This window comes from Metarhizium acridum (genome assembly GCF_019434415.1).
Source record: "Metarhizium acridum strain ARSEF 324 chromosome Unknown scaffold_29, whole genome shotgun sequence".
In the NCBI taxonomy this organism is placed as follows: domain Eukaryota; kingdom Fungi; phylum Ascomycota; class Sordariomycetes; order Hypocreales; family Clavicipitaceae; genus Metarhizium; species Metarhizium acridum.
This window is the reverse complement of record NW_027094017.1, coordinates 1,943,041-2,211,880: the sequence shown is the minus strand read 5'-3', so window position 1 is coordinate 2,211,880 and position 268,840 is coordinate 1,943,041. Positions and strand designations below refer to the sequence as shown.

The window sequence follows — 268,840 nt, the reverse complement described above, 5'->3', positions numbered from 1 at the left end:
TGCAACTAGTAACTAACACTTGTAGTAGCTTTCGGAGTAGCATCTGCATACGGAGCCTGCATACTTGCAAGGAACCGACGACATATTCTTCTTGCTAAGCACCGGCCACACCACGGCTGAACTAACCAGACCCCTTCCGCACTTGCCTTTGACGACATGTTCGTGTTTCGGGATTATGGCAATAAAGATCGAGGAAACCACTGCCAGCGGAAAATGACGTAGGAGCCTGGTCTTGTCTGGCCCTGCTAGCCACCCTTGCGTGCCCTCAAAGTCCACCGCGTCCAGATGCCCACTTGTCACCTCGATCACGCGGCCTGCCAACTGGCCAAGACACAAAACGTCCTCGTGACCAGGATGATACCTGACCGCAAGTCCGGCGGTGTCTTTCCTCCAATTCTCGTGACCTAGTTCGCACAATGCCGTTTTCCAATAGGGGAGTGCAGGATTTTTCGACTTTGCCCTTTGAGCATTGCGTGTGGGATCCCATCCCAACCAACAACATGCAGCCAAACTTTTCGTCTAGGGTAGCCCTGGCTGGTTCACACAGGGGTTGAAGGGGCACGATTAAGCGCCAAGTGAAACATGCAGAATGTAATGTATAAGGTGTTAAGTTACCATGGCACCGAAAAGCCTGGTTTTTGGATCGAAGCGAGACGGATAATGTGCTGGTGCAAACCGCGTCGCCGGTCCGGAAAGCGACTCTCTCGCGGGCAGGCTTCGTTCCCTGCACAGGCGCAGCGTATGCCCTTGTTTCTCGATTGCCGCCTCACTGAGTTGTTGACGGCTTGACTGGCCACGAAAGGTTTTCTTCAAGCCACCGATGTGAATGTACATGATCCTTTTGCAATTTTCAGCTTTGATCCGTGAGAGGAACGCGTACCGTGACAAATATGTGTGCAGTCTTTACGTGAACTGTCCTGGGACCTGATATATCGCCTTACAGCGGAAGAAACGGCTAATCAAGAGAATATATTGTTTTTGCTACAAAATGCACGCTATCACACGTTAAACGGCGGTCCAACCACCCAACCCCAAGTTCGTCAACATCACCGCAGCTCATCGCCCGTCAAAACCGGCTCCCTATCTCGCTACCATCATGATTCCCTGACGTGCGCCCGGCCGCTTGCCTCATAACAACAGGTCAAGGCCTGAGCCTCTTCCAGATCCCCATTCACAACACTTTACCAGAGTCCAAGTCCCCCCCCCCATCTTTCTACCCTCCAGCCAATTCACTAGCGACGCCCCGCGAGATCCAGTCGGCCAAGGACATGACCGTAACCATGGGGTTGACACCACTGGCACTAGGGAAGACACTCGCGTCCGCGACGTACAAGTTATTCGCACCCCATACCTTGCCCTTCATGTCGACAACGCCAGTATCCTCGTCGGCGCTCATGCGACACGAGCCCATCTGGTGAGCCGACATCCACATCACAGTCGGGCCTTGGTTGTCGACCACGCGCAGCTTCTTGATCCAGGCGGCAAATTCGGGGTCGGTGAACTCGGGGTCCTTGCCGGCTTGGTGCTCAGCCTGTCGCTTGCCCCCGTCGCTGGCCACAAACGGCTTCAGGTGATTAAGGTGAGGCCTGATCTCGGTCGCGCCGGTGACGTAGCATATCTTGGCCAGGGCAATGATGCCCTCGATGGTGTGCTCGCGGTCAAAGTCAGATGTGTCGTACTGGACGCGTGGCGTGCCCTTTCGAGGGTCAGAGTATACGCGGCCGGTGTCGCGGTCCCGGGTTAGTACGATGAAGGTACCGATGTGCCGATACTTCAGTGCTAGTAATTTGGCGTCGATGCCGTCCCTCCATGTCTGTAAGGAGTATGTAGCGTATGGCTATAGGGTTAAACTGTCAGTATGGCTCTCTTGAATCTCCCCCCCCTTTTTCTCTCTCTCTTTCTTTCTCTTTTTCTGTTGCAGCTAAAAAGAGGGAAGTTGATTGTTTGCGAGAGCTTTTGACAGTTTCTCTCAAAACCAGTGGGAACCATTGACTTACAACGTTAACAACGGGTTCCAGCTTCACACCATGGCCCTTTCCGTCTAAATTCTCGAACTCGTCGACGTAAGATGTAATGATACCGCCTTCCCATGATGCCAGATCCTTGTTGCCAAAGATAGCGGAGACCAAGTTGACGGGATGTAGATGAAGGTGTTTTCCGACATTGGGGTTCTGGTGTTAATGATAAGAGCGTTAGCAGTTATTCAACGCCGCAAGAATTGGCCTCGGTTAAGAGATGTCCTGACGCATCCTACTATTCTCACTCACCTTGATACCGCTCTTGGTCAAAATAACCGGACTCCACATGGAACCACCAGAGATAATGACCTTCTTAGCCTTGATGACCACACGCCGCTGCGTTCGAGTGTTCTGTGGCGCATGTACGCCTCCATTCTCATCTCTAGCAGTCCATGTGCCTTCCACTCCAACAGCGGTGACGCCATCCTCTGCAAAAACAACTCTGTCCACAGCAAAACCTTCCATAAACTCAGCACCCGCGTCGCCGGCAGCCGGCAGCCAGGCCACCGAAGGACCTCTCTTCTCTGCTGAGCCACAACCAAGGTGACACTGGCCACAGTAGTGTTCCTTGCCGCCTGTATTTTGCTCAACAACTCCACCCTTCCAGCCAAGTTTCTGAGCTCCTTCTAGCAGAGCTTGGTTTCGCGGATTCTGGCGGATGGTATCCTTGCTGGCCCCAATGAAGTCCCAGACGCGGTCCATGCTGTCGTCAAAGTCGCTAGATGTGAATAGAGGCAGTCCGGCAGCAGCCCACTCCTCACGCACGTAGTCTTGTAGTCGGAAGCAGACGCTCCAGTTCACCGTGCCGCCGCCGCCCCAGCAGCCACCGCACGCGATTCCCATGCTTGACGAGTCCGAAAAGAAAACACCACCGGCGTCGTACAGATGATGAGAGCCGGACGCTTGTGTCATGGGAAGCTGGGACGGTGGGAAGTGGTAGCCCTTGTCAACAACAAGGACTTTATGGCCAGCCTCGGCGATGTTCTTTGCAGAGACAGCTCCTCCACACCCAGATCCGACAATGACGACGTCGGTGGTGATTTCGTGCACGCCGGTACCTGCAGGCGCCTGAACGAAGTTGTAGTCATATCCCTCAACAGGTTTCCAGTCCTTGGGAACGTCCGAGTAGCCAGAAATCTCCCTGAAGTAAGGGCTGTGGATGGCGTTTGCTTTCTGAGCCATTTGCGCAAGAGCCTTTGCCAGCACGCGCAAGGGAGTGAGGCGGGACGTGGCCCATGACTTGAGAATGGCTTCTCGAACCTTTGTTGGCTGCTGAGTGATTGGAGTCCAGTAACCGGTCAGAAGCATGCTCCCTGCATGACCACTATTGCGAGAGCAGATGGTCAGCAAGACTGCAGTTTGTTCACGGTTTGTATGTGATACAAGGGGGGTTTGTTTATCCGTATTCACCAGTCGACCTCGTTCGCCACATACAGGAAAGGCAAGATTGAAGAGGCTACTACGCTGCTTGTGAAAGTTGCTTCCACTTCCACTCCCACTTACCCGAGGAGATTCAAGATCTTGATCAGCTGGTTCCTCTGGGGAACGATGGCGAGAGATCGCAGGCAATCGTCACGGAAGTTTTCATCTTGAGAGGGGCGAAATTCGAGATACTCCTTGATCTTGAGTCTCGAAGGAGGATTCGAGAGGGCGGCAGTGCAGTCGTCGATGAGAGCTTCGAATTCAGTATCGGACAGTAGAATGCCAGAGTTTTTGTCTTTGACATCAGAAGAGGTAGTTGAGGTGATGCAAGGTAATACACCGTCTAGAAGAGCGTAGAGGGTTTCCCATTGAGCGTCCGTCATGAAGTCCTTGGCCGGGGCATCGGGCAAGGGGGTGGGTGTGGGAGCCCCAATGTCAATTGCGTCCATGGCGTGGGTTTGAAGGCCAAAGAACAAGAGGAAGCTGGAGGGAGTTGGATCGGAAACAGGGTCAGCGGCATGACGGGAACTTTAAAAAGGATGGAGGTGGCTGACACAAATTAACTACCTAGCTCAAGGTACGGGAGGATGGAGTACGGAGACGGGAGCAGGTGGACTTTGACCTCAGGAAGCCTGTCGCCAGTAGTGGGGCCAGCCATCAAGCCTGAAGATTAATGTTTCGAAAGTACTGACAGCATGAGGCCACAACCACAAAAGACGGAGACGTGCAACGAGGAAAAAGAATAATGATAACTACGCGCCAGACAGTCGAGATCAAGCGACAATGGCATGTGAAAACACGCACAAGATGTGGAGGAACGTCACCCTCTCGGTCTCCATGGCCTCTCTTGCCTCTTTTTGCCTCTTTGGCCCCTTTTGGCTCGTCAACCAGCACCACTAGTCGACATGAACCTTGCCCCGCGAAAGCCTCGACAGACTAGATGGATATCCCCGACGTTCCAATTCCTGATCTGACGGGGCATCGATCCACCAGTCCCTCCGTGTGGCCACCCCACCATCTCCCCATCTCCATCTCCCATCTACCATCCTTCGGAGCACGGTTACGGAGCAACTCTGCAATCCGCCTGGCCCGATTTGTTGCATATCAGTGGTTCAACCAAGCTTCGACAACAAATTGGCGAGCAAGAATCCTACGCATCCAGCAGCCTGTCACCGGCGCGTTGCACGACAGCAGCCCACTTAGCCAAGCATACACATGTCCTGCTCGTCCGCCTCTGCCTGTACTACGTCAATATGCTAGAAATACCGAAGTCTCAGTGTGTCGGCATTTCATAGATATTCCCCATTGCCACGTGCCATTAATAGTTAATATACCCACCAACCCAACCACCCATGGATGGAGAGGGGGCCAAGGGGGCAGCCAGAGTGTTGGTAGGAAGACAGCTTCGAGTTCGAACCTACCAAAGAAAGGCTCGACACCCTCGTGAATTCACACGGAGCCACTCTGAGATGGAAATACGTACTACTACTGTAATAGGTGCCTGGGTACTCCGTACCTACCGAGTAACTACCTAGGTAGGTGTTTGTGCAGAAGCAGGTTCCGGTCTTCCCGCCGTAAAAGTACCAGATCTTATAAATCACTACCCCAGCACCGTTAGCCCGTCCTCCGCAGGAACTCCCAGCCAATGCGAAGCAATTGCAGAAACCCCAGACTGTCCCCTCTGGCCCCCTCGTCTCTCCCATCCCCCCTCATGTCGAATTATGTCGTTACTCGGTCCCATACTCATTCAAGGCAAGCGCCTGAGCCCTGTCCGATGCAGCCCGGCGGCCGTCCCCTGACCCCGGTACTACTATCCCCAAGCCCACGACGAAAAAAGACAGCACAGCACTGAGACCTTGACCCCACATTTGCCTCGGCAGCTTCCCTGAAAGAATCCACCGACATGCTAAGATCGCCGCAGATTTCTCCATCGCCAGGCATCACAAACACATTCCAATTTTTCATCTTACTTTCAAGCTCTGCCGTCTCAGAGCCATTGTTGCTCCGGCCGGCCGCTCGCCACCAGCCCATTCATGCAACTGATCCTGGCTAATCTTGTTGCCCCATGTCATCAGCCGCCACTGGCCAAACGACACATTCACTTTGCTTGGTTTGCCACGTTACAAAGAGACCAAACTTGCTCCATGGCATAAACATCCAAGATTTGTATGTGGTATTCTTCCGTCGCCTCTATGTAACCTAGCTCCAAGGCAATCAATATCGCCAACCAATAGACCATGCAGACGTACCCTCCCTGTGCATCATATGCCTCATGAGGTAGAAATCCAGTCAAGAGGAGACGGTCCATGTCCCCTCTGCCATCCCCGGGTACCACGCCTATTCCCAAGACTAACCAACGTATAACAAGAGATGAGGAATTAACGCCATGTTTAAATGTCTCTGTCCCCCAGGCTCCCATTGTGAAAAAAAAACCAGAAAAATGTACACCTTCCATCTCCTCCTTCACTCGCAACGGTCTATGTCAAGACAGACCGTCAGTAATTATACAAACATGCAAACAAGACGAGGTCGAGAAAAGAAAAGGTGACAGCCTCCGAAGAGTCCATGGTAGTAAAGAACCAAAAGACAAAAAAGCGAGATGGAGAAAATCTTATGTACGCAGAAATCGAAGCAAACGTAGGATACCCCCGGATGCATGACCCTGCCATGGTCGTGGTATCCCGGCATATTAAGTCGCGCCTGGCCGTCAAATCCCGGCACCCATTTTTATCCCCAACCAAACAGATTAGAAGATGCCCGATCGGTAAAAAAAAAATACAATCCGTGCAAGGCTGAGAGAAATGTCATGACATGCCAAGTGATCTGGTAGACTCTCTGAATGCACCGCTGGGCCAACAATTACAAAATATCCTCGCACCTTTTCCGTGCAATCATTGTTTCGCTAGCTTAGTCGTGGTAAGCTGTGCGTAGTCTCGTCATTGTATCGCCTACGCTGTTGTCCTCTGTTCGGCCACACGGGCCCGTTGTCAAAAATCTTCCGTCTCGACCCATACATTGATCAACTGGTTGTGTCCGAGGCGGGAAGGGGGGGGCTTGATGCCTTATTCCTCCTGAAAAAAGGAAAGTCCTTCATCCTAAACCGACTCGATTTCTTCCTCAGAGACTTCCCTTCAGCCTTGACGATGCTGCCACCATGGCTCAGTTCGTCATCACCTGCTCCTGTATCACGGAGGACCGTGCCTGGAGACCCATGACTCGAGGTACTTGGAGGCGATATATTCAAGCCGGTAGCACTCAGTGTCCGCTCTATAGACTCGTTGCTTACGATGCTAGTGCCCTGGGTGCTTGGAGAGAGTGCCATCTTCCCGGTCGTGGCAGTTGTGGCTTGCGAGTGCCAGTCTCCGGCAATGGCACCGGAAGCACTGCCTTCGGTGGTTTCACTGCATCGCTGTCTTCCGAACTGTGCTGAAGCTTTGCTCTCTGTAGTGCCACTATCGCCCTGTGACCGGCAGTTAAAAGGGTCACTCTCAGCTAGCTCTCGCACGGCGTCGAAGGCAGATGTAGTTCCGTTGAGATCCTGGCGCGGCGCCGCAGTACCACGCGGAGGAACTTGAGCAGCAACATCAGCCGGCTCCTCGGGTGCAATTGGCGCCTGCTGCTCGACTCTGGCGACGACGTCGGCTACAACCTGCGGAGCTTCTCCTTTCTCCTCTGCTGCCCCATCAGTCAAGTTTTTGACCTGCTCAATCTTGACATCAGGTTGGCCTTCTGGGATGTCACGCTCGCCTGTAACACTCCTAGTCCTAGGCGAAAAGGTACCCTCTCCAACGCCCCGTCTTAACCTCTGTTCATCAGGAGACTGCCTTGCCTTTTCCTGTTGCACCTTTTGCTCGAAAAGTCTCTTATTAACTTCGAGTTCATCCACTGTGTAACGCATGGCTGGCATAATGTCTGCAACCCCTTGAAACAATGGGATAGCAAACATATTCATAAACCCAAGCTGGGCGTTGGACAATGATAGTATGTCCTTCTTAGGCTGTGCCATGAGCGACGATTTGATATCCAGCTCATCCTCCATAGATGCTTGCCTTGAAAACTCTTCGGAGAGAATGTGCATCCACCTTAGGGCTGTGTCGTGATGTCGAGCCTGTGATGGAATGAGTCAGCCTTGTTGACATGAAAAAGTCGGCGCACAGTGGACTGACAGAAAGCTGAGAAACACTTAAAGGACAAGAATCACTTACCACATTGCTGATGTCGGCGCATTTGATAAGCAGGGAGCACGCGAGAGCCTTATGATCCTCAAGCTGACGGCCGTTCCAGCCGTCGGTGCTATTATTATCCTGCAATCTTTCCTGTACATCACCGAGCTTCTTCATATAGTCGAAGTGAAGTCCCATGTCCGTCGCAAGAATCGAGCTAATCATGAGACTACGCATCTTCCTGTCTTCAAAGGCTGATGGCCAATACCGGCGAAGAATTTGGGAGTATGCGGCACAATGGAATGACTCCAAAACCGACCTGTCATTATACAGTTGTGCAAGTGGTGCATTTAATGTCGCCAGAAAGCCATTGTTGACGCCAGGATGGCCTACATCGTGACCAATGGCAGTGATGAGCAGCGTGAGGGCTTCGAAGGGACTCAAGAGTGCCGCAATCGGTGACTTCTCTGCAGCAGTGCCTTGCTGGCGGCCCGCTGGATATGGTGCGAGGGCTCCGATATGCACAAGAAAATTGAAGGTGGCTTGCAGGACATCCACAACGTGTCGGAAGTTGTGGTATGGGACAAAGCTGTTGTAGGCGGCACGGCAGGCGACAAGATAGCTAATCAGTTGATCTGTCGTGCAAAGCAAATTAGCACATCAATTTCTCACCCAAATGCAGGTGAGTGCCAGAGAAGACTGCAACGTACCTGCCGGTATCCGCCATGGCTCTAATTCAGGGTCAGCCAAAGCATGCTTGAACATAACCAGTGCGGCAACTAATAATTCATCATCGGAGAAGGAATGAGCGCAGAAGTGCCACCGACCCACGGCGTCTGCGATTTCGACTTGACGGGTCGAAGATACCGCAATGTGGGCGCTGGCAAGCTGTCCATCGTTGCTGTCCAGGCGGCATATACCATTCATGAGTCCGGATACCATAGCCTCGCGCAGGTATGCAAATGGCTTTTGTTCATTAACCCCGACCCAGGACCGCTTTCGACCTTTGGCGACCTCCATCAACGCTTGCTGCTCCCTGGTGGCGTCCCTGTGTGCTTTGTAGGCACAGATTTCAAGAGTAGTGATGCACTTGGAGCTGAGAGGGCTCATCAGGACATCAACGGCACCAAGATCCAGGCACGTTCTCATCAACTGGCGATTAGCGGCCAGAGTTGCTGGCGGAATTTGCACTGCTTCCGAAGCACCGTCAGTCATTTGGTGGCCGCCGTTGGGCACGCTTGTTTCAGGGTGGCTGATAATGGCCACGGGAACGACAAGTTTCGACATGTTGCGGAGGTGAACTTCGGTAATAATCTTTTGCAGCAAACCCAACCCGTATAACTCTTCATTAGGCGTGTGAATTTCGGAAGCATGAGCCATCGGAGGAGGCGTGGGGGAGGATGACCTGGATCGAGCATGCTGGTCTTGTATTTGGTCATCGAATGGTGTATCCAAAAGCACCAACGTTGGAATTATGTTGGTCATTGAGCCGTCTTGGAGCTGAAACAGGGTCGACAAACAGGCCGCGCCTGTACCACAGACATGAACTAAAAGAAATGAATTAGCACACGTTCAGAGCCATATTGGATGGGAAAGGGTGTGAAGGGTGAGGAATTGAAGGGTATCCGGTTCATCCCCGGGAACTAGAGCAAGACTCACCGTCGCCAAAGGTGTCAAGCAGTGGCTGCACAAGCTCTTTGGCACCATCGCAATTCCACCTGGTTTGAGCGTTGTCGTTGGCTGCATTGTTGGTATCAGGCGCCGCGCGTAGCAATCTATCCTCGCCAACGACGCGATTAACATAGATGACATTGCATGAAAGGCGGTCCATTGCGGCAACGGGAGGCTACCAGTCTCGCGACTGGAGCACGTTGCCCACAAAAGCAGGATTGTGTCAAGCGACAAATGGCAGGCTATGAAGATGCGGAAATGCGGCTGGACGCGAATCACGACTTCGAACCGTCTCGAGAGGAGGCACGACGACTATTGGTGTAATTCGAACCAGCGGCTCCGAGTTGATGGCTAGCTGTCCACAGGGTGAGAGCGGGAACTAGGGACAAAGTGAATTGCGTCGTCGTCGGGCAACGGTGTCGACCATACAAGGCAGTGTTGATGGGTGTCGGGTGGTGCAGACGGACGGAGGCTGCACAAAAGTGAACTCGACGCTGGGCCGTGACGCAATGAAACTATCGCGGACGGTTGTGAGCTGGTTGGCTGCTGGAAAGCCGAGTCGAATTGGGTCGACTGGGAGAGTTGCTGCCAAGACCAGGCTCAGATTCGGATCCAATGCCTCTAAGAGAAGTCTCTGCAAGCAAAATTGCGCTCGGTGGCGAGGAAGTCGCGCGACAAGGTGGGTGGCTTGTGGCTACACGGCGGCGCAGGAAATCGACGGTCGGGTGTGATTGAAGAGAGAGAGAGAGCGAGGTGAAAAAAAAAAGAGCCGACGAAAGGAGCGAGGCGGCGGATCAACAGAATGGAAGTTGGGAGGGAGAATGGAGAATGACGAATTGGACCGGGACGGGTGCGAGTGTGAAGAGAGAGGGAGAGAGTCGCAACTCTGCGTCGAGTGCCGACTTGTCGCACGTGGAGGGCGAGGGTGGTGTTGCGAGGCCACTGTGAGGGCCACACTGGAGGCATGGACAGCGAGGCGTGAAGAGGGCCAGAAGTCCAGAAGTCCAGACATGGAAGCCCAGAAGCCCGCAACTCGAAGTCTAGAAGGGCCAGCGAAGGACGACGGCGGTCTTTGAGTGGACGCGGAGGAGAGAGTGGGTTCTGGTGGACGGCGATGTGGGCAAAGCGACCAGTCGACCGTTTCGGGGGGAGGGGGCAGGGTCGAAGGCCAAGAAGGAATTCCAGAAACATGGAGCAGGCCCAACAATGGCGAATCGTAACAATATTCAAGGGCGCAGCGGAAGGGGGAGCGGGCCTGGACAAATCAATGGGATGGAGGAACGTGGAGGGTCTTGGGGTCTTGGGCCCCCCTCAGGCCCCGTCAAAGCCGCCCCATGCAAGCCATGGCGAGCACCCAAGCACCCAAGCACCTCAGCTGGCACCTTGGCTCCTGGCACTCAGCAGCCCTTGGAGCCGTTGATCCCGGCTGAAATGTTCAATGCTCGGTTAGATGTCATGTCAGGCTCGGGGCAGCACTCCTGCTGGCTGTCAGTTGTGAGTGCTCAACACTGGCAGGTGCAGCCGTCATCTTCAGCCGGGCCTCTCTTGCCCTAGGTAATACTACTTACCTACCTAAAGTAGGTAGGTGAGTTATTTAACCAAGGTGCTGGCAGTCGAGCCCAACAGAAACCTCCAGGGGTCCGACAAACCTTTTGATACTGGTGATGACCTTCTTTGGGCTTTCTCCTCCTCCTCCTCCTCCTCCTCCTCCTCCTTCTTTTGTGTACTCACCATGTGCTCTATACCGAGTTCCAGGTCCTGTTTGCCCTGCTCTCTACCCTTTGTCGGACACACTCCCCGACGCATTGACATTTCATAAAGGCACCATGTCCTTCTACAATACGAAGTACATACAGAGTAGCTGTGCCATCGACGAGTAATCTGGCGCTCTGGCCAAAACCATCCAAGCCCGGCACAATGCAGCTTATACAATATTTGCTGGAGTGCAGACGGACGACAAGCGTCTGAAGAGAAACCGGTCAGCTGCCGCCCGCAGTGCGCCTCTAATTCCTAATTCATTCTTGGGCAAGAGGAAGGCACATCTCGGGTGCATGGCTCGAATGGAATGTTGCGGCGAGGCGTTGCTAGTTCGCTGCAGTGGCGACTGGTTTGGCAGAGACTGGCAGAGATTGGCATATGTCGAGTGGTTGCACCACAGGTTGCCGTGTCACCATCGGGAAGTGAGGGACACAGAGCTCGGCAGAGTAACTTCAATGTTGCTAAAAGGCAACATATCCCGGCGATTACAGTTGCTAATTGATAGCGTGCCCCCTGCAGGCCCTGAACCAAGCATTTCCACAAAGTACTAACTTTGCTTACATACCTAGGTACTTACCTAGGCAGGCAGTAATCGCAACTGAGCTTCGAGCAAAGGAACAGTTACTGTTGCTGTTGAAAGTCGTCGTCTATTTTCCAAGGTTGATACCATCCTAGCAGGTGCTGATGAGATGAATGTCAGATCAATACGGAGTAATATGCACCAGATCAACAACCCTTTATCCTCGGTCCTCTGTCTTTCGTGTCTGGGAATGCGCATCCTTGCAACAGCGCCCGAGCGTTTGACCTCCACCTTGATTGGATTCAGTGTTCCAAGTCCGATGGGCGACCAACGATACACTTCGGCCTTCGCAAATTCTATCTAATACAATACAACAAAAGGAACGGTTTTGGGCCAGCATGACCGGATGGTCTCCCCTCCTCCCACAAAAAAAAAAAAAACAAATGAATTTGAAAACAGCCGAGGTCCCGGAAGGCCATCATGGGATCCAAAAAAAACCTGGGTCGAATATGGGACTCGGAGGGGCCGTGATGGATACATGACGAGGTTGAGGCACCGCAATGCCAAACTATGTTCTGCTTCCTCTCATTAATATTAGAAACTTGGTCTCTCCCTGGCCCATAAAACCAAAGAATACGGAGCACATAAAACATCAACGGCCCCATCTACCAAACTACAGCCTCTGTCAGAATTGGCATCATGACCGGGTGTCGGCCGGTCGGAACGGAGCCCTAGGTAAGGGATCGGAAAGGCCAAGTTATTATGTACAGAGTAAGTACAATGGGTATGTTGCTGCTTCTCTCTCACCCTACGCCAGTTGATGATACGAGCACAACTTGCTCAGTTGTCACTAATCGTACTCGATAGCGCCATTTTCTCGAGTACCGAAAGTGCTTGATTCCTACCTAGGTACCTACCTAGGCATGTGGGTATCCATAGGCACTCGAAGTAGCAACAACGAACTACCACTTCGCCCAGGTCGCCGACGTAGTATGTACAATACTTGGTATACGTACTCCGTACAGACCTACATACTGTCGACAAGGATTGCAGTAGGCAGCATGTGGACAGCAAGTGGGCAAGACGAACACACCATCGTCTCGGGGCAGTGAATCGGCTCAGCCGTTCCTACACGGCAGACCGGTGGCCGCGTGCGCACTACGGTTAATCTGGGAAGGCCAAAGGCAAAATTCGAACAAGGTAAAGGTGAGAGGAGAGGATGGACTTGAGTGACGAGCAAGTGGCATTTGCAGCAGTCAACAGGCGAAGATGTTAGTGTCCAGGACTACCGCACTCCATGTGCATTTGCCAGTCATTCATCCTATTTTTTTTCAATTCTACTCATACGCACTCCGTACTGCAGTCGGTATCTGGCATCCGCTGTCATGACAAAAGAGTCTGACTGAGCAGGAGCATTGGATGAATGAACCTCCATCACAGCCAGTGGCGTTGATGCGGCGGGCGCTATCGAGTCCAGGTGTGATGGCGTGCGGGAAGCGGATGGCAAAGGCATCCCCCAAGAGAACATCTGTGCAGTGGACGAATCCCTGAAGTTTGTGACCATGACGAGTCCAGGAAAGGACTGGCCGACCCTTGCCCATTATCCCAGCCTCGGGCTGCTTGTGGCTGCAACATTGAACATGTCGTCGTACAGCGAAACAAGGCGGGAGCACAATCTGATACAAACATACGGAGTACCAGCTTGAAGCTCAGTGAGGACGAAAACCGAAAGGCCCTTTGGACCGGAACCAAGGTTGAAGGCGGCACAACAGTTAGTTACATGGAATTTTCAAGCCGGTTCGGCGCAGGATGCGCCACACCTTGCGGTGAACTTTTAGCTGTCATACTAGTGGCAAGACTGGCGACTCTCACCGTCCTCCCATGAAGCTGGATTCTACCCGTTCAGTCCACAATGTCTGCGCCATGCCATTCCGTAACGACACATGAGTGCATAACTTTGGGTGGTGCAAGTTGGCTGTCGCGCGAATCTGTCCGTCTGTGGCGGGCACTTTATGCCGTGGTTGATCTGCGTGCCAGATTATTAAAGTGGTTTCCTCGGGGCATTTCGTCAAGCCGCCTTCAAATTTACATGTATGTGCCTGCCGCCGATGTTGGGACCCCCCCACTCCTCAACTCAAAGCCCCTTGCTCTTTAAACGTTGGCATGCGGCTTCTTGGCAACCACAAGTTGAGTTGAGAAGAATTCTGGGTCGCTCGCGGGAATGGAATGCCTGGCCCACCATTCCGCTTCCGGACACCTTCTAGAATACCATCTCGAACGCTCCTGCAAAGAAAAACACGGCGGGCTGCCCCCATCACCCATGATATCGGCCTCGCTCAATCACTACCTCGGATGCTGCTGAGCCAACCAAAACATGATGATCAAGCGCGGCTTTGTTTCCATGAGCTCACAGGGTGAGCCCAGCAAATGCGCCGGCAATGCACCAGCACACACACAACGACTGTCTCCCTCGGTATTCATTCCGTCCACATCTGTCGTCAACTGGTAAAAGTCCAAGTACTATTCTGCAGGAAGCCGCACACACTGATAAGACCAGTTGACTACATCCCATTCCGTGGTCTGCCTGGCAAAGTGGGAAAAAAAAAGCCACGCGCCATCGGCACGCACTAATCGCCGAGTTTTGCTGGCCGCTTAGTCATCCTAGTAATACGGCAGTATTCTATTATGTTTTCCTTTTTTTTTTTCCCCTTTTCCCCCTTTTTTTGCGAGCCATATGCCACGTCAGGCTTCCTCCGTTGCTTCCCTTTTCTGCCTCCTGAGCTATGTGCAAAGCGGGTTGCTTTTTAATGACCGAAAAGCCACTCCCACGGAAGCAGCGCTTATAAACGTGGCAGGTGGCTGAAAACAGGTATACGTGCTAATTCCTAGTAATCACCTAAAAAAATAAGCTTTCGCATTTGCCAACAGGCCTAGTGATGACGTTGGCGCATCTAACTGCCGACCTCGCACCGCCCTGGACGCTAATTGGGCGGCAGGCATCCTGAAGCCGGCCGACCAAAACCCAGTATATGGGCAGCGGTACGTTGAGAGTTGGACTTTCTACTTATGGTTGGATGGGCGACTATGACCCGTCATGAATGACGAAATAAATAACCATCACGGTGATGATGATAAAAAAAAAAAAAAAAAAAAAGAAGAAGAAATCAAATACTTGTTTGTATATGGAGAACTCGTTCCCCCGCATCGCTTGCCAGATATCCCATAATATCGAGGCATCAAAGAAACATGCGTCTCACGTCGAACAATATTAACAATATTCATCCCGCTCGCAAAATTCATCTTTGTTCACGGAGTACTCCTTTAACTATGCCAGAAATATCGTTACTATCCCACGCCCCGTTTTCACAACGTAACTCATGAGGCCACGAGCCGATACCGGCGTCCCCTTGTCTTGCCGTGCCATTGCCACACCATGCCACGCTAAGGGGAGCCGTCTCTATATATCTATTTACAATCCTTTACTAATGCAGTGTGGCCCGCAAGCCCGTGCTTCCCTATAGACGCCCCAAGGCACTCTGCCCGACTCTTCTTGTGAATACCCCCTTTTTATAAAGGCTGCTTTGTATTGTGTCTTGTTGGTACCTCCGCTCATTGGGTCTAGGCGCTGCGTGTTATCTTGTCACCCTTGTCTCCCTCGAGATGGATCTCGGTTACTTCCTCCGGCGCTCCTTCTCCAGCTCCATCTGCTGGCACAGAAATGACCCCCCGCTCATCCCATGAGGCGCCCTCTTCGAATGGGGCCGCCGATGCCATATCCGTGTCTTGCTCTGAAAGTGCTTTGCCCCTGTCATCGCCTGATGAGTCAAACTGCGCATCGTCACTGGCACAGTCTGTGTCCCCGTTGTCATTTACGCCGTTGCCGTTCAGGCTTGTGAAGCTCCAGCTTTGAGTCATGTCCAGCCCCCTTGGATCCGGCTTGGTAGTTTGCCTCGTCCTCAATGCTACGACGGATAGTGTTGCCGTCGTACAGGGGCAGCAGCTCGTCATCATCATCCATCCCTGTCAATGGAGTTACTGTCGTCTTGGTTGATCGTTGCGTCATAACCTCTTCGCCAGACTCTGTCGCTTCATTGTCAGAATGCGCCGCCTCCTTGTCGTACTTGTCAAAGATTTCCTTGAATCTTGGTCCTCCTAGTGGCCCGCTGCTACGACGACGGTAGAACAGCAGATATGCTGCAGAAGTGATGACAGACGTGGGATCTGATACCACATGGACGGATGAATCTATTTGCCAAGATTAGCCTTTGTGTCACAAATGCCCATTGAGCCGTTACTCGTTCGTGTGTCACACGCACCATTGTAGTTGTACCACTGCCCGTCTACAAAATTCTTGGCATATGCCGTGTAGTGGCCACCGCCGAGACCACCATAGTGGTCATCAACTCCAATCAGGTCGTAAATTTCGGCCTTGCCATCTTCCTTTTGAATCACTCTGGATGTAAGGTCCAGGCCTTCGATAGGAAAGTCAACAAGAACGTCAAGTTTATCGCGACGCCAGCCGGAACTACTAAACCGCTTCAGATGAGCCACTAGAATATCGGGAGTCTTCCACAAATCGAATTTCTTGCTGGCGCGACGGTGCTCCTTGCAGCGAGGACAGTACCACATGTCTTGCTCAGACAAGATTTCTGCTCGCTCAAACTCATCTAGACACTCTTCGAGGGTGATGCCGCGGGTTTTGCGCGTGACACGTCGTCGCTGAGTAATCTTCAAAGCCGGATCGTGGAGAGTCTGGACATCTACAAACGTCCTGGATCCCCGAGCCGGATCTGGCTTGTTCGTGTTATTGCCAAAGACGGCGTCCCAGGCATCCTCAGTCCAGTCAACAACGATGCCCTCGAAGAGGCGTACTAAGGGCCCGCCGTCAGAAACGGCAGGGGGCATGGGCTGAGGGGCAACGATATTCGCCCTTTGCGATAGTTTGCTTGCTCGGGTTTGCTTGTCACGCCTTTTATTGCCCTTCTTGCCGTATCCTTTGTGCCCCTTAAACTTCTTACGGCTACCCTGGTTATACTTGAGGTTGTGTCTACCAGACCGTCCATTAACCTGATGGATGTATTGTGAGCATTTTCGCGAACCAAAAAAATAAAAAAAATAAAAAAAAATAAAATCATTCGCAGGAATGCAATCTCACCTTGGCAGCTTGATGGGCGTCCTCCTCGCTGGATTCCTCAATCATCCGCGTCTGAGAGGACTCTGGTGTGGCTTCATCCTCGTCACCACTCTCCTCGTTGCCAGAGCCTGTACTGTTAGAGCTTCCAGGACTGGATGCATCGCCATCCTTCACCTTGGGTTCGGGAATTCGATCGGCAAGTCTGGGCAGCGTCCTGGTGTTGTCAACACTGGACCATCCAGTTGGGACGGGTCCATCAGTGTCAGTTTTGAAGTAGCAAAGCTCAAAGAGGTTCTGAAGCTCTGGATTCAGAAAGTTTGCAGGGTCAGCAAATTTTGGCGCCTTTGTGTTGAAGTGCTTGAGAATTGTCGGTTGCGTGATTGAAGAGTTGGTGGCCCGATTGCTAACATTATCGGCTGCGTCTTTCATCGTGATATCGACCATGTCGTCTTCACCCTCAACGGAGTTGCTGACGATCTTGCTATCGCCTGAAGAGTCAGCGTCTGAGGCTGTGGTAATGACCAAGTCTGTGTCGACTCCGTCGGACGCATCAGATTCCTGTGTGTCCTTGAACTTGGACCACGTAGAGAATGTGGCAACCTTCTGCAAGATCTTGCGCTTGATGGCGTCGTAGTCGAATGCTTGTTCTCTTGTCAAGGTAATAAAATGAGGGGGTGAGATACCCTCTGGACCACGACCGGGCATTTGCGGTCTCCGGTGAAGGACTGGGACGACCATTGTGTGGCATTCCTCGTCGCTCCACTCTGCTGACTCTGGGGGGGTATCGATATCCAACATGGACCGATACTTCTTATGTGGTCTCTTGCCCGGCCAGTTTGTAGGAACGGCTTCCAATTCGTGAATCGTTGGCGTGTCCGAGGACTGGATCTCCTCAGATACGTCCTGAGTATTGTCATAGATTTTAAAGAATCGATCCTTAAATTCCTCAGCACCCATCAGGCGCTCCACTGGAACACCAGTTCTGACCGAAATGAATTGCTTCAATGACTCTATGGAACTGTGCCTTGACAACTCGACCTCAATCTTCACGGGGACGTCGTTCAGTGGGAAGAATTTTACCGACTTGGACCACATGTTCTCCAGTGGCAGCGGCAAGGTCAGGTTATTGAAAGGATCAAAGGTGATACTAATCTTGCCACACTCGGGGCATTTCAGTGTTGACTTGTATAAGCCAGTGAAGAGGTCTGCGATGACGGAATCATCCCGGCGGCACGTGATGTCCCATACTTTATCAGCCATCTCTTTGATGGCTTCAGGGTTGTTAATCATGTCGTCAGTGGAGTCGGGCTTTTCGATGTAGGGCTTCTTTTTGATCCTGCTCAGATCTTCTTGAAGGGCGTCGAGCAAAAATCCCAAGAACTCCTGGGAATCCTGCTGGCTCCATCCGGAAAAGGTGGGACGGCAACGACCGACGGTTGATTTGAAGTCTCGTGGACTTACAGAACCGCGACCTTCCTCGTAGACTTCCCTGAGGAGATTACCGTAGGCAATGGCTACTCTGCCCTCAAAGCCTAGCACGTTGGTTTTGTTTATTTCGGTGAAATAGGACTCAGTCAAGAAGTACTTGGTGAGCTCCTCAACGCTTCGAACACACTGCAAAGCAGAGTTCATGTAACAAGTGTTGCCCAGGTTGTGTAGACCAACGGCGCCGATGCTTCTCCTATGTCGCTTCTTTTGCACACGGCCTCGAGTCATGGGGCCGTCGAATACGGGGCTGCTTCGATTGCTGCTAGTCTTTGAGGAGATTGTGCTTGCCAGAAGGCGCGACGATGTGGACTTGTCAGCCGCCTTCATCCGGCCGGTGTAGTTGCTCACATAATCGCTACCAATAGCCTCATCCAGAATCAAGGTCTGATCCGTCGTCAGCTCGTAATGTTGCAAGGTTGACTGCCCGTTGAATTTGTCGTTGGCAGTGTGATCGATGAGGGGCACAGAGACCCTTACATCTCTAACCTGCGAGAAGGAGACAACATCGACGAGCAATGTAGGCCAAACAGACCGGTTCTCATTCCCACCACGAGCTTTCCCGGGTGAGTCTGGAGGGGTGAGTGCTGACGCAGCATCGGTCTCTTGTCTAGTCACTTGCACAGAGGCCGGAATAGTGAACAACCGTACCTTGCGCTCCAGACCTACTCCGGCAAGGGTCTTGATCTCCCTGAGGAAGCTCTGAGCATGAGTCGTGGAGCTCCTCGCGACGACCAAAGGAGGTGGATTCTTGGCCTTGAGAGACTGTTCAATAGGAATGGTGCTGACATCGGACCACAGTCGATGTACGTGAAAGACGGGTGGGTGAAACTCGTATAGGATGTTGGGCGGTGCTTGTTTGCTATCCGCAGTGTTTACAGCAATGCGAGCAATAGGCTGCTGTCCTTCCTTTATGCCATACCAATCCATGACTAGTTTCCAAGCATCTTCCGGAAATAGTTCGAAGGATTCATTGCCCAAACCAGGTATGAGACGCACAAAATCCCTGCCGCTCGAGTCTTTGATTATCTCCTGGATAATGTCTGAATTGTCAACCGGCCCCAAGAAGATACTTTCGGCGTCAGCTACGGCAGACTTCGAGCCGGACCGCAAAGAAAGGGCTTTATCGACCCAAGTTCTCGAAATCAGATAGGCTACACTGCCTTCCTGCGTAGGAGCTTCGGCAAATGCTTTTAACAGCATTTCGATGATTTTGCCTTGTTCTAGCAGTGGCGGGGGTGCTGTTTTTTTTGAAGAAAATTTTTTTGCCAGCGTCAGCATTTGCTCATTTAAATATTTTTATACATACATATTAAAGTCTTGGGTCGTTTTTGTGGGTGTAGGTGTCTGTTCTTGGCATATACTTATATGCCATACAAAGGAAGGCATCATATCTTGTCGGGGTGGCATAGTTTCTTACGTTGATTCGGTGGGGCTTCGTGGCAGTTTACATCGGGGGCATCGACGCTCATTGCGCGGGGAAATTCAGTGGTGGATGGATCTATTTGCTGGCTGGACTGAGAGCCATCCGTGTCCATGGTGCTGCCGTTCTTGGATGGAGCAGCGTCGGGATCCATGCTGGAGGCTCTTCGTTTTAGTGGCGAGGAAGATCGTTGCGGCAGCTCGGCGTCGCCATTCATCATGGCCCTCCTTGAGACAACAAAGGGAGACTGGCTTCTGCCTGGGTTCCGTGCAGAGCCAGTCTCGTCTCCTCCTCTGTCGCTCTCGAGAGAAAGCTCAGCGTAGGCCGAGGCGCAGGGCGAGGATGCGGTCGAGGAGGCGTAGTCGGCCGAGACGAGGGAGGCGGCGTGGGTGTGTTGCAACCGCGGGGGGAGGCTCGAGGCGGTTGCAACAGGCAGCGGCTCTGAACGGAGAAGATAACGAGGGGCGTTGGACGCGCGGGAAGGAATTATAGAGTTGAATTCGGCAGAGAAGGACAGGACAGGATCGTCGTCGGCTTCAACTTCACACGAGGGCAGGGCGGAATCGGGGGATGGCGAAGCTGGAGCGTCCAATACTTGCTTGGTCGAGGGCGGCGGACGGGCAAGCTTTCTCTTCTTTGAGGAAGACGTCTTGACAGTGAGCTGCCCGAGCAGCTCGTGGACAAACGCTGATGATGGCGCCGGAAGTGACAGATATTCTGATCCAGTGGAAAGCGAGGGACTGATGAAGCAGCCTCACGCATCGAAAGGTACGAAAATGCGGTGGTCTTTGTGGCGACTAGACGGAAACAAAATGGGATTCCAGATAGTCCAGACCGACGACTCGACTGCCTGCCTGGCTTGTAAAAGTCAACTGGTCTGGTCTAGCATTGAGTGCTAGTTGACGGCGCCGGGCTGGGGCCACTTGGGCAGCTGAGAGCCTTGAGCACACAGCCAGCGGCAGGCGGCGTCAGTGCTGGACGGGGCACTGGGCACCGGGGGGGGGGTGGGGGGGGGGGGGGGGGGCACACAAACGGGGGATCAATGGCCGTAGGTAGGCTCAACTAGTGGGGCAGAACGTGTGAAGAAAGAAAGAAAAGACGAGACCAGTTGACATTGAAAGAAGCACAGAGAGAAGAAAGAAAACAGACACTGGATGCCAGTGGAGAGAGACGGCTGGGCAGACGACATCGAACAGTGCATACGGCCACTTGAGCGCCACCAGACCCCAGGTCAACTAACTGGTGCCTGTTCCAAGGAGTCTGTCCGGTCCAAGTGTCGTGTCGAATGGTTCACTCACACCTACCAGCCCGCGCACATCTTTTCAAAATCTCTATGAATGACATGGTGGCGCTGGCTCTTTTACTCGCAAAGCCTACCGCCTTCCCGGGGGCGGCCCGATCCCAGACAGTCTCACAAATGTAGCCGAGGGGTTACAAGCATGAAGCCGACAGAAGTGTTATTGTCTCGTGGTTGTCAAGATTTTGCTGGTAGCAGCTTGACCAAGCGCGTGACTTTAAGAGTTGTCGAATATAATAGCCCCCCTATGACGTGTGGTCTCTTAATATATTCTAAACTATATCGAGTAACTCTGCGAATTGGGGTTAGAAATACTCGGTGTGTAAGGCAAACCGCTGTCACTATGTCACGGCTGAGGCAGTTGTACGGAAGCACATCAAGACAGATTCTGCAGAGACATTTCGACTCGGGTGCTCAGCCCATTTCAGGTCAGTCCTCTGCTTCGTTACAGAGTTGGTCCCAACCAGGTCGGGTGCCTTGGGTCGAATGGACATCTGACAGCTCCTTTCCAGTCGTTGGAATGCTCTCTGTTTGTATGTGGCTAGCCGGCCGTGTCTTTGGATTTCGTGCCATGTCAATGGACCAGAGAGCAAAAACTGTGAGTAGGCGCGGATCGGTCTTCCATTTTAGGCAGCGAGTCGCAATCAAGAGAATTGGTCGTTTCTTTTTGAGTCTGGACGTATATCACCCCGTGCGATGCGGTGTTGCAGGTACACCGACAGCGTGAACTGTTGTTGGATTCTCCTCCCGCCTTCAGGTCATGGAGACCATCATTTATACTCGTTCAGATGTCGTCATAACAGTAAACGATGCAAAGTCTGCCAAACCTTAAAATGCTAGCTGAAACGGGCCGGCCACACATACGATCGGCCTACGCGTGCGTGTAGGGCCGCAAATGAAGTAAACGCTCAGTTACGGCAAAGTCCACGGAATCTTGAGCGCGTAAATCGCCCTTCCCTGAGACTCGACGGAAAAGGACCATCTTTACGTTGGGAGGTACGCTCGAGATGTCTCCAACACGTTTGTCCACTGTAAACACGATAAATCAGCTACTAACAGCGGTTAGGGATACGGCTTTGTGATATGTAGAGGAGAAGTGCAGTGTCGGTCGATTTGATTGATGCGTATGATGACCCGGCACTGGCGCTAACGTGAGACACGATTAAAAATGCGGACCTGGCGCCTTAATCGAATGCGTGGGGTGGCCGCTGAAGAGATTAAAGTTTGGTTCAGAAATCGCAGTATCGTCTCCTAGTGTTCCATTCGGAGCTCATGACGCTTCGGCTCTAGAGAATTTGGTCAACCATCGCACTAGGAGAAGGCATTCACTGCAACGCTCCTAGCACCAAGTGTACTCCCAATAAGAAGGAAAACACCCCGCTGTTTTCCTAGTCAATGATGCCGACGATTTGGTTTCCCTTGACCAATACATTGGACTTGCGGAGTTCCCCGTGCGTAAAGGCTACCGTGTCAAAAGGTTTGGGAGCTTTGATGGAGCATTTGTCGCAGCTGGTAGAGTATGCGATCCTCAAACTCTTCGGGCCGGCTGTCCCATCCACGAGAGGCCATATGCCCCGTACTTTTGCTCATTAGGATGTGCAATGTCACCACCTTTGTTGGTGAATGCGCAATATAATTTGGGCACCGGCGTCGATGTCTCCTTAGCCACAAGTCCCATCGCATCAGCTTCGGCCAGGTGGTCCAACGGCTTTGACCTTGACGCATGCATTGGAAATAGAAAGAAGGGAAGGCCGGGACGGGATTTCCAGGACTTGCGCACAAAGTTTTGATTTCTGGCCTTCAAAAAAGACCGTCAACAGACGGGTAAGCGGGCCAGCGTGATGCATTGCTGTCAGAGGGCACAGTAGGTTTGGCATGCACTGCACCACGGCTACATCAGCATAGTGTCATGGAAATCATGATAAGTATTCGTGTTACGGTGATTCGACAGCATGCAGAACGTAAAGAATATTGGGCCTGATATCATGATTGAAACAGATTCAGGGAGTTTGGCCGAACTCGTCGTGCCTTGCCTGAAAAGGGACTGGTTCGGCACCCGCTACATCATATTTCCGGGTACAATCCCAGGCTGATGGCAACGTTCCATGCTTCTCAATCTCGACTTCCAGCTCCCCTATAACCCCGGAAGAAATTAAAACTAATGATGGTATTTCCAAGACCTCTTCATTCAGCGTCCAGTTTAGACGGCGCCTTGAGAAAGAAAGTATCTTGATCACAGCGGTCTGGATCAACATGGCCGCGTATTATCGCCGTGTACTCCCTCTTATTCTACGTGATCACAAGCCAATCTTCACACGTGGCGGCTTGCAAAGAAAGAACATCATGGCAAGAGAAAACGGGGCGGTCGTTTTGATTGAGTGGGAGACAGCTGGTCGGTAGTATCCGAAATATGGGGAGAATTGCAATACTACATTCTAGCAGTCTCGTGTTCACATGCGGGGCTTGGCAAGATGATTGGCCACATATTGGTCAAATATCCCGTTGAATATGACGGTTTGGCATGCTAAGAGGAGAATGACGGAGCCTGAAGGAACAAACGAGCTTGTGAGCCTTCAAACATCGAGCAAGCGGTTTCTAAAATTATTATCAATTGATCCCGGGGCGCGGACGAGGACCCAAGCGTTCAGCCGGCCAACGGGGGTTAGACTCGCCTCATCAATCTGTTTCAAGACATCTGTAGCTGCTGGCGCACACTATTTTTCCTTCAATTGAACAGGGAACACGGGCTTGTGATGCTTCGACCATTCGCCCTGTACTTTCAGCTACATAGATTCCACCATGATGACATCCAACATATCGACCCGACCTTTTAACTAAACTCATCTCAGCAAGCCTGAGCGCCAACGTACTGATTAGCGTGGGCTGCTTCTATAAAACAGTGTCTACAATGTTGCTGTCCGTCGCCGGTGTTGCTCGTCTAACCTCTTCTATGACTTTTCTTCGCCTGCAACCCTCTGCTACCAATATGAGCCTCCTGGTTGCTCTGATACCTCACGTTGAAAGCCACATGGCGTGTAGTCTTCGCCCTAAAAGAAACAAATAAAACCAAATTAAGCAGTTCATAAAGCAATAAAAGAAAAACGAAAAAAAGAGGGGGTCCAATAGCAAGAAAGAAGAGCCATCAATGCCTTCATATCCATTATTCTTGTTTTTATTTTTGGTGCTTCAGTCTGTTTATAACTTGGCATCGGTCTCTTCAAACTCACTAATCTGCTTGACAGGTCGTACGCCTGAGCTAGCCTGCAGACTCGCTTTGAACTGGCGCACGTCGGTAATCTTCTGAGCTGTTTCGACTGCACCGGTATCTTTCGTGGACCCATTTGTCGCGTTAGTTTCGGTAGACGGAGGAAGTCCGCATTTCTGAATCTTTAAAATAACAGCACCTAAGTTTTCACTTTGGAGAATTTCGCCGCTTTCAAGATACTCGCGTAAGACGTCCACACTCTTCCGCTTCTTTTTTGGGACATCCTCAACACCGGCTTCTTTCAATATTTCCATGACCTTTGTATCCAGGCCGCGTGCCTTGAGATGCACTGAGAGGCGAGAACGAGTGCTTGAGCAGGGGTGGAAATAGGTCTTGTAGAATTGCACCATTTCTGCCTTGGTAAGTGGCTTAACATGGGCCGCATCTTGCTGGTCTGTTCAGTCATCTCAACGTCAGCATACTTCATTCATATACTCCAGGTCGAATGCGACGTGGTACATGGTAGACTTCACTCACCTAGCTCGAAGTCGTAATACTCGCCATCAATTGGACCCCAGTGTCTCGACGATTCCTGATCGAGATTACGCAGTTTCTCAAGGAGCCTAACCATCAGACTTCGCTTGTGACTCTCGAACTCGGAGTCGCTCATCTGCTCAAGCTTCTGTCCAAATTGAACCAAGAAGGCTTCAATTCGTCTGTCAATGTACTTGGGTTTCTGCGTGCTTTGTATCAAGAATCGAAGTCCAGAAGTAGTGGAAAAGGTTCTCATGCCTGAGAAGACGACGTATCCAAGTTGCTCCTTGGTGCGAAGTTGGTCAAACGCGGGCTCTTGAATCATCTGTGCAGTAAGAAGAGTCTTTACTCTGAGTTGGCGGTCGCCTTGGTCGCCAACGTAAAACCATGTCTCAATACAATGGTTAATAGTTTGAGGGTCTTTTAGCTCCTTCTTAAAAACAAAATTGGAACCACGAGGAAGTATGAGAGAGCGAATAATCGGCAATTGAGATCGAGGTAGAGGACGAGACCTGAGCGTGGTCTCGACCATGTCAGTCAACTTGACAGCGTCGCCTCGAGACAGGTTGCCGTGTGCATATACTTCAATGTACAACTGAGACAGCATGTGCTTTTGGAAAAGTCGCACAGCATCAACAGTGGCGTGCTTAAGCTCGGCAGCCATTTCCTCTACATTGTAGAGAGTCTCGGCGTTGAGCCAAGGCAAATAGCCTCCTATTTGTTGAAAGGACGACTGAAGTTGTGAGTTTTCATAGGCACGTACAAGCCGCTCATGGACGATACGAAAGCGATCCTCCTGGATATCGAGGCCTCTCATGGTGTTGACCACCTGCTCCAGCATGACAGGGAGCTTCTCGTTGTATCCAGAGAGTTTTATGCAGAGTCCTCGCGTATCAAGCGAGTCGCTATACTGTAGCCCGGCGAGTGCGGCATCGTATGAATATTCTTCGAGGGCATCTTCAACAAGCTGAGTGAAGAGTGTCGCCTTGACGCAATTCCCCACAGACGCGTGGAAAATTGGGCTTTGTAAGCTAACAAAGACATTTGCTTTGGGGACCCAAAATGTATCGTCCTTCTTCCACCAAGTCCGCGCTCCTTGGTCATTCCGTAAGACCCGTGGAGCCAGTGCAGGTTTTGAGACCTCCTTCTTCTCCACTTCGAGTTTATTAGGGATGAAGTTGTTCTTGTGCGGCAAATGTAATTCGGGCAGACGCTTATTTTTGGACATTTTAAGCGCTGCCTGGAGTTCGGCCATGAGGCTCGGGGGTATTTTCTCGTGACGGTACTCTGTTCCGTACCAATATTCCCTCTTGTCCCAGTCTCCTGGATACTCTTGAGAAACAATCACAAGTCTCATGTTCTCTGGGCACAGCTTTTCCAAAGCCTTTGTAATAAGTGAGGCGTCAAAAGTTCGCAATCGCTTTTGGCCGCTAAGCAACCACTCACGGGGCAAAGGCTTCTGCATGACCGAGCTGATAGAACTCGTGAATTTGCTAGCCAGTGTCTTTTGTGTGAACTTGAAGTTCTCCTCGGCCATGACCTTCTGCTCTTCGAATATCCATTGCTGCGGAGGACTTTCCCGTAGCATAGCAACGTACTGGAAAAAGACCATGGCGATTTCGGGGTAGTGATCCAATCCCTAAATCAACACGTCTGTTAGCGTATACGGTTCCGGTCCAAGCATGGCCGGGGATGTTTGTACGTGCCTCCTTGGTAAGCTTCACTTCCACTTCAAATATACTGGGCGATCCAGGGCACACAGGATACGCACCGGCAGATATGCTATTGGCCCAGCCCTTGTTTTTAAGGTATGAAAAAAGGCTGCCGCGGCCTTCATGCCCAACTAGGTGGCTAATGTATCTGCTCGGTTGCGTCTCAAACATATTCTCCTCATCGATGAAGGGAAACAACAGACCCAGCGTCCTTGAGTCCAACACTGGTTTGGCAAAGCACTGTGTGCCCAGGTCGGCATCACGATACAGTGGTTGCTGTGTCCACCTGTTCTGAGGCAGATTCTTGTTTTCAATGCCCGAGAACAGTTCCACCACCCATTTCTGTAGTACGTCAAGGGGTTCGCGGCCAAGAACAACAAGCTTCATTCGGTTGGCAGAGTAGTGCTTGTCATGGAATTCGACGAACTTGTCACGAACATTGATCCCTTGGGACTCGGGTTTCGTCTTGAGCACTTCCAAGTTACCCGTAGAGAAATGACAATAGGGGTGCTCGGGATTTGCTAGCGACTTGTTCAACTGGTTTAAGCGCCAGATATCATTTTGCAGGTTCTTGCGGTTCTCGTCGTTCACAGCGTTCAACTCTCTGTCCAGCGTGTTTTCCAAAAACAAGGGCTCAATGAAAAACTGCGCAAAGCGGTCAAGAGCCCCAAAAAGCGGTGACGGATTGGTGTCTGAAGGTTCTTCATCGTTGGCTGGCTTGGCCGCCACCTCAAAGAAGAAGTTAGTGGAAGTGGCTGCCGTGTAGGCATTGCAGCTGCCCGAGTTGGCAGCCAAGTACTGGTTGTATTCATTTTCCCCGGGATATTTCTTTGTGCCCATGAATAAAAGCTGCGGTGCTACAAGCATTAGCCAATGGGCCAACAAAAAGAGAAAAAAAGAGTGCAAGTACCCGGATGGGCTGTTTATACTGACATGTTCTACACCATGTGCCAAACCAGGCATTTCTTTCGAATCGCTGAAATTGCCAACATTGACGTCCAAGGCAGCACTGGCCTTGTCGGCCTGCGGGTCGTGGACGAGAAGTACCTCCAGCTTGTTCTCGAGGAGGACAACGCGATAGTCACGGTCGTCAAGCGAAGGCTTTTCGAGGCAGTCCGTCAAGAGAACCGCAGGAGCATGGCGGCTGGTTGCCAAGCCCGAGGAATGTACCGACGGCATTGTGCAGTTGCGACGCGAGCCAGGTTCACGGAGGACGGATTGCAAGACGCTGCGCGAAGAGGTCGTCCTGGCTGGCAACGGGACAGGTCTGGTCCAGGTGCCGTCAGATGATGATGACAGTGGGGTCAATAGGTACAGTTCGAGCCAGCCGACGTCGTCAAATAGCCTATGGGTCTGTGCGATCACTGTCAAGGTATGTATTCCGCTAGTGGATGAGAGGGATGTAGCAGCCCCTCGGGTGGGAAGAAGGTCAAAGAAGATATGGTGGTGGTGGCGGCGGCGTGCGCTCGTTTGTTTGCTTGTTTCCCAGCCGTGGTGGCCAAGATCAAATCGATGGGCGTTCTGGCTGGTGGTTATGTGCTCGGTTCGTACTTGAGGTCTTGGATGCAGAGTGCCTGTGGAGGTTGGTAGGTTTTTCTGGCAACACGGCAGCTCAGAATTGTCTGGTGCAATTGAGGCAAGGAATGTCCTTGGGACGAGGTAAGGGACAATGTCTGGGACCAAAGAGGCGCCACGATGCCAACGCGGATAGTGCAGAATCGGTATCTGGCTTGCAAGGCCTCTCACTCACCGACTTGATGCTCGAGTCTCGAGTCTCGACTGCAAAGATGGACCGGCCGCGGGTCTGCGGATGGTCCGCCTTTTATATCACCGCCGTGGGGTGTGAACATGGGTATCCAGATGTTCCCAAAGGCACAGTTCATCGAGCAACATCAAGCAACATCAAGCGAACAGGCATCCGACACAACAAAGATGGAGTCACTATGCCCAGTCTGGCTTGGCCGGGTTTGCAAGGCGTGATTGCTGTGCCACAAAGTCAAGGACTCAGCTTTCAAATGTCCACAGGTTCACCAGCGTTCACGCAACTCAGGTTGAAAGCAAAGACTGAAGATGCTCCTGAAGCGAAGCGTCGTGGATCAGCGCGGAGACGAACAAGCACCATCACTACAAGAAGCATCAATATGACAATCTCCCCAGGGTACTCTGCAGCAGGTACCAAGCAACTGTGCATGGATGGGCAAACTTTGGAACAACGGGATAGTTGGTGTGGTACCACCCACCCGCCCCATCCTCGATCCATGTTCAACCACCATGTTGGTTGGATTTGTAGTTGCAATATTACCGAGGATGTAGGCAACGTTGGTAGGTTAATATGTGTGTGTGTTGTGTGTGCGTACGGAGTATCGAGCACACAGTCAGTATTACTCCGCACCTCAACACCTCAATCGCAACCACGAGTTCTGTTCACCAGCAGCATTTGGACAGGTCAAGGCCCATTAGTTCAATGTTGGGCTTTCTTGACGCATCACCAGGGCTGCCAAGAGAACCTGTCTGGTTAGCCGTTGAGACAGCATGCATCTAATCCGGCATACGCACTCTGCACACATGGCTCTCGATAGCTGGATCAAGCAGTGAACGCCTGTCTGCTCCGGCACGGTTACCAAATGCGGCCGGTGTGCAATGTTCCTGTGAGACCTCGTCACACGGGCGTGAGACACGACCATGCTAACTGCCTACTAATATCGGGTCAACAAATTGTCAACCATTGACGCCCTGATTCTACGAGCACAACGAAGGTCTTCAGGGAGCCTCAACTTATACTCCAAGTCTTCTTCCGGGCACGCCAGAATCGCCAGGAACACTTCTGTTACGTACTCGCAAAGTTCCTGATTGGCCTTTGGTCTTTCTTGGTTAATACCACCAACTAACTACCTCGCAAAGCCTTCTCAAGCACCAAGCATCCATCACGATTCATGTTCGCCATCAGCCAACCCTTTCCAAGAATGAATCGATGGATACTGAGTCGTTGGTTCAGACCTGCCCACTTTGAACATCACCCTCCAAAACACACACCTCTGGAGGGCGAGGATTCCGACTGCATGGCTGCGGCACATGCATCCCCTAAATGCAGCGAAGGCGGCAGTGAGGTCACGGGCTCCATAACGCCCCTGCTACCGGCCGTAAACCTTAAGTGACATTACCAATAACTGTATTAGGCCTAATAATAATAAGGCTATAATATATGTAATGTAGTCTCTTATATTATAAAAGTTTATAGGGACTTTTCTTATTATATAAATTAAGTATAAAATAAAGTACCTTTTAAATACTAGCTTTTAATTGGTTTAAAATCCCTGTCGTGACCTCGCTGCCGCCTTCGCTGCATTTAGGGGATACCATCTGCAGCTCCAACTTCAAGCCTCACTGTTGCAGGTACAGTCGGTCCCAGTAATTCCGAAAAAAAAATCCACTTAAAAAATAAACTTATACTTTTTAAAAATTTATATTAAATAATATATAAAAGTAAAATAAATACTAAAATTATTATTTTTTAATTTAATACTTAAATATTATTCATATATATTTTTAATATTTTATATTATTTTATTTAAAGTAAAATCTAAAAATAAAAATAAGTTAAATTTTTAAGAATATTTAATTATTTTAAACTTAAATAAAATAAGAAATAAAATTTTAAAAATATTATAAAAATAATATTTATAATTATTAAGTATTTATTTATATATTTATAAAAGAATTTACATTTTTAATATATTATTTAATAGAATTATAAGCTTTTAAAAAGTGTAAGTTTTGGTGTAAAAGTGGGCGTTTTTCGGAATTACTGCGAACCCACTGTACATAGGGTGACAGGGGCCTCAAACCCAGAATGTCACCTGCACATCGTGTGGTACTGTGGTATCGGCGCATCAATGTTTCCTACAATAGACGACCAGTCCCCTGTCCTCTGGCTTGCCCTGCCCTCTGGGGTACCTTTCCATCCCTCAGCGTTTCCACTCATTTGCTGGCTACGGCACATCGTATTCGATGAGAGTCGAGGGCTTACAGGTCCCTGAGCTATCCATGGGGACACACGCGGAATATCGAAGTCGGTAATGCCGCTCTGAAAACTGCCATCCGAATGCTCAGTACAGTATTTAGGTATCCTGGTAATGGAATTGATTCCACGTATGTGCGGGTGCACGTCCAGGGCATTGAATACTGACAAAACTTGTGGATATGTACACCTGGAGGTGCGTGAAAGGAAAGAAGACTGTAGCTGGCAAATGCACGGTATGCAAACGTGCATGAGAGAAGAAAATATGTGCCTTAGTGCAAGTATGCATATTGCGCACACCGCAACCTCGCGAGCGTGCGTAGAGTTGTTCCGGAACCTTCCCCGGGCAAGGGCGACAGACGCTCTATCCCCAACAACAAACTCCAAATACTACCGGACCCATTGTGTATATATATATATAGTATACATTTTTTTTTTTTTTTTTAAATACGCAACATATCAGACTTAGTTTTCTCTTTGCTTCTGCATTCACGCACCCACCTGTCGAATAGTATTCACCCATCTATCACACTGTGGCGGGCGTCGCTCTGGGCGGTGACCCCATCCGTTCACATCACTCGGGCTTTGCAAGTAGCTACTATCTGTGATAATCGGCACGCGGCATACGAAAATGGTTTCACGAATAATGTTCGGTCTCTATGAGGAGGCTTTTGTCATATCCCGTCGTGTAAAATATGCAATGCGATCAGTCGGTCAAGACTATGGCCAGGATTAGGTGGCTTGTCAACAGCTTGCTGCATGTTACGTACCCCATACTCGTGGTATACTATTAAGCCGTACGTCCAAGTGCTCTGTAACCATGCATGGTTCTCGTTCCTGAAGCGACTCAAGGAATTGACTCGTCAGTTCCGGATTGTTGCGAGAACAAAATTGCACTCGCAATCATGATTATCCGGCTGGGTGATCATCCCCCCGCCAAATCCGAGTCCCGGCCTCGGTAAGCAATTGGCACCTCTCGGGCTGAGATATCTGCGAACATTGTACTCCGTAGTGACCATGCCATGCAGCCTTGGCTATCAAGACTTGATTTCGCAACACTCAACTTTGAAAAGAGTACTCTGCAATGCCCTCCATGGACCCTTTTCAAGCCCCATTCTAAACTTCGTAGGCCGATTAAGTGCCATAGGAGCATTGTAAGAGAACCAAATTGATCTGCGATGATGGCGTGCAACCCTCGGGATATAATGGGCAGCCAGAGCAGCTCTCTGAGATGCGAGATATTGATCCAACATCAGTCGTACAAATGCCCAGCCCGCAATGCACGATATGGAATAGGAAACGTTTCTATAGAAAGAACAAGGCTTTTCTATCCAGCCTTGATGTGCTACTCATTGCGTCCGGGAGTGGCGCCAGGCAATGGCTTTAGTAACCTTGCGCACCTAGACATAGGTGACGAGTGGGCGAGAAATCGCCTTAGTATAAATGTCCTTTATCTGTAAAGAGTACGTTACTTCGAGAGTGGGCTCAGAATTGAAGTTGTTATCAATGCCACCAACTCTCCTCATCGCCTGTGGTGAGTAGCCAAATGTACCCATTGTTTCATGTCGTTGACGTTATCCAAGTACGAAACGTATGGCGCCGTCGTATATACACGTCGGTCATATTTGCACGCCAAGTGAGTCGTGTTTCGGCATTTGGAATACTCGAGGGCATGAACGACTACTACTCTAATTCAAGGGTGGCCACTCCGCTGAAGCTTAGCTAGTAAAGGACAAGGATTGTTTTTTATGCATGTGCATGATTCGGCATGGTAACTGCACTGGTCTTTGGTGTGGGCACTACTCTGGACCTTTGGATAGGCTCTGGATTCGAGGCTTCGTAATCCATGTCTAGCAGGGCGTACCAGGCATAATGGTGTTATTAGGCTACGCTAGCTCTCGGCCCGGCCCTGTTCGGAACCGTATTCTATTCATGACTTCAATGCAGCTATCGTTAAGGCGTGGCTGTGCTCCGCCTGCTATTGGAAAGATCATCATGCCCTTCTACTTGGGTGTCGGTCGTGGAACACGAGGCTGCCCTGGTAGTTTAATAGTCTCTGATGTGAAGCAGACGTTGACCTAATCGAGGTGGTTTCGAAAGGGAAAAGGATCTCTATATTGAAGACTTGTTATCGAATCCTGAGTGGGCGAATATTTGACAATAAATTATGTATCATGTTTCGCCTAGCAGTTCTAAGATAACGGACGTGCGTGTGCGAGACGTTGGCTCATGCAGTCTTCTCTCCAAGCTGGATTCACTCCGGGTGTCCACGTTAGTGGTACGATTTATTTGCGTACAAATTGATCGGTTGACCATGTGCACCGGCCCACTGCTAGTCCTGGATATCTCAGTGGCCACATCTGGTACACAGCAGTTGACAGGCTTCGCTGGTCACCAAAGACAGGTTCACTGGGTAATGGTCACGAGTGGAAACTGCCATCGGACAGTATCGAATCAGGCCCCTACTTAGTTCCGGCTCCTTTCGCTTGCCACGATAGATAGGATCATGACACAACACTGCCGTATTGCACGCTCAATTGTAAAGTTCGCCAGCAGCTCTTGATCCAGGGTTTCATCCCCGGTCACGGTTCAGCATTATCCAAATGCCAGTGTAGGAGCATGTATGAGACGGAAGTTGCGCTGGAACGCCCAGATGCAATTCCGCCACGGCACGATTATGGCGATTGTATGAGGCGCACGCTCCGCTGACAGGGAAGCATCGTGGTACGGCCGTTCCAATCCTGTCGTATGTAAGAAACAACGGCTTGATGCAGTGGCTAGCAAGATGATGCCATAGCGCCATATTATTAAATGCGGGTGTCAGAGAGGAGACGAGTTGATAAAGTAGCATTGCCGCTCTTTACTGAGTTTTGCTGTTAGCCCCTTGTACTTCGCTTGGAGCACTCTGAAGCTTTGTGACCAAGTTGTTGGCAATTGTAGCACTTTGTTGCCTTTGTGCTTGCGGATCCTTGAGAATTAAAATGTCCATCGCCTGCAGAAGAGATAGAAGTCAGCTTATTTAAGCGAACTTCCTTCTTTTTTCTCTTATCGCGAAATTCCTTCGCCTTGGAAGCTCGATGGCTTTGTCGTGACTGCGACTGTGACCGAGATCGGGAGGGTGTCATTCTCTTGTTTTCGTCCGACGATCCAGTCCTGTGATTTCGGCCAATGGAGTCGCTTTCGTCATCCGAAGTTCGACTTGACTCGTCGCCAGACTTGTCGGAGTTACCGCGCCCTGTTGACTGATTGCGCCTTGTTAGTAGACCCATTTGCAATGTGAAATCTAGTTCGTTCTCTTCGGCGATTTTGAAACTATAAACACACCTGTTCTGTCTTCAAAGGTTTATGATAAGTTCTTCCCTCGGCAGGATTGTCCTCATTTTCATCGGAATCTTTGGACGCGTCGATGTCGCCATATCCCACGTAAACAATATTCAGAGGATGTGACTGCCTCTTGCCATGGGACTTGTCAATATTAGTTTTCAAGACCCAGTGAGTGTCAGCAGCAGAATGCTTTGCTAGCGCTGCTTGACGTGTGGCTTCTTGATCATCGAGAGCTGCTTGTATCAAAGCGTGGTCAATGTTAGGATTGATGCGGCCAGGTGCTGGAGAATGATCTAATTTTCGCTTTTTGGACGAAGAAACGTCTGAGCCAGAAGATCCGTTAGACGGAGCAGATGCAGCTGCACGCTGCATAAACTTCATCGTCAAGAGTCTTGACGAGACGCCTTTAGGTGTTTCTGGAGCCATTTTGTGAGTGTCGCATGAAAAGGTACAAAATAGCAATTCGACGTCAGCGAATGGGGTCTTGAATTCTTCCTAAGGTCGCTTAAACCAAAAAAAGGAGCAGAACAATGAAATGTCGATGCAGACCGGCAAATTATTTATTTCTTTAGGTTGGGTAGAAGAGAGAGTCTGCCTAAACATGGCACTTGGGCAATGAGCTTTTCAGGGCGCAAGCTTCACCCAGGAACTTTTTTGAAAGCTCCCGGAAGAATGATTATTCCGGCACATCGTCTTGAAGGTGGATCGAGTTACTCCCGACATCACGCCCGAAATATGCTTCTAATGCAGACCTGTAACCGACAACACTGCTGATTTCGACCTCGGAACTATGGCATACTCTCAATTGAGATCAATTGGCGCGTTCGCACGCCAATTGCGTTTTGCCCGACGTGCATTTACCACCACCACTCGCCAACTCGAGGCTTCCGTGCCTGCAACTTCCAGAACCAAGACTGCTCTAGCTGAAGAGACTCAAACCACGCCTATCGGACAGGCCCCAAACCGTGTCGATATTTGGTCTCGCAGCCAGAAGCCCCGGTCGAATGCTATGACTGGTCCCCGTTTTGAACAGACCGACTTTGATCTCCAGGTGAGCGGCCATGCTTGTTTTATCTCACCATTGTAATGCTAAATGACGGGCAGCCTCAACCTCTGTCGGCTATGGAAATGATACACAAGGAGCCCGTGCGGTGGACACATGATCGCATCGTAGCCTGTGATGGCGGCGGCGGCCCTGCCGGCCACCCTAGAATTTTCATCAACACCGACAAACCTGAAATCGCGACCTGCAACTACTGCGGTGTTCCCTATGTATGCCACCCAGAACCGTTTCGTATATGCCAAAGGAATCTAACTGAGGAAAACTTAGGCAAATGAGCACCATCGAAAGCACCTAGAGTCCCTCCCCAAGACGTCGTATCCTTTGTCATGATTGCGTCCATTCAGCGCGCCGTGGAGAGGTGAACAGGGCGCCTGGGTTCTTTGACAATGTGCAGTATAAGATATGAGCAAAAGGACTGGTTGGAGAGCCGCCGTATTACTTTGCATGCAACCATGCCGGTGACGGAGGCTCAATGTATATATATCTCCACGAATAGATGTGTGGTTAGCTGGTACCTGACCAGCGTCCCTTCAGCTGTGACACAAAGCCACGACCACTGCTATCCACAACTTGTATAATGTCATCTGTACAGTCGCCATGGTATGTGCTACTTCGACTACGATTCTCGCGCAACGGGGTTATACACTGGGACATCTTTTCCCCTCGTGCTCCCCTGGACTAGCACAGGCGATTGTAATGATGCATTATATAGAAGGAGAAATTGAATTTCAGTATGCAAGCACTTCAAACGTTACTGTATGGAAGCTGCCCTGCTACTCGCTTCGGGTTTTAATGTGGTCCTCAAAGAGACGATTATGAAGATTAAACATATTATTCGCAGTCCACTGACTCTTCCTCTCATTGCGCCCCACCTACCGTCAAACATTCAGTCAACGAGCAACCCAAATGACCATATGGAAGGGTCTCCCAAACTTCACCCAGAGGATTTTACCATTCCGTTTCAGAGTTATCTTGCTCGTTTATCATCAACTGTGCTCGGCCTAGTAGTGAAGACGTTGCCCTGTATTAAGCGCTGCGACAAACGACTAACACATAAGAGTCAACCAGATTCGAAAGTCAATGGAGGCTCTAGCTCGGTTAGCGTAACCGGCGCGGCGCATATAGGGGCCACGTAAAGATCCAGAGACGGCTTCCCATTGACGTATGGAATTGCCCACCGGAGTTTAAGCTGGCCAACTGGAAGCTGGTCCCCGTCTTTGTCGCGAGAGCTGGGGGAAGCGGTTTAGCAAGGCGACTACTCCGTACTTGAAGAGATAGTTGACGGCGCTGCTTTTAGTTCAGCACGTTGGCGATGGTAACGCTTACACTTGTTAGGTAGTCAACGACGTCGACCCACGGGAGCCAGCCAGTTACGACCGGATCACGTGCAGGGCCTCTCTAGGCGTGCCCAAAGAACCCCAAGCGTAAAATTTTTGAAAATTATCAAGATAATTTCAAATTATATTTAATAAAAAATTAAAACAAAACTTTTACTTCTAAAAACTCTAATAAAATAAAACCGCTACCAATTCATTTTTACCTGGTTCCAGTCTAGTTCACGGAATACTCAAAAAGATAGTAGAATATTTTATTGACCCAAAGGGTGACCTTGACACACCAGCTATATACACTAACTGGCCCCTAACAAGCCCTTATCGCGTGTGACGGCTGCAACGTCGAGATGACGCAGCACACATCTCAACACATATCTCTCACCACAACCATTGTGCTCATCCTAGTCCTCTTACTCGCATTCTTCCCGAACTTGTTCCACAGCATCTGGACCCTTCCATTTACCTTGATCCCGTTCTTCCACCCCTCATCGAAGGGATATACCGGAACCGGAACAATGACCTGGTTCCAGAAGCAGTTCACTCTCCCCGCAAAGTCTCGCGGCTCCTATCTCATCACCGACCAGGTCGTGTCTAATCTTCCCGAGATTCGGAACTACAGGGTTGGCTTGCTTAATTTGTTTGTCCAGCATACCAGCTGCGCGTTGAGCTTGAACGAGAACTGTACGTGAGGTTGTACCGGACCCTTCTGGGGGCGACTTTTCGCTTCAAAGCATCGTTCTGTCGCTTTGTGCAAGGTTTGAAGCTGATTTCGATACAAGGGGACGAGGACGTGAGGGCAGATATGAGCGATGCGCTTGATCGCATTGCGCCGGCTGAGGGGCCTAAAGGCGAGGCATTGTATCGCCATGAGTAAGTCCAGGCTTTGCGGCTCTTGGCACAAGATTACGTCTGATGCGTTTGGATTGTAGCGCCGAGGGTCCTGACGACATGCCTGTAAGGAATTGGATTTGCAGAGACCACATTTAGCAGTCCTGGAGACTAACGTGCCTTCAACAGGCTCACATCAAGTCGGCACTGATCGGAGCCAGCGTGACCATCCCGATCAAAGATGGAAAGCTTGTATGTTAAATCGCGATGAAAATGCGCCCAAGCATTCTTTATTATTATGCTGACATGTCCAAAGGCTACCGGCACCTGGCAAGGTATCTGGTATCTCGAGTTCCGGGCCAGCAAGCATCAGCGTCGGGTTATGGCTACCATTCAGGGGGAAAAGTCATAGGGAAATGAATTAAATCAATGGCTGGATTAAATGCAAGAAGGAGTCACGGTGTTTTAACACACAGTCTCCATTGTCTATGATACAACAGTTGTAGTAGCCATTACGCCGAACGCCGTCGCCTTTTGCTTATTCCAACGCACCGTAACCATCACCTAAATTGTACCATTCTCTTCCTTCATTTCCATGTCTTCGCCAGCCAAGACTTTTGTCTTGGGTACGTAGCCCTCTGGAGGACCAGCACCAGGTGTCATAGCCACAACATTGCCATCTTCGTCAACAAATTCAAAATTGTAGCGGCTAAGAAGATGCGGAATTGCTGAGAGTTGTGGTCCATATCGAGCAGTGTTATCGTAGAGCTCAAAAAGCGGTACTGCAAGGAGCTTCATATTCTTTGGTACGCTCAACACTTCTATCAGATTAGGCGGATTAGTAGTGGACGTTTTGGATTCAGCAGGACGTTTCTTGGGACATACTTGTTTTGGGCAAGTGAATGAAGTAGAGTTTCTTGCATTCCTTTGGCCGTGTGACATGGGCGGGAACAAAGGGATACATGAAGGTCTCGAAGTTTGGTCGCCACCACTGCGCGAGGCAGTCACCAACTTCCCAGTCCCCAGCCTCTTCGCCTTCACCTATCCGACCAACAGGGGCCAATCTTTCGTCTAATCTAGCCTTGAAGCCTGCTTCCTCATCATCTTCGGGCCGAAGATAGTCTCCAGGGAGCTTGAAAAAGGCGTTTGCGATCTGAAGCATCAAAATATGCGGGTGGTTGTGCTCGTGACACACGAGGATGCCCTCACATGTACGACGCATGCCATGCTCAGCAAAATGCTCCTCGAGGCGCTTGAGTCTTGCAACTACAGAGGGGTCTTCTTCAGGTTGCGTCTCCTTGACACCGAACGTATAGTTTGATAAAGGGTAGAGTGTGACCTTGTCTGGTTGCTTCGAGTTGAAATCAAGCGGTATGATGGGTGGATAGGCAGACTGCTGCGCAGAGGGCGGTATTGTTGACATTTTCGAGACAATTCGATCGAGTCGGTGGCGTGTTCCAGTTTTCTCTGAAATTGAGGTATTGATGTGTGCGCAACGTTATGTGGTTATGGGCTTTCACAGTTTTGTGGGCAAGAGTGTAATTTGGCGGTTTGCTTGCTGAGCTTCATGAATGTAAGCTTCAGGGCCGCCTCGTACCTGGCAGAAGGCGTTGCTTGCGACGGCAACGACGAGGTGGTTGTAAAAGGAAGGCGGTGTGAGGAGGGACTCAGTCCATGCTACGGGTGGACCGAGTCGCTGGCGATCCAGTTCAGAACACCCCAAGTACCTAGGTAGTATGTACAGTGGGTCTCCAGTAATTCCGAAAAAAACCCACCAAAATCGCGTATCAACCCACAACGCGTCCATTACAATAATATACCTTCTATCTTTAAGACATAATTACTACCGCTATAATGCCTCAGGTAACTTAAAATAAGAATTAAAGTCCTTATAAGAGGGGTAAGGTTTATAAAATGTACTCTTTAAGTATTTCTATTAACCGCATTACTAAAGAGAAGAAGATTCCTGCTAGTAGCGTACACGTGTAACGGTGGCTTAGGTTCTAAGGCACAGTAGGTCTGTTTCTTAGGAAGTAAGTCAGGTTAAATGCTATAGAGTAGCTTTTTAAGTAGTATTACAATAAGGCCGTTAAGAGTATAACTCTTAATAGTAAGACTATTGCTTAGATTAATTAATAGAGAACTAAACTATCTACTATAGCGGAATACCCCCTTCTTAAGTACTTATTTACCTCTCTATTATAGTCCTAAATTAATTAGCTTAACTATTAATCCCTTTAAACCTTAATTAACTAGCTTAAGGTTCGGTCGGTTTAATTCTTTCTAGTTAATGTGTTTAAATATTAACCTCTTTAATCGCCTCTTAGATCACGTGGCTAGTCACGTGCCTTTACCTTCTTCTTATGCCTATAAGTCGTGCTTATTCTAGCTAGTATAGTCCCGTCCCGTGTCTTATATAGTATTATTTGTAATATTATACCCCTTCTTTATTAGTCTTATCCTTAAGGCCATTAAAATAGGCCGGCTTAAGTGTCATGCGTTTTCTTTCTTCTATTATTATATGCTATTATATTAATTAATCGTGTCTTAAAATAGCGGTTTAAAGCTTTATTTACTTCTTCTCTTCGCTAGGATAACCTTCTTTCTATAATAATTAATAATTCGTCTTTATCCTTTATAAAGGCTTGCGCTTATTACGCTTGTATAGGACTTCCCTAATATAAAGCTTTCGTTTCTAATTTAAGTTATTATGTAAAGTGTGTAGTAAATAAGTAAGGGAATTATAATATTATAGGGGTAACCCCTTAACAGCTTCGCAGTATTACGAATTAATATTATAAGCTTAAGAGAGAGCTTAAAAAAGCTAAGAAGTATACCTTAGCTAAGAATTAAAAGGTCTTACGTTTACGAAAATAAAAGAAATTATAATTTAAGAAAATAATACGTGCGATTACGCGTAATATTAATAACGTTAAAGAGTTAAAACGTGTGAAACGTAAGGAAGCGAAATAGCTTTAAAAGACTATAGGGGTCCTTTTTACTTCTTTTAAGAATTTAGATCCTGCTTTAGTTTATTTCTTAAATACCGAATTTAGTATTAAGTTATTAAATGGTGCTTAGGAGATTAATTAGGATACGTTTCTTAGGAATAAAACTATTTAAGTAACGTTAAGTAGTTCATAAGATTTTTAACTAGTTCCCAGGTGTTTTTAAAGTTTAAATATCCCTTTTATTTAACGAGATAATAACAATTCTTTATATCTCTTTATGCTTTAAGTATTCGTTTAACTTTGTATTCGTTAGTATCTTTTATTATAATATTTATAGCAATTATAAATTTATCTAGTGCTTTCTCTAATAGCAATATATAAAATATAGAATAGATTCTTATTCTATTTAATAATAATAGTTTATAGTTAGTATTTAAGATTTTTCGTTTAATAAGGAATAGTCTAATCTTCTTCTAGTTAAGTTTATTGCTAGGTCGCTTAGTTTTAAAGTTTTTATGAATAAGGTATACTTTATATCCCTCCTTTAGGATTAGCGCTAGTAATCTCTTTTTATTCGCGTAGTATTTTATTCGGTTCTATAAAAATATCTATTCCTATTATAAGTGTTTTTATATTTCTATTATAGTTATTACATGCATTATAGCTACTAGCGCGTTTATATTCTATGTTATATGTGTTTTAATAATAAGGTTAAATCTGTAATTTACCCTAAATAGTAATATCTTTATATTATTAATCTTAGAGCTATTATAAGCCTATTATACTAGTGGTAGCTATTCTACCTAATTATTCTATTAGTAGTTAATATAGCTTCGCAGATATTATTCAAGTATTTAGTTTAAGATTTCTATTTATCCATTTAATTATAGGTGGAATGCTATTAATAAGCTTTATTTAATCTTTATGGTTTCTATAAGATATTTCTAAAAGTTTAAGGTGAACAATTTATTGTAATCTAATATAAGCTTTATTAGTAATCTATGTTATATAATAACTATTTTAAAGAATATATACGCTAAGTTCTTAGTATTACTTAATTCCTTATATAAAATGTAGTAGGCGTATTTTATGAGTTTATCTACAATAATTAGAATGCTATTGTAAGCTACTCCTATTATAGGTTCTTTTAACTTTAGTAGTTTAACGATAAAGTCTATTATAATAGTTTACTATACTCTTTTAGGTAGTAATATTAGTTATAATTCTTCGTATAGTGCGTGTTACGTTAATTTTACTTTATTACACGTGTTATATTTCTTAATAACTTCTTATACCATTTTTCTGCTTTCTAGGAAGTCGTATAATCTTCTTAGCCTACTAATCGTTTTCCCTACACCTTAATATCCGTGTAGTAGGTACTCGTATATTTCCTTAATAAGCTATTCTTAAAGTGTACTAGGAATATATTACCGTTTATTATATAAGAAGGTCTTACTTTCCTTAGATAAATGCGTTTTCGTTTCCTAATTATTTAGGTAACTATTATTCTTAATATATAATACGATTCGTTATATTTATATTTTATTTAGCTTAACTTACTATATTATATTAATTTCTTAGGTGCCTAATATAAGGTTCCTATTCTTAATAGCGTGTAATAGAGGTGTATTACTTACTTACTCATTTAATTTTAAGTTCTCTCTTTAGCTAAGCGCGTTTACTCTTTCGTTTTTAGATCCTTTATAGTATATAATCTTAAAGTTATAATTCGTAAGGGTTTTATACTATTTAATCTATCGTTTATTTAGATTCTTTATGGTTAAGAATAATGTAAGATTCTTATAGTTAATATAAACCTTAATTTAATGCTTTACTTCTATAAGATAATGTCTTTATTCTTTAAAGCACTTAATAATAGCTATAAGTTCTTTATCGTAGATTTTATAATTAAGTTTAGGTTCGTAAAGTTTCTTTAAGAAGAATGTAACTAAGTGTAATTTTCCTTAATTATCTTATTATTTAAGCTATTCGCCTAGTGTAAAGTCTAAGGCGTTCGTTTTAAGCTTATAAGGTTTATCCTAATTAAATGCTTTTAATATAGGTTTTAACGTAACTAAATCTTTTATCTTTTAGAATACTATAGCTTCTAGTTTATTCTATTAAAAGCTAACTTCTTTTTTTATTAGATTTATAAGAGATTATAGAATGTCTTTATATTCGCTTAAGAACTTACGGTAAAAGTTTACGAATACTATAAATCCTTTAACTTCTTTTAGATTCTTTAATATAGGCTATTCCTTAATAGTTTTAATCTTATTTAAGCTTATTCGTATTTCTTTGTATATAAGTATATACCCTAGAAAGTGTATAGTATTCTAGTAGAACTAGTATTTTAAGGCTTTAATTAAGAGTTTATTATTCTATAGAGTTTATAGTACCTTATATATATATCGTTTATATTTCTTAAGAGTATTTAAGTAAATAAGAATATCGTTAAGGTATACAACTATAAACACTTTTAGTTGTTTTTGTAAGATTATATTGATTATTCTTTAAAAGGTTATTAGTGCGTTAGTAAGCCTAAAAGGTATTACTAAATATTCGTAGTATTCTCTGCTAGTTTAGAATACTATTATTTACTTGTAGCCTTCTTTTATTTATATAAGGTTATAGGCTCCTTTTAAGTTAAGTGTAGTAAACCATTTAGCTTTTCTAACTTTATCTCTAATTTCCGTTATAAGCGGTAACGGGTATTAATTCTTAATTATAATCTTATTTAAGTGTTAGTAATTAATATATAATTATAGTTTCCTATTCTTCTTTAATACCTATAGGATTAGGTATTCTGCTAGGGACTCTAATAGTTATATATATCCCTTTTATAGCATATCCTTTAAATACTCCTTAAGCGCCTTATTTTACTTAAGGTTCTAAGAATAAATTTTATTAAACGTTAATTTAGTACTAGGCTAGAGTTTAATCTCGTAATTCTAGTATAAATACTCTAGTAGTCCTATTTTTAGCTCTTTATTAAATAGCTTACTATACTTTAAGTATTCCTTAGGAATCTCTATTATCTTAGCTTTAGGCTCTCTAGTAATTACGTATATTCCTAGAGGCCTATTATAGTCTAAATAAGGTGCTCTTTATAGGCCGCTCTCTGCTTTATAATCGCATTCTAGTAAATCCTATTAAAGTTAGCCGGTTCTCCAATTAACTCGTGGATTACTCGCTTATAACTAGGGTATTTTTAATATAATATCGTGTTTTAAGATTATTATAATATTTAGTATAACTTAGTATTTCGTGCCTTATATATTAACTAAAAGCTACGTAACTTTTATATTAACTACTTCTTAGCTATACTTTACTATAGTTCCTTCTATAATTATAAGTTAGTAAAGCTTGTCTTTAGGTGTTTAAGGTAATTATAATCTATTAACGAGATTTAGCGAGATAAAATTTCCTTATACTCCGCTATTAATTATTACTTAAATCTTTCGTCCTATTATAGTTATATTAATTATAAGGTGTATTATACTACTAATATTTACAGTATATAAAGACCTATTAGATCTTCGTTAAGGAATTGGTTTTAATTGCAATAATAGCTATCGTTTCTTAATTTATTAATTCTATTCTTATATTATTCTTTAGCGCGTTATTCTAGGCGCTATTATTAGCAATTATCCTTTAACGTATTATTAGAGCTTCCTTAGTAATCGCTTAATCTACTATTTATATTAATTAAACTTAGGCTAAGCGAGTTACTTATAGTTATATAGTTCCCTTTCTCCTTATATTATAAGGTTATAGCTTAGGTAGTGTATGCGTTATTCTTAGTATAGTATAACTTCCCGTTTAATATCTTTGAATTAGTTTATTATAATTTTAATTATATTATAAGGGTTATTCTCCTTCCCTTTCGTTCTTGTAGAAACTATCCGCTACCTTACTTACTACTAAGGTACGTGTAGTAATTATTATTATAATAGAAGGTTTAATTAAGGAGTTTATATTCGATTTTAGGTTTATCTTTCTTAGTTAAATAATTCTCTTCTTCTTAGATCTATTCTAGTAAAGGTTTACTTTTTAGTAAAGGTATCTAGTATTCCTAAAAGTTATTAGGTATTAGTTAGGTTTTAAATTTCTAATCTTTATCCAAACTAATATTATTTACTAATATAAGGCTTCCTTTATTACTTGCTATACTAAGATTTCGCGTAGGTAAGTCTTCTTAGTTTATAGTATAAAGCTTCTTACCTTTAGAAATTAGCTTTTATAGCTTTTTTAAGGCTTTACATTTATTTATAAAGTATTTAGTCTTACTATAATTATAATAAGTCTTTCCCCTTTCCTTATTTATAGCGTTAAGTTCCATAGGTTTAGCGTAATACCCGTATACTATTAATATTTAGCGTAGCTTACTACTATTAGGTTTATTAAACCTAGTATATAATCCGAATTTCCTGTGACTTTTTTCGTAATATTACTTATATAAACGGTTACTTACCTTAATAACCATTTTAATAAAGTCGTTAAATAACTTAAGATAATCTTCTTAATAAATGTTATTCTTTACTTCTTCTTTAAGTTCTTAATAGAAAACTTCTATTTTAAGTTTAGTATTTTAGTTAAGTTTTACTACGATACGTTTAAACTTCTTAGTATAGTAAGCTATAAATTTAGTCTACTTAAGTTAAGTAAGCTATTATATAGCTTCTTTATACTTATTAGGGTTTCTAAATATAACGAGAAGTTATTCTTTAAAGGTTTTGTAATTAAAGAAGATATAAATAACTTTTACTTTAACTTTAACGCTATACTTAAGATATACGCGAAGGGTTAGCTCCTACTATTCTATTACTTTCCTAGTTAAGAAGTTACTAATATAAAGAATCTATAACTTAAGTATTATATAGATTTTTTCGTTAACTTATAGGTAAGCTTAGGCTTATATAAGAAAGTTCCTTATATTACCCTTATAATTATCGTATAATTTAAGCTTAGGGAATTTTAGTATATTATTATTATTAATAGAGAATATAGGTGTGAGATTTTAAACTATTATAAGTTTCTCTTCTTATACCTTAAGTTTTTCGTAGAGATTATTCTATTAGTTAAGAAGCTATTAATTCTACTTCTTAAGCTTAGTAATCTTATTATAAAGGTACTTTATTATCTCCCTAGGGTTAATAGTCTTTCCGCTTAAAGTAAATATCTTAGAAGTTATTATTACTTAAAGTTTTAAGGTAACTTACTAAATAGAATTAATTAAAATATAACGGTAGCTTAAGTTCTAAGGCATAGTAGGTCTATTTCTTAGAAAGTAAGTTAGGTTAAATACTATAAAGTAGCTTTTTAAGTAGTATTATAATAAGGCTATTAAGAGTATAACTCTTAATAGTAAGACTATTACTTAGATTAATTAATAGAGAACTAAATTATCTACTATAGCGGAATACCCCCTTCTTAAGTACTTATTTACCTCTCTATTATAGTCTTAAATTAATTAGCTTAACTATTAATCCCTTTAAACCTTAATTAATTAGCTTAAGGTTTAGTCGGTTTAATCCTCCCTGGTTAATGTGTTCGAACATTGACCTCTTCGATCGCCTCTTAGGTCACGTGGCTGGTCACGTGCCCCTGCCTTCTTCTTGTGCCTACGGGTCGTGCCTGTCCTAGCCGGTGCGGTCCCGTCCCGTGTCTTGTGCAGTGTCGTTCGTAACAACACGGTATCGCGAAACGGTATAAGTAGTAAATTAAGGGTTAAGATTTACCACGCTTTAAATAGCTCTTAAAGCTTATAGATCGCAAAAAAAGATATATTATATGAATTATTAGTTAAAACCCTTTTATTTAAAACTAAGATCTTCTTTATTAGGCTAACCTATTATATAATATTATAACTTTAACGCGTTACCTTAAATTAATAGGTATTTAAGATAAGCGCGCACTTTAACGGCTAAAATTAACATTAAAAAATGTAAAAAGACGCCTAAGATTTGCTTTATAATATTATTAAAAGTTAATTATATAATAGCGTTAAAGTTTTTTTCTAATAAAGTCTTAATCGCGACTTTTAATAGTTAAAAGGTATAATAGTATTTTTTAAGGCGTGTAAGCTATAATAGCCCTTTAAAGAATCTATAATAACTCTAAAATTAATTTATTTTAAGGTGAGAGACTTAATTAAAATAAAGTATAATTAAAGCCACGTGGAACACGTTAATTACTAATATTTTAGGGTGTATTTAACGCATTTAATCGCTTATTATTATATGCTCTTTTTAAAGATAATAACTTACCTTAGCGTAATGTAACTTCTTGAATAATACTTAATACCTTATAATTAAAGCTACCTATAATTTTAAAGCCTAAGAATACCTTTATATAAGATAATACTCTTATATATTTAAGTTAATTAGTGTAAGATTAGCTGCGTAATTAGACTATAAAAAATAGGGTTAAATTAATAAAGTAGCCGCTATATTTACCTAACCTTAACTCTATTAAAAACCTTTAAAAATTATTAAAATAAAAAATAATTAAGTACCACCTTAAGCTAGCAGACATAAGGAATAATATCACCTTATTTTTAAGGCTTAAAATAGCTGCTATAAAGGTCTAAAAAGGTTTTAGTTAAGAGCTACTATAAAAGCTAATTAATATAATACCCTATTAAATTAAAGCTATTATACACGTAAACGGCTGGTATATTAAGTACTAGTTATATTAATTAATATAGAATTAATTAGATTTTTTACTGTCTACATAAAAATACAATTACTATTTAATTAGCCGAGAAATCGCGGTTTAAATATTTGCTATGTAACGCGGGTACATAGGGTCTGTTTTAGGTTTTTCGGAATTACCGTTACCCACTGTACGTTGACTTATCTACCCACCTACGCGCGCGGCCCCTAGTTCTGGTAACAGCATAACTAATACAAGACAGGTCCTAAATTATCGCTAGCTATTAGAAGTCTCATATATGAAGTAAAAAATTCTGATTAGCTGTCTTGTGATAGATGATAGCCAGAGAATAGTTACCAGAAAACCCCTTAGCGCGCCAAGGTAGAGGTACTTTAAGTGCTAGCACGTAGTAGGTACTGTAGGCCTATACCAGTTGTTAGTTGTTGGAGAATCACGATCACCAAGTAAAGACTCCATAGGCCGTAACGTATTACGGATTTTAGTGCCGATTCTGCAATGTCCAGGCGCTTCATAGATGTATTGCTTGTCATTCCAGCTGCATTTGTGATACAAATAATTAACAACACTCACCATCGATACAAAGGGGTGGGCACGCATACTGCTGCAAACAAGTCAGCAGATGTCCGGATTAAAAAAGCTCGATGCAGCGCGACCGTGCTTGGATATTTTCAAGCAATGCCGTGTCTCCGTTGATCAGTACTAACTTGAAGGCTCCCTCTGAGATGGTGGAGCACGTGAATCATCTTTGTTCATCCCATTACTCGCATTGTTCAGTTTGGGCTGTGCAGACGTCACATGCATCTCAACGGCACCAGACCCGAACAACCATTCGTACTCGACGACAATGGCCCAGTCTCGGCTGAAATTGCGGATATTGTGTAGCTGGCTTCTCGGGGGCTGTGGAATGGTGGAATAGCCAGTGCTGCTGTGGCGCGAGAGCATGCATCACCCGTCGTCGCGCTGCATGTACATGTAGGGAGCAACCGACTTGGCATGGGACAGGGTTCAATGTTGCGACCATTTCACCCGAATGGCTCCGGCAGGAGTACTGGAATAAAGAGAAAAACTTGCCGTTGTCGTGATGAGTAAGGCTGAGCCGTGTCGAGCAAACCAGCTGCAGGAAAATCGTCATGATAATAGTCCTAGGTACCTACTTAGGTAGATTAGAGGCGGCCCATGTCTGGCAGTATGCTTGGGAGCTGCATACTTAAGTACTTAGGCAGAGAGACTTGGGTGGGAGGTTCAGTCTTTGTCCAGAAGCAGTGCATGGTGCACATGGGGCCGGCTGTTCAGTGGGCGTACTCCGTACTCCGTACCTGGGCAATGGGCATAGTATTTTTGGTGACATATGTAAATTCCATTGCGCATGTGGTTTGATCGACCCGCTCCGCAAGAGAACAGCCGAACAACATTGTAAATATAAGGGTTCTCAAAGAATGTAGCGTACGACTACTGCTGGTCCATGTCGGCAAAACTGTCTACTAAGTACCTGCTTAGTAGGTACTTAAGTACTTACCTATTGGGCACTTAAGTACATAAGTGCCTGGGCTGCCTTTCCTGGTTGCCTGGCACTGGTAAGTTTACTTCAAGCACGAGGCACCGTCTTTTGACAGACCAGCTTCTCGAAGTGCCAGGCGATTGCCCTGACATTGAACCTACCCCGCCACCTTCCATCTCCGGAACCGCTGATCCCTCCACATCGTTCACGCGAAGCCCATGATTTCAACCTCTGCAGTGTTATACTAGAACTCTCCCGTCATTTCCTGTCGGCGAATACTTTACTCTCATCGCGCTGTTCTTTTTCGTCTAGGGCAGCATTAATTAGCGGGCGCCTTGTATTGCGCAACCGCTTTCCTGTTGCCTGCTCTGTTGCCTAGCCGCAGCACAGAGAGCACAGAGGGCGCAGGCACAGTGTACTCACATTGACTATGGGAGGGACAAGTACGAACACAACTGCTGGGTTGGGCGCCATTCATGACCTGCCCGTCCAGCCAGAACCAGATCTCTCCGTCTCAACAGGACTCGAATTTAGTGCTGGCTCTGCGGATGGCGCCGAATCATCAATATCGTCGGAGAAAGGCGACTCGAAACCACCCAGAAGCGCAATGCGACGATCGTCTAGCATTCCCAAACTTCCACAGAGCCCGCGTCGAGTCCGGTTTGATTTTATGGGCGAGGAGGTGCTTCCAACAACATCTCCTCAGCCCAGTGCATTCATTTCTGCACGCATTTCTTCACCCGATCCTATCGGCGATGGAGAAAATTGCGCTTCTCATCTTGCCACAGAGCCTGGAGAGGAGGACGAGGAAGAAGAGGGAGAAGAGCGAGCGCCGCCTCGCAAAGTCTCGTCATCTGATGCACTGCGGTTTCTGTCAAGGGCTCCCTTGGAAGAGGACGGAACTATTTGGACAGTAGTCAATTCAGACCCGGACCCGGACGAAGCTGTGCCAGATCAGCCGCATTTCTTGCAAGAGAGCCAGGCTGTCGACACTGCCCCAAGCGTGCCAACCACTATGATGGCCACATCAGGCGCGAATGCCTTGGGACCAACATGTGCAGCCACAACACCCGAGCCCAGCCATAAACATACTATCGTCGGCGATACCAAAGGCGCATCATCCAATTCTGAAGAAGACTCATCAGACGACGACTTCCTTGCAGTGGCTAAGCTCAAACGACCTGTGTCATCAGTCTCTCGAGCTCAAGCATTGCTATCTCCTACAAAATCGAGCCAGCGAGCTACTTCGGTACAGCTGGGCGACCAGAGCAGAGAGTCACCAAAGGCCAAGACATTAGCTGCCAGTAACGCCAGCGGCGAAGCTACCCATAGAGTGTCAGCGACAATAGAGGATGATAACGAGCTGTTTCATTTTGAGGAAGAGGGCTTGCAATTACCTGAGCGGCCGCGTCAAACCCGAAACCTGGCCGCGCAAATTGATCCCGACGATGGGCAATCCGACCATGATGAAGAGTCAAGTGGCACCCCCACTCCTCAACCGCTTAGTCTGTATGCTACATCGCCGGCAGTTCCAATTACAAGGCCAGCAAATCGAGACCGAGAGCCAGATCCTACGACCCCTTCAAGGGCCAAGTTTGAACCCAATACTGTCGGTTCCTACAAGGGCAGACCTTTAACGATACCCATCCTGCGAAACCCCGAGATACTGTCCCAGCTGGAATTCGCTCAACCTGTCAATGAGGTTGTAGGTAGCGTCCATCACCGTGGCCCTACGGATGCATTCAATCCAGCCAGTCTCCAGGAAAGCGCTGAACAAGCCATGGTTTTCAGCGCTCCAAGAAGCTTCAGTGAGCGGCTCATGATTGAAGATATGATGGAGGCAGCCAAAGCTAGATCTCCAGTTTCCGGTGCTGGACGGACAGAGCACGGGCAGTGACAAATTGTGAGGGCGGCTCTCTTTTACCTCTACTGTTTCAATTTGAAGTTGTTCCTCTGCCCTTTAGGTCTTGGGGGGGAAGGCAAGGATGTAATCAAGGCACACACGGAAGAAAGCGGCATCATAGAGGCGTTGAAATCTGGGAATTACTATGAATCATGGCGGAGTTAACAGACATAATGGCAAGGGCAACCATGGACCGACGTCTTTTTCTAGGGATGGATTTGTATCAATTACTGCAGGCGGCATTTCCCGTCACATCATGCAACTATGTAGTTGAAAATATCTATATCAGTCGCACTTGACTCACGAAACAATATACTAAATGCACCATAATTGAGAAGGCATTTTGCCTATAAAACACCAGTAGTCCCAGCTGCCGCACCATGTCGTATTTTTGAGATGAGGTGAACCAGTTGACCTCATGGCGGCATTGCATCGGGCTATACACGCTAACGTTATCGTTATCGCTGGTGCAGCTTTGTAAGTGCACTGGCATTATTAGTGGGCTGATTGGACTCAACATTCAGACCTCACCTGTATGTAACTTTCCACCCTCTGCAATCTCCATCCTGGACAGACAACTTCAACATCAACCCCCGCAACATACATCCAACACTCAATAACCAATCACACACGGCGCTCATCACAATGGGCGGTCTAAACCTAGAAGTGTTCAAGGTAAATCGTTTTGCGCATGACTCTTCTCAAGTTTTCAAATCATAACCAAAATTTCTGCTGGCACAGTTTGGCATGTATGTCATGTTTCCCATCGGCATCATGTACTACTTCGGCACGAATCTCGACGATCGCTTCTCAGTACCCAATTTCTGGCCGAGACCTGAAGAGTGCAATAAGCTTCCGCGCGACAGAGACGAAGTCAAGGCCGAGTATGAACGTATTGTCGCGCGACAGAGGTTTCGACAGGCTCAGCTTCAGGAAGAGCAGCGTCAACGGGCTTTGTTACAGGGAAACCAGAATAACGGAAGCGACTCTTGAAAAAAAGAAAGTGCCACAGGGCTGATGTAATGTATTGATGGTGTGTGAAGGGGGATGGCTTGAGATTGTACGATATAGCATGCTTGCGACACTAGAAGGATGTGTACTACGATGCGAACCGATGCATGGAGCGGCGTTTGGAATCCCCCTCTTGGCAAAGAAAAAATTGTTGGCCATATTCTACCTGACATATTTCAAATTGTATAATTCGGATCAGATTTTGCCGGCTGTTGGGGTCGAATTCATACATACATGTGCCTCTCTACCCTCTCCCACTCTTCCTCGGTAATGCTACCTTGGTTGATGTTTGCAAAGATTGCTTTGACTTCGGAATACTCTCGTAGCCCAGTCAAAAGCGCATCTAAGCTTTCCACAGATTGCTTGGTGTCGATTGCAGTCCTGGTATCGTCATTTGCGGCCCAGATTATGTCTGATTCGACGACCTCAAGCCCAAATCTCTTCGAAAGTGCTTCTGTGATGGCCATCAATTGCGTTGGCTCTGTTAACACCAGGAAGTCCCCGTCTGGTAATTCTTCTACGTCGTCAGCTCCGTCATGCTCAATCGCCTCTTCTAGAAGATCAGACAGAGTTGGTCCGCCCTGCTTGTTCCTGAATATTATTCGGCCACGCCTCGAGAAGTAGAAGGAAGTTGAGCCGGTGACGCCGCCGGCTTTTTTGACAACATATTTGAGGTCATGCAAGGTGCGGGTTTTATTGTCGGTTTCTATATCGGCGATCAGGGCAATATTAGGCGGCATGAGTACTTCGAAGGTCATTGATTCCAGTTGCGCTCCGGCTGCTGATCGGCCTTGGCCGCGAGCGATTGCTGCTTCGACGAGGGCTTTCGGAACGCTCGCTGGGGCAATTCGTTAGAAAACCACTATTCACTTGGGTTTATCAGCGCATGGGAATTTGGGTTGCCGCCTTACTTGCCTTTGGTGGCAGCCGCTATGGCATTTGCTAGCTGTGGGTTAAATTTGACATCTTCACCGTACACTTTGAACGGTTAGCTCCAACAACTGGACAAGGCGGGTATGCAACGTTACTAACTTCGCGAGTACATTGCAATAAGCTTTGTGAATGCCGTTCGCTCCGCCATCTTCTTCTTATCCGTTACCGCCTTGATGTGTTTGGTCTTGGACCACTTGTTGTGGCCTGCCAGCATCGCCTGGCTGGTGGAAAATGATCGCAGACATTGTCGACAGAATTGGAGCTTTGCAGGCGGTTGGGATAAAACTGTGGCAAAGGATAGTGCTGAGGATGTATTTGCTATTGCCATGATAGTCTTCAATGAAAGCACTGCGAGGGTATTTCAAGGTGTCTTGAAAATCCCGTCAAACTTGCTCAGAGACGTTGTCAGCTGATGCATTAGCCTCACTGATTGGCTGACAAGCTCAGGCTCAAATTCTGTACCCAGTCCAGTGAGCTCAGATGTCCCACATATGCATGTCTCACTCAACAGCTCCCCGCCAGCTGGCCGAAGTCCACCAGAAGGAAGCCTACCCACCCTGCCCACCTCAACCCCTTACACCATAAGACGTCGACGGGTTGTTTACAGCTTGCTGAAAATCGCGAATCATCCGGCAAGCACACAGGACGTTGCTCGTCCCTATTACTCGCTCGTCATGTCGTCTAATTCGGAGCCTGAAGCTCCCACGGAGCAGCCACCAGCCCAGGCCTCCGCCGAAACGGCCGCCGCCACTGTTGAAGCCAAAATCACAACTCCCGAGCTCGACCTTTCCAAATTACAGGCCTTGCCAGCGGAGCAACAAGAGCTTTTTTTGTTATCTTTTGTGTCAGATCTGAAAAGACACGTCCTGGGCCTGGTGGCCGACGATTGTACAGCTCAGCAGTTCTACTTGAAGAAGGAGATCTTCCAAATTATCAATCTAGCAACCCCCGCGCCGTCTCGAGTAATACGGAACAACTTGGGCAAATGTTTAGCTCACATATTCAGCAAGGGAGACCGGAAATTGCTTTTTGAGACCATCAACGATTTGATCTCTGTAATAACGGGGAGCAAGGGGAAGTCTGATGGTGAGACTCGCTCTAAGCAAGCCGCCGTGTCCTGCTTGGGTGATGTCTTCGCGGCCGCTGGCGACAGTGCGATTGGTTTACATCAACTTGCTTGCACTACCCTACTTAAGTTGTTGAAAGCCGCCTCCAACAATGCCGGTCTGCGTGCGGCTGTTCTCAATGCTCTAGCTAAACTCATCGCCATGGTGCAGGGCAGCATGGACGAAAGCATATCACGCGACATATGGAAACAAGGACGAAATCACGCTGCTTCTGATAAGGGTTCGCTGGTAGTGGCGTCTGCATGCCGCTGCCTCAAATCTCTCGTCAAACATACTGCTTATTTCCGCAGTTCGGCTGACCTTGATAAGCTGGAGAGTGCAATCTTCAAATCCGTCGAATCTTCTTCTACTCAGGTTCGACATGCAGCCGCGGATTGCTTCGCAGAGGCATTAGTTCAAGGCTACTCTCCAACTGGCAATGGTGAAGCCTCCAAGAGTAAGAAGACGAAACCGAAGCCGAAGCGCGCTTCCACCCACCCTGGAATAGCAAATATTGATGAAAACGAGGACGACCTCCCGCCAAGATCAGCAAGCCCAGCTCCTGGTGGAAAACGTGTCCAGGACCTAGCCTTATCTGTGCCTGATATGCTCAAAATACTATCGACCCAATATGTCAAGCAGAGTGCATCAAATAAGACCCGCGCAGCGATTGGTGTCTGTTACGGAAAGTTGTTTCGTCGACTTGGGGAGCGGACAGTTCTCTCCAAGTATCTGCAAATTGTGGAAAGCTTTTCGACTGAAATTTTGGGACACTCGGCGATAACCAACAATCGATATCGCCTGTTGATTACTCGGCGGATAGTTGATACTGTTCTTTACGATGTTATTGGACGACAGATTCTCGGCGAATCTGGACAAATTTCCGCTGCTGAGGCTCTGGTTAACAACATTCTAAAAAACTATCCGCAGGCCCTCGCAGAACGTCCAGAACCTTCAAAACAGATGCTGATAATAGCTCTGCGAGCCGTGGCGTCTCTCATCACGTCCCTCGGCTCGGCATCTAACAGGTTTGCTGAATCTTGTCGGGACGGGCTATTGCAAGTTCTTCAGCATCCTAGCTATTCTGTTCAGGTATATGCTTCTTATTGTATGAAGGCTTTTGTTCTTGCCTGCCCTCAGCAGCTACTTCCATGCCTTTCCGTGTGCATGAACAGCTTGGCTCGGGAACTCTCGCTCCTCAACGGTGGACGAAATTCACCAAGACGGTGTCTGGGATTTGCTCATGGACTGTCAGCTACTCTCAGCACCAGCTCTGCTCGACCTCTATACGGATCTGTCGACATCAATAGCCGTGTTCTGACTATGGCCACAAACTTGCTCAAGTCGAGCAGTCAGTCAGAGTTGCGAATTTCCAGTATCCAAATCCAGGTTGCGTGGATTCTCATTGGCGGCTTGATGTCTCTCGGTCCAAATTTCGTCAAAATCCATCTATCACAGCTTCTGCTTCTGTGGAAGAATGCGTTACCAAAGCCCCTTGCGAAGGACAATACGTCAGCCAGAAGTCTCCTTGAAGCTTCATTCCTAACTCACGTACGAGAATGCGCCCTCGGCTCCATCATGTCATTCTTGGAGTTTAATAGCCGCTTGTTGACAGTTGATGTTTCAAAACGCATTGCCGCCATGCTTCAGAGTACGACGGCTTTCTTGAAGACCTTGCCCTCCAAAAAGACGACGGAAGACATATCGCAGAGGCTGACCCCCGCTCTTCAACTATATGATCTGGATATGATGGTTCAGCGCCGGGTACTACAATGCTACATCAAACTGGTTAACCTGAGTCCTGCTGGGGGGAGTGAGGCTCTCTTGCAATCAAATCTGCTCACTCTAGCCATTTCACTCTTTGCGGACCCTGAGAACTATACACCTAGCTCCCTCAGTGCGTCCATTGCAAACGCGGCTGGTACATTTGACTCTATATGGGATGTGGGTGATAATTCTGGCTTTGGAATCACCGGCTTGGTTTCCGGCTTCAACATTAAACAACTACCTGGTCAGCATGAATCGTCCACTGGGACTGAAATTGAAGTCGACAGCCCAGAGGATTCCATCAACAAACTATTGAAGTCCCCGGTATGTGGAAGTCTTGAACATGACGCGTCGATACTGTACATAGGAGGTGTGGGTGATTCTTCCATTCTCCCAGATCCACCGGCTACAGAAGTTATCAATAATGCCATTCAACTATTCGCTTTTACATTTCCTCTCACACCGGCCAAGGTGCAAGAGAGTATTTTGGAACAAATAAAGACGTTCGCTTCTGCTGGTTTGCTGCAAAGAGACCCTGGTCGCAAGGCTGCAATCAATGTCAACGTTTCTCTTGCTATCCTTTCGAGCCTGAAGGTAGCTGTCAAAGAGACTAGATCCCCTGCAGGCAACGTCTCGAATCTGGCTGTAGAGCGCTTGTTGCAGGATATTGTTCGAGATATTGTTCTGGATCAAGACCAGTATGTCCGCAGTTTAGGGTACGAGTCGGTGGCAAGACTATGTAATGTCTACGGAAACGCATTTACCAACCAAGAAATCAAGTATCTTGTCGATACAATTGTTGGTAACCGAGAACCGAGTGCAAGAGCTGGATGCGCAATGGCACTTGGTGCCATTCAAACCAAGGTCGGCGGCATGGCCGCTGGGTATCATTTGAAAACTATTCTTGGTATCTTGATGTCTCTATGTAATGACCCTCACCCGATTGTTCACTATTGGGCTCTTGAGGCTCTATCATTGGCCTCAGATGCTGCTGGGCTTAGCTTTGCGAGTTACGTTCCGAGCACATTGGGAATGCTAGCCCAACTATATGTTTCGGAAACACACCATGCCGAAATCTCCTCGGCTGTCACTATGAATCTTGAAATGGAACTTTCCAGCGTTGCAGCGGTATCGAAATGCGTTGATTCACTCATCAATGTATTAGGTCCCGATCTGCAGGATGCCAACAAGTCTAGGGACCTCATTTTCACACTGGTCAATCAATTCCAGGATGAGGATGATGTCCTCGTTGAAAAGGCTGCTTTGAGTTGCCTAGAACACCTATCTCTCTATGCTCCCGGCCAGATGCGATTCGCCGAGTATGTAAAACTTCTCCAGAAGTATCTCAAGTCTGGGAATGAGACGCTACGGGATGTCTCGGTGGATGGCCTGCACAACATAATGAAACGGGAGCCACGCGACGTGCTAAGAGAAGCTGAGGATGGATTCGAGGAGCAACTATGGCTAGTCCTTGACAGTGTACCAAGTCATGACGGTGTCAGAAATATCATTCGAAACTGGATGCATCAGTCGTGCATATTTGAAACTAATGAGTGGCTGCATCGATTTCAGACTGTGTTAAAAATGACAAGAGCGAAGAACGAAGCGCGTGATGAAGCAAGGCCAGTTGGTGGAGTTCCCGATCTTCAGGATGAAGAAGTTGCTGGATTTGCCGCGGCTGTGCCTGGTGCCAAGGAGGGCAGAGACAACTCTGCGCCATCAGAGGCCGAACCACTGCGATGGCAAGTCAGAACATTTGCACTTCGTTGTATAACCGACATATTTGCCATTGTCGCCAAGGATGTTGCGGCAAATGGAGAATCAGCAGCACAGCTGGCGTTGCAAAATAAGATTGCTGATGTAGTCCGTATGGCTTTCTCAGCTTCTACTTCTAATGTACTGGAACTGCGAATATGGGGACTGAAGATAATCGGTGCTGTGCTCAAGATGTTTGGGAAGACGCCTGACCCTGACTTCGAGGAAGCTATGCTTCTGGAACAATATCAAGCTCAAATCAGCTCTGCTCTAACACCCGCATTCGCTGCTGACTCCTCACCAGAACTAGCCTCGGAGGCCGTAAACGTCTGTGCGAGCTTCATCGCGATTGGTATTGTCACAGATGTGGATAGAATGGGCCGAATCCTGAAAACACTTGTCACTGCCTTGGAGAACTTTTCCAATGACCATGAGAACGCAGGAATTGGAGAACTGAAGGGACTGAGCAGCAATGCACAGGTCATGGTTAAAATATCCGTGTTTTCCGCCTGGGCAGAACTTCAGGTAGCAAGCACAGAGCAAAAGTATCTAATGGATGTTCTGAAGCCTTACGTCGGAACTTTAACTCCACTTTGGCTAGAATCTCTACGGGAGTTTGCTCGACTTCGATTCGAACCCGATATCTCCATGACACTGGGGCCACCGTCTCTTTCCGGGAGCCTAGATACAATTTATGCGGCCTTGAATCGGGAAACCCTACTTCGATTTTATCAGGAGTCGTGGCTGAAGCTTGTTGATGCAATTGCCAGTCTTATTGAACAAGACAGCGAGTTCGTTTTCGATGCACTCGATGGCAAAGAGTCCCGAGAGGGGGGACCCAACGGTGACACCAAGAGCCCTGCTATCAACTACCGAGACGAGCCTGTGGCATTTTTCTTCGTGCTCTTTGGGCTTGCCTTTGAAGCCCTGGCAATCAGGCCGGGCCAGGCAGACTCGCTTGCTACGAGAGAGCAGGCCTTAGATATTCTGGAGGCATTGAAGAAGATATTGCATCCAAGCGTGTCTGGTCACGCTATTTACAGACCTGATGTCTTTGCTGAAACCATGGACTTGCTAGATCGCCTAGTTCTGACCGATGGACTGGATATCCAAAGCGTGATCGTTGATATAGCGCGAGCACTCTGTGTAACACACCCGTCTGCCCGAAGGCAGTCAGAGGATGAAGGCGACCTCTCCGAAGACATCGATCAGCTTTTTGAGTTGACACGAATCATTGTGTTGGTTTTGTCTGGCTTGCTCCCTAATCTCTCTGAAGGTAACCAGCCTGTCCGACATCAAATGAACGAAGAGGCCATCCTTCTCGTTCGTAACTCCTTGGATGCCCTCGTGGACGCAGCGGAGGTCTTTCCGTCAATCATCAAGACAGATCTTCATGCCTGCATTATTCACATCTTCGCCACTATTCTTGCTACCCCTTCCTGTCAAGAACTGGTTGTTCCCCAGTCACTGGCGATCTTGAAGCGATTTGTCGCTAGCGCGTCATCGTCAACAAGTAGCGGAGATGACGACAACTTACCACCTCAAGCACAAATTCAGGGCTGCCTTCGCCGCTTCTTATCGATATATGTAAATGCACAGAAAAGAGAGGAGTCGACATCTTTGGCATGCGTCAGAAACTGCCTGCTTGCTACAACAATCCTGTTTACTGGTGGAGAGAATCAGTTGCCTGCAAGTCACCCGCTCGTCGCACGATATCTTGACGAGCTGCTCGACTGTCTGACTGATAGAATGGTAAGTCGACTGACCGCTTGGGACACTCTATAGTTCTCGCTAACACACTATCTCAGACCGCCAAGATTGCCGCCAACTGCATCCGGTCTCTGCTCCTACAATCGTCGCCCACGTCGGCAGACCTGAGTATAGCTCGCTATCTCTTCCCTAGACTGGTTACCTTTGTGACAAACGTGGAGCCAGAGGACCCAGAACGAGCCCGGTCCCTCGTATCCCACACTCTCTGCTTATATGTCGGCATAATTCCTAAGGGCCGTGTCCCCGCAGCAATGGGATTGGTCATACCAGCCCTGATGACACGGGCAGTTGGAGAGGGAGAAGACATGTACCAAGAGACCAGCACACGGCTCCTAGAGCTCGTGGCCGTCGACCAGGCTGGCTTCAGAGCTACGGTTGGCGCGATGAATAGCGGTCAGCGAACCTTTTTGGAAGAAGTCATCCGCTCCGGACAACAATCAGGAAGCGAGGCGAATGCGTCATCTGCCGGTGAGGCCGGCCGGCCAAGTATCACTCTCAAGATGAACTTTGGCGGCTAGTCGCACATGCGAACTGTACCTACACGAAAATCCAAGCAAATTTTCAACATGCATCGTGCCGGACTTAATATTAATACTCGCTGACAGCCGAATCGACGCTACCGCTGTTATAGTGAGACAGATGCAGGACAATGAGCTTCGCTGCCTGCCAAGTGGATGTGTCCCTCCCATTGGGTGACACAGCTCTGTCAGTTTGACGACATTGGCCAATTTGATGTTTCACCGCGGGCTGACGCACTTGGAACGGTGGTGGATAAACCGGTCAATGAATGGGGAAATGGAGCAGTTTGATGACGAAAGAACATGACTAGCGACACCCTAGCGTTTGATATGCTGGGTAAATTCATGCCTGTAAGGACAGCCTCACGACAGAAACGAATTAAGACTTGATATTGAATGATGGACATGCCGTTGATACTTTTTTCGGGTATATTTTAGGCAACATGACAGCATCCTATCATTCTACAAAATTAAAGAGGATTTTGGTTTGAAAGTTTAGTGATAATGTGATGTACGTCGTCGTCTCATCATGAATTCTGTAGAGCCCGTTACACGTCATTACCATCAGTTTCATAGGCTTCGTCAAGATTCCAAACGCAATATCATCGCACCAACATTCTCGCGTACCTCGACACCTGCTTAGTAGTCTAACGCTGTGATACTATACAAAAAAAAAAAAAAAAAAAAAAAAAAAGAGAGAGAGAGAGAAAGAGTCAAGATAGTTGTACGCCCGCCTAAAGGCAGAATCGCCTCGTCAAGTACACAAGTTAAGGTTTTGCTCCCCGCCTGTTTGTTACGCCAAACCAACCTGGCCACCACTCACTCGTGACTCGGTCAAAAAGAACTGTTACACAAACTATATTTAGAACAGTATCGATCGAAGACTCTGGATGTGGGTATCCCTTGGTGTTCAGTAGTTGGCGGGAGTAGAAGCGAAACTGAATGGAGTTTTACTTTTCTTTCATCGTCTTTTTCCGGGTCGATGACCCATGGGCGATGACTGGTCCAGTGGATTTGATTGTATCTTCAGTGGCTTTACTGGTTGAGCTGTCTCGTGTCGACGGTGAAGGTGAGGAGTGAAAGGTCCGGCTTCGGGGCTTTTGGTCATTGGCATCGTCTCTATGTGATTTGTCAAGCTGTCGTGTGGATCTGCCCGTTTCCTTGGACGATTCGGAACGGTGGTGTCTTGATCTTGGGTCCTTAGCAGCCTTGGATCGTTCCGCATCAGTTACGCCTTCTGTCGTGAGCTTGGTTGATACAACTCGTCCCTGAAAGAGTTTCTGGTCCAGTATACGAACGGCCGCTTCGGCGGCAGTCGGGTTCGTCAAGGTAATAAACGCATGCCCACGTATCCGCCCTTTGGGCTCGACCAATGGAATATCAATTCCAGTTATGGCTAATGAATATTCCCCTACTTGGTGACGGATCCAGTTGGCCACTTCGCTCTGGCGCGCTTTATGCTGTATAGACGTAACAACGACTTTACATGGTTTCTCTGCTGTGTAACCCAACCTCTGGCGCGTGTCGCCGAACTTCGGGCCTCCCATGGAAGGAGTATAGTCCAAGGTTCCCAGGGACGTTCGGAAGTGGGTAGATGCGTGAGTCTGGTGCGAACTGGCATGCTGCGAGTCGGCAGACTGAGATCCTCCGTACTGTGAATTGCCGCTATAACGCCCGGACGGCATGGGACCGGTTTCTGGGAGAGGCTCGTAGTAGCCGAAGCCCGGTGTATATGTCAGAGTGTGATTTCTCATGGCTGATATGGTGTTGTAGGATTCTGCCATGGTCGTATAGGGGTCCAATACCAGCATACCGCCGTATGCCATGGTTGCTGCCACAGGTCCAGCAGGGCAACCGATAGACAGAGGTAGTCGACCAAACTCATGATCCATGCCAAGCTGGGCGAGATCATCCTTTGTTAACCAATTGTAATATTAAATTTAGGGTTTTCAGAGGTTATTGAGAATATTACTAATCGTACCGGACTGGGCAGAGAAACTGCTTCCTGCATGCAACTCCGAGATGGAGGCAAAGCTACCTCAGGGCTCCGCGGTTGTCCAGCAATCAGGTCCCAGTGTCCTGATGTGCTATACTGGGCGACTCTGGAGTCGACTGGTTCTTTGATCTTGATAGATTCGGTCCTGTTTCTGTCTGAAGCGATGATGGCTCGGTTGCGGAAATATTCTTTCTTCACACGAGCTAGATGTCTTGGTCAATGTTTCATTCAGCTGCGAACCTGTGCCAACCCTGAAAGACATGCAGTAGGAAAAAGGAAGACATAAACAGGATAATGTCATCCAACTTACACCACGCCTTGTTAAAATTCTCCTCTCCACGAAGCCGTATCCAACCGGAAGTGCTAGACTGAAACAGCTCGACGTGGTCAACATCGCAATCAACACGTAGCCAGTCTTTGAAATCCTGCCAAGACGTGCCGAATGGCAGCTAGAATATCTCCAAATGCGTTAGCTTCAAAACCTCTGGCACTCGAAAGATAGGAGAAACGATAACAGGGTAGATTTTTTTTCAAAAAAAAAATAATAATAAATAAATAAATAAAAGAAATGAAATGAAGTGGCCATTTACTACGAACATTGCATATTGGCATATAGTAGATTCCAGTTTTCTCCCCTGGCTCGACGTCTGCCATAATCACCTTCTTCTCTGGTCCTCCATGGCGGGACATATTCCTTTGAGTGCGTGCCGGGCAAGCAACAATGATAGTACAACACGACTAAACTTATGAGCATGGGAAGACGGCGTATTTGAGACAAACAACAGATGTACCGAAACAGATGCTCTTGTTGGAGATGCGGGTGAAGGTTGTATGACGACAAGTGGCATTCAGTTGAAGACGCCGACGTTGTGATAAAATTTCCCTGTCGCGCAACCGGGCAGGGGCGTATGAAGCTGGGTAGAAACAGTTTGCGACGACGAAGAAATTCCGCAGTGATATTAAGAGGGAACTGCCGGAGTGTACAAGGCCAGGAAAAGCAAATACTGACGGCAAGGATGGCAACACACATGTCCAAGCCACCAGGCCAACGATGAAATCGCGATTTCATACGACTTGGCCACTCCTGCGCAACTAGCCAGGGGCAAGGGCAGGGAACTGGGGGAAGAACAGAGTAAGGAACGAGAATCGGCCATGTCAGGTTACAATGCAAACATAACATATCATGCTGAACAGGCTTTGAGCAGCTACCGCCACCAAATCGGTACAATACTCAGGCCTGCACTCAAACGTTGAGGCAGCGGGACAACAGCTCCTCACATGCACTCGCCACCGCTCCAAGACCCGGGTAGCTGGTTCTCCCTCGTCATCAATGGTTGTTCGATCAATACCAACAGACTGTTGGACAACCGGAACTGGCTGGCAAGTGGCTGACCGAGGAATTGCCTTGACCGCTGCCACTACTTTGCCCGGGAGACAAGCTGTGCGTGGGCATCGCCTTTGACTCGAGTTATCCTCAACGCCTGCTCTGGTCTTCTAGGCTTCCAACATATCCCATTCTCATCGCTTGCTTCCAGAATTTCTTCAAATCTCGAGCCACTTACGACATGCCAGGCTTGTTTTTGGTCGATCCTTGATCCAGATTCTTGCCCTGAGAGATGCGCCGGCCATCCGAGGATCCCTTCTCTCGCCTTGACGGCTCTTTCGCTAATCCCCATTCGCCCCCCATGTCTCTCTCTACCGTGACACTGGGGTCTCGGCACCACGGGCGGGAATGGCCCGCCGAAAGGCGTTGTGGCAAATGACTGAGGTGAGACGGGTGCTGGCCGACGGACGCAGTATCCTCCAGTTCTCTGTCTTTTTCCACCAATTCGCATGGCATCCTACCAGAATACAAAAAAAAAAAAAAAACATGATCTGGCACCTTGTCAACTACTGATCCTGCCACGTCTTTGACAATTGGCATAATAAGCGCGAGGGAAGGGGAAACACATGGAGGTCGCACCTTACGCTGTTTGCGCGAAATAGAACGCCACGCTGCAACTAGCCAGATGCAGAAGTCAGGGGCTGTCGTCCACCGCCTGTACATGTGGCTCCTGGCAAACCGCAAGTTGGGCTGGGGCTTTCACAGTTTCTTTGGTTTGCTTGACTTGAACACGGGGGTTGAAAGGCCTGGTAGCCTGCTGACCTTGCAGTTTGGAAGTTTGGATTGGCTCATTTGATTGACCACCGCTCCCGCTCAGATTGAAGTGTATCTGAAGGAAAAGGTATCGTCTAGATTCGAGGCGTCGTCCGCTATGACAATTGGCCTCGCGGAGCCCAGGCTTTCGGCCTCGTCCCGTCCCGATGATAGTGCCAGGCTTGGTCCATCCAACTCGACCCCGCCTACTGCAGCCTCCCATGGGCTCGGTTCTTGGTCCGCATCCGCGAGGGACAACAAGAAGTAATGTTGTGAGTTGGTTATCAATAGTTCCAGAGACTCACTCGGTTTCATTATTCAGCCAGGTGGTCTGCATCTTCGACGCGGGTTTGGACGCGGGCAGATATTTCTTGGCATAGAGTGGTGTTGGGCCGTGTGATAATGGATCCCACACATACGACATACACTGCTCTTTATCGTCCTGGTTGCATATTAGGAGTGTTTCTCTAATCGATGGGTGCCAAGTAAAGGTGACTGCTAAATGGAATATCAAAGCTGCACGAAGCTCTGCAGCAGCCAGATCCCAGATCCATATCGTGCAGGGACAATCGTCGAGCCTCGTGGCAAGAAGAGTGGAGGATGCGTCAAACGAAATGGAAGAACATCCCCCGCGCACATCTGTGGATTGCTTGGTACTGTAACTGCCGTTGGCGAAAGTCGGTGGGGAAGCAGTTTGTGTTGCTCTAGAAAAGGAGTGAATGTTCCGTCCGTCAACCCCAACACTGACCTGCTCTTGCCACACCTAGATGCAAAACTAGCGTCAGCACTGCATAATATCGCAGAATGACGGCCCGAGAAAGGGAAGAAAAAAAAAACAGACATACTTGAAGTGTCTCTCGCGGGGCGATAACGGTGGGATGCATCAATCTCATCACTGATCGCCATATGCCGACCTGGAGGACGGTAATCCCTCTGCTATGATCTCCCGTCGCACAAAGCTCTGCATTGGAGCTGAGCTGACAGCTCTTGATCCCTGGTTGCATGTTCGACCCGGGCTCGGTAGTAGAATCCGGTCTAAGATTGGATGCATCAAGGGTTCGGAAATGCTGCCCGTCTCCGGTGTAAACCAGGAGCTGGCTGCCCTGCGCCGGCGACTCCCACAAAATGATCCATTGTCCGTCAGGAGTCCACTGGACGCCTTGAGCATCGAGGGTATCTGGATACCATGATCTCGTAACCCGCCGTGTCAGCGGGTGGTGTATGCTAACCATATCCTTGCCACCCACCCTCGTTAGCATAAGGAGATGTCCGGTGTCGGGGCGAAGAGAGAAACCTCGCGAAGCTGACGTTGGGTGATAAAACTTGGGGTAGCTAATCTCAACAACTTTGGAGGCGGCCACGTCAAAAATGGCAAACTTGATGCCGAATGGAGCACACGCCAACACTTCGGTATCGCGACTTCCAAACTGGACCATAGGCAGCTTGCCGCCAGCCGGAGCCGCAGGGCCATGAATGGTGGCCTGGAACGAGGAGTCGCATGCTGCAAATACTTGAATGTAGTCACCTGCGGAGACGAGTATTTTGGATGACGACGGGGCCCATATGAGGTTGCTGATCGGACGGGGCAGCTCTGGAGAGAGTTTCACAGCATGGATGGTCTGCAAGGTCTCCGTTGACCGAACAATGATTGTGGATGAGCTCAGGACCGCTACCAGACGTCCATTTGGACTGGGCTTGCAGAGCGGGGATGCTGGATACAACGGGTTAGTTACCACTCTGGGCGTATGTATTGCAGAGTTTTCTTACATTTGAAGGGACGCGTGTGGTGCATTGGGGGCAGCGGAGAGACCTGCATGTTTGTTTGCTACTACTGGTAACCTTTGCTGCAGCTGGCTTCCACGGTTCGGGAAATAAAGAGAATGTTGGCACAAAAAGAGAGGTGCAGGTATCCGTCTAGCCTAATAAATATATTGCCCAGCCGTGTTCCTGGATGCGTTGGGAGCCTGGCAAGGTGGCTTACATGCAACCTTGCCGACAACGGTGTAGGCGATGCGGGAAGAAGCGAGAGGCCAAACAACGGGCGCCTTTGCAGAATCAGCCAGGGCAGAGGTGGCTACCCCTCATTAGTATCAGACGCGGTATCTTATGGGGAAGAAGCAAAAGAAACTTCTTCGACCATACTTTTTAGATCGAGGCCTGGGACACCTTGTCTGATCTCGAGAACTCGGCGACCAGGTGACGCCCAGTGATGTGTTGAAACCCACTTTCCACGAGATGTTTGTGTGCAGGTTGGTGTTTACTTGTTTTACTCCTTTGGGTTTAGCGGCTCTATCACAGCGGATCGCCACCATTTATGTATAGATATGCATGAAGAAATAGTTAACATTACTACCTTGCTTCCGTGCACACAACAACTGCTTTCAGCAAGCTTCTCTTGACGGGCGGTGCCCTCTTTCAAGCAACAAACTTAGTCCGCTGAGGGGAAGAGGCGTCCAATTGCACAGCACCTAATAATGCGTAAATCAGGCGTCATCCAGCTTACTCATCCATCTGCCATGTCACTGGTTGGGGCCGTTTCTGGCAGCAACACCACCTCTTTCAACCTCCCCCATCCAACCTGTCCATCAGTCGCATTGCAATTTGTCTCCGAGTCCTGTGCAAGCTGATTGACTCACAGTTCCCCACTCCCAGCTCGTCCGATCCGTCCAGCATGGAAGGTGGTGTAGGCAGTTGAGAGCATATATCTCGGAAGTTTGGAAGGCGATCGCAGCGGCAACTCGGGGGGCATCATCGGGACTCGGGCCAACGACTCCTCCGACTAGATTGGTGTCGTGTGCTTCAAAATGCAGACCACGAGCAGGATGCTTTTCACTTCGCTGCCACGTGTTAGTCGTTGCCGCAGGGTATCGATGGTATGGCAGTATTCTTACTCGCTCAAACGACAGATTGTAAGCTCTGCCTCGGCGCATGAGGATATTACTCAGGTATCGGGCTCCCTAGACACGGCCGTATCCCTCTCGCGTCGAGACCGCATACGTAATGCGAAGCCGTTCTCGGAGTTTTTGACAGACACATTTCATCGCCAACATGATTACCTGAGAATATCTGTTACAGAACGGTGCAATCTACGGTGTGTATATTGCATGCCCGAGGAAGGCGTTCCCCTGTCTCCTAATCGGGAGCTTCTGACGACGCCGGAGATTATTATGCTGTCATCCATATTTGTCTCTCAGGGGGTGAACAAGATTCGTCTCACTGGTGGCGAGCCTACGGTTCGACGTGATATACTGTCTCTGATGCATCAAATCGGCGCACTACGGCCTCGTGGCTTGAAGCAGCTATGCATAACAACTAATGGCATATCGCTGCATAGGAAGCTAGATAGTATGGTAGAGGCGGGCCTTACGGGTGTCAACTTGAGTCTTGACACTCTAGACCCATGGCAGTTTCAGATCATGACTCGAAGAAAAGGCTTCGATGCAGTACAAAAGAGCATTGAGAGAATATTGGAGATGAACGAGATGGGCGCCGGAATCAAGCTGAAAATCAACTGTGTGGTAATGCGCGGGATTAACGATCGCGAGGTGCTCCCATTTGTCGAGCTGACTCGGGAAAAGGATCTCGAGGTACGGTTCATTGAGTATATGCCATTCGACGGGAATAAATGGAACGAGGGCAAGATGTTTAGCTATGCCGAGATGCTGGATCTCATTAGAGGACAGTATCCCGGTCTAGCCAAAGTCAAAGATGACAAAAACGACACCAGCAAGACTTGGCATATCCCGGGGTTCGTTGGGAGAATCGGATTCATCACAAGCATGACACACAACTTCTGTGGCACTTGCAACCGGTTGCGTATCACGGGCGATGGCAACTTGAAAGTGTGTCTGTTTGGCAATGCCGAAGTATCATTGCGGGACATATTGCGCAAGTCACACCGTGGAGAGCCCATTGATGAAGAGGCATATGAAGCAATGAAGCAAATTGAAATGGACCGGAAGCAAGGTCGAGTGTGTCCAGACCAGCCTCTGGGTGTGGCACCCAACGAGGCTGAGTTACTGGATGTCATTGGCATAGCAGTCAAAGGGAAGAAGGCCAAGCATGCTGGTCTTGGGACCCTTGAGCACATGAAGAATCGGCCGATGATATTGATAGGTGGGTGAATGTATTTCTTCCCCGTACATATGTCACAACCATGTATTCTTCCAAGCTGTCTTGGCTGGCTGGCTGGCGTTGAGGCGCTTCATATTTTGTCTCATCTACCTTGATTTGTCAATACGAGCACATCGATATGATAATGTGCAATCAGATACGACTTGGCACTTTACTTGTTCAGATTTCACATGCATACACGGCGTGGCATTTGGAGGCAAATTGCTGAGTAGTACATCTGTAGATCCTATTCCAGCATCACTCCGAGACCAAATGCCACACAAAATTCGCCGTCTGATCAGCGGCACTGGGATCCTTGGTCGGGCGCCATATAGCATATACAACCCTAGCTCAGCTGGTTACAGGATGCTATCTTCAAGTTCACGGCGCTACAAGGCATATGTTGGCGAGGGTCAAGAGAAGAGGAGAGTCCACCTGACGCACGTTTCGGACACTGGCTCGGCTCACATGGCCTCAATATCAGAGAAAGCAGTCACGTCTCGAATAGCCACGGCAGCATGTACGGTCCGTTTCTCTAACAAGACGGCGGTATCACTTATTCGAGAAAACCAGATGAAAAAGGGCGATGTGCTCGGCGTGGCACGCATTGCCGGCATCATGGCAGCCAAGCGAACGGCAGACTTGATACCGCTATGCCATCCGATCGCAATATCCCACGTGACAATTGATCTGGAACCTGGGGAAGGGGGAGACACAATCGAAATCCGAGCAACAGTGGCATGCGATGGGAAAACCGGTGTCGAGATGGAGGCAATGACGGCGGCTTCCACAGCGGCCCTAACAGTGTACGATATGTGCAAGGCAGTGGACAAGGGCATGGTGATTGACGGCGTGCGGGTCGTGTTGAAGGATGGCGGTAAGAGTGGAAGATGGGAAATGGGTTAAGATGGAATCGGCTTTGGGAAACTTGTATTAAGAAGCGGAGAGATTGCATCACATCATATACATGTACAATGTGAGGTACACACGTAAAAAATGACAGGACGAAGAACTAGAACTGAAGCCATGTCGACGATCTCATCCGATCAAACCCATTAGCGCCCCAACAGACAATTAGTTCAAACTCTCCTCCGCCATGGGAATGCGCGAAGCTGGCGTGCTATTAATATCGTGGGCCACAACCCAAACCACAGTGCATCGGTAGCCAGTGATTCGAGTCCTCAGATAAACTATGGCATGCATACTGTATGTATCCATGTATCGCAAAACATGATGTACATGCAGAGGCGGCCCATACGTGCGGCACGAGTGTTCTTTACGAAGCGTCATGTGAAAGTTATGATGCGCAGTTTGCAGGGCAGGGCAGGGCAGGGCGGTGCTTTACCACCTTCACGATAATGCTGTATTCGTTTTACTCCGTAGAAAGTCTTGAGCATTTATCAGCAAGCTTTGATGTCTTGGGGGTCTGAAATTCAGGTCCGGGTTCTGGGTTCAAAGTGAACAAACAGGTGGCGGTCAAGACGGACCACCCGAGAGGCCGTGACGACTGCCCATTGACACTTGTTATCGTCATCGAAGTCCACGGTGGTGCTGGTTCGACGCCCGCAAGAAAAAGTATTGTAAATTATAAAGGGTTCGATTTTAGAGGACGTGAGTCGTTTTCGGTGAAACTTGTCTTGATGCGCATCATCCACCCACTCACTACCTTTCAAAGCCTAGATGGTCATCCTGGCGATCAAGACATTGTCGGCAAAAGGCCCCGACTGAACATTCCAGCAAAGGTTTGCCACTATGGCGGTCGAGGCCGCCTGCAGTTTGCGTGGGACAGCAGACGGAACGCCCGAGGCAGAGGCAGCTGTTGAGCCTCAAACAGCCGTGGAAGGGCATTCAGGGGATCAGGGGATGTCGTCGGGAACCGCATCGGCTTCCGTGGCCACGGGGCTGTCGGGGCGGTCAGTCCCAAGGTCGGACGACGGCCAGGACGAACGGACGACTTGACGGCTTGGGAGCAACCAGCCGTGACAAAGGGGACAAGGGAGGAAGATTGGTTGTGCCTCAGGACAAGTTGGCCGCCGCCGCCCGTCAACTGGGGAAAAATATCCCCTAGAGTGCGATAAGGCTCCAACGAAGTCACGGGACCCACAACAGCTGGGTGACTTCGGGTGACTTTGCTAGTAGCCCGTCGGGCTGCGATGTGTGGGATGTAGCTCTTTGTAACTCAAAGGCTTGTTGGGACTTTTATCATAGTACAATTTAAGTGTGAAATAAAGTACCTTTCATTTTCTAGTTTTTAATTGGCTTAAAATCCCTGCAAATACATGGCTGGAGCCTTATCGCACTCTAGGGGATTAGCAAACATTGAACTGTTGCGCACCTAAGCGATAGCAGGGGTTCCCTGCTGCAAGTAACATTTAGACCCTGTCGGCTCCATGGCAAGGCTAGCCGGGGACCCCCTAGCCAATCACGCATTTGCGATAAGACGGGCGACACTGGGCCAATCCTGATCGGGGTAGGCGATGGATGGGGCGGGAGAGAGAGGAGCTGCGCATGTGGAGGGCGGAGACGACATGAATCAGTTCGAGTTCCCAGATGGCAAAGAGCGACGGGAAACGTATAATGTACGGTATGTGTGTGTGTATAGAGGTCCAGATTGCGACAGTGCATGTACGAAAGACGGGGTAAAGAGAGGATGACTTTTGCAGTGGCAGATCAAGCGATGGGATCTGGATAATAAAATTTCCCGCTCAGCCCTGAACCAACATACATATTCCGTAATACAGACGACCGCAGCAGCGGAGATGCGGACCACACAGCCAAGCCATACCATGCAGATCAATTTCACAGAGACCGGGGACTCCTCAATGTGACTTGCTTAGCCTAGAGGGGGTCAGCGAATCCTTGTCTCATCACCAACGTCTCCACCTATGCGGAAGCCAATTCATCCTTTTTTTTTTTCTTTTTTTTTTATCTCATCATTGTACTCCGTATTGCAATAGTCATGGTGATTTATTTGTGAAAAGGAGAGAGCGAAGTACAAGCAGAGGCAGAGAGAGGATGGACAGCGGGCAAGTTGCTCTCTACAAAATCATTTCATCATAATGTTGACTGACTTGAGAACGGCAGCCCCTTTCATACTGGGCCGAGTCTCAAAGTCATGATGAACAGACAGTGTGCAAAGCAATTGTACGGGGCACACCGCCACAAATGCATAGGGCGGCATTCTGCCGCATCGTCAGGGTTAACAGAGCCGCCATGTGAACCGAGTGTCGGAGTGTCGGTTGTCAAGACTCAAAACTGGTAACACAAAATGATGCGCACATGATGACGGTGATTTGTCTTTTTGACAAAGGAAACGAAGGCAGTCCATGCATGCATGCATCAATGATGCATCCATCTCCCCCCTCTTGCCCACCACCAAGCCTCCCATCTTGCCATCCAACCGCCCACCGCAGAGCCGCCTCAACACCATTTGACCATCCAAACCAGATTGAGCGGGTGAGCGGCTGGCTGTCAAGAGCCTGGCCGCTATTACGCCAATGCCAGGTGGCTTGCGACCACCGATCTCACAAAGGCCGCACCGCCGCCACCTTTGACCCGGGACATTTCAGGCTTCGTTTGTTTCCCCGCCCTTGCTTGCAGAAAGGCTTCTCTTGGCGGGCAAAGCAGGGCAATCTATTAATCGTGTCTCTGCGTCTTGAGGCGAGGAGAGTCTTGTGTCAAATAATTCGAGGAAGAGAGGCCAACCAACATTCGACCCACGTCGCGGACCCTCCCCTAGCCAGGGGTCCTGCTGCCCTCCTCCTCCTGCCCACCTGCCCTCCTGCCCTCTCCAGCGATAATTATTGCAATGACGCTGCTGACAAGACCTGTTGAACCCACAGGCCACTGGGCGTTCTGGTTCCCCAGAGACTTGACTCGTGCATGGCGCTCAATATGTCCCTAAGCTTTGCTGTCTGGCTTTTTGTAATAGTGTGGTAATAGTGGCATTGTAGTCTGGTTGCTGTATACTCCGTGTGTACATACGTCCATGTACGTACATGGCCAACCCTAGCCGTCTTGAGTTGCACCGCTCCGCCAATTGCCGCGCTGCGATAGTCAGCTTAGGCTACTTGGTTTCCCGTCGCTCCTTCCAGATGTCACCCCTTCACACCACTCACTACGCCCCTCCGGCCATTCACTCCCGCCCTTCTCGGTTCGGCGCATCCGACATTTCTGCTTCTCAAAAGGCAAGCCGCCCTCCCGCAACCGAGTCGTTGCTTTCCCCTTTGCGAATGCCCTCAAGTTGTGACGTGTGAGCTCCTCTGCCACCAAGCAGGCAGCACAAACATTTAAGTCGACCCTTTTTGCCGCCACGACTTTCTGCAACAAGCACTGGCCACCAAAGACATCCAACCCCCCCCCCGACGAGCCGCTCCGGACGACGGGACCCCGACACCCGTTGCGCTTCTGGTCTTGACGCACATATATTGTCGCCACGAGCACTACTACCTCGTCTCGTGTCCCCCCTGTTGCCCCCTCCTCTCGCGTCCCCGCGGCAGCATACACCATCTTTTAAACCGGCCGCCAGCCTTGGATCTCGTCGCTGCTTCACTATCGCCTACCCCCGCCGTCATGGCAGCGCAACTCATCATGCCCACGCTGCCTGGAGATCAGCCGCAGTCGCGGCACTTCCTCCCCAACCAGCACCACCGACCGCACCACGCGCGCTCCCACTCTTACCAAGTTCCCCAGGGACTTCAAATCTCGCCTCTCGACACCTCTGCCATGCCTCAGCACCAGGCCTGCTCTACGCCGCCTTCTCCCAAGCGCGGGAGACAGCACTTCCGTCAAGGTGGTCAACCCATGTACATGCCCGCCGTCCTACGACCCTGCCACGAGTTTACCTCCCGCAAGGTGACGAGATGCAAGACGGCCGGCTCTACCTCCTCAACCGACTCGGACTCGACGCTCCGCCGCGCCAATACCGCCATCATGAGTATTCCGGGCTTGTCTCTCTTTGGCCGGCGACTGTCGCGGCAGTCGACTGGCGAGACTGGCGAGACTGGCAAGACGCTGGATGGAGAGTGGAAGCTCGATGCGTTCCCCGAGGTGACGGGACAGCCTACGCGCATGCATTGGAAGGTATGTCGACGTGAAAACTCGCTCCATGTTGCTCCGTTTCTTACCAACATTCTCAACGCAGCCTGATCCCGAATCCACCGTCTGCGACGACCCAACCTGCAAACGCACCTTCAACTACTTTGTCCGCCGCCACCACTGCCGCAAATGCGGCAACATCTTCTGCGACTGGCACTCCAGCGCTGTCCTGCCGCTGGACCAAAACGGCAGCTTCAACCCTCGCGCCGGTCCCTCGCGCACCTGCAATCACTGCTTCCAAGAGGTCAAGGCTCTCGTCCACACCAGGAACAACAGCCAATCTTCCAGCTCCACGGCCTCAGATGCCATGCCTCCGACGCCCATGAACGCCCCGACAGCACCTGGTGTAACGCCCCCCCACAAGCCCGAGGTGGCAGCCAGCGTTCCTCGCGACTGGAACTGGAGTACTTTTTGAATATTGAGGGGGAAAAAAGGAAAGAAGAGAAAGCTATATGCCAGAATGAAACTACAAAGACTACACTCACTCAACTCCAGTGGGCGTCCTCTGTCTACTTTTACCTCACAACCTTTTCAACATAGAAACTGTCACCAATCAGGACAATCTCGGGTTTTCTTTGGTCATTTTGAGTCCGGAAATATCCACAGGACGCTGAGTTTTTGATTTATGGCATTTGATTACAGCGCGGAGTTGGGAAATGGGTTCGCATCGCTCGACGTACTTTGAAACCAAGGGTTTCAATGCTCTCATCTGGATATTTTCTGGTTGCTCATCGTGTTTTGGTCATGTACGTACCATGCGCCAGTGCATCATCCTTTTGTTTGTTTGTTTTTCCTGGTCGGTGGTGGGAATACCCTGGATGCTGAGTACATCCTGAATTTTGGGAATGGCATAGTGCTTTTCACTACTTTTGAAATCTTTTATCATTCTAGGTGATATATCTGGTCGATGGATCGAAATGAGTGATAATTTACATTCTCATTCTCAGGAACTAGGTAATTTAATGTCCATATTGAGCTAGATTCAGGTCATACGTCAGGTTCTTATCCTAACGTGGTCCCGCGAGCAACATTTCCCAATGATAGATATGGCTTGCGCGTTTCGGCCGTGCAATATGTACCCTAATCCTCGGAGCCAGGTCATGCAGTCAAATGATCCGGCCAGCAGTTTTGAATATATTTCGTCTTCATATTATCCATCAACACATCTAAAGCCCAGCCTTCTAGTCTAACATGAGGGCCATGTCAAAAAGCACATCAAAAAAAAAAAAAAAAGAAAAGAAAAGAGAACCCGCAACCTAAATCAAAGAAACACCGCCATAACGGTCCAACGAAACCCATTTTTGGCAACAGCCCAGTACCCTGCTAAAATGACAATATGCTACCCTACTCCATCATCATTACGTAACTGCTCGAAATGATTTGGGCCCCCCACTCCCCTCCCTATATGTACAAATATATAGCTCAAATGGGATCTTTTTATTCCCTTTCCTGCAAACACGCGCCGGCAATTCCTGAAGAGAATGTCTAGGGTATTCGAAAAAGAAACAATTGGCCGTGGTCCCCGCCGCTTGCAGGAATGTGTGTGGATGCGGTTTGGAGCCGAGTGGCGGGACGCCAGAGGCTAAAATAGCCAGTTGGACCCGCCAGTTCGTGGTATCGCCTCGATTCTTCCGTCTTGTATTTTCGAGAAAATGGTGGCCTCTCTACCCACGCGGTTTACGCCTTTCTTCTAGCACGGCCGTTGGTCTTCGTGGATGCCGGCTCGTCCGCCTCCTCGATAGCCTCGATGTGACCATTGGCGTGGCCGTTAACCATGTTTTCACCTCCATAGACTTCCCTCTCGATACCACGGGCAGCATCCCAGCCGGCCTTCTCGGCCAGAGTCACGTTGCTGAGACGGCGGTTGGTCTTGCCAGGAATCTTGCTATTTGCAGTGCTGCGCTTGACGTAGCTAGCAATGAAGAAGCTAACGAACAGGTAGGTCAAAGGGGCAAGGTACAAAACATTCAGCCAGATGGCAAAGGTCTCGTTAGCGGTAGAAATACAGGGCTGAGCCACATAAGAAGTCTCAGTAATGAGCGCGGATTCCTTGACAGCACCAGAGGCAACAGAGTCCAATGCAGCAGAGCCAAAGATGAACTTCTTAAGAGAGTCCAAGGCACCGGTGGCAGTGGGCATGGCAGCATCGGCGGGTGCGGCTGGCAGTTCAATCGCCTCGGTGGCGATCTTGGTGACGGTAATGGGGGCGACGTAGGTGACGAAAGAGTGCAGGATGGCATACGTGGCACCCACGATGAACTGGGTGATTTGCATAGTGGTCAGAGTTCGCTTGATAACCATGGGGACCCTGATTGAGAAAGCCGTCAGGGTGTAGTAGGTGTACATCAGAGCATGGATAAACGAGTTGACCAGAACAAATACCCAGATAGGAGCAGACATGTAGCGCATACCAGCCCACATGCAAAGCATGGCACCGGCGTGATGGTAGGTCTGCAGGGTAGAGCTGAATTTGCCCTTGGCGAGGATAATGAAGGTATCCAAGACTTCGTAAAACTTGCTCAGGTAGAAAATCCAGCCATAGTAGTTGAGTCCTTCGTTCCAAATACGCCCCATCTGTGTGCTGCTGGGCTGGCTGCCGTCTAAGCTGCCGATGAGAGAATTGGGGTCGGCGCTGTCCCAGTGAGACGAGGTGTCGTTGAAATACAAGGAGCTCCCCAAGCCAGGAGGACCATGAAGGCGGCAGAGGCTGTCTGCAGTGGCAGCAACACCGCCAGGCCCGAATGGGCTCACGATGCTGCGTCGCATGCCACTCAACATGCCCCAAAAGGTCCATGCCGAGTAGACAGCGAGCAGCACGTTGTGAAAGACGACGAAGGCGAAGAAGGGCCTGGTTTGGCTCATGGCCCAAGGCTTCTTGTTGCGGGAGGCATTGAACTTGTTCAGGGCCTTGGCAGTCACGGCGTACAGCGCGGCAATAGTCAGAGGGACCTTGGGGTCAAGAGCTGCCTGGTAGATGTTGTCGGGGATGTTGAACGGCCGCATGAAGGAGACGGCCACAGGCGCAGGTGAGAGAGGCGTGGGTTCGTTGGTAGGGGGGAAGTTGAACAGGCTGGCATCTGGCATTGCCGCCATCAGATATGCTTGAGCCGCGGACATGTTGCACTGTATCCGTTGTGTGCAATTGTTCGTCTCTTGTGTGTTGAAAGGGGCGATGGATATCGTTACAGTTGATTGGGGGGAGTCGTGTGCTCGTTGCTCGCTCGATATCGACGGCTTGCGAGACGGAGGAAAATCACGCCTAAGCTCCAAACAGGTGCCCACGAAGAATAAAGTCTCTCGATGGGGGAGCAAATCGAGATTGAACAGTCAAGGTCAAGAGGGAAAAAAAAGAGACGAGTGAAGAGGAGACTTTTTTCTTTTCAAGGGCAGTCTAAGTTGGGATGCAAGTCGTTGCGGCCATGGCCACCCTGGTGCTGTATGGGTGGAGGCAAGACGAGGGGCGTGCCTCTATCCGCGCAGACGCCAAGCCTGCCCGCCGGCCTCGTTGTGGTTTCGGGTGAGGAAGGAGCAGCAGGCCCGTTGAAGTGGGCGGTCCCCAAAGTCCCGCCAACCCAGCGGGCGTGTCTCTACGAGACTCGGATCTTGCAGACCAGTTGACCTCATAACTGAACACCAAAATGGCTGTTGTTGGGATGCGCAAAGCCCCACGGCACCCCAGCTCGGCCTCCAGTTCTGTCTTCCTCGGCAACTACGTAGTAGCAAAGCGTGGGAGAGATCAAGCACATGCAGAGGAGACTTGAGAAGTCCCGAAGCTCAAGTGCTGCCTCTCGGATCCATCTTGGTGTAGACCGTTGGACAGACTGGCAGACCACAGATGCCCGCCATTACTGGTATCAGACTCCTATCTGCCCCCATCTTTGCTTCAGTTACGCGTCATATAAAGTGGCAAGCGTGGAAAAAAGGCCATTTACACATGCTCCGTGCAGCTCAAGAGTGCTCAACTGCCGCTCCTAACCGCATGATGGCTGACGTTGAGTTCGAACTCAACGTGAGGTACGGAGGAAGTAATTTCCTACAGAGTACGGAGTCGGAGTACAGACTACTCGGCTCATGTCACAGAATAGCTGTGTCCCTTGCCCGAGCAAAGCACATGTCTTGAACAGACATGCTGTAAGCTCAGACGTGGCCATCCAGCCGGCTATTCGGTCTCTAATTCTTTAAATCCTTGGCCATGACTATCAAACAGCATTGGATATTTCTTGCACTCGGCACCAATCAGCCTTTGGCCAGGGGCGTGTAAGTTGGCCGCAATGCGACCCAGACATTAAAGTGCTCCGTACCCAGACATGAACCCGGACGCATCGGTCCTCGTTGCACTCGCAGCTACCTTACGGAAGATATAGTGCCCATACATGCTTCTATTGAAAAACTATCGCGCTACAAGTTCCACCATATCTGGTCCCCGCTCTGCTAGGCGGCGGGGCCGAGGAGTCAAAGCTGGTGCTGCATGTCCCTTTTTTTTTGTTGGGGATGAAGAAACTATCATGGTTGCGAGAACTTACACGTGGTTACAGAGTACAACCAGTGCATATTCCCCCCCAGGGCACCGCCGGGCAATGGATTATATGCCACAGTTGTGTGTATTGTAACTAACTACCGCACGTATACGTCCAAGTACTCCGTACGGTTGCATCAATACTTTCCATGCCAAGGCAAGTATTCCCCTACTCAAGTCGGCCAACACATTCCTCTCTGCAACGTCAAGCCATGAACGTCTGCTCTCTCTACCACAACTGGCACAGAGTAATTTGAATTGACCCAAATATATATATACATAAAGCGTCACAGAGAAACATGAGCCCTTCGCCCTCAACAATTTTGGCCCCAAGCCCGGTTGCAAAAAGTCGGGCCCCACACCCGGGTGGCTCCGCCTACTTTACGCCACACTCCTTCTAGAAGCGGTCAAAGGATTCGGGGAATGGAGCTTTCCCCCAAATAGTATTACTACTAACTTACCAGTTGTCCATGTTGCGTGTCTGTGTTGTTGGACATGGCATTACGGACGTCTGGTTGCCCATCTGCCGCCAACTTGTGCGAGACTGCGAGGAGTTATTCGTCAAGACATGCCCGAGCTCTCCATCAACCAATTCCAACCCGGGTACCCAAGTGCCAAGCAACTCGATGCCCTCGACTTTCTGCCATCGTGCCAACCACCTCATCATGTAGTCGAGGAGTCTAGCACACATTTACATATATACCCCACCAAAACACATGTCTCTTGCAAGTTCTACCTTGGCCATTCATCAGATCAGATAGACGCAACTTCGTCATGCAATTGATTAATCCTACTTGTATTCGAGCTAGGGTTCAGTCATCCAGTCTATTTGAGTCCAAAAAGTACGCTATAATCTGGCACAGCCAAATAAACACAACTCCTGCAAGTACCGTCTTCTATGCCTGTATGCCCGTATGCCCAAGTTCATCACTGGGCCATTCTGTTCCTGCAGATATGTAGTCCATTTAGGCGTCCAAGCTACCGGCCAACCAGCGGTTGAGGAAGTCAAGAGATGCCTCGGGCTGGTCAAAGGGGGTCATATGGCCGGCCTCGTAAATCTGAAGGAATGACAAGTTGCCGTGCGACTTGAGCTTGCCGTACTCCTTGGCCCCACTGCCAGAGCCAATCTTGACCCCCTTGCTCTCGGCCTCAGAGTAACCCTTGTGGCCAGACCATTCGAGCTTGTCGGTCCAAGCCTGGTTACCGAGCCAGTTGCAGATGAAGTCGGCATCGCCAGCGTAGATCAGGACGGGAATCTCGTCAAGGATCTGAGGAACAAGTCTGAAGTACGGCTTCATCCAGTCACCCTGCAGGAGGAAGTTGCGGTTAATGTCAAAATTGCAGCTGTCGTACTTCTCCACCTCAGCACCAAGAGCCTCCATGACGTCGGCCTTGTTCAGCCACTGGGAAATGTACCCGAGCTCGTCGTAGCACAAGTTGCCGCCCTTGCAGTCACGGCGAACATCATAAGGATTGCGGCCAGTGCGTTGGTAAGGTCCAATCATGGCATTATTGCAGTAGATGCTGGCGGGAACGCAGGTCCAGACGCTCTCGGAGTCGTAGCAAGACTCGATCAAGGACTGGCAGCGAGGGAGGGCGCTGTCAAGGCTGCGGCACTGAGCATCATCGAGAACAGCAGGATAGCCGCCTTTCCCACATGCCATGGGGCGATAGTACTCGTACTGAGTGTACCCGTCGGTTAAACCATTTCCAATCAGGACGCTCTTGAGGTTGATGTTGCGGTCCTTGTGTGACAGGATTTCAGAGGTAAAGACGGGGATGTAGTGTCCGGCATAAGACTCTCCAGCAATGTGGAAGTCCTGCTTGGCGTACTCTGGGAATTGGTGGAAGAAAAGAGTGAGGAGAGCGTAGATATCTTTGCCGGCAGCGACAGTGTTGCTGACCGTACCACTACCATATGAGTAGCCCACATTGACGGGCTGGTCGAGGAAAATGACGGAGGCGTTGGCATTCCACGAGTGTGGGTTGTGAACGACCTCGACCTTGTTGTTGATGGAAGCAGGGCCGAGCTCCATGAAAAGACCTGTGAGCGAAGAGCAACCTGGACCACCGTTGAGCCAGAGGACCACAGGGTCGTTCTCTGGGTCATTGCGTGATTCAAAGAACCCTGTGTGCTTTGGTCAACATCCATTTCATCACCATTTCGACAAGTCATTATCAATCATTGCCAAAAGAAAGGGAAAAGGGGGGGGATGTTATGGGGAATGCTGGCCATGCTCACAGTAGAACAAATGCTTGTCCTGTTCATTGTCATCGAGGTACCCGCTGTACTGCTTTACCTTGTCGACGCCGAGCTTGGCAGGATCAACCTTCTTGGCGCGAAGACTGAAGTTGTCAAGCTTGCCTCCGACCTTGCGGTGAGACTCGCCCTTCTCGTTCTTGACCCAGATATTCTGGACATCGGCGCCGTGCACGACGTGATCCCACTTGCTGTCGGAGATGCGTGAGTGCTTCTTGGGCTTGGCATTGATGACATGCTTCTTGAAGGCATCGACGGCTTCGGGGGCGAGCATGGAAACTTCTTGCCATAGGGCCTTGGCCTCGGAGGTGGCCTCGCCGAATGCCTCCCTCAAGGGCTTGGTCCAGACATCGAAATCGACGTTGCCAACCTTGTTGAAGTCGAGGCCGAAGGTTGATTTGGGGTTACTGAGAACCTTTTGGTCCTGGAGGCCGACGGCGGACGAGGCGGCGCCCAGTACAAGGGCAGAGGTAGACAGCCGCATGATGGGACTGTCGTCTACTTTTAGCGTATGATGCGGATAAATGTAGGGCTGATAATGATGATGGTGATACGGAAATGGAGGAACGGAGGGCTGAATGGGAGAGGAGGAGGGACGGACGATGCGGAAATGCGAAGGGCGAATGCAAGCGGATGACGAGGCCGCCGCAAACTACGTAATAATTGGGGGTGAGCACCTGAAGCAAGCTGGGGGCAGCCTCAGACGCGGCACCTGGGAGCTTCCTGTGCCTAGCAACGAGCACTCGGGCCCACATGAAGGAAACCATGGGGTTTCATAGGACAGAAAGGTAAACAAGTGGGGGGGCAAGGCCGATCATGCACCCCAGGCTGCAAGGTCTTGTACGATGGGCAACGGTGTACCCGTCTCCAGTGAGCAGAAATGCCGGAGCCAAGAGGACGAGGTAATATCAAATGTCATTTTAGTTTCCATGTTCAACGGGAGACGTGGGGGGACAGACAGATCCAAACAAATGCAGGTACCTGATGTATTGAAATCTAAGGAATGAATCTAAGGCAGCAACGAAAACTTAAAACAAAAAAATCCACCGACAAAAAAAACACACTTCTATCCAAAAAGAACAAAAACCACGGTCCCTAATCATCATCAACTCCCATTGCTCACACGTCTATCCGAGAAGCGACTAGTGTAAAATTCCCCATCTCGAAAAAGGGACGAAAGAGAGGGAAAAAAAAAGAAGGGTCAATTAGGACGATGCGGCGCACTGCTGGCCAGTCGCTTGGTTGACGCAAACTTGAGTGAGAACGGTCTCGCCGCCCGACTGGTAATAGCCCTGGCCGCAGGAACCGCCAACATTGCAAAAGATGCTGTCGCCGCACTTGGGCCCGTCCTGGGGGAACTGGGGATCGGGCTTGTTGTTGCACGTGCCGACCTTGACGCAGACGTTGGAGCTGGTGCCGGAAAAGGCGAAGTCGCTGGGGCCGCAGATGTAGCCGGGCTGGCAGTCGGCGCTGGTGTTGCACTGGGAGGTGGCTGCGCTGGCAGCAAGAGCCATGGTGACGGCGGCGAGGGCAGACTTGAAGACGAGGCCGACCATTTTGAAGGTATCTGGTTGTTTATATGGATGGTGGTGGATATGATTTGGACAAGAGCTGGAGGGCAGACGAGGCAGAAGAGTGCTTGCTTTGATTGCTTTTGTTGAGGAGTGTCAGCATCATTTTCCAGCGAGGAACTGCACCTTTATTTATACCCAGTCTCGAAGCGCAAGGAAACATTACAACCGCCGTACAAAACAGCTCGTGGGCAGTAGTAGTAGAGGCGACCCTTGGAGCATGAGGCTGACGATGTTTGGCTGTCACCACTGCCGTCATCCGCCCTGCGGCTTCTCCGAGCTCGTCAATGGTCTGAAATCCATGCCACACTTCATTGCTGGGCTGGCTTGCTCGGAGGAGCAGACACCGATGGCTTCATTCTTCCTTTTGCTGCAAGTGGCACTTGTGGCTTGCCGTGACAACGTTCTCCGCGCACGTGTAGGAAGCACCACTACGAGAAACATTCTATATTAAGATTTCTTAAAGGTGTTGACACAATACTGGGCTGTACATTTCATAGCTCATTGCCCTCTTTAGCCTCCACCATGCGTGTCTTGGAACTCTTTACTCGACGCAGCCGGCGTGCTAACATGCATTGGCCCACGGAGAGTTACTTTTTTGCAGTAAAGAACAGATGGTAGCAAGGAGAAAGAATATAGAGTCCTTTCTCCCTGAACCAGATTTAGTAGAGATGCAGCACATCTCGCAATGATCATCAGGGGAAGATGCAATACTAGCTACACCATTCAACACTCGGCACATGGTCGTCCATCAAAGCTTCCGCACCCATCGGCTCCGCCGGCACGCGGGATAGTCTGCACCGAGCCCTGCCAGACTGTCATTCTAGAAAAAAAAGAGCACAGAGGGCATGCCATTGTACCGATAGCAGCTAGGGCAAGCCTTAGCAGCCCAGCCGGGTTTCGCTTCTCCAAGCCCTCATCTCACATGGGGATCCTTCTTCCAGCCAACACGTCATGGGACGATCGTAGCTTCACCCAGTCACACGCGACCGTGAGGGTGCTGGCGGTACGACCGATGGCTGTGATGGGCGAAAGCTGTGGCACTAAGCTCCGTACAATAACTCATGGCTTGCCGTGGCTCAAGTTGCATCCACCATCACACGTACTTTTCATCGGCCGACTGCCGGGCCGGAGGATTGCCATCACGACGACATCGTGCTTACCTCCAAAGTGGTGGCTATGTTCATCACGAGAAAATACAGTATGCTCACGTATATTCGGTCCGTCTTTGCAACTGTCGAATTACGGGAGAGGGGCCTTTACAATTCGGACATCGGGTCAACTCGTAAACACGCCGGACATTCACGTTGAGCCGTTGATACCAGAGTGCGGCAACAAAATCCCACCGCCAATTCCAAGGAGCGTATATTGCATCGAAATTCTGGAAAAATTACCCACACATTCCTACTCTTTGACATGAGCTCTAGAGAGACCAAAGACTCTGCCAGACGCTTGATCGGCCTGGCCTGGCCTGGCCTGGCCGTAGTACAGAGTGTCCACTTTGACGACACGTCTTATATCGGGAATACACATCATTGAGAGATCCGACAGTCACCACTGCGAGGGACATTGTGCCACTTCGCAAAAGGGTCATCGCAAGGATCCTTGGCCCTCACATACTCCACGGCGCCCTGAATCGTATGTGAAGTCGTCTCGTTGTACACTGTATCAATAAACTCAAAGATGAGATCAAACCCAGACGTCACCTACACACACACACACAAACAGTCAGCATGCCGAAACCGTCGGTCCGAGCCTCCAGAAGACTTACACCTGACGAAGTCCAAATATTACCGTCCACGGTCCATCTTGCCGGCGACACCCACTTCACGTTTGGGCCCATCTTGACAATCTCATTCCAGGCCGCCTTGTTCGTCGTGGCCCGCTTTCCATCCAGGACGCCGGCTCTGGCTGCAACGCCCGCGCCGGTGCAAGTTGTGAGAAGGTACTTGACCTTGGGGTATGTCTTGCGCACAAAGTCGACAACGGGCTCGGACGAGTTTCCCCGTCTCATGCCCAGCCCACCGGGGACAAGCAAGACTTCAATGTCGTCGGGCGGGTTGTCAAACGTATGCGTCGGGTTGAAGGAAGCCGTAAAGTTGGAGCCGGCCTTGTTCAATCCCCGGCAAGGGTGGCCGCATCCAGACGGGATCCATGGTAGCAGCAATGAAGTACAAATTCAGCTGCTGCGAGAGGGACAAGATGTACAAAACGTCTACCGGCCCGAAAACGTCGATAACGTCGAGGCCGTTGTACAAAGCAACTGCCCAATTCTTTGGGGGCTCTACCTCGTCAAGGATGGGACATGTCAGTATTCTTTTTTTTAACCTTTGGTAAGTATGATGGCAGCTCGTCGAGAGGATGGCTTCGTAAAAAAAGACAGTGTAGCCTGGTATTCAGGAGTGATAGCTTGCCTCACCTGTAACATTGCACGCCGTCCTGCGCATCACCTCTGCAGAGGCGGCCATGGCAAAAGCAGCCAGCCAGGTAATCAGCTTAAACTCCATCGAGATGAATCAACTCAAGAGCGACGATAGGCGGGGATATCATCTCCATAGTCTTCGTGGTTGCAACAGCAGCACCTGCAGAGGTTTATAATATCATCGTATTTGTTTCCGCGCACGGCCCCGACCTGCCCACTCGGCAATATCATGTCGCGACGCTCGGGGCCAATGTGCCGGTCGATCTTGGCATCCCGACGTTGAAAAGACTTGAATGGTGTGATATAGTGATCGAGTCAACTTTTCGACCCCCAAATTCAGCGCCAAGACCTGTGCTAGGTCCATATTAGACGCATGAAGCTTATAATTTTAAAGCAAAAAGGGGTTAGTTTTCGGCCATAAATCTCTGTATACCCTTGTTAGCGACATCTCAAGCTAGCAAGGGCTGCATAAATGCCTCATGCCACAACCGAGAATATCATACTGTACATACTATTGACGGTGTTAGATGCTTCAAGATGCTTGTTATCTATACGAACTGTTGGGATTAGGAAGTTCCTAACCAAAGAGGCTTAAATCCCGCTTGCTAGCTGCGCATATGACCCAACGAACAACTTCGGCGTCTAACACCTCCACGTGGCCTTAAATGCTGATGATATAAGTTCAAACCCCTTTGTTCTGTCCGTGAATTGGTCAATTGCGTCATGCACGGAAGCGGCCCGCAGCCAGCAGGTTAGATTTGACCCCCTTCATATAGAACTTCTAGCTGCAATAGCTGGTATAAAGAGCAAGTAATCTTACAAATCTTCGAACCCCCTTTTGATCGCGACATTTGTACCCGGTCGTGTCGAATATGCCCTTTCATCCCATGTTGTTCTAAGCCCCCTTCGTTTTGTTGCCACACAGAAGGGGGGGGATTGGCATGCCTGGAATCTGCCGGCTCACATTATATATTTCTGCCGGAAAGGCCGCTTGATGGATCTCGGATATTAATTAGGTAAAGGCGATAAAGGCGAGCCAACCAGATGGTAATAGTCCTCTGAAACACGATATTGCCCTTACAGAGGACCCGAAAGTTCCGAAGATAATGCGTTACCAGTACCAGATACAAAGTTCATCCAAGAGTCAATGGGTCCTCAATAGGACTGAATTTGACATGTACAACATGTACCAGGTACCGCAGTATCAGAAACTCAGTAGTCCTTCGGCAAAACAAGTTTTGTAAAAGTGGAAAGGACCGGGATTTGCCGTCGAGCGTTTACGAGTAAGTTGACCCGTGCGGGGCGTTGGTGCTGATATTAATAATGGCCGGCTGCTATGCAATGTGAACGGTCATGTCTTTCGAATGTCCAGACGACGAGAGAGCGTAGCCCTCCCCCGTACGGGGTCAAGCAACATAACAACTCTAATTTGTCTATAATATGGGTTTCTGCCCTATGCTCCAATTCCTCCCTCTGTGGCGGCTTCCTTCTCCTTTGCTTTTTGGGCCTTCTTGGCGGCGATTCGCTGTTCCTTGAGAAGCTTCTTCATTGCGTTCTTACTTAGCTCACCAGCGCCAGCTGCGTCGCCGGCAGGGGTAGCACCGTCGGCGGCCCCGGTGACTGGCACGACGAGGTCTGCTCGAGGAACCCGTGGGTTGCCTTTCCACTCCAGAGGGCGGACCGACATGAATTCGTCAACCACGGCGTCGCTGACTTTTGATCGTCGTTCTTGGAAAGTGCCGACGTATTTTTGGAGGTGTTCGATGCAAATCGCTTTAAGCTGTAGAGGGGTGAGTATACAGTTTGGTAAACTTTTGCGAGCGCAACGTACCTCGCCGGTGAGCAATTTGCCACTAGTGTATTCGTCCTTGATTCTCTTGAGCTCCTGTTTCATCCCGTTAGCGTAACAAGCTTCAACAGCTGCCGGACAAAATCGGTCATACATCATCATCCTCTAGGAAGAAAGTGAGATATTGATACGCAACATCGACATCAGCATTGCCGCCCTTTTCGCGGTGCTCCTCCAGGGTCTCCCGACCGCCCGAGAATGCATATCTAAACAAGTTAGCATACCGATTCGATGACTCCACTAGAATTTCTGGGTCACGTCTTACTTGTTGATCTTGTTCTTGATCTGCTTAGCCGTGTCGCTTAGGAAAATAGCGGAGTTGTCATCACTGGCCGACATTTTTGACCCAGGCCCTTGCAAAGCATCCAAGAATCGCATATGGATCAGAGCTGGCTTGGCAAACTTGAGACCTTGGGCACAATCTCTGGTCAATCGGAAGTAAGGGTCCTGGTCGATGGCACACGGGATCAAACAGGGAATAGAGCTGGTCTTCTTCTCGTCATCACCAAAGATGTGAGGGAATGAAGATGCGAATGACGTGGCGCCTTGGATGCTGGCAAAGTGAATCTTGCCGATATTTGAGCTGCCATCGAAACCGAAAATCGCCTTGGCAGTGTTGTATGTGACTCTCTTGGCGAATCGAACAATGTTCTTGTAGAATGCGCCTCCAACGTAGGCAAAGTCGGAGAAGATGAATGTCTTGTTGGGGTCAAAGCCGGCGGCAATAATGTCCTTGGCATTGGTCCTGCTGTACCCCATAACCTCTTCCACAGTCCGTTTCTCGGAGAAGAGATACTTTTCGTCTAGTTACTGTCAGTGATATATCCCACGTGTCCAATCTCCGAGGACTTACCATCTGTCAACATGACAATTAGAGGGACATCGAGCGTCTCCTGCAGCCACCTAATTGCAGGTGAATGTCAGTTGTACAGATTCCGTCTTCCGTCTTGCCTCGTCTTGAATACACGTACTTGACGAAGTCAAACACTTGAGTGTGTCCAATGTGCATGCTGTCACTGCTAGGTCCACGACCAGTATACAAAAAGAAGGGCTCATTCTAGTAACAAGTCAGTGATGATACAAGGCGTGGTCGAATGTCAATTGACGAAGCATACCTTCTCATAGCGGTCCAGAATCATGTGCAAATCACGATGACTGAAGAAAATACCACGGCGCATAAACCTGTGAGGCTTCTGGCCGGTGACCTTCTCCCAGCGCTGAAGCAGTGCATCGTCAATCTTGCTGGTGCCAAACTCGTCAATGAGCTTGGTATAGTCAATGGCCTTGACCTTTCCGTCGTCACCAACCTCGCCCGACACTGACCAGGGGTTAATGTCCTGCTTGGAAGGCTTGGTGTCTTCCGACGAGGCAATGTTATCGGCGGGGACGTGGGCAACCGTTGCGGGAGCGGAGGCCATGGTTCGAGAAACCCTTCAGCTGTGCAAAATATCCAGATCTATTCCAGTTTCTCGTTCTAGAAGAGGAGTCAGATGCATGCGGCAATGGTCTCTGCAATTACATGCGTACCTAGATAAATGTGTCTCAACAGGGAACAGTCAAATGGGCGCCTCTAGAGTCACTCGAATGTCCAGGGTGCAAGCAAGGCGGGGCAGTTGGGAAGATTTCACTTGGTGGCATGGCATGGCGGGGTTTTTTATTTCTCTTTAAAAAAAAAAAGAGAAATGATGGAGTGAGAAGTCTGCCGTCGCACCCTCGCTGTTCCTGTGCGTTGTCAACAGCCCGCTGGCGCAACAAAAAAAAAGGGGAAAAAAAAAAAACGCCAAATTGCGAGGAAAATAAACGAAAAGGCATAAAATACCTTGTTACTTATATTATAGCCACATTCACAGTACTGTTAGCAAAAAGTACTTCCTGGTGATGTGCATTTTATAGAATACTGTTTTTCGTAGGTACTAGGTGCTTGGGCCACATGCACCTAGGAGTACTACCACCTCAGAATGCTAAGAAGTGAGTCATACTGACGGCACATCTTGAGCGACTATTTCTCACGAGTAGCTCAATTTGTATACAGTCTCATAATAATACGTTTTTTTTTTCAGGCATTTTGTAGTTTGCAGATCTTACGTGTTGGCCTTTTCTGCGCTTTCCTAACGTTGGCTAATGTCCCGCCGCAGCCCAACCTAAGCTGGCTGGCAGCTACATCACTATATATTGGTACACCAGAGGGCTGCCCCGCCATCGACATCATCTGGATGAATACTTTTTTGGGCTCTTGCGCTTCCCACCCGTTCTATTCGCTTTGGATTACAGCAGGCGGCATTCTTCATTCTCCCTCCAGTCCAACCTTTCAGAATCTCCAAGCAAGCCAGCAACAAGCATCGCCCGCCATGTCTCGCCAAATCAACCAGCCCTCCAACCAAATCAAGCTCACAAACGTCTCGCTCGTGCGCCTGAAAAAGGGCAAGAAGCGCTTCGAAATCGCCTGCTACAAGAACAAGGTGATGGAGTGGCGCTCCGGTATTGAGACAGATCTCGACAACGTCCTCCAAATCCCCAACGTGTTCCTCAACGTGTCCAAGGGCCAGACCGCCCCCAAGGAAGATCTCGAAAAGGCCTTTGGCAAGGGCAAATCCACCGACGACATCGTCTTGGAAATTCTGAAAAAGGGCGAGTTACAAGTCGGCGAGAAGGAGAGAGCCGCACAGCTGGAGCGTGTGCATAATGAAGTCATTGGCATAGTGGCTAGTAAACTGGTCGATCCGAGGACAAAGAGGGTATACACGTCTGGCATGATTGAGAAGGCCCTGGACATGTTGAGCTCCCAGGCACACAACACGGATAAAGACAAGAGCGCCACGGCGAGTGGTGCGGCGACTCCGACTCCGGCCGCCGGCAACGACGGCGAGGCGAGACCCAGAACCAAGGAGCATAACTGGACCGGTGTGGTGACCACAAAGAGTGCCAAGAGTCAGGCTTTGGAGGCGATGAAGGCCCTCATTGCGTATCAGCCCATTCCCGTGGCAAGAGCACGTATGAGACTGAGGATATCGTGCCCGACGAGCGTATTGAAGCAGGCCGTCAAAGTCGCCAAAGGTGCTGCAAAGGAGGAAGACGGCGAGCAGAAGGCGCCGGGGACAGTCAAGGACAAGATCTTGGGATATGTAGAGCAGGTGGAGAATCAGGACGTTATGGGCTCCGAGTGGGAGGTCGTTGGCTTTGTTGAACCGGGAGCCTTCAAAGCCTTGTCGGATTTCATCGGGAATGAAACCAGGGGACAGGGAAGGGTCGAGGTGTTGGATATGGCTGTTACGCATGAAGATTGAACGGCAGTCTAATAGATAAATTACGAATGATACCCATGCCACTCTCCCTTTGAGTGAATCTCTGCCATCCTCACGGGCTCTGATACTGCATAAACATGATGTTGATGACTATTGCTGACGGCGTAGCTTTTGTTTGTTCATTGGCGAGGACCTCGAGGGAGAATCCATTAGCTGCCAGTAAACAAGAGACCCAAGTCATCTCCAGATGGACCTCTTGCGATTTCGTCACCTGCGCTTTTTCAGCTCAGTCAAGGCCCCCCCCCCCCCCCCCCCCAAAAGAAAAAAAAAAAGGTAATCAACCATCATCACGACATGTGACACATTTGGCGGAAGCTCTTTTAAAGCAAAGCACGAATTTGTTTTGAATACTTTTGATTCATGACCTCTGATCTAGAGTACAGCTATAAACCAAGCTGCATGCCCGAAAGCAAACCTCCGTGTCCAGATATGCGCACAAAGATGGAATAAACCCAGTCCGTCACGCCTTTCCACACCCATCCCAATGCAGTGATCGTCACAGCGTATAATTTAACCACCCTTCTTCTTGGAGACACCGACAGTTCGGCCACGGCGACCAGTGGTCTTGGTGTGCTGACCACGGACACGGAGACCCCAGTAGTGGCGAAGACCACGGTGAGCGCGGATCTTCTTCAAGCGCTCCAAATCATCACGCAGCTTGGAGTCGACACCGTTGGCCAAAATCTGCGAGTCCTTGCCGTCGACAATGTCGCGCTGTCTGTTGAGGAACCAGGTGGGAATCTTGTACTGGGTGGGGTTCTGGATAATGGTGACAATTCGCTCAAGCTCTTCGGAGGTAAGTTCACCGGCACTATTGAAAGCACAATAATTAGCACTCTTGCTCCATCTCTATATTCTTTTTCCTCTTTCTTTCTTTGTTTTTTTCGTCCGTGGCTAATGGAGGAGTCTGAATCGTACCGCTTGTTCAGGTCGACATCGGCCTTCTTGCAAACCAAGTTAGAGTATCGGCGACCGACACCCTTGATCTTAGTCAAGGCGTACATGACCTTCTGCTTGCCGTCAACATTGGTGTTCAGAAGACGCAAGATCTATTTTCCCCAAGTGTTAGCTTCTAATGTTACCGAGATGAAGAAAGTAAATTGGTTGGCGATATGTTTGAAGATTTCGCGGCCGCCACCGAAACGACCGCAAGAGTTTGGCTGAAATCGTCGAGCAATCGCCAATCAAAGGAGGGGCAGTGCGTTACTTACGAACTGAAAGTTCGTCTTCTCTCCCGAAACGAGCGACATGATGGGCAACTGTACCGGTCGTTGCCGTGTGCTCGATGATGGACAATGGATTCGGGTTGAAGGGAAGAGAGGCGGAGATTTGTCTTCGCTCGCTTAACGAGGTGGAATTTTCGACCCTGTGGGGGCACAAGTAGGGCAAGTGGTGGTGCACACACCAAAATTACCGTCACGGAAATGTGCACGTGATGAAGACCTGTGTTTGTTGAGAAGTGGGCTTAGTTATTGTCTCTCGGGAAATTTTGTTTTTCCGGGAATTCCGGGAAATGAAGTTTTCAACCGAAATCTTCAGACAGCCCATGTCCATAAACTTGGGGCTTCAGAATCAGGATGTTCACCAACCATGTATGGTAGTATGACGCGACAGCCAGGTAAAGTCGCGGGATGATTCTGGCCCGCCCATCTCGGATCTTAACTCACCGATCTCTTTGATGTTGTCGGGGCTGTTGAGATTGCGAACAGCCTTAGGTACAGACAGCTCTCCCTGCGGTAGGTGTTGATTCTCGTAGCTTGTTTCTGTTCCTCGTCTTTTGCCAATGCTCGGTCAATCCATCTAGAGGACGGATCTTGAGCCGGATACCCTCAGCTCGCTGTGTGAGTATAAGACAAGAAAAACTTTTTACAACGTTTTTTGAGTACGAGGCCTTCAGTGACTTCGCAAATGGAGGTCATCGTAATTTATCAGTTGTTACATTTTTCGTCTATCCATTACACCATTTCCGCCTTGAAGTACTGAAGTACTGTTCATTACTTGTAGAAATTTATCTTCACACTCCTATGAGTATGGCAAACTCGTGTAGCACAATCTCAGCAATTGGTTGCCTTCCTGAACTCCCGAAACATGCAATACTTTGTATGCGCTTTTTCGTATATCGCCAATTAAATTGGTTATTCTTTCAAAGGCTCAACGCATTTGTCAAGTCCTACGACTAGTTAGCGCTCGCAATCAAGCATAAGCTCATGTACGCACTTCTCGTGGTTGTGTAAGCTGACTTGTAAGCAAATCCCAAAGGCACACACGATCCATTTCCACGCCATGGGAGTTACTTTTCGGCTGGACATTAATTACATGTACATCTTGGAGGCCACGCACGAGCAACAGCTCATCCAGGCCCAAAATGTCTGACATCCTAATGTTTCGATAGGCAAGAGGGAAATATGTCCGCATTAAGCTGGCACGTTCGTTCAAATGCACCAGCGTCGACTTGGAAATATTGAGTGTCAGAGACTCTAGCTTAAGCAACTGGGGAAGCAATTTGAAGGTATTTGCTGATTCTGGGCCGCACCAGTGGACCGCTATGTGGCGAACATGATCCTTGAAGTGCGAATTATGATTTATATGAGCAAGAAGCTCACAAGCACAGCGAAATCGGAACCTTCTCTTGCGAAAGAAGATGCGGTAAAACTCTTCACCCAGAGCCATACCTAACAGTGTCGGCAACGCCTTCATCTGAGAAGTCTGGAAGACATTGTCCCTGTCGAACCTGGGGCATCTGCAAGGTGACGGTTTCCCAGCCGGCACTACTACTGGCGTTCGAAATGTATTGTCGATTATGAGATCCAGCGTCCTTGCACGAATTTCTATTGGCATTTTCATGAAGGGAAAGCCTTCGGTAGAGCTTTGCCTGTCTGCGATTGCATGTAAGACGAGTGCCCAAGACTTGGCGCAAGTCACGACATTTTCTCACCTGCAATCTCCAGAATCTCTGTGCACATCTCGATAATGTCAACGCAAGTCTTGACCTCTGACGGGTCCTTTTTAAGAATGTTGGCACATTTCGTGATGGTATTTGCAACAGCGGCCCTTCGTCGAGGACTCAGACGAACTAATCTTCCGAGCTCTTCGACGTCGAGGCTTCCGACATGGTAACTGTCGAGGCCCTCGAGCAGGGTCTGGATATTTTTGGACAGCTGGTAGCGACTCGGGATGGCCTTTGTCTTCAAGACGAAGAAGGATTTGGAGGACATGATGGCCGGCTGGCTTTGATTGGCGTCCATCAGTCAAACGTCGTGGAAGGGAAACGTTGAAAGTAGAAGGTTCATCTCAGCTGCGGGATGGAACCAGGCGTCCTCCAGACATTGTTTTGATTCCTGTGGAGACGTTCGTTGACAGCTGGCTTCAAATATGGTAGGAGCAGCGAGCCGTGAATGTGACAGCCGTGACAGGTGGCAGGTTGAGATCGAAGTCACTTGAGGAACGTCTTGAACAGTGACGCATCGTTGCTCCTTCCGTTTGCGTGGTAGATGTCAGTCAGCTTCTTTGCGGTACGCAGGACCAAGAATCACAAGACATGGGCGTCAATATTGTCAAGCTGGTAGGGTATAATTGTGACACTGCCCAACAAACATTGCCATGACGTGTCGACCGTTCACGAGAAACAAAGAACTAAAAAAAGGATCATCCATCATGAATGACGAAAAGATATTCACCGGCAACGCTCACAAATAGGGGGTGGGGGCAGAGAGACTTGAATCTCAAAAACGGTGTATTATCGTCTATACCAATAAGGTATTCGTACTGGCCAATATTAGCTATGACTTATATTGGCCAGTACGAATACCAGACACCTTGGCTAACATAATAAAGAGCATGCCGATATGTACACAACAAGTAGATATAGTGCATAGGTCGGTAAATAAAACAAAGAACGCCGGCCGGGTCATCCCTCCATGACCGCCGATTAACCGAATATGCCAAATGCTTGATATGTGCCAATGCTGAATGCCCCAAAGTAACCCGTGGTCCCGTGTAATTCATGCCCGTTCGTATAATACATGCAGGCACTTTTTTGTATTCTTCGCCATGGCAGTGCCAACCATTGCGTAGTCGTGTTGTAGTAACCACAGAAAAGTGATTGGGATCGTGAGAGTAGTTGCAGTGGCAGTCTTCTATTGCGATACCTTGTATTCCTCTAGTTCCTCTAGACAATATTCTTCCATGTTCAAGGGGGAGAGTGTGCGCGGGAGAGTGAGAGTGAGATTGATAGTGAGAGTGAGAGACACAGAGAGAGGGTAAAGGTGGAGAGAAAGAGAGACCCTGCAATGCTGCTTGTTCTTGCTAGTGTCTTGAGTGAGAGATTGACGGACTTGGGTTATGTTGTCTCCCAATTCCCAAAGGTCTGCAACGGTCGTTGCAGGATGCCGGTCATTTGGAGAACAGTGCCGTGCCTCGTGTGCCTCTTCGGGGTGGCAGTGGTACCACCAGCGTATTGCAACGCCAATGTTCTGCCTTTCGAGTGGTGTCTATATTTATCGCCGTTGGCGCCAGGGCGTACTGACGCTCTCTCGCCGTAGAGATGCAATGCGGCGCGCCTATTCGCCTCTTCAGTCTCGCACCGAGTCGGGGTTCGGCGAGTCCGTCAGCGAGTGGCTGATCTCTGCCCTGTCGATCTCGAGACTGGGTGCGCGCGTGCAACACGGGCTCACACCAATAAAACTGGCACTTTCAATCTGGCTCGGGTCCGTGGCTCCAAAGGTCATGCTGAAATGGCTGAGCAATTCCTGATGCTTCAGATTTTGCAGCGTGAGAGGTCGTTGGCTGGGGTGAATCTTTTTGTCCTTTTTGTTCCTCTTGGATTCCTCATGTGAGTCGTCTTTTGAGCGGCGGCCAAATGCAAAGGTTCTGGCGAATCTGCTGCTGGTCGACTTGTGTACCGAAGACGTCTCGCTGGTGGTGGCAGTGGTTGTGTTGCTGTGTGTCTGCGAGATGGTGTCTGAGCTCTCGGACTTGCGCAAGGCACGACGAAATCGGTCACGGATGGCCATTGTGACAATCTTTGGCAGAGTATATGAGGAATTGACGAGCTTTGTTGCAACACAGGCGTAGACAAATATATCGCAGTCGAGGGAGGCTCAACAGAACGACAAGCTTGAAGGGGAGGCAGATCTACAACAATTATAAAGGAATCGGGAAATCTGGGAAGCCTGGGAAAGTCTGCAAGCCTCTGCTGGGGCGGCGCCCGCAGGAACCCTCTTGGCCTCGTCTTCGCGTGCATTAAGGCGACATGGTACTCCGTGGTTGGTGGCAACTCTTTTCGGCCCATTGGCGCCGGGTGGAGAGAACAAGAGCGAAAGCATGCTTGCGTGGGTTGACTGCGAGGCGTGAGGGCGGCCCTGCGTGTGGAGCTCTGGGGCTCTGGGGGCGCTGGGGTGCGGAGACGGAACTGATTCGGAGGGCTTGACGCGGTGTTTTCAAACTGCTGGGGTTTGGTTGGGAGGTGGCAGGCATCGGCATGCAGCAACTCGACCAGACTGCATGCATGTCCTTGGCCGACGTCAAAAAGTCACTCACTTGGCCCACGCGGTGCCGGTGTGGCTGGTGGAACAGGAAAAGAACATTGATGGAACCGCGAGCGACATCTGCGCTTCTGGGCTGCTCCAGGCCTAGGCCGTTTGCGGTGGAGCCCGACCAACGAAGTGCAAGTTCCCGTGGCTCCCATGGGCCGAAGGCACGTTACCTGGGGGCCTTCAGTGGGCTCTAGTGGGCTTGTGTGGAAACTTTGGCACCGCCACTGGCTGCCCCAGGTCTAGACTAGTGGTTCCATGTCAGCTCTGAATCTCGACTAGGCCGGACACCCGCGCTTTCCTTCCTGGACCGGACTTTTACACCGAGCCAGTGCCACCCGTCAAGCGTCAGACGGCCCTCGTCCCCGTCCTGAGGTCGACGACTGGCTAACCGACGCCAAGAGGGCGGGAAAAACTCTGCGCTTGTTCACTGCTCGCGCTGCCATTGCCGTCGGTCACAACCTTTGTCCTCGTGGCTTCGACGGGCGTACCGCGATATGGGTTCTCGTGCCGATCTAGGGTGGAAGCGCGGCACAAACTCGGAATGAGGAAAGTAGTTTGGGTCTGATAGGTGCTTGCCGTTTGTCCCGAGTCAAGTCGAGACACAAGGCAGTCCATACTCCGTACGTGTATGTGCATAACTTACTCCGTGTAAACGCCGCAATGATGGAGCGGAAGGTAATCGCTTGGTGCAAGGGCTGGGGCCGGACCAGGTTTGCCAAGATTACGGAGCACTTGACTTTGCCTGGGCGTCTGGATGCGGTGTCGACGTCATTGGGTCCATTCTGTGACACTTGACATTTGGAGTCCTCGGGGCCAGCTCGGAGGGCCACCAGTGCCACCACATCGTAGCAAGTACTAGAGTACATGTACAGACCACCTACCTGCCTGCTGATTGGCTTCCAAATTGTTCGCCTCGATGACATTAAGACCGGTCCCATTATTGATAGAGTGGTTAGCGGTCAAGCCAAACGGCAAACTGGCCGCAGGGCTCAGCTACGAAGTCCAGTAATCACTCACTGACATCAATGTGCCGTGGGTGGTACGCATGTACTTGCCATTTTTTTAAAAAAAGTTCTGAGGTTGCCGGGAGGTTTTTTGGTGTAAACCCGGACACGCTGCTGCAGCCACAGGTTTAGCGGCATCGCCCGTTCAGGCTAGGTGCCCCATGGTCAACGTGCATCACGTGACCATTCTGTATAAGACCTGAACGACTCTTGGCCCTGTCCACAAAGCATCATCCACATCTTTCTCCTTCTCAATGCCTTGTCCTTGGGCTGTTTCAGTTACTGTACCAAGCTGAAACATCGATAGATATATTCAGCAGAAATACATTTTCGTTAAGCGATTAGTTTTCTCATCTAGTTTTCAAGATCATGGAGTGATTGTGACTTTGGGTATTTGACTCTTAACCGAACTTTTTGTCATTCGACTGGGCAAACCGGTGCCATACCTACTAGGTATGACGGTAGAGGTTACATGAGATTCGATAAGGGATTTGTCGGTCACGATAAGAGAACTGTTCTGCTGTTGTGTAGAAGTCAGTTTACCTAAGTTTGCGGGTGCATGTTTTGACTCTCCTCGTTTTGTTCATATCTTCCCATTGCATCTCAGCATTGCATCTCCCAATCATCTTTCACAGTTCTTGATTTCTGAAGAATACTTGCAAAGAATAACTACCTCAAAGCTTCACAAAATGTCTCTAAAACGTAAAGTAAGCGGACCCACTCCAGATATGTTCGCTTGCTCGGTGGTGCTTGGCTTGACCTGACTCTCCATACTTTTACAGAAACCTGTCGATGGAGACTTTGAAGAGTACGATGACGTCGATATGCTAGAAACGTCCGAGAATGAGGAGGACTTCTCTGAGGACAGGTCCTTCACTTTAACGACGAGAACGAGCTCTCTGATAACGAGATTAAGCTCTTTAATGACGAGAACGAGCTCAAGGGTGACGATGATATCCCCGAAGACCACTCGATGTCGCGGAGGACTCTGACGATGATCAGAGTGAGTTCGTGAGCTAGTGAATGGCATGTTCGCAAAGGGCAAGTGGCAAGAGCAATTGACCGAAGTCACGAACTGCGAGCGACTCGGATGCGAGAAGCAATCTTCCATTGGCACACAGTTTTGCCAAGAACACGCGATGATGGCCGTTGACTTGAGTGTCCCTGTATCACATGTGCGAAACGTGGTCCGGGAGAATTTAAATCGCAACATGAACTGCCATTAGCTAACCCCAGATGACGCTAGACGGTGGTTTGAGGACCCCTTGACGACATTTGGAGTCTTGTCGGAGGACGAGATCGCATGCCTCGACAGAATTCGTGACTCGAACAACTTCTACGCAACAGACACTGAGGCGGTCGGACAGCTTCTGGTCCAAGCAGCGGTCGTCGACTCAAATCAACGCGTGGTGTTCTCCGGTCACATCCATCACGACTGTGCAACAGCTGAGGAGCTATGGCAGCTTGCCACCGATGTGAACGGAGGGAGACTCACCAGTGTCGAATCCATAGGGCTCCCAAGAGCATCTGGATCTCCATCCACACAGCCCCCTCAGGGGTATAGCGTGGCCTGGCTCAGCGAGCAGTGGAGGCTGCTTAAAAAGAAAGCTCCGGACCTACAGATTGCGGAATGATTAATGCATCCGCATGATCGAGTGCTATACGAGAGAAACTTGTCAAGGGCAGGATATAATCCTGATGATGTGCTACCGGAGACCACCATCTGGGTCTCGCCGATGCAGTGGCTACAGTACTCCAGTCCAAGTCTTCCCAATTACCAACTTGGATATGTTTGCGCCCTATACGCGCCGTCTTACTTGGTATCCCGATGGCACGATGCCCTAGTCGATTCGCATATGCTGATGGATATTATGTCCACTCGACAAAAAAAGTATCATCAAGGCAAGGTGACAATTTCAAAAGCTGCGCTTCCCCGATTTTGACGAGGACCATGAGAGTCCCGAGTCTAGCTATGCTGTACCTGTGGGCTCGATTCGTTGGACAGCAAGAGAGGAATCATTATGCTGCTCTTTTCTGCAGACGCAGATGCAAACGAGCGGACCAGCTACTGCGTGCGACAAGTGTCTACTTGGTAACCGAGGGCTACTTTCGCAACCCTATACGCATCTACGTACATCTCCGGGGAAAAGCGCGTCACCTTGGTTTGCAGAGTGCATATGTTTCGCGCAAAAAAAAAGCAAGACGGCTTGATCACGTCGACAGGAGGCTTGTAGGTGCCAACAATGCCAAGAAAAATTTACCAAAAGGCGGCGAGTGGAAGATTCGAATTGAAAAAAGTCGAGAGACGCGCTGAAGCCGAACGTTGCGTTGACTGTGGCGTCAAGTTTTTGCCCTTTCCTGGAGAATCGATCAGGTGTGCCAGTTGCTTAAAGCGCCACGAGGCACGAACTAGCCGCAAAAGCCATTTGTTCCGACTGCGGACGGCGAGGACGATTCGGCAAGAAAAGATGCGAGGTTTGCCAAAAAGCATGTGTGAAACGATGTGCTCAGAATGACGGAAGAGCGAAAAAAAAAGAGGAGGCGTGGCACCCGACTCATCACGAATGCCGTATTCTGTCTTGATTGTGGAGAACAGCTGCCAGTCCCAGTCCACACAAAGAAGAGATGATCTTGTCAATATAAATTCGGTATAGACAACAGACGAAAAAGGAGAGCGAAAAAGCCTGCCGGCCGAGGAATTCCGCCACCCGTCTGCTGCGATTGCGAAGGGCCAGGGAGACATAACAAACCAAGGTGTGAGTGAGCCTTGCCAAAAAAAGATTGAAGACGAATCGAAAAGCAGCGGAGTTCCTCGAAGCCCTCGGCAGGCCCGACGCCATTTGCTATGATTGCGGAGAGCCAGCAAGAGTCGGCAAACAAAGGTGTGCGTCATGTGCGGTGAATCTTGGAAGGAGGGAACGCCAGAAAAGGAAAGAGGCCGCTCAACCGACCGTGGACAAGCCAGAACCAATCTGCTGTGATTGCAGAGGACGGGCGCAGATTTGCCTTAACGGTAGGCCTAAGAAGAGGTGTGCGACCTGCGAGTTGGAAGAAAAGAAGGCCAGCCACTGTCTGTTTTGTCTTCCTCGCACGGCCGGATTCTCTCATCGTCGCTGACGAAATACCCTTCGCGTCCTCTTGCGTGAGCGCCGACGCTTCCCGAGGCCGCCCTTTGATCGTTCCTTCGGCCATGTAAGGAGAATGCTGATCTCGTCGTGCTCGCCAACCGGGGATGTCTCAAGGCCTCCAAACATCTCCGGGCCCTCTGCCACCAGCGCAATGGTGTGCCACGCGTTGTCGAAAGGCTGCTCCTGGTCGTGCGCAGGAACTTGTCAAGTAGGCAGAGGAAGAACAGAACAGTACTATGGCAATCACCATCGCTGTAGTGTAGGCCCGTCCCTCCGGCCCGGGCTTGAAGGCATTTTCGGTTTCATTAGGGAAGGACAGAACATGGACAGGGCCGAAGTCTAATAAACGATGTATTCTTCTAACGCTTTAGATCTTTGCGAGCACCTTTATCCTAACCGTTCTATACTACTGGTGTTTCCCCTTGGTCTCCACGTTCACTCGTAGTAAATTGAGCCTCGTACTCGGAAATGTACTACCGTCCAGCTGCGGCAATCTTCAGGCCCATCTGCCTCGCGTGCTGAGCCATGAGGGCGTCAGCAATAGTCAGAGCGGCCATGGCCTCGACGATAGGAACCGCGCGAGGAGTAACATTAGGGTCGTGACGGCCCTTGGTGGCCAGGACGCCCTCGCCCGAAGCGTCGTAGCGAGCAGTAGTCTGGTCCTGGGAGATTGTAGCGGGGGGCTTGAACGCAACGCGGAAGAAGATGGGCATGCCGTTGGAGATGCCGCCCTGGATACCGCCGGAGTGGTTCGTCTTGGTCTGCAGGCGGGAGGGAGGAATGCCAGCGCCAGCGCTCGGCGTCGCATCGTCGGCGGCGGCGGTGGGCACGAAGGGGTCGTTGTGGCGGGATCCGCGCATCTCGGCGCCGCGGAAGCCAGAGCCAATCTCGAAGCCCTTGGTAGCAGGAATAGACATGATAGCGTGGGCGAGGAGAGCCTCAAGCTTATCAAAGCACGGCTCGCCGAGGCCGGAGGGGCACCCGCGAATAATACAGGTTACGGTACCACCAGTAGAGTCGTGCTGATCGCGGAGCTCGGCAATCTTATCCTCCATACGCTTCGCGACGGTAGTATCAGGGCAGCGCACGGGAAGGAACTCATCTACCTTCTCGCGGGTTAGGGAGTCAATAAGCTCGAGGAACTTAGGGTTGCTACTAAGGGAGTCGATATCGTCGCTCTCGGTTATAGGCCTGTCCTCAAAGAGCTTGATGTTGCCAACCGAGGAAACAAAGGCAACGATCTCGACGCCGTAGGCCTCGCGCAGCCACTTCTCGGCAACAGCGCCGGCGGCGACGCGGGCAATAGTTTCGCGGGCGCTGCTCCGGCCGCCGCCAGAGGAGGCCTTGGTACCATACTTCTCAAGGTAAGTCCAGTCGGCGTGGGAGGGACGCGGGTAGAGGTCGATGGTCTTGGAGCCGTAGTCGTGAGGGCGTTGATCCTCGTTGGGCACGGTCAGGAGTATGGGTGTGCCCAGTCTGCGACCCTAGGGTATTAGCATCATGGCAAACATTATGAGTTCCTGTAGGGTTGTCACACGTGCGCCCAAACTCGCATCCAGATCCTATAGTCACGCGGTCCTTCTCGTCGCGCGGGGTGGTGATGGCCGACTGGCCCGGGCGCCGGCGGTTGAGCTGCGGCTGGATGTCGGACTCGACGAGGGACAGGCCTGGTGGGCAGTTCTCGATGATACAGGAGACGGTCTTGCCGTGGGACTCGCCGGCGCTGTGACGATGGAAGTCAGTGGGCTGTTGTCTTGCGTTCCCAGCAGTTTAGTGGAGGGAGAGGACTCACGTCGTCACGCGAAAGTATTTGCCAAATGTCGACATGGTGTCCTTATCTGTTCTGCATGCCCACTGGGTGAATTGATTGACGGAAGAGGGAGAGGTTGGAGGGGGAAGGAATGTAGCGATGTCGCAAAGATATTTTTCTTTAGCGGTGACTAATTGCGGAGCGGCGGTCTTACATCCCACCAGAAACCCCACCATGAGCCGCTCCCCCAAAAAAATAACGACTACTCGTGCCACGCCCCACCATTAGGTAATTCAGCTACAGAAGCTCTCACCACCCATACTCGTGCCCGCCCCACTATTTTAGGCGTCTCGTTTCACTCACCACCTAAAGGTGGTGCTAGACAGCAAGGCGAGCCACCCACTAAGGCGGGCCACTTGAGATATACATATATATTTATGGGAGAGTGAAGGGTAGATAGTAAGTAAGAGAAGAGAACGAGAAGAGGGGAAAGATCAGGAAAAAGGAAGGAAGGAGGAGAAGAAAATACGGCGGGAGGAACAAGAAGAAGAGGAAGGTGAGAATGAGAAGGTAAATAAAAGATTTTATAATTTTAAATATAAATATAAAATTATTTTTAAAAAAATATATAAAGTATATATAATTATATAAATAAAGTATTATAATATATTATACTTTAATTTTAATAAATATAATATAATATCTTATATATATAATATAATTTTATTTTTTAATTAATTTTTATTTATTTTTTTAAATATTTTTTAAATTTTTATATTATAACCAGAGTATTAACTATAGTATAGTTTTATAGTTTTATAGTTTTTGTAGTTTCGAATATAAAACATTATATTAAATCTAATAAAATACTTATAAGATTATAAGTTTTACGAATAACTAGTATAAATTCTATATTATAAGCTTATATTAAAAAAGTGGGTCCTTATATAGCATTATAAGCTTAAAACTTCAAAAACTACAAAATGTAGTTTTTGTAGTAGTAGTATAGTGTAATGTGTTTTTAGAAAATTACATAATCTAGTTTTTAAGCTTATAATAAGCTGGAAGGACCCACTTTTTTATGTGAGCTAATTGGTTATAATATTAGCTAATTTATGTATTTATTATTATAATTCAAGTATTTTATTAGATTTATTATTAATTATTTAAGCTTTTTTGAAAATTGAAAATGTAGTTTTCTTGTTAATGCTCTGATTATTAGAGCTCTTACGAATATAGTAAATACAAGTGTATTATGTATTGTATTGTATTTTCGTGTATTATATTTAAATACATTATATTACATTACGAAAATACTTATAAATGTATTTTAAGTAAAAAAGACCCTTGTTTTTTTAACTTAGGATTATAAGGCTAATTATAAGGGTTATAAGAGAAAAGTTTTATATCATTAAAAAGAGCTAAACTAGCTCTTTAAAATGACCCACTTTTTACTATTATAAGTTATCATATGAAAAAGTTATAAGCAATTGAAAATTCGCCCCACTTTACTTACTTTTTATTTTAAGACATAACTTTAAAGCTTAATATCTCGCTTAATATCCACATTTTAAAGTTAATTTTGAAAGATTTAAAATCACGTGATTTTTAGCTTTATTTTAATATATAATATGCTTATATTAGCATATATTTATAATATTAGATATTTTTTAGCCTTATAATACATTTATAGGTATTCTTATCTTATAATATATTATAATATATTACATTATAATACAATACAATATAGTATAGTAAAAACTACAAAAAATACAATACATTTAGAGGTCTGCTAATTATAACGCGCACACGAAGTTACCTGTAAAGAGGGACCGAATCGGGCACCGCGTATAGGGAGTTACCTGTAAAGGGGAATTAAATTAGGTTCGCTTATATTTTAAAATAAAGTATAAATCTCTATTAATTCTAATTTAAATCCTATAAGTATTATTACGTAAAAAGCAAGTATAAATTAAAGTTAAAACTCTTAATAAATAAGTATAAAAGAATTAATTTAAATATTAAATAATTTAAATAAGTTTTAAACTATATTATTAAGAGACTTAAAAATAAAGTTCTTTTTTAATTTCTTACTTAATTATTTTATATTTTAGGTTTACCTTAATAATTTCTAAAACTTCTTTATAAAATTACCTTTAAAAAGATAATAAAAACTTAAGAATAAAGCTATACGTTATATAATAATATATTAAAAGAAAAGATATTTATTATATTCTTTACACGTAACTTTATTATAATTATATAAGAGGTGTAATTAAAGAAATACTTATATAAACTTAAGTGAATTTAAAAACTTAAAGTTAAAAGTAAAAGTTACTTTAAAACTTATCTTTAAATAATAAGAGAAGATTCTTAAAATAATAAGACTTTTTCTTCTTAAAAGAAGATTAAAGTTTAAAGATTTAAATTAAAAACCTCTTTAAGTTATCTTTTAATATAAATTAAAGAAAGAGAGATAATTAATTAAATAACCTTTAATATACTTTTAAGAGTACTTTAAGAAAATTTAAGAAGAATTACTTTTAAATCTTACATATAATTATATAAATAAAAAATAAATGTTATTTTTAATAGAATTAATATATTAAGAAAGTAAAAGTATATAATTTAAACGTAAATATTAATTAAAAAAAATTTAAAGTATAAACCTTAAATCTTATTTAAGATTTTATTAATTAAAATATAATTATAATATAATAGCTAAAAGGTATACGTTAAAGGGAAGATTAATCTCTTTAAGACTTTTACGTATACTTAAATTTATTAAGAAAGTACTTCTCTTATATTTTAAAGGTATAATAAGTACTTAACTTCTTTATAAAACTTTACTTTTACCTTTAAAATTATATTAAAATATATACGTTAAATATACTAGAAACTTAAAAGAAAATTATAGCTCTTATTACTTATTTTTAGAATAATATAAAAGGTAAATAAAATAATAAGTAGCTTTAAGATAAGAACTTAAATAAAAGACTCTTTAAAGCGTTTTAAAGAAACTTTAAAGACTCTTTTTTTAAAAGAGAAAGCAATTAAAAAAGGTTCTTAAAACTTAATTAAAGGCGTTTCTTACGCTAAAACTTATTCTAAAATAAAGATAATAAGAAAACTAATAGTAAAGAGAAAAAGAATTTTATTTATTAAAAGTATAATAATAATAAATATCTTAAAATAAATATCTTAAGAGAGAAAAGATTAATAATATAAAAACTTAAGATAAGAAGAGAGAAAATAAAAAGAATATTATAAAAAAAAAGAATTAATTATAAATAATATTTAATCTATAATTAATAAAGATTATATTTAAGTAAAAGCTAATCTTATAATATAAGTTATAATTTAAGAATAAAGATTAATATTCATTAAAGTAACCTTAAATATTAAAGCTAAAGTAAACTTAATTAATATTACTCTAATATAACGTGTAAAATTATATTACTTAAATAAAATTCTATTAAGCCTTAAAATATTTAATAATATTTATTTATAAAAGCTAAAAGTATAAGAGATACTCTTAGCTCTTATAAATTTATAAGAGAAATAAAGAGAGTTCACTTAAATTTATTATATAATATTAAATATAAGTAAGAATCTTCTTTTACTTAAAATACTAGCTCTTAAAAATAAGAATATTATTATAAACGTAAAGTTATAATAATAATAGTATAATATAAAGAAGAGTAAATATAAGGTAATTCTAATATATAAGTTTAAAAGAAAAGCGTAAAATTATATATATATTTTTACCGTATTTAAAGTAAAAGAGGTAATACTATTATAAGAAAATAATATTAAACCCTTTCTAAAAGTAACGCTTTTACTACTAATATTATAGGAATATATTAACGTTTTTAAAGATAAGAAAGTAAAAGAATTATTATTATATTACTTAATTAATTATATAATTAATCTAATAAAAGAAGAATTACCTTTATATAGATTTATATACTTACTCTTATTAAAGAAGCTAATAACGTTATAAAACTATTTAAATAAAAACTTAAAGGTAGGTTAAATTTAACACTTTAAAAGCCTAATAAGAGTATTAATTTTATTTATATTAAAAAAGAATAAAACGCTTTACCTTTACATAAACTATTAAAGATTAATAAAGTTAATATTAAAAACTAATATTAACTTCCCTTAATTATTAAGATATTAGATTAAATATAAGAAGCTAAGATATTCTTAAAATTAAATATTAAGAAAGCTTACTATTAAATTAAAATTAAGAAAGAGAATAAATAAAAAACCGTTTTTTAAATATAATATAAGTATTTTAAATACTTAATAATACCTTTTAAGTTAATTAATATACTTATTATATTTTAAAAGTTATATAAATTAAGTGCTATAAGGCCTAAATAATATTATTTATATTATATACCTTAATAATATCTTAGTATTCTTTAAAATAAAGAAGAAATATAAAGAATACCTAATATAAGTATTAAAATAAATAAGAAACGTAAGATTATACGTTAAATTATTTAAGTGTAAATTCTTTTAACTTAAATAGAATTTCTAGGGTTTATCTTATTAATAAAAGAGATCTTTATAAATTTTACTTAAATTAAAACTATTACATTTTAATTAAAACCTAAAAGCTATTATAATATATAAGTATTCTTAGAGTCTTATAACTTTTATTAATACTTTATTAAAGCTTACTCTTATATAATAGCTTTATTAATAGCTTTATTAAAAGAGAGTAAAAATAAGTAAAAACTAAGAAGTATAAAACTTAATTAAAAGAAAATAAAAGCGTTTTACGCTTTAAAAAACGCTTTTATAAAAGCTTTATTATTATAATACTTTAATTCTAATTAATAAACTTAAATTAAAATAAATGTATTAATCTTTATAATTATAGTAATTCTATTATAATTTAAGAATAATAAGAAATAGCACTCTATTATCTTTTAATCGCGAAAATTATAAGATATAAAGACTTATTATAGCACGCTTAATTAAAAGATACTAGTAATTAAAAACGTATTTAAATATTAATAATATTATATAAACGATATAATAAAGCTAGTTAAGGTTTTAATAGATTACTATAACCTATAAACGTTTATAAGTAATAAGTAACTAAATAAAAGATAGTTTTAATAGTATTTATACTTAACCTCTTTTAACTTTATAATTAAGTATTAAGTAAGAAAAAGAAACCCTATTAATATACTATTAAGATAATTAAATTATATAAAGAGGCTACGTAAAGATTTTATAATTCTTAAAGAAATTTATATAAAGATAATATAGGTAAATAAAGCGCTTATTAGATTTATTTAAATATAAAAATATAATTTATTATTTCTAAATAAAGCACTTAATTAAAAGAGATATAATAAAAAGCCTTTATTAAAAGAAAGTTTATAAGTCTTTATAAAATCTAATAGGCGTAATAAAATACCTTTATAAGAGAATTTACCCCTTTTAAGCTATTAATTTAACCTAAAATTAAGAGATAAGTTATAATTACCTTTACTTTAAAAGAAAATTTAAAATACTATAAAACGAGAAGACTCTTATAAAATAAACGTAAATATACCTTTAAGAGATATAATCTTAAATACGTAAAAAAGAGATTCTTAAATAAAAGCTAAATATATAAGAATTTATTTTAATTAAGATTTAGCTAATAAATAATACTTAAATAATTAAGGAATCTTAATGTATTAATAACGTATATAGGTTTTATTAAATAAAGCTATTATTTAAGAATTACTTAAATTATACTATAATAACTTATTAATTAAATACTTTAATATAAAAAGAATAGTTAAGCTATTAAAAAGAAAGTTTTATTAAATATATATAAATATAAATATAAAAGATTACGTAAAGTCTTATATAATATATTAAAGAATTATAATATAAAGGTATTAGCCTTATAGTAAATTAGAATTACTATTAATTTCTTAAGGCTTATAAGCTAAATTATTAATAGACTTTATAATAGAATTATTAGAGATCTAATATTATAAATAAAACGTTAGTATTATTCTAATAATAGTAAACTATTATATAAAGTACTTACTATTTTACCTAGTATTAGATATAATTATAGCTAGTAAACTAATAATATTATTTTATAAATAGGTTAAATATACCTATAATATCTTTATTAAAATTATATTTAATAAAGAATCTTTATTTATTAGTTATTTTTAGTTAAATTTATATTATTTAATAAAGATTTAAAGATAACTCTTTATCGTATATTACTTTTAAATAAGCGAATAAATAAAACGCGTTAATTAAATACTAGAATATTATCTTTAAGCCTTTATAATAAAGAATTAATTATATTAATTACTTTTATTACTTATAATATAATTCGCGTATAATAATACTATTAATTTAATAATTAATACCTTATTAAATTAACTTTTAATAGGGTATAAGCCTTATATATATTATAATATTAAGAATAATATTCTAAGAGAGAGAGTATTAAAAGTAAGAAATTAAGTTAAAAAAATGCTTTAAGTAAAATAAAAAATAAAAGAATATTAAAAGTAAGTGGTAATATTTTAGGTAAAATATTATAATAATAAATATAAACTAATATAATTCTAAAATAAAAGTCTAGTATTACTTTAAATTAAAAATATAAGATTTAAGTATAAAAAGAATAAATTAATTTTAAAGTATATTAGCTCTTTTTAAATTCTTAATTAAGTTAAATAATAAGTATATTATTTAATACTTTTAATTTAATATAAGAAACTTTATAATATCTTTTATATAAGCCTATTAAAATAATAATATTAATATAAGGGTATTATAAATAAGTTAAAAACACTTTTAATATTAAAGCTAAAAGATAATAAAAATAAATAAAAGATAAAAAGTATTAAAAACTATATTTAAAAGAGAGCTTAATTATATTATCTTATAAAGTAAAAGGGATAGCTATATAAGTATAACTAATAGCTTAATAATAAAGACCTTATAAATATACTTAATATTATACGTAATTATATCACGTTACTTTTAATTATAAAAAGAAATAAAATTACGTAAGAACCTTAAAAGAGAGATTAACCTAAAAAAGTATAAGAAATAAATATTAATTAAATTAGCTAAATAATATAAGTAAAAAGTATAATATTAAAGCTTATCTCTCTCTAAAATAAGCTAAATATTTTAGGCTATATTAGACTTAAAATAAAGAAATTAAGTATTAAATAATTAGGCCTTAATATTAAAACTAGTGCTCTTATAAGCCTTTTTCTTCTTAAAACCCTTAATAATATTATTTTATCTTAGCTTAATTAAAAACGTTTTTATAATCTATTAAGCCTTTTTAATATCTTTAAACTCTTTTAAGTATAAAAATAAGCTATTATAAAAATCTACTAGGGTAATATATTAAAAGCGGTAATAAATATTCTTAAAAAGAAGATAAGAAATACGCTTAAGAGTATATTTAAAATAATACTTAATACTTTAAAATAAGAAAGGTTAATAAGAAAATCCTAAAGAAATTAAATTTAAATCTTATACGTATAATATTAGCTAAAAGTAAAAATTACTTTTTTAATTTAAACTTAATTTTATTAGCCTTCTTTATATAAATAAAAAGACTTTATAATTTAAGTTAAAAATAATTTTAAGAAAGTGTAAACCTAAGAATTACTTATAGTATTTAGACCTCTAAATGTATTGTATTTTTTATAGTTTTTACTATACTATAGTATATTATATTATAATGTAATATATTATAATACATTACAAGATAAGAATACCTATAAATGTATTATAAGGCTAAAAAATATCTAATATTATAGATAAATGCTTATATAAGTATATTATATATTAAAATAGAGCTAAAAATCACGTGAGATTTAAATCTTTAAAAATTAACTTAAAAATGTGGATATTAAGCGAGATATTAAGCTTTAAAGTTATATCTTAAAATAAAAAGTAAGTAAAGTGGGGCGAATTTTCAATTGCTTATAACTTTTTCATATGATAACTTATAGTAGTAAAAAGTGGGTTATCTTTAAAGAGCTACTTTAGCTCTTTTTAATGATATAAAATTTTCTCTTATAACCCTTATAATTAGCCTTATAATCCTAAGTTAAAAAAACAAGGGTCTTTTTTACTTAAAATACATTTATAAGTATTTTCGTAATGTAATGTAATGTATTTAAATACAATACACGAAAATATAATACAATATAAAATACAATACACAATACACTTGTATTTACTATATTCGTAAGAGCTCTAATAGTATTACGTAACTTATTACTTAAAGATAAGCTATAATTACTTTAATAAGCCTTTTAAGTTAATAGAAACTTAAATATAAGTTAAAGTAAAAGAGTAAAGATCTTCGTATAAATATTATAATTATAATTAAAATTACTTATAAGTTATTTTTTTAAGAAGATAGCTTAAATAAACTTTAAGACTTAAATTAAGTTAAATAAATTTCTAGCTATAAGGCTACGTAATATTTATCTTTAATTAATAATAAAATTAAAAAGAAATTAAACCTAATACTTATACGAATATAAAAACCTCTTTAAAAGATATAATAATTATAATTATTCTTAACCCCTTTAATAAAGTAAATATAATATAGCTTAATTTTAGTTAAGAGAGTAAAGTTAAGATTAAAATTAATCTTAGGTAAATACTTACTTAAGTATTAGATTATATAATAGAAATACTATTAATTATTATTATATATATTAGAATCTTTTTATTAAGCTTTAACGTAAGCTTAAATCTTTAATATTATATTATTACTTTTATAAGGTAAGCTAAACTTACCTTTTATTATTTAAATTACTTAAGCTTAAATAATAACGTTAATAAGCGTAAAATTAAGCTAATATAAAGTCTTTTAAGTGAAAACTTATTTTAATCTAATATTAAATACTTTAATAATATTTCCCTTTAAGGCTTTACGTTTAATTAAAGTTTTAAAGGGGTTATAAGTTAAGGTTTAACCTAATAGAATTATAAGTATAATAATTAATAGCTTTAAGAATAATATAATATTTATAATAATTATAACGTTCTTTAAAGAATTACGTTAAAATTAAAATCTAAGAGAATAATAATAAATTACTTATCTTATTTAATAGAACTATTTAAAAAGGTAATTTAATACTAGATTAAATTCGCTTTATTAGAAAAAATATACCTATAAAATAAGCGAGAAATATTAATATATATTACTATTAAATTAAACGCGCTTTCTTAAGTATAAGAGTATAAGAATATAACTTACACTTAAATTAGCTATAATTTAAAGTAAAAGTTAAATATAAAAGTATATACTAAGAAAAGTAAAGAAGAGCGTAAAGAAGAGCGTAAAGAAAGCTAAGTTAAGATACTATAAGAAGGCTCTTAATAGCAGACCTTTAAATGTATTGTATTTTTTATATTTTTTACTATACTATATTATATTATATTATATTATATTATATTATATTATATTATATTATATTATATTATATTATATTATATTATATTATATTATATTATATTATATTATATTATATTATATTATATTATATTATATTATATTATATATAATATAATATAATATAATATAATATAATATAATATAATATATATAAATGAAATACCTATAAATGTATTATTAGAATATTTAATAATAAATTTTAAAAAATATATAATAATAATAGATTTTTTTCTTATTATAATAATATAAAAATTATACTTAAAAGTTTACGTATTAATGAAATATTTCTCTTTAAAAATAAATAAATATAAAATATTATATAACTTTTTATATAAAATAAATTAAAGAATAAGGTTTTTTTTAAGCTTTATAAAGACGTTATATTATATGAATTAAGTAAATATTTTTTAAATAATTTTTTTTTACTTATATTATATATAAAAAACTAAAAAATATATAATATACATTAATTATTTTAAAAATATTATTGAATAATAAATAAAAATATATATATAATATAAGATACTTTTATAATAATATATCCTTAATAATATATATTTTTTTTATTTTTCCTTTATTTATTACTAATTTAAATTATTTATTATATTTTATATTTTAAATATTTTTATTAATATAATATAAATCATATATAAATTATATATTATAAAATTCTTTAGCTTTTTTTATATTTATTCATATATTTTATAATTATAAAATATTTATATATACTTATGTATATTATAATATATATATATATATATATTAAAAATAAATTCTATGACTTTTATTATACTATATATTTAATCTATTATAACTTTATAAAAAAACGAATTTTATTATAAAATTAATATCATTTAAAAGCTTATAATCTCAGCTATTTAAAAATAATATTTTTATTTATTTTTTATTAATAATTATAAAGATATTATATATAGTATTTAGTAGTGTAAAGAAAGTAGAGTATTTAAGTTACCTCGCGTAACCTCGCTTTAATAAAAACGCTATATTATATAAACTAGAATATCTCTACTAATAATAGACTAAAATAGATAAAAATAAAACTAATTAATAGCTCTTAAAAAGCTTTATCTTTATATATTAGGTGTATCTTTATAAGTTTAATATTATAAAAGTTATATTAACTTAAAGTTTAAAAATGTAAATACTTCTTTTAGTATATATATATATGTTTTAGGTGAAGAAACGCCTTAACGTAATACAATAAAAAGCCCTTTATACATTATAATTACACTAGTATATTCTACTATTTCATAATAGTTGTATTTTATCTTGCAAATTTTTCACTAGTTTTTATACGAATATACACGTTTTAGGGGTAAGTTAAGCATTAAAAAAATGCCTGAAATTTAAGGTTATTATAACATCTTTCATTATATTTAAAGTTTATATATTAACTATATTATCCCTCTTTAAAGTTTAGAATTCTCTTTTTTTATACTAACACTTTAACACCTATAACTTAACTAATATCTTACTTTTAATAAAACTTTTTTTTTCACTAAATAACCCTATTTTTAGGGTATATAGTAATGTAACGGTGGCTTAGGTTCTAAGGCATAGTAGGTCTATTTCTTAGAAAGTAAGTTAAGTTAAATGCTATAGAGTAGCTTTTAAGTAGTATTATAATAAGGCTATTAAGAGTATAACTCTTAATAGTAAAACTATTACTTAAATTAATTAATAAAGATTTAAATTATTTAATTATAGGAATACCTTCTTCTTAAGTACTTGTTTATCTCTTTATTATAATTTTAAATTAATTAGCTTAACTATTAATCCCTTTAAACCTTAATTAACTAGCTTAAGATTTAATTAATTTAATTCTTTTTAGTTAATATATTTAAATATTAACCTCTTTAATTGCTTCTTAGGTTACGTAGCTAATTACGTACCCTTACCTTCTTCTTATACTTATAGGTTATACCTATTTTAGCTAATATAGTCTTATCCCGTGTCTTATATAATATTATTTATAATATTATACCCCTTCTTTATTAGTCTTATTCTTAAGGCTATTAAAATAGGCTAGCTTAAGTATTATACGTTTTTTTTCTTTTATTATTATATACTATTATATTAATTAATCGTGTCTTAAAATAATAGTTTAAAGCTTTATTAACTTCTTCCCTTTATTAAAATATTTTCTTTTTATAATAATTAATAATCTATTTTTATCCCTTATAAAAGCTTATACTTATTACGCTTATATAAAATTTCCCTAATATAAAGCCTTTATTTTTAATTTAAGTTATTATATAAAGTGTATAATAAATAAGTAAGAGAATTATAATATTATAGGGGTAATCCCTTAATAGCTTTATAATATTATAAATTAATATTATAAGCTTAAAAGGGAGCTTAAAAAAGCTAAGAAGTATACTTTAACTAAGAATTAAAAGGTCTTATATTTATAAAAATAAAAGAAATTATAATTTAAGAAAATAATACGTGTAATTACACGTAATATTAATAACGTTAAAAAGTTAAAACGTATAAAACGTAAGAAAGCGAAATAGCTTTAAAAGACTATAAGAGTTCTTCTTACTTCTTTTAAGAATTTAAATTCTATTTTAATTTATTCCTTAAATATTAAATTTAATATTAAGTTATTAAATAGTACTTAAAAGATTAATTAAAATACGTTTCTTAGAAATAAAACTATTTAAGTAACGTTAAGTAATTTATAAGATTTTTAGCTAGTTTTTAAGTGTTTTTAAAGTTTAAATATTCTTTTTATTTAATAAGGTAATAACGATTTTTTATATCTTCTTATACTTTAAGTATTCGTTTAACTTTATATTTATTAGTATCTTTTATTATAATATTTATAGTAATTATAAATTTATTTAATACTTTCTCTAATAATAATATATAAAATATAAGGTAAATTCTTATTTTATTTAATAATAATAGTTTATAGTTAGTATTTAAGATTTTTCGTTTAATAAGAAATAATTTAATCTTTTTTTAATTAAGTTTATTATTAGATTACTTAGTTTTAATATTTTTATAAATAAGGTATACTTTATATCTCTTCTTTAGAATTAATACTAGTAATCTTTTTTTATTTACGTAATATTTTATTTAATTCTATAAAAATATTTATTTTTATTATAAATGTTTTTATATTTTTATTATAATTACTATATACGTTATAGCTATTAGCACGTTTACATTTTATATTATATATATCTTAATAATAGGGTTAAATCCGTAATTTACCCTAAATAGTAATATCTTTATATTATTAATCTTAAAGCTATTATAAGCCTATTATACTAGTAATAGCTATTCTACTTAATTATTCTATTAGTAGTTAATATAGCTTTATAAATATTATTTAAGTATTTAGTTTAAGATTTTTATTTATTTATTTAATTATAGGTAAAATGCTATAAATAAGCTTTATTTAATCTTTATAGTTTCTATAAAATATTTTTAAAAGTTTAAGGTAAATAATTTATTATGATTTAATATAAGCTTTATTAATAATTCGTATTATATAATAACTATTTTAAAGAATATATATATTAAGTTCTTAGTATTACTTAATTTCTTATATAAAATATAGTAGGCGTATTTTATAAGTTTATTTATAATAACTAAAATACTATTATAAGCTACTCTTATTATAGGTTCTTTTAACTTTAATAGTTTAATAGTAAAGTATATTATAATAGTTTATTATACTCTTTTAAGTGGTAGTATTAGTTATAGTTTACTATATAATACGTGTTATATTACCTTTACCTTATTATACGTGTTATATTTCTTAATAACTTCTTATATTATTTTTCTGCTTTTTAAAAAGTTATATAATCTTTATAATCTACTAATCGTCTTCCTTATACCCTAATATTTATATAATAGGTACTCGTATATTTCTTTAATAAGCTATTCTTAAAGTATACTAAAAATATACTATTATTTATTATATAAAAAGGTTTTACCTTTCTTAAATAAATACGTTTTTATTTTTTAATTATTTAAGTAATTATTATTCTTAATATATAATGTAATTTATTATATTTATATTTTATTTAGCTTAACTTATTAGGTTATATTAACTTTTTAAGTGCCTAGTATAAGGTTCTTATCTTTAATAGCGCGTAATAAGAGTGTATTACTTACTTACTTATTTAATTTTAAATTCTCTCTTTAACTAAGCGTATTAGCTCTTTTATTTTTAGATTCTTTATAGTATATAATCTTAAAGTTATAATTTATAAGGGTTTTATATTATTTAATCTATTATTTATTTAAATTCTTTATAGTTAAAAATAATATAAGATTCTTATAATTAATATAAACCTTAATTTAATACTTTACTTTTATAAAATAATATCTTTATTCTTTAAAGCACTTAATAATAGCTATAAGTTCTTTATTATAAATCCTATAATTAAGTTTAGGTTTATAGAGTTTCTTTAAGAAGAATATAATTAAGTGTAATCTTTCTTAATTATCTTATTATTTAAGCTATTTACCTAATATAAAGTTTAAGGTATTTGTTTTAAGCTTATAAGATTTATTTTAATTAAGTGCTTTTAATATAGGTTTTAACGTAATTAAATCTTTTATCTTTTAGAATATTATAGCTTTTAGTTTATTCTATTAAAAGCTAACTTCTTTCTTTATTAGGTTTATAAGAGATTATAAGATATCTTTATATTTACTTAAGAATTTATAGTAAAAGTTTATAAATACTATAAATTCTTTAACTTTCTTTAAATTCTTTAATATAAGCTATTTCTTAATAGTTTTAATCTTATTTAAGCTTATTTATATTTCTTTATATATAAGCACGTACCTTAAAAAGTATATAATATTTTAATAGAACTAATATTTTAAGGCTTTAATTAAAAGTTTATTATTTTATAAAGTTTATAGTATCTTATATATATATTATTTATATTTCTTAAGAGTATTTAAATAAATAAGAATATTATTAAGGTATATAACTATAAATACTTTTAGTTATTTTTATAAGATTATATTAATTATTCTTTAAAAGGTTATTAGTGCGTTGATAAGCCTAAAAGGTATTACTAAATATTTATAGTATTCTCTATTAGTTTAAAATACTATTATTTACTTATAGCTTTCTTTTATTTATATAAGGTTATAAGCTTCTTTTAAGTTAAGTGTAATAAACTATTTAGCTTTTTTAACTTTATCTTTAATTTTTATTATAAGTAGTAATAGGTATTAATTTTAAATTATAATTTTATTTAAGTATTAGTAATTAATATATAGTTATAGTTTTTTATTCTTCTTTAATACCTATAGAATTAGGTATTTTACTAGAGACTTTAATAGTTATATATATCCCTTTTATAATATATTCTTTAAATACTTCTTAAGCGCCTTATCTTACTTAAGGTTCTAAGAATAAATTTTATTAAACGTTAATTTAATATTAAGCTAAAGTTTAATCTTATAATTCTAGTATAAATACTTTAATAGTTTTATTTTTAGCTCTCTATTAAATAGCTTACTATACTTTAAGTATTTCTTAAAAATCTTTATTATCTTAGCTTTTAGCTCTTTAATAATTATATATATTTTTAAAGGTTTATTATAGTTTAAATAAGGTACTCTTTATAGGCTACTCTTAGCTTTATAACTATATTTTAGTAAATTCTATTAAAGTTAACCGATTCTTTAATTAACTTATAAATTACTTACTTATAACTAGGGTATTCTTAATATAATATTATATTTTAAGATTATTATAATATTTAATATAACTTAGTGTTTTATACCTTATATATTAATAAGAAGTTACGCTACTTTTATATTAATTACTTCTTAGCTATACTTTATTATAATTTCTTTTATAATTATAAGTTAATAGGGCTTATCTTTAAGTATTTAAGGTAATTATAATCTATTAATAAGATTTAGTAAGATAAAATTTTCTTATACTCTACTATTAATTATTACCTAAATCTTTTATCTTATTATAATTATATTAATTATAAGGTGTATTATACTATTAATATTTATAGTATATAAAGATCTATTAAATCTTTATTAAGAAATCAATTTTAATTATAATAATAGCTATTATTTTTTAATTTATTATTTCTCTTCTCTTATTATTTAATACGTATCTTTAAGCGCTATTATTAGCGATTATTCTTTAACGTATTATTAAAGCTTTCTTAGTAATCGCTTAATCTATTATTTATATTAATTAAACTTAAGCTAAGCGAGTTACTTATAGTTATATAATTCCCTTTCTTCTTATATTATAAGGTTATAACTTAAATAATATATACGTTATTTTTAATATAATATAACTTCTCGTTTAATATCTTTAAATTAGTTTATTATAATTTTAGTTATATTATAAGGGTTATTCTTTTTCTCTTTTATTCTTATAAAAACTATCTATTATCTTACTTACTATTAAGGTACGTGTAATAATTATTATTATAATAAAAGGTTTAATTAAGGAGTTTATATTTAATTTTAAATTTATTTTTCTTAGTTAAATAATTCTTTTCTTCTTAAATTTATTCTAATAAAGGTTTACTTTTTAATAAGAGTATTTAATATTTTTAAAAGTTATTAGGTATTAATTAGGTTTTAAATTCTTAATTTTTATTTAAACTAATATTATTTATTAATATAAGGCTTTCTTTATTACTTATTATACTAAGATTTCACGTGGGTAAGTCTTTTTAGTTTATAATATAAAGCTTTTTACCTTTAAAAATTAGCTTTTATAGCTTCTTTAAGGCTTTATATTTATTTATAAAGTATTTAGTCTTACTATAATTATAATAAGTCTTTCTCTTTTTCTTATTTATAACGTTAAGTTTTATAGGTTTAGCGTAATACTCGTATACTATTAATATCTAGTATAGCTTATTATTATTAGGTTTATTAAACCTAGTATATAATTTAAATTTCCTATAACTTTTTTTATAATATTACCTATATAAACGGTTATTTACCTTAATAACTATTTTATTAAAGTTATTAAATAACTTAAGATAATCTTCTTAATAAATATTATTCTTTACTTCTTCTTTAAGTCCTTAATAAAAGACTTTTATTTTAGGTTTAATATTTTAGTTAAGTTTTACTATAATACGTTTAAATTCCCTAGTATAATAAGCTATAAATCTAGTTTACTTAAGTTAAGTAAGCTATTATATAGCTTCTTTATACTTATTAAGGTTTTTAAATATAATAAGAAGTTATTCTTTAAAGGTTTTATAATTAAAGAAAATGTAAATAACTTTTACTTTAACTTTAATATTATATTTAAGATATATATAAAGAGTTAGCTTTTATTATTTTATTACTTTCTTAATTAAGAGGTTATTAATATAAAGAATCTATAACTTAAGTATTATATAGATTTTTTTATTAACTTATAGGTAAGCTTAGGCTTATATAAGAAAGTTTCTTATATTACTCTTATAGCTATTATATAATTTAAGCTTAAGAAATTTTAGTATATTATTATTATTAATAAAGAATATAAGTGTAAGATTTTAAACTATTATAAGTTTCTCTTCTTATACCTTAAGTTTTTCGTAGAGATTATTCTATTAGTTAAAAAGCTATTAATTTTACTTTTTAAGCTTAATAATCTTATTATAAAGATACTTTATTATCTCCTTAAGGTTAATAGTCTTTCCACTTAAAGTAAATATCTTAAGAGTTATTACTACTTAAAGTTTAAAGGTAACTTATTAAATAGAATTAATTAAAATGTAATAATAGCTTAGGTTTTAAGGTATAATAGGTTTATTTCTTAAAAAGTAAGTTAAGTTAAATACTATAAAGTAGCTTTTAAGTAGTATTATAATAAGGCTATTAAGAGTATAACTCTTAATAATAAAACTATTACTTAAATTAATTAATAAAGATTTAAATTATTTAATTATAGGAATATCTTTTTCTTAAGTACTTATTTATCTCTTTATTATAATTTTAAATTAATTAGCTTAACTATTAATTCCTTTAAACCTTAATTAATTAGCTTAAGATTTAGTTAATTTAATTCTCTTTAATTAATATATTTAAATATTAACCTCTTTAATTACTTCTTAGGTTACGTAGCTAGTCACGTGCCCCTACCTTCTTCTTATACCTACGAGTCGTGTCTATCCTAGCCGGTACGGTCCCGTCCCGTATCTTGTGTAGTGTCGTTTGTAATAAGTAACTACTTTTTTTACCTTAAAACCCTATCTTATTTATCATTAAAAATAGCTGAAAATCCCTTTAATTTTAAACCCGATTTATTTACGAATAATAACTCTACTACAAGTCTTTTAACGCTAAATTAATATTAAAATAACCCTAAAAATAATAAGAGCTATTAATTTAGTTTAAAATTATATATCTTTTAATATAATCTCTTTAATTTTCGATTATTAGAGATTAATTTTAATAAAGAAAGATTAATTTATTGTTTTTACACTTAATAAGATTATTTATCTACTTTTTATAGTAAAGTAAAGCGTTTTTAGTCTTTTAATAGTATTACACATTATAAAAAAAATATTCTTCTATTATAACCTTAAAAGACGAAGAAAATTCTAAATTAACGTGTAAGTTATTAACTTATTATCTTTAAACTATTCTTTTAATATATTAATATAATATTAATATTATATTATAATACTTTAAAGATATTAATTATTAATTTATTAATATATAGTGCCTATTTATACGAAATCACCTTTATTATCCGAAATATCAGCTTAATCTAGTATATCTAGTAGTAAAAGAGGTAATAAAAGACCTAGAAATAATACTATTATTAGTGAATTTTCTAAGGATACTACTCTTATACTAGCTATTAAGTTTATGCTTTAAAATAACCTATCTTTTACTACTATTACTAGTAAAAGCTTTAAAAAGTTAATAAGCTATTATAATAAGTAAGTTTAAAATATTATATTATATATTTTATTATAATATTAATATTAACTTATTTTAGTTAAGATACTAGCTCTTTTTACTATTAGAATATACTTTCTTATATAAATATTTTATATTTAAAGATAAAGAAGAATATAATTAATATAATTTAAAATCAAGTTAATAAATTGGGTTATATATCTATTTAACTTAATATTTAGACTTTTATTAATTCTAAATCTTATTTAAGAGTTATAGCTAATTAGCTAAACTCTAAATTTAATTTAAAATACTATTTAATTAATTAGTTTATTATGTTTATTATTTTTCTTATTTTTATTATATAATATTATATTATTATTTAACTTTTTAAATTAATTATATTTAGGATTTAAATATTTACCTAATACTTATACTAGAAGTTCTATTAATCTTTATTTTAATTAATTATTATTAGAATATAATATAAAACCAGAAAAAATATTAAGGTAAGTTAATTATAAGGTTATTTTATGATATTTTATTAACTTATTTTAAATTATAGTTCTACTAGAGATAATAGCTCTAATAATAACACTTTTCTTATCTCTTTTTTAAACTTTTATACGGAAAAAAACCTAAAACCTTTGAATATTTATTATATACAGACCTCTAAATGTATTGTATTTTTTGTATTTTTTACTATACTGTATTGTATTGTATTGTAATGTAATATATTACAATACATTACAAGATTAGAATACCTATAAATGTATTATAAGGCTATAAAATATTTAATATTATAAATAAATGCTTATATAAGCATATTATGTATTAAAATAAAGCTAAAAATCACGTGATTTTGAATCTTTCAAAATTAACCTTGAAATGTGGATATTAAGCGAGATATTAAGCTTTAAAGTTATGTCTTAAAATAAAAAGTAAGTAAAGCGGGGCGAATTTTCAATTGCTTATAACTTCTTAATGTAGTAACTTATAATAGTAAAAAGTGGGGCATTTTAAAGAGCTGATTTAGCTCTTTTAAATGATATAAAATTTTTCCTTATAACCCTTATAATTAGCCTTATAATTTTAAGTTAAAAAAACAAGGGTCTTTTTTCCTTAAAATACATTTATAGGTATTTTACTAATGTAATGTAATGTATTTAAATACAATACACGAAAATACAATACAATACAAAATACAATACACAATACACTTGTATTTACTATATTCGTAAGAGCTCTGATTATATAGCTTATATTTTAAATATTATTACTAAAGATATTATATTTACGTTTATTACTAAATTAATAACATTCAAAAATATTAAAAAATACAAAAATAGCGAGCTTTTATACTTTTTAATAGAAGAATTTAACTAATTATTATCTGAAAAATAAAAATAATTTTCTAATTTACTTTCAGGTATTTTAAGTTTTTTTTTATTATATTTATATATATTTTAAGCTAATTATTATATAGGAATTATTAGAAAAGTTAAAAAAATAGTAATTCTTCTTAAAAATAACTAATAACTTTATTCTTAATAGATTAAAGCTTTAAAAGAAGCTAAATCTAAGAGCTTTATAGCTAAAAATAATAATATTATAAAAATACTATTAGGTAAGTTATATAATATATTTAATAGCTTTTATTTCTATTAAAACCTTAAAAATCTATTTAAAACTACTTTAATTTCTATTAGAACCTTAAAAATCTATTTAAAACTATTAATAATTATTATTAATTATTTTTACTTAACTTAGTAAACGTAATAAAATGGAATTTAACTTTTAGAATAATAAATACGACTATTATACTTAAAAAAGCTATTATATTATTACAAAACGTTATAAATATAGTAGCTTTTAAAGATGCTAATTTAATAACGTAAGAATAGCTTAATTTAAAGACTTTATTAAGTATTTTAGAGGTTTTTAATAAGCCTATAAAGAAATTATAAAGCTAGGCTTATAATACTATAAGCTTAGTATCTTTTTATATCTTTAAAATATACTTTCTTCTTAAAAATATATTAAAAGATTACGAAAGTTAGCTTAAAAACGTAAGTTTTTTATATTTTTAAACTTTTTATATTAAAATAATAACTATTTTAACTTATTTATAGAAAAACGCTTATAATCTATTAGCTAGAGCTTTTATTTTAGCTTTAAATATAGGTTTAAAGAAACTAGATTACTATTTTCTAAAAAATATTAATAGTAATTATAGTTTTTAGAAGCTTTATTTATTTACTACTATATTAAACCCTAAATTTAATATTAAAACGGTTAAAACCCGATTTAATATAAATTCAATTACTTTACATTTATTATTAAATGATTTAAAAATAGAGTATTAAGAGTAAGTATAAAAATAACTTTTTTTTAATATTTTATAACTAATTATATCTTAGAATATATGAATTATATATAAAAGACCCTAAAAATAAGCTTATTTTAAATATAAAAATAGAAGAAGATTCTTCTTCTAGTTTTAATTTAAATAATCGAGTAATAATCGATTTAGAATAACTAGCTAAGAAATTAACATCTTATAAAGGTTCTAGGCTTAAATTAAAGCCTAGTTTATTTAATAACTTATTTTTTAAGCAAAAAAAATAAAGCTATTAAAGAAACTAAAAAAAACGAGATTTCTAGTTATTATAAGCTTAATTTAGAAGATAATAAGGTATTTTTAACTTTTATTATAATAACCTTAACTTTATAAGCTTAATTATATTAAAAAAAATACTAACTTTTAATAGAAAGATATATTTATTTAGTAGGCTAATTCTATTAAAGCTTTTTTAATTCTTTTAATAATAGCACGAAAATATTTAGCTATTTTAGCTACTTTAAGAGCTATAAAAGGGAATTTTAACTAAGGAGGTAACGTAATTAGTAAGCGAAGAACCTCTTTAATATATTCTAATATTTAAAAAATTTTATTATTAAAAAACTAGGTTAAAAACAAGGAAAAACGAGTTAAAATAAAGAAATATTATAATTTATTCTCTTATTTTAGCTTAGATTTAGAAAAATCTAAATTAAATGAAAATTCAGCTTTTTTTAGTAGTAATAAAGCTATTTTTAAAGTTAAATTTATAAATAGTACTAAAAATAGGGAAGAAGAGAAAGATAGTAATATTTATAATGTATAATAGCTTTATATTAGTATAAAATAAAGCTTTTAATATTTTTTTTGAATCTTATAATAATGAGAAGAGCTTTAGCTTTATAAAGATATTTATATTAATATTATAAGTTATATATTTAATAAGTTACTTGCATTTATAATTTTTTAAATTTAACATTTACTTTTAAGTCTTTTTATAGTATATTTTTAGATATATTATTAAGAATTAATTATATAAAAAATAGTATTATATTAATATAATTTTAAGGTTTATAATAATATATTATTTACTATTATATTTTTAATAATTATTAAGATATTAAATAATAAAGCTTAAAAATTTAAGTTTAATACTATATAAATTAAGAAAAAGAACTTAAAAATAATAATAATTAAGTAATATAATTAATTAACGCGTTTATAGCTTTAAAGTATTTAATTTTATAAAATTTATATATTTAAAGTTTAAACTTTATATTTTAAATTTTTAATAATATATTTTAAATAATAAAAATATAAATAACTCTCTTATTATATAACTTATAATAATATAAATTAATGCATTTTAAAGGACTAAAATAGCTCTATTTAATTATATAAAAATATTTCTTATAAGCCTTATAATTAGCCTTATATATATAAGTAAAAGATTTACTAGCGTTTTTCCCTAATAATACATTTATAGGTATTTTAAGAATGTAATGTATTGTATTTAAATATAATACACGAAAATACAATACAATATAAAATACAATACATAATACACTTGTATTTACTATATTTGTAAGAGCTTTGCTTAATAGTATACTATATTATATAAATTAAAATAGCTATATTTAAATATAATTATAAGGTGGTTGGGGAACCCCGCCTACCTGCAACGCGATTAATAACGTTACGTGAAATGGGAGCTTTAAGACTATATCCCTTATATCTTATATAACTAGAGAATAGGATAAGCTTTAATTATTATAATATAATTACCTTTACTTTAGCTACTTAACTTTTAGTCCCTTTTATAATCTTATAATTTTTAAAGCTTCTTAAAAAGTTACCTAGTTAAAATAGTAGAGATAAGCACTTAAAGAACCCCTATTTTACAGGTATCTTTACCTTTAATAGTAAAGAACTTAATAGAATTACTAAGCAATTAAAAGAATATAATAGCTTTAAGTAAAGGGAAAACACTTAAATAATTAAATGAGGCTATTCTAGCTCTTTAGAATTAAATCGTTTAATTAAAGAAGCTATAAGAGCTTTAAGAAAAGGAAAAGAAGCTATAAAGATTAATTCTTAAAATCGCTTACTTAATAGCAAAAAAAAGGTGTAACTCCTATAATTTAAAGGGGAGTAATAACTAAAAAGTATAGGTTAAGAATATTAACTCTCTTTATTATTTAATAAACCCTTAAAAGTATAAGATTTAAATAAATAACTTAAACTATACTTTTAATAGAGTAAAACGTAAGTATTATAAGAATTATTAGAAAATTCTCTTTACCTTAAATTATATAGACTTAAAATATAAGGTAAGATAAAATTAATATCTTAATAAATAGCTAGTAAATTAAAAGAAAAACCTTAAGAATAATTAAAATATATTTTAAGATTAAACTCTTATACTTTTAAGAGACACGAAAAATTATAAGGCTTAAATAGCTATATAGCTAAAATAAGTAAAGTAACGCGAAAATTAAAGCCTTATAAACTTTAATATTTACCTAGATTTATTAGAGAAACACTTAAAAAGAGTTAGTAAAAAGTTATAAGTACTTACCCTTTTTATTAAGCTATAACCTAAACTTTAAGACTATATAAACCTATATATCTTTATCTTTAAGAAAACTTAGAAAGAAGTAATTTAAATTACTTAATAATTTTAAAATATTATATTAAAAAGAAATAAGCGAAAGGCTAACTTATTTTAATTAAGAAGCTCTTTAAAGATATCTTAATAAGAAAGAAGTAACTTATTAAAGGCTTACCTTAATAATAAGAGGTTCTTATAATTAAATTACTATAATTAAAATTTAAACTTAATTAAGTAAGAAAAGCTATATTATTATAATTATAATAGCGAGAATTACCTTTAACTTACTTATAATAAACTACTTAAAAATAACTTAAATAATTAAGGAAACGCTTAAAGGTTAAAGTAATTACCCTTACTTTAACTTTAAGCTAAAAAGTATTAATAGGCTAGTACTTTAGTATAAAGGTTATTATATATAAGTATAACGCTATAAAAACCCACGCTAATTTTAATAGTTATATAATACTTAATCTTATTAGTATTAACTTTATAAGGTAATAAGAACTATATTAAGTAAAGGTAATAGCCTCTATTTTATAGTTAATTAAAACCCTTATAATTTCCTAATATAGTATATATAAAGTACTTATTTAAGCTATTAACTCTTATAGGTATAAGTGTACCCTAAAACTATTATACGTTACTATTAAAAGGGACTTAAACCTAAAGAGAAACCCTATTTTAATAGGAATATATATACTAGTTAAATAAAAGATATATATAGTTATATATAGCTAGAAATAGTAGTATAAGTCTTAAAAAGAAAGTTTCTTACTAGATAATCCCTATAAATTTACTAAGAAGTATTAGAACGTAACTTAAATTTACGTTATTACTAGTATACCTAAGAAAGACTTTTTTATTTTAAGGGGTAAAGAGCTAATAAAAGGGTATAATTCTATAAATAATATTCTAATAAAGCTTTATAGCTTTAAGAATATCTTTATAAATAGTTATTTTAAGACTCTATTATTATATAAGAATACTAACTATAATATTAACCTTTTACCTAGCGTTATATTACCTTATAAACCTATTTACCTATTATTTTAAGCTAAGTTAAAGAAGCTTTACTAGTATATTAACGAAAACCTAGCGAATAAACGAATAAGACCCTTAAAAAGCCTAGTTAAGGTATTAATTTTATTTATACCTAAGAAGGATAAGACCCTAAGATTATATGTAAATTATAGAGAATTAAATAGGGTAACCTAAAAGAATTACTATATATTACTCTTAATTTTAAAGTTACTTAATAAATATTAAAGGGCTAAGTTCTTCTTAAAAATTAATATTAAAGATACCTATTATAGAATATAAATAAAAGAGAGGAATAAGTAAAAGATAGCCTTTTAAACCTATTATAGGTATTATAAATACTTAATTATACTTTTTAGCCTTATAAACGTGTCTACTACTTTCTAGAATTATATCTATTAAGCCTTATAAAGGCTAATTAATACTATTTATATAATATATTTAAATAATATTTTAATCTTCTTAAAAATAAAAGAGAAATATACCTCTTATATTACTTAAATATTAGAACGAATATAAGTAGCTAAGCTATTTATAAAGTTATTTAAGTGTATCTTTTATTAAATCTTCGTAGAATTTCTAGGGTTTATTCTATTAATTAACGGCCTTTTAATAGATTTAAAATAAGTATAAATTATCTAAGAATAGAAAGAATTAATTATATATTATAAGGTATAGGTATTCTTAGAATTTTATAACTTTTACTAATAATTTATATAGAGTTACTCTAGAATAATAGTACTCTTAAACGCCTTATTAAAGGGGAGCTAAAATAATAAAAAGCTTAATTACTTAACCTTTATAAGTAAAGAATAATTAGCGTTTAATCGTTTAAAAAATACCTTTATAAGGGCCTCTCTCCTTTAATATTATAACTTAAGTAAGGTAATTTAAATTAAAATAAATACGTTTAACTTTATAATAGTTAGAATTCTCTTATAGCTAAATAATAAGAGGTAATATTACCTTATTACGTTTTAATCTTAGAAGTTTATTAATATAAAAAGAAATTATAAAACACTTAATTAAGAATTATTTATTATAATAGAATTATTTAAATACTAGTAATATTATATAAAAGGGGTAGTAAACCTAGTTAAGGTTTTATTAGACTATTATAACCTTTAAATATTTATAAGGTAGCTTAAGTTAAATAGGCGTTAAGCTTATTAATATATATTCTTATTCAGAGCTCTTACAAATATAGTAAATACAAGTGTATTGTGTATTGTATTTTGTATTGTATTGTATTTTCGTGTATTGTATTTAAATACATTACATTACATAACTAAAATACCTATAAATGTATTATAAGTAAAAAAAACCCCTGTTTTCTTAAACTAAAGATTATAAGGCTAATTATAAGGGTTATAAGGGAAAATTTTATATCATTAAAAAGAGGTAAATTAGCTCTTCAAAATGCCCCACTTTTTATTACTATAAGTTATTATCTTAAAAAGTTATAAGCAATTGAAAATTCGCCCCGCTTTACTTACTTTTTATTTTAAGACATAACTTTAAAGCTTAATATCTCGCTTAATATCCACATTTTAAGGTTAGTTTTTAAAGATCTAAATTCACGTGATTTTTAGCTTTATTTTAATATATAATATGCTTATATAAGCATTTATTTATAATATTAGATATTTTATAGCCTTATAATACATTTATAGGTATTCGTATCCTGTAATGTATTGTAATATATTACAATACAATACAATACAATACAGTATAGTAAAAACTACAAAAAATACAATACATTTAGAGGTCTGTTCTTATTACTCTTTAACTTTATTATTAAGTATTAATCTAGTAAGAGTAACCTAGTAAATAAGCTATTAAAGTAACTTAATTATAAAGGTAAAGTTATATTTAATAGAGAGCTATTATTAGACTTATAAAAGAAGCTAATAATTACCTAAGAAGAAGTAAAGAATACCCTAAGAAACTATAAAAGTAATAGTAAGAAGTTAACGTTTAATTAAATATATAAAGCCTTAAGGCCCTTAAAAGAGAGGTATTTAGCTTATATAAGCTAAGTAATTACTATAAGTCTAGTAATTACTACTTATTTTATTAATAAATTTAGGGAGAAAGTAGGTATAATAAGTATAATTATATAAAGCTAAGTAAGGTATATTATAAGATAATAGTTAATTTATAAGAATAAATTAGCTATACTACTTAAAGAACTCTTACTTTAAGCTTAAAGCTATAACCTAAATATATAAAAGTAATTTACTAGTAAGCTAATAGTAAAATAAAAAGAAAAGAAGAATTAAATAAAAGATAAGAGTAGCCTCTTATTATATAGGAATAAAGTAGCTATACTCTAAGATTTAAAGATATATTAGAAGTTACTTAAGCTATATTATAATAATCTATTAGCGGGTTACTTTAAAATAAAAAGAATCTTAGAACTATTATAGCGTAACTTTTATTAGCTATATATATAAGGTAAAGTAGAAAATTATATTATAAGCTATATAGTTTATTAAAAGGTAATAATCTAATAGTATTACTTATATAACGCGCTTAAATTACTATTAATTTCGTGGTAACCTTAAGTTAAAATATTAATAGACTTTATAATAGAGCTACCTAATATAAAGTACTTTAAGTAAAGCGTTAATATAATACTAGTAATAATAAATTAATTTATTAAGTATTCTCTTTTCCTAGTAATTAATACTACTATTAATACTATAAAACTAGTAGAACTCTTTTATTATAAGGTTAAACTTTAATTTAATATACTAGAAGGTATTATCTTTAATAGAGAGCTAGTATTTACTAGCTAATTTTAGTTAAATCTTTATTACTTATTTAAGATAAAAAGAAGGCTTTTAATAGCTTTTTACCTGTAAATAAACGAGTAAATAAAAAGGATAAACTAAACTATAAAGTATTACTTATATTATTTTATTATAGGTAATTAGCTAATATAAGTGTAATTACTATTATAAGCTTAATTTACCTGTAATAATACGAAGAGTAGTATAATAGGCTACTTACTTAGCTATAGTTTAATAGGGTATAACCTAAAGTTTTACTTTTATTTTAAGAGTAAGGCTTATTAAAAGAGAGTATTTACTATAAAAACTCGTATAATGAAGCTTAAGAAAGTATAGGAATAACTTTAAATTAACTAGTAAAAAGTTATAGAATTTTAAGCGAAGTATTATAATTAATAGTATATACCTCTTACCTTATATAAGGGAGACTTAATAGGCCTAGCTATAAAGAATATTAAATTTAAGGTAAGAAAATAAAAGCTTATCTCTTATTATATTAAACCCTTTTAAATTCTAAAAACTATTAAAAAATAGGTATATTACTTAGCGCTATTAGAATAATATAGTTACCTTTATAATATCTTTTATATTAGCTTATTAAAGCTATAAAAAAGGTAAGAAAATACTAGTAAAAACTTACTTTTAATACTAGACTTTAAAGAGAATAATAAAGAGTATAAAGTTAAAGAAGTTAAGGATTAAAGAGAGTTTTAAGAAGATATTTATTACCTAGTAAAGTAAAAAGAATAGCCCTTTAAGTATAACTAATAGGTAACTATTAAAGATATAGCTAATATACTTAAGGTAATTATTATATTTTAATAAAATAAGAATAAATAAAAAGCTAGTAAAATATTATAAGAAAACTATAAGTAAGGGATTATTACGTGAAAATTAAACGATTATACTCTTAATACTATTAATTTTATTTACTTTAATTTTTAAGCTAGTAAACTATTAAATAAAAAATAAATAAAACGGCGCTTAAAGTATAAGGAGAACTAATAGAAAAGCACTTAAAGCGCCTTCTTTAAGTAAGTTATTATTAAATTTATTAGTAGTAATTACCTTCTTTATACTATTATAAAGGTAGCGAATTACTACTACTTAAGTAATATAATTTAAGTTAAATAAGTGTAAACGTAAAACTTAAGTTACTTTTTATTTATTAAAGACTTAATTATAATTTACTTAATAATAATTAATAAGCGAAATAATAGAGAGTTATTAGTAAAAAAGTCTACTTATATTATTAAATTATAAAGAGGGAATTTAAGTAATTAAAAGCTACTCTTAGGCTATTATATACTAGTAATAAGCACTTTAAGCGAACTAGAAGAAGGGGATTAGCTAGTAAATATATTACGATAAATTAAGGAAAAACGCATTTATAAGCTCTTTACTATACTAGTTAGCTTATAAGCGATATAATAGGTAGTCTTAGCGTGGTTAAAGCTATAAATAATTCCTAGTAAAAGCTAGATAAAGCGTATATAAGTTACACGCGAAAAAATATAACTAGTATTATTATTACTATTATTCTTATTCTTTAAGACTAAGGTAATTATAAGCTATTAAAGGTAGCTTAAAAGGCGTAAAAGATTAACTATATCTTTAGCTATAATAGAGATAAGCTATATAAACGTTAATAAAAATATAATAAAACTATAAGAAAACCCTTTAAAGTTATAAATTAATTAAATTACACGTATTAACGCGCGTAATATACTATTAATAGCGCTTAAAAAGGCTAGTATTTAAGCTTAAGTTACTATTAAAAGTATAGGGAATTTAAAGGAGCTTAAGCTTCTTTAAAAAGCTATAATAATAAGCGTTTACTATTATATATAAGTAATACATGTAAAAATAACGCTTAATACTAATATTTATTATTTTAATAGTAAATAATAGGCGATTAGCTTAATAAAATAAGGTTTCTTAGGTGAAAAAAGGGGATTAAATAGGTGAGATAAAAAAGAATAAGGTAAGTAGTAATATTTAAGGGAGAAATAACTAGTAAAAGTGCGAAGAGGCTATACTAATTTATATATATAGCTAATTACGTAGTAATACGATTAACTTTAATTAAACGTTTAAATTATTTATATATTAATTAGTAATATATTATTATATAATTAGCGAGTAACCGTTAAAGCTATCTAGCACTTAGCTAAAGTAGGGGGGGAATAATTATAAGGTAATTAGGGAACCTTACTTACTTATAATACGATTAATAACGTTACGTGGAATAAAGGCTTTAAGACTATATCTCTTATATCTTATATAACTAGAGAATAGAATAAGCTTTAGTTATTATAATATAGCTACCCTTACTTTAGCTATCTAACTTCCAGTCTCTCTTATAATCTTACAATAATAATTAAAAGGGTAAAATAAAATGTAATTAAAAGTAATAAGAGTTAATATAAAAAACCTAATAATAATATTAATAGTAAGATTTAAGCTAAAAATAGGTTAAAATTGATAAATATATACTTATAATTCGCGTTAAAGTTTTATTAATTATAATAAAATATATTTTAATTTAATACACTTAAATAAACTATTATTAATCTAATAATAAAACGATTAATTAATTATAACGTTAATATAACTTTAAGTTAAAAATATAACTTATAACGTTAATACTTTATTATATTAAGGGAAAATGTAAATAAAGTGTTATATTAAGTATATATTTAAAATTTAAGCTTAATAAGTATTATTATAGTTTATAAGTTAAAGAATATATACGAATTATAAGTGTAAATATTAAGTAATAGCTAAGTATAATAAGAATATAAAATATATAAGAGCTAAAAAAAGAATTTATACTTAAATAATAAGAAATAAAGCTATTAAAGAGAAGAAAAAGAAGAGAGATAAAGCTAAAATAAGAAAGAAAAAAATAAGGGATAAAACTAAAAATTTATATTAAAGTAAACTTATAATTACTCTTAACTTAAATCTATAAGTTAACTCTTAAGATAATTATACTTATTAAAATAAAGAAAAGAACCCATAAAGCTCTTTTTTAAAAAATACTAGACTTTAATTAAGAGCTTTATTAAGAACGAAAACAAGTAAGAGTAATACGTATTAATAGAATAAACGTTATAGTTAAGTAATTAAGGGTAATAAGTATAATCTAATAAAATAAAGGTATAAGTAGACCTCTAAATATATTGTATTTTTTGTAGTTCCTACTATACTATATTATATTGTATTGTATTATAATATATTACAATATATTACAAGATAAGAATACCTATAAATGTATTATAAGGCTATAAAATATCTAATAATAGAAACAAATGCTTACATAAGCATATTATATATTAAAATAAAGCTAAAAATCACGTGATTTTAAATCTTTAAAAATTAACCTTAAAACGTGGATATTAAGCGAGATATTAAGCTTTAAAGTTATATCTTAAAATAAAAAGTAAGTAAAGCGGGGCGAATTTTCAATTGCTTATAACTTTTTAATGTGGTAACTAATAATAGTGAAAAGTGGGGCATTTTAAAGAGCTAATTTAGCTCTTTTTAATGATATAAAATTTTCCCTTATAACCCTTATAATTAGCCTTATAATTTTAAGTTTAAAAAAACAAGGGTTTTTTTTACTTATAATATATTTATAGGTATTTTAGTAATGTAATGTAATGTATTTAAATACATTACACGAAAATACAATACAATATAAAATACAATACATAATACACTTGTATTTACTATATTCGTAAGAGCTCTAGGTATAAGACCTTAAAATAACGCCTTAAAATATAAGAATAAAAATAAAACTATAAGAACTTAAAGGGGTTAATATTATTACTCTTTTTTCTTATTAGGTTTTAACGAGAATAATATACCTTTAAAGCCTACTTATATTAATAATAATTAGGGATAATTATACTAAAAGAGAAAGATAATTATAACGCGTATATAAAGTTACCTATAAAGAGAGATTAAATTAAGTATCGTATATAAGAAGTTACTTATAAAGGGAAATTAAATTAGGTTTACTTATATCCTAAAATAGGGTATAAATCCCTATTAATTCTAGTTTAAATTCTATAAGTATTATTATATAAGAAGCGAGTATAAATTAAAGCTAAAACCCTTAATAAATAAGTATAAAAGAATTAATTTAAATATTAAATAATTTAAATAAGTTTTAGTCTTATATTATTAAAAGACCTAAGAATAAAGTTCTTTTCTAATTCCTTACCTAATCGTTCTATATTTTAGGTTTACCCTAATATATATATATTTTAAATTAATTTTATTTTCTTAATTTTATATTAAATTATATAATTATAAAAATATAATATAATTGTTAGGATAAACCCAGGATATAGGACGATTAGGTAAGGAATTAGGAAAGAACTCTATTCTTAGGCCTCCTAATAATACAAGACTAAAACTTATCCGAATCATCTAATATTCGGACTAATCCTTTTATACTTATTTATTAAGGGTTCTAGCCCCAATTCGTGCCTGCTTCTCACGTGATAATACTTATAGGATTCGGACTAGAATCGGTGGGGATTCGTACCCCGTTTTGGGATACAAGCGGACCCGATTCGGTCCCTCTTCACAGGTGACTCCGTGTGCGCGTTACAATAATATAATATATTATAAAGTTAAAACATAAAATAGTTAAAAATTATAATATAATATAAAAATATAACATAAATTTATAATCTTATATAAATTATTTATATTAATTTATTTTTAATAATAAATTTATTAAATATATTATTATTTTAAATCTTATTAATATACATAACTATTCTCTTCCTCTCTATCTCTCTTTTATCTATTATTTTCTCCTTTCTTTTCCCTTCCTCCCTTCACTTACCTCCCTTTTTTCCCCCCTTTTTTCTTCCCTTCTCCTCTCTTACCCTTCTTTCCCCTCTCTCTTACTTCCTCTTCCCCCTTCCCTCTTCTCTTCCCACCCTTCTCCCTCTTCTCTTCTCTTTTCCGCCTCCTTTCCTCTTTTCCCCGGTCTTCTTCTCTTTTCCTTCCTCTTTTTCTCCCCTCTTCCCCTTTTCTCTTTTTCTTTCCCCCTTCCCTCTTCCTTTCCTCCGCCGCTCTCCCCTTCTCCCCTTCCCTTTTTCTCCTCTCCTTCCCTTTTTCTCTTTCCTCCCCCTTCCCCTCTTCTCCTCCGTCTTTTCTTTCCTTTCTTTTCTTTCTTATCCATACATTTTACATGAAGTAGCCTGCCTTAGTAGGTAGCTCGCCTTGCTGTCTAGCACCACCTTTAGGTGGTGAGTGAAACGAGACGCCTAAAATAGTGGGGCGGGCACGATTAGGTGGTGAGAGCTTCTGTAGCTGAATTACCTACCTAATGGTGGGGCGTGGCACGAGTAGTCCCACAGGCAACAAGGCCATTCAGCGACAACCAGACATATTAACGAAAACCACTCTGAATCTGTCAGCGATTGGCTGGTCCAATTGGGCACTTTTTGCTTTTGACTGAAGTATCTGACTAGAGTAAGTGGCCGCACAAGAGGTACGTCATGTTGCGGGAAAGCTGAAAACATATAAATTATTGCCCAGTTACGAAGCCGCATTCTCGCTGTGTGCATCACTGAAGTCCTCTGGAGCCCATTTCACTGGCAAAGGATACAGCCGTTTCTAGCAATGTTAGTCACCATATTCTGCAACCGGATTACTTAAGCATACGTACTAGCTCCCCCGATGTAAGAGGAAAAGTAGGGTCAGTTGTAGACTTATAATCATAATATCAATGGCGGCGAATTGCGAAGTGAATGTCTGCTCCATATCTGCGGCTTAATTGATCGCACCTTGAGGCCAACCGCCTCACTGCTTGCTTAAAAATTATTTAACCCTCTATTCTAACCATGACGCAAAATCTCGTAACAAGGCTATAGCACTTATACTGGTAGGTCCTTGACACAAAAACGCCGGCCTAAGCACGGTAGCCTCGGATGAAACTGTTCGCCTGTCCATTTAGCTTCAGCACGTGACACGAAGCAGAGCACACAAGACACGTGGGACTTCGAGCAACAGACATCTCATGTACTTTAGCCTGGAGGACTGAACTGGGGCCACAACTGTACACAATTCCGTAGCCTCCTGGAACTTGACCTGACGCCCAGTCGTTGTTGGTCCCTTTCAGGATTGCTCAACAACTGTTTCTTCCACAACAGTGCCTGTGGCTTTGCCCTCAGGCTTCCATAGATCGCATAGTTTCTTCCAATCTCGACTCATTAGCGTTGACGATTGTGTAGCTCCAAAAGAATCGACAGTCTCGAATGGTAGTCGAGGAGTGTTGAGTAAGAAGAAACAAGGTCATTCGCTTGAGCTACTGTCCTCGGTTTGTAAAATGATAGCCTCCTTCTTGACAACAACTGTCATTACTCTTGGTCTTAAAGAACGACTAATCGAGGCTAAGGCTTTCATCCCAGCTATGATTGACCTCTGCTCTTCTTCCTCTGTTGTCAATTCGACAAGCTGTTTGCCAACCATGAGAAGGGCTGGTTGCCACTGAGTTGGATTTCCAGTAATATGTCCAGGTGGCGGTGGCGGAAGGAGCGACGCATGGCCATCCCAGGCTATCCGCAGTAGGGCTATCTCAACTACTGTACTCTGTTGCATGTTCTGCCTAAAGCCATTCTGATTGGGTAGAGAAGCTTGTCTAGTTGCTGGCTTATGAATATTGGCCATGCCTCTGTGAACATATGCTTTACGTAAAGTCGGTGCATTTATGGCTCATTGATAGCGACAACCAAGTTCTAAAATATCTCCCCCAATCAATAATATCGCATACGCACGCAGACCTTTGTGAAGATTGTACGTGCTATCCGGCCGTGGCCAGCAGTATATATTCTTTACCATCTAGACCAGGCATGCAGGGCCGATCCAAGGCTGTGCAGATCTGGAAGCGACTCCTAAATAGCCGTGATAATCTCAATAGGCAAGGAAGATATCGTGCACTGACGTGACTTTCGTTTCGTACCCGCTGATATTCTTAGCCTGCGTCTGGGAAGTCGCGTACTGATACGCGGAGCGAGTCGTGGAGGCATCGAGTGTTGGAGGTGAAGGATGCAGGTGAGAGTTCGTGTAGAGAGTGCCCGGACTTTCATGGAGGGGCACAGGCTCTTTATACCCCAGCGGGGTAACTGAGCTTCCGAACCAAATGTGGCGGAGCGTCACAATGAGGAGGATCGGATCGCCATGACTTTGTGGCCAGCATGAAGTGGATGCTGGGACGAACGGAGTCGAGAGCGGATGCGCAATATTGTTTAGCATTGGCACATCAACTAGCACTTGCCTCTGACCATTTGCCGTTGATCGCAAGGCGACGCCATGGACCTTGAAGACGTGGCAACGAAACGCATCCAAACATTCAAATTTGAGATTGCGACACTTGGGATGCTCGCACCGGATCTTTTCCCCACATTGCTCAGCCTGCTCGCGCCTGATCAAATGCTCGCGATCGAAATGATCATTCATCACGGTTGGCCGACAATACGTGAAGGAACGCTCCACCAGTGATAGCCGCTCGTCGCCAATGCAGTCTGGGCATTGTGCGCCGTGCATGAGAAGAGGGAAAGGATCAGGGCTACACCCAGTGCTTGATTCTCGGCGGTTCCTTATCGAATATCGTTGTTGCATCCATTAAGCTTGGCGAATCAAATGCCTTGTCGTGTAGAGCGAGCGAAAGGATTGTCGAAACGGCGCAGAAGATGAGCTTCCTGTTGGGTGGAAAATAGAAAATGGTCCTGTAGTGGAGGCGGTTAGTTAACAGACTTCGAAATGAGGCGAGGATAACAACATACAACCCAGGTTTATTGTCTGCTCCCTTGTGATGAATGAATTTGATGGCCATGGCCGGGATGCAACGTCTGGTGACAGGGTGCCGCACAATCATCATCATGATGTCCTCATAGCACAGGGCCTTGGGGCGCCCGCGGCCAACAGTCTCCTGAGACAGAAGGCTTTCGAGCAGTTGAAAGTCCTGATCGGGAGCCAACTCCTGTTGTTGGTGTTCTTCACAATTGTCCAGAAGGTGGGGCCTCGACTACCTTTCGACCGAAAAGCTGCTCGACCGATCCATCTTTCGGCTTCTTCCGTTCGCCATCCACAAGCTCAGCTGGCCGTGCCCCGGTATAGCAAAGAAGTTGGTAGCAGCAGGTAAGCTGTATACGATGTCGTTCGCCGGGGAAAATGCTCGCATCGTAAGCGAGTTGAAGCTCAAGCTGACGAGTAGGTTATCAACGTTCAGAACCGGCTTGCCGTCAATGTTGGGCGGGAGGTGGCCAAAGCGAGGAATCAGAACATGCCTGTAATACTATGGAATGTTAGTCAACCGTAGGCCACGCAGCCGGTCTGCTATATGTGGGATCACAAGCTTTGTCGCACCTTGTATACCCCCTTGGCATCATTCCGATCCATGTACTGCTCGTTAATGGTCGTACACAGTTGTTGGATCTTGCCGAATGTACTCTTCGCCGGTGCCCCATGATTTGATCTTTGAGTTTTCGCAAATGTAAAGGAGGGAATGCTGCGTCGTCTGTCGCTGCAGATTCTTGATCGTCTCCTCCCAGTCCCCAACCTTCAAGTCTTCGCAGTATCTACCGAGTCACCAGAATATATTAACACTGGCCTTGCAAGAGAATCCCAAGATATTTTGTATGCATCCACTGCACGACAAAGCGGACGTTGCCCAACTGTGCTCTGTGAGCGGCATGCTTCTCAGCCGAGAGCTTCGGTTGCTGCTTCGCAGCTCGATTTGCTGCCTCTCGTGCAACAAATCCTTGAAGAAAAGGGGCATTGCTTTCCTGAATGAGACTTGCGGTGGCTAGACGGGTGCGTGAGGAGGTGATCACGTGGGGCATCGTCTAGGCAGAGCATTTGCCGTCGGGAGACGCTCAAAACCTGCGAGTGGAAATGTGCGATTATTCCGACCGAAACGAGAGTGTGAGGATGAACCAGTAGAGAACAAGGAAGCGAAGTGAGCGAGCGCAAGGCGCAGAGGGCCTCGCGGCCCTTTAATAACTACCTAGGTACCTAGGATGTAGTTACCAGTGACATTGTATACTCGTGCCACGCCCCACTATTTTAGGGGCGGGCACGAGTAATACCTGCCCCGCGACCTCTCCCGCGTGCCTGGTTCCCCTCAATCCTAGAGCCCACTAGAATGTTGGTAGTTTCCGCTGGGCCTTATCGCACCGCACAGGATGCACGTCGGTGTCTTGACTCTTCAATGTCTGGCCTTCTTTTTCATGACAGACAGCCTCCCGCTGATGTCGCGTCCGCGCCCACGGCAATCCTTATTCCCCGTAGGCATACAGCACCCGACGACGGAAAATTGACAGTGATACCTGGTTCAATACGCCAAAACGCAGATGAAGCTTCACAAGCCCACACAATTCGCACACGGATATAAGGTAGGCCTGACTGGAAAGGCCGAAATGGATATGATTGGCCGAACAGAGTAGGCCGCCTATAGGGTAGGGAGCCACCTGCGGAAACACGGGTATCCCCAATGGCGGCCCAACATGGAAGGGCAGCAGGTCGACGGTACTCTGAACATCAGCTCATTCAAAGCCGCGGTCAAGGTCCCTGTACAAGCAGAAGCCGTGGTGGCTTCGGCCCCCAATGAAAGTGAAAGGCCAACGACGTCGTGACCTCATTCTGAGGAGCATTGGTCACAGCACTGTGTCGCGTGGCACTTTTTACTCATCACAATAGACCAGACCGTTGCACGAAAATCACCCGAGCGCACTGTCTGCTATTTCCAGAGACTCACCTGCTGCACCATCATGATCCTGTACCATTTGACGCTCTTTTGCGCAGGACAGGCCTCGCTGTAACCCCGGGCAGCTACGTCAACCTACTTGAGTACACGGGTTTCTCCATCAAAACCTCGGGGCGAATTAGCAAGCCGGCGGCCGCACGCGTAGATTGCCTCTCTGCCTTGGCCAAGTTTCCATCATGGCGAGTCTACGGGATCAGGACGCCCAGGATACGAAAGCCGTCCCCGAGCCAGTCAAATCACCATCGACTTCAGGACAACCGGATACCCGTAACATCGAATCTGGCCAGACTGCATCATCACTCGCCACTCGCTTGGGCGACGTGGTTGATGAGAACTCACCCCTCCTCAGCAGCAATGAGTCGGATTCAGACGATGCAGCAAGACCAACTCCTGCCCTACAGCACGTCGACGAGACGCAGGAAACCAAGGGGTTGTGGTACATGATCATGCTGACTGTCAGCATGGGCGGTTTGCAGCTTGCATGGGCGGTTGAGCTGTCGAATGGATCTCCATATCTACTATCTCTCGGCCTTAGCAAGTCACTCATGGCACTGGTATGGATTGCTGGGCCGTTGACGGGCACTCTCGTTGTGCCGTATGTCGGAATGATTAGCGACAACTGCCGCATGCGATGGGGCAAACGTCGGCCATTCATGGTAGGTGGCACTATTGCTACTGTTGCTGGGCTCATGTTCCTCGCCTGGGCCCGGGAGATTGTTGGAGGTGTACTAGGCATCTTTGGCGCGGACCCGAAGTCGGAAGGTGTGAAAGTTGTCACCATCATCGCCGCTGTGATTGGTATATATGTGCTTGATATTGCCATCAATACCGTCCAAGCCGCCATTCGCGCCTTTTTTGTGGACTGTGCGCCTGCTCATCAACAAGAGGAAGCAAATGCGATGGCGAGTCGGGCTACTGGCATTGGAAACATCATAGGATTTATTGCGGGATACGTGAATCTTCCGGCATACTTGTGGTTTCTTGGAAACAACCAGTTCAAGATTCTTTGTGCCGTGGCCAGTATTGGACTAGCAATCACAATTGCACTCAGTACGATTAGTATTCGTGAAAGGGATCTTCGAAGAGACGGTTCTCCTATCAAGAAGACGCCAAACATCGTCACATTCTTCTTCAACATCCTCAAGTCGATTAAGCGACTGCCCCCGCAAACCAAACGAGTCTGCGAAGTCCAGTTCTTTGCCTGGGTTGGATTTTTCCCGCTCCTGTTCTACACCTCTTCGTACATTGGAGAGATTTACGTCCAGCCATACCTGGAGGAGAATCCCGACATGACGCTCGAAGAGCTGGAGGCTTTGTACGAACAAGCCACCCGCATCGGGACATTTGCGTTACTGGTGAACGCCATTGTAAGCTTACTCACAAACATATTTCTACCCTTCTTCATTGCGCCTACTTTCGACGGTCACCCGGTGTCCGTCAACAAACACACTGGTCAACCTGTTGCGACCAAGACAACTGGACTGCCGCGACGATCATACCTCGACTATTTGAGAATACCAGGATTCACCCTTAAGCGAGCCTGGCTCGGATCACTGGTTTTATTCGCAGTCTCCATGTTCTGCACCGTGCTTGTCCGGTCCGTTGCAGGAGCCACGGTCTTAATAGGTTTGGCTGGCATCACCTGGGCCATGGCTCTGTGGGCTCCATGGGCCATCATCAGCGGTGAAATTAGTCGGCGAGACGCCATTGCTCGGGTACAGAGGCTTCAAAATATGGCACCATGTCAGAGCAATGGCCCTGATGCACCGTCGTCCAACGGAAACTCGCAAGACATGGATGCTGAATTGGCTGATGATGAAGAAGAAGTGGACCAAGCCGGCGTGATCCTGGGCATTCACAATATGGCCATTGCAGTCCCCCAAGTCATCGCCACTGTGGGATCAAGTATAGTGTTCAAGTTTCTGCAGAAGCCACGGGGTACGCCTGGTGACCACAGTTTTGCCATTGTCATGGCACTTGGGGGCATATCTGTCCTGGGCTCTTGCATCTTTGCCGTTAGAATTAAAGATGACGTGGATGCGACGGAGGAGGCTGTTCATGACGAGGCTCGGGGTGCTTTACTCGCCGACGAAGACGCAGGGAACTAGGTCGCAATAGACAATGCCCTCAAGGCATATATACATTTGGGGAAGGTGATAAATGATCCGGGCGTATGAGTTGACGCAATTTTTCTTGGGGTGGTCAGATTTGTATGTCCACATCCCATCTGCTTGGATAAACAAACAATTGAATTTGATTTTTAAGAATACTGGTTGTCAGCGGACAAGATGAACAATTTCTGGCTAGTCAAGTGCCCTTTTTTTTTCTAGAAGTTATTCGCAAACCCATATTCCTCTATCAACATTCGAACAACAAGCCCCTTCCCCGAGAATCCCAATCTTCGTCGGCCTCCCAAAACACCAACGGAAGAAGGAGCCAAGCAACAGGACAGCTCACCCATTTTTACCCGTCACATTGATCGTGTCCACAGTTTCCCCCGCGGCATTTGGGGGCCACAGTCTTTGGTTTACCATCACAAGTCCCGAGATATACCCTCGTCTCACCAGGAACTATGCCGAGTGAAACGTCATACGCTGATACACCACCCCACAGGTAGCACCACATTGCCTCATGTTCGTCGCAGTAGGTGTGCTGACAGTCTGACCTGTAACGCGAGGGGACGTCACACCGGATCTCGGTTGGCAGAGGACCTGGGACGTGAGTAGCCTGCGGTCTCGATGCCGTACTGAAGTAGTGGCGATGAGTGACTGTGGGCGTTGGGCAAGGAATTCTGTCCCTGTCGAGGAACCTTGCGGTGCAAAGGAGAGCGAAGAGGATGATGGGCTTGTGGGAAAGCATTTTAACCATGTCAGGATATGTATATATATATAATGACAATGTGCGGTCTGAGGAGCGGCAAGACAAGGTAGGAGGGAAATTGGAGGGGTCTCGTTTTTTCTTCTCCCGCCCAAGGATCGGATTGAGAATTTACGAGGAAGGAGTATATGATATTTCTTTTTCCTCAAGGGTCCATGGTTGATACATCTAGTGGAGTACTTGGTCTACTTGGTTGAATATCGTTATAGGAAAAGAAAAGGGCAGGAGCAGCCGTTGTGAAGCCAGCGCAACGACGACGGCAACAACAACATGACGCCATATAGAAGCACAGGTGTGACCTGGATGGGACGGATCGTTGCGTCAAAGAATCATCACTGCATGGCCTTCATTCCAGCCTTCACCCACATGGTCAAGCACAGTGCCACGCCGGCCATCCACGCCACGCTGCGCAGCCCGGACAACTTTCTGTTCCCGCCGAGCTTGACGTAGCAAAACACGTAGGCGAGCCGGGCGGCGAGATAGCCGATGCTCAAGGTGTTGAGGACGCACGCATGAAGCCCGACCTGGTTGGCGGCGAGGACACCGCCTGCGAAGAGGCCCAGGGATTCGAAGCCATTCTCAGAGGCGCCCTTTGCGCGGAGGATCATCTGCTGGCGCTGGACGGAGAAGAATTGTCAGTTTTCTTTTTTTTTTCCCTTTTTTTTTCCGTCTTTCTTTTGGACATGGGCGGCTTGCAACGCTTACGGGCTTGTCGATGGCTTCGCTCTTGAAGACGGCGTCGCGCAAGGCTCGCGGGTTTGCGTTATCGTACGTCTTGCCGGAGCAGGCGACGGCGAACATGTGAGGGCCGAGGCATGTTGCGACGAAGACGGCGGGGATCTAGGTTAATGAGTTGGTTGGACACGAGGCATACGCGGGGGTCGTGGGCTCACGGTGAAGTAGGAGAGGTTCTTGGTGAAGTCGAGGCTAATTGCAGACATAGTGGGCACTGCTATCCTGGACTAATTTTTCTTGGAGAAAGTGAGAAGACGTATGTGATTATGTATGTTCCTCCCGTTCCGTTGGGGTGTTTTGCAGCTCAATTGAGGGCGCGATTGATGGAGTTGAGAGTCAAGAAATCAGAAGCGGCAAACTGAGTCGTGGCGCGACGACTCGAATACCCACGATGTGACGCGCCGAGTTTCTTGATGATCCGCCTGTGGCTGGGCCTGGCTCAGCCGGCCGCTCGCGCCCTCGAGCCTCGTGCAGTGTGGAGATAATTTGGGGTATCAATCACGGGTCGGTTGTCTAAGGGGGCATGACCAATTACTGTTGAGTCTGTCTGGGCGTTGCCTCGTAGAATTTCCATATGGTTCCAAGGCATTCTCACCAATCATTATACACGCTGAACAACATCCCTTCGCTCAGCTCCATCCAGGCACCAGCTATCTGGTACATGGTTCATTCGTGATTGTCGTGGGCTTGGCGGTGAGGCAGAGTGAGAGTCGCGAAGTGAAGGCGCAGAGGAGGATCCTGGCTGTTGTCGCTGGTCTGGCAAAGGCGAAGAAGACAATGCAAAGTGTGTGTTTCATTCTGTTCTACACGCAAGAGTCAACAACATAGCCCTTGTTCACACATGCACCGGAGCGGGAGGGTCAAAGGCTTCATAGTCGAATCTTTGTTTCATACAGTTGCCGCCACACGCGCAACTCATCGTAAAAGTTCGTATATACAGTGAAAAAATGCATCGCAGCGGCTCTTGCCTAAATAGTGGAATATATCGAACACTGAATGCAAAAAAAAAAAAAAAAAAAAAATACGTTAACCGATATTTCTGTCATCATAATGCAAGCACTATCATCATGCTTAGCTGTCATTTCTTTTCAATGGGAACCCGCCCTGGGTATCTTTGTTTTAACCACTCTTGCTTGCATGCTTGCATTCTCTCTTTGTGGTAGTGCAGCTCCTGCATATCGTGCCTAAGCAGAAAACCGTTTCGCAACAGCCCTATTTCGTATCTTGGTATCCCAGCCACCACCGTTCCAAACTTGGCCATTCCATGAGCTGTCCTGTTTTGGTGGGGGCGGCGATTGAGAGTTGGTACCAGGATTAGGCTGTGGCTGACCATTCCATACTTGCCCATTCGTAGGCTGAGGTTGAGTAGCTGGCTGAGTTGGTTGAGGCTGGACCTGGGTTTGCGGTTGAGGATGGTTTTGATTTTGAGGCCCAACTAAGCCTGAAGATGGATTTGGAGCCGCCCAGTGCTGGACTGGACCTGGATTGCCTCCTTGCTGGTAGATTTTAACAGAGTTGACGACCCAAAAGGCATTCGCAAACTGTTCAGGGTTGCCAGAAACATATGCCTCGCAAGTAGGGGCCAGAGCTGCACACTTAGGGTCCGCGTACCAGACCTTTCCAGCCCAGTCGCCACAAAAGGTGGTGTCAAAGACAATCTGGTGATTCTTGAAGAAATTGTCAATGTTGCAAGTATTTCCACCCACGAATCGAGCAGTTGGCGCTCCCCAGCTGCCGGGGTTGGGGTTCTGGGAAGTAATGTCCTGGGGAATTCTTGATCGAGGGAAGAACCAGACCGCAATGTGATCGGAAGTCCATTCAGTGGCATAAACACCACCTCCAATGGCGTTGAAGCCGTCGCCATAATTGGAATTATCGGCGGTGTCCTGTTTGCAGCCACTTGAAACACCAGAGGCACCACAGTTCGTAGAGGCAAACCTGGTAGAGGGAAGAACGCCCTGGTTAGACATTATGCAGCCGTCCATTGTGTGAAGAGTAATGGAATTCTGGGCTTGGGAATTGACACCCTCAAGAATGTCAATTTCGCCAGATGTTGGCCAATTGTCGCCGAACATCCAGAAAGCTGGCCATGTGCCACAAATGCTACCAGGCATGTGGGCTATGTCGGCAATGAACAGACCACGAGTGAATGACTTTTTGGACGTAACACGAACTGACTTGCGACCTTGGGGGGGGTTCTTGGTCTTGAAGTCAACGCCCATATATATCCCCCCCTGGGCGTAAACGGCAAGGCCTTCCTTGTTGGCAGTCTGTCCATCAACATATTGAACGAAGCCCTTTGTAGGATCTGGTTGTGTGAAGAAGTCGAAACTGTTGAAAAAGTTGGTAGTATCGTAAGTAGTGTCAAGTTGGTAACCCGCATGAGCAATACCTGCAGAAAAAAGCACAGTGCTAGCGAGGGCCGCGAAGCGACCTGAAAAGCGCATGGCGACTGAATGTAGGATTGCCGTCGAGGTTTGGTATGGATGCTTCGTCGAATAATAAAGTGAAAATATGTGATTTTTTGGAGGCGGTTTCGCTGTGTGAGCCGGCACGACAGCGTCAATGCAAGCGGTGAAATAGTAGGAGCAAGGATCTTGCGAGACTATTCCCGGCGCGCAGTGATATGAGAGATGAAAATGCCTTCGAGTTTCTCTGCTGCGCTAGATAACGTAATGAAGCCGTCACCAGAGCCTTGTTTCCAGCATGGACTTGGATGTGAGGGAGACAAGAGAGAGCGAGAGAGAGAGAGAATAACTGTATCGCACTTGCAGTAGCAGCTACCAAGAAGCCTAGAGAGTGAAGGCTATGGAGTAATGTACAAACAAGTCTCCCAATGAGATAACGCTGGTTTGCCTTGAAAGTGCCGAGACTAACAATAGGCAGGCAATGAATGTATAAGAGAGGGCGGCTGAGGAATGGCGTCCTCAATATAAAAGATCGAGTTGATCAGGAACTGAAGACAGAGTCCAAAGGAAAGGAATCAATTGTTGGGTGGGAGAACAATGATAACCAACGACTAGAAGGTGGACAATTGAAGTTAAATGACGTCTTTCTCTATTCAATAGAGAGGCTGGTAGTCCAAAAGAGGAAGATGGATGAATCTAAGACGAGAAACACAATGTTCACCAGCTGCCGGAAGGATTGAACGGCAGGGAACAAAGGATGCGGGAACCGTCAACGGGACCGAAAGCCTGGGGCAGTGCCTGCACAAAAAGGAGAGAAGAAGAAAGGTGGTGAAGAGTGACTAACAGAGACGTGTTGGACGTCGGACGGGAATCCAGGTATCTAAATACGGTTCATTGTTTCTCTGGTCGCCTGGCTGTGTCTGTTGGGTGTCGGTCACGGATCCTTCCCCCCCTTTGCCCCCCCGGTCAAGCCCTCCGTTTCTGGCGTTTCCGAGCATCAGGATGTACATTGTCGGTAGAATAGAAAAGGATGGGAGGTATTCCTATGTTGCTTCTGGCCCACTATTAGCAACATGTTTCCCGCGGTGTTGCAGTCGTGGTTTTCCAGGAGCCAACAAGAGCGAGGCGGGAAGGCTAGACTGCTGGGCGTCGTCAGCCAAAGAAGTGGAGGCTGGTGAATCTGAGACTCTGGTGTTGTTACCGAGGGGCCAATCAAAGCCTGTGAATGGCAACGCCAAGAGGCAGAAGGGGCAAGACTGCTGCTAAAGTCCTGTCCGTGCCTGCCACTGGCGCTCAGGTGGGGCAAGCCACGTCTAGTGTTCGTCAGCGTCCGCAAGTGTTCGTCCGCTGTGTGCTCCCTGCACCTTCCCTACGCACACTTGGCACACCGTCTTGTGTGGTCAGGCAGCTACGATGCAGCTTTCACGGTTCGTCCATTGTACCTTTGGGCTTGGCGCGCGCTTTGTGGTGTCGATTGATAGGCAAGACTTCCTTACCCGGCTTGTGTCCATGGCACGTGTTCACAGCCGCACGGTATCTCGACACACAAACGGGCGACCTCTTCAATGAGATATTGCGCGAATTTGCCCCAGTTCCGTCACATTCTCCAAGTCAGGCCCTTTGTTCACCCGGGCCAACAATCCTTGGCGCCTCTTCACGTCTAAGAAGTCGACATAAAGCATGCTATTGGGTCATTCATGGCAAACAACAAATATACGTCCCCCCGGACATTCGAACTTCAGAGACTGAGAGCCCCAAGTCGCACGGCACCGAGTCCCTTACCGATGAAACGCCGAGACCAATAGGAAGATTGAAACAACGCAGTTTGACTGCACAGTGAACGGGTGCGTTTGGGCTCCGTAGAATGTTTGCCGCCTTGCCCCATCCGGCCGTCATCCCAACTCGACCATGACACCCCAAACTTGACTAGCCATGCAGGAACAAGAGCATGCCTGTGCCTGACACACTCTGACTGTTTGACAAGCACCGATATCCCCGCTTGGCGAAACAGAGGAAATATTCAACAACTGCCGGCTATCCGACCCTGATCCTCGCCAGAGAATTAAGCTCTCCCACAGTGTTTGACGCCTGTGTCGAACATCACATGATCGATTCGCAGGCCCCAAGAGCCTCTTTTATTGAAACATTGTTGGACATACAAAACACTAGGGTTCTGACAACCACCTTGATTTAGGAAAGTTTACTTTCTACGGTGTGTATTATCTTGATTCGACAAGCGAATCGATGCGTCATGTTGGCGCACCGTGCACCATCATTGTGCGACATGCACTTCGCGCTGAGATGCAGTATATATGGAATTCATACTCGCTAGCCATGGACTGTTTTGCGCCGCCGAAATATCCATCAACCATCAATTTACCATCATTAATGCGAGTGAGAAACCCACAACTTGCTCCACCTTGCTCGCTTTCTGGCTTGCAGACCTTTATCATATTTTCCGGGGCCAAATGACGACGATCCTATGCAAATAAGCGCCATGGGTGAGAAGCCAGCCATCTCATAATAGCATCTACGTTACTACCTTCTTCCTCCTGCAGCCCCAACATTTCTGATAATAGCTTACGGGTCCAAGACAACGGCCCACTTACCACGATTTGGCCAATTGCAAATAACGTTCCTCGAGCAAGGCATTTCCGACAGAGAACACACAGACGTATCCGATGCTCGATTCACGTTTTACAGTGCCTCCCTTAGATGCACAAGACTGTTGTGTTGGTCAGCAACTGTTTCACGGTCTCTCCTTTTGCATGGCAGAAGTTCCGTCCTGTAGCCCTTAGGCTGCGATAATGACCCGCAAACACAACCGTAAGAAAATCTGCACCTCAGCCACAACACGAGAACAAAGAAAGTTGTGGTGCTTCCATGATGACGATTTTTTTTTTATCTCTCCCTTTAAGCGAAAAAAAAAAATTCCCGCAACCCACAGTACTCCATATTCCAGCTTTTAACTTCAGTCACTTAACCAAAAAGCGACTCGCCGCCCTTTCCTCCTTCGAGCTACGTACATCGACTTTGAAACAGCCAACGCAGTCAGAAGGTGGAACCAACACCAGAGCAGACAAACCGCTGGGTTTTCCTCGAGATCAATCATCCAACAACTGTGTCCCTCAGTCTCTGCAGATCCCCATACGCACCTTCTTGTCTGGTGCACTGCCCGGTGTCAAAATATGTTGGCTGGCCCTTTGTGTGCTGCAATACAGTGAGAGGCAATGAGTATTTGCACACCCCCAGATCACTCCACGCCACCAGGTAAGCAAATACACGTCTCCTGTTTCAGCTGGAGTGCATACATAAGATGCCGCTTCCGGATCAGGGTTCCTCTTCAGCAATATCCAGCAAAGGTCCGTATCTACAAACGGGGAATGATTAAAGGCCGTCCGGAAAGAAAGGTTACAAGCCTCTAGACACCCATCCTGCTTCCTTCCACTTGTCATCAACATACCATAGCTAGGTAGATGAACAACCCTCTCACCTGTGTCTTCTGGTTGTTGCTACTCCGTCCTTGGTACAGCAATCGCCTCTCACCTTTCCGACTTGTCTATGCTGCTGATTCACAGTTCCTGTAACTACTTGTGCTCCCCCTCAAACCCATCAATGTGATATAGTCCCTAGTATCGACATTTCGTCTCAACCCCCACTCCTCCGATCCAATCTTCGGCATCCCGTCCCGTCCCGGCAACCGCAAACAAGGTTCATCCTTACCTCCCCAAGTCATTTCCTTGCCAACGGAGTACAAAGGACCAGATCATGTTGATCATGCTCGGCGGCGAAAGTCACGGATGAGCGCCAACCAACAGCCTGGTCGTGATAATCATGCTGCCTAACAGGCGCAGGCCGCCCAGTGCCAACACCATATTCTGTCTGACGCAACGTCCAATAAACTCCGGTCGTCGTCGACGCCGGCTCCCTCCCGTAACCATCTGTATGGAATTCTCCTACAGCTACATCGTGTTACAACACGGAAAGTTGGTGAGACGTGATGCCGTACATTGTAAAAATAAGCCATACGTAAACTATACAAGTACAGCGAAGAAAAAAAAAATAGAAAAATAAGGTATCAAAATACCACGAGCATCAATATCATGCTCAAGAAGAAGAAGTCCTTTGAAGATTAAAAATGTGACAACGCCTGTGAGGGCCGTCTGACAGGGTTGGTAAGTTGTGTGTTGGACAATAGAACAACAAGATAAAGACGGGACTAACAAATTCCTCTCCTCCCCATTAGCCCTTGCCTCGTGCTCCCTGAACACCAAAAAAAAATTTGCCCGTCCGTGTGGAAGAGAAAAAAAGTAATAAATAATAAAAGCATCTGTATCTTCTTTTTTCGGCTCCTAAAAACGCCTCTCAGTCGTGGTGACGATTCATTGAGCCTATGCACCAAACCAAATGCATATCGTCACGTACCATCCAAGATAACCCAACGTCGTGTAACAAGGCCGTCGTGTATGTCCTGGTGCTCATTCTTTGGCCGCATGTCGCATAGACCGGCCGTCAGTTGCTTTCATGGTCTCATCTGAACCTGGCCTACCCCAGACAGAATTCTCTTCTCTCTCCCCTTGCAACCCTTTTTCGAAACATCCAATCGTGAAGAGAACGGGTATTAATATGACACAATGAAGGGTAACTCAAACAGTCGCAGTTCGCTAGGCCGGGGAAATTCTATCCAATCTCCATTGGGCTATCAAGCTCCGCGCTACCGCCCCCGATGTATAAACGCCGTGATTATGTCAATGTGAGAAAATCGCTTGACAAGCTTTTTTGAGCTGCGGCAAGGCTGCTGCCACCTGCTTGTGCCATGACAGGGTGTTTTTTTTTCACTGCTCCTGCAAGTGATAGATAACTGGAAAAAGTCCGGGCGAGTGACAGCCTAGCCACAGTCATAGCTTCACCCACTTGCCCGTCAGTTTCCACCAGATAACAGCAATAAAGTCTTCCTTGAAGCGTTCCCAGGGGTTTCTGTTGAGCCAGTAGCTGAACTCTCGGTAGTGGTACATTTCGCCCCAACAGTCTCGACCCCATTCGCAACCAGCCATGTTGACAACAAAGTCACGCTCATACTGATTGTAATGGAAACGAGTGTTGTTCTTTCCAGAGCCGTCGCCACATGCGGCCGGGGGGAAGCTGTTGATTTTTCGTTGAGGCAAAAAGCCAGTGTGCTCTCGCACCCAAGCATGATTTTCGTAGAGGGTCTCTAAAGCATCTTGCTCCTTGTGCTCCCAAGCCATGTGCTTCTGCTCGTAGGCCACTGGATCCCACCAGATATCCAAGAGGCGTTCGGTCCAGGCGCTGCGACGCACGAAGAACGATCCCAGGTTGAAGCCAGAGCAGTCCTGCGAGAGAAGCAGATTCACAGAGTTGATGTTGCCATCCCCCACTGGGCTCGATGCGAATTTGTCAAGGTACGGGTAGGTGAGGGGATGGGTGATATTAAGCGGGTTGTATTCGTTGATATCGCGGTACACATGGTTTTGGAGATTATCGAAGAGGTGATCCTGTAAGGAGTACGAGGGTTCCATTACATATGTGTTGAGATCAAGCCACCAGAACCTACAGCGTTGTTAGTGACGGTTCTTTTGTGACTGATGCCCATCATGAAAGAAGACTGGCGACATACCATTCGGCATTGGGGTATTTTCTCATAGCACTTCGGACGTAGTCAACTTTTTCCCAGCTTTCTCGCCATTCGTGGGCATACTTCTTTCTAGTCTTCATGTCGACGATTTCGAGGTCATAGCCCCATCTTGTAGCATATTTTCGCTTATTTCGTACGCTGTCCCGCTCGATTGCCCACTCTCGGGCACCTTTCCATTCCATGACACCTCCTCCCACGTTCGCTGCAAGGATGATGACGAATTTTGAGCCGCCTCCACCCCAACTTGCTCTTCGATACCAGTAGACAAGAGCTACGCAAATCTGGTGTCAGACATCGTCCGACTCAAACTTTGGTCGCATCCCAAACGGCGCGGAGATACGGAGCACTTACGAGAATGGTAGAAGACGTATAAGCAAAGTAGCAAAGCAAGGACAATAAGAAGTCTGATCTTCAGCTTTCGACCCATGCGACCAGAGATTGATCGTATTCTTCCAATCAGTGGTATATTCTGACCACGGAAAGGCTTGTCCTTGTCGCCATATCGGGGAATTGTATTATTCGAGTTGTACCGCGGAAGGTTGCTTGAAATGCGTCGCAAGTGGCGAGCAAAGAAGCCCGAACTATTTGTTGCGAAGGACGGGTAACCGTTGGCACCGAGGTGTCGCATTTTTGCAGATTCCCAATGTACCGGGCCGGAAGGGGGAGCATTGGCTGGGCTTGACCTGCCACTGTTGATATTCAGGCCGGGGCTCGACCAGCCACCACCGGGGACTGGTGATGGGCTACGCGATAGGGACATTGGAGTAGCAGGTGTACCTAAGCACGACATGAGGCGTTAGTGTGTCTGACGGTGGAGCGAGTTGTGCAATCGCGTATGACTTCGGCATGTAACCTGCAGGACCGTGGTGTCACAGGGGTGAAGGTGATGAACCACCAGACGGCACAATATGGCCAGAACGTACCAAGGATGGGCGAGAGAGGTGCTTTGTTTGCCAGCGCAGGGCGAATCTCAAGAAAATTGCTGGATTTCTGCTCGCTCAGAGTATGGGCTCCGGCCGAGGAGCGTCGTCGGTGGTGGGACGGCACAGGCCGGTCGTTGACGGAGCTCGAGGAGCCGGCGGTCAGCTTTGAAGAAGCCAGTTTGAATGTTTGGCCGTCGCTGTCGAGTATGAGGCTTGCTAGGCGCGACCAGTCATCCGCAAGGCCGCCGGCTGGGATGAAGATAGTGAGCGGAGCACGATGCCTCAGCTAAATTCAACGGGGGATGCGCAACTCTGGTTTCGCGGGAATCGGATCGGCTTTCTGGGACTGAAATGGTGCCTCGTAGAGGAGAAGAGTAGAGCGCGCGACGCACGAGAAGCCACCGTGGCTCCTGTGTCCCTTGTTCCCAAAGGGGGTACTGCGTACCGTTAATATCGTTTTGAGACGGGAAGTAATAAGTAATATCAACTCGCACGCAGAGAGGGAGAAAAGAGAGGGAGGAGACTGGAAGTGTTGGCGACGAGGCGCGCAGACCACTCACCAGTTGATCTTGACACGAACCAAAAGAGAGGTGCCAGAGCACAGCCGTTACTTGCAAGAATCCGGGACTTTAAAAAAAAAAAAAGAAATTCAGCGATGCTGCAGAGAGTAGACAGCTAATCAAGGCTAGGTAGCACAAGAAGTGTCGCTCTGGCTTTTCGTTACGCAAGACTCGAGTGAGATGAGGCTTGGCCGAGAAGTGGCTTGGGTTGCAGGTACTAGCACCGCAATAGCATGGCAAACGGGCTCATTGGTTTGCAGGAGAAGGGCTGAAAAGGCGCTGTAGAACTCTCAGTCTCGTATCTGCAACTTTCTGACAGCCTTGACTGAAGCGTTACCCCGAGCTTAGTGTTTTTTGTTGACGAGTTTTGGCCGAGCACTTGAGCGCACCGGGCACGGAAAATCGGCCGCGAAACAGGCAAACAGGCAAACAGGCTAGGGCGGCAAGTAACCCCCACGTACCTGCTGTTATGATGTGCGGCAGGGAGGCACACAAGTACCTAGGTACTCGGTACTCGCACAACAGGTGAGACCATCCCATCTCTGTGCTCTTGTGCTCCACGTCCGTACTGGAGTAGTTCCATGTCTCCTCATCTTATTCTTGTTATTATTACTAAGACCTAGGCAAGTACTAACTTAGCATTGTGCCACTGAGGCCACCAGCAGAGATAAGAAGTCGCACGCAATCTTGGTGGCCGTCCCCAACAACAAGAGGGCCAAAACATAAACTCGACGTGTTTGCGCGCGACGCAAAAGAATTTGCTGGGCGCCCGAGCAAGCAAACGACAGGGTCTGCAGATTGCGGCGGCGGGGGCGTCATTGACGTGCTCCGTAATATTTTATCAGGTCTGGTACTCAAGTATGGACTAGTTATTAGTTACCTACCAGGCAACTAATAATATGTACGGAGTAGTGACTCCGTACCAATGCATACAGTCCTTCTCCCGACTACAAGGCACAACAAGCTGGCCCAGGAGCGAGCGAGCACTCGAGGGAGCATGCCGTCAACTCATGCAAAAGCTGGTCAATTTTGGTTCCGGCGCATTGCTAGGCTTTGCTCAGGGGCGTGAATTTGACTTTCTCGGCATTTTCCTTCATCTATCGCAAAAGTTCTGGCTGGGTGCCCCGTAATTTGAGGTCAGTCTTGGCGCAGCCGCCAATCACCAGCTTCGCAGTGGTCAATGGCTGCATGTAGCGAGGAATCAATGCTAGCAGGACCGACCAGTTGACCTTTAGCAGGTGCTCTTAGTGGTTGCCCTACTAACTATTAGTTTCCTACTAGTGCTGTCTAGCCCTTCTGCTTGCCTTGCCTTCCTCTTTCAACGTTACATCTTCTGCCGCCTTGCTCTGTCTTGATGCTATTACGGCTTGTGCTTGTGCAGTTGCAGTCGCGCACATACAATACGACACCATCGCACACTGCATTTTTTATTCCTCTGGCCGACGTGTTATCCGCTCCCAAAGCGGATGAACCTAGGCACGACAACTTTCCCCTAGCCCGCATGCAAACGGAGGAGTACTCCGCCCTATTATGGCCAGTGCGCGCCCAGCTCTGGTGGCAGAACAGAAAAAAGAGAAAAGGGGGAGGGAATCAGACTCAATGGCCAGGCCATCAGAGGATGGTGTCACTTTGTCATTGAACGAGAGGAGAGCCTTGATGACATGCCGAGCCCATTCGTTCGGACGTGGGGAGACCAGGCAGGTTGTGGATAGCCAATTCCAGCTATCGTGGGCACTTCGGCCATTTGGCTACAAGACATCTGCCAAGACTAAAGGACTATCGGTCCCGTTATTGCAGGGAGTCAAGCAATTGGCTAATAACAATTAACTAATTCTTGGCGAATCGGCACATCTCTGGCAGGCCACTGGAGCAGTAATAAATAGTATAACAATATGTACTATAATGATCACAAGCCAGCATCTCCTCCTGGTCAATGGAGAGTGGTAGAATCCATCATAGCAAACTGCTACAATGCTTCTCCCGTGTAGTTGAATCGTTCATGGTTCATGTTGTTGGATCTGCTCTGGAGCATCCTTCTGGGCCGGAGCGCGCTGTGTTGATTGCCCGGCTTGGCAATCAAGAGACAAGACCAATGTTGAACTCCAGAGCCAGGGCTTGCAAGATTGTAGAATCCGCGTCCTCCAAATACCAAATTTGCGCCAGATGTAGTGGGTTCGGTCAATGGCAAATAGGTTGCTCCCATGGTCTGCGCTGATCTGACGTCCCGATTGTGCATGGAACAGAAGCTTTTCTGTATGTATGTTGGGTGGTTCCGCCGTTTTGTTGGCCTCGGATGTCCGTGAGTTTTTGCATTCGTCTGACTGGATCGAACGGTAGCCTCGTCTCTTGACGTTCGTCCTTGGACCCGGCTGCCTGATCGCAATTCATATATATATGTACTGGTCACGCGAAGCAGTCCGGTTGGAAGATTGGGTTGAACAAGCAAAGGAGTCTGTACGAAACCGAAAAAAGTACCTGAAGCCGAAGAATAACAATAATAGTAAAAAAATGGATAAATAAATAAAAATAGTACCAGGCCCAACAGAGGGCTACACATTGGACCATGAGTCCATGACCACCGGGTCTAGATCCTCATGAACCGCACGTATGGCAAGTCCAGGGTAGCACGACTTGTCGTATTCACTGGAAAACAGAAGCTGGGGAACAACAATACTACCACTGGACGGACCCCTGCGACACCCAACCAATTAAAAATCCCCGTCACAACGGCGCATAGCGACAACCAATTGAATCACAATGTTGCCCAGAACAAGCGCCGTCATCAGACTAGCATCTCAACTTCCAACCATCCAAATCCACGAGGCGACACTTAGACGCCGACGTCGACGCGGGAGCAGATGCGCCATAATGGAGCCCTCGCTTTATTTAGCATACGGCCATGAAACCTGAAAATAGGTGCATCATAACAAAATGAACCACATTGCGCCGTGTTTCTGGCCACCCTGATGCGGCCGCCGAGGTTGGGCTGCGACAGTGCCAGGTTCGCCGTGGTCCTATTGTCGCGTGATTTATTCTTCTCCCATCTACAATCGTACTTCTCATGCCTCTTGTCCATTCAAATTTCGTGCCTAGGCATTGTTTCGTCTTTGTTTAGAGCCGTTGGCTCTAATGGTCTTTCGCTATTGTCTTTGTCTCTCATTTTCTCAACTACCCTCTCATTCTCGATTCTACATTTTCCAAGTTTTCGTTTTACCCTCCAGCGTCGAGTTAGTTACCCATCGTTCGTTCCACTCATTGATTCTTGCGGCGGTATTTGAATGTTGAGAGTATCGTCCAGTTACTTTGTTGACCTGCGTTTGTGAACCACATCCCTTTGTCGACCTGCAATTTGGTCACGACTCTTTCCCAAGTGACCGTCCAGTTGTCATTGAGATATTCATCCGCGATACAACAGCCTTTGTCGACCGTACATGCTGAATACGAAAATAGAAAAACGTCATGACTCCACCACCTGAATACCACAATGGACAACTGGCTCCCACAAACAACACAAAAGCAGTGGAAGAGTGGGAAGAGTGGGAAGATAACGATGTCATCACTCCAATAGACGCAGGAGAACAGGTTCAAATCTGCCTGCCTGCCAACGCACCGCCTCCGCCATCAAACAGGAATACAAAATCTGCGAATCTGAGGGCGTCCAGGCTAGCAACGCCCAGAGTGCGAAGAATTAGATCACGCCAAAGGCAAAAGGCTCAAAATGCCAAAGCTGGAATCCACCTCATCACTGACATGTCGGTTTTCCGCCGCAATAATCATGCCACGAACAACATGCGCAGTCCGCCAGGCCGAAAAGGAAAGTTTGTCGACGCCGCTGCCCTGAGAGCCCTGGAAGGGGAACCTAGTTCAGCATCAGTCGGGAACTGGAACTGGTTGAAGAAGGGAAGTGGGAAGACTCCTGAGCCAGCGATAGAAATACGGAAAGATCGAAATAAGGACCAGCAGTTGTCACCAGAGGACAGGCCCATCGTCATTGGAATCTCGCTGGAATCGTCAGATGTGGAAGGGCAGGAGATTAGCCCTCAAACTGCGCTGACTGACGACTCGAGAGCTCCGTTTCCTGCGCCCGAGCTGAACAATCACCATGCCCCCCAAGCGGCCAAGGTTGGAGTTCAGGGACACAAATCCGTCTGGTCCCCTGATACGCCAAACACCTCATACTCGTTTGGATCGAACAATGTGGCATCTAGCCTGTACTCGCAATTCATCATGCCAAATCAGACTCCCAAAGAACAGGCCCGCCCCCCGGTTCCGGCACTGCCTTCGAATTACAAGAAGGCCGCGCACCAAAGGGTTTCGAGCCTTGACCTAGGGAAAAGTCGACAAGGGGATGATGAAAGTGGCACACCATGCACTCTCTTCGAAGAAGATGGGGTTCCAAGCCCACAGAGGCAACCCAAGTCCAAGGAATTTGGTGCCAGCCCTGATAGTGCCAGTTCAAGATCACACGGTTGGTGGGATCATGTCGTTACACCCTTTGTTGACAAGAAAATGTCCTTTTCAAGTCGAAAGTACAAAGCTGAATCTCCAAAGTCACCCAAATCCCCCAAGTTTCACAAAGAAATGTCCAGGGATGGGTCATGGGAAAACCTCGATGTCAAGGAAGAGTCTCGATCAAGACCATCTCCAAACGTTGCTCCGGCACCAGTACAAGCACCGATTGTTCGAACACCAACACCACGCCGAACATCACCACCACAGTCTGATACAATACATGCAGAGAACCCTCAAAGTCTCTTGACAAAGACACAAATGTCTGCTGCAGGGCCGAGCATGAGACAGACACCGCGAATTGTCATTAGTCGCGACAGCCCATGCCCATCAGATATTCCACCACCTTACTCACCACCCAAGAAGAAGCAAAATGGCAAGCCCATTAGATATCGAGCCGTCTTCCCACCTGGACACCCGCTCCATTCTCAATTTCCTCCTACCCCGAGACCGGCTTCTCCGGGGCTAGCCGGCACAATGACTTCCCAGAGAGGACACCAAAAAGAGAACCTGAACCACGCCTCTGCTGTGCCCACGACGCAAACACAGCCGATTACTACTGAGCCCCTTCCCGTGCGAGCAGTGGGGACATTCGTGACTCAAGAACACGCATACTCTGCCGCAGGCAGCGGACACAAAGTCGAGCGGCGGCGGCGGCGACATGAAAAAGAGGATATCATTGCTCGCCGCGCCGGTGGATTCTGGAGAGGACGTGGCTGCATCTCGTCAAGGGGCTGTTTCGGACGCACGGGTCGTGAAGGCCGCAAGAGAAGACGGGTCTGGATGGCAATCTGGGCCGGCGTCGTTGCCTTGATCCTTCTCATCATCTTGTTGGCAGTGCTGCTCACACGCAACCACACCCCAGCAGAGGCACCGTCTATCTGGGTCAACTTGACGGACTTCCCGCCCATGCCCACAGGAGTCTTGACTGTTGTGGGACCGGATAATACCGCTGCTAGATCTGTTTGTACTGAACCATCTACGCTCTGGAGCTGCTCTCTACCCAAGGATCAACAATCATCTGTTTTGCCATATAAAGCAAACCAGCCAACGCTGATTATGCAAATCCAATGGGACAACGGAACTCGTCGGTCGTGGAACGTTGCCAACGGAGATGCACCTGCACCTTTATCGCGCAGAGCATTCGGAGCAGCATCTCATGCCCTGAGTGTCGTAAGGCGTGATCCAGCACCAGCCGAGTTCTCTCCCAATCCCGCGGCTCCAAAGTTCAGAGAAGTGTGGTTCCTCGGCGAGACAACTGACAACATAAAGTCGGACCAGAAAGGCGGCGAGCCAGCACCCTTCTACATCAGCCTCCTCAGGTCGACAAACGACACTGTGCCGACACCAAGTGTCTCCCGCAGAGGAGTCAGTCCCAATATTGGCAACACGACGTTCAAAAATCTCATCCCGCCTCCAGACTTGGAAAAGGACGGCACGTCCGCCCCGGCAGTCATGATTCCCAACCCCGTCCAGCAGCCTATCCGTCTCTTTGACCGTGGCCTAGCCACCGAACACTACGGCTTCTACACATACTTCAAGCGCACCATCTTTCTCAAATCAGTCAACATCCAGAACAGCACGGACGACAATATCCCGCTGGATGAGGACGGTGGATGCCGCAAAACAGAAGCCTCTCATCTCGTGACGTGGGGCGACACCCGGCTTCACGTGCAGATTTGGACGCGAGCGCTGTCAAGCAATACGTCCTCGTTGCTCAAACCGGATGGCAGTAAAGGAATTGGCGGCACAGGTGAGCTCGTTCGGCCTGGGACCATGCCGTACCCCGTGACTATTACGCAGGACACGCATGGCGGAGATCCGGATAAGAAGCTCGTCTGGGATCGTCCCATTGACGATCGACTGCAGGTTGCGACGACGGAGGCGCAGGCGCTAGTCAATGACATGGGGAATGGGGGAACGTGGGTCAATAAGAGGGGGACTGGGGATGCCAAGTTTGGAGGGTTTGATGGAGGCAGCGGAGGATGTAAGTGCGAGTGGGTGAATTGGGTGTAACTTTGGATCAATGCTAAATATCAGTTGCTTGGAAAGTGATGATATGTACAACGTTGTTATGATGGAGCACGTGACGTACCGGTTTGTAAGATGAGGTGGATGGGTGGGAGGTGGGCGTTGGGGGGATCTACTGCGCTCCAAATCTAAGTTGCAATTACGTACAGCCGTCTCTTTTAAAAGCATTCATCAGTTGATAACTTAATTAATACAATTTCCAAAATTGTACATGTACACAGCCACTAATAGGAAAATTGCTTTGATTCAAGCCGAGTTCCCCACCACGGCCCGAACAGCTGCCACTCTGAAAAGGTGGGGGGAGCTTAACAACCTCGTCGATTTCAAAAACCACACAACTTCTCAATTAGCACCACCAGTTTTAACCACCCTCTCCAACTCGCCATCAACCAATGCTCCTCCTCCTCCGTCCACGATGTCGCTCTCCCCAGTCTCTGCTTCCACGTCACAGCAAACACCACCCTAATAGAAGTCGCCTCCAGAAGCGAACCCTGCTCAGCCTCGCCATCGAATCGTCATGCGATGACACGGCCGTCGCCGTCCTCTCGCATGCACCGCCCTCCACAACGCTTCTCTTCAACGAGCGCATCTCCTCCGATAACCGCGCCTTCAAGGGCGTGCACCCCGTCATAAGCGTCCAAGGCCACAACTCGTCCCTCGCGCCGCTCGTCCAGAAGGCGCTCCAGTACCTCCCCGATGCCTCGCCCTCCACCCCATCCATACGGATCCCCTCCGACGACGGGGCGCTCCTGATGAAGCAACGGCCAGACTTTGTGTCCGTGACAAGGGGGCCCGGGATCATGGCCAATCTAGCCGTGGGATTGAACATGGCCAAGGGCCTGGCAGTCGGATGGGACGTGCCGCTCGTGGCGGTCCATCACATGCAGGCTCATGCCATGACGCCCCGGCTCGTGAGGGCGTTGGAGACCGACGCCGGGGGGTGCAGGGACAGTCGCGGCCCCGAATTCCCGTTTTTGTCGCTCCTCGTTTCCGGCGGGCACACGCAGCTCGTCCACTCGACGGGACTGACGGGGCACCGCATCGTCGCGACGACGGGGGACATCGCCATCGGCAACCTCCTCGACCAGACCGCCCGCGTCATCCTCCCCGCCCATGTCCTCCACGCCAGCCCAGACGTCATGTACGGCCGGCTCCTCGAGTCGTTCGCCTTCCCCAACAGCCCGCCCCACGAGCAATACTCCTTCTTCGAACCGGCTGCGTCCCGCTCCGACGAGATCGACACCCTCCCTACAGGATACGCCTGGGACATCCCGCTTCCCTTCCGCAACACACGCCGCCTCGCATACTCCTTCTCCAGCATCCACACGCGGGTCCATCGCATCGCCGCCTCCAATCCCACCATGTCTCTCGACGAGCGCCGCTCCTTGGCCAGGCACACCATGCGCGCTGCCTTCCAGCACCTGTGTTCACGGCTTGTCGTCGCTCTTGAAGACAGACCCGAGCTGCGACCAGCTGCAAGGACAATCGTCGTCTCGGGCGGCGTTGCTTCAAACAAGTTCCTGATGCATGTTTTGAAAGAAACCCTCCGCGTCAGGGGGTATCCGGACACGGAAATCATAGCCCCGCCGGTCAAGTTCTGCACGGATAATGCCGCCATGATTGCGTGGACGGGGATGGAGATGTTTGAGAGGGGGTGGTGTTCGGATTTGGGTGTCTTGCCGGTGGGAAAGTGGCCCATGGAGATGGACGGTGGTGACGGAGATGGGATATTGGGTGTCGGGGGTTGGATAAAGAAGGGGGGCACACAGTAATGACGAAAACGGGTGACAGGTTTAGTGAGACGGTGCATCATCTGTATTATATATCTGGTCTCCAGGTGCAGACGGGAGCTGGACTCTACATGCATGTACGATATACAGGACCAGGAAGCAAACGCGTTAAGACGTTTCTGTAGTGTGTATGATAATTGTGTGAATCGCCACCACATACATATACACACACACACACACATGACACACACAAGTTCAATGTGCACTCGGGTTCAAAAACAATGTAAACACAATGAAATAAGTCTCTGCTTATCTTCTTGTACAAGTTACATTGCCGGCAAAGACAGCTGCAACCCTACCCATCTGCCGGCTCTCTCTCCACCAAGCCGTCCACACTCATCTAGTCCAACTCGCTCGTGACATTGCTAAACTCTCCCTTCTCCAACTTGGTCTTCCAGAACACTGGGTTCGTATCCGTGAAGCCGTGCTTCACCCAGCCTTCCTCCTTGACATGGTACAAGTTGATGAAGCCGCCAGAGTAGGCATCGCGATGCGTAGCCGCCAAGATGCTTCGCCTACCAAGCTCCAGGGCATCCTCAACGCTCAAGTCATAGTTGTACTCGGCGTCGAGAACACCATACGCAAATGTCTGGCCGGACCCGACGCAGAACAAGTTCCCCGCGAGCCGGGTACCGTCGCTGTCGACGTAGTACAGCGCGGGGCCCTCCTCCTTGGTCACGCCAGCGCACATGGTGCCCATGCTGAGTCCCATGCCCTTGTAGCTGTAGACCAGGTTGGCGAGGATCTTGCTGGCGGCCGCGACGCTGATGCGGCGTTTGTGTCGCAGCTCGTGGAGGCGGCACTGCATGCCGAGCCAGGCCAGCCAGTACTGGCAGTCGGCTGCACCGCCGGCCATGGTGCCCAGCAGGACGCTGTTGATCTCGATGACCTTCTTGACCGTCTGGGAGGCGATCCAGTTGCCAGCCGTGGCGCGGGAGTCAGTAGCGACGATGATGCCGCCCTGGAAACGGAAGGCGAGCGTTGTCGTGCCGTGAGCAATCTTGATGGGACAGTCGGGATTTGATCGGTCATCTGTGGCGGCTCGGAGCCAAGATGACGGCTGCGTTGCGCATGTTAGCTTTCTGACTCGGTGGATTCTCTTTGGGAAACCAAAGCGTCCATTTTGATGACGGGCGCTTCTTTCTAGGGCTGCTTGACGAACCTGAGAAATGGGAGGCATGGCAAACTTGGTGGTCAGGGACGACGTGGCATCCATCATTTCCTGTGCCTCGTTCTCGAACGGCTCATTCTGCTCATATGCCGGCCGGCTGTATCTAGATACAAGAGTATCCATGGTAGCGATAGAGAGATGAAAGTGGGAGGTGACTCGGTCCGCAAAAGGGCTTCGTGATGCCCAGTTCGGTTCGTTGGTAGAACACGGCCGGGAATGCTAAGGTACGAGTTGACAGCCAGAAAGCTGGCGGAGGTTAATAGTTGTGGGAAGATAGGTAGAGTCGTGGCGGATTGATGGTGCAGGCCGCTTCAGGATGGAGACGTGTGTGGTTGAAGGTGCCTATGGAGCCTATGGAGGAGGTTCGACGTTGGCAAGTCAGGCAGCTTCCGTATCGCGCGTCACCAACAGCAGAGCAGCAGAGCTTCTTGGTCCAGCCGGATAACCAATCAGAGTGCAGCATGGACTGGAGGTACCTGCATGGCCGGTTACATAACACGGACCGAACTGGAGACTGGAGTGGAAAGTTGGTGCCTTATCGCCTGGCACACGGAGTGAGTGTATTACATGGCGACGATGACGAAAATGCTTCGTCTTATCCTACACAAAAAAAAATAGAGAATTTGGGTCTATTTAGTTGGCCTGGTTTTATTGAGTGCAGTTGGGATAGCGCAATAAGTATAATCGAATTCATTCCACAAAGACTATTCAACTAGGATATCAAGCCTAACAATACGAATTTCCTTCCCTATCTCCCTCCCTTGAATGGTTACAATCAGAAAATCTAACATCCTCTTTTGCCTTTTCACTGTCGAATCCTTGGTAACCGCATCCCTTAGAGACGAGAGGATTGGTCGGAAAAGATTTAAAAAAAAAAGAGAAAAAAAAAAAAGAAAGGGACCGATTTCCCACAAACAACCAGAAACTAAAGAGATGCTCGCCTCCGCAAATAAGACCATACCACACGTAAAATACTATGAGGAGCTGCTTCGTAAATCATGCTATCCAGAATAGCATATGCAGATTCATATGAATACCAATGTGAAAAGAGGCTTAGAAAGACACCCAGAATACGGCAGCCCCAACCTAAGGGTTAGGTGTCGTTTCCCGGCTAGCTCGAGACTCTCGCTTGCTCAAGAAACTACGTCGAAGGTTGGACTTTGGCGTATCGGGCGCGTCTGTTTCAGCGGGCTGGAAGCTGCTCTTGAGCGTGACTGTACCATCACCAACAGCAAGCGCCTTTGCATGTCCGGATCCACTCTCATCCACAAAGTAGATATGCTCTCCAAGTTCGTCACTACTTCCAATGAAGTGATCTCCCTTGGCCTCAACCTTGAACTGGGCATCAGCACCGCAAGTGACCTTGAACGTCTCCTCAAAGCTCCACTTTCCATTTGATGACTTGAAGTGCTTCGTCTTGCCAACGACCTTCTCTTTTGGTGAAAGCATTGACACCTGGATGAAAAGATCTGTTGACAAGGGGTAACCAGAGGCACCCACAATAGTAAAAGTAGCGGTGCCTTTTGGACCGCTGCCCGGTACAGTACTATGGATTGAAGTAGCAATGCTCTTCGTCCGGGCATGGCTGGGAGAGCTCGCCTGCGATATGCTGATAGTCTGCGCCACATCTTGAGATTCAGAGAGCCCAGGAGCTTTTCGCAGCCCGGGCTCCATTCCTAGAACCCCCTCATTGGATGTGGTGGCAATGACTGGAATCTCAGGATTTTCTGGCAAGGTTCCGTTTTCCTTTTCTTTCTTGCCGCCAAGAAGACCGCGCTTTAGGAATGATGCACCTTTGCCGACACCATGACCGACAACGCCAGCCACAGCGACGCCTCCCTTGATGGGGGCTCCAGCAACGCCCGTAACGATTCTAGTAGGAGCTCCCAGACCGGAAAAGGTTGAAGTTCCGTGAATGCTTCTTGTGATGTAGTCTGGTCGGAAGAGCAATCGCAGACGAATGGTACCGGACTTTCCGTCCAGAATGTATTTGGACTCACTGGCTTTGAACGGCTCGAGAGAGTCCAAGTTAATTACAGCCGCGCCTAAAAAGTCGGGCTTGTCGGCAAAATCATAATCGTACACATCGACACTGAACTTGGCTGCGGTTCGCGAAGGAACGGCAACCTCAAAGTACTCGTTCCATGTTGGATTGAGAGTCTTCTTGATGACCTTGGTTTTGTATACCTCCTCGCCGTTGAGCTCAAACTTGCAGTATGGATCGCTCTTTCCGTTTCGGTCGGCAGATGGTAGTTCTGCAGCATCAAGAACATCCACACGAAGTTTGCCCATGTTGTTGATGCTTTCGCTCGGATCCAGTTCCATCTTGATAGGAATGTACTTGAGGCTGACCTTGACCCATCCATCCTTGCCGTCATCTGTTCGCAATTTGAGCATTGTTGGGTTGTTCTATACCGTAAAATTAGCGCCCCATTCGAATCTTTACTCCTTCAAATTCTGTCATCATGTAGCCTCCACATTTCTTTCACTTACCAAGCACTGCTTGAGCGTCTCCATCGTATTTCCAGTGAGTTGGGCCAAAGTTTGGTCCTTGTCGTCACCTTTCTTGCGAGCTTTCAAAGTGAGACGGGAGAAGTCAAGTTCACGGATGACACAGTCGCCAATTTCATCGAACTTATAAGTCCTGGACGGGGCAGTCGAAGTAATGTAAGAGGCATAAGCCATGTCATCCACGTATATTTCGAGACGGCTGTGGCTTTCAGGCAATTCGGCATCCAGGAGGCGGAAGATGAGAAGACCACTTTCATGTTTAAGGAGCTCTTCAGGGCTGAGGCGGATCTTCGGAGGGCCCTGTCTCTCGACCGAGCGTCGGCTTGTAGTTTCAGAGTCTGCTTTGCCACTGCCTCCGTTTGAATTGACATTCTCCAAGTTTGCTGGTGGTTTGTCCATACTAGCTCTGAACTTGCCAGCATTGGAAGAACGGTCAACGGAAGCGCGTGGGGTTTCCTCAGATTTGTCACCAGAAGCAGCTTTGCCATTAGCTTTCTCTGTCTTCGTGGGAGCTTCGACCCCTCCCTCCTCCTCCTCCTCCTCCTCCTCCTCCTTCTCTTCTTCTTCGGGATCTGCAACGTTGAGGCAGGGATAGAAGGCGGCGGTATAGGTAAGCGTTCCTTTGGCAATGCCTTTGCCGTGTAATCGAAGGCCTTCATTGCGAACCGACTTTTTGTCATTTACCATGTATTCGCCTGTCTCCTCTTGGTGAACAAAATCACCAGCAAACAGTTCTACTAAACCAAGACTGCGGTCTTTGCCCACCTTTTCAGCATCCATAACTTCCAAAGTGAGACGGTCGCGGGGAGAATGGATGGGCACATAGAGAACCTCATCCCACTCAGGGTTGAGGTCATTCTTGAACGTTACAGTCCTTGCCTTATCAATACCGGAAAGCAGAACACGAACGTACGGGTCAGATTTGCCAAATGACTCAAAGTTTCGCAAGTCGGTGGCTTTTTGGAAGTGCAGCCTCATGACGCCGATTGGAGTAGAATAACCGCCCGTGCCAATGACGCCAGAGATGGCAACAGGTCGCCATTGCGCCATCATCTTGACGCGGCCAGACTGGGTCCCAGACAACTGATACCATTCTTTGCCTTGAGCCATGCAATCAAGAATTTCATCGAGTTTGATCTGATACATACCGAGCGAAGGGTCGCTGATAAGACCGCGATCATCCTTGATAGTAACACCTAGTTTAGCCTTGCGTCGGTCTGTGATGAGAATCTCTTTGGAGCCGTTGTCCCAAATGGGGTTATTAGTGCGCTTGAGTATCTTGGTTTGGTGAACTATCTTGCCGTTGAGGAACATGACCGCGTATGGGTTTAGAAGGCCGACCAAACTCTTGGTTCCATCCAGGTCTTTGGCTTGCTCGACAGTGAAGCGAAGAATTCCCTGGTTAGACTCTGGTGCCGGCTCAACCTTGCCATCGGGCAAAGTTTTGCTTTCAAGCACAGGGAAGAACCGTAAATCACAGGACACAACACCGCGAGCTTTACCATCTCCAATGACTTCCAGTCTCTCATTCTCATGGACATTGAGCTCTTCGAGGTCTTCCAAGCGAAATGTCGCAACACCAAGTTCCTTGGATTTTCGGAATTCATTCTTGTCGAATACCTGTATGTCGAGAGTGTCGTTGAAGGATGTCACAATGAGATAGTGAGTCTCGTTCCATCTTGGGTTCGCGTTGTCTTCGATGGTCTTGGTTCGGGCGAGTTCCTGACGGCGACTGAAGCTAATAGAAGCATATGGGTCGACGGTTCCAGCAAAGTTGTCTGAATTCTTGAGGCCTTGTGCGCCATGCAGAGTAAGCGCAAGAACGCCGACGGCTTGGTCAACCGGGGTGCCGGCGAGCATCTTTGCAATTTCGATGGGGAAGACATTCGGCGAATACATCATTGGCGCTAAGTTGCCGTGAATTTGCTCCAGGATGAAGCTCTCGAGACCGGGGATGAAGTTGATGTCGAAACCGAAGTTGTCGCCGCCAAGAGGTTTGCAGACATAATCAATCGTGGGGCGTTCGAGAAAGCACATTTCAATCCTGTCGACGTGGGGGAAAGGAATCTGGAGCTTAATCTTGAGTCGCATGATGCCGGAGAAAGACATGTCTTCCACAATAACGTCGAGACCCTTGCTAATCATGGCCTTGCCGATTCTTATCTCGAGCACGACCTTGGGGTTAATCTTGTTCTTAACCTGACGAGCCGTCATATCAGCCGTATCATTGGGAGTGAAACTGAATTTCCAGTCCATGATGACAATGTCGTCCTCGGTTTTGGGATATGTTTTGACATGCTCCATGCGAGGAGGCTTCGAGCCGAGAGTGAAGGTCTTGAGCTTCAGGCTGTCCAGGAAAGCTGGAGTTGCAGAGCTGAGAACTTGATCGACCGAATTGATAATAGTTTGCGCAAGGACAGGTTGGTAGATAGGCCAGAACTTGACCATGAAGGAGTTGATCCACTCCAGCGATTCATGATCGCTTTCGAGGTTTTTCAGAGCAAGCTCTCGAGTGATGTCATCGCGGAAATTGCGACGCACTCGTCGTAACGAGGTTCGGTAGTATGTTGAGCATATAGCCATGATAATCATAATCCAGGCCAGGCCGCCGCCAAAAACAGCGACAAGCCACGAGGAAATACAAGCAAAGATAATCAATGCGGTATTGTGGTACCAGTCTATGGTGGGATCGTGCAAGTCGGGTCAGTAAAGAGCTCTGTGGTTTCGCTACAAGAGAAGAAGTTGCCAAGAGGCCAAATCTTACCTCCGTAAAGGTTGTGAGGCAATCTACCCTCCAACCAGGTGGAATGATCCAGGAGACTCTCTGCATCGATTGCACCGCCACCCCATCCGAACTTGGGAGCCCAACCCGTGCGGGAGTATGGAGCTTCTTGGGAACCGTCAATCGTGCCTGCTGCGTCTTTGCCTTGCGCATCTTTTGCGACGTCAAGAACACCAGCCTTGCCAACGTCGGGCAGTACCTCGTCAGGTCCAGTACCATCGTCGACATCGGTGATGATTGCAGCACCTTTGGGGCGCCTGCTCCTTTGAAGTTCGGGAGGAATCGCCTGTAAATGAGGGAGAAAAGAGAGCTAGTTAGCAGCAGGTTCAGGACCAAAAAAATTATGTCTACTTTCGCTGGTCGCGACGGTTCAACATCTAACACTCAGCGAACCAACGGACGGCTGTTAGGGGGCGCAAAAGCGGGTAGCTTACAGCTTGAGCTTGAGCTCGTTTTTGCTCTGGAGTAGCATCTGGATCAAAAGTGAAGGCAGGGATACCGGCGTTCTTGGCCTCTTCCACCATCTGCTTCTCCGCCTGCTCGGGAGCGACCAAGTTCTCCTCGGCTGCCTCGATGGCGCCTTGTTGCTTGAGCTCACGCTCCTGCAAGGCAGACATGACGCCAGCTATAGGCGCAAAGCCAGGGCAGCTTAAAAAAATGCTGATAATCTATGCTGTCGATTTCAATTGGGAGTAGATGGTCAAAAGAACGGCATCTAGGGCTCTTGAGATTGGGCACTGGCAGCTAGCAAAAGAGGGCGATTAGCAGTGATAGGACGAGGAAGCTGGTGAAGCAATGGGGGGGATGAGTGACGGGTGACGGATCAATCAATTGATGGGCGATGACGTGGGGTGCTCATGCAAATGCTGCGACAGCTGAGTAGCGCGGAGAGGCGCAAAGTGGGCAGAGCAACACATGAGCCGGAACATGAAGATCATCCTTGCTCCTGAGTCAGGACGTAAGGGCTTGGACGTTTGCTGTACATACCTCGATTGGATCGATAGAGTGCCTGGTGTAGTTGTGTCGCTGACAGATTTTAGGAGACAGCTTCTTTGAGGTCTCTGGTCGCGACAATGGCGAGGGGCTGAAGCTTGCAAGCGGTCTTGCTGGTATACAAAGAGCAAGACAAAGTTGTCAAGAGGGTGATCGAAACAAAGGGAAAAAAAAGACCAAGAAAGAGGGCGTGCCAGTGGAAACTGGGCTGTGAAGGATGAGGAGTCTGATTGAACAAGAATCCGGACAACAAAGCTAGATTCTGCAAAGTCTCAAGTGGTCTGCCGGGGCCAGCTATCAGCTACTTGGTTCGAAGTCCGTACTACGTAGCAAATTAGATGCTGCTTGAGCGATGCAGGCGGCGCGCGGGAAACCTGAACCTACAACACTGCATGTAGAATGTAGAATGACGAGTTGGGGATGGGGGGTGGATTTAGAAGAACTGAGCCATGGGGGCTTTTGCCTTTGGGGACCAGACGACGCCGAGAGGAACAAGCCGCAGATAGAATCACAGAAGGGGGGTGGTGAGCGAAATGCAGTTGGACCAATTGGCCAGTCTGGCGTGTGAAGAGAGAAGACGAACGTGATGGATCACTTCCAAGATTGCGTGGGCCGTGGCCTGTGGGAGAGCTGCAAAGTGGATCGAAGTTCGACGAGTGGCTCCCCGGCTGATCGGATTTGGGAGGAGCGACGGAGTAGTTCCGCAGTCCGTCAACTTGAAGCCCTTACTGAGTTGGGCGCCCTGCGTAGCCGAAAAGTGTCAACGGTCAGCTGTTTCCAGTATTAAGGCAAGTTGACATTGGTTCTACGAACTCGTACGGAGTGCTCCGTACTCGATACAAAATGTTTCAACACTTCGCTGGCATGTCTCGTGGGCTGGCGCTGATCATGATCCAGCAGGCCCAGCATATGCCCAGCTTCCAGGGCTCCTCCATGGGCAATCGGCGGCCGTATCAAGCTTAATCATCGGCCAAGCCGCTATTCCGTCAAACTGCCCCAGCAGCAATCTCCTTCAGGACATCGGAGCTAGTCAACGCTGCGGGTTTTGAAAAGGTTGAAAAATTATAAATAAATAAAACAAGATGAATATCTTGCTTGATGCTTGCCATTCCACACAGGCGCCTGTCTGTCCAGGCACTCCGTCCGTACTTCATCTCCATACGGCCACTGCTAGCGACCAGACAACAGGTAATATTTGTTCTCGAGCATGTTCCTGGTTCCCACGAAGCACCAGTTGACCCAGCTAGTACGTACTGAAGTAGCCTGGTCCAGCTGCTGGCAGATCCTTGGAACCTCGTCTTGGACGGCCCCGGCCCTGCTGAAAATTGACGGAATGGTCCATCGGCCACAGCCTTCCCTAGCCTGCCTGGCTTCCCCGTCTCTAGTGCGGCGCACGCGGGACTGCTGCGGCTGATTGGCTGGCTGAGGCTTGTGGCGTAACTTAGTGGCGCTTCTAAAGTTGCTGCACACGATTCACTAGCTGGAGGGGTCAGCCAGCACACCACACATGCCCCAGGCAGACACTGTATGGAGCGGGGGCTGAACATTGAACCAGTCAATGAAGCTTAAGAGCACGCACGTGTTTGGTAGTTATTATTTGAGATCTGCATAATAACTCCGCACTCCCTGCTCTGTACTATTTACTAGTCGAATGTATGCTTGACCCTACAGTGTCGGGTTCTCTGCTCAAAAAGGGAGACCCTGGCCGATCATCATCACGCCTTCCACCCGCCACCACGGCCACCGACGTCGTGCAGCATCAACATTCAGCCCTTGTGTGTGACCCTTGTACTCAGATCTGTACTCCACAATCGATATTTGAAACTTGAAACGGACACCTGGTCTGCCGGTCCTTGAGCCCTTGATATGCGCAACAATGCAGTCTTCTACAGTGGGGTCGCAGTAATTCCGAAAAAAATCCACCCAAAAACGCGTATTTTCTTATAACGCGTTAATAAAAATAATAACATTCCTTCTTTAAGATATCATTTCTCCCGCTATAATGCCTTAAATCACACAAAAAAAGAATTAAAGTTCTTATAAGAGAGGTAAGATTTATAAAATGTATTTTATGAAAATTCCGATCTACCATATTGTATAGGAAGAGGGAGTTCCTATAGAGAGTGTGTACGGTATTACGACACGCTATAAACGCTAAAATAAGGGTAGAGATTTACCACGCCTTAAATAGCCCTTAAAGATATTAGATCGCGAGAAAAGAATTATTAATAGAATTATTAGTTAAGACTCTTTTATATAAAATTAAATTCTTCTTTAAGAGGCTAACCTAGCGTGTAATATTATAATTTTAATACGTTACCTTAAATTAATAGGTATTTAATATAAACGTGCACTTTAACGTTTAAAATTAACACCTTTAAATGTAGTAAGACGCTTAAGATTTACATTATAATATTATTAGAAGCTAATTTTATAATAGTAAAAGGTTTTTTTCTCTAATAAAGTCTTTATTATAAGTTCTAATAGTTTAAAGCTATAATAGTGTTTTTTAAGGCGTGTAAGTGAAAGTAATTACTTAAAGAAACTACTATAACTTTACAATTAATTATTAAAAGGGCGAGTAACTTTAACTAAATAAAGTTTAAGAGAAGCTACGTGTAATAAGATATTCCTAGATGTTTTAGGCCTCTTTTAGCGCTTATAATCGCTCTTTATTATACATGCTTCTTAGAGACCTAAATTTATAGCGTGGTAGCGTAACTTTACGTATAATATACGAGACCTTATAGTTAAAATTACTTATAATTTTAAAACCTAGGAATATCTTTATATATAATAATGCTTTTACATTTTAGAGTTAATTAATGTAAAATTAGCTGAGAAATTAGGCTTTAAAAAACGGGGTTAAATTAATAAATTAGCTGCCTTACTCGCTTAATCTTAATTTAATTAAAAACTACTAGAAATTACTTAAGGAAAAAATTATATAATAATATTCTCACCTTTTTAATATGTTAAATATAATAAAGCTTTTTAATTAGCTTAAAATAGCTGTAATAAAGGCCTAAAAAGATTTAAAAGAAGAGCTACTTTTACATTTAATTAATATAATACCCTATTAAATTAAAGCGATTATCACCGCGCGCGGGTGGTACACTAAGTATTAATTATATTAATTAATGTAAAATCAACTAAATAGACTACTATTTAAATTTAAATATAATTTCTATTGAATTAGGCGAGAAATCGCTGTTAAAATATTTGCCTTGCGACGCGGCTACATGTGTTGTGTTGTGGATTTTTCGGAATTACCGGGAGGGACTGTAGTATCAGATGTCCTGGCTGACCATGTTGCTGGGACTTGGCACATGAACGCATGTCCACCCAGCAGCATGCGTGATGCATAGCCATTGACCTTATGTACCTACCTGTCTAGGTACCTAAGGTAAGTACCTACCCTAGGTGGTCAGGTCGAATACTTAAAACCATGGAGTTTGTTTTGTCAGAGAAGCGACTTACCCCGATAACCCTAGCACAATACATCAAACCTGCCGTGTCGTTCACTGACTGGTTGTGTCTGATTTCATACCAAGTAAATTATTATTGATATCATTTATTCACACTCGAGATGCAGTTCTTACCATCTGTGCTCTAAATCTCAGTCTCGCTCTTCGCCAGCCATATAATCCCGATACGAATCCTTCCCAAAACGCCCAGCTTTGACAAACCCAGCGACAGCGCCAATGTGTCGCATCCGAAATGAGAGGAGTCACTGAGCAGAATACATATTGACCGCCTTATAAATGAATCGTGAACGACTGAAATGACCAAAGCATTCCCCACAATCAGCAAGAGAGGAGTGCGTGGCAGTTTCAAAATGTAACCCCAATCGGGAGGGCATTGTACTTCCAATGCCTAAAATCCGAATCCATCATGCTGATGAACCGGACATCGACCGGGATGGTTAACAAACCAGGCAGATATGCAAGACTTATGAAATCGACACAGACACTCCAATCGAGCCATGGGGATCCCCACCGTAAACTCTTCCAAGCATATCGTACACTCTGCGTCGTCGATGCAGTCCTTCTCTGTTGCTGGGTATATGTACATGCCGGTCCTGCGAGATAATATTGGCGGCGCCGACGTTTCTTGTCCCTCGGGAGGACGGAGACTGCCATATGTGCTGTGGTCCCGAATGCACTTGTTGATGTGTGCTTCTCGAAGGGCTTCAGAGTCTGGCAACGAGCGAAGGGGGAGCTCTCGGTGACACACGGGGCATTCATCCTCCTCAGCAATTTGAGGAGGGAGCGGTAGGGCGCGTTGTCGAGATGATGATGAGAGTTCTCCGTAGCCGTATGAACTGTACCTGTGGCGTGAGGAGGATGGGTGTATGCTGGACGAGCCGGCGACTAAGAAGCGCTCTAGATGGGATGGATGGACATGCGGCGCGCTCATACGATGGCTGGATGGGGCGAGATTAGGTGAATTCTGGACGGGTGGGTTCTATGTGCACACTACTGTTAGTCAAGGCCATCCGCCTCGTCGTGTTATAAAGGTGGAGGAAAACAAAACATACCATGGTGATGCTCCTGGCTCTGGCATAGTGGTACTGCAGGGGATCGCGGCTGTCTCCTCCCGTGAAAACAGTCCCATATCTGTTTGATGGATGTGCAGCGCCGTGTGAAGCTCCGAAACTGCTACGTGATCTTTGATGTGGTGATCGCGGAGACCCAATAGACGGTGTCGGACTCTCAGGTGGTGCTGTGTTGGGGTCTGGTACACATGGATTACAGAGCCGTACGCGCTCGCCTCCTGATAACCCATTCACGTCAAGATAGCCAGCCCCCATAGCGTCGACAAGCAAGCTAGAGGGCACCGAAATATCGGATCCCGGCTGCCTCACAATGTACTGATGCGGTATGATAATCCTGTGCGGGGAGCACGTGGCGCACACGACTCGGCCGCATTTTCTTTGAATCTGTATTAGCTTACACACTCGCCGTCGGAGCCTGGGAAATATGATGGCGTACCTGCAGTGGTGCTTGCGAACAAAGAAACTAAACTGGGTATGACAAATAGGACAGTAGGTAACTTCCGCGTCTGGCTGCCACCTAGGGAGCACAAACTCGGGTGTGACGCTGTCGTCGCCTCTAGGTCGATTCACTCGATGATCCTGCGATGCCCGTCTGCCCTCAGATTCGCGCCGTCTGTTCGAAGAAGGGGGATGGTGCATATCCCCCGCGTGTACCATTGTACGAGGCAAAGACTCCATGGTCTGGTGTTCGCTTTCGTGAGCCGGTTGCAGATATGCGCCTCGATAACGAGGCTCGAGGTCTGTCCAATTAACCCTTGGATTTGGCATGTTATGCACATGTGCTCTTGCTGCTTCTTCCCGGACAGGAGGTTCTTGACTTTGGGATGTGGATGGAGTAAGTATAGAAGACGATCGAACAGGAAGAACCACCATGGGCTCGTTTTGATGCTCGTCGGCGGACTGGGTGGTACTGTGTGAGGCTGATTGTATGGCTGACTGGCGGTGGGATGCAGATGTTTCAGACTCTAAAGCAGTCTGTGTCTGCACATGCGAGTGGCCGGACTCAGGTTGTGTATTGCTTTCGTCATCGGTCGGGGGACGTCGAGGTGCATCTTCAGTGTCGTTGATCTGTATGCCGGCGCCCGGTCCTGCTTCTGGACTATCTGCTCGCCGACTCTGCTCTACATGATCTGAATCGGAGAGCTCTCGTTCAACTACGTGGGAAGGGCAGTCAAAGTACCGGGAACATTCTTGATCATGGAACTCTGCTGTTTTCCAATGACAGTGTTGTGAGCCACCGCTTGCATATGAAACTGTAGATTCCGGTCGGGGGGAGCTGGTATGATGCCTTGGATGATGGTCATCATGGACGGGGCTTGACCCGCCTCGAGGACTCGACATGTTGGAACATGAGGCCGTCTTCCAACTTGGGTTGTGGAGTAACTGTGCTGCGCAGGCAAAAAAAGAAAGAGGGGGAAATGAAGGGAGAAGGAAGAAAAGATCGAGCCCCAAGACTCTGTCTCGAAATTATGCAACGACGCGAGATGTGTAGGTCGCCACGACGAGGTTTCGGGTTGCGTTGTCGTCGGCACGGAGGGCCTGAGCTTAGGTGAGCCACTCGAACCAACACACGACGCTTTGAAGGCGCCGCTGAGCGCCCGAATGGGTTCGTCCTGTTTCCAAACCCCGGGACCAGTTTTTTTAATTTTTCTTTTGAAAAAAATAAAGATGGGCATCAACTCAGCCACAGCAGTCAGTGTCTTGGGCCATCAGGCCACGGCCAACAAGCAAAGACGCTCGAGCTCCGTTCGCAGATGATTGCAGATATCACACATTGGAGAGGGGAAGCTTTGGCACGCGATCACGCTTGCGTCAGTGTGCAGCACTGGTGGCCTGTCATAAGCCGGAGTCGTGGACCGATGTCACGGATTCACGGTCAAGTGGTTGGTCTGGTCTTATGCCCCTGCCACCAGACGCCAGACAGTAATTTTGAGGTGCTCCTAAAGTGCTCGTCCCAACCCCAGCCCTCCCTGCGTTTATTGTGCTTTATCACTTACTACTAGTTATTACGCCGTAACTATTTAGTTGCAGCATGAATAGAGTGAACGCTGCACTAGTACGGAGTAGTGTCTGGTGTAGCTGCATGTGGATCCACAGGCTCCAATAGTGTCCGCTAGCTTCCGCCGCATGGCATTGCGCTGCAGCCATGTGGAGACTCTACTTTGTTCTCCTCCAACATGAAATCTCTAACGGTCCGCATTCCCATTATCAATATCAATCTCATTTGCAGTAGATTTTTACCCTGCTAACGATTAGTATGCTCAAGTGTATAACAAGATTGGCACTATTCTGTAAACCACTAACCTTTCCAGTGTCGCTTCGGAATTCTTTCAGCACACAACTCGTCGACCTCCGCAAGAGTCCGGATTGATGTTTCGGGCCTACGAAAAGATTAGGACTTGGGACCACCTCTCGCTTCAGTTTAGCCGTAAACTTACAAGTAAAAGTACGACCAAACCAACGTTATCAACATGCAGCCTCCGAAGATGAGGAAAGCCTTTGCTCCCAGGTTGGCTCTTATTATACGGACCCTGTCAGCCAACTGACGCATGTCAGATTTGGGGGAACGACAAACTTACGCATCGGCGTTGGTGTTCTGAGGAATAGCACAAGTGCTAATAATAGTCGTGGTGTAGCTCCAAAACGTGGTCCAAGATGGTCGACTCACGAAGTCGTGATGTCGGAATTTCAGTTGGTAAGACATACGCGCTTTTATCGGTTCGTCAGTTCGTATATACCGCCCATGTACACTCGTGTGCACACCACTTACATCGACTGAAGGCAAGTGGCGTTGATGAAACTGAAGATAATACATAGCGCGGCCAACCCGATTATCTGCGACTGAGTTGCCAGCCCAACGCAGGCCAGCGCACCGCACACAATGTCAATCGCAAATAAAACCACAAAGCCCGTCAAGGCAACCGGCCGCCGCCCAATCTTGTCAAGTAAAAATTGTCCAATGAGCGTTCCCAGAAACTGCAGCAAAAAGATGATGATTGTGATCTTGAATAGATCAGCTACACCGCTCTGCACCAGAATAACCGTTGAATACGTCAAAACTAGAATCTGGCCGCCGATCTCACTTAGATACAGCGGCGCAGACGCAGAAATTGTTCTCTCTGGATTCGCTGGTTTCAGAATATCCCAAGCATTCACATTAACGTGCTCGGAATGCGACTGAGCAGCAGTCGCCAGGGCAAGTTCTTTCTCAATGAGAGCGGCGTTGCCTTCACGGAGCAGAACAGGCTCCTTCGCGCATCATGATGTCTCCCCTTGGCGAGCAGCCAGACAAGAGACTCTGTCGGCAAAAGAGACAGCAGGGCGAGCGTGGCAGGGAAAACAGCTTGGATGAGGAGCGGGATCCTGTACTGCTACTGGTCCGTAAAGTTTTCCGTGGCCCATGCGACGACTGTGGCGACACCAAGTTCTTGTTCGTCTGAAGACTAACAAGAACTCGGTAGTGACTTCAGACGTACAAGAACTTGGTAGTGAAGAGAAGACGAGTTGTGGGAGTTACTGGAGTTATGGTTGCATACAGTTTGCAAAACATCCAACGACAGGGGCCCCTAAGTTTGTAGCCACCACCTGCATTATCGAACCTGGGATGCAAAGGAGGGAATGTGCGAATATATACGCCCTCTTCCGGCCAAGATAGTTTTGTACAGGGATGGCTGCAAAGGCACCGCAGGCCGCTCCAACCAGGGGTATACAGATGATGAGGCTCAAGTTTCTACCCCATATCCCCCCCCCGGTCAGCATCAAGTTCCCATTTCCTGTATTTGACCTGCTCAGTCTCACCGAAAACACGAGAACGCCCTGGAAACCAGGGGCTTGATATCTCTCCACAAATAAAGGCAGCGAGACGAGAGGCGAGGCGAGGCGGAGGCATTATCGTAACCGAATAGCCCCATGGCTAAACCGACAATAACGTCTCGAAGCACGAAGCAAGTGAATGACTGATGATCAAAATCGGACTGCATGGACGGATGTACTGACGATACGCAATAACGCGCCAGTTCCACCAGCGGTCGTTTTCATCCATCACTATAGACTGTTTAGCAACACAGGCATCATCGACATGCGAAGTCGCTACTTCCTTCGACTTGACTGTGTCCATGTCTACAGTATAAGTACGTCAACTTGCAGGAAGATGTTTGTTGAAGCAAGCAACTACACCATAAACCAGTGTGGAAACGCAGCAACAGCAGACCACTAGCTAAACATGACAAACGCAAGTCATCAGCCACGGCCCAAATGAAACAGAGCCATTGACAAAATCAATAGTTGCAATCGCCATGCTGCTACCCCATGCCCTGGGTTGTTTGGCCGAGGAACGAGTCAACCAAGTTTCCCCGAGCTTGCTCCCGAGCAAGACGCCGACTCCGCGTGGCGGCGCCACATCGTGGGGAGTTATCCAGATAACGTCGACTGTCGAGGTCAGCATCCCCGACATTTGGCTTATACGTATTTATGTGGATGGACTTCTGTTATTGCACTTTTAATTTTCTGCGGTCTTTTGTCTTTGCATCCTTCACTTTGTAGCGCGCCTCTTTATGATTAGAGCATTTTTATTATACTCCAACCGAACCACGATGGCTGCCGTGGCTACGTCAGATCCCCTGAACCCGAGCCTAGAGGCAGATCTCCGCGAGTCCATAGCTAGATTAACGGAGGCTAAGAAAATGGGTCTGCAAGAGGACAAGGTCATCCTTCATTGACGCCGTAGACCAACATTGCATACAGGTAACCCCAACCCGAGTCTACCACAAGTTCCATTCCATAGATAAGTCACCAACATGACCAGGGCGTCTTCAAGTCTCCGTATTGCAAACACCGCCCTCGCAGACCCACTTGACGAGAAAATTGCCAGGAAATGGGTAGGTGAAGTGGTTATGAAGTCCCCCCCAGGGCACGCCAGCGGATTGCCGCAGACGGGCCCTTGCAGAACTTGCCATCAAGAACGTGTCCATGACCTATGGATCTGATGCCACTTTCAGAGTGAGGGTGTATGTTCCCGCCGTAGAAGACAAGCAGTCCGTGCCTAGTAGGCCTGCGCTGATCATGTATCATGGTGAAGGTTGGATTCATCGCTATCCTGAAGTAGATGAAGGTAAGTGGGCTAATCTCGAACGTAGAGTTCCATGCTAATAATGCCTTGAAACAGACCTAGCCATATTCTTCGCTTCGGAACTCAGAGCCATTGTCATAAACGTGGACTACCGCCTCTCCCTTGAACACAAACTCCCACCCCCCCCCCGACGACTGCCATCAGGCCGTCTAGTGGACCCTCGACCGCGCATAAGAGTATAACATTGACACGGCGCGAATCGCGATATGGGGTTGCTCTGCAGGATGTAGCCTCGCCGCCGCAGTGGCACTTCGCGATGCGGAAGAGCACAAAGAATCACGCATCCGCCACCTCAAACTAGTCGTGCCGGCAACATGTCGTCCGCAGCTGTACCCGATGACACTCAAGGCCGATGACTCGAGTAGCAACAAGTTCGGTGTAGGTTAACACGGATTGTTGTTTCCGCCGACAGCGCATGCTGCTCGGCAGTTTTTCAGGAGCCAGGCTAGGATTCTAGACTATGCTTTGAACTAGCTGTAGTTTATTTTAACGATGGTTTCTAAATGAATTGAGAACTTGGCTATCTCTTCAATGAAAAATGAAACCCTTTTCACTGTGTATCGGGCAGATGCGTTGTGCAGTTCCAATACCTGTTGTCAATGACTCAGGAAACAAAGTAGTGCTTCGCACAAGTGCAGTTGATTGAAAACCCCTATATGAGTCTTTGTTTGGCAAAGCTAGCCGTTTGCATGGATGCCTAGCTAGCTATTAGGGGTCTCGTTAACACGGGTACACCTCTTGTTTGGCAAATGTAAGAGAGGTCGAGGTCTGTAACCACAAACAACCAGAACCTCTGCTTTATATCAAGCGCAAAAAATCACACAAGGCAGTCACTGCCTTCATCAATCACGAGCGCATCCTGCTCCCCAAACGTAAGCTGCCTAGAGACAGTCTCGACACACAGCTGCACCAAACTTAGCCCGGCGCAGAGAAGCCCTCATAATCCGTCTTACACACCGTTCGAATCAAAGTCTACACTAACACTTTAACAACTCGCGAGGAGGCCCAGATTCGAAAATATATCGTGAATCGCGGCCTCGAGTCTCGCCAACTTCCCGTGCCCCGCGAGTCTACACTCCCCCGAACGTATTGCCCTACTATACTGAAGCGACGTGAGTCCCATGATCTGGAGCGTGTACGCCGCCCCGGGAGTAGACTGAGAGGGCCACTTGGACTTGCGAGCCGACAAGGCCTCTTCCTCCGCTGGCGAGACGTCTTGTCAGCTGCTCGGAGAGGTGAGCTCCCGAGGACACCTTGCTCGATGATTTCGGACACGGCGGGACTGGGGACGGATACCCTGGAGATTTCATGGACTGTCACAGCGTCGTACAGGCATACGAGGGCGCGTAGCAAGTTCACGGCTTTGTTGTCCAGAGAGCCGAGGTGGATATCGGAGAGGGCTGCCGGCAGGGCGCAAGTTGGCCGGCGTTGCTCCGTGTACTACCGCATTGAGGATTCGAGGATGCCCAAGTTCTCAGAACGGGGAATCAGTCGGTTCTTTCATGGCTTCCCGTAGACCGGCATTGATGCAGACTCTGTGACAAACAGGATGGCTTCTAGGCGTCTGTACAATGCTCTGTCGAGAGAGTCGAGGGCGTCGATGTCGTCTAGGCAAAGTAGCCCCGCCGCTTCATTAAGATCGTAGAACGCCAGGTTATGTCGATCAGAAACACTGTGCGCAGCAAACAAGAGCAATGATACAGTGACGGACGCGGTGGATGGGCAATCAGCAAAGTGGTTGCTGTTGCAGTGAGCGGGCATCGATTCAAGCTCTTCTGTTCGTAAAAGGCGAGCTGAACCATGATGTGGGTTTTTGCGGGAATAGGGATGACTCGTCGAGGAGATATATCGCGAGGCAGTGAAGAACGGAACCCGCTATCGGTAGCATATTTCTCGTGTTTAACCTTGCTGACAAGTGTGTCCAGATGCCACAGCGGATAGCGCTGGTATACTGCGGAAAGGCATTGTCATACCTGAGCAACAATGGCGTCTTGTTAAAAAATCGACACTATTTCCGCGTGGGATTGCAGCAGAAGTGACACTAGGTTCGGACTCATTAGGTGCAGAGACAGGGGCGGCCAGCTCGACGTCAAAAGGGAGAGTATCCGATGTGACAAACGTCGTTGGTCCAGACCAAAATCATGGGGTATAGAATCAGCGCCGTCTGCTCCCCCGAGGTCAACCTTGTCGAGCTAATCCCCCGAGAACTCGTACGGCACAGAGTCAGTGGACTGGTCTCGACGTCCACTAGCCTCACACATCTCTTCTTCCTGACCCGTGATTACCGGAGGGCTGGGGCGTGATGAGGTGGGCAGAAAGGGCTTTTCTCCAGAGTGAATGGCTTGGGAGGCCCAAAGTTCTCTCAGTCGGCTGCCGCGTCGTGTGCGTCCCTGGATGAGGCTGTATGGACATTGGCCGTTGTAGCTACTCACCTCCACGATTTGGCCCTCTTCGTCATCGCTCATCATTATATGTACGCTACAGCCCTGTATGCACACATCTTATGCACCTAGAACCCGACAGGGACTCTGAAATATTCCGTCGACACTTGTCCAATTTGTCAGCGTTCTCGTCTTGCCAATGTGAGAGAGCACCATGTTCGACATACCCCCAGCTTGCGCCGCCGACAGGCATCGCACGCCTTGGCGGTGGCTCTACTATCTTGTACCATGCCGGGGGCGCTCAGAGATACGTGATAGTCCCGAGAGTCGAGATTGAAGCGAGGAGAGGAGGACTGTTGTCGGCACAGATGCCCGCACCGACGCCCCCTGTTTCGACGGCTTGCTCCATAACTTATCCACTCCGCAGTCGGAAATACGTATTCAGCCGTCAAGTCTCCTCGCAATATTAAACAAAGTGCGGGGCCCCGCATCGCTAACAATTTCTTTGGGTACGCAACAAGTACGTACTACTCATTCGTCTGAACGCCTGCTGCAACTTTTATCAAGTCTGCACAATATGTATTGAAGCCACAAATTTCCGGCTATTCTCCAACCTCACGATCGTCATTCCAATGTATAAACGACAACACCATCCACTTCCAAGTCGCATGTCTGATCTTCTTGCCCCACAGGTATAAAGGAATCCACAAGATGAGGACGCCTGCGGAAATACGACCATGGCCCCATAGGCGTTTTGGTAGCCGCTCACGTTGATCCAAGGATTGGTCTCAAATGACAACAAGAAGCCATAGAGAGCTGTACACCGTTAACCTTCCCATCCATGCGTCAAGTTGGTCTCCAGATAAACACTTATACTTGAACCCCATTACAGTCAGGGTGACTTCGCCTGCAACTGGTCGATATGTGTCTTATGACGTACACCAGGCAAATATTTGTGGCTTGAGTGATGGAAGAGTTCACTGGTAAATTTGATTAGCCGTCATTCTCCTCGAGCCATCCTAGCAGAGCATCTACCCACAAAGACCTAGCCCTATCGTCGGGCATATCCAATACAGCTTGAGTTCGATACCGACTCCGTACAGGACAAGCGCCAGCGGGGATGTCAAGACAGACAATGTCACAGCTGGGAGTCGCATCTCGGGTTCGCGGATTCCCCCGTTTCGTTTGGTAAGATAGTCCGCCACAATATCGCCAAGATGGTGGTCAAAGTGAAACAGCCAGGCTATGTAGTTATTTCCATAGACTCACTCTGCTGGAGCTCACGTCTTCTTGAGTTGTGTGTCACAAGCAGCGAGACGTCAAATCCAAACGGGGGCCGAAACATAGCGACCCGCGGTCATTGGAGGATACGGAAGGTCAAGTTCCCTTTTTTGGGCACGGTTTTTTTGGTCAGCTATGTCATGGATTTTCGGACTGCCCTTGCCGTAGCCCATCTCTGAAAACCTTGATTGAGCCAATACCAGGATCAATAGATGGCGCCGGAACATGTAAGGCGGGGCGCCGTGTGTCCCCACGGTGTTGGAATAAAAGTAGGATATGCAGGTCGGAAACGTTGACAGGCATCAGTGGTTCAGAGGGAGCACACTTTATTCAATAAAGTTGCATTCGCCAAGGCTTTTGGCTGATGATGCGACAGACGAGTCTTCGCGACACCCTGTTCCCTGACTGTGTGTACTTGGCTGTAGGTCAATCTGATTGTCCAGGCAGGTGTTACCATTCAGGTGTCACAGTGTTCCGGGGTTTACCACGATGGCCTTGGGAACACTGCATGAGCTGCGCGTGAATGCTGCTCAGCATCGACTGGTCTATCTGCTTTTGGTGTGCACTGTAGTCATGCAACTAGGCTCTTGTGTCAGAGTTAGACATTGTGGCTTCAGGCCGAATGGGCAATCCGGTGGCCAAACTTTAACTGCCGATGCACAAGTGTTTAGGGTACGAAGAGAGGCGAACGGTTTGCGTTCATGCCCTGTTCCCTGTGGCTGGCTGGCTCCGATTATGTAGTTGTACAGACCGAGTACAATGTTGCATGCTCTGAACTCTAGAACTGATCTCGGAATGCCTGCATTTGGTGGCGCGTCGGACAGCGACCCAACCTGCTCCTCCAAGGCCTAGGATTACCGATCCCAGATACCATTCTGAACCAGGCTGGCCAAGTAGCAGGCCTGGTTGGTGCTGCCGTTCGTCTGGCCCAACGATGGTGCAGTCGCGGTCTCTTGTGAAGCGCAGCGTGTGTGGAAGGAATGTTATTGTTCTTCAAGCCCAATATCGCACTCCGGACTCGATCTGCAGCCGATAAGCAGATGTTCAAGAAACAATGATAATTGCTCACACTTGACCCAATCCTGGGAGGAGGAGACCGGCTGCCCCAAGCCCCTGATGGACAGGCAACACTCGACTTGAACATGAACGTGGGTATGGTCCTCGTCGGCTCCCATGCGGGCGAATGAATCGCGAGATGTGTTTTATGGCCGCTAGTTTCAGACTCTGTTCGACTCAGGCCAACTGAGCCAGACACTTGATCGTGAGTCGATGTGAAGGCTGCGGGTTAGCGTACTCTTGGTGTCTATCGGTCAATTGATGTCAACATTGAACAGTCGGGAGGGAACATTGAATTAATATCCTCGGAGTGTTGGCCTGCCCACTTAGCGTCTCGCTACTTGACCTTTCGAGACGAGGGCCCCACCCCTGGCCTCCAACCCCAGCGCCAGAACGCCAGGCCGTCGACACGGACCATCGACTGGTCATCTTTTTGAGACCCATCAATCGTCATCATCACCGTCGTCATCGCTTGTCATTACGCAAGTGTTATGCCCAGTGCAGATGGGCTACCAGACACCCACCGAATCCTCCCAACACGTGGAACCTGTAACCTTGATTCCACCCCAGAACCCGAGTGACCCGTCCCGAGTTCTCATTGCAGTACGGGATACTCCGAACTCTGCTCCTTGCGGCGTCTTGGTGTGGGTTGGTTCGAAAAAGGTGTGTGGGCGCAAGTGTCCGGCAATCAATCTGGCTGCAATCTAGCTGCCATCTTGAGACAACATTGGAGTGCTGCATTCTTCTGTGCCATCAGTGCGGCCCCTACCTACTCGCCTTCTCCTTTACTGCAACTCCTTTGGACAATTGCCAAGACTACCAGGTCCTGGTATCTTGACTTTTCTCAATACACACCAGACTCGAGATACTGCTTTGAGTGCTGCATACAGCTATCTGCACGCTCATGCGCTCCATGAATTCTATCGGTCTCGCGAGCTCCTCGTGAGATTGCGGCATTGTGTGCGGAGTATCTCCCAGAGATTTCCAATTCTCGAGATCGGGGTTTGAGGCCGCTCTTCTGGTCGCGCCATGACCGGTCCGTCATTATCGCAGATTCTTGATCCCCCACGACCACTTTCGTCAGTGTCGGATGTTCCTCAGCCATATCAAGATCAACCTCAGCCTCAATCTCGGCCTAATGTTGCTGTGTCGCCGCCGCGTACTGGAGCTTCAGGCTCGTGGCAATCTTTCGGAATAGGTCACGGTTCTCTAGCCACAGTCCCAGGGTCGACTGAATCACAGCGGTACCACAATGCGGGAGAGTCTGCTCCATCCTCGGCCTCGCCCGCGACCACGACGACAACCACGACAGCGCTACCAGTTGAGGGCTCTACTTCTGCTACTCCATCACGTCAGAATCATGGAGACAACAAATTGTATTCCTGTCGGGATTGTGGACGCTCCTACTCTCGGCCAGAGCATTTGGTTAGACACGTCCAAACCCATACCCTGGGCCGACGCTTTACTTGCGAAATCTGCCAAAAATCCTTTGCTCGAAAGGATCTTCTGCGCCGCCATGTTGCGAATCACGAGAATGACTCGCCGCAGAAACGACGGCGAATAAACTCGTCTCCGGCAACGGGTCGTGTCTCTCAGGCGTGTCGACCATGCGCCGTGGCCAGAGTCAAGTGTGACGATTCCAAGCCATGCAGGCGTTGCGTGAATCGCAAGTTGACTTGCATCTTCTCCGAAGCCGGTCCCTCGTCCAACCCTCATCACCATATCCCACCAAAAAAACATGCCACAGCTGCCCATGATTTTAACCATTCCGCCACAGCTATAGCAGCAGCACCTGTAGCCGCCTACAGCACAGAGTCAGGCAACTCTTCTTCACCAGCCGCGCACAGCCATGCCAATTCAGCACCTAGTGGCCCTGAGGCTAGCAGCAAGACCAGCCCTTACTCACAAACGACGACATTTAAACTCGAGGAGAGCGGGGAGAGCCAATGGCCCACACCAGAAACTCTCATGGACCAAGGTATGTACATGAACAAGGACTCACTCAGATGTGATTGACAAGCAGCATGTGCTGACAACTACCCTTTAGCCAGCAATGAAACACTTGCACCGCCAGTATATGAACCTCCGACAGGAGTCATGGATTTCAACAACTCGCCATTCTTTGATTTTCTTCGAGATGTGTTGTATGAGCAGCCATTTGATCCAAACAAGATGACGACCCCGCAAGGAATGCCCGTTCTTGATTTCTGCGACAATGCCAGCCTTGAACTGACGGACCTGGATTTCGGCATGCTGGACCAATGGAACATGGATGGCATGACTGAAGGCACAATGCCGGCCCAGGATCCCATCCCCCGCCCTGAAAATTCGGCCGAGATAAACCAGATGCGAAAGAGCCTGGTCAAAGTTTGGACCGAATCGCCATGGCGTTGGGATCCAAATTCCAATGACAACGGGTATAAGGAACAGAGCTTCTTTGCTGTATCGACCCAAGATACATCAAGCTCCCAATTTCAACATAGCCGAGATTGTTTGGAAAGAGTCGTTGTTGAGAAACTGGAACAATCGGGGCGGGACCGTGTTATGGCCATTCTCCTCTCCCAGTGCCGCCAAACCTCCGTGGCTAACCAAGTTGCCGCATCTTTCCCCACCGTGGAGGTGTTGGATACTCTGACGCATATGTTTCTTGCTGCTCAAGCTTGCCAAGTAGACTCATGGATTCATTTCCCTACGTTCAAACTCAAGGATCAGTGGCCAGAGTGGATCGCCATGGCTGCCGCTCATGGAGGCTCCTTGACCCCGGTGCCAGCGTTGCGCAAATTTGGTTTCGCAGTGATGGAAGCGGTTCGTAAGTAGTGACATGTTTACCCAAGATATTCAAGCTCTGGGCTGACGTCGTAAACAGGCATCACAATCCCCGCACGGGTATGAACATTTCCGGATCCTTTGAGATGATTCAAGATGAATGCTGACGTATGAACAGTTCGAGGAAAACAATACGGCAATCCAGCGGTTAGGCTTAGTTCAATCACTTATCTTGGTCCAAGACCTCGGTCTTTGGAGTGGCAATCGCCGTAGGATGGAGATCGCAGAATGCCATCTTGTCATTCCTGTCACGGTACGCACTGTCACGCATGTAGCTCAAACCACAAAAGTAACTCTAACGACGAGACTAGATGATGCGATATCGGGGCAAATTCCAACGAGCAAAGTATCCCATCATCAATGTCGATCCATCAGATGAAGGTGAAGTTCTCGAGGAAAAGTGGAAGCTGTGGATTGAGAGAGAACAATGGAAACGGTGCGCACCGTTCTGTCTATTTCTTGGTATGGAGACAGCTGGCTAATATGTGGCGTAGACTAGTCTTCCATTGTTATCTTCGAGAGGCTCAGACATCGATGACGACATTGACAAACCCATGCGTGTCGTATTCAGAGTTGACCTTGCCATTGCCCGAAGCTAGAGAGTTGTGGTTGGCAAAAACAGCACAGGAATGGAAGGCGCGGTACCTGGAGAGGAACGCGGGTCTTTCTAAGCGACCACCGTCTGTGGGCGACCTATTCCACGACGTCCACCTGTTGACGGCAAATCACGCGCGCCTGGACGTCCAATTCTCGGTTTCGATCTTTCTTCACGGATTCTGGGCGCTGATTCTCGAGTATCGACAACTCAGTTCGGTTCACAAGTCGCGGTCGTATGCGAACAGCCTAGGAGGCAACCCCAACTTGCTACTGAGCTCTCGCCACCAAGAGCTAGTCAAGGACCTCCAAAGTTTTCATCTCATTGCGGCTGGTTGGCAAGGCATGTCAGCGCGAGAGCACTTACTCCTCTATCTTCTAATGATGAATCTGCATGTGTCTCTTGACGACCTGCAGTTGTTCTTGGGCAAGGAGGGCGAGGACCAGGCACGGCGCGTCTACCCGATATTGCAGCAATGGATTACGAGTTCTGAAGCCCGCTCGGCGGCTTGGTGTGCGTCGCAGGTTTTTCGACACGCCAAGCTTTTCCCGCCAGGTCACTTGAAGGACTTTTATGCGGTAGCAGTACACCACGCTGCAATAACACTGTGGACATATGGCGTGGTGACTAGGGCAAACCGACGACAGTATGTGGCGTCACAAATTGGCACAGAGCCAATATACTTGGATGGTGCGGACTCGATGGCGATTCAGCGATTTATCGGCTTCGAGCAAGGCCGGCCAATGGTCAAGGGTCCCACGATTCGTGGAACAACAAGGGAGGCGGCACTGCACGGCCCCCGAGCCTGCATGGACATGGCTCAGGATATACTGCGAATGAACTTTACGCAGGCGCAAGAGGGACTACCTCCCATAGTTGAGAACTTGGTACAACTCATAAAACAGCTCGGGAATGCGGCGTGGGCAGTTGGCTTGGGCTAACTCGGCGCGGACAAGACAGGTTGACGTCGACGGGGGATGTACCAAAGGATACTGTGCTGTTGATACACGACGATTCGGCGTTGCAATGCCAATCCGTTTACGATGGATAAAATACAAAGATACCCATCTGAATTTCTCAACTCAATAACATGAAAATGGAAAAGTGAAACCGGCCACCGTCCGCCGTGGCCCGTGGCCCTTGCCGCGGCCGCATACATACACAAAGCAACACATATTCTAGACATGATTTTTGACAAGTTACGCCATATGAGCAAGCCAAGCCACACACTTTGGAACAATTCAAAACCGACAAGTAGAATCGCCCCTCTAGCCCATATGCCTGCCGTCCACGCCGACGTCCAAGTGGTGACCCGCCCACGGAGCTCCATGGCTCCCGAGACCCGACGCTACCGATCAATTGATACACACTGGTCAGTCATGCACAAGCAAGTGCAGGCGTCATATGACCAAGGCAGGGCGCAGCTTCAGCTCGTTCAACACCTTCATTCCAGGCCTCGACTTTACCATCTCTGGCTCCTCGGACACAGCCTCTTGGCTCTTTGTTTTTGCCTTTTCCCCTTACTCTCTCTTTTTATTTTGGTTTTCTTTTTCTTAACAAAAATCGAGGCCTGTTAGCAAAGTCCGCCGCCCTCTTTTCTTCCGTCCAGTCCGGCCCGGCGAATCCAGCAAAAACCATGGACACGCTCCTCCGCTGGCCAGACATTCCTCACCCGGCCGTCGTCGCAACCACCGCCGCCGTCGCCACCGCCTCCCTGATAGTCATGGCCAAAGCGACGCTGTGGCCGAGGAGGCAGAGCGTTCTGCGGAGTCCGCTGAAGACGGTGCTGCCGAGGGTGTCGAGGGAGGAGCTGAGCGAGCTGGTGTATTTGCCGGATGCGTTTCCGGGAGCGAGGGACGTTGAGACGCCGGTATGCTTGTTCCTTCCTCGCTTCATTCTCCCTTGGCCCTGGCTCTTATGTGAGCATTGAGTGAAAGGGAGCCATGTCTGTTTGTTTGCTTTACGTGCCGACTAACACCGTGGGGCAGTACGGCACGATACGGGTCTACGAGTTCGGGCCGGAGGATGGCGACAAGGTGCTTCTTGTTCACGGGATAAGCACGTCGTGCATTACGCTGGGACGCATCGCACATGCTTTGGTCGAGCGGGGTTGTCGCGTCATGCTGTTTGTACGTTCTTTGCGGCCCCCTTGAAGAGGGTTGTCACTGGACAAGGAAAAATGACTGACGAGGCGACAGGATCTGTTTGGGCGCGGCTTCACCGACGGCGTGGGCGACATCCCGCACGACACGCGGCTGTATACGACGCAGATCCTGCTCGTGCTGGCGTCGTCCCGCCTCAGCTGGACGGGCAGCTTGGGCTTCAGGCTAACTGGGTATTCTCTGGGCGGCGGCATCGTCATTCCCTTTGCCAATGCCTTCCCGCACATGGTGTCGTCGCTGGTGCTGCTCGCGCCGGCGGGCCTTATCGACGCCGCGTCCTTTGGCGCCGTCAGCCGCTTCATCTTCTCGAGCGGCTTCGTCCCCGAGCGCATTCTTGCCGTCCTCACCGGACAGCGGCTGCAGCGGCCCATTGCGTCGTCGAGGGCAGCCAGGACCAAAGCCGCTGGTGTCATGGCCGCTGCCGAGGCCGAGAATCTGGCCGGCGAGAAGGCGACGCCGCTGGAGGAGAAGGTCTTGGACTACGTGCGGTGGATGGTGCACAATCACGAGGGCTTCGTGCCGGCCTTCATGTCATGTATTCGGTATGCGCCGCTTACAGAGCAGCACGAGGAGTGGAAGGGGCTGGCGAAGCGGGAAAAGGGCACGACGGCCGTCATATTCGCCGAGACGGACGAGTTGATTAGTGCCGAGGACTATGCGCGTGATGGGCTGCCGCTCGTCGGCGGCGAGGGTCATGTCTTTTGGAGAGTCGTGCCTGGGAGCCATGACTTTGTCATGACGCATGTTGCCGCCATTATGAAGGAACTGGATGAGTTCTGGGATATGAAGACGTAGAGCCTCATTCGTGATGTCTTGTTTCACATGTTGACCTCGAGGTAGACGGTGCGAAGGTGGTTGTGATATTGATCTATGTACAGTTTACATCTAGATGAGGAGTGGGATAGCGCTTGCTTTGTGTGTATATACCACGATATTTAAATGCTTGAAGAATGTCTGATATCTAGCAAGGAATTATGAAGAGTAGTGTGTAAACAAGATGAATCGAGATGAAATAAGATGCAAGCGCAATGAGTAGTGTTGAAGCCGGAATAAAAAACGACGCCGATGATATGAGTATTGTTCCCCCCCTGGGTGTGGCCCCGTTCCATGATGTATTACCGATCTAGAGCCTGGCTTTGACACTGCAATCTGTTAGAATCAGCAAGCACTTTGCGTTGTATATGCTGTTTGATGCTCACCATTTGCCAGTAAACACCCCTCTTTCTAAGTAGTTCCATATGATTGCCTTGCTCCAACAGCCTTCCGCCTTCGCCTAGCACGAAAATAACATCTGCATTCTGAACAGTAGCTAACCTATGTGCAACAACGACCATGGTACGCCCTTGGCCAGCGCGCTCAAACGCAGCTTGCACGAGCTTCTCGCTTTCCGAGTCAAGAGAACTAGTGGCTTCGTCGAGGAGCAGGATGTTCGGGTCACGGATGAGAGCTCGAGCGATGGCTACGCGCTGCTTCTGGCCGCCGGAGAGGGTGACTCCTCGAGAGCCAATATTTGTGTTGTATCCTTCTGGGAGGGAGACGATAAAGTCGTGGATGGAGGCGTCGCGACAGGCCCGGTGGAGCTTTTCTTCCGTAATTGCTTGGTCGTCGACGCCTAGCAGGATGTTCTCTCGAAGGGTACCTGCATCTCTTGTAAGCTGGAAGGCAGATACGAACCATCAACCGAGGCTACTTACCTTGGAATAAGGTTGCTTCTTGTGCAACAAGCGACAAATGTCGCCTATAGGCGTATATATTCACGTCCTTGATATCTCTGCCGTTGCAAAGAATTCGTCCCCTTTCCACATCATAGAACCTGGCTCAATATTTAGCACTTTACGGGCACTGTTCAGCCAAGAAGTTGGTCAGTTACACACCTCTCCAAGAGTGAAATGACACTCGTCTTGCCACATCCAGATGCGCCAACCAAAGCGGCAAACTGGCCCTTCTCAATCGTCAAGCTCAAACCTTGGAATACCGGAGTGTCGCGAGACGGATACTTGAAATGGACGTTTTCCAGCTCAATCTTCATCCCACCCTTTGCCTCCGGAATTTCATCCTTTTCAGAATGGTCATCGCGCAGCCTTGAGTCTCGCATGTTCAAAATTCTATTTGAAGCAGCTGTTACCTGAGCGGCATTTGGTCCAAAACTCAATCCTTGGCCAGCGGATTCGCCAGCTTGAATGATAGACATGAAGCAAACAAAGAAGTTCAAGATTTGGTACTCGCCACTGAGAAGTAGTCGGCCGCCGTAGTAAAATACAAGAGCCTGGCATGCCATGGTAGCACTGTCTGAGAAGCCAAAGAGCAAACTAACCCATCTGGCTTTCTTGAAGGCTGTCACGACGTGCCCCTGGCAAAGTTCCCCAAATCGCTGACATATTGGGTCCTCAAGGGTTAGAGAAGTGACGGTTCGGAATGCACCGATGGACTCTGATGCGAATTTGGAGCTTTCTGCAAATACTTCGTTATTCATCTTCTCAAACTGGATCTCATATTTGAAACGCCAGTACGACGAACCAAGAAGTATGGGCAAGACAACGCAAGTTGATACCAATGCTAGCTTCCATCCGAACGAGAAGGCGATGGTAATTGATCCTGTAAGACTGAAAATAGCGACGTAAACACTAGCCATGTTCGCTCCCATCAGCTCTTCAAGCTGCTTGGGGTCTCCGGAGGCACGGGAAGTCATGGTCCCTTGCGAATGATCCTCTTCATCGAAAAATGATGCCTTCTGATGGAGAATGGCCTCAAAGTACATCTGCTGATACTTGTTTCGAATAATCGAGGCCAGCCGTGTCGAAAATAAGAAGCAGAAGAAATAAGCAAATCCCACCCCGATAGCGAGAATTGTCCACATAAGAGACCAAAAGTTGCCTTCGGACATAAGCTTTGGCTTGTCGCCCTCGTACTTGAAAATGACCACAACATTGGCAAACATGTAAGCCTGGAGAGGGATGGCAGCTCCAGCACACGCTGCAAAAAACACCGTTAGGCACATGAGATACCAATATTGTTTTGATTCGTAGAAAAAGCGGCCAAAACTCCTGACGAGGTTCCGCTGCTTTTCCAACTTGGTCTCAGCCATGGCTTCATGTTCAGAGGCTGCCTTGCTCTTCTCGCGCTCAAGAATGCTCCCGTCGCCGTCCGTATCAACGGCCTCATTCGCGGCGTCATGTTCAGCCCCAAGGGACAAGGTTTGTGCGTTGACAAGACCGGCATACACGCCATTTTCCATTGCAATGAGACCCTCGTGCGTCCCACTCTCCACCACCTTGCCCTTCTTGAGGACGACAATACGGTCTGCCTTCTTAATCGTTGACAAACGATGCGCAATGGTGATAGTCGTCCTATTTTTGGCAACCCTGTCCAGTGCAGCTTGCACGATCCGTTCGCCGCGGACATCAATGGCACTTGTGGCTTCGTCAAGAATGAGAATCGTAGGCTTTCGAACGATGGATCGGGCAATGGCAATCCGTTGGCGTTGGCCTCCTGACAACTTGGCACCGCTGTCCCCCACAAGTGTATCGTAGCCCTGTACCAGGATGTTAGCGAAAATAATCCCTAAAATCTAGAATGACGCTTGTGATTTCCTACCGCGGGGAGTTTGTCGATGAACTCGTCAGCGAAGGCTTCTTTACAAGCTTCCTTGACTAATTCTCTCTTCTTCTCTTCCGACTCGTGCTCCCATCGGGAGCCTACTAAGCCATTTGCCACGTTCGTGTAGATAGTATCGTTGAAAAGAAAGGGTTCTTGTTGAACCAGTCCAATTTGTGATCGCCACCATTTCAGTTCAATATCATCGAGTAGGTGACCAGAAGTGGATATTGTGCCGCTGAGTTTGATGGGGGGTCCGGTGTCCTCAGGCTCAGACTGGCCTTCCTCCGGTTCATCATCCTCAGACTCGGAGCCTTTCTTTTCCTTCTTCTTTTCCACGGCTTTGGCAACGACATGTTGATCTTTGAGGCTGTACCACCGTTCTATGAGGCCAACGATGGTACTCTTGCCAGAACCAGATGGGCCAACAATGGCCGTAATCTTTTCAGACTCGATCCGTAAATCCAATCGATCAAGGATCTTGACGTGAGGACGACTAGGGTATGCGAAAGTAACATCATCCAGCACTATATCATCTGTAGCAGCTACTTCGGGGTCTTTGAGGTAGCCCTTGCTCGGGACAGGGGCATCAATAACGGTGAAAAACTGGCAGGCGGCTACTGTAGCTTTGCTAACGGCCAACATTGGCGTTGATGTTCTCTCTAGCGAGAAGACAACCATCATAACGGAGAACAAGACGCTATGATGTATCAGTTTAGTGTATTTTCCTTGGGGTGATTACATCTTACATCACTATGGTACTAAGATCGCCCCTTGAGTCGTCAACAAACGACTTGATGCCGTACCAGAAGGCAAGGGCAAAGGCGGCAAAGGCACCAAAGAACTGCAAATGTGTCAGCACGTTGCGACAGAACGTATACACTGATGGGGTTATGGCATACAATTAATCCAAATTGAAGCGCAATGAGTGGAGACATAAACTGAGCATGTTTCTTTGTCTCTTCAACAAACGCCGCGTACTTCTTGGCTATTCGCGATTCAGCACCACAGGCCATGATCATGCGAATACTGGCCATTGCCTCGCTGGCAACGGCTGCAGCTTTTCCCTCGGCCTAGATTCATTTATGAGTGTTAGAAATGATGAATGCGTTTCAATGCGAAAATACTGCAAAATTTACCTTTGTAACTCTCGTATTGCACTTGACAATGAACGGCAACAGTATTGAGACTGTCAAAGCAATAAAAAAAATCGACGATGCCGTCACAAGAGTCAACAACCAATTGTAGGTAAATGCGATGATTATGGCAGCAATAATGGTAGCTGAGAATTCGACAAAGACGCCCAGTTTTTCCGAGATGCCCAACTGCAAGGTGTTGCTGGTGGTAGTAATAGTCGTGGTAGCGTATCCAGGGGGCATCGAGTCCAACACATGGATGCTTTGGGAAAAAAGGGCTTGAAGATAGTGTAGTCGTATTGCCGAAGATAGCCTGATTCCAATCATTCGAAAACACAGCTTGAAAAACGCATTAGTCGGCGCAGAGGTCTATATTGCGGCATAATTAAAAGTACCTTGTTGATATAGTTCAGTCCAAGACGACCAATAAACAATGCGAACATGTACAATCTTGGAGAAGACGAGTTAGTTTAATCCTGGACAACTATGTTTGGTGCGTTTCTTACGCCAACTTGTCCAGCTTGGATTCAAATTCGGCCTTTGTGATGCCGGCGCCTCCGGCGGTGAAGTTTGAAAAACTGCTAAAGTTTCCAACGAACTTGCCTAGGGATAGTCAATTACGTTGAATCAAAATATATTGGTCACAGCGTTTGGGTTGTTCGTTGCACGTGTGGATGAACTCACCGAATACAACGTTCATTAGGGGCAGGGTGATGCCAGCACCGATAGATGCCAACACGCCTGCAGTGTAGGCAAGGAAATCCCATTTCGACGCATATTTGAATACTCTCTGTCGAATTAAGCTGGTTAATACTCGATCCAAAAAAAAAAAAACATCTTCGAAGAGGTGGGAAACAAACCAGATAATCGTTGAATGTCGCTGTTCGCTCGGGCCGGGGTTTTGCCTCGTCTGGGGCAACGTCCTTCGCTCCTTCCTCATGTTTCTCATTCTCTGGAGTAGTTGTGGCGGAAGAAGCGAGACGCTTTTCGACCTTGAGGCCATCTTCGACGACGGCGGCACTCATTTTAACAGCACTCGAATGAGGCAGGCCATCTGTGAAAGAAATACACAAAAGCCGAAAGAACAAAACCAAATCACGGGCACAAGAAAAAACAAAACAAGAGAGCCAGTGCGAGAGGGATACAGGTTATATCACGTCCACTTGCGCCGCCGGTTCACGACGCCACTCTTGGCGAGGAGCGCATGGTCTGTTGGGGCAAAGAAAGGCGCAACAATTGACCCTTCTCGGACAAGCAATTAAAGTACGGAGGGCTAGAGTTGTCACGTCTGGTCTATCATGTCATTCGGGTCCGTTCCAAGCCCGGCTCATCGGCCACCAATTTTACTACCAGATTCGAGGCAGGCCGACTTTCAAGTCAGTTTGTTGCCCAACGGTTACTGCATCCCGGCCGAAGCTCAATTGCGTTGGCTGTCTACGGCGCGGAATGGATGCATGACACCCTCCAAGATCGACTCGGAAATCACACCGATTCTGGTATACGAAATACGACTCTTGTCACGCGTCAGCTCCAGAGTCCTTCCATACTCCGTACAAACGTCAGCTTGACGGCCTGTGGCGGGTCTGATGCTTGAAGGGGGCCCAACTAATGCCCATCGGAGATAGGCCGCCCTTGCAGCCTTCAAATGTTTATGTTAACCAGTCAAGTCAAGTGTTGCTACGGCTTCGTAAGCCTAACTCGGTGCCAGGAAAAAGCTGTCGTTTCACCGCGAGGCACTGTTTACTTCTCTCGCCTTGGCCTGTTTCGATGCCGCGCATTGTTTTTTGCGGGAAAATCGCCAAAAGTGCACCTGGTTTTCGAGCTAACAACGTGTGAATTTACTTAAGCCATAGGGTCCTCCGACACCAGATGTGCTTAGAAGATAAGATTGACGCGAGGCACACGGTGCATCGAGCGGCACGACATTATAAACAACGGCTCTCTACTATGACCTGCAGCTCGGTTCAGGTCGCTGCCAGATCTAAGCGTCAGCCTAATTTGGTGCATGGTGCGTCCTGGAACCGTTTGAAAGTCTAAACCCAAGTACAATGTGAATGCATTGCATTGTTTTTGGTGCCGACGTTGGCTTGGACCATCACGCCACCCTACGCAAGTGGACATGTGCATATCAAACAGACCAGTGTTAGGAACCCAATGACGCTGCTTTCAGCGACACGCTGTGGTATGCCGTTCTCGTATGGACTACAGCGCATCCATCCACCCTCTCGCTTTCCCATTTTGGCTCGGCTTCAGCCCGGGGCCCTTCAAGACTCCGAGAATCCGATATTGATGCCACACTGGCTTCCGCCCCAACTCGGTCAGGCCTGGCAAAAAAAGGGGCTTGGGCAAACTTCAAGTGCAATACAGTAAGCAGTGGAATGAAGAGGGTCATCGAATTCATACTAGTGACTCCATATAGGTAGTATGAAGATGGTTGCTGCCGCTTGTTTGGCAGGATGCCAGACCTCGCACAGCTGGAACATGGCCATTTCGCTGTTTCAATACCTACGTTGTGACGATCAATCGAGGAGGTCTGGATACACGAGTTCTGGCAATTGCCCCGAGATACGACTCCGTTACTTTCGTCCGATACCTGACCCTGCGGTCGTCAATCGGCAATTAAACAAGTTGAGGTCGCTGTGGAAGAAGCACCTGACAAAAAAAAAACCAGCCAAATTGATACCATAAGACGTTGGCTGTGAGTGGCATGCCCAGTTGACCCGGAGAGACCGAACCCCTAGGCCGTTAGTTAGCCACACGTAGACTAAAGAAATGATGAACACATATCCTTCCGTGTTGTGCCCTGCGTGTGCATGGATTCTTTCTGCATATAATATCTATCATGGATTATTTTGGCTAGCTATAAGACATGAATATACGACGGACACCGTCAACTTAATATAATAGTTATTAGTAAGATTTCGCCATTAGAACTCTGGTGTAAGTGTAAAAGGTGTAAGCCAAATTTGGGGAGCATGGCAGTCACTTGGACGTCTGTACCCCTCTAGACTCTGTATCACTCCAGGTCTTTGCCGGACGTTCAAGATCCATTTTTTTGCCAACAATTGGACCTCTTTTCCTTGTTGCTCGCTACCAGTGATGTGCTGTTGATGCAAAAAGGAACGAGTTGTGGTGCTGGCTACCCTACACTTCGGGTGTCACGATTCGTCTAACCACCAGAGTCTGCGACGAAAGGCGCCAATGCTGCTGTAAGGCTAGAGAAAAGTTGAAGAACATTCATCTCATATTTGATGGGGAAATCTTATCTGTGCCTACGGGAGAATGTTCTTTCAGTGAATAGCAGCTTGCTCGTTGATGGAGTCACAGTCGTCCACTAGATATTCTAGTTGTAGCAGAAGGTGCGATATTGCAGAGATGCTTCGTGATCTGTATCATGTAGCGCTATTTATCATCGACATAACCAAATGTGTATAAAACACCCTACCGAATACAATTCTGACAAGCCCCTTTATTCAGCGTCTTTAGCAGGTGTGACTTGCTCTTTAAATTGGAGTCTCAAGTCTCTAGCAAGGCCTCAAGGGATAAGTCATCTTACGACTACGATACTGCTTGCATGAACCAAGCTCAAAATAAGACGAAAAGGGGCACACGAAAACGGTTCGACAAGAATAGCGGAAGCTGAAAGCAAGGAAAATTCCGCAGCTCTATCACGCTTGATGTCTCTGGAAAGGCATGGCCGAGTATAAAATACCCCAACACCATCGATTTGCTCAGAGCAAACTGTACACACATAGGCCTTACACCATTGGCACTACTATCAAGGTAAGTAAACATATAGAGTAATCGTTCTTAGCACCAGGTATCAAGTTACCCTCGATTTTCGATTTTGCACGCTTGTCCTGCTGCTGGAGTGCCGCGCGGTTTACCATAGCGGCGGTGACGACTTCCGAGAATGTGCGCGTGACACAACTGAAAAAAAAAAAAAAAATTATCTTAGTGAAGATAGGATTACACAAACCAGTCATGTCTTCTCATCTGATCAAACCAGGACCGAACAAGAAGTTAATCCCGGGAGAGATGCCAATCAGTACATTGAGAGCCCATGTCGGCCAGCTGGACAAGGAAGCTCGTCACCGCCAAGTGATCTAAATCGGCGGGTACAAATAAAAGTCACACCTAATGTAAAAAACAAGTGAACCAACCAGTAACTATAAGCGAATTCCAGCAAGGGCATCACCAATTAAAGAGACTTTCTTGAATCGCACGATTGCCCCACCATATCAATATTTCCCTTCCCGCAGATCGCCGGCATTTTGATCGAGCACAGACACTCTTGTCGTCCAATGCCAGGATATCCCGGCCTTCTCTCATGGTGATACCCGATGCTCGATTTCAGTGGCTTTCGTGTCTGGGAAGACAAAAACCTTCCAATGTGGTTGATTTCCAAGGTTATTTGTAGAAGGCAGGGATGGACGTATTCTATACGAGAATTGTAACCATTGTTAGATTGACAATTTCGTCGATGAACTTTATCATTCATGGTACGCGAGTACGTCCGCAATATCTCATATCTCAATATGCAGCAAGACCAAGTCGCAGGACGTCTAGCTATCCGCAACTTTGAATATTGAGGGAATTCTTCACCGACAAATACATACGTATGTTTACCCGGAGTCAACCAACAAGCGACACGCATCAACCAACAAGCGACACGCATCAACCAACAAGCGACACGCATCAACCAACAAGCGACACGCATCAACCAACAAGCGACACGCATCAACCAACAAGCGACACGCATCAACCAACAAGCGACACGCATCAACCAACAAGCGACACGCATCAACCAACAAGCGACACGCATCAACCAACAAGCGACACGCATCAACCAACAAGCGACACGCATCAACCAACAAGCGACACGCATCAACCAACAAGCGACACGCATCAACCAACAAGCGACACGCATCAACCAACAAGCGACACGCATCAACCAACAAGAGCACAAATGCAGTAATCACTCAAAGCAGCAAAATGGAGCTCGTCCGTGCGATTACGTAACTTGGAATATCCCTGGTGCGTAAACGTGCAGAGCAGCCTCCCACAGACTGTGTTGGCAAAGATATGGTGGATGAAGGTCGAGGTTTTGCAGTTGACTTCAAAGCAGAATAGCGTGGATAGGGGAACATCAAGTAGGTTTCCACAGAAATCATTATTTAGCCAATGCAGAATTCATGGGCGACGGAATGATCAGTGCCATGGCCAGGCAGTTCTGGAAATATGCATCATTAGACTCGGGCAGCCCTACTCCTCTGAATTGAAGAGCCTGGCTTCATAGATTGGGTGTGACGAGTGTGAAAGAGCTTCCAAAGTGGTCTCTTGCTTCTGCGGAATGGCAGGGAAGATATTTGGTCATCATGTTCCTGTGGTAAGGTGATGTGGAATCAACACGGCCATCCTAAGACGATGTGCCAATATTTCGTCAGCGAGCGATGCTCGACTCGTCATGGCTATACGTTGCAAGCACTTGACAAGATTGAAGCGGCACGTATGTAGCAAGCCACCTTCCTCCCTTTACCCCAGGAATTGAGAACGACTTTGTTGCTAAAATGCGGAGTGCCGCGTAGATCAAACATGTGTGGTTGAAGTGCAGTCGACAAATTGGCTATGAACAAGCCAAGAACAGTTGGCAGGTTGACGGGACACCAAGCAAGCCAGCAGGAGGCTACAACACTCTTGTAACAAGCAAAAGCAGTGATGACCGTTTGACCGAGTGATAATTGCTGGGGGCTGTAACAGGGAGAATGCAGAGGCAATCCCTCAACGGCTGGCACACTTGCACCGAGCGCCATCAGGACGCGGCAAATTGTGTCCGTGCCTCTGTGTGGTGGGAGGGGATGGAATATACTCCGTAGCATCAGACGCAACATCAATCAAACGCGTTTGCGCGTTTGCGCGAGCATGTGGCCAATGTCCATCAGCCACCAAGCAGTCCTGGATTCGCCTGTACGTCGCTAGTTACTTTACTGTGTTGGAGTCCGCAGACTGGGCGCTCACCTCGAAAATTGTTGAGAAAGCGAACATTGAAAATTTCGACAACAGGAAAGACGATGCTGTATGGATGTGACCACTGGGCCCAGACGTGATCCTTGGTGTTGATGACTGATGTTTCAAAGACGAGCACATGTTTGCGCGCTGCAACAGCTTGCCCGGGACAAGCTTAGCCTGCAAAAGTGGCGTCACACCGGGCGCTGGACGGTCTTTGGAAGATTGCAGGCGAGCCAGGGTAGAGGGCTGAGGGCCAGGCGTGCCAGGGTCATATTGTGACAGATGATGGCGGCCATGGCAGTGTGCCGATGACATCTGGATTGTGGTTTTGAGTGGCAGGGCGCCGATCCGGGAGGCGGAGGCGGAGGCGCAGTCAAAGCTCCAGGTTTCTTTTCTCAGGCGCCAAGGAGAGTTGCACGTACCTATACTTGTGCTCTACACCCCGTAGCCTGGTACCTAGAAGGTTCCTAGGTACCTTGGCATTATGAGTGCCTGGCAAAAATAAGGGCAGGTGCGAGGGATAAGCTGCGGGAAGCAGCGCGGGAGAGTCAGGAACCATCAGAGCGCAGAGAGACGGTCAAGTGGTGGCTTTGAATGCCCACACATGGCCATGCTTGGCAAGCTCTACGACGATTCTTTGGCGAATCTGGTCGTCCGTGCTTTTGGTGAATGCAATGACAATTGCTGGCCATGACTCTGGCCTTGGCCACTATGATTTTGATTTGGACACCGTGCTGATGCTCCGGCCATCTAAATCACTGGTTCTGGGCATCGATTGATCCGCCCAGACCCGTTGCAGCCTTTGCTGTGGTCGTTTACACAGCTTGTCCTATACAATTCTTCAAACAGCGCCGTGGCTTGCATGTAAAATCCAACTATCGAGGTGGCGGCATATCAATCTACAATACAGAGTACCGAGCAGTTTGTTACATCAGGGTGAGGTTCTGTCCTGACTCTACATACTATTATTGCTCAACGATGAAATCAGCCGGGGCAGAAGACGAGCTGGACATGGATCTGCACAAGGTCTGTCTATCCCTCATGTTGCACCACAGCTTCGACTCTCTGACCATGGAAGCAGGGCAGGTCCAGACAGCCCTGCTGTCATTAGCCTTGCCGGGCCGAGTAAACAATCTCTCTGTCAACAATCTAGTGCCGCCATCCCTTGTTCGCCGAACCCAGCCCCAGTTTGCCAGCCTTCTTGATCTCTTGGTCTCTCGTTCTCGCCGCTTCTCTTCTTGTACCTATCGTACCAGCACTGCGGTGAGATGGAGCCGGCTCCGGTACTTTGGTCCAACTGCCCCGGTGCAGGGATTAGGACCTTACAAAAGAGTGACAATTCTCAAGCGAGAATAGATCACTAGTAGTACTAGTAGTATTACGCCCAGCAGTTGAGCATCGCCCTTGCGATATGACGGTGTCATGTCTCCCCCTGTCCAACTGGTCCTCAAGTGGATAAAGCCATGTCCAGGCAAAGCAAACCACTTTTTTCGGGACCAAGCGTGCATAACAATGTTGCGCCTCGTCTCCCCCTTCTCTTTTGCTGCAACTACCTAGGCAGGGTACAATGTTTGCTTTGGATATTGCTTTTTATCACGGGAAGCGTTAGAATACGGAAAAGGGACATTGTTTGTCACCCGCACACCATAGCTGGAATAATCTGCTCTAGACGTAAAGGATACAGCATACGGAGTACAGTATCCTATCGGGTCGTTGTCATGATGCGCCATGACCCTCGCAGCTTGCAGCCAGTCGTTCCTCATCCCGTCCAAGCCATTTCGTGCCCTTGTCTCGCGCACCTGCGGGTGACGGGTAAGACATTGCGTGGAAATCTTGTTGAAAGGGAGGATGGTCGTGACTCGGGTGCTCAGGTGGGATGCTTACTGCCTTTGACTGGAACATGGCAAAACAGTAAAAGAAAATATAGGTCCGGAGGACACGGGGTTGCAGCAGTGTAATTCATTTATTCTCCGGCCAGTCCCCCCTTTCTGGAAATTATGTCTCTGATTAAATCAATTTCCCATCACCTAATTGTCTCACCCTACCATTGTACTATATACGCATGCGTATGTCACAGACAAACATTTCCGGTCAAGGCCACTGTCTCTTTTCGCCTCGTACAGACCACGGCTTGTTTTCCACAGCGTCAAATATCTCTTTCCGATCGTGGACAACCCGTCGACCGGCTTGGGACACCCACTTCGTATTGTCGTTATCGAAACGGGCGGCAACAAAGGGACAAAAAAATACCGTCCTCAATAACCCTCCTTCACATACCCACCAGCCTCCACTTTCGTCGCCCACAGACGCGCTCGGGAACAAAGAAGACGGAAAATAGAGCCGAGTAGAAAAAATTTCTACGCGACAGGCCAGGAACAAGCTTTTAATCTCGTGCGTCTCCTGTCCGGGAGCAACTATACTAAAGTTGCCAGTATATGTTGACGCCAGAGCACTGCTACGCTATCGACTAGCTCCAGACAGCTACAGCGTGCAACCCTGCTCTCCCCACGCGATCATCGCTGGTTCCTGAACTTGAAACACCCATTGCATCATTAGCCACATGTCTAAGAAGGGCAAAGGTTGCCAATAATAAATGGTTAACCTTCGATCGTTTTCAGCTTTGCAAACCTTATGCAATACATACGAATTGCAGTGGCTGTGGTGAAGCGATCGAGGGAGCAAATTCCATCGGATTTGTCTGTCTGCTCCCGAAGCACTTATACCAAGCAATGGCTTGCTTGATCCCTCTTTCACTCAATGCGAAGTGTCAAGCGAGGCGATACAATGGAGACATGCTGAAGCGCGTTGAAGCTGGCTCGCAGTTGCATCAACCAAAGTCAACAAACCAGCCGCAATCCGAGGAAGACGACGAGGAATCACTTGGGAAAATGCGTCCTGTCCCTCAAACACGTATGGAGTGGAAGGCGGCTCTGGGCGAGATCAAGAGAGATTATATGAACCGACGGTTTCGAGAGTGCTCCACGCGCTGTCATGGCATCCTCGATCACAAAGACAAGCTTGTAAGCCTCCATTCTCACCAACACATCTTTCCATCGTGAATTCTGCCCGGCGCCGTCTCTCGTGATGAAAAGTAAGATACTGTATACTTACAAAACATGGCCAGGAAACAACTCATCCAGTGCACCTCGTCTATCTGCGTTTCTACGCAGCTACGGCTCTTGAAATGCAAGCTCACGCGATTCACCATTCCTCACCATTCCGCACCGCTCTTCTCAAACAGGCATACGACCACCTCAGCGCCGCGTCCAAACTCGCGAAACAAGCTGACGAAGACATGAGTCGGCCCACGTCACGATTTCCCTCCCACTTCTCCAGCTTACATTCTTCAGCTGGTTCGAACTCATCCGGATCAACTGTCTCTACAAGAAGGTCCTCACCATCTCCGTCTTTCAGCTCCATCGATGAAAGCGTCATGAAGCCGAGCCAACCACCCAGACCAAAGAAGCGCGTCGCTTTTTGCGACGAGCCTATGATGGAGCCCATTATCCGCCCAGACTCTCCTACTCTTGGTTTCGATGAATGTCTCGGCCGATCTTCACCGGAGCTAGTTTATCCCGAATCTATCCTAAAAAACGCCAGACCTTCGCTGCCAACGATCATCTCCGCCCCCCCGGAGTCAGCCAGCCCAGACCCGAGCGAAGCTGAGGACATTGATCCCTTCTTCCACACCCGTTCTATCCATCGGTTCTGCACCATCCTCAGCAGTATCCGCCGCCAAATCACTGCTCACATGACCACACTGGACATTGAAATCGCCGCATGCCATATACCCAGCGTCCCGGCTCACACAAACCAAGAATTGAAAGCACTGAATGTCAAAGCCCGTATTGAGCGGTTACGAGCAAGTGGCTGGAAACGTGCGCGTTTCGATGCTCAGCGGTACGAGAGACTGAGAGAGAACGCGCTCGCTGACATGGCGCGGTGACAGAACATTAGGCATAAAGGCGACCTGTATTATTTTTGGTATATATTTTCAACTTTTGTGGACTATTTTGTCATAAAAAGGGTTGGCGGCGGCGGCGCATTGACCTGGCGTACGGGAGGCTACATTGCTTTCTTGTTTTCGTATTGACGGCTGTACACCAGGCATGACGATGATGATGGGTATGAATAGATGAAGCGCTGGTTCATGTGCGATGGACTTGCATGAAGCAGACTGCTGTCGAAATAATATATCCTTTTTTCTCTCCTTTCCAGTAACAACGTACATGAGTGATGAGAGAAAAGTGGAGGTTGGATAAGCAAGTGATTCCACAGCTATATTCGTGCTGAAGCTCAAATTATTACTCTCTCGATTGAAGAACATGCATGGCAACATAAGATCATCCGTTATCATGAAGATATGTGCGACGACGGACCAAGTCGTATGCAGATCAAAGGGCACGTATTAGGTTGCTGCGGGAACAAGAGAGTCCATGTTCCAGCAAGCAGTGAGGTTTCTTATCGTCTTGGATGGCCGGCCGGCGATAGAGGGCCTTGACCAAGGAATGAATGTGAAAGTGGGTGGGAAGTAGACTGAAGGCGTGGTTGACGCTGGCGGCTGACCTTGTCGACAGGTGATGGAGTGGAAGCACCATGGTGTTAAGCTCGAGGAGCTATCGCCACTTAGCCCGGAGTCTCATAGCATAAAAGGGTCTGGATAATAGGTTGTGATGGTGATGAGGATAGCATTGCAAGTGGACCATGGTATCGTGAGGACCGAGTTACCAAAGTAGTAGTATGGACCACCAGTGAGCATTACGCGGTTGTTATCGACGAATCAACCAACACATTGTATGAGACTGTAGGTCCAGTTTGGGACATGGTGTGATGTATTATCACTGAAGATCAGCCACGTTACGACCTTTTTTTTTCCCTTTGGCTTTCCATAACACCAGCGCTGACACCAAATCCCCTCGTGCCGGGCTACGGCTCGCTTCTATTAGAGATGTCATCGACGGACGTCAGGGCGAGTATAGTCATGCCTCGAGTTGAAATCGTCGACTAGACTCAGTGAATAGTCTCGACCGGCCCTTGTCGCTGGTTCCGGTTTCTCAAAATGTCAACTGGTCCAGATGTCTGGATGTTCTATGTAGAAGATCCACTTGCGGACCGTGCCGAAGCCGATCGAGGCAGGGGGGTGTGAGAGGGATGGTGGGCATCAAGAATAAGTTACTACATAGATTGAGACAAGCCAGTAAACTTTTCCATGCCGCTGCTTATACCGAAATGCACATCACTATCAGACAGTCAAGGTGTCGGTCGAGGCTCGTCGTCGAGATTCACATCACCCTCGCCATCTCACTCCTGGTGCTCCAGACTACCACAGGCATCCCGGAGAAGTTCGACTACGGAGCTATGATATCCATCCTGCAGTGCATCAATAAGCCCTAAACTTCCAAAGATGGCCTATCTATTTTTTACATCGTCTTCCGCAGTTTTTGTACATGGGTAATGTGATGGCTGAGCGCCATCCTGATCCATTATGTTGGAGACATACAACCGTGGGGTGTCTTGAATATAACACACATGTCAATTATTCAATTGCCACCTGTCAATAAACGAGCTACGTTTAAAAAAATATCCCGAACAAGGCAGTCCCCTGCAAGTGCAGAAATGACGACCGGTCAAACTTGACGAAAATCCACATATTTCGACAACTGTCAGTATCAAAGAGCACGTAGCCTTCGAACATGGGGGAAACGAAAATAATCAGTCAGCAATATTCTGCCATGAAATCGTTGCCTACTTTGGTATCACAGCAAACTAGGCGTTGCTAAAACTGCGCCTTCTGCTCTCCTTCTCCAATTCCTCCTCCACTTGAAGACTTTCTTGCTTCTGTTTGGCTTCACGAAGGGCAAATAGTCCCAGCGCATGCAGCCTGGAGCCGTCACCCTTATTATTATCAGATCCACCTTGGACATCGCCCATATCGGACTCGGAAGGGTCCTCCTCGTGTTCCTTGAGCTTGGCAATGCGGTTCTGGAGCTTGACGATTTCGATGGCACGACGAAGGCGTGCTCTTCTTCGGTAGGCTTCGAGCTCGGGCAGCAAGTTGTGGTCGGTGGCGTTCTTGCCGCTCAACCAGATGTGGCCCAGGGCTTCCTGTTTTGGTGTGAGCAAAGCGTGGAGAATCAAGAACGGAGTGCGCTATGGGAATGTACCTTGCTAGTCCATCGCTTCTCGGGCTCCGGAACAATAAGACCCAGAATGAAATCTTTGGCATCCTGACTGACGTCTTTCCAGTAGCGCTCGTGAAACGGTACTGGTGCGGCAGTGCATTCGCGTAGTAGATCGCGGAGGTTCTCACTGCGGAATGGGGAGTACCCGCAAAGCAAGGTGTATGTGATGACACCCATGGACCACATGTCTACAGGCTTGCCATGGCCCTTTTGCTCCATCACCTCAGGTGCGGCGTACCCGAAAGATCCAGCCATGGTCTTCAAAGTCTCCTCCTTGCTGTCCAAGGTCTTTGCGATGCCAAAGTCAGCAAGCACCAGGTCGGAATCCGGCTCGCGCGTAACGTAGAGAAGGTTTTCCGGTTTAAGATCTGCCATCAACTCAAGTAAGCGGACAAGAAACAAAAAAAGAAAAAAAAAAGGAAAGGAAAAAAAGCCATATAGACGTGTCCAGACAACCAAGATCACGCACCTCTATGGACAACGTCATTATCATGCAGATAGTCGACAGCGGTCATGATTTGCTTGATAGTTTGGGAAGCGTCGAGCTCGGTGAACTTGCCCTGATCGCAGATTCGGTCGAACAGCTCTCCGCCAGTAGCCAATTGAGTGACGATGTAAAACTTGTCCTACATCAAGCATAGGCTGTTAGCAAACCTGGCTCAAATACCCTTCCTCGTCTGTCTTGGAAGCTTACGCGCGACTCGAACCAATCAACAAACTTGACGATGTGCGGGTGTTTTAGCCTCTGGAGCATGTCGAGCTCGTCGTATACCATCTTCTCATTTCCCTTGACATTCTTCTTCAAGATGATCTTAATGGCTACCTTGCCCGAGGGGCCGTCTGCTTCACGGACAACTCCATAGGTGCCGGCGCCTAGAGTTCGACCAAATTTGTATTTGGATCTGTCGGCGAGCAAAGAGGAGCGCTGTTAGAAGAAGGCTGACGATGACGGTCGGGGAACAAGATGGGCTGCGGGGTCAAAACGTACTTCTTGTCGTAGCTCTCGGGCTGGCCGTGTAGCCGGTTAAGCATCCCCGCGACTGAAGAGAAACAGTAGCAATGTCAGAAATGTGGTCGCAATTTACAAATGATTTTACTTGACGCGTCCGACGTAGAATCAGAGTAGCCAGTTGCTGCTTGATTTTCCAAGGCCCAAGCCCAGGCCGAATGCGACTTACAACTCATCTTCGTTGGATGGCGGGGTATCGCTTGCTCACGAGAATGCAGCCTGGTCGCAAATGCGGTTCGAGTTTGGAAGGATCAAGGGGATTGAGGAATCACGGCAGCTCGCGGGCTGAGGGCGGAGAGCCGAGAGAATTGACAGGAGAGCCCAGGACCACACAAGAACAAGGTTGAGCTATTGACACTTTTTGGTAGGTGGTGATGGCGGATGCTTACGAGGCGGCTGAGCTGAACTAATAAATACGAGCAGTTGATCTCAGAGGCCCCTCATTGAGCAGCACGCAGCAGAGTCAGCTACTACTCGGCACTCAGCACCCTGTGCGGGCGCCCGAGCAATGATCATCCGACAAGTCCTGTCGCAAGAGGGCTGCTCTAAGGGCAGGGTGGGGGGCCAAGGGTCTAGTCGTCTGGTCCAATGCTGGGGCTTGAGGCCATCAGTGGAGCGTTCCCAGAAGTCTGGGTAGAGAGAGAGGAAGCAGTCAATTGAATCTTCTGCACGGGACGAGTTGAGCCGTAGCACGGGTTAGCTCCAACAGCCTGCCTCGATGGACTCGATGGAGGATGTGACGCGAGACGACCAAGAGGTCAACTGGGTGGATTGGTGTAGTATCGGAGCACTGAGAGTTGAAAGGAGGGGCCTGGTGGCTGAGCGAGGGGCAGTTGGGCCTAGTTGCAGCAGCAATTGAACTGTCGGCCGTTGCAACTTAAAGGAGGCTAATGTCAAGTTGGTTCCGTCAATATTGGGCTCAATCGAGGCAACCGGGTGCGAGCCACTGGCAGCCACTGGAGGCCTCGACAAGGCCAACCAAGGCCCGTTGGAAAGTCGTACAAGACTGTCACGGAACAGTCCAGATGTCTGGTGTCTGCTCTGAACCTACTTACCTACTTAAGTAGGTAAGTATGGAACATGTAGTCACAAAAGCCATGTTGCAACTGTTCACCAAAAAAAAAAATGATGCCATGTCCTTTTCCAGATATTTCATGCATAGATGCTGCTCGAGGACTAGCGACGAGCGAGACCCTGCGACCAAGATGCTACTGATCGAAATACAATTCAATGTTGCTGCATCATCGTGACGGGGTTATTTTCCTTGGTGGTTTGTCCAGTCTAGATCCAGTGCCCACATGTCAGTCAGCCCTACGCCCATGTAAAGTTTGTCCAGAGCCAGGCAGCACCCGAGTCATGGGATTTGGCGCATCTGGAGTCTGATCTGAGTGCTGAAGAGGCGGACTGACTATTATTCCCGGATATGCATACTACATCTATGTGTGCACCTACGGCGGGTCGTTGACATCTGGATGCTGTGTGCACAGCCCATGGTCCACTATCCGCCAGCTGCGTCCCGCCCAGCAGTCTGGTCTGGTCTGTTTGGGGCTGGTGCCTGCAACGTGCCGTCAACGTCAATTTGACGCTACCGCCAAAGCTCCTTGACAGGACTCGACCTGAGGCGTCAGCCTGCCAGCCAGATTCCACCCTTCTACTTCCGCCTTCACTTCTCGCATACCGTCCGGCACACACTTTTCTGCATCGCAACCATGGCGACACATATGAGGGAGAAGCGCGTGGCTAAGGAGCGCCAAAAGGTATACATCACCCACTCACGCCCGTCTGCAGAGTCCATGAAGCTGACTTCTTACTCTACTGTAGATCGAAAGGTCTGGTCTGCCGCCCGGTATCGACCTGGTGGATGGCGACAGCTTGAAAGAATGGACTTTTGATATCCGTGTCCTCGATACAAATCCGCTTTATCAGAACCAGACTTACCGCTTGAGATTTGCTTTTCCACAGTCATATCCCATTGGTATTTCTTCTCCGTTCCTTGTCCCCTTTTGCGGCCTTCGTTACTAGGTAGAGCTGCTAACCCTCCGTTCCTGTAGAACCACCTGAAGTCACATTTGATATAAAGCCGGATCGTCCCGTACCTATCCACCCCCATATTTACTCTAATGGCTTCATATGTCTCGATTTACTGGATACACAAGGATGGAGCCCCGTGCAAAGCGCAGAGAGTGTGTGCATGAGCATCCAAAGCATGCTCACTAGCAATTCCAAAAATGAGCGGCCGCCAGGAGACGAGGAGTTTGTCCGCGGAAACCGACTGCGGCCCCGAGATATTGAGTTTTTATATCACGACAACACTGTATGACCGACATTTGGGGTGGAATCATAGTGACGACGGAGATCTGTCGCGGTGGTTGATGAATGACAAGTCATGTCCTGACTTCGAAGTATTACGTTACATTTTTGGCTCAGACGTTCAAAACAAGCGATCGGCGTATTGTTTTTCTTTTTTCTTCTTATTTTTTTTACCAATCTGCAGTATAGTGTCTTCTGTTACAGTTACATCCTCCTCTTGAGACATCGGGATCTTGCACAGGATCAGGTCACTGGGTTGATTTGGTGCGACATGACGGTATTTGCTCCCCAGACCATCGAGGCCGCAAGAGGTTTACGGCCAGCCAGCCTTCATAGAATCAGCAACCATTTCACAAAAAGGTTGATGCATTCAATCTGATATATAAATAAACTATAAGAAAGAGAAAATATTCACCATTCCTTCACGTCTATTGAGTTGTTTTAGTGTCTCTTGGATGACAGGCCGTCACTAGACTTGCCATGACGTCGACTTGAATTTCCCCCTGGCTGGGAGCCCTTTGATGCTTGACGTGGGGTGCCTTGGCTCCGCCGTCCATCACCTACCTTCACCGCCTTGCCTCTCTCTGCGAGGGGGGTTCTTGGCAGAATTCGCTAGCTCTCGAGCCTTTTTCGTCACCGACGCCTCCACCTGAATCATAAGTAGTTCATGGCGAGTGCTGCCGAGCTTCCTCGAATTATCGTGTGAGCCGCCATGGCTCCTCGTACCGAGTTTAGTACGGAGCAAGTTCGAACCAAGGCCCGCAAAGACTTGCTCTATTTACTTGAGGGCGTAAGTAATAGCCTCCTCCAGCACCTGAGAGCTCTCGGAGCTTCCACTGGGTTCACACACACTCATCTTTGTAGGTCCGCGGCAAGAAGAATCTCGTCTTTGACAAGAGCTTAGTCGGTCCCGTTGGAACGATTGTAAAAGTCAATACGCTACAAGAGTATGGAGTCGACAAGTTCTTCGTCTTGGAAAACGACAATGTGGATACCAGCCAGCACAATGTAGTATTCATTGCGCGAGGAGAGTGCGGACGTCACGCTGAGAACATAGCCAGTACGCCTATCCTCCCTTGACCGCGTATCTCGCATCGCTGCATAGGCCTTTCTTTGATTGACCCGCATGCGATTCTCCCCAGACCAAATAAAACGAGTCCGACGCCAGAGCTCTACAAGCCATGAATTTCACATCTTTTGGGTCCCTCGCCGCACCTTGGTATCGGACCAGCTTCTAGAAGAAGCAGGCGTATTAGGCGACGCGAACATATCCGAGCTTCCGTTATTCTTCTTTCCGCTGGAGAGAGACGTTTTATCCCTAGAACTAGAAGATTCCTTCAAAGACCTGTACCTCTCCAAAGATGTCACACCCAACTACCTCTTGGCAAAGGCCTTGATGGAAGTCCAGCAGAATCACGGCTTATTTCCTCGAATGATTGGAAAAGGCGCTAACGCAAAGAAGATATCTGACCTCCTAGTTCGCATGCGCCAGGAACTCCTCGCGGGCGAAGATACGAGCGACTCGAACAAACCCGGCTTAACGCCCAGTTCGACAAACGAGAGCGTTATTATAATTGACCGTGAGGCAGACTTTGTTACCCCTCTTCTCACACAGCTGACCTACGAGGGTCTGATAGACGAAGTATTCGAAATCCAGAATAACCAAACCAAGGTGGACACAACCATTGTTGGGGCTCCAGCTCGGTCATCTGCTGCGACTACGCAGGGGCGGAAAGAGACGGTTCCCCTAGACTCTAGCGACAAGCTATACGATCAGTTACGAGATGCCAACTTCGCAATCGTTGGCGGGATGCTCAACAAGGTTGCCCGGCGGTTACAGCAGGTTCAGTCTGACTATGAGACCAAGCATAAGACAAAAACATTGGCCGAACTCAAGGAGTTTGTTGCTCAATTGCCTGGGTATCAGCAAGAGCATCGAAGTGTCCGAATCCATACAGGTATCGCCGAGGAAATAATCAAGCGTACCAGAACCGACGAGTTCAGGGGCTTACTACAAGTGCAGCAGAATCTTGCTGCTGGCGCAGATCCCTCCTCTCAATTCGATGGCATCGAGGAGCTTATAGCGCGGGATGCGCCTATTCGTGAGACTCTCAGGCTATTGTGCATTTACTCTTGTATTTCTGGAGGCATCAAGCCAAAGGAGTATGACCAGTTTCGAAAGCTTGTCTTGCACGGGTACGGATATCAACATCTCCTGACGCTTCACAATTTGGAAAAGCTACAACTCTTCCTTTCTCGATCCTCTCCCCTGGCTGGAGTAATCCCTATGACCGGTAATGCAGGGGCAACGGGTAGCAAAACGAACTACACCTATTTACGAAAGCAGCTGCGCCTTATTGTCGATGAGGTTCAAGAAGATGATCCCAATGATATTGCCTACGTATATAGCGGGTACGCTCCTCTATCCATTCGTCTAGTCCAGTGCGTTCTGCAAAAGCAATATTTGTTGTCCTTCGCGAAGGGCGGTAGTGCTGCAAACGCTGGCGTCGCAGCCGCGGCGACCACAAGTCAGGGCTGGCATGGCTTTGATGAAGCGGTCAAGCATGTCCGCGGACAGACATTCTACGAGCTTCAAACTGGCGAAGACAAGGCGGTGAAGGCTCGTGCACTCCTTTCAGGGAGCAGCGCAAAGCAGACTGTGTTTGTCGTTTTCGTGGGTGGCATCACATTTACCGAAATTGCTGCACTTCGCTTCATAGCCAAGCAAGATGAAGGTAGGTCGGCTTTTTCTGACGAAAAGTTATCGAGTACTCTAATGAATCGCACAGGCCGAAGAAATATCATCATTTGCACGACATCCATAATCAGCGGCAACAGGATGATGGACGCTGCGATAGAGACTGGCTCATACGCAAGGGAGTCACCGTCAGTCCAGGTTGAACGTCGTTGAAGTGAGCGACACATGTACGATACCTTATTGAAAACAATTCGGGCCTGTGCGGCATTATAATAGTCAAAGACGAGGGAATCAAACGCATCAGCATGCTTCTGGCGTTCATGGAAGCAATGTTTGATTTCTTTCCTCCTTCCTCTTTTTTTTTCCAGCTCTGCTGGGTTGAGAGTTGGTGAGCCCATTCAAAGCTGCCCATCAAGTTCCGATTTGAGATTGGCGTCCTGAAGGCCCACAAGTTCGAACATTGCGATTCGAGGGAAACGGTGGCCTCACGTGATTACTAACCTTGCGATGTTTCCGGGGGGGCGTTGAGGGGCGTAATGGACTGACAGCTTCAATTCTTCATTGAGCCTTCCCTGTACTAGTTTATATCATCCAATCATGCTTGTTTGAAGTATATACGTCGTGTGCCACTTTTAAATCCATTTTTTAAATCACTCTCGAACTCATCAGCCAGCTGCAACACTCTCATGGCCTGTCATTGAAGTCTCCAGGTTAGTACCTTCAATGCGCTTACATCTTTCATTCTGGAAAGCCTCCGCCATATGCTGACGAGATTCAACAGGCATGTGAAGGTGACATACAATTACACTGTCGTATAATGCCAAACTCAGAGTAACCACCTCTATGAGTCTGATTGGGAGCCATTCCCCGGTCGGTGGCCCCTGGCCTTAGCAATATATATCAGTCTCATGCCTCTGAGAAGTTTCAAACCTCGTCGATGGCTTAACGTAATATCGCCATGGACATAAATATAAACTGTAACCCAGAAAGGGACGAGGGCGTTATTAACGACACTTTCATCAATCACGATAATGTATACTCTTCGAGATCACTCAGACCTCAACCGACATCTCATTTAACACACAATATATCGACACGTGAAGCGACTCAGCGAGATGTGGCTGGTGGCTCGCCAGATCGGCTTTCAGGATCTGGAAAAGGAGGTATAGTGGATTCCATCCGCGAACGCGATAGCATAGAAGTATGTGTGGATGAAGGAGGTGTCGAGGAGCAAGACTCTGTGGATGGTTCCGTCGGGTGAGTCCCTGCTTTCACGCTTTGCATCATCTCATCACATGATGGCTGGCTTCTAATGCGAGATGACAGAGTATCAAAAACGGATGGGTGCAAGATTTTGCATGTGGCAGACAACGACGCAGCGGCCGAATCTTTTGGCTCGTCAATGTCGGCTGTCACGGAGCAGTCAGAAGCTTCATCGTCATTCGTTTCAAGTAAAGCCACAACTCCGGTAGAGATTGAGTTCACAAAACTCCAGCGCGGTGATCAAGTGAGCCAACGACTCGTACCGAAAACATACCACCGTAGCCACGAGCGGCTAAGTTTTACTGTCCGACCCAAGTCATCGATCCCCACCGATATTCCTGTCCACCAACATGCTGCTGAATGCCTTGATGCCGCAGAATCCTCTCGACTGAACCCGTATGCCTTGAATTCTGAGGAATACCATCTTTTACGACATCACATCTCTCATAGTCAAGTCACGACATATCTGAACATAAGAAACGCGATCTTGCGTATTTGGTTACAGAAGCCTTGGGCTATTGTAACGAGGCGAGAAGCGGTCGGCTGTGCCAATGCAAGATGGTTCGATGCTGCCAATGTCTGCTACGACTGGCTGGTTCGAAGAGGATATATTAACTACGGCTGTGTCAAACTTCCCGACGTCTCTATGATGAAAAGTGGAACGTTGAACGGTAGAAAGCGAAGGAAAATCGCCGTCATTGGCGCGGGCATATCGGGTCTGGCGTGTGCCAGACAGTTGGAGGGGCTTTTCAAACAATATGCGGAAAGATTTTATGACATGGGTGAGGATATTCCGAAAGTTGTTCTCCTTGAGGGACGAAGTCGCGTTGGAGGAAGGGTGTATTCTCGAGAATTCAAGACAAAGCTCAATGATCAAAGGCCAGAATTCGAAGGTAAAAGACATACAGCAGAAATGGGAGGCATGATCATAACTGGCTTCGAGCGTGGCAATCCTATCAACGTCTTAGTTCGGGGACAACTCGGTCTACCGTATCATGCCTTGACAGCAGAAACCACCATTTATGACAGCAATGGTAAACCTGTAGACCCAATTCGAGACGAGCTAGTGGAAAAGCTTTACAACGATTGCTTGGACCGAGTAAGTGAGTACAAGTTCAAAGCACAGCCGTCAAAAGTAATCGAAGGCAACCGTGACCTTCTCGACGAAGGCCGCGACAGTCCAGGGGATGGCAGCAAAACCATAATGCAAGCAGAAGAAGCAACCGCAGCACTCCCACATGCACCATCGGTTTCAGAGCAGAGCGTCCCAGAGAAGATCAACCTCGTTCCCGTGTCAGCCGACAAGCTGACTGGCCGGGTTCATAACCAGCCCGGTATTCCAGCTTCTGAAAAGGTAGCGGAGAAGGCCCGAATGATGGGCTGGAGCCTCAAGCCTGGAGCCAATGAAGACTTTGATCTGAATCTTGAGGATGCTGTGTCTCGACACGGTTCAACGCTGGGATCAGTCCTCGATCACGGAGTCACTCGGTACAAGGATCTGGTTGATTTGACTCCCCAAGACTACCGTTTAATCAACTGGCATATTGCCAACCTCGAATACAGCAATGCTACAAACTTACACAATCTGAGTCTTGAATTATGGGACATTGATGCCGGGAATGAATGGGAAGGAAATCACACCATGGTCGTTGGCGGTTACCAAAGTATTGCCCGTGGACTGCTTCAGTGCCCGACGCCCCTTGACTTATCTACAAAGTTTGCAGTAAAGACTATCAAGTATAATAGCACGAGCTTTGAAGGTCCGGCAACCATCGAATCTGAAGATGGCGTAAGCGTCAGCGCCGACAATATCGTTTGTACCGTACCCCTAGGCGTCCTCAAGCAAGGGAGTATCGATTTTGAACCTGCATTGCCTGCTTGGAAACTTGGTGCGATAGAACGCTTGGGATTCGGCATTCTGAACAAGGTTGTGCTTGTGTACGATGAGGTATTTTGGGATCCCCAGCGACACATATTTGGAGTTCTGAGAAACCCCCCGAATAGACACAGCACATCACAGGAAGACTACGCCCTCAATCGTGGCCGCTTCTTCCAGTGGTTCAATGTTACCCACACCACTGGACTTCCGTGCCTAATTGCTCTAATGGCCGGAGATGCCGGCTTCGAAACTGAACGCTCCAGCAATGAAAGCCTGGTCGAGGAAGCCACCGAGATTCTTCGTGGCGTATTTGGAAATAAGGTTCCATATCCAGTCGAGTCTGTAATCACCCGCTGGGGCTCCGATCGATTTGCCAGGGGAAGCTACTCATCTGCAGCCCCAGCGATGCAACCAGGAGACTACGACAGCATGGCCCGATCCGTTGGCAACCTCGTTTTTGCCGGAGAGCACACTATTGGCACACACCCGGCTACAGTTCATGGCGCATACCTGTCTGGGCTGCGGGCAGCCTCCGAGGTTCTAGAGAGCATCCTCGGTCCCATCGAAGTCCCTACACCACTCATCCTGCCAAAGGACTCTCTTCTCTTACAAAAACGCAAAGAAGCAGCAAAAGACCCCCGGCAAGCACGCCTCGAAGCCTACGAACTCGAGATCTGTGACCACATCCGAGACCAAATAGGCGAGCGGCCCCTTCGCCCCAACAAGGTCGCAGGAAACGCCTACCTTCTCTACAGCAAAGCGCACATCGAAGAAGCCCGCAAGCGCTGCGAAGAGAACCGCAAGCCAGGCAAGGCACGTAGTTTCCCCAATGAAGTACGCATGATGACTTCCAGGATGTGGAAAGACACTCCCCCCCGAGCAACGGCAGCCATACGAGGAACAGGCCGCGGAGCAGAAGAAGGCCTATAATACAGCTCTCCAGGTGTACAATGCAACGGTCCATGAATGGGACCAGAAGGCTATTACCCTCCGAGCCGAGTACGAAAGAGCGCATCCTAGCGTGCCTGGGCCGGAGGAATTGCGTGAAGAGCAAGGCACCCCTAACAAGTACCGGCGTGCTAAGCAGGTCAGTTATGCCGAGGAGCGTAACACGGACATGGACGTGTAAATTTGTCTGTAATAATTGTATATACATGTGCTGCTTCTAGCCGGCACCCATAGTCTAGTCAAAGGTTCTTTTGCTTTTCGGGCTGGAAAGTACATTAGTTTTTGGGCTTAGTGGCCGACGGGGGATCGATCATATTCTGGCGTCTGGCAAAATGTTGCATTGCACCGCATGGGCTTGGGTAGGTAGGTCGTGACTTTGCTCATATACTATAACAATACACATGGACTGCATGGTAGTTTATTGACAACACATGATGTGATATGGCGCCGAAATGGTCATCAGGTGAATGTCGAAGAGAAAATTACGAGAGCTGCGGGCGGCCGCCATGTGTACTTCCAGCGAGACGGACTCGTCGATAAAGACACAGAAAACGGAATTTTCAATACACATCAACAGAGCTATGCCTTCACCAAAGCCGTAAAATCGACAACAATTAACATTTCAGGTGTTATACATGGGTCGTTCAAAGGATACATCCACTATTCGATCATGTCGATGTCGTCATTGCCCGCAGCCGGGACAGCTTCGGTGGCCGGCGCTGCACCGTTAGCCGGAGCATCCGCCGCGGCAGACTCATTACCACCGCCCCCAAAGTAGTCTGCCATTTCAGCATCGAGTTCTTCCTGCGTTTTCTTTCCCCTTGGGTTGCCACGACCGCCACGACCACCTTCATTGTTTTTGTTCCCGCCTTCACGTCGAGCACCGGGACGACGTCCTCCGCGACCACCTTGGCGTCGGGGCATAGGGCTTCTGGAACGTCTTCCTGGAATATATCTATCAATTCCCTTACGGGCAGCGTCCTCCTCTTCAAGTCTGCGGCGAGGGGAAGTGGAGCGGGCTCTGCCACCAGCACCAGGGGCTGAGATTCGCTCCGCCAGTGGACGGCCAGGCATAACTGCAGTATCGAATGGATTCCGTGAAGGGAGTAGCGTGAGGCGTATTGGTTGCCCTTATCAAGTCCAATTAGAAGCGCTCTTGGTGGGCGATATGCATGTGATAAAAACTTACCGTTGGCATTTGCGCCGTCAAACTGTTTAATAGCTTCCTCAGCATCTTCCCTTTGCTCATATGTGACGTACGCGACGCCTTCTGAGCGCCCTGCGCGGTCATATCGCAGGTTGAGCCTCGAAACACGACCAATCCTAGCAAAGAGTTCCTATAGTCATGTTAGCGTTGCACTGCAGGAACGCGCATGCTCTTTGCGTGACGTACATCTAGATCCTCCTCTGTGAGATCGTAATGGATATTCTCGACACGGATTTTCGATCCTTTGTTGTCACTGTCGCGGCTAGAGTCAGCCTACGGTACAAAAGTCTGAACCTCTCGGGATTCGTGGCATACCTGACTGGAGAGTCGCGACGGCGTCGAGATGCGGGGCCACGGCGAGATTCTGTAAAGGTAAATGAGCCTGTGATGGCAAGTAAAGCTGACGACACCGTCGTCGGTTCTTACCGCTCTCATCGTATCGGTCGTGAACCCATTCACTACAAGTGCAGGTTAGCTTGATGAAATTCAGGCGGCACAAGAAGCCTTAGGCACGGACCTGTCTATATTTCGGCGATCATCGCGGGTTGACTGTTGGAGGGAGGAGAAAGAGCTGGTTAGCGATGGGTCTAGGAGAGGATTATTGCTGTCCGCATCGTCAAGGCGCTGTATGCATCGATTCGACAGAATGAGAGGCGGACCAAGGCAACCCGCCAGTTAGACAGTTGCGAGGAGAGGAGGATAATGCAACCTGCAAGGCGGCAAGGTAAGCACAAGGGGGTCCTCGAGGGTCTGGAGATTCAGGAAATGGAAGGGAAATAGACTACCTTTCTTACCCCGTCCCGGGGATAGTCATTGCGGTCGCGACGGCGGTTATCTCGACCGCCGCGTCGGTTTCGAGGGCTACTGGTTCGCTAGATGGCTTTGTCAGGCAGGCTGCTTGAGGTTTTGGCGAGTCGGGCCCAAAAGCATACCTTTTCAGCAATGATCTCGTCGAGGCCACGGTCCATGTTCTGAGCCATTGTGGGCAGTACAGAGAAAGCTCCTTGCGATGTTGCAACGCTGCGACAGCACAGGACAGCACAGGATATGCTGGGATCAAGGAGGACGGAGAATTCTGGATGAGGCGAGCCTGGTGTGTCATTCCAGGATCGCCGGCGTTGGCGAAGCTCAGAGGAACAGGACATTGAACGGGACGTGCAGCCCCGGTTTTTGCCCGAGTCGTATGGAGGACGTTGCCGGGTACTAGGTACCTACCTAGGGTAGGTAGTCGGTACGACCGACCCTGACTGGCCACCATGTCAAGATCCAGAGGGCTGAATGGGCACCTAGTGCTCGAAGTACCTAGGTGTGCGGTACTGTCATGTTGGCATGGTTGCTGACGTTCTGCCCAGGCGGTCGGGCAAGAATACCAAGTACAAACAAGTACGGAGTACCAGCTTCCAGACTTCAGGTACTGGAGTGCGGAGTACTACAGAGCGCAGCACATGCCCACTGAATTAAGTAGCCGCAGCAGACCATACTGGACAATGGTACTTGAGTAGCAGGTACCTACCTAGGTACATAGCAACTTATGGGGCGCGCCGCTGGAACGGACTTCAATCGTGCATCGCCTCGTATTTTCCCAGGTCCGCTTCGCTTGATGATTCCTTTGCTCCCTGACTCGCATCAGCGACCACATTTCAATTCACTATAGGCGTGCATCCTGCCTGATCCCTCTTTTTGTTTTCCGACACATTGCGCCAACCCGTTCGACGACCGCACAATTCATTGCGTGTCCTGGCCGGTTGCACTGGCTGCCGTTGCTTGATGCCCCTGTCATCTGCATAGGCCACGCCGCGTTTTGTCGCAATCCGTCAACGTTATCCCAACCACATCCCAAGCCATCGGGACGCGCATCGAGACGACTAGGCGCACTATCTGGGTTCTTCCTGTTCCCGCACAGATACAGCCTCCATGGCTCGACCCATGGGGTCAGTCCGTCTCAAGAAGGCGAATCCCTTGACTCTCCTTCTGGGCCTTGTTCTTTGCATCTTCATCCTGTTCTTTCTTGTCTCTCCCTCAAGCAAGGCCACGTCGAGCAAATTGCCCTCCGTCACAGCTGAGCATCACCTCTCGCCGCCTACCTCACCGTACAAGAAGTCCTCTTCGAAATCTGGCTTGCAGACCGGCCCCCCGCCCGTTATTCGATACAACCTCAATAATGTCACTGTGACTCCGAATCCCATCGAGAACCAAGAACATGTCCTGATCTTGACACCAATGGCGCGCTTCTACCAGGAGTATTGGGACAATTTGCTTCGCCTGAGCTACCCCCACGAGCTCATCACCCTCGGCTTCATCCTCCCCAAGACCAAGGAAGGCAATGCTGCCACCGCCGCCCTGCAGCAGCAGATCCAGAAGACCCAAAAGCGCGGCCCGGCAAAGGATCGTTTCAAGAGCATCATCATCCTGCGCCAGGATTTTGACCCAGCCATTGAATCGCAGGATGAGAGTGAGCGTCACAAGATGGCCAACCAGAAGGCAAGGAGGGCAGTCATGGCCAAGGCCCGCAACTCACTGCTCTTCACCACTCTGGGTCCTGCGACTTCCTGGGTCCTGTGGCTCGACTCTGACGTTATCGAGAGCCCAGCAAGCTTGATCCAAGATCTTGCCCAGCACAACAAGGATGTCATTGTTCCCAACTGCTTTCAGCGCTTCTACAATGACGACAAGAAGAAGATGGACGAACGGCCATACGATTACAATAGCTGGCAAGACAGTGATATCGCCATGCAGATGGCTTCCAAGATGGGTCCTGATGACATTTTGCTCGAGGGTTACCCTGAAATGGCCACATATCGGACTCTAATGGCTCACTTGGCCACCGACGGTGGTGACCAGAATCTTGCTATTCCTCTGGACGGCGTGGGAGGGACTGCTTTGCTGGTCAAGGCCGATGTCCACCGTGACGGTGCCATGTTTCCCCCGTTTTCCTTTTACCATCTCATTGAGACCGAAGGTTTTGCCAAGATGGCCAAGAGATTAGGATGGCAACCTTACGGTCTTCCCAACTACAAGGTACGCACGGCGTCAGTTTAAGTGACGTAACGGCGAGACTGACTTGAATTAGGTCTACCATTATAACGAGTAAAAAACACAGCACAAGGAGAAATCGAGGAAGACAAAGTGCTGAATATCGTATAGACTGGAGTTTACTGCAGAATTCTAAGAGGCCCATGTCATGGCTATGTGCAGGTTGCGTCCTCGGACTCATCAAGAAGCGTCATCAAAAAGAACAAAAGTTGATATACTGCATCCCGTTGGCAAACCCTGGTCTCAGTGCAGGCCAATATTGGCGGCGTGGCGGCGTTCATGTAGCATCTTTTTATTGTTACTATTGTTATTTCTAGCAGAGATGAGGGGGGAGAAGAGGAAGAAGAAAAAGGCACCGGGAGACAAAAGACAAAAGGGCTGTGGATCTTTACTATTTCCTGCTTTGAAACCCCTTTAGAGTTGGGCAGGAGTACGGGTGCGGTGGACTTGTTCCGCTGCTCAGAGCTTTGTTCACATTACAGTCGCGTTTCTTTTTTTCTTTTTTTTTTCAACTATGTGTTTTACATTTTCTTTCTTCTTTTTTTTTTCATGTTTATAAGATACACACGACACTTTTTAGGGGTGGGAAGCGAAGGGTTTGGTTTTGGGATAGACCGCAGTAAACTCATCCTGACATGACTTGAACTCGGCGTGCCGAACATATAGAATTTATGCTAACATGCCAGCTATGATGAGTTCCTCTTCTATCCTAAATATGCAACAATGATTTCGACTTGAGCGCACAGGATTGCTCCACAATGAATTCCATGCCCAAATACAGCTCCAAGGAGCCTCGCTTCAATGTACAATTTTGTAATTTGCAGTCCCGACGACTATCCCAACTCCAAGAGAAAAGAAGAAACAAGCACATAAAACCCAGGTATCCCTCCATCCAGGTGAGAATCGCACATTCACCGAGTACAAAATCACAGACCCGAGCCTCATCACTGCTCTCCCCCAAGCGCCCATCACTCACCCCCTAAGGCCCATCATACCTACCCCCATCGTCAGCACACCAACACTCGACGAGCCTCCTCGTGCCGACGACATCGCCGGCCCTCAGCAGCGCCGCGACATCCACGTTCAGCGGGCTGTCCGTCTCGGGGCAGCTCAGCAGCATGCGCACGGCGCGCACGCACTCCAGCACGCTGTACGCCGGCGTCCACGCGTCCTTGAGCAAGTCCAGGCATATCTCGCCCGTCTGCAGCGCAATGTTGGGGTGCACGATGGGCGTGACGAAGCGCATCTTGGGCGCCTGCAGGGGGTACGTCGGCGGCACCGAGATGGAGACGAGCCAGCGTCCGCCTGTACGAAAGCATGTTAGCATAAAGGGACCGCAGAGATTCCAAGGAAACTCGGGGGGGGGGGGGGGGGGCTTGCCGTCGTAGCCTGCTCCCACGCCTTGGCCGTTGATGACGCCCTCCCACTCGAGGAGGTTTTCGTCGCTGACGGGGCCGAGCCGCTCGATGCCCTTCTCGTCGCTCTGCTCTCTGCGCCATGTGTCCATCTCTTTGAGGAGGCGCTTGGTTGCGGTTTTGGCGGAGCTGCCGTTGGGGCCGCTAGCTGTGCTGGACCGGCCGGGGGATTGGGTGCGCGGCATGCTTCGTTTTTGCTTGCGGTGGCGTCGGTGCGCGGGTGTCTGCGGTTGATGATTTGTCCCTGGACGTGTGGCATGTGGTGATGGTTGACGGAGGTAACAAGTGAGGTCAGGTCGGTCTAATAACTTCAGGTACATTTGGCCCAAGGCCTTTTCTGGGGTCGTGAGGCAGCTGATTGGGGTGGGCGGGGGGAAGCTTGGACAGGGATCTGCGGGCAGAGCCGAGGCTGCGAGTGGCTGCCGACGAAGAGGGACTGACGGAGCTGTTCTCCGTCCTCCGTAGCTAGTGTACAGGAGGAGGTTGACGTTGGTCGTCGTGTCGTGGCAATGCGCCGACGGACCATGACCAACATGGGGTTCATGTAGCCTGCTCTCTCCCCCACTCTTTTATTTTACTGCGTTTGTACGTACTCCCTGCTCAACTTCATCTGCCATGGCCGCACCTGTCCATTTATTCTTGCGATGACAGGTACCCATCGCCCTCGCACGGGATAGCTTGTGACGACATACACCGAGGCACCAGACGTTGCAGTTTATGCGTTCGATTACAAGTATTATCAGGAATAGGTATCATGGGGACATACACCACCGACTGTTTGCTTACTTCTTCTTCTTCTTCCCTGCAACCTGCTTCCGCTTCACTGGCGACGATGATTTCTTCTTACTCCTTACGCGTTCAGGCGACTCCTCCACGACGATAGTCGAATTCCGACCCCTTCCCCTGGACTTACTCACTGGCTCCCGAATCGGCGGCTCGACACGGCCATCACTGCTGCTCTCCTCGCTGTTTGAGCTGTGGGCGTCACTGGTGTCCTCGCCGTAGCTGGTTCGCCTGGACCCGTGGCTGCTCCTAGCTGCGGGGGGAGTCACCGTGCTCCGACGTTGGTCATGCATGACCTCGGAAGGCCCCGATACATGCCGTCTAGAAGAAGCACCCGCAGCGCCCGGGGGGTATGGAGCGCGCGGACTCGCTGTCTGGTATTGGAACGGATCGAGGTGACCATCCCGGAGAGAGCCTACTGATGAGCGTGGTCGGCTGGCAGAAGATGGTCGGGAGGAGCTGTATTCGTACTCGTCGCGCGCACGACTGGGCGGCCGTTGCGATGAGCTTGTCCCAGAGCGAGGTCGCGAACGAGACGCAGACGGCGGCGGAAAGTATCCCATGGGTGGGTATCCTTGTCGGTCACGACCATCTGCCGGTAGGTCGCCGCCTGTTATTTGCCGGGGAAGGGAGTCCTGTCTTGGGGGTAACTCCATTGATGCCGGCAGCGACGATTTCTTTTTGCGTGAGACCGGTGCGAGCTGCGCAAGTGGCACGGCTATCCGCTGCTCCGACTTCTTCTTTCGATCACTCCCGCCTCCCGAGTGGCGCTTCTTCTTGCGTCTCGCTCGCTCCTCCTCTTCCATACGTTTCCGTCGCTGTGCAAGTGCCTCAAGTTCTTCCTTTCTTAGATGAACATCTGTCTGGCCAGCGGCTCGAGCCTGGTTTATTCGTTGCATCGCCGACTGAACCAGGACCTCTTCCCTCTCTTCCGGACTCAAGCCCGACAAATCAAGATAGTCGCTGTCCTCACTATCCTCACTATCATCCGAGTCACCCTCACTATCACTCTCGTTTGAAGTCGCATCGCTGTCATCCTCCGAAGCGCCAAACTGTCGGCGGCGAAACGTGCCACTGTCCCGGTCACCCAAGTCTACACCAGTAAATTGAAGAGAATCGCTAACGAAGCGAGTGCCTCGCCGCGTGGCCAGCCCAACGCCTTGTGCATCCGTTTCGTCCCCTTCGGTCCCCAGCTCTTCCACCCTAGAGCTATAGTGCGCAGCATCCCCATCAGTTTTCCTCCGCCCGCGCCTCGATGGTCTTCCCCATTGGGGCGCAAATTTGGGAGCCCGCGGCCGACCACCTAGACCGCCTCCCCTGAAAAAGCCTCATCGATGGGCTTGTCCAGAAGTGAAGCGTGACCAAGAATAGTCACGCCGGTAGCGCCGATCAGCCAAAGCAGGGTCGAGAATGGCGAGGCAATCAGACCCAAGGGAACGGCGACGATGAGAAGGCCCGTGTACAGCTGCGAGGAGGTGGCACGGAAAGTGCCAATTTCGAGATCGCGGCCGTCCAGGCGTCCAATGAACCACATACCGACTACCACGAGGATGATATCGAACAAGAGGAGCCAGTTGGTCAGAAGAGCGTACAGGCTCAGCATGCAGAAGACGACGGCATAGTTGCTGGAAAAGTGGCTCAAGTTGTAATTGACGCGCGACTGCATCTCGCTGAAGTTGGCGGGCTTGGAGAGTCGCTTGAAGTCAAGAAACTCGGAGATGGGCCGCAAGTTGGAGAATCGGCCAGTCAAAGGGCCAGACGTGAGGCCTGAGAAGCGGTCTCCCAAGTTCAGACGCGACGTCAGAGCGTCGAGGGGGATCTGAATACGAGCCATTGCGACGGAGGGTGTGGTTGAAAGTCTGTATGAATAGAGCAGTTCGACGAGTTGCCAACGAGCCGGGGTTGGAATGAAAATGAAGGTATTTCGCTGGTGCCTAGATGTCACTGTCCAAAGGCGATGTCAGCCAGAGCTGCACCCCTGTCGTGATGGATGCAGTTTGAGACGTAATGCCCAAGTCGCGACGAGTTGCCGCAAGAGTACTCGGTACACAACTGCCCGTCCCAGAGGCCAGAAGAGAGTGCTTGGTATTTCAAGGTCAAGAACAGCAACAGGAACAGGAACACGCGAAGAGTTTGATCCGCCAAAGGGATGCGGAGTCACTCAAGGCAAGGAAGATGGATGGATGAGATTTGCAACATACCAAGGGATTCTAGGGCGGCAAGGGAGCACCTAGGTAATCTAGCTAGAGAAACAAAGGCAGCTGTCGCAAAGCACGGAAAGAGGTAGTATATGGTCGGCCGGTGAGAGTCGGAGTAAGATGAGGTTGGTTGGAGTCCAAAACTTTTTCCCCCGATCCCCTGTGAAATAATGCAATAATGCCGAGAGTTGGTTCCTTGTACTTGTCAGGGGCAAGAATGCAAGAAGTTGGCTGCTAAAGTTCGCGGGCAAGGCGAAAACGGGCGATTCGCCGCGCCCCTGGCTGGCACAAGCACGACGTCGGGCGTGCGGTGTACCGGAGACTTGTCCTATTTGCAGTGATTTGACTAGCTGGTGCTTCGTTACATGCCCGGCAAGTAGCCCACTATGACGGTTTAGTCAGCAACTGGCGACGGCTGCGCGAGTAGTGGCTTGCGGCCAAGCATCTGAGCCTGGCACTTTCGGTGCTCCGTACCTGAAAGCAAAAGTCAGCGCAGCCCGAATCGTTGGCCAAAGCCAATTGCAGCTCCTACGAGACGACAAGAATACAGGTCGTTTGCCAGTGAAGACGGCTTCAATCCGAGACCTCTAGTGCAACGGGTTTCGACATACCTTGGGCTCAAGCTGGCGCAGCCAGATGGCAGTGCACGGGCTGGCCAGCAGCTGAAGTGCTCAAGGCTCCAGCGTTCAGCGAGAACTGGACGGAGTACTGGGTACCTGGCAGCCTGGGGACCGGAGCGCCCACCCGGCAGGTAATACTGGTGACTCCCTTCCGATGGCAAGTCCTGAATCTCGTACAAGACGTAGAGAGACCACATCCATCCGTCCCCAAAGTGTGCGGAAGAAAAAAGGAAAGGAAAGGATTGAAACTCAACTTCCTAGCAGCTCGTAGAAGATGGCAATCACTAGAGACCAAGCTTTTTTTTCTTCCCTTCTGTTCGTCCTCTGCTCCGCACACCGACACAGGCCAGTCAACAACGCTTAATCCACCCGGCGTCCACTCTTCATGCAAGCTGCAAGCTGGCACCCGCTCGAGCACGGCGACCGTCACCGCCTCCAATCGACATTGACCAAGTGCGCTTTGGCACAGACGTTTTACTTGGGCTCTCGTGTCCGGCCCAATGTCATGCACGCTAGCCATGACAACAAGCCACTGTAAGCTACGTCTCGAAACAATCGGACGGGAGATCGAAAGCAGGACCTCAAGTGCCTGCACGTCTGCCTGATGGAACAAGTCCCTCCTCGCTTCTGCTATACATGTACCTAGTAGGCACGTATTAACAAACAGAAATACCAACCTTGCTCACCTGTCTCTGGGACTCCGCCTTTCAGGCGTCAAGATCCGCCATCACAAGCAGAAAGCGTGCCATGGGGGCAGAGAGAAAAAAAAAAGTTTATCTGAGCTGATACTATACCTACTGGCCACTAGGTAATTCACACATCTATCACTAAGCCCATACACGCCGTCTCATTGCAAAGGCCAGGACTCTAGGTACCTAGTAGGTAGGTATCTAGTGACATCATCTGAGGCCAGCTTTACGCGGAGTAGCTCGATGCCCAAACAATGCCCTCAAGACTGCTGTCCAACCAACAAGAACGCGTCCATTGGTGCTCCGTACTCCATAAGAGACTAACCATTGGGCTCGGCGACACAGGACATGATCCTATTGAGCCGAGGACAAAGCCCCCCCCGGTAATGCGTGGGGATGACCCCAGCTCTGCATGGATATTATTGCGGGACTCTCGACGATTATCGATTTCGTCAACTTTTACCTCTTCTGGCGAACACATGGCTCATCACATGGTCGAGAAACTCGGGTATTGTGTTGCTATTTCAACAGAGTACTCGTACATGCTGCCCATACACCACATATTAAGATGTTGAAAATGACCGGAAAAAACTCCCAAGCATGGCAACCCGGCCTCCCGCTTAAGAACCAACGCAGGGGCGGGGGTATATGAGAAATGCACAACGGCGTAACCACCACCAATTAGTCGGTCAATACAGACCATTTACAAAAAAGGAACACATCAAGTAAGCTTGTGCCTTTGAGTCTACACCTCAAAAAAGTAGTCCTCGTCAAGTCCTGCTCGGCTGGGTACCACTCCAGCGCCTGGTGGTGGTCCCTCAAACGCCGAGTCCATGCGGACGTTGAGCAACCGGATCTTCAGGCCGTACTCGCTCACCAAGTTGATCAGCTTGTTTGTTTCCGCAGTGATTGGAGCCTGATTTAGCAGCATGAGCAAACCATCGAGCCATTCCGACGCTAGGCTGTGGCTGGTAGGCCACAATGTCAACATTGGGTATTCGTCAGCCTCGCCGTGCTCGTTGATTTCACCGGCATACATGGTAATTTTGGTGGTGGTTTTGGAATGGCTGGCCAAGTTTTGTACCGTGGAGCCGCTTGCGTGGCTTCTCCTGTCGTCCGTTGCAGACACGTTGGAGCCCACGGAGCTGACGGTGCCCAAGTCGATCTTGTTGGTCAGCACGTCCAGCCCTGGATCCTGGGCCATTTGCTCCTCAAAGTCTGCGTAATGCAAATATCGGCGGTTGTGTGATAGCTTGACGAAGCGCCACGGAGAGACGGTCTTGGCATCGTCTGCGTCTTCCCGACCCTTCTGGTGACATGCCGGCTTGCAGAACCACGAGCCTTGCAGCAGACACCGCACCCGCTGCTCCTTGACGAATTGCAGAGCCTCCTGTTTAAGAGTCTCGCGCACTTGGTACAGGTGTTGGCCCCATGTGTCGTCGAAAGACAGCTCCAGCAGCTCCATCTGCAGCTCTCGAAGCTGAGCAATATCATACTCCAAAATATCGTCCTCTACCTCGAGAATATCCTTTGTCCGCGATGCTCTACCAACGACCTGTTCAATGAGGATACGGACGAGCTCTGCCACCTTTTCAAAGTCATCCGACTCGGCACCAGTGGCCTTCCATATGCGCAGGAAACCCAACAAGCCGGCCGCGTGTAAACGAGACCACTGCAACAGCAATGGCCGGAATAATCTATCGTGGTCCTTCCCTTCCAACCCGTGATATCCCTTGCTGTCCTCGATTTCGACCCTATCGACCTCGAAATGATGATATAAGATGAGGGTTACAGCTAGGCTGGCTCTTGCAATCGGGCATCTTTCTTGGAGTGGCCTTGCAGCTTGTTCAAGCAACAGCTTTCGAAACCCGTCTTCGTGCTTCCGGACATAGTCTGTGAGGTCCATCATGCCCAGATAACCCGTAGTATCAAACTCATGCGCGGGACTCTCCGTTTCGAAGCCAAGCCGCCTCCACTTCTCGGGGTTGTGCTTTCGGCCGTCCCTCTTGCCGCCTTCTGCAGCGTCGCCTTTTGAATGTCCATTGACAGCGCGTTCCGGGGCGCTGGCCAGATGTATTCCCTTCAACGCGCGTCGATGATCTGGCCGGTCCAGGTCAACAACAACCTCCCGCCACTTCCGCAGCAGCACCTTTGTGAGTGATTGGAATTCCAATACCGGATGCGCCAGGTCTTGTATGGAAGAGCTCTGCATGAGCTGGTGCACGGCCTTTATGAGACCCAGGTCCTGCAGGCACTTCACCAGCTTTGCCCAATCCTCGCCAGCGCTCCCTGTGCTGCCGTTTGTGTTGGAGTATGTAGAACCGTTCGAGATGGAATCGCGGATGAGAGCATTGATGAGCATGAGGGCATTTGCGCACAGCGCATGGTCCGCACTTTGTAGCTGCTGGATGACCAATTCAAAGAACTGCGGGTAGACAGCCACGGCTGGCTTGAGGGCGCGGAATCCAAACGAGCCCGGTGTTGACCCAATCGGGCTGGGACTCGCGGGCGGACTGGACTGAGAATGGCTGACGAGGGCAACGAGAATCGACATGGCTCCACGGAGGATGTTAACCAGCGGATGAATGACAATGAGCTCCACGATGCGTTCAACAAAGGCGCTTGCGGACGGCCCCTCGAAGATGTCCCAGCCCATGTCGACTTCCAGGAGGCGCGTGAGGCTCTGCAGCGAGTAAGCCAATGTGTTGCCTCCAGATTCCATAATCAGGCCGCGCAGTACGACAAGACCACCAGACGATATGAAGACGTCGGCAAACGAAGGGTCGTTGATGGAGGTCTGGAGTTTGAAGACTGCCATCTTGCGCGCGGCATCCTCATCGCTGGACAACCGCGCCAGAAGCGCAGGAATGTCGGCTTGGTCCATGGCGAGCGAATCACGGCAGCAATATGGTCAACGGTAGGCTGTGACTGCTCGTTGGCGTGCAAACTCTCGACCGGTATGATGTGATGGTGTCAGTCCTCGGTAGAGCATCGTTTGCGATGGTAGCCAGAGGCAGAACCGAGGACTCTGCAACGGCACCGTCGCAGGTGAAATCCAACCCACCCCCTTTTTGGCGGTGGTGGTGATGCTGCCAGGCTGGTGTCTTGTCTCGTCCTGGTTTACTTGGATAAAGTTATCATTGACATCAATTGTGCAAGAGAGTGACCTTGACCACGGCAATTAAGGGGAAGCCATCGCGCATTGAGGCAGAAGAGGTCCCGCCGCACCGACCCCGACAATTAGACCCCAGTTGCCCAGCTGGAAATAATGTGGGCGCGCCGCAAGGCAAGACAGTAGCCGCGTCAATTCGCCAACCCGGCGGCTGCTAGCAGGGGTTTCTTTGTTGCCGCAGACTGCAGCAATTGATTGTGGACGAAAAGTGCTGTTTACTGATGCGCTCTCCATGCCAATCCATGCCAGTTTAACTCGGCTTGAGGCCATTCTAGAGTATTGGCCGCAGTATTATCGACTGGCTGACTTACTTACTTAAGGTCAAGTCCGCATCGTAATCTGTTCCCAGGTCCTTCAGTAATGCCAACTGCACCGCCACAGAACCATCCAGACAACCTTACAAATCAGCCACGCACGTGATCCAGCCTCCGTGGCGCAAGGCTGCAGTCCTAATCCCCAAAGCCATTCTCGGTACTTCTGCATCTTCTGGCCAAGAGCCATCTCCATCACCAAGCTTCACAAGCTCAACACCAGCAACCCAAGCACATTTTTCCCCCAAACCGTCGCCCAACCCACCGGGGGATCCTCACTTTAAAAATGGCCAACTTTCTAGCCTCAATCTTTGGCACCGAGCTCGACAAAGTCAACTGCTCCTTCTACTTTGTACGTCCCACGACCCCATTCCCTTGACCATTTCTCCAATCGCGGCAAAAAAAAAAAAAAAAAGACCAAGATAAGACTGACCTCCGTCTCCAGAAAATCGGCGCCTGCCGCCACGGCGACCGCTGCTCCCGCAAACACGTCAAGCCGTCGTACTCGCAGACGATCCTCATGCCAAACCTCTACCAGAACCCAGCGTACGACCCCAAGAACCGGATGAACCCGTCGCAGCTGCAGAACCACTTCGATGCCTTCTACGAGGATATTTGGTGCGAGCTCTGCAAGTACGGGGAGCTGGAGGAACTAGTAGTCTGTGACAACAACAACGACCGTAAGTGTTGATGCCCTTTGGAGGGCGGCACCTCCCCAATTTCAAGCGCTCCCCACGGGCGCGCCCGAATGATTCGCAAAGTCCCGCGCAGAATGAAGGAAACAAGAGAACTAACAAAAAGACAGACCTCATCGGCAACGTGTACGCGCGCTTCAAATACGAGGACTCCGCGCAAAAGGCCTGCGACGAGCTCAACTCGCGCTGGTACGCCGGCCGCCCCATCTACTGCGAGCTCAGCCCCGTTACCGACTTCCGCGAGGCCTGCTGCCGCCTCAACTCGGGCGAGGGCTGCGTCCGCGGCGGCTTCTGCAACTTTATTCACCGCAAGAATCCGAGCGAGGAGCTGGATCGCGATCTGACCCTTAGCACCAAGAAGTGGTTGAAATTGAGGGGTCGGGACGAGCGAAGTATGAGCAGGTCGCCTACGCCAGAGGCGTCCAAGAGACGATAAATCTTGAACCGCGATTTATTTATTTATTTTGTTTTTTACTTTTTATTTTTGTTCGCCTTTGGTATCATGTGGCAACATGAAAGGGCTGAAGGGGGATTGTTATGATGGCTTCACAATGGCAGAAACTGTATTACATATATTGGCGTTACGAAAAGGACGGGTATATATATTCCAGGGTTGTTTATCGGAATTGATATCACGCCGACGATTTCTTGTTATGTACCTCCGCAAGATCAATCCAATCTGAAGTCTCCCGACAAGGCCGAGTAGGACTGTTTCTCTTGTCGTGGCGGTGTTGAAGCCTCTTCGTGTGTTCACCCTCATTCTCATACGCGTTGCGGCCCTGCCTTTATGCTTGTCAGGACACTCTCGCAATCATGCATGACACCCTTTTTTATCGCCACGTAGCCTGTTCTAGGACTCCTCCGCGTCCTCGATATGCTCGGTATGCGCCCCAGTCATTATTTTTATCTGTAGACCAAAAAAAAAAAAAAAAAGCCAAGAACGCCTCAACCCATGTATTCGATGGCCGCGGTAGTAATCAAGACGTATGAGCATCTCTAGGGCTTATCGCCGTCGGCTGGTAAATCCTTCTTCATGTCTTCGGTGAAATCGATTAATGCGCCTTCTGCCGGTTTTCCCGTTGAGTTTAGCAAATTCTCAATCTCAGTAGACTTATTATTGTTTGTTACTGGCTGGGTAGGCGGGACATCACCACCAATGTCAATAAGGTCACCTGCCACGCCATTCTTTTCTGCTTGACCGTTCGCTTCCTTTCGAGGTGGAATGGTGAAGCCGCCATCCAGTTTTTGCCCATCAACTACGGGGTAGATAGACAAGAACTGTTGAGTTTGCTCTTCGGGGGACGCCGTAGGGTCTCTGTTCAATGTTAGCGCTGGGTTACAAGTGGGTTACAAGTCCTTTGCTCTGCTTACACTCGAGTATGGATGATCCATTCGAGATCATCTCCTACGCCATCGCCAGGCCTGACCCGCCGGAACAAACGCGGATGCCAATCAACGCCATCTTGTGCTCTAGCAGCGGCTTCCTCCCGTTGTCTGTCCTCGATCTTGGTCTTTTCATCAGTAGCTACTTCGTGATTCCTCTCTTTGACAGCCTTTGCAGTTGAAGCCCAAAGTTTCTGTGATTCTCGCTCTTCTTGCTCAGCCAACGGTCGAACTTTTGGTGAACTTGGCTTCGATGTCATGGCGTTGAAGAACATGTCTTTGTGCCCGGTCTTGTTGCAGTTATTGTTAGCAGGTTTGGCGTGTTTGAAGAAGCTATCCCGCTAGTAGGACTTGCCTGCACATTCTTGATGAACATCTCATCACTCCAGAATCCAGACAGCTCATAAAGAACCTCGCCGGTGCTTTCCCGCTTGATAACTCCGCCAATTGCGTTGTATGTACCACTGAGCCAGCCCTTCATCTTGAACTCGATGTCCGCGGTCAGGTCCAGTTCTGGACATCGTACAAAACTATGATCACCGAGCTCATACTTCATCTTTCCAAACAGGATACCGCGAGCATACATGTTTGGCTGGGTCAAAATGCTAAAAGCTCTTTGTTAGTGGTCCGATCTTAACATGCCAGCTGTGTCATCACTAACTACTGCTCTCCAATTTCTTTGTTCTTCCCTCTATTCAAGAGGCTCAGGTATGCGACACCCTCCATCATGCTAGCAGCAGAGTTGCCGAGGAATCTGCTCCTCGGCTTCAAGGTACCATCGATACGAATGTGATAGTCCGGGGCCATGTAGAAGTAGCTCGATTTCGGAGGATGGTGCGATGTTTGCTCAGAAATGTAGTATGCTCGCTTGTTGTTCCCGAGCTCCCAATAACAGGTAAAGATTTCGCCAAGAATAGGGTTAAGTGGCTTCTTGACACCTCTGATGGCCTTGTTAGCGATATGATTGTCTTTTCAACGATAAGCGCCGCGGGGTCGTGGGGTAACTGACGGGGGTCGGATATGCCATCCACTGAGGTAAAACTTGACAACAGAAACAAAGCGCTCGACAGGGTCGTCTATTTCGGGTATTTGAAGAAGCATTTCCGGGTGGCACATGAAGCTGCGCATGTCGGTTAGCAAGAGGCGGGCAAACAAGATAGTGACGACGTTGGTCGTAGTTCGTCAGAGCCGCCACGGGGCGGTCCGGGGACACACATACTTGGTTATTCTTTCCAGCATGCTTCGAGGCTCGAGGATAAAAGTAGGCAAGACGACCCGACTAAGATCGGCGTTAGGTCGCAACTGTGAGATGATGTGCGACAGAACTACGTTGTGCCTGGTTAGCTAAACAGTTTGGCGCGAGAAAGCCTGCCAAGTAGATGAGGCAGGAGCCCAGTCGTGCGAAGACTGGCAGCCGAGCTTGGCAAGGTTCCAAGTTGAGGATCGAGAGGATCGAGAGGATCGCCTTACCATTGCCCTGATCAGGGTCCATGACCTGGGTGTCCTGATCATTATCGCCGACCCTTGTCTCATCGGAGGAGGAATGGCCGCTACCTTCGGGTTGCGAGAACCAGTTAGACAACATGGCGGACTGGCAGGTGAGAGGTGAAACCAAAGACGAAGGGACAAGAAACACAAGACAGAAGACCAAGAAGTCGAAAGCAGGGTGGCACTGTGGAAATGTGTTGCAAGAGTATTCGATGGTCTTGTCCGTGGTGATGCCAAGGACGCCGGATGGATTTGTGTCAGAGACTCGGGCGCACTGGAGATTCCCGACTTAAAAAGGGCGCCACTAGGCAAGTGTGAGTGAGACCCGAGTGTTGGGCCCGAGGAAGCAAGGCTATAGGGTACATATGTAGATGGCGGCGGAGGGCGGGGGATCGCCTGGTGAGTGAAACAAACAATAAAACCCCGATTTTTTCTTTTTAAAAAAAAAAGAGAAAGAGAGAGCGAGAAAGACAAAAGGCTAAAGATTAAAAGAAAAAAAAAAAAAAAAGGCACGGCACCCGGAAACCATGCACAAGCCTAGCATGAGCAGCAGCACAGGCAACATTGAAGGAGGCTAGACGGAATGGGAGCAGAAGCTGGATTAGGACATGGAACGCTGGAAACAGAAGACTCACTAGCAGCAGTTGACGCACGACGTCGGCCTGGCACCGAAACCAGGCCTCCCAAGCCACTTAGGACCATGACGACAGACGAAGGCAGACGAGACAAAGCAAGCTGTGACGAGAAGGAGAAGGCCGGCAGCGGCGGAGGCGTCGTGGAGCTATGCTGTGGCTGCTCCCGTAGGTCCCGGTCAAGTCAGCCAGATCAAAAGATGGTCGGCGTTCAAGGCTAGCTCCAGGCAATCGTTGACCGCAGGGGAATGCGCCTTTGAGCCCGATATTCTGCGTTTCTCGCCGGTGTACTTGATGATGTCCAAGAGCACCTGGATTCCCAAACAGCCGGAATGCTCAAAGTGCTCAAAGGATGCCGTTTGCTCCCTCAAAGTCTCTCTTGAAGGCAACTCTCAAAGCCGAGTGTGATTGATAGGAGGCGACTCCGAAGGCACCACGATGGTCAGTCCACCACGTCAACTGGTATTGCGGGTGGCAAATAAGCAGGGTCAAGTCCAAAGATCGAGACGTTACCGCCCCGATTCGCGAGATACGTCTCGTCTTCTTCGCCTCCCCCCAAGACCTGGGCAACTCGCTACACTTATACTCCTCTTGGCTGGTCTGAAGAAGACCAAAATGCCAACGAGTCCGACAATGTCCTTATCAATTGTGGCTGGTGCGTAGGCCAAGAGACACGCTTGTCTGTTCTCTGTACCTGAGTATGGGCGTTTCCCGAGCTTCCCCAGTTATGAACCTCGCCGTGGCCACGCGTGAAGGCCGTTTGGCTAAAGTTTGGATGAACAATGTATGTATACTTTTTTTGATTGACAGGGAACAAGGAACCGTGAAACAGAATGCTTGGATAGCTGGAGTTGCGTCACTACCTGCTCAAGTAGACACGGAGCAAGTAGGTCTGCTTCATGCGTAAATGGCGGGCTTGAGGACGAGCAATAGGACATGTAGGGGGGAAGCGTAGGCAAGGTCGATGGTTTCGAGAGTCAACCATCAACGCGAGATACAAGGCGTACGAGAGTAATAAACGGGAGGAGAGGGAGAAGAGAATTGAAACCAGGCACGAGGCCGGGAAAGGAAAAAAAATCTAGGTAGTCAACCCGGTGCCGGCAGCTGAAGGCTGAAGTGGTGGACTGGTCAATGGATCGGTCAATGGACCAGACTAGACTTGACACAAGCTCAGCGGGCAGCTACTGAGGGTTTTGGCGTTTGCAAACCCTTGCGGATCAACTGATGTCTCAATGTTAGCACCACCCACACGGCATGTGGCTACTCCACGCATGCACGTACACCCAGACACTAATAAGCAACCACTTTGGGCCCTCCCCTCAGTCGACGAAACCATGCTCGCCTTATGACTTCTGTGGCTGGTCTATGATTCTCACGCAGGTTCACAGATGCCGCAGCGTGACATTACACTCTACTAGTCTCCAAACTTCTATGCAACACGGGAACACAAGGTCCATGGATAACATTGAGGACGTTGGGAAGTTGGGGACATTTCAACTCACAACGCCCGCCACATCTGCCACTCTCCAAAACACGGCATATGCGAAGCTACCCCAAGTTCAGTGGCGGTCCCGAGTGCATGGCGATGCGCTGATGATGCCGTGCTGAACCGGGGGTCCGGAATGCCAGACAAAACACTTGCACATCTAGCCTCGGGGTTGGCCAAGACAATTGAGGGGGTCAAACTCTTTTATCAACCAAAGCTAACTTGGGAGTATCTCATAGAACAACGATGCCCTTTCTCCCCAGACGTCCCGAGTCGTCATTCTCCGTTCGTCCGTGCGCCTCCCTACACCAGTCTCAACACCAGTCTCAATTACCCAGCCTCCTGCACCATTGACGGCGGGGTCTATCCATGCCCCATGCCTGACTGACTGACCAAAACGACGTCAGCGTCAACATTTCAACTTCACATCTTCAGAACTGGCCCGGAGAAAACGTTACGGGCTACTTGAGCTGGTGTGACGTCTCACCACCCGACAGTGAATGCCTGTCCGCCAATGCCCGACATTTGCAGCCAGATTGACTCAATGGGGCTCCCATCCGAGATGCAGAGCACACAAACATCGCAGTCATGTTCCCGCTTCTTTCCATGTCCGTGTTGGCGTCCCGATGGATCTGGCCCATCCATGGAATACGGCAGATTGCAATAGGCCTGATGACGGCTGACTATTGTTCCCTGTTACGTAGATGCTTCTCCCTCATGCAGCAAAAATGTGCTTTTTCGAATGTCTGCGGTTCCAGTGAACACTTGATTGCCTTCTACCGACACGATTACCACCACCAACCCCCCTCTTCCAACCCTTCTTGAGAGACCCTCGTAGCCTGCCTTCCCTTTTCGTTCAGACATCGTCCTGCAAATCAACCAACAAAATAGCCTCGAGTGCTTCTTCCACGAATAGAAACATTGACACCCTTGCCTCTATGGCACCCCGAAAACCCCCGTGCTTTTGTTGAGACGCAGCCCAGTCCCGCTGACCAACCCTATTCCGCTGACCGACCCAAGAATCAATCTTCATCCTACCACATTGATATTATCTGGGTCGGTCTTGGCTCTCGGTCCAAGACGCTGCTCTGGAATGAGCCCAATTCCCACTTGTGTGAACGCCGCAAAGCGACAACACAAGCCACTACATGTTTTCCAGAGGCCGACTTGGTCATCACCTCTATAATCTTTACAATTTAGCTTCGAGAATGGAATGGCCTTTGACATGGATGCTTTCGTGTCGCGTGTTCAATAGTCGCTGCCTTACTACTTTCCCGCCGTTGCGTGCAACCATTACGCACCTCCGGATAAAACCCGGCCAGGATAATAAACACCCATGTCCCAAAACCCCAGCACAGCATAAATCAAAACCTTACGGAGTACTTGTGGTACTATTTTCAACAGACCCCTTGCCCCATTGGTTACAATCGTTGTGCAGAAAAAATAATAATTTGTGTATTGCAATAATGTGACGGCTGTCGTCGTTCAAATGCTCCGCTTCAACGCCTTGCTGGCCCGACTGACTCGAATATGACGAGCAATCAAGTGGGCCCATGCTGATTTGTTCTCAAATCTAGTTATTCGTCCATCCTTTGGCAAATCGACACTAGGTAGTCGTGCAAACTCTCACCCTCTCGTCCAAGTAGCTGCTGCCTGCGCTAGAAGGGTGCCTCTTCGCAGATGATGTTAATGTATGTGTCTCTCTAGACGATGCTCGTCATTTGTCAAATAATGATTCTTCATTTTGTCTTGCTTAGCTTGCTCCATATGTTAATGAAAGAGGTGTCATTCTTTCACCTCAGTCGAGATGAGATTCTTGATGACCCTTTGGGGGTAGCGGGCAGGCATTTGCAAAGTAGGTCTCGATCTGCATCCTAGTGTCAGTGCCGTGACAAGGTCAAATGGCGTATATCTCAAAGATCCGCGCTTACCTGCTTCGTTCTCGAACATGATAAAAATGTCATCATGTTCACCAGGGAGATCTGGTAGATCGAGACACACAAAGGCCATGTCATCGTAATCCGAATCCTTGTCCGCTGGTAGCTGTGGTAAAGGGAACTTGGCGTCGACAAACCTGAGCCCGGCCTTGCTTCCTCTTTGAAAGGTTTCGTAGACATCCGTGCCCTTGAGCACAAAGTTCATACAGTGCCCATACTGGAAGTCCTCGAAGAAGGCCAGCAACTGAAGTTGTCTATCTTCTAATTTCACCACTTGGATTCTTGTAAAGCCCGCTTCCCACTTTTTGTGAATGGGAACGACCATACGTCTTCTTGAGATGGCAAAAGTTGTTGCAATGGAATCAAATATGATTTCGAATCCAGTCATCGCGGTTTGGAACTCGTGAAGATCCTTCAAATTATTGAACTCATATGAGCGAATAGTTTGGTTTGCCTTGAGGAGTTGCAGAGCATCTGCCAGGTTTGTAGGAAGTTCCTTTGACACTTGGGCCTCTGAGACCGACATTGTGATATCCTGCTGCGGTTGGCGGAGAACACGTAATACATGTGCATTTGATACCTCAAGCCGCATTCGCAGCTCGCCGGGCGCGACGTTTACTCTGTCCGCAACAGTGCCATTCTGGTACTCCAGGATAACTTTGAGCTTGTCTGCCAGAACTGTAGGCGGCAGGTCCCCATTAGAGCTAAACTCGTCGTTGACCACTCTGGCGGCTTTCCAAGGCATGCGACTAAAAGGCACGATACCAGTTGGCTCACGTAGGCTTTGCGCTACCATAAAGCTCTTGAGAGGCGCATCAGCCATGACTCTCTCGTCGTGATTCAGCGCTGTCCCTGTCAAAAGGGAGTGGAACTTGACTCTTTCCTTCTCATCGCTAAACACAAACACCATTCGTCCCTTTTGTCGGCCATTAACAAACCTGACCGATAATGCTGGAGCGTCTCCTTCGCCTCTGAAGAAGCCGAATTGAACAGGTAGCGGCGGTGGAAAGTTATGCTGAACACCGCTGGTGGCTCTGGTACGAGGTCCCGTCACTACTGCAACCCGAAATCCACAATGCCAACTACGTGGACCTGCCGGGCCACTTTCCTTGTATATCTTCTCGAACAAAGCTATGTCGCACTGCGGTACGGCTTCTTTGGGGAAAACGCGTGACTGAGGGTCTGCATCGAGGTATTGGAAAGACCGCAGGTTGTTTCTGAACACGACAAGCTCATCGCTTCGAGGGCGCAAAGTCGACTGCACTTTTGATCCAAAATCGTACATGTTCCAGAGGGTCCTGTAGTCATTCTGATTCAATTGCACAACCAACAAGAAGCCTCGAGGCATTCGAACTTCTACAGCGCAAGTATCATTCTGCCATCGAAGGTCTTCCCAGACTGGTCCAACATTCTTATTCTCCTGGATGGCCAACTGCACACATCCGTTTTGGCTAGCAATGATAAACACAAGTCCTGTGCTCTTTTGAGGTCGGACCATGGAAAGAATGCACGGCAAAAAGATTCTTTGAGATTCTCGTCCTTGCTCCATCAGAAATACATCTGCCATAACGCGACCATAGCTGAAGTATTCGACGGTGTCACCCAGAGGGAATGCTTCGAGAAGTTGCAATGCAGGCACTGGGTGTTGCATCGCTGTCAAGCCAGACGACCAGTTCCCGGATAAAAGAGCATTTAAATCTTGGCTGAGGGAGGGGTACTCGAGCCATATTGATTTGTCAATAGTCTGAGGCAGAAACGGCTCCTCTGGGGGAAGGAAGCCATTCCGCTTCATAGACTGTGACAGCTTTCTTAGTGCCGAGACAAGACTTTGTGATGCTCCAGTGACCTCTGCATCTGGGGCAAGCCCGAGTCCATCCATAATTTCCGGTATCACTTCCCGGCAAAGCCAATAGCCCTTGGCCAGGTTGGAGTAGGCTTGCTGCCTGTCCAGCTCATTCTGCATCTGCGACTGGGGAGAAGTTGGGCGCTCTCGGACGGCTGATTCTAAGCCCATCCTGCCTTTCAAAAACCACCATATGGCCGCGCGTGCGCAGTCTTTAGGAGCGCATGTCAAAAGCGGCTGTATCGCTTCGGCATGTAGCCTAAAGAGCTCAAACAGGTGCTGTGTGCCCGTGACGAAGGCGTTCAGGGCATCGTCTTCTCCAGCCGAGGCAACAGCATCCTGTAGCCTAATAGACGCTGATCTCGCAGCTATTGGCGGCGGATGGCCAAGCGGCGGGCCAGGTGAAGATCCTCCAGGTAGAGGCCCTTTTTGTGATGTAGCGCTAGGTTGGCGGACTGGGAGGCTTGTTTGGGACGGGTTCGACAGTTGGTATGCGCTAGAAGTATTTGAAGATATGGAGGCGGCAGGGCTGTAATCCAAAGCAGGCTTCTTCATGTGTGTTTCGGGTGATGATGGATACCGGCGGGATGAGTCGGGAGAATCGTCCACATTAGATAACGAAGGTCGGGTGACGTCCTCCCGATCGTTCTGAGACGTCGAACTCGCCGTCCTAGCAGCAAGTGCAAACGCCTTGCCCTCTGCCTCACGCATCTGAGCTTGGTGTATCTCGATGAAAGATTTCCGCTGATCGTCGCGCCTCGCGGATGTTTCAAGATATCTGGCCGACGCAGTTCCTCCAGGCACCAAGGTGTTGCCGGTCCCCCGGTCGTTGGCACCCGGTGGCATGAGTGACGTATTTCGCTCCTCCTTTTCTGGTTCGTGAATAGACGAATAGCCCGTCTGAGTCCTTCGAAGAGGTTTGGGCTGAAAAACGTCGTCGACTGCTCCCGGAAACCCAACCGGTCCTCCTGGCGGTCCTCGGGGACCTCCTGCTGGTGGTACCGCTGGGCCGAGCCTTGGAGATCGATGGACTGGCGGCGGCGGCGGCCTCGCTCTCTTGTTCCTCCCAATCTCAATGGTCGGTATATCGGACTCATCACCGCCGTCGCCGATTATCTCTGGGTATGAATCGGCAAAACGTACGGTCATACCCTTCTTATTTGGTCGGGGGCTTATCCTCGGTGATTTCGACTCCATCTTTCCCGGAGCCATAGGACGGTTCTGTTGAGCCTGTTGATTGACGGCCAAGGCCTGTGGATATCGTGATATGGTGGTGTCGAGCTTGGCAAGCTTGGGCAACGACGGCGGCGGTGGTGGGGGCGGATGGGTGACTTCGAGATGATCAGCAGCGCTGTGTAGGAAGGCGTCCAACGTGGCAGGAGAATTGTCCTGTGATTTCTTGTCCTTGCCAAAGAGCTTGCCCATGAAGCGTCCCCTCCGGGACGGCCGCCCCTCGTCGGCAGATGGTGGCTCGCTCTCCATGGTGTGGACGCAGGACTTTGAGAGTGTCTCATTGACATGGAAAGTTTGGGAGGCGTCGCTATGCTTGGAGGACGGTTCGTCCACCAGGTCCTGCCGACACCAACGAGAGCCGAAGGGGCTTATAAGCCCTCTGCGCCTTTTCAACTGTGTTGTGCAAGATGTGAATGGGAAACACGGACAAAGAAGGGAGAGAGAGTGTGGGCGTGCCTGTGTGGGCGTGTATGTGTGTCAACTCGATGGAGCAGGGCGAGGCGACAGCTGGTAGGTCGTCTTTGTATTGACTAGCGTGTGGGGGAGTGGTCGAGCACCGTTGACCTGAGAGTCTAGTGACAACAGAGCCCTGCGGGGAGCCCGTTGCTGATGCCTGACGCTGTAACAGATCCCCCTACAGTGCAGTGCCGTGCCCCCAAGACGTCCAGGCACAAGAAGGCTGGCGAAAGCCGCGGTGCCGCAACGAAGCCAGGGGTCCAGCACCCTTGGTGAGCAAGGGTCTCGATTTCTGGGCGGCACACCCAAAATAGACGTTGGTGGACACGTGGATGGCGGTGGAAATAAATGGCTGGGAGTCCGTTTGAAAGACGCATGCGGCCTGGACAGGCAAAAGGAAAAAAACAGAAGTTGGAAACGGAAGCAGAAAACAGAAGCGAGCAGCAGATGACGGCGGGTTGTCGGGAGGAAATGTCGTCAACAGCTGCCGGGATACTAAGACAGCACAAGGGGCTCAGGGAATGGGAGAAATGGGAGAAATGGGAAATGGGCCGATCGTCACGGCTAATGAGTTGGCTGAGGATTGACGATGGTGAAGTGTGCGCATGTGCTCAGGTGTGATGAAGGACGTGGTGCGGGCCCGTCTCTGCACCCGTTGACCACCCTTTCGAGGCGTTCCACGACATTGTACGGAGTAGATGGCCAAGCAACCGGAACCAATTGTGCGCGGTGTATACCTCGCCAACAACCTGTGTGCAAGCCCGCGATCAGGTACTTCAGTGAGCACACTGAGGCCGCCCCTGAGACACCAGGCTCCACTGTGGACAGGCGGGCCCTGGGGTGGCGCCAAGCCCAACGTCATAAACTTTACAAGACCACACGTTTTGTAAAAGTACTAGTTAGTACGTTCAGTCTGCTATAGCCTACACGGGCACAATGCCAACCGAATCGGCCGGCATGTTGAACGTAATATCCATATTTATTTGAAGACGACCGGGGGGGGGGGGATGACAGGTGACGGGGGCTCCATGTCACAGGCCTGCGTTGACCTCAAGGGAAGTATCAAGTAGTGTAACTTCCAAGTTGTCTGCTCAAACGGCAGGATTTATTACATACTGGTATGTTTGGTTAAGTACCAAAAGGACCCAGATCAGGATCTCGTACTTTGTGGCATTGGCCTCACAGCTTTCCACCAGAGATGGCCGACTTCCATCAACCGACATCTGGAGCGGATCGAGCTTTAATGCAGGCGCTTGAAGCTGCCGAGCACATGGCCTGGCAAGAGCACTAAGCCCCCTTGGGCGATGCCGTCGTCGATTGTTCCGATCTATTTTAAGCGGCCGCCCGCTGGCGCCGGCGCTTAAGACTCAGATGTTGGTGTCTAGACATCAAGACGCCTTGCCGAGCCTCGTACCCATCCCTTGAGCTTGGCGTGCCTTTGGTCATGAGAATAACTACTGCATACCTACCTAGGTAGCTACTCCATGCTGGTTGTGTCAAGGCTGCAGGGCGGTCGCTCGAGCAATGCTGGTGCCGGCCCTGTTCATCGCCTTAGGGCTGCGATATAATACTACAAGCTCTTTCTTGATGGCTCTGATCCAATAAGCGCGGTACTCCGTACGGGCGGCTGCTTCTCAATACGAGGACCTGTTGCTACTTCCGTAGCAGACGTCCCATTCCAAAAACTGGAGCCGCAAATAAACATGGCACTACTCCGTACTCGGCCTCGTATTGACTTGAGTTCAATTACCACCAACAAATTTCAGTGACGAGCAAGCTTTCGAGTCAGGTCAACTCGAAATATTAACAAGGGCAGCCAAGGGCACGCATACTTTTCAGGTCATTTCCGGTTGGCATTGTTCTTGATGTACTATTTTGGGATTTGATTACCCTAATGAACAGTTGTATTGCTGCCTGTGGCGTCTGTTTTCTGTGTGGCAGCCTTCAACTTACGTCGATTGACGGGGAGCTGCTACGCAAAACAAGGTAGCATTCTATCGCTGAGTGAATCATGAAACTTCAACTTACTACTGTCATATCATACTTAGCACCTACAGTCTGTGGCGGAATATATTTGCCCGCCGAGAAGTATACGCTCATCTGTTGCAGTATATTATAGGATGGAGCGCGACGGCCTGGTACCTGATCTGGTTGAATACTTGTTGCCTAGGGAAAAGCAAAACTTCATACTTTGAATCCTTCCTTCGGCATCTGGCCCCACCGCACGAAGCCGTGAGGTACGTACGGAGTATTATACCCAATGCCAGCAAATGTCGATTGACCCACAACTCGTGAAAAGTGCTTATCGACAGGATACCCCTGCTTAGTAACCGCGTGGATGCCTCACTTTGTCCGGTTTTCGCGATGCGACAAGTCTAAACTCTGGTCATCTCCAGCCACACTAGACATGTAGATTTGCATCCGTGGGGCATGGTGCTTACATTCCTGAAGAGAATAATGGCTACCCAAGTCAACAAAGTCCCCATCCCCCGCCGGGGAGTCGATTATCGGGGCAAGATTGTCCTTGCGCCGATGGTGCGCTCGGGCGAATTGCCGTCGAGGCTGCTGGCTCTTCACTATGGAGCGGATCTCGTCTGGGGTAAGCATGATTGCCACTTATCAAATTACAAGCACAAGAAGAGAAAGAGGCGCATCTAACTTGAAGTTCCCTAGGTCCGGAAACCATTGATCGTGCCATGATTGGAACGACTCGGCGAGTCAACCAAAATACGAGGACTATCGAATGGACCCGAATGTCCTCCCAGGGCCACAAGGAACCGCCGCCAGATGCCAAAGAAAGCATAATTTACAGAGTGTTCCCGGAAAAGGAGGCAAACAAGCTCATCTTTCAAATCGGCACCGCCGACCCCGACCGCGCTGTCGAAGCCGCCCGCCTTGTCGCTGCAGACGTCGCAGGCATCGATGTCAACGCGGGTTGCCCCAAGCCCTTCAGCACCAGCGGCGGCATGGGCGCAGCCCTCCTCAGGACACCAGACAAACTCGTTGCGATCCTTGAGGCCTTGGTCAAAAATATCACCCCCGAGTTCGACATCGGCATCAGCGTCAAGATTCGTATCCTCGAGACACCCGCCGAGACGGAAGCCCTCGTCAGACGACTCGTCGCCACTGGCATCACTGGTTTGACTGTCCACTGCCGAACCACCCCCATGAGACCCAGAGAGCGCGCTATTCGCGACCAACTACGCATGGTCGCAAATATATGTCACGAAGCAGGTGTCGCGTGCATTATGAACGGCGATGTTGAAAACCGCGATCAGGGATTAAAGTTGGCAGAGAAGTATGGTGCCGATGGAGCCATGATCGCCGTTGCCGCTGAAAAGAACCCCAGCTGTTTTCGGAGCGAGGCAGACGGCGGCCTGTTGGGTTGGGAGCCCGTCGTGGAGCAGTACATCAAGTACGCCATGGAAATCAGCAATCGGTTCAGCAATACCAAGTATCTCCTGGCGCAAATGATTCCCGGAAAAGCAAAACCCTATAAGACTGTGCAGCAGTCCAAGTCCTACACAGAAGTTTGCAATGCTTTGGGACTCGAGCACCTTCTCGAGAAGGCGCAGGATTGCGATATGCAGAGGGGGCTGGACAAGCCAAAGGAAAAGTTGTCAAAAAAGGCCAGGAAAAATGCCAGTGCATTGGCTGCGGGCGGGCAAATGGTTGAGGCGAGGGCTCAGAGCCAGCATCGCAAAACGCTGTCTGAACGAAATGTCGGTCCCAAGACTGCGCCTGAGCCGGCACCCGTTGCAACTGCGGTTTAATGCTGCTTAAATGAGAAACATGGACTAATCATGTCGCGGTTATGCGGCATAGCATCACTGGAGTTTGGGGTTTCAAGGCATAAGGGGTGGTCTGCTTCGCGCATGAAAACAGCGTCATTCATTCTTGGAAGACTTGAAGAAAAGAATATCCAGTTTCTTTCAAATGGGCATACGATATATCTAGATAGAAGTACATCTTGCAAATTCACGACTGGACTCGGTATAGAAGTAAATCAACATCATCACCACTGCGAATGTCGGCATGTGAATGCTTGGAAACAAAGAAAAAAATCAGTGTTTGTTTGTTCAAGTCATCTGTTCTCTATTTTGATGATGGTACAATAGGTAGCCGCCGTCTCCACCAGCCCACCTTTTATTTACCCGTGTACTATTTCCCCTGCTTCACCCAGCCCTCTACTGCTTCCCTGGCGTCCGTGACCTTGTCATCCACATACTGTACACCAATCTGACCATGTACCTTTGCAAAGCTAATGCCCTTCCTAAGACCCTCCCGGATATTAACATGCGTCTCCGCAATAGCCGGGAACCGCTGCTCATACTTCCACGACAAATCAGAGATGTTCCTCATTGTCACGGGTAAGACTGTCCATCCGGCGCCAACACCAAACGCCAGGGGCACGGTGCTCCTCAGCAAGATGTTGCGGTTGCGCGTGAGGATGCTGCCGGCCATGGCCGCGACCAGAACATAGATGGTGCCGGGCATGAGCTTCTCGCCGGACTCGCGGGAGGGTGCGAGCGAGGCAATCGTGTTGGTGAAGGACTGCTCGAGGTTGAAGGCAGAGTCCATGGTCTCGTTGACTTTGTTCTCGGTGCAGACGGCGAAGCGGTACAGGGCCATGCGGACTTTGCCGATTTGGACTGCGAGACGGTCCGTCGGCGAGGGGCCTCGCGGCTTCTTCTCCTTCTTGGGCTCTTCGGCGGCGGCGGGAGGCTGTGAGAATTGGAGAGCCTTGATGGGGGCGGCTGGGGCGGATGCGTCATTTGCGGACGGGGCGTCGAAGTCATCGTAGATGGGTTTCTTCTGCTCTTCAATTAGTCCTTCGAGTTGTCCTCTCAAGGGACTAAATAATGCGTTGATGCTCTACCGACCTTGTCCACAGGTCCTTCGGCCAGGACAGTCGCAGGGGCGAAAGCCAATCCACCGAGCGCGATTGTGGCCAACGGCGCTAGGGAGCGCTGGAAAACAATTGTTAGCAGTCTTCGTCGGTGACTGAGAAGGTCTAGAAGCGTTCTCACCCGTTGCATCAGCACTCGTGCAGCCATTGTCTGTTCAATTGGCCAACCGTCAAGCGGTGTTCAAAGTTGTCGTCGGATCCGGCTATGCTTTGTCGAGAATGGCCTTAGCGGAGCAAGCTCTCTGGTTCCTCCGAGAACCGACACGTGACTGGGAAAAGACGTCACTTCCGCTCCCGGAAGAAATCTTCAACCCAGAGAGCGCGAAAGCAGGCCTTCAGATGGCATGCCGCCTTTTGACAGGCGCGGCGAATTTAATTGAGCGAACCAGCCAAAGAAAATCGTGTTGATGGCGCATGCAGAGACATGTCCAAAGTCGTGTCTAGTACAGCATGGTACGCTTGGCGGATGGGCAAGCGAACTCACTTGAGCTGAGGTTCAACAAAGCAGGCATTTCTCAAAGGACAGAGTCACACGGCAATTCTTCAACCTGCAGAGCATAATCCATCAAGCTACTAAAGGGGCCAACAATGAAGATTCTGCCTCGTGCATAAAGGTTTGAGCAGATAATCTGCTCGCAAAGAAAGAATACATATGCCTCAATTCGCGCTGGATAAATTGCCACCCTGGCTGGGTCTTTCAAACCAATAGCCAGGACATGCCTGGCAGTCGTTATTGACTCACTACTCTGTACACTGCACGTACAGCGGATTTGCAGACTTGGATACTGGAGGGCTTGGCGCCGCGGAGAAGGATGCAGCTAGTGAATGATCAGTGGTTGGTGGTGGATTATCTCGTGCACATGAAATTCCCAAAACGACCTTGTTGAGGGCGATCGCGGCCCGGCGGACGGGGAGTCGGCGCGGTAAGTCGTCGAGACGTCTGTTCCATCAAATAGTGTCAAATTTGCAACGATTATAGTAGAAATACGGAGTAGTAGATCAAAATAACGTGCGTCATTTGCCCGCTACTGTTTACATGCACCCACTCAACAGCTTACCACGGCATATCTCAGGTGAAAAGCCATGGCTGTACGGAATTAGGTCACACACATCTCGACCCGGCCGGCTGAACGGACGGCGCCGCAGCAGCACTTGAAGGCCCTTGAGCGAGGCAAAGGTGGGTTCCGATGCACCTAAATGCAATGCGCCCGTCGTGCGCTACCAAACATTCAATGTCGATTTCTACCCCCCCACCAGTTGACCCCTTCCTCCCCGAGAGCCACATTGCAGAGGCACTGCAGCCAGTACTATTGCGTGCATTAACCGAAAGTTGGCGACCGGGGGGGCGTCATTACCGCAAAACTCCGTACTTGATTCAACTTTGCCATTCTGCTATCCCCCAGAACTGGGGCCGTCGATTCGTCCATCGTTTCTCTTTTCTCTCTTCTCTCCTGTACTCATTTCATTCCAATTGCACGCTCATTCTTTCTTTTTCCCCTCTCCAAAGTGTTTCTTGTACATACTAGCCCAGTTCACATCACCGCCGCCTCGCATGCCTTCGACTCGAATTCCTTAACGACGCTGCCCCCCTGGTCAAGTCACTCCTCGTCCAACATGCTCAACTCCAGTAGCCATCGTCTCTGGATCTGCACCAGATGCGTTCGTCGCGTGACCTGGCCAGGGACGACGGCCACCTCGATACTTCAACAGCGGCGGTGGGAGACCACAGCTGCCGCAGAGGCCACGCGTTCCTCAACGCCTGCGGACCACCATGTTAGTTCTCGACATGACGACGCTGTCCTTCGCCATCTTTTCGATGCTCCGTCCGGTGGCCTGTCGTTTCCAAGCTTCAGTCTCAAGAAGAGTCAGGGCCTTTTTAAGAATCGATACCTTACAAGCCCCGACGGATTCTTCGTATTTGCCCAGAAGAACCTCGAGAAGGCAACACGTCTTGTGCAAAGAGTTCTCAGTGCCTCGACAACCGAGGATTACCGGGGGGTAGTCAAAGACCTAGATCGGTTGAGTGACTTGCTTTGTCGAGTCCTCGACATGTCTGACTTTGTACGCATGGCACATCCCGATGTTCGCTTTCAGCAGGCTGCGGCAGGTGCCTGGTCCATGGTATACCAATATATGAATCAATTAAATACCATGACGGGTCTGAATGATCAATTGGGCAAGGCGCTTTCGCTCCCTGAAGTTACCTCTGCCTGGTCAGATGAGGAGAAAACCGTTGCCGAACTGCTCAAGTTGGACTTTATGAAGTCAGCTGTCAACTTGCCCAAGAGGGCAAGGGATCGGTTCGTTGAGCTTTCATCTCGCATCAGTGACGTCGGCTCTGCTTTTGTACAAGGCATGGAGCCCGAGATCAAAGAAGTCATGCTGCCATCCCATAGATTTTACGGATTGTATCCTGGTCTGGCTGCCACCCTCAAGATTCGGTCTCAGATATCCATTGCAACAACAGGTCCTGAATCCGCTGCTGCTCTTCAGAGTGTGTACGACGAGGAGACGCGCAAGGAGATCTACCTGGCGCAACGAACAGCATCTCACAGCACCATTGAACGCTTGGAGTCGATGCTGAAGCTTCGCGCAGAATTGGCCAATCTCGCAGGGTTCGAAAGCCATGGGCACATGGCCCTCAAGGACAGAATGATGGCCAAGTCGCCGGCCTCGGTCATGAAATTCCTCCTCGCCTTGCGCAACCACAACGCCCCCATTGTTCAGCAAGAACTTCTTGAGCTGACAGAAAAGAAAAGGGAACGTCTTGCCATGCCAGAAGTGGACCTTCAGGCTTGGGATAGAGACTTCTACATGGAGAAAGTACGGGCTGAGATGCGCTCTCGCGTCCGTCACGAAGACCAACTAACAGCTTTCTTTTCTGTGGGCACCGTCATGCAAGGTCTGTCACGACTCTTTGATCGGCTCTATGGAGTACGCTTCGTCCCGCGCGAAGCCTTGCCCGGAGAAGTGTGGCATCCAGACGTCAAACGATTAGACGTCGTGTCGGACGACGGAGAACAGCTCGCCGTCTTGTACTGCGACCTGTTCTATCGTCCCCAAAAGTCTCCCAACCCAGCACACTTCACAGTCAGATGTTCTCGTGAGATCCTCGCCGACGAACTCAACGAAGCAACAGAGGACATGGTCTCGGCGACACCCATCTTTGACTCCCCCGAGTCCGCTGCCAACGACGGCATGGAAACATCCCAACGTGACGGCAAACTCAACCAACTACCCACCATTGCTCTGGTCTGCGATTTTCCCAAGAACAATTCGGCCCGTGAGCCCGCCTTCCTATCATACTACTCTGTAGAAACACTCTTCCATGAAATGGGCCACGCCATCCACTCCATTCTCGCACGAACATCGTTCCAAAACGTCTCGGGGACCCGGTGCGCCACTGACTTTCGCCGAACTGCCATCCACCCTCATGGAACACTTCGCAGCTGATCCCACCGTCCTCTCCCTCTTCGCCCGCCACTGGAAGACGGACCGCCCTCTCTCGTACGACCTTGTCCAAGAGCGTATTACTCTCTCTAAACGTTTCGAAGGAATCGACACGGAGCACCAAATCATTCTTGCAATGCTCGACCAAGCGTACCACTCTCCCCAAGTGACTAACCTCTCGTTTGACTCAACTCGCATCTTCCACGAAATTCAGCACAAATTTGCCCACGGGCCCAAAGACCCCCCCGGAACAAGCTGGCAAGGCTTCTTTGGTCACTTGCACTCGTACGGAAGCACGTACTACAGCTACCTCTTTGACCGGGTTCTCGCAGAGCGTGTGTGGCGGATTGTTTTCAAAGGCGGCGATGACCAAGCCGCCATAAGTAGGGAGAATGGCGAGCGTCTGAAGCAGAATTTGTTGAAATGGGGCGGGGGTCGAGATCCCTGGAGATGCCTGTCAGACACATTGAAGGACGAGAGGCTGGCTGCTGGCGATGAGGAGTCAATGGCTCTGGTGGGTAGCTGGGGTATAAAGGATCACCATCAAAGTTCATAAAGGAATGTAGATTCCGCCCAGAGCGCACGTGTCGCAATCGGAGATTCCGTCTCCTGATGAGAACGCATCGGTTCTTGGAGGGTCAAAACACGTCCTCATTTGTGCCGTCCTGGATTGGTTGGAGGCATTCAGTATCGATCGATACCAGCATGCAGACGGGAGGGAAGTCGGGCACCACCACGTCTTTCGTCTTTCCCTTTCCAACTTGACATTGTGGGAAGAAGGCTCTCACTCGACAGACGTGTCCTGCTTCCAAATAGTCCAAAAAGCTCGTCCTTCCTAATATGTAGGACGGTAATCGTGCTACATCCCGGAATATATTGCACTATATTAACGTGTACTTGTCAATAGGCGAGTTTTATCTTGTCACGGACGGTACACGATGCGGAACTTACGACATTGGTGGCCTCACATCTTCCATGGTATGATGCATTATATGCTCATTGGGCAACGAAGCACAGACCCGCATGCAGGAACGTATGAAGTCATTCAGTTACGAATATAATTCAGCTTGATCAAACATCGAGTTCAAATGATTCATATTCTCATAAACATCTTGCCATACTATCTTACAAGGGTATATTAGTTCTGCATATCCGCCTTCATCTTCCATCCCCTTCATCCTTTCATAAACATGTAATTCCGACCGCTATTTGCTCGTCAAAGCAAACCAACCGGGAAAACAAGAAGAAAGCTTCATCAATTGTTCGAACTCATACAGCTTTTGTAGCAACTCGCTGCATTATTGTCAACGGCTGTCTCTCAGTCAGATGTGACAAAGATAATTTCCTGCCATTTGACAACATTGGGTCATTTTCGTTGCCGTACATGTCCAAACTGCTTTTAGTAGTCTCAACAGGTGTGACGAACGAGTCCGTATACTCTTTATCCGATCCATCTTCTGCCGTTGTTCCAGAATCTTCAATGCCTAAATTGGTATACCCAAATCCAGGAGCTGCTAGATGTCGTCGCTCATCATCCTCATCATAGTCAAAAACCGACACCTCACCAAGGGACCTGTCAAGTGACGGTGACTCGCTTTGATCTGCGTTGGTGTATACCATGCTTTTGCTCATGACCTGGATTTGACGTCCCAAACTTCTTACCCGGGCTTCAAGAGCCTCACGTGCTGAACGCTCCGTTTCAAAAAGAGCCATCAGGTTTGTGTAATGCTCAAATGTGAGTGATCCATGACGGCTCCTTGATGTGGCATCTAATCCGCGTGGTGCCGCCACAAAGTTTGGGCGAGCCTCTCCATCAACCGGCGACAGAATTGTTGCGCGGGGAGTTGAGTCGCTAATGTCCCCAAATGTCATTTTGGACGCATCAGAATGTCTAGTAGATGGTCGGCTCGTGCTCTGCCGATGCTCATCAGCAAGGGAAAAGTCACCAGGTTGTATTCTCATCGAATGTATGATATGGTCGGGAGTCTGAAGCTGCGCTTGTCGCGGTCCCCCCGACGAACGCATCTGCGTAGTGGATGGCTGACGCAGGGCCGGAATGCTTTGTCCAAGTTGAAGAACAATGCTCTCCAGTCGGCTCATGCGTGTCTCGAGGCTACTAACTCTACTGTCCAGGCTGAGACGCTCAGCAGCTCCTGCAGGCTCCCCTATTTTAGTAGGAGTTCGGCGTCTGTACCTCCTTTGTCTCGACTGCTTCCATCAGAACAATCTGCTCGGGTGTCACGGCGCGTTGCTCGGTAGAAGAGGTTAACTCTTCAGCATCACCCGAGAGCAACTGCCTGATTTCCTCGTCTGCCGTTGTGGAGGTTGGCGACATAAACGGAGCGGCATAGCTTTCCCTCCAGTACCGAATTTCGGCACTGCGACGTCGAACGACTCCTTGCGACGCAAGTTCAAGACTGGGCATAACTGACAGACTCCTCGAACGGCGCTTCAGGCCATGGGCCTCACTTGAAATTGCACGTCCAATCTCACTAGGATCATCACCAAGGCCAGCCTTTCGAGTTCCTCGGTCTTGAGAACTGGCAGGTCGGGGGGACAGTCCTGTAAGCTTTGATCCGCCAGCCCATCCAGGACTTTCCAGGTTCGTTGAGGGCTCAAAGACGGCAAAATTCTTGTCAGACATTCTGATATCTGCATTGATGGAGTTTCGAACACTTGTAATGGCCATGACATCCTCAGGGCCAATGGAATGAGAATGGAGAGCGCGGTCGAATTCGGTAATGGGCATTGAGAAGGACCGTTTTGGTTCGATGCTCATTTGGTTTGATCGCTCCCATGGCGGATCCTGGTGCCGCCACATTAGCTTACTCCTAGACGCATGAACTTGGCAGGAAATTAACGTACGCTTCTATGCTGCTTATTAGATAAAAGTGTAGAAGCGTCAGAGGGCTTCCAATCAGGCGTGCCTGCCTTTTCATTGGTCTCTGACTTCTTCTTCCGGCCGAACAGTTTGCCTAATGCTGACCGAATAGTGGACTTTTTCCGCTGAGCTTTGCTGGACTTGCTAGCTTTGCTGTGTCTGCTGTCTTCTTGATCTGATATCCGCGTAAATCGGTCATGTTGGCTGAGAGAAGACTTTCGCAAGGTGGATGCTCGTCGAGGCGCTGAAAGTGTGTGCTGCTGCTGGCGTGTAATCAAGGGGTCTATATTTCCAGCAGAAACGGCTCTAAAGTGAGAGGTTTTATAACTCTGGCTACTGCTGGTGGGCTCTTGAGGTATCAAATGGGAGTCACTTGAAGCTTCGTCGGCATTTCTAGCTACCATGTCTGTCTGGTCTCGCATGGGGAACTCCTCATCCATAGGATCAGGGATAGGAATTGGTCCAGAGATCTGGCCCCGGATAGACTTGGATGCAGCTCGAGGCTTTTGGCCATTGCCACCAGTAGCAGGCTTCCACGGCATGGTGTAGGAAAGGGACTGTGCCGGCGACCCAAGGGATGACTAGCAAAGACGAAGAGATGGAGGTAGACAAATTCCTCGGGCGCCTGCCAGTAAGAGATAGGACGTAGATGAAGCACGGAAATTCAGGGCCTGGTAATTAATCTGCTGACAAGAGAAAGAGAAGACCAAACAGGCAGTTCTATGTTCAGCCGACAGTCAATGAGGAGTTCCTATCTCACCATGCCACATGGTACAAAGAATACCCAGGGGTCTTGATGAGGAGAAACGCGGATAACACGAGCAGACAAGCCCGAGAAGCAGGAGCGAACAAACAAGAGCAAGAATAAAGAGTTCAAAAGGCGAGCAATCGAGCAATGCTGGTCAAAGAGGAAAGAATCTACACCAGGCGAGCAAAGAGTCGTGGCGTCATGATTGAAAACCGAACATGAATGAAACGGCAAGGCATCTGGCGATGCGCCTCTGGTGGGCTCTGGCTCTCAGCGCGATTCTTGGTTGTTGTTGTGGCCGTGGTCGTGTTCGTGGTATGTTCATGATGGTGTTGTGTACTTGGTCCCAGTCGAACCAACGGCCAAAACAAACCAAGGAGTCGTCAACCAGAAGCTACGGTTTCAAGGGAAAAGGAGAGTGGTGCAGAACGCGGCTCGCCAGTTATGCACCTAGTGGTTACTTAAGTATATGGGCTATGCCACCGGATGAATTGCAGTCGAGGGGCACAATTGCCATTGGACAAGGCAGGCTGAAGAAGGGAAAGAGTGAAACATGGCTGCCACGTCTCCAGGCACGACAGGCATGTTGAGATGCAGACGAGGACCGGTTGACACGCCAGGCTATGCCGAGCCATACCAAATGGCATGAAGGCCGTGGCGTGGGCCTGCAGGAGTCGCATAGTACTAAGCACGTTAATACGTACAGGTAACTCGATAATAAATGAAATAGGCGTTGCACCAAGGAGGTGTGCGGGCTTGAGTGGGTTTGGGCTGGAGAATGATGGCTGCATGACCGTGATGAGCGTGCCAGAACAGCCAAGAATGGGTCACGAACGAATCAAGGACTGTGAAAGTGGAGGCAAATGAGGCAAAACTCGGAGGATAGCCTGAGTGTCAAGTGTCTCGACTAAAGCAATAGGCACTGACTGGCGCGCCGAGCTATGAAGTCACCAAGGCCAGCCATATCGAGCGGGTTGCAACCATGGGCGGAGAGCGAACGAGGGGGGTCGAGAGAGGGTCAAGGGTCAATCGAGCGCATCGATTCATGGTCGTTTCTGGCGTCTTGGGCTGACAGGGTTGCGCCAGGTACCACAGCCCAGCAGGACGTAGGCGGGGGGGTCCCCTCAGCCGGCGCCCATGTTCGACGTCGACGATGATGTTGATGGATGGATGGATGGTAAGTGGTGGACGAAGTCCGAGTCGGAATGTTGTCGAGAGAGAATGCAGCGAGTTGAGATTTGAACAACACACTCATTCACTTTCACGCGGCCACTGGGGCCAAAAGTGCACAAGACATCAACACGGTCATCGCTCCTTCCTCTTGGGGGCCACGCAGTCTTCCTCTCGCCTCTGCATCTCTGTCATCTGTCCATGTCTCTTCCTCCTCTGTTTACTACTTCCCTCATCAATTCTTGGTCTGCGGCGTGCACCAACGTCAGAAAAAAAATACATACACATGCATGTCTTCCTCAAACGGTCCACTACGTCGAACGTGCGGTCCAAATCCCACGGCGATACCCCTCGAATGTGCATTGCTAGGACATTGCAGACGAGGCTCTGTGTTTCCGTCGTGCTGGATCGAGGGGCCATCTTATCGAAACGGACATCAGACCCCCGTGGCCTTGGGCTCCAGCTACTGTGCAAAACAGAACAATGTCAACCCGCGTACGGAGTTGGGAGTACTAGAGGGGCACAGCATTGCAGATCCTCCGATCGCCATGTCTCACTCACTCAGGACCAAACCCGCTCACTGTGCCATCAACAAAATGCATGTCTCTCAGTCGCGTATAGGATCCCACTACGTCCCGAATTTTCCAAATTCCCTCCAACGGGCATCATCCTTGCAGTGTCCCCCATTCCAGCATCCAGGGTCTCCCGCGAGCCGGTCACTGGTGACATCCCCCCGTCGCTCGCCAACAATGACGAACACCTTGCTCCGTACAATACCCCGTCAAGATGCCCGGCATCCAAGGGTACCACAAAGACGTGCTGTACCAACAAAGTACGGAGTACGTACCACAGCATCGACCAAAAAAAAAAAAGATTAAAAGGATCTTCCGGGTTTACATGCATACAGACAATAATGGCGGTGGCGCAAAATGTCCCGGGCTGGGATCCCGTTTCCCGCCTCACATAATAATATCTAGGAAGTATACTAGACCATCTGCAGCATTGCGGAAACCGACATACGTGTCCATACACGTGCATTGATTGATTACCCATCAGCGTCTTTGCATTGAACAAAGCCTCACTTGTCCCCTTGTTCGCCCGGGCTCCCCGAGGCTGACCTTTGGTTCAAAGGTTAATATTAGTCGCTGCTGGCGCCAAGGTCTAACGGGCACCCCCATTCATTCATTCATTCATTCACCTCTCAGCTTTGTGCCTGGAGGCCATGCACAGTTGGTCCTTCTGATAGGATACAGACTGCGTTGCGGGTGGATTTGTTTTGGCGCAGCGTCCTGGCCTGTTCGAGATGTGTGCCTACGGTATGTGCTTGGGTCACATTTCGGGTGGGCTATCTCACATCCCAAGTTGCGTGTCATTGTCGAGAGGAATTCGCAGCATAATCATAACTCGACGGCCAGGTTGGTCGGTCCGGAGGTCCATGCTCACCATCCTGGCGCAGTCAGTCCCGTGATTGGGTGCCCCACATCCCGTCGCGAATAGCGCATCTCGACTCTCAATTGTATCAAACATTGTATCTCACCAGCTCGGCGCCCCTAGTCATGTCCTCGACGTACATACATACATGCATACCATACACAGCACAGTACAGATAGGCGAATGTCACGCAAACCCACCAATCTGTCTTGACTTTTGTCCAGGCACACAGGGACACCCTGGTCATGACCATCTACTCACCACATCATGTTTACGACTTGGAACCAGAAAGATTGCCCGTCAGTCATCAATTTACGCCAAAAGCAGACTTATACAACATTCACCTAGTGCCATTGATGGCGACCATCATCGCCCTCACTTACATATGTACAACGGAACACACAGCTTGACACGGCGTGAGAAAGGGGTATTCCCCCATCGTTATGCCGGAATTTCCACCAACCGCCAAATGGAATACACGTCCAGTTTACAATTCGTAAGCTGCCTGGACGTCTCGTTTGCCAACACGACCCACGTTCTACATTGTCGCTGCGAGAATCAAACGTCACAGCCAACCCTACGCTGACGTGCAGCCTGCCTCGGGTTTGCGACCCCGTGTGCTTGGCCTCGTGGCTGAGCATTTTTTTTACGAGCTCTAACACTCTTTGCTGCATGACACAAATTACCCGGTGTTCTAAAAAGGAAATCATATTCAACAAGGGAGAGGTTATGCCATTTCAGAATTCAAGTGCATTAGATACAGTAGTTGCGATTACGGACCTGCAGCCGGGCCAGTTACCAACGTCAAGGCCAACCACGGGCGTTGGATGTAAAGCGTCAAGTGCCATCAACTTGCATTTATTCATGCTCTTTGCCCTTCTTTACACGATTGGTATATGGTGCTACAGCTAGTACTCCCACCATCCCTGACTACCCAGGTAGTTGTCTCTATGTAGTACGCAGTCAATCGACCAAATCCACCCATTCTCAACACCAACTCCCGTCTCAGACTACAGTAGTACAATGCAATCATCGACCCGTATGACAAACTCCCCCACCCTTTTTGAAGAACAATATTCTCCTTCCCGTCATGAGACGACTCCCGCACGTCCCGTTCCACAGCGAACACCACCTGAAACCAAACTAGGGAATCCCTTCTCCCGGCTCACACCCACCCCTTGCCGGTTTTCCAGAACCTGGAATCCAGTGTCCGATCAACTGGTTCTGTCGCTTGGCCACCCATTGCAAACATACCCTTTGTCTTTCCGCATTTGGATGTAATTTTCCCCCGTTTCAGTCAAGCCTAAGGGAACTACACCTCCTTGCGACGCCATGCGAGTCGGGCCATTAGTTGCCAATGGAAGATATGTCAGGATACCGAAGGTCGGCGTTATCTTCGAGGAATTCCATCCATTTTTTGAGAAAGTTGCTTCCCTAATGTTTGGGTCAGTACACTTCTGCCCATAAAGTACCTGCAGACGCTTGGGACTGAAGCTTGCTTCTTCCTCCCCACACCCAGACCGTCGTCTGGAGTTGATTCACGACGACCACATCGATGTCGGACTTCTTACCTCTTTACGGTCTCCGAGTCTCCAATTATAGTGAGCGATCGCCTCGGACGAGTCATGGCCACTGCAACAAAGGTTAGGGTGGTTTCGTGCACAATATGACGACTGCGGTTACAGTGGGCTGGGGAAGAAGAGGGGGCTAAACTCACCGTTTAATCTTCTCTTTTCACCAAGGAACCCTACTTCACCGTCGGGATTGCTTCGCACGAGGCTGACGATGACCGCCTCCTTCTCGCGGCCTTGGAACCCATCCACACTGCCTAGTTCTATGCCCGGGAACCTTTCTTTCAAGGGCGCTAGCACGCCCAGCTAGCTCATGCACGCACGTCAGATCTCTTTCTTCCGGAAGTCAACAATCGGGCTTATAAATGATCTTACCTGAGCATTATATGGGGTTACGATGGCAATGTCCTCCGGACGAACGCCCGCGCCAACCAACCGTCCCGCATGCTGCATTACCAATGCTGCTTCCATCTCGTTGCTCTTGCTCTCACTATGTAAACTGCCTTTCCCTTTCTTGGGATTGTCCTTATCGTCTTCCTCATTTTGCTCCGGGAAATCACCCCCTTGGGTGTCGATAAAAATAAGCGGCGCGCTTGTGTCTTCGTTATCTTGGACCCCGTATTCTAAATCTTTCAGGAGTCTGGCTTTGACGGCATCTGCTGCAACGAGTTTCGACCCGTATAGCTCCTCTGAAGGAAACCGCATAATCTCTTCATGCATTCGATACTGCGTTGTAAGCATCCTCTTGATGCTTGGGCCGTGCAGCGCCAGCACTCTGTCAAAGAGCGTCGTCTCAAGAGTCATGCCCTTGATAACTGGGAGGCTTTCATCCTTGGGCCTCGGGTTTGCCTTTGAATTGAGTGACTTGATTGTTGGGGGTAACTGTAAATGATCCCCCGCGCAGACAGCTTTTCTCGCAGACAGCAGTGGTACCCAGCATTGCGCCTCCAGCGCCTGACTGGCCTCGTCAATAATGACGACGTCAAACTCCTCGTTGCGTAGTTGAAAGCCTCCGGAACCATGTAGTGTGGCTAGAACAACTTTGCTGCCGCCGATGAGGTTGCTCACGCATTTGCGCTCCCGCTCACGATACTCCTTTCGTAGTTGTTTGAGATCAGAGTAGATTTCTCGTCGTTCCTTGCCGCTTTTCGTCTTCTTGACCGACGCTTGTTTGGAGTCCATTTCCGCCCTTACATCTTTGACTATGGCCCCTGCTTCCGATGTATTGGTGAGGACATCTAAAGAGTGGTGGAGGACAGAAGGGAGCAGGCGCGCCGGGTGGCCTAGTCGGAGAATGGGGAGTTTATGAGGTGAGAGGCGCTCCACGATGTTGTCGACGGAAATGTTGGAAGGGCCGCACACGAGGATTCTCTGCTTTCGTTTGACCATTTGCAGAATGAGCTCTATGAGGGTGTGCGTCTTGCCAGTCTGGTACAAGTTAGCATTGCCTCCTCGAAGATGGTGTATTGCGTTGTGTAGTGATGCTTTACTCCTGGTGGACCGTGGATTAGAGCAATCTCCCTCGAGGCCAACGCAAATCGAATCGCATCCTTTTGTGAGTCGTTCAAGGTAGGATCAATCCATTCAAGATGGCCAAGCTGAGAATCCTTTGATAAATCCTGGGGGAGAGGCGACGGGCTAGAAAGACCAAACAGAACTCTCATAAGGCTCGAATACTCGGCCTCGACCATGCCCTGCAGCTTTTCCATGGTCTGGTTCATACTGTCGCCACATGTCAATAAGAATCGGAGAAAATTTTGACGCTCACGACGCAAAGGTCCTCACCGTTTATACGTCACCTCATCCGCCAATTTGACCAACCACACCCTCCCCGGAAGCGAAACCTCGTCCTTGCCATCATCCAAAGCCACATGGACGAACCCCCTCTGCACCTTGGTCACAACCCCCCTCGAGCCCTTCCTCTCCAAGTCCCTGACTTCTCTCTTCTTAGCACTGCCGGCGGGCTGCTCGGCCACCAGGACTATGTCGCCTGTCCGGATGCCATGTTCAGGCAGCTCTCCCGTGGTGGATGTAGCACTGTCAGGACCCAGCTCGAGAACAGTCTTGCCTCCCAAGCCTGTCCGCTGAGAGGAAACCACCAGATTGGTGATGGCTAGCCCTGCGCGTTGTAGGCCGGCAGGGCTGTGGTTTGAGATGAGTTGGCTGGTCTCGTCGACTTCGCTCTTGAGCTCTCTGTCGAGGAGGGCGAGCTGGGTGCTTGCAAAGGATGGGACGTCGACGGCATCTTTGGACGGCATTGCTGGTTTCTTTATGCACCCGACGGAGACCTTGGCCACGGGGGGGTTTGGTTTAATCTCCTTGGGCGCAAGCAAGCGATGGGCTGGTGCTGGTGCTGGTGCTGGTGGTGGAGGGGCACTGAAGCTCAGTTTGGGAACCCCACCACGAAGCAGAAGCACAAGCTCCAATGTCTCAAGCTCGCGCTCCCGCTCTGTGGCCGTCAACCGCGTGTGTAACATGACATGATCCCCACTCAACTGGTTTTCTGCGGCCAAAGACAAAAACAACTTCGCATGAAGCACAAATATATAGCAGGTATCAAGATATCAACATGCAGCTGGCGGATAATATAATGCGTGCCCAATGTTAACCATCATGGATCGGGTCGTGTCATCCAACCAACCCGCTGGCCGCGCCTACATCCAACCCAGAGCGCAATTTACAGCTCTTCATCAGACGGATGAATAACAATGACAACCACCAACGAAGCCAGCATGATGGCCAGCGCAACTAGTGCAATCAATATAATCGTCCCGCGACTGGCCGGAAATTTCCCCTTAATCACCCACTCCTGTCCGCGAAAGTACCTCCTAGCTCCCAGCAGCAGCGTGAGGATGCTGATGCCGAGAAATGCCGAGCCCAGCGGTTTGCCCAGGCGTCGAAGAGTAGCACTGTCAGAGTTCCTATTGCCGTCGGATATCGTTGTGTTGAGCCGGAAGAGTTGTGTAACAGCTATGCCGATTGATGCAAACGCCAGGGACGTGCGTAACCAGGCGAGGAACGTTCTTTCTGCGCGCACACACGACATTAGACAGGCTGGCCGCAAGTTTGGGCTACGAGTGACGGCATACCTAGCGCAAGGTGGTCTCGTGCAACGCTTCCTTTATTTTCCAACTCGATGGACTGCAAGGTCCCCAGCTTTCGTCTCACCCACGACCTGGATTCCCTTTCAGGACTTTGATTCGGGGCATCTTCCCCGGGACGGTCTGCCGTGGCCGGCCGTGATCGTCTTGAGTATATAGATGGCCTGGAGCGAGTCGCCCCGGCCATATAAAGCGCCTGGTAATTCTGCCCTGATCCCCGGGACACAATGCCCGTCATTTCATCGGGCGCGGGCTCATCCTCGCTCGTCGCAATAGCCTGAGACGACAGCTGTCGAGTAAGTTGTGCCGGGTTTGTACTCATGGTATCGGCTCGATCGCGGCCACTCTATAGGTGTGTTGCCGGTATGTCAACCAACGCCCATAGCTCTCGGCGACAGCTGTCCGTTTACGGAGTGCTGAGACAAGGCGGGGAAAAAAAAGGAAAAAAGAAAAGAAAAGAAAAGACAACTTTCACCCACCTCGAGAATCTCATTGATGCGCTCGGTCGTCGACTGCCGCCGGAAAGACACACTGCGGGACCGAGCTGTTGGCCTACCAGCGCCTCCATCTGCGCTCCTCTGCGAGCTTGGATTGTCGCCCATGGCTTGCCGACAGGGACCTCACGTCTCTTGGAAATCGATAGTCGTTCTCATGAGCTTGCGTGTGGGCACGGCTTCGTCCCTGGAAGCGTTCCAACGTTGGTTGGCGGCCCTGTGATTGGCGAGGCGGATCTCCGTAGATGCAAGATGGGAAGCTCGGCTCTTGGGGGCATGGCGTGCTTCGAGGGCCACGTCGCGTGCGTCTGGGCAACTAGTTAGATGGTCCGTTGACGCTCTCCATCTGCAAGCTTATTTGCCGGTGTCAGCCGATGCGATCTGCTTGGTCCGCGTATGGTGGGGGCTGCATCGCGGCTGAATGATTCGACGTCATGTCAATGCTCACACAGCTGTCATTGAGCAATCAACCTGGGACACAGTATTTTTTTTTTTTTGCTCTTTGCCAGAATCAGGTCATCTTGTATCTTTCTCCTTCTTTTATCTATTGTATGTTTGTATAGCTTATGAGCGGTGGCTGTTCATTGCCTAAACCACAACCGGCCTTTACGATGCGCATGAATCCGTCAGAATTGACTTGTATAATGCCACCGCAGTTAGGCGCTGGCCGGCAGAATCCCATATGGAGTGACAGGGCACAACGGCAAAAGGTATCTCAACATCATCGCTGCCTTTGTGCCCCCACAGACTCTCCGCCCTGCGTAAATCAACGTACCCAAGGTAAGGCAACGGGTTTGCAGCAGCAAAATTCATCACATTGGGCTGTAGCTTGTGTATCGAGGCCCAGTACATTGCGCCAAGCTCGCGTTCCAACACTCTAAACTCGGCTGATCCATCCTGACTGGCGCCAGAGTAGGCCATCGTGGTGTACACAATATGGCTTTCACCAGCCTTGACAATCAGATGCCAGCTCTGCCAGCCATCGCTGCCAACGGTGCCAGCAGTCGGCAAATATATCAACTCAACAGAGCCGACCTCGATCTGCTTGAGCCCCGTTGTGAGCATGCCACTCAACAAGGGATCCTCTCGGCAGACTCTCAACCTCAGCTGCAAACAGCGGTGGAATACTTAAGGCAGGTTCATTCTGTTGCCGCAACGTGTACACAGACCAGTCCGGAATAGATGGATAAGATGTCTTTGTTTCCGTGGCCCCCAGCGCCTGGAACTGTTGATTATACCTCAAATCCCAAGGATCAGGCCCATTATCGTCGTCATCGTCGTTACAATCTGGCGAGCCATGTGCGAACTTCCAAGCTTGTCCAGCAAGCACGGCACTCTCCTGTGCGTCATTCTCACAGTGCTGACGAGCAAAGTAGGCCACGGCGCTACTCCAGCACTGAACCTTCATTTCAGCTCCGATCCTCCATAAATGTTGGAGAGAAAGCACTATCTGATCTCGCAGTAATGTCTTTGATGCAATAGGTAGCGCCATGGATGCCGGTATAAGCGGGATTTGTCCTGCAATAATCACTGACCTCAAACTCGTCGGCTCACCGTCCACGGAGACAGCAGTCTCAATAGCTTGACTGTAGGGTCCAATATTGGCGGGTGCCCAATAGGACCTAGACTGAACATGAAGCCCATTTCTTGCGACCTTGGCGTTGGCAACGGGTGCTGTGATATACATGACAATATTTCTGTCTTGCGGCAGAAGATCTCCGCTGGATATTGTAATTCTCGAGGGTGGATTTGGCTTTGTGAATAACTTTCCATACTCGCTGTTAATTTTTGAAAAATCAGCCATGTTACGAAGGAGAATGAGTACGCTTGTAATTCGGCTTGATTCTAGCCCGTTTGTCGAGAGTAGCGACTTGATCTTGTCAACCACATTGATGGTCTCATTCTGAATACATGGTCCGGTTGCCGATGGATCTGCAACGACAAACCAATGCAGGGTGTCCGCGTCTGCTCTGAATTGGACGTCAGACTCCGGGAGGAGCTTCGAGGTGCCGAAGCCAGCGGCTTGTTTAACGGGAGTAGTCTGGTCCAAAGCATCCGCAACCGACTGGAAGCTCGCCTCCAGCAGCGCGGGCTCACGAACCGAAGACGGCGTTTCCTGCTCATGCACAGCTTTATCTTCAAGCTTTGCTCCGCGAAGCATCAACCAAGTGGACCCTCCACCCTCAGCAATCACCTTCCTGCCATCATCGGGAACAGTAATGCGTTTCTTGAACAGTATATCCGGCCCATCCACCACGATAGTCTCAAACTCACCGCCCTCGCCAAGCGATGCACCCTCAGCAGCGCCAAACTTCCTCAGGGAAGACTTTACCCTCCTCACGCCAGTTTCGCTCGTCACCGTCTCCCACAGGTGATGCTCATTCAGGCCCGCGCTCGCAACCTTGATGATCCTGGCCTCTACCCCAGCAGTGGCCATGTCCCTCAATAGCTGGGCCTCATCGGCTGGAGTCCCCGGCACGGATGGCAAGATCGGATACTTCCACAGATACGATAGCGGCGTAAGTCCGAGCCGCAGCGCCACTGACTCGACTCTCGTCCGTTGATATGTCGACAGGATTGCGCCAGAGCAAAGCGCGTTCGCTTCTGGATGACGAACCAGAACAGCCCGCAGCAGGGGTAGCATGGACTCGGTTTCGTCACCGGAAGCAGCCGATCCTTGCCTATGGGCCGATGTGTAGTCATAGTCTCGTTCATGGCGAACGGCACTGCCAACAATGGGCTGGCGGTAGAGCGGGAGACCTGTCGCAGAGGCGTAGAGTGGGATGATCTCGTGTCCAACGGTCTGGTACATGAAACTGTTCAAGTCCCTTTCCGGAGCAGACCATGCAGCAGCGTCATGGTGATCTGTTGTTGCTGATGCCGAGTCTACATAATACCGGCCCGGCTCAATGATACGAACGGCAGTAGAGGAGGAGGAGGAGGAGGAGGAGGAGGAGTCTGCACTGATAGGAAAGAGATTCGCCAAGGCGACGATGCGGTGACCATGGTGGATGCAGTGGAGGAGGCTGTAGAAACTGTCTTTCCCACCCGATATCAGGGCAATTACACTAAGCTTCTCGCCGGACATTATAGGAATGTACTGGCGGCCGAGGCGCGTGGAGTTATGGCCGACAGTTGACTGTCATTGTTTGTTCGAAGCTCACTTTTTGCATTTTGCATATTGCACCTGACTTCTGTGTCATTGCGGTCGTGAGTGGATCCCCACGTGGTGTGCGTGCTTGCCTGTTTCATGCAAGACGAGGGCATTTGCACGTTATTTTTTTTTTCTTTTTGGCTTACACATCATGGCGGAGGAGATGGGGAGGAAAAAATTACAAATAAATAAATTCGAAATCGTAGTGGCTATGAAGTACCTCGCCGAGTATTCATGCATTTATGCAATGCCTTGGAGAGCAACGAGCCCATGAGTCGAGACTGCTTATCGCCGACAGGACCCATCTCCATGTCCAAAAATTCGCTGGCATCGCATAAGAATCATCTCCGCCAGCAACCATGATTATATTATGTATTTATTCACCGATACACTTGCGCAACAGTGCAATAATGCAAACAGAATCCGACGGTGTGGCTAATGGGACTCGTTTCAAACACAGGCAGTTCTTATGCAGAATCCCAATTCCCATCGCTCGGTGCCCCTCTCCCCGCCCCATTATTGACAGCTGCCACCAAACCTTTCTTGTATGATGCTTCGTACCACGAGCGACCTCACACGATTCAAGCCAGAGTTTGAGAGAGGCTGGAACAGAGAGCTACCATGTTCAGTGCCAAGTCTCCTCATGCCCAGGCTGCATGCTTTGGTCTAACAGGTTGCCGGTTTGGTACTGCGTACACGCCACGGCCTCGTCGAGTCAGGAAAGTCATCCATTGACAATGCACAAATGGTATGGTAATACTGCTACTACGACTACTAGTATACGACTACTGCCACTACTCTATACGGCGCTTGTACGGAGTATATGAGTAAAATAAGGACGACATCTCAACCTCGACGTGGGTTACAAACTTCTGCACACGGGCTGTATGGTGACAGATCTCTTGTCAATGCGCCCTGAAGTAGCGAGCCAACTCTAGACTAACAACGCCTGCAGTCAAAAAGTATACATATGTTTTTCATTTGTGTCATTCAATGCGTGCCACCAGTACTGCATGGACATATCATGGAGAGATGCCTGGCGGGTGAGTCCTGTACCGACCCAAAGACCCGAGGCAATAGCGAACTAAAAGCTAATTCAACTGCCGATATTACCAGCATCGTGCGTGCGCCGGCACTGGTGTATGTACTCAGTGTGGTTGTATCGGCTGGGGGGGTGGCAAACTAATAAAAAGCAAAAGAAGAAGAAAAAGTGATAGACATGGCATTGCCCAGGTGTTCATCACCACTCGCACCACCTCGCCAAGGAGGGAAGAAAAACAAATTGGTCATAGCACCGGGGAAGCTGAAGGGATGGTCCGGCTCGGCCAACTCGACTCTTCTGTCTGTACTCCGTACATTTGGCGCAAGTTATTACAAGGTGGTCTGTCTACTCAGTACTACTCTGTTCCTCCGTTCCCTGTTTGCCACGGGACAGGGTCTCGGAGACATGGCTGGCACGGACATTCGTCCAACCATCTTCCAACCAGTAGTGTGCCTGGTTCCTGGGGCTCATGCACGAAGCTTAGATTGGCAGGGTCTTCGTCCCAAGCTTCGTGATTCTGTCTCTCCGATGGAGAACCATCCACAGGCACGGAATAATACCCTTCTACTCTCATGGGGGAGGGGGGTACACGCACATATACCGAGTATACACACACACCCTATTTCCATCCATCCAGGGAACAAAAAAAAAACGAAATACTACCACCGGAAGCGAGTTCCGTTAAAAAGTGATGAGTTCTTCATGGGACGTTGGGTGCACAACGCCCAAACACCACGAGGAAATTGAGTGGTTCCCAGGCCTACAGGGCGTAATGTTGCAATACGTCCCAATACGGAGGACAAACCACGATGTAACGGTAAGACCGTTTGACGTGCCCGATACAGAGTATTATGGAATATATACTAATACCCAGCACAGAGTACAGAGCGGTTGGCTACTAAGAACGCCCTGGCGGACGGTCGAGAACAGACATGCCGGACGCCTGTGGCCTTCCAGAAGGTCATAGTACTGGCAATTCGCTTTTGTATATTGGCTTCGTAGCCACGACATGACGGTCGCAGCCATGATCAACACCACGACTATGTACTGTACTTCCGGATTGTATTGTACAATTATACTCCGTATGGACTGCGGACTACGGAATCCAGAACTCGCACAGAGGACCCTGGCAACAGCTTCGGCCGATACAAGACTCCGTCGTGTCCGTCTACGAGGGAATCGTCAAATTTAGCAATATCGCCAATGGAGCCGCAGCCAAACGAAGAGCACGGCTCCCGGCTCACTGCCGAGTTTTCCTTTCCTCCGGGCTCCGTATGGACAGGACATTACGAGATTTCCATATTTTCTCAGGCACGGGCACCTGGGCAATTTTGCCTCTGTTTGTATGCATGTACATGTGTTGTACTCGGCCGCCGCCTCTAGGGAAATGCGAAATTTGCAATAACCCTCACGCCTAAAGCGAGCATGGGTTTGTCGCCTAGTTTGCCCAAGCACGCACTCCATAGCCTAGTAAAACGAGCCCGAGGTCCCGCCTTTCTATATAATTTCTTCTCTTTTCTTTTTGGGAAAGGCGCCAGCGGATATTGACCACGGCCTGGTCGGCACGCGGCTGTTGTATCGTTGTACTCCGTACGTTGTAGCCTCGTCTCCAAAAAAGAAAACAAAAAGAAGCTGATGCCTCCAGCTTTTTTTCTGGAGCCAGGCAGCATTGTGAAGCGGCTTCTCCACCGGTACGGCCCTCTCCTTCGCAGGAAATGGGGGGCCCCCTGGGCGATACTCGACGATATTTTGAGTCGGAGGCTATGCTGGAATCAGCAAAATCTGTACCCACAACCCTGGTGGTGGATCGTCTTAACAAGCTGCCAAATGGATGCCCCCAAGCCGTGGTGTCGGGTCATGGACCACATGGAGGTCATGGCTTTCAAGGCGGAAGGCTGAGGATCCCCATCTTCATCTCGACTAATGCCCAGCATTAGCTGGTCCAAGGCAAAGGTAAGGATGAACACCCATGCTCTCAGGACATGCATGGAGTGGGTTCTCCGCCGCCCAGGCTTCGAATAGTACTAGACATAACGACGACGACACGGCCATGGGTGGGCTACGAGTCGTGGGTTTTGAAACCAGGAATAGTTGGCGCGAACTACTGGCTCGTTCCCCTCCTCGTCTAATGATCAGGGCCTTGGGCGATGCAGGCCGAGTCTATCGGCTGCGGACGATTGGGAGACGAAGCTTTTCTCACCCTTGCGTTGCAAGATTCTACCCCTCTACCCTTGTCCACTCCGTATTGTAAACAGATGGAGAAGGACAAGGGAAACCGGTCCTCGACCCGTACAAGCGAGAAGCAAAAAAAAGATCGGATCGAGGAGACAAACACACACACACACGAATTTATTTCACCAGTCGTGGAAGGACAGCCTTAGATTGGGGCAGCAGAGTCAATTTTAGTTAAATATTGCAGTAAAGTTCTAAATGCTGTACAGATGTACGACAGGATGTGTGTGACCTGGGGAGTCGTGACTTGTGACCAGCACATTGATATCACCAACTAGCTGATCGAGTAATAATAAAAGAGCAATGCTCGGCTGAAACAAGCAGTCAAGAAGAATCGAAGGCAAAAAAAAAAAAAAAAAAAAAAAAAAAAAAAAACTCATGAAGGTGGCAGGGCGAAAACACCCAACCGCCGATTCACAGTTGTGTCCAAGTCGTTCCAAGCAAAGAAAGGCTCCGCTCCTCCCGACTTGTCAAGGATTACAACGAGCGTAAAGAAAGCGACAAAAAGCTGCCCAACTGAGCCAGGCATGTCTTCCCAAGCATCCTCGGCAAATTGCAAAAACCGCCACGCACGCCAGTTCCTTTTGATCCAAGATGTACCCCAACTTGTCCGGTCCAAGCATTCTGTAAAATAAAACTTTTTTTCGGTCATGATGCAGCGTCGAAATGAATCACTTTGTCCTCCCGAGAAACGGTGTCAACAAGAAGTGTTGAAATTGATACAAGAATCGAAAGTGTAAATGCAGGTCATAAAAACGCTTGTTGCTGTGCAAATGTTGTCTCCAGCCGTCTACCGAGGCGTACCCTACCTGACCAAGCACACGACAACAAAATGTGTCCTGGCAGCAAGAGAGAAGTGTGAAAAAAAAAGAGATGTCGAAAAAATAGCCTGAAGCTAGAAAGAATAAGCCAATGTCAAGAGACTTATTCAAAACGCTTTCGCTTCTTCTTGCCATTATCGCTAGCCTCTTCGGATGATAGCTCGCTTGCACTCCCAGGAACCTCAGACGCAATTTGGAAGAGAACCTTGCCGTAGTTGGCATAGTCTTCTACTGAAGGGGGGGCGACCATACCAGCCTCGTACGCAGAAGGGTCAGGGTTATCAATAATGTTCATGACAATAGCACCTCCACTGGCGTGAGTGCGGGCATGCTGAGCGAGGTTGTCGCTTCGAGAGAACTTCTTGCCACACTCATTGCATTCAAAAGGCTTCTCCTGAGTGTGAAGGGATCGGTAGTGACGCTTCAAGTGTTCTTGACGACGGAATCTTCGGTTGCACAAATCACAAACGAAAGTCTTGGAAGGATCCTCCGTAAGTGATTGCTTGCGACCCCGTCGGTTGGTGGGAACTGGCAGTGGAGCAGAGGGTGTGTCGGCTTCACCAGAAGAGTGCGACTCAGAAGGGACTGGCGAGGCCTGTTCAGACTGCTCCTCAGCCTCCGCAGTCTGGTTATCCGCAGCAGCAGTGTTCATGACAGGTTCCCCACTTCGACTATCCTTCTCGTTCTTACTGTTCTTCTTCTGACGCTTATCCTTGTGGCCGTCGTCGACAGCTTCGACGCTTGAGGGAGGGCTGGGTGACGCGAACTGAAACGTATCGTTCTCGTCAAAGCTGAAATCCTCGTCGGCAATAAAGCTACCGTGTCCCAAGGAAACAACGGATGACCCGGTGCACGCACGGGGCCGGGATCCTTCACCTGGCTTGACCAAGTTGGAAAGATCGTCCTCAGACTCGAAATCGGAGAGCTCCTCAAACGCCGGCAAACCACTAGCAATAGCAGGGCTAAAGTCAAATGCGGGCTGGGAAAGGACAGTGTCTAGGGCACTCTGCTCTGAGGAGCTACCCTCTTCCTCCCCAATAGGATTGAGGGTAAATTCTGGGGCAAGGCTTGGGTTTGAAGTGGCAGAAACGGTCAGGTTGCGAGGATCGCAGAAGTCGACGTCGTTCTCAGCAGAAACCGATCTGGCGTACGGTGCAGGTGATGGCGACAGAGATGGGCAAGAAATGTTTGACAGGTCGCTAGTGGTGCTGCTAAACGAGGGAACCCTGGACGGCTGAGAGTGAATGAAAACTACCAATAATAATTAGGCACTGGGACTTATGCAGATCCAACATGCAACATCAAACAGATAACCATGGCGTTTGAAGGAAAAATCAAACGGCGTGACAGGCGTAGAAAGAATTTATCAAACACAAAAAAAAGTGGACCGAGCTTGTACTCACCAGGTGTCATGGGAGGTGAGTCGCAACTGGCCCAATCTAGGATTGAGCTCTCGATTGATTCAAATCCGGATTTCACACCAACAAAACCATCCAGACCCGAGAACATGGGGTTCAATGGGGTCTGCAGCACTTCATAGCTCTTGGGGCTGCCAACAGCACTGCCAGAAGTGGACAGTGGCGGTGTGGAGGGAAAGTATGAGTTGTCCCCAAATTCCGTTTCCAACATGACGGCTGGCTTGAAGCCGTTCGGTGGCGGCGATCCCGTGGGAGTCAAGACGGCCGGGCCGTTGCTGAAGAGAGTTGGCGGCTGTGAGCAAGATGAACCGGGTCTGGAGCAGACAGGAGATGCGGGAGCCACGGCTTGGTACAAGCCCAGCTTTTGCTGAGCAAAGTTGGTCTTGGTGAAGACAGCGTTTTGCTGAGCTGTTTGAGGCATCGTGTTTGAGTCCATTTTGAAATACAGACTACATTATGGGAAGATGGATTAGCTGCCAACAGATCGTAATACCTCAATTTGGTCTTCCAAAAATCCAGGCTTACCAAAGGCAGCAAAATGTGCTTTTTTTGTGTGTACTTTTGTTAGCTTTTTTTTGTGGTTCGTCGTTTATATTAAAATAATTGGTACTATGGCGTGTATAATATCGTGTGCTGTCGTATCGTGAATCGATTAAGTATTGTAATGTACAGTTGCAAGAGCTGGCAATGCTTGGTCAAAGGACGGCAGTGCGGTGATCCTCGGGTTCTTCGACAATGAATGGACGGCAGACAACTTGATCAGATCAAGAAGCTGACTGTTGATTAGTGACTCGGCACGGTTGAGGATGTTGTACACGGCAACTCTTCATCCAGACTGGTGCAAGACAACAGACAGACAAGAGTATATCCAGAGGGCACGAGTGGTTTGTAAATGAGAGGACTGGAATCTCGTCCGAGGTGGGTGAGATGTTCCAAGTTGAAGTATAAAGGCGCGAGACCACAAGAAGGGAAAAGGAAGAACCGAGAGGGTATTGAATAAAAGAACACACAAAGATCAAAAAGCACCAGATCCGACCAGGTTGTCGATCAACGAGAAACCAAGTCCAAGGTGGTGACGGGGTCCGTGAGGCATAAGTACGAGGTCGAGCCCGAGATCAACACCAGTGCCATCCAAAGAGTCGACCGACGCCGATAGGCGTGGTTCAAGTGGAAACGTCCCAAAGTTGCCTCCACGCTTGTCTCACTCGCCAAGTTGACCGGGGTGGGCAGAGCGGGCCTCTGGCTAGGGTCCGTCGCGCGGGCAAGGCGGCACAGGTTTCCTAAGAACTACACCCTTGTCAGCGGGAGTGTGTCTGGGGTGGGCAGATTGAAGACAGAGAGAGAAAGGATGGAAGCCCGAGCTCGTACCAGCGCGCAGTCAAGAGATGGTGTGTGGGTAACTGGGGGCCTGAGGGCCAAAGTACCTGGGTGCTGCTGGGCTTGGACCAACGACGATGAGGAATGTCGGCGCGCGTACAATGTACATACGGTACGGTGTATGGTACGGAGTGCCTTCTTTTTTTTCGTCCCGACACTCCTCGTACCTTGGGGGAGGCGTGGGTGATGGAGGATGGTGAGTGGTGTGGCTCTGCCCGGGTAGAAAATGGTGCGTTGGTGGTGGTGGAGGGTCGAGAGTCGAGGGTCGAGGACAGTTGAGGGTCAGTGGACGACACGATGGGAGGGCCACTGGGCGTGTGGATGTAAAGCTGGATTTGGCTTCTGGCTTGAGAGGTGCGCGTCAGGTTGGACGAGACGACGACGACGGCGACGTCGAGAGTGGCACATTTTTCTGGCCTTTTTTGCTTGACGTCGTCGATGGACAGCCACCGGCCGTGCTCGTCTTCTCAGCTCGGAGCAGCAAGAGATGTGGACAAGACGACGGAGAGTACCGAGTTTACGAGCAGTGTAGTGTTCTGTATCCTGCAGCAGTGTGCCAGATCAATGGATCATCACCACATCATGATGGGCTACTAATTTCTCTCTATAGCCAACGAGAAAAGCTTCCTTGAGCTGCCACGGACTCGACGGCCAGGTTCCTCGCGCGTTGGCATGGACGCCATTCGAAGGCATTAAGAAAGTTGGCATCACCAGACATGAATGGGGCCCGTGACGGTCGACCTGCAATCCAATCACTTCAGTGTTGGCTCATGACGGCCGCCATCGAGAAATACTACAAGCAGTCCGTGGTGAGGTTGCCACTGATGGGACCGGAAGGGACATCTGGACGGCCTTCACAGCCAGTGACTCTAGTGGGTAGCGGGATTTGCGGACTGTCTGGTGGATTTGTGGGCAAGAACGGACAGAACAAGCATGGCGCAGCTACTGACACGGATTTTCGTTCTAATTCTGGACCAAGCCGTCCGTACCTTAATAAGTGTCCTCACACCAGCCAGCCAGCCATCCCCGAGGGTTCGCAGGTACCTGACGTATGTACATGGTAAGTTTCCGCGCCAAATTTTGGCCCGAATCTACAACACGATACGGAGCAGTGTGCCGAGTACAGAGTAGCCGTACTGGCCAAGTATCAATACGGGCTGGCTGACAAGTCGCACGAGCATCCAGTCCAGCTGCTATGGTTTATCAACCCGCACCTTTCCTTCTTTTGCTGCTCGCAGGCTGTTGCCGTGGGCTTGACTTTCTGGGAAAGCGTTGAAGCACGCTGATACGTCGAGCACTGTAATAAAAACGCTTTAATGCGGCTGCTAGGCCCGAGAGGACACATTGCCGACTTTCAACCTCAAGGTTCAGTCCCATCAAAATGTGGTGCCCACACTCAGACTGTTATTGGCATGTGTTCCAAAATTGTGAATGCAAAGGGCCGTCAGCCACCTCGGTCACCCACTTTATTCAGGTTCGTGCATGTACTCGGTAACTTGTGCACTCGCTTGGCCAGTTTCCCCCCCCCCTCTCCTTTCGCCCACCACTCACCTAGACGCACAACCACACAACCAGCTGCAGGCGGCCTCTCTGCGTCTGGCTGCACATATTTATTTCTTTTCTTGTTCTGGGTTTCTGATGCCGGGGTTGGTGCGATGTGCACAAAGGCTCGTGCACAATTCTCGACGTGACCTTACCCTGTGATAGGACCACCCAAAACAACCACAAAAAGCCTCCGAGTCGTTCTCCCAACATGGGGAGCCTGGAGACGTTATCTGAGCCCCTGCGATTGGAGCGTTGCAGTGAACTGTGAGTACTAGTAGTGAGCACAGAGGGCCATGTTCTCAGCGCACTCTCTGGCCTTGATATCAAAGCTACTTAAGTATCTGTTTGGATTTGTGAGTGGTGGTGTGCATGTCACGGGAGTGAAACGGTGTGATGGGCTCGGCCAATGCAAGGCACTAGCAAATACCAGTCCAGCTCAATCAGACGACGCGATTCGGTCATGTTCACCAGACTCTGTTGTGCCTTGACATCGGCTTGTCATGTTGGCGTTTGTCACGCCTCCATCCGGCGGCT

The 268,840-nt window shown here is 46.7% G+C and overlaps 75 protein-coding genes across 82 annotated transcripts; 26 read left to right on the top strand and 49 right to left on the bottom strand.

Annotated features, from left to right (window-relative positions):
• Positions 1-953: 953 nt before the first annotated feature.
• J3458_004765 (uncharacterized protein) lies at positions 954-4,181 on the bottom strand. Of its 3 annotated transcripts, XM_066118402.1 has the most exons (5): positions 3,995-4,181; positions 3,522-3,923; positions 2,268-3,342; positions 1,998-2,171; positions 954-1,837 (listed from the first exon to the last, which is right to left on the bottom strand). In XM_066118402.1, the coding sequence occupies exons 2-5, from the start codon at positions 3,887-3,889 to the stop codon at positions 1,214-1,216; spliced, it is 2,241 nt and encodes a 746-aa protein (XP_065977006.1). In that variant the 5' UTR covers positions 3,890-3,923; positions 3,995-4,181; the 3' UTR covers positions 954-1,213. The 3 variants fall into 3 exon arrangements, with proteins under 3 accessions (XP_065977006.1, XP_065977008.1, XP_065977007.1); XM_066118404.1 differs by having other exon boundaries at positions 954-2,171; XM_066118403.1 differs by having other exon boundaries at positions 2,268-4,082.
• A 1,357-nt stretch (positions 4,182-5,538) lies between these two features.
• Positions 5,539-5,895, bottom strand: J3458_004764 (uncharacterized protein; the record flags this gene model as incomplete). Its single annotated transcript, XM_066118401.1, has 1 exon — positions 5,539-5,895. One exon carries the CDS (start codon positions 5,893-5,895, stop codon positions 5,539-5,541), a length of 357 nt encoding a protein of 118 aa, XP_065977005.1.
• Positions 5,896-6,459: 564 nt separating this feature from the next.
• PDE2 (3',5'-cyclic-nucleotide phosphodiesterase) lies at positions 6,460-9,434 on the bottom strand (the record flags this gene model as incomplete). The annotated part of the gene is made up of 4 exons (XM_007811263.2): positions 6,460-7,548; positions 7,646-8,238; positions 8,314-9,150; positions 9,263-9,434. 4 exons carry the CDS (start codon positions 9,432-9,434, stop codon positions 6,460-6,462), a joined length of 2,691 nt encoding a protein of 896 aa, XP_007809454.1.
• Positions 9,435-14,184: 4,750 nt separating this feature from the next.
• On the bottom strand, positions 14,185-20,350 carry J3458_004762 (uncharacterized protein). 2 transcript variants are annotated; one of them, XM_007811262.2, is made up of 4 exons: positions 19,592-20,350; positions 16,708-19,412; positions 15,869-16,619; positions 14,185-15,797 (listed from the first exon to the last, which is right to left on the bottom strand). In XM_007811262.2, the coding sequence occupies exons 1-4, from the start codon at positions 19,812-19,814 to the stop codon at positions 15,418-15,420; spliced, it is 4,059 nt and encodes a 1,352-aa protein (XP_007809453.2). In that variant the 5' UTR covers positions 19,815-20,350; the 3' UTR covers positions 14,185-15,417. The 2 variants fall into 2 exon arrangements, with proteins under 2 accessions (XP_007809453.2, XP_065977004.1); XM_066118400.1 differs by having other exon boundaries at positions 16,708-20,350.
• Positions 20,351-23,033: 2,683 nt separating this feature from the next.
• Positions 23,034-28,260, bottom strand: STE23_1 (metalloprotease). 3 transcript variants are annotated; one of them, XM_066118398.1, is made up of 4 exons: positions 27,253-28,177; positions 26,337-27,191; positions 24,634-26,269; positions 23,034-24,550 (listed from the first exon to the last, which is right to left on the bottom strand). In XM_066118398.1, exons 2-4 carry the CDS (start codon positions 27,180-27,182, stop codon positions 24,087-24,089), a joined length of 2,946 nt encoding a protein of 981 aa, XP_065977002.1. In that variant the 5' UTR covers positions 27,183-27,191; positions 27,253-28,177; the 3' UTR covers positions 23,034-24,086. The 3 variants fall into 3 exon arrangements, with proteins under 3 accessions (XP_065977002.1, XP_065977001.1, XP_065977003.1); XM_066118397.1 differs by having other exon boundaries at positions 23,138-24,550; positions 27,276-28,260; XM_066118399.1 differs by having other exon boundaries at positions 23,138-24,550; positions 24,634-27,191; positions 27,276-28,177.
• Positions 28,261-32,255: 3,995 nt separating this feature from the next.
• On the bottom strand, positions 32,256-34,285 carry J3458_004760 (uncharacterized protein). Its single transcript, XM_007811260.2, has 2 exons — positions 33,685-34,285; positions 32,256-33,602 (listed from the first exon to the last, which is right to left on the bottom strand). Exons 1-2 carry the CDS (start codon positions 34,108-34,110, stop codon positions 33,237-33,239), a joined length of 792 nt encoding a protein of 263 aa, XP_007809451.2. The 5' UTR covers positions 34,111-34,285; the 3' UTR covers positions 32,256-33,236.
• Positions 34,286-34,474: 189 nt separating this feature from the next.
• J3458_004759 (uncharacterized protein) lies at positions 34,475-35,077 on the top strand (the record flags this gene model as incomplete). Its single annotated transcript, XM_007811259.2, has 3 exons — positions 34,475-34,735; positions 34,789-34,956; positions 35,015-35,077. 3 exons carry the CDS (start codon positions 34,475-34,477, stop codon positions 35,075-35,077), a joined length of 492 nt encoding a protein of 163 aa, XP_007809450.2.
• A 428-nt stretch (positions 35,078-35,505) lies between these two features.
• On the top strand, positions 35,506-35,883 carry J3458_004758 (uncharacterized protein; the record flags this gene model as incomplete). Its single annotated transcript, XM_066118396.1, has 1 exon — positions 35,506-35,883. One exon carries the CDS (start codon positions 35,506-35,508, stop codon positions 35,881-35,883), a length of 378 nt encoding a protein of 125 aa, XP_065977000.1.
• A 545-nt stretch (positions 35,884-36,428) lies between these two features.
• Positions 36,429-37,321, top strand: J3458_004757 (uncharacterized protein; the record flags this gene model as incomplete). Its single annotated transcript, XM_007811258.1, has 5 exons — positions 36,429-36,762; positions 36,861-36,951; positions 37,011-37,035; positions 37,099-37,161; positions 37,226-37,321. The coding sequence occupies 5 exons, from the start codon at positions 36,429-36,431 to the stop codon at positions 37,319-37,321; spliced, it is 609 nt and encodes a 202-aa protein (XP_007809449.1).
• Positions 36,861-38,521, bottom strand: J3458_004756 (uncharacterized protein). Its single transcript, XM_007811257.2, has 2 exons — positions 37,795-38,521; positions 36,861-37,730 (listed from the first exon to the last, which is right to left on the bottom strand). Exons 1-2 carry the CDS (start codon positions 38,330-38,332, stop codon positions 37,474-37,476), a joined length of 795 nt encoding a protein of 264 aa, XP_007809448.2. The 5' UTR covers positions 38,333-38,521; the 3' UTR covers positions 36,861-37,473.
• Positions 38,522-48,466: 9,945 nt separating this feature from the next.
• J3458_004755 (uncharacterized protein) lies at positions 48,467-49,933 on the top strand (the record flags this gene model as incomplete). The annotated part of the gene is made up of 1 exon (XM_007811256.2): positions 48,467-49,933. One exon carries the CDS (start codon positions 48,467-48,469, stop codon positions 49,931-49,933), a length of 1,467 nt encoding a protein of 488 aa, XP_007809447.2.
• A 547-nt stretch (positions 49,934-50,480) lies between these two features.
• J3458_004753 (uncharacterized protein) lies at positions 50,481-52,254 on the bottom strand. Its single transcript, XM_066118395.1, has 3 exons — positions 51,983-52,254; positions 51,866-51,928; positions 50,481-51,788 (listed from the first exon to the last, which is right to left on the bottom strand). Exons 1-3 carry the CDS (start codon positions 52,209-52,211, stop codon positions 51,175-51,177), a joined length of 906 nt encoding a protein of 301 aa, XP_065976999.1. The 5' UTR covers positions 52,212-52,254; the 3' UTR covers positions 50,481-51,174.
• On the top strand, positions 50,585-50,932 carry J3458_004754 (uncharacterized protein; the record flags this gene model as incomplete). The annotated part of the gene is made up of 2 exons (XM_007811255.1): positions 50,585-50,614; positions 50,681-50,932. 2 exons carry the CDS (start codon positions 50,585-50,587, stop codon positions 50,930-50,932), a joined length of 282 nt encoding a protein of 93 aa, XP_007809446.1.
• A 195-nt stretch (positions 52,255-52,449) lies between the features above and the next one.
• Positions 52,450-59,428, top strand: J3458_004752 (uncharacterized protein). The gene is made up of 2 exons (XM_007811253.2): positions 52,450-58,263; positions 58,320-59,428. Exons 1-2 carry the CDS (start codon positions 52,558-52,560, stop codon positions 58,797-58,799), a joined length of 6,186 nt encoding a protein of 2,061 aa, XP_007809444.2. The 5' UTR covers positions 52,450-52,557; the 3' UTR covers positions 58,800-59,428.
• A 95-nt stretch (positions 59,429-59,523) lies between these two features.
• On the bottom strand, positions 59,524-60,750 carry J3458_004751 (uncharacterized protein). Its single transcript, XM_007811252.2, has one exon. The coding sequence runs from the start codon at positions 60,689-60,691 to the stop codon at positions 59,750-59,752; it is 942 nt and encodes a 313-aa protein (XP_007809443.2). The 5' UTR covers positions 60,692-60,750; the 3' UTR covers positions 59,524-59,749.
• Positions 60,751-61,363: 613 nt separating this feature from the next.
• J3458_004750 (uncharacterized protein) lies at positions 61,364-65,028 on the bottom strand. Its single transcript, XM_007811251.2, has 4 exons — positions 64,700-65,028; positions 63,778-64,643; positions 62,759-63,695; positions 61,364-62,670 (listed from the first exon to the last, which is right to left on the bottom strand). The coding sequence occupies exons 1-3, from the start codon at positions 64,746-64,748 to the stop codon at positions 63,234-63,236; spliced, it is 1,377 nt and encodes a 458-aa protein (XP_007809442.2). The 5' UTR covers positions 64,749-65,028; the 3' UTR covers positions 61,364-62,670; positions 62,759-63,233.
• A 273-nt stretch (positions 65,029-65,301) lies between these two features.
• On the top strand, positions 65,302-69,053 carry J3458_004749 (uncharacterized protein). The gene is made up of 2 exons (XM_066118394.1): positions 65,302-67,048; positions 67,290-69,053. The coding sequence occupies exons 1-2, from the start codon at positions 65,737-65,739 to the stop codon at positions 67,949-67,951; spliced, it is 1,974 nt and encodes a 657-aa protein (XP_065976998.1). The 5' UTR covers positions 65,302-65,736; the 3' UTR covers positions 67,952-69,053.
• Positions 69,054-71,617: 2,564 nt separating this feature from the next.
• On the top strand, positions 71,618-72,557 carry PIB2_1 (Zn finger protein; the record flags this gene model as incomplete). The annotated part of the gene is made up of 2 exons (XM_007811249.2): positions 71,618-72,127; positions 72,189-72,557. 2 exons carry the CDS (start codon positions 71,618-71,620, stop codon positions 72,555-72,557), a joined length of 879 nt encoding a protein of 292 aa, XP_007809440.1.
• Positions 72,558-73,819: 1,262 nt separating this feature from the next.
• J3458_004747 (uncharacterized protein) lies at positions 73,820-75,259 on the bottom strand (the record flags this gene model as incomplete). Its single annotated transcript, XM_066118393.1, has 1 exon — positions 73,820-75,259. The coding sequence occupies one exon, from the start codon at positions 75,257-75,259 to the stop codon at positions 73,820-73,822; it is 1,440 nt and encodes a 479-aa protein (XP_065976997.1).
• A 1,830-nt stretch (positions 75,260-77,089) lies between these two features.
• J3458_004746 (uncharacterized protein) lies at positions 77,090-79,531 on the bottom strand. The gene is made up of 2 exons (XM_007814289.2): positions 78,901-79,531; positions 77,090-78,786 (listed from the first exon to the last, which is right to left on the bottom strand). The coding sequence occupies exons 1-2, from the start codon at positions 79,400-79,402 to the stop codon at positions 77,624-77,626; spliced, it is 1,665 nt and encodes a 554-aa protein (XP_007812480.2). The 5' UTR covers positions 79,403-79,531; the 3' UTR covers positions 77,090-77,623.
• A 592-nt stretch (positions 79,532-80,123) lies between these two features.
• Positions 80,124-80,474, bottom strand: J3458_004745 (uncharacterized protein; the record flags this gene model as incomplete). Its single annotated transcript, XM_007814288.2, has 1 exon — positions 80,124-80,474. One exon carries the CDS (start codon positions 80,472-80,474, stop codon positions 80,124-80,126), a length of 351 nt encoding a protein of 116 aa, XP_007812479.1.
• Positions 80,475-82,021: 1,547 nt separating this feature from the next.
• J3458_004744 (uncharacterized protein) lies at positions 82,022-82,503 on the bottom strand (the record flags this gene model as incomplete). The annotated part of the gene is made up of 2 exons (XM_007814287.2): positions 82,022-82,195; positions 82,261-82,503. 2 exons carry the CDS (start codon positions 82,501-82,503, stop codon positions 82,022-82,024), a joined length of 417 nt encoding a protein of 138 aa, XP_007812478.2.
• A 49-nt stretch (positions 82,504-82,552) lies between these two features.
• J3458_004743 (uncharacterized protein) lies at positions 82,553-82,996 on the bottom strand (the record flags this gene model as incomplete). Its single annotated transcript, XM_066118392.1, has 2 exons — positions 82,553-82,773; positions 82,909-82,996. The coding sequence occupies 2 exons, from the start codon at positions 82,994-82,996 to the stop codon at positions 82,553-82,555; spliced, it is 309 nt and encodes a 102-aa protein (XP_065976996.1).
• Positions 82,997-84,364: 1,368 nt separating this feature from the next.
• On the bottom strand, positions 84,365-86,178 carry WRS1_1 (tryptophan--tRNA ligase; the record flags this gene model as incomplete). Its single annotated transcript, XM_007814286.2, has 7 exons — positions 84,365-84,691; positions 84,743-84,796; positions 84,855-84,966; positions 85,026-85,563; positions 85,614-85,663; positions 85,732-85,817; positions 85,876-86,178. 7 exons carry the CDS (start codon positions 86,176-86,178, stop codon positions 84,365-84,367), a joined length of 1,470 nt encoding a protein of 489 aa, XP_007812477.2.
• A 639-nt stretch (positions 86,179-86,817) lies between these two features.
• J3458_004741 (uncharacterized protein) lies at positions 86,818-88,325 on the top strand. The gene has a single exon (XM_007814285.2). The coding sequence runs from the start codon at positions 86,974-86,976 to the stop codon at positions 88,042-88,044; it is 1,071 nt and encodes a 356-aa protein (XP_007812476.2). The 5' UTR covers positions 86,818-86,973; the 3' UTR covers positions 88,045-88,325.
• Positions 88,326-88,572: 247 nt separating this feature from the next.
• On the bottom strand, positions 88,573-89,312 carry RPS18 (40S ribosomal protein uS13; the record flags this gene model as incomplete). The annotated part of the gene is made up of 3 exons (XM_007814284.1): positions 88,573-88,873; positions 88,981-89,111; positions 89,274-89,312. 3 exons carry the CDS (start codon positions 89,310-89,312, stop codon positions 88,573-88,575), a joined length of 471 nt encoding a protein of 156 aa, XP_007812475.1.
• A 3,321-nt stretch (positions 89,313-92,633) lies between these two features.
• Positions 92,634-93,074, bottom strand: J3458_004739 (uncharacterized protein; the record flags this gene model as incomplete). Its single annotated transcript, XM_007814282.2, has 1 exon — positions 92,634-93,074. The coding sequence occupies one exon, from the start codon at positions 93,072-93,074 to the stop codon at positions 92,634-92,636; it is 441 nt and encodes a 146-aa protein (XP_007812473.2).
• Positions 93,075-96,237: 3,163 nt separating this feature from the next.
• J3458_004738 (uncharacterized protein) lies at positions 96,238-96,543 on the top strand (the record flags this gene model as incomplete). Its single annotated transcript, XM_066118391.1, has 1 exon — positions 96,238-96,543. One exon carries the CDS (start codon positions 96,238-96,240, stop codon positions 96,541-96,543), a length of 306 nt encoding a protein of 101 aa, XP_065976995.1.
• A 946-nt stretch (positions 96,544-97,489) lies between these two features.
• On the bottom strand, positions 97,490-97,792 carry J3458_004737 (uncharacterized protein; the record flags this gene model as incomplete). The annotated part of the gene is made up of 1 exon (XM_066118390.1): positions 97,490-97,792. The coding sequence occupies one exon, from the start codon at positions 97,790-97,792 to the stop codon at positions 97,490-97,492; it is 303 nt and encodes a 100-aa protein (XP_065976994.1).
• A 409-nt stretch (positions 97,793-98,201) lies between these two features.
• ARO2_2 (bifunctional chorismate synthase/riboflavin reductase [NAD(P)H] aro2) lies at positions 98,202-98,783 on the bottom strand (the record flags this gene model as incomplete). The annotated part of the gene is made up of 1 exon (XM_066118389.1): positions 98,202-98,783. One exon carries the CDS (start codon positions 98,781-98,783, stop codon positions 98,202-98,204), a length of 582 nt encoding a protein of 193 aa, XP_065976993.1.
• A 304-nt stretch (positions 98,784-99,087) lies between these two features.
• ARO2_1 (bifunctional chorismate synthase/riboflavin reductase [NAD(P)H] aro2) lies at positions 99,088-99,555 on the bottom strand (the record flags this gene model as incomplete). Its single annotated transcript, XM_066118388.1, has 2 exons — positions 99,088-99,451; positions 99,521-99,555. The coding sequence occupies 2 exons, from the start codon at positions 99,553-99,555 to the stop codon at positions 99,088-99,090; spliced, it is 399 nt and encodes a 132-aa protein (XP_065976992.1).
• A 33,396-nt stretch (positions 99,556-132,951) lies between these two features.
• Positions 132,952-133,326, bottom strand: J3458_004734 (uncharacterized protein; the record flags this gene model as incomplete). Its single annotated transcript, XM_066118387.1, has 1 exon — positions 132,952-133,326. The coding sequence occupies one exon, from the start codon at positions 133,324-133,326 to the stop codon at positions 132,952-132,954; it is 375 nt and encodes a 124-aa protein (XP_065976991.1).
• Positions 133,327-134,683: 1,357 nt separating this feature from the next.
• Positions 134,684-135,057, bottom strand: J3458_004733 (uncharacterized protein; the record flags this gene model as incomplete). Its single annotated transcript, XM_066118386.1, has 2 exons — positions 134,684-134,953; positions 135,025-135,057. The coding sequence occupies 2 exons, from the start codon at positions 135,055-135,057 to the stop codon at positions 134,684-134,686; spliced, it is 303 nt and encodes a 100-aa protein (XP_065976990.1).
• Positions 135,058-136,599: 1,542 nt separating this feature from the next.
• On the top strand, positions 136,600-138,531 carry J3458_004732 (uncharacterized protein; the record flags this gene model as incomplete). Its single annotated transcript, XM_007817396.2, has 1 exon — positions 136,600-138,531. The coding sequence occupies one exon, from the start codon at positions 136,600-136,602 to the stop codon at positions 138,529-138,531; it is 1,932 nt and encodes a 643-aa protein (XP_007815587.2).
• A 1,101-nt stretch (positions 138,532-139,632) lies between these two features.
• Positions 139,633-140,241, bottom strand: J3458_004731 (uncharacterized protein; the record flags this gene model as incomplete). Its single annotated transcript, XM_007817397.2, has 3 exons — positions 139,633-139,917; positions 140,006-140,140; positions 140,194-140,241. The coding sequence occupies 3 exons, from the start codon at positions 140,239-140,241 to the stop codon at positions 139,633-139,635; spliced, it is 468 nt and encodes a 155-aa protein (XP_007815588.2).
• Positions 140,242-141,219: 978 nt separating this feature from the next.
• On the bottom strand, positions 141,220-142,482 carry J3458_004730 (uncharacterized protein; the record flags this gene model as incomplete). The annotated part of the gene is made up of 1 exon (XM_007817398.2): positions 141,220-142,482. One exon carries the CDS (start codon positions 142,480-142,482, stop codon positions 141,220-141,222), a length of 1,263 nt encoding a protein of 420 aa, XP_007815589.2.
• Positions 142,483-146,299: 3,817 nt separating this feature from the next.
• MNN10_1 (alpha-1,6-mannosyltransferase) lies at positions 146,300-148,429 on the bottom strand. Its single transcript, XM_007817399.2, has 2 exons — positions 148,079-148,429; positions 146,300-148,011 (listed from the first exon to the last, which is right to left on the bottom strand). The coding sequence occupies exons 1-2, from the start codon at positions 148,276-148,278 to the stop codon at positions 147,342-147,344; spliced, it is 870 nt and encodes a 289-aa protein (XP_007815590.2). The 5' UTR covers positions 148,279-148,429; the 3' UTR covers positions 146,300-147,341.
• Positions 148,430-152,396: 3,967 nt separating this feature from the next.
• J3458_004728 (uncharacterized protein) lies at positions 152,397-156,297 on the top strand. The gene has a single exon (XM_007817400.2). The coding sequence runs from the start codon at positions 153,039-153,041 to the stop codon at positions 156,102-156,104; it is 3,066 nt and encodes a 1,021-aa protein (XP_007815591.2). The 5' UTR covers positions 152,397-153,038; the 3' UTR covers positions 156,105-156,297.
• Positions 156,298-156,460: 163 nt separating this feature from the next.
• On the top strand, positions 156,461-159,547 carry J3458_004727 (uncharacterized protein). Its single transcript, XM_066118385.1, has one exon. It carries the CDS (start codon positions 156,512-156,514, stop codon positions 157,889-157,891), a length of 1,380 nt encoding a protein of 459 aa, XP_065976988.1. The 5' UTR covers positions 156,461-156,511; the 3' UTR covers positions 157,892-159,547.
• PRE2_1 (Proteasome subunit beta type-5) lies at positions 158,250-159,203 on the bottom strand (the record flags this gene model as incomplete). Its single annotated transcript, XM_066118384.1, has 2 exons — positions 158,250-158,969; positions 159,072-159,203. 2 exons carry the CDS (start codon positions 159,201-159,203, stop codon positions 158,250-158,252), a joined length of 852 nt encoding a protein of 283 aa, XP_065976989.1.
• A 201-nt stretch (positions 159,548-159,748) lies between the features above and the next one.
• On the bottom strand, positions 159,749-165,750 carry TCB2_1 (Tricalbin-2). Its single transcript, XM_066118383.1, has 4 exons — positions 165,361-165,750; positions 164,356-165,117; positions 161,574-164,269; positions 159,749-161,489 (listed from the first exon to the last, which is right to left on the bottom strand). The coding sequence occupies exons 3-4, from the start codon at positions 164,181-164,183 to the stop codon at positions 160,167-160,169; spliced, it is 3,933 nt and encodes a 1,310-aa protein (XP_065976987.1). The 5' UTR covers positions 164,184-164,269; positions 164,356-165,117; positions 165,361-165,750; the 3' UTR covers positions 159,749-160,166.
• Positions 165,751-168,489: 2,739 nt separating this feature from the next.
• J3458_004724 (uncharacterized protein) lies at positions 168,490-171,928 on the bottom strand. The gene is made up of 4 exons (XM_066118382.1): positions 170,361-171,928; positions 169,907-170,300; positions 168,847-169,833; positions 168,490-168,780 (listed from the first exon to the last, which is right to left on the bottom strand). Exons 1-3 carry the CDS (start codon positions 171,263-171,265, stop codon positions 169,243-169,245), a joined length of 1,890 nt encoding a protein of 629 aa, XP_065976986.1. The 5' UTR covers positions 171,266-171,928; the 3' UTR covers positions 168,490-168,780; positions 168,847-169,242.
• A 2,964-nt stretch (positions 171,929-174,892) lies between these two features.
• J3458_004723 (uncharacterized protein) lies at positions 174,893-175,234 on the top strand (the record flags this gene model as incomplete). Its single annotated transcript, XM_007817405.2, has 2 exons — positions 174,893-175,034; positions 175,089-175,234. 2 exons carry the CDS (start codon positions 174,893-174,895, stop codon positions 175,232-175,234), a joined length of 288 nt encoding a protein of 95 aa, XP_007815596.2.
• A 5,002-nt stretch (positions 175,235-180,236) lies between these two features.
• J3458_004722 (uncharacterized protein) lies at positions 180,237-185,202 on the top strand. Its single transcript, XM_007817406.2, has 6 exons — positions 180,237-181,748; positions 181,818-182,579; positions 182,637-182,656; positions 182,715-182,849; positions 182,908-183,032; positions 183,091-185,202. Exons 1-6 carry the CDS (start codon positions 180,800-180,802, stop codon positions 184,130-184,132), a joined length of 3,033 nt encoding a protein of 1,010 aa, XP_007815597.1. The 5' UTR covers positions 180,237-180,799; the 3' UTR covers positions 184,133-185,202.
• On the top strand, positions 184,828-186,148 carry J3458_004721 (uncharacterized protein; the record flags this gene model as incomplete). Its single annotated transcript, XM_007817407.2, has 3 exons — positions 184,828-185,061; positions 185,180-185,320; positions 185,390-186,148. 3 exons carry the CDS (start codon positions 184,828-184,830, stop codon positions 186,146-186,148), a joined length of 1,134 nt encoding a protein of 377 aa, XP_007815598.2.
• Positions 186,149-186,468: 320 nt separating this feature from the next.
• BEA3_1 (ABC transporter bea3) lies at positions 186,469-191,108 on the bottom strand (the record flags this gene model as incomplete). The annotated part of the gene is made up of 12 exons (XM_066118381.1): positions 186,469-186,495; positions 186,553-186,992; positions 187,048-187,166; positions 187,228-188,885; positions 188,948-189,647; positions 189,697-189,791; positions 189,850-190,020; positions 190,087-190,422; positions 190,479-190,533; positions 190,590-190,686; positions 190,768-190,873; positions 190,944-191,108. 12 exons carry the CDS (start codon positions 191,106-191,108, stop codon positions 186,469-186,471), a joined length of 3,969 nt encoding a protein of 1,322 aa, XP_065976985.1.
• A 4,446-nt stretch (positions 191,109-195,554) lies between these two features.
• J3458_004719 (uncharacterized protein) lies at positions 195,555-195,974 on the bottom strand (the record flags this gene model as incomplete). Its single annotated transcript, XM_066118380.1, has 1 exon — positions 195,555-195,974. One exon carries the CDS (start codon positions 195,972-195,974, stop codon positions 195,555-195,557), a length of 420 nt encoding a protein of 139 aa, XP_065976984.1.
• A 2,910-nt stretch (positions 195,975-198,884) lies between these two features.
• On the top strand, positions 198,885-200,038 carry J3458_004718 (uncharacterized protein; the record flags this gene model as incomplete). Its single annotated transcript, XM_007817409.2, has 2 exons — positions 198,885-199,112; positions 199,217-200,038. The coding sequence occupies 2 exons, from the start codon at positions 198,885-198,887 to the stop codon at positions 200,036-200,038; spliced, it is 1,050 nt and encodes a 349-aa protein (XP_007815600.2).
• A 48-nt stretch (positions 200,039-200,086) lies between these two features.
• On the bottom strand, positions 200,087-200,768 carry J3458_004717 (uncharacterized protein; the record flags this gene model as incomplete). The annotated part of the gene is made up of 1 exon (XM_066118379.1): positions 200,087-200,768. Exon 1 carries the CDS (start codon positions 200,447-200,449, stop codon positions 200,087-200,089), a length of 363 nt encoding a protein of 120 aa, XP_065976983.1. The 5' UTR covers positions 200,450-200,768.
• Positions 200,769-201,321: 553 nt separating this feature from the next.
• On the top strand, positions 201,322-201,486 carry J3458_004716 (uncharacterized protein; the record flags this gene model as incomplete). The annotated part of the gene is made up of 1 exon (XM_066118378.1): positions 201,322-201,486. One exon carries the CDS (start codon positions 201,322-201,324, stop codon positions 201,484-201,486), a length of 165 nt encoding a protein of 54 aa, XP_065976982.1.
• CMK2 (Calmodulin-dependent protein kinase cmk2) lies at positions 201,367-204,135 on the bottom strand. Of its 2 annotated transcripts, XM_007817410.2 has the most exons (6): positions 203,453-204,135; positions 203,263-203,314; positions 202,969-203,176; positions 202,744-202,900; positions 202,257-202,642; positions 201,367-202,197 (listed from the first exon to the last, which is right to left on the bottom strand). In XM_007817410.2, exons 1-6 carry the CDS (start codon positions 203,457-203,459, stop codon positions 201,859-201,861), a joined length of 1,149 nt encoding a protein of 382 aa, XP_007815601.2. In that variant the 5' UTR covers positions 203,460-204,135; the 3' UTR covers positions 201,367-201,858. The 2 variants fall into 2 exon arrangements, with proteins under 2 accessions (XP_007815601.2, XP_065976981.1); XM_066118377.1 differs by having other exon boundaries at positions 201,367-202,642; positions 203,453-203,652.
• Positions 204,136-204,906: 771 nt separating this feature from the next.
• Positions 204,907-206,060, top strand: J3458_004714 (uncharacterized protein). Its single transcript, XM_066118376.1, has 3 exons — positions 204,907-205,040; positions 205,105-205,258; positions 205,335-206,060. The coding sequence occupies exons 1-3, from the start codon at positions 204,993-204,995 to the stop codon at positions 205,601-205,603; spliced, it is 471 nt and encodes a 156-aa protein (XP_065976980.1). The 5' UTR covers positions 204,907-204,992; the 3' UTR covers positions 205,604-206,060.
• Positions 206,061-206,305: 245 nt separating this feature from the next.
• J3458_004713 (uncharacterized protein) lies at positions 206,306-208,504 on the top strand (the record flags this gene model as incomplete). Its single annotated transcript, XM_066118375.1, has 3 exons — positions 206,306-206,383; positions 206,458-206,653; positions 206,736-208,504. 3 exons carry the CDS (start codon positions 206,306-206,308, stop codon positions 208,502-208,504), a joined length of 2,043 nt encoding a protein of 680 aa, XP_065976979.1.
• A 1,189-nt stretch (positions 208,505-209,693) lies between these two features.
• Positions 209,694-212,363, top strand: J3458_004712 (uncharacterized protein; the record flags this gene model as incomplete). Its single annotated transcript, XM_066118374.1, has 1 exon — positions 209,694-212,363. The coding sequence occupies one exon, from the start codon at positions 209,694-209,696 to the stop codon at positions 212,361-212,363; it is 2,670 nt and encodes an 889-aa protein (XP_065976978.1).
• Positions 212,364-212,808: 445 nt separating this feature from the next.
• Positions 212,809-214,738, bottom strand: J3458_004711 (uncharacterized protein). The gene is made up of 7 exons (XM_066118373.1): positions 214,521-214,738; positions 214,374-214,460; positions 214,106-214,137; positions 214,015-214,046; positions 213,904-213,952; positions 213,775-213,841; positions 212,809-213,718 (listed from the first exon to the last, which is right to left on the bottom strand). The coding sequence occupies exons 1-7, from the start codon at positions 214,731-214,733 to the stop codon at positions 213,050-213,052; spliced, it is 1,149 nt and encodes a 382-aa protein (XP_065976977.1). The 5' UTR covers positions 214,734-214,738; the 3' UTR covers positions 212,809-213,049.
• Positions 214,739-215,218: 480 nt separating this feature from the next.
• MNN9 (Golgi mannosyltransferase complex subunit) lies at positions 215,219-216,730 on the top strand. Its single transcript, XM_007809144.2, has 2 exons — positions 215,219-216,606; positions 216,659-216,730. The coding sequence occupies exons 1-2, from the start codon at positions 215,503-215,505 to the stop codon at positions 216,677-216,679; spliced, it is 1,125 nt and encodes a 374-aa protein (XP_007807335.2). The 5' UTR covers positions 215,219-215,502; the 3' UTR covers positions 216,680-216,730.
• Positions 216,731-217,600: 870 nt separating this feature from the next.
• PEX4 (E2 ubiquitin-protein ligase peroxin 4) lies at positions 217,601-218,221 on the bottom strand (the record flags this gene model as incomplete). Its single annotated transcript, XM_007809145.2, has 1 exon — positions 217,601-218,221. The coding sequence occupies one exon, from the start codon at positions 218,219-218,221 to the stop codon at positions 217,601-217,603; it is 621 nt and encodes a 206-aa protein (XP_007807336.2).
• Positions 218,222-218,818: 597 nt separating this feature from the next.
• On the bottom strand, positions 218,819-219,718 carry J3458_004708 (uncharacterized protein; the record flags this gene model as incomplete). The annotated part of the gene is made up of 1 exon (XM_066118372.1): positions 218,819-219,718. One exon carries the CDS (start codon positions 219,716-219,718, stop codon positions 218,819-218,821), a length of 900 nt encoding a protein of 299 aa, XP_065976976.1.
• Positions 219,719-220,122: 404 nt separating this feature from the next.
• On the bottom strand, positions 220,123-220,653 carry YIP3 (Prenylated Rab acceptor 1; the record flags this gene model as incomplete). Its single annotated transcript, XM_066118371.1, has 1 exon — positions 220,123-220,653. One exon carries the CDS (start codon positions 220,651-220,653, stop codon positions 220,123-220,125), a length of 531 nt encoding a protein of 176 aa, XP_065976975.1.
• A 2,176-nt stretch (positions 220,654-222,829) lies between these two features.
• J3458_004706 (uncharacterized protein) lies at positions 222,830-225,795 on the bottom strand. The gene has a single exon (XM_007809147.2). It carries the CDS (start codon positions 225,208-225,210, stop codon positions 223,072-223,074), a length of 2,139 nt encoding a protein of 712 aa, XP_007807338.1. The 5' UTR covers positions 225,211-225,795; the 3' UTR covers positions 222,830-223,071.
• A 300-nt stretch (positions 225,796-226,095) lies between these two features.
• Positions 226,096-226,940, top strand: J3458_004705 (uncharacterized protein; the record flags this gene model as incomplete). The annotated part of the gene is made up of 3 exons (XM_007809148.1): positions 226,096-226,161; positions 226,255-226,489; positions 226,615-226,940. 3 exons carry the CDS (start codon positions 226,096-226,098, stop codon positions 226,938-226,940), a joined length of 627 nt encoding a protein of 208 aa, XP_007807339.1.
• Positions 226,941-227,500: 560 nt separating this feature from the next.
• OSH6 (Oxysterol-binding protein OBPa) lies at positions 227,501-229,472 on the bottom strand (the record flags this gene model as incomplete). The annotated part of the gene is made up of 7 exons (XM_066118370.1): positions 227,501-227,819; positions 227,876-228,177; positions 228,243-228,492; positions 228,549-228,827; positions 228,897-229,007; positions 229,107-229,212; positions 229,358-229,472. 7 exons carry the CDS (start codon positions 229,470-229,472, stop codon positions 227,501-227,503), a joined length of 1,482 nt encoding a protein of 493 aa, XP_065976974.1.
• Positions 229,473-232,266: 2,794 nt separating this feature from the next.
• On the bottom strand, positions 232,267-237,678 carry J3458_004703 (uncharacterized protein). The gene has a single exon (XM_066118369.1). It carries the CDS (start codon positions 236,753-236,755, stop codon positions 233,279-233,281), a length of 3,477 nt encoding a protein of 1,158 aa, XP_065976973.1. The 5' UTR covers positions 236,756-237,678; the 3' UTR covers positions 232,267-233,278.
• A 1,693-nt stretch (positions 237,679-239,371) lies between these two features.
• Positions 239,372-242,844, top strand: dus2 (tRNA-dihydrouridine synthase 2). The gene is made up of 2 exons (XM_007809151.2): positions 239,372-239,561; positions 239,636-242,844. The coding sequence occupies exons 1-2, from the start codon at positions 239,393-239,395 to the stop codon at positions 240,733-240,735; spliced, it is 1,269 nt and encodes a 422-aa protein (XP_007807342.2). The 5' UTR covers positions 239,372-239,392; the 3' UTR covers positions 240,736-242,844.
• J3458_004701 (uncharacterized protein) lies at positions 241,032-242,070 on the bottom strand. 2 transcript variants are annotated; one of them, XM_066118368.1, is made up of 3 exons: positions 241,993-242,070; positions 241,846-241,932; positions 241,032-241,777 (listed from the first exon to the last, which is right to left on the bottom strand). In XM_066118368.1, exons 1-3 carry the CDS (start codon positions 242,017-242,019, stop codon positions 241,124-241,126), a joined length of 768 nt encoding a protein of 255 aa, XP_065976972.1. In that variant the 5' UTR covers positions 242,020-242,070; the 3' UTR covers positions 241,032-241,123. The 2 variants fall into 2 exon arrangements, with proteins under 2 accessions (XP_065976972.1, XP_007807343.1); XM_007809152.2 differs by having other exon boundaries at positions 241,846-242,070.
• Positions 242,845-243,485: 641 nt separating the features above from the next.
• On the top strand, positions 243,486-245,324 carry OCT1_2 (Mitochondrial intermediate peptidase; the record flags this gene model as incomplete). The annotated part of the gene is made up of 1 exon (XM_007809153.2): positions 243,486-245,324. One exon carries the CDS (start codon positions 243,486-243,488, stop codon positions 245,322-245,324), a length of 1,839 nt encoding a protein of 612 aa, XP_007807344.2.
• A 133-nt stretch (positions 245,325-245,457) lies between these two features.
• On the top strand, positions 245,458-245,877 carry OCT1_1 (Mitochondrial intermediate peptidase; the record flags this gene model as incomplete). The annotated part of the gene is made up of 1 exon (XM_066118367.1): positions 245,458-245,877. One exon carries the CDS (start codon positions 245,458-245,460, stop codon positions 245,875-245,877), a length of 420 nt encoding a protein of 139 aa, XP_065976971.1.
• A 713-nt stretch (positions 245,878-246,590) lies between these two features.
• J3458_004698 (uncharacterized protein) lies at positions 246,591-247,193 on the bottom strand (the record flags this gene model as incomplete). Its single annotated transcript, XM_066118366.1, has 1 exon — positions 246,591-247,193. The coding sequence occupies one exon, from the start codon at positions 247,191-247,193 to the stop codon at positions 246,591-246,593; it is 603 nt and encodes a 200-aa protein (XP_065976970.1).
• Positions 247,194-247,491: 298 nt separating this feature from the next.
• J3458_004697 (uncharacterized protein) lies at positions 247,492-248,744 on the bottom strand (the record flags this gene model as incomplete). Its single annotated transcript, XM_007809154.2, has 2 exons — positions 247,492-248,127; positions 248,187-248,744. 2 exons carry the CDS (start codon positions 248,742-248,744, stop codon positions 247,492-247,494), a joined length of 1,194 nt encoding a protein of 397 aa, XP_007807345.2.
• Positions 248,745-253,118: 4,374 nt separating this feature from the next.
• Positions 253,119-254,511, bottom strand: J3458_004696 (uncharacterized protein; the record flags this gene model as incomplete). Its single annotated transcript, XM_007809155.2, has 3 exons — positions 253,119-253,183; positions 253,269-253,428; positions 253,498-254,511. 3 exons carry the CDS (start codon positions 254,509-254,511, stop codon positions 253,119-253,121), a joined length of 1,239 nt encoding a protein of 412 aa, XP_007807346.2.
• Positions 254,512-254,525: 14 nt separating this feature from the next.
• Positions 254,526-254,843, bottom strand: J3458_004695 (uncharacterized protein; the record flags this gene model as incomplete). The annotated part of the gene is made up of 1 exon (XM_066118365.1): positions 254,526-254,843. One exon carries the CDS (start codon positions 254,841-254,843, stop codon positions 254,526-254,528), a length of 318 nt encoding a protein of 105 aa, XP_065976969.1.
• Positions 254,844-254,903: 60 nt separating this feature from the next.
• Positions 254,904-255,599, bottom strand: J3458_004694 (uncharacterized protein; the record flags this gene model as incomplete). The annotated part of the gene is made up of 1 exon (XM_066118364.1): positions 254,904-255,599. The coding sequence occupies one exon, from the start codon at positions 255,597-255,599 to the stop codon at positions 254,904-254,906; it is 696 nt and encodes a 231-aa protein (XP_065976968.1).
• A 200-nt stretch (positions 255,600-255,799) lies between these two features.
• Positions 255,800-256,825, bottom strand: J3458_004693 (uncharacterized protein; the record flags this gene model as incomplete). The annotated part of the gene is made up of 3 exons (XM_066118363.1): positions 255,800-256,149; positions 256,212-256,569; positions 256,703-256,825. The coding sequence occupies 3 exons, from the start codon at positions 256,823-256,825 to the stop codon at positions 255,800-255,802; spliced, it is 831 nt and encodes a 276-aa protein (XP_065976967.1).
• Positions 256,826-257,323: 498 nt separating this feature from the next.
• On the bottom strand, positions 257,324-259,805 carry J3458_004692 (uncharacterized protein; the record flags this gene model as incomplete). The annotated part of the gene is made up of 2 exons (XM_066118362.1): positions 257,324-257,758; positions 257,820-259,805. The coding sequence occupies 2 exons, from the start codon at positions 259,803-259,805 to the stop codon at positions 257,324-257,326; spliced, it is 2,421 nt and encodes an 806-aa protein (XP_065976966.1).
• A 2,962-nt stretch (positions 259,806-262,767) lies between these two features.
• On the bottom strand, positions 262,768-266,532 carry J3458_004691 (uncharacterized protein). The gene is made up of 3 exons (XM_007809157.2): positions 265,910-266,532; positions 265,370-265,833; positions 262,768-265,217 (listed from the first exon to the last, which is right to left on the bottom strand). The coding sequence occupies exons 2-3, from the start codon at positions 265,818-265,820 to the stop codon at positions 264,070-264,072; spliced, it is 1,599 nt and encodes a 532-aa protein (XP_007807348.1). The 5' UTR covers positions 265,821-265,833; positions 265,910-266,532; the 3' UTR covers positions 262,768-264,069.
• Between the last annotated feature and the right edge of the window lie 2,308 nt (positions 266,533-268,840).

Coding starts and splice junctions, on each gene's coding strand:
- J3458_004765 (XM_066118402.1), bottom strand. CDS start 3,889: ATGGACGCAATTGACATTGGGGCTCCCACACCCACCCCCTTGCCCGAT. Junction 2,172..2,267: donor TGACCAAGAGCGGTATCAAG/GTGAGTGAGAAT, acceptor CATTAACACCAG/AACCCCAATGTCGGAAAACA. Junction 1,838..1,997: donor TGGAACCCGTTGTTAACGTT/GTAAGTCAATGG, acceptor TTAACCCTATAG/CCATACGCTACATACTCCTT.
- J3458_004762 (XM_007811262.2), bottom strand. CDS start 19,814: ATGATGAATGGCGACGCCGAGCTGCCGCAACGATCTTCCTCGCCACTA. Junction 19,413..19,591: donor CGAAGCCCCACCGAATCAAC/GTAAGAAACTAT, acceptor CAAAAAAAACAG/CACCCCCGCCACTGCTAGAA. Junction 15,798..15,868: donor GCAGTGGTACAACTACAATG/GTGCGTGTGACA, acceptor CTTGGCAAATAG/ATTCATCCGTCCATGTGGTA.
- STE23_1 (XM_066118397.1), bottom strand. CDS start 27,521: ATGCCGTCGGTACATTCCTCGGGCTTGGCAACCAGCCGCCATGCTCCT. Junction 27,192..27,275: donor TGGCACATGGTGTAGAACAT/GTCAGTATAAAC, acceptor GTAGCACCGCAG/CTTTTATTCATGGGCACAAA. Junction 26,270..26,336: donor AAGTGAAGCTTACCAAGGAG/GCACGTACAAAC, acceptor GTGTTGATTTAG/GGATTGGATCACTACCCCGA.
- J3458_004760 (XM_007811260.2), bottom strand. CDS start 34,110: ATGGCTCCAGAAACACCTAAAGGCGTCTCGTCAAGACTCTTGACGATG. Junction 33,603..33,684: donor AACCTTTGAAGACAGAACAG/GTGTGTTTATAG, acceptor AGGCGCAATCAG/TCAACAGGGCGCGGTAACTC.
- J3458_004756 (XM_007811257.2), bottom strand. CDS start 38,332: ATGTCAACAATACCGCCCTCTGCGCAGCAGTCTGCCTATCCACCCATC. Junction 37,731..37,794: donor CATTCACTTGCCCAAAACAA/GTATGTCCCAAG, acceptor CTAATCTGATAG/AAGTGTTGAGCGTACCAAAG.
- J3458_004753 (XM_066118395.1), bottom strand. CDS start 52,211: ATGGCAATAGCAAATACATCCTCAGCACTATCCTTTGCCACAGTTTTA. Junction 51,929..51,982: donor TATTGCAATGTACTCGCGAA/GTTAGTAACGTT, acceptor AACCGTTCAAAG/TGTACGGTGAAGATGTCAAA. Junction 51,789..51,865: donor CATAGCGGCTGCCACCAAAG/GCAAGTAAGGCG, acceptor GAATTGCCCCAG/CGAGCGTTCCGAAAGCCCTC.
- J3458_004752 (XM_007811253.2), top strand. CDS start 52,558: ATGTCGTCTAATTCGGAGCCTGAAGCTCCCACGGAGCAGCCACCAGCC. Junction 58,264..58,319: donor ACTGTCTGACTGATAGAATG/GTAAGTCGACTG, acceptor ACACTATCTCAG/ACCGCCAAGATTGCCGCCAA.
- J3458_004751 (XM_007811252.2), bottom strand. CDS start 60,691: ATGGATCATGAGTTTGGTCGACTACCTCTGTCTATCGGTTGCCCTGCT.
- J3458_004750 (XM_007811251.2), bottom strand. CDS start 64,748: ATGCAGGTCTCTCCGCTGCCCCCAATGCACCACACGCGTCCCTTCAAA. Junction 64,644..64,699: donor CCACACGCGTCCCTTCAAAT/GTAAGAAAACTC, acceptor CGTTGTATCCAG/CATCCCCGCTCTGCAAGCCC. Junction 63,696..63,777: donor CCCCGCGAGAGACACTTCAA/GTATGTCTGTTT, acceptor TTTTGCATCTAG/GTGTGGCAAGAGCAGGTCAG.
- J3458_004749 (XM_066118394.1), top strand. CDS start 65,737: ATGCAGACCACGAGCAGGATGCTTTTCACTTCGCTGCCACGTGTTAGT. Junction 67,049..67,289: donor TCGGCCGATGATATTGATAG/GTGGGTGAATGT, acceptor GTACATCTGTAG/ATCCTATTCCAGCATCACTC.
- J3458_004746 (XM_007814289.2), bottom strand. CDS start 79,402: ATGCGGCTGTCTACCTCTGCCCTTGTACTGGGCGCCGCCTCGTCCGCC. Junction 78,787..78,900: donor GGACAAGCATTTGTTCTACT/GTGAGCATGGCC, acceptor CAAAGCACACAG/GGTTCTTTGAATCACGCAAT.
- J3458_004741 (XM_007814285.2), top strand. CDS start 86,974: ATGAATACTTTTTTGGGCTCTTGCGCTTCCCACCCGTTCTATTCGCTT.
- MNN10_1 (XM_007817399.2), bottom strand. CDS start 148,278: ATGGAATGGAAAGGTGCCCGAGAGTGGGCAATCGAGCGGGACAGCGTA. Junction 148,012..148,078: donor AAATACCCCAATGCCGAATG/GTATGTCGCCAG, acceptor ACAACGCTGTAG/GTTCTGGTGGCTTGATCTCA.
- J3458_004728 (XM_007817400.2), top strand. CDS start 153,039: ATGACTCCACCACCTGAATACCACAATGGACAACTGGCTCCCACAAAC.
- J3458_004727 (XM_066118385.1), top strand. CDS start 156,512: ATGCTCCTCCTCCTCCGTCCACGATGTCGCTCTCCCCAGTCTCTGCTT.
- TCB2_1 (XM_066118383.1), bottom strand. CDS start 164,183: ATGATTATCATGGCTATATGCTCAACATACTACCGAACCTCGTTACGA. Junction 161,490..161,573: donor AGACGCTCAAGCAGTGCTTG/GTAAGTGAAAGA, acceptor TTTACGGTATAG/AACAACCCAACAATGCTCAA.
- J3458_004724 (XM_066118382.1), bottom strand. CDS start 171,265: ATGTCGAGTCCTCGAGGCGGGTCAAGCCCCGTCCATGATGACCATCAT. Junction 170,301..170,360: donor GTTCGCAAGCACCACTGCAG/GTACGCCATCAT, acceptor ACAGATTCAAAG/AAAATGCGGCCGAGTCGTGT. Junction 169,834..169,906: donor GAGCCAGGAGCATCACCATG/GTATGTTTTGTT, acceptor GTGTGCACATAG/AACCCACCCGTCCAGAATTC.
- J3458_004722 (XM_007817406.2), top strand. CDS start 180,800: ATGACCGGTCCGTCATTATCGCAGATTCTTGATCCCCCACGACCACTT. Junction 181,749..181,817: donor AGAAACTCTCATGGACCAAG/GTATGTACATGA, acceptor ACTACCCTTTAG/CCAGCAATGAAACACTTGCA. Junction 182,657..182,714: donor GCATCACAATCCCCGCACGG/GTATGAACATTT, acceptor ACGTATGAACAG/TTCGAGGAAAACAATACGGC.
- CMK2 (XM_007817410.2), bottom strand. Junction 203,177..203,262: donor CCCGAGAGCTACGACAAGAA/GTACGTTTTGAC, acceptor GCTCGCCGACAG/ATCCAAATACAAATTTGGTC. Junction 202,901..202,968: donor TTGATTGGTTCGAGTCGCGC/GTAAGCTTCCAA, acceptor TGCTTGATGTAG/GACAAGTTTTACATCGTCAC.
- J3458_004714 (XM_066118376.1), top strand. CDS start 204,993: ATGGCGACACATATGAGGGAGAAGCGCGTGGCTAAGGAGCGCCAAAAG. Junction 205,041..205,104: donor TGGCTAAGGAGCGCCAAAAG/GTATACATCACC, acceptor ACTCTACTGTAG/ATCGAAAGGTCTGGTCTGCC. Junction 205,259..205,334: donor TCCACAGTCATATCCCATTG/GTATTTCTTCTC, acceptor CCGTTCCTGTAG/AACCACCTGAAGTCACATTT.
- J3458_004711 (XM_066118373.1), bottom strand. CDS start 214,733: ATGTCCTGTTCCTCTGAGCTTCGCCAACGCCGGCGATCCTGGAATGAC. Junction 213,953..214,014: donor CGACCGATACGATGAGAGCG/GTAAGAACCGAC, acceptor TTACCTTTACAG/AATCTCGCCGTGGCCCCGCA. Junction 213,842..213,903: donor CGTCGCGACTCTCCAGTCAG/GTATGCCACGAA, acceptor TAGCCGCGACAG/TGACAACAAAGGATCGAAAA.
- MNN9 (XM_007809144.2), top strand. CDS start 215,503: ATGGCTCGACCCATGGGGTCAGTCCGTCTCAAGAAGGCGAATCCCTTG. Junction 216,607..216,658: donor ACGGTCTTCCCAACTACAAG/GTACGCACGGCG, acceptor GACTTGAATTAG/GTCTACCATTATAACGAGTA.
- J3458_004706 (XM_007809147.2), bottom strand. CDS start 225,210: ATGGACCAAGCCGACATTCCTGCGCTTCTGGCGCGGTTGTCCAGCGAT.
- J3458_004703 (XM_066118369.1), bottom strand. CDS start 236,755: ATGGAGAGCGAGCCACCATCTGCCGACGAGGGGCGGCCGTCCCGGAGG.
- dus2 (XM_007809151.2), top strand. CDS start 239,393: ATGGTGCTTACATTCCTGAAGAGAATAATGGCTACCCAAGTCAACAAA. Junction 239,562..239,635: donor TGGAGCGGATCTCGTCTGGG/GTAAGCATGATT, acceptor GAAGTTCCCTAG/GTCCGGAAACCATTGATCGT.
- J3458_004701 (XM_007809152.2), bottom strand. CDS start 242,019: ATGGCTGCACGAGTGCTGATGCAACGGGTGAGAACGCTTCTAGACCTT. Junction 241,778..241,845: donor CCGAAGGACCTGTGGACAAG/GTCGGTAGAGCA, acceptor ATTGAAGAGCAG/AAGAAACCCATCTACGATGA.
- J3458_004691 (XM_007809157.2), bottom strand. CDS start 265,820: ATGGACTCAAACACGATGCCTCAAACAGCTCAGCAAAACGCTGTCTTC. Junction 265,218..265,369: donor CTCACCTCCCATGACACCTG/GTGAGTACAAGC, acceptor TATTATTGGTAG/TTTTCATTCACTCTCAGCCG.